Genomic DNA, 276,296 nt, shown 5'->3' with positions numbered 1-276,296 from the left:
ACATGTTTGTTACGGAGACGCTGCTATTTTGGTCTCTGCACGAGTAAATGGGAAGCAATTACCTTGCATTACAGTCAGTGTCGTTTTTCACTCACCCTGCATGAGTGTGGAGTCCTTCCGAGGATCAGGCTCAGTAGCTACGGCTACTTATGTCTGATCCAGGTCAGACTGCCTGCTTATTGTTATTAGTAGTATTATCTCCATCATGAGATGGAGGTGAGGGAGCTGTGGGGAGCCTGAGCTGCGCGCTGTCGCGGAAAGGTGTTGGAAGCGGCGCGGTGTGTAGGCAGCGGGTGTGAAGCCTTTCATCTTCAGACAAACGCTTTTCTAGTACAATTGGAGTTTGGTGGAAATTGGCATCTGTCTCACCCGTACGATGGGGGTGATCTATGCACCGCTTTTTCTCAGGTTGAAAGAGGGTGGGGACGCATTGGAGAAGTCATGGTGCAACAGGCGACAACGGCTTTGGTCTGCGCATACCTCAATTTGCTCGTCTTGTAATGGGCTCCCTGTCAAGAATGGGCAAATCTCGAGCGCATTGAGCCGTTCATAATTCATCCTGAAAGCAATCTGTCTTCCACTCTCAAGTCTGGTATGTAAACACTTCATATTGTGGAAACAGTTCAGCCACTCTGAGTTGTCAGTCCGAGTCCAGTATCGACGCATCATCTTTCAAAGTCACGGAAGCGCGGGATGAATCATTTTTAAAATACAGCCTTGAGAGCACACACGCACGCAAATACACGCACAGAAGTCCTGAGATGGTGTAATTTTAGCTACTTTGTTTGTCCTCTTTGTCCAGGTGAGGGTGTGGAGATCAGATCTCGGGCTTTATCTGTTTGAAATCAGCTTTTTTGGAAAAGGCCGATTTCATGCAAGCTGTCAACAACGCTATTAAACTTTGAAGTAGTGTTAGGGATCTTGCATGGGCTTGTCGCTCGCAGTGTGACCCCTGCAAAACAAATATAGGGCTCATAAGGAAATCTTCAGCCACACTATGTTTTTTTAGAAGAAAAAAAGAGGGGAAAGAGGAGGATATTTTGTGAAATAACACCAGTGGCCTGTGCTAACAGCATGCAGGAAGCATTAAATCATAATTCCATGCGTCCACCTAATGTGAAGAAGGTGTTGCGTTTATGCACTTGATTATAGGGCCCATGGAGAGTACACAATCAGCCAAACTTTTCCAGATGTCCAGTGATAAAATGATCATCATATCCGAACAGCATGAAGGAGATGAACGCTACAGAAAGGTCATTACAGGATTATGGAGAATCATTCAGCGGTGCTTTGGGGCATGATAGATTTTTGGCTGAGTTCCTCTCTTTCACAAGCATGCACGCACACACATACGTGCACACGCTCACACACACATACAGAGGGTCAGTGACTCAGATCTATTTTATGACTAACCTGGATATCCTCTACGGTTGCACTGTAAGGATTGCAGCGTAATTTGTCAGAGACTGTAACACAGAGGGATGTGCAAATAAATGGCGAACATGGATATACACATGATATTATGTCGTTCCAACTCACATTACTTTTTTCAGCTACTGACTACAAATGGAAAATGTTTATGCTGCCTTTTTTAATCCAATGAAAGTGAGAAGGTGATCAAACTACAAAAACAAACACAAAGAACCATGAATTTATCATAACAGTAATAGTAATATCATAATATAATAACAGCAACGACTTTTCTGCTGCATTACAAGTGTTCTGAAACCTAGTTCTAGTATGAAAAAAAAGAGTAAAATCTAAATTAGTTACAAAAATCTTGAATTTCATGCAGTTTGAATATGTGTACTGTATATACAAGTTTACATATGAACAAACATGAAAGAGTTGTGTTAGAGGAGATGATTATCAGTGAATATTACCTTTGTTAAATTAAATTAAATTTGGCATCAGAAGATTTAGAATACAGTCATTATGCACCACTCTTTTAATATCTCAGTAGTGCTTTTTGCTGTTTTTGGTACTTCCACTGGAAGAGTAAGGAAACGAATAGCCTGAATACTCTCAAAACTCGCTAAACTTCTCCTTTTGAAGCATTCATGTATCTCAAATGGTTGAGCACGGTGCTAGGAACACCAGTGTCATAGGTTTGATTCCCAGGGACTGCATGAACATATGAAAGTTGCTTTGACTGCCAAATTTAAAAAGGTAATAAATGTTTAATGTAATTAAGAAAATCCCAAAAATGTGGAACTGAAGACATCAAGGTAGCATAAAGTTGTTCAATTCTCTGAACAGTTATTACTTTATATTAAATATACACAGTTACTTAGTATTTTTTTTAAATACCTAAAGACCTTTCAAACAGATCAAGCAAAGTGTCATCGACTGCCGTCTCTGCCATACTTCAGAAATATCTGCCTGGAGCTGTGGAAGTGGTTATTTTTTCCAGCTACACGGCTTGGCAGAGCAGAACCAATAAAACAGTGCCCTTTATAAAACGGAGTACATTTTCTGAGCTCTATTATAACTCATGTGGGGTAACCTTTGAGAAAAGCTCCCCAATGGCAGTTCGGAGGATGTCTTGACATGTGTGATTGCTATAGGCCAGCATAACGCAACTCAGAGAACTCTGAATAAATCAGAGCACCTCCACCATCAGACTTAAACAGATGCAGAGGAGAAAGAAAGAAAAGAAAAAAGCAATCGTACGGCCTTCTGATGTGGCGAGGAACACAGCCGCTAAAATATTAAAAGGTCTTTAAAACTTCCCAGCTGGTGGTCTTCCTGAATTTGCAGGTGGACAAATGTGGGGAATATAAAGGGCCCGGTGCAAAAATTGCTTCAAATGGATACTTGCTAACTGCTCTCTCTCAGAACCACACACTCATCTGGCTTAGCTACATGCCGCCTGCACCCAAAAGCAGGGCCCTTCTACTAAACATCAGAAAACATATCCCCTCAACACCCCCAAAATCTCCCTCTTTCCCCAACTTTTTAATTAAAGCCAGATACAGCAAACGCCTCACATCGTCCACAGGGGCCTTGTATTAACCTGATTTATGGCTCCCTTTTCAACTATTAAATGTTACATTTATTGTGGTTGCTGATCAGATATGATCAGAGTGGACATTTTTATGAACAGAGAGGCAAAATGCTGTATAAATATTTCAAGTCTGTGAATAAATGTGCTTTAATTATTTTCATGCTCAATTTGAAGAGAAAGGAATGAAAAACACAATTGCAGCACACAGGCCTGATTTTGTTCGCATTTAACCACAGAAAAATGGCGCATTGTTGTTTGTACTTCTATCGGGAGCTTTCCCAGATTATTTCAGAAGTATATTACATCAAACCTTTAGTTTGATTTAAGACTTCGGCTGCTGCATTAAATCTGTTCAGAAACACAGAGCCGGGTTTTGATTGCTCAGAGCGGCACAGATGTGAAAAACTGACTGGACTGTTTATGAGAAGTGTTTAAGAGTTTTTGAAACACTTTACTGATGCCCCCACTGGGACTACCCATAATTCCAAGCCTTGAGGTACAAGATATCTGTGTTATGCCTTCAATTTTATTGCTCTTTATATTATATCACCAATACAAGCCCAATCCTCACTGTTTTCTCTGATCTCTGTAATACAGGGCCATGCACATTAAATGTAAAACCCCTGTGCATATTTTCCTTATAAAGTAATTATTATGAACTAATCTTAAAAGTACACTGAACATTTGAATGTCATACAGACACTGCATATCTGATACAATAAGAAATTTCATTTTTAAAATGTCCAGAAGGAACAATTCAAAACTGAAAGATATTAGATGTCAAAGCAAAACTTAGCATGCTTTATCATTTCCTGTCTTTCAGTATAGAACAAATGAGGTATATGCATGATAGTTGATATCATATCCCATAGGAAACAAAACATACTATTGCGTTGAACGAATAGGTCTTGTTTGTTAAACTAGGATGTAGAAATTGGAACCGGATTCTGTAAATGCATATACAATTCAGACAGAGAGTTTACTCAAAGATTGTGAAGCTTTGCATTTAATCTTATTCTGGTTAAACACTGTGGTTAATATACCAACATACATAAACAGAAAAGGTAAATGAACTGTCAGTAATTAAAAACGGCCTGTAACTTGACCCACAAAGTTACTGTGAGAACCGGAGCAAGTTTTCTAAATCAAAAACACAAGCAGCCGTTCACATCTGAGCTGTTAATCACGCACCGTCAGTCAGTTCTCGTCCACATGACACATATGTATCTTTTCACGACTGATTGTTTGGTGTGATCTCAGCTGGAAATATCCCAGCATGCACTGGTTGACACTCCTTTCAGTAAATCGGCACTGGGCTCGAAGCAGGAGAATTGAAGCTATGCCGTCACACATCCACTTTAAAGACAGTAAGCATGTGGGCTCACAGCTGACTGAACAATAGTAAGTGGTGGATGTGGTTCATTACCGATTAGAGAGCCCTTGGAAATAGACTGCCGGAGAATCTTGTCGCTTAAGAGCTAGCGTTTTCTTGATGATTACCAACATGCTGAGTTTGAGCCCATCACTGCTGACGAGAATATCTGCCGAGGCAAATCCTCTTTGAGATGGCACGCTGTTTTTCCCTGGAAGCCAATTCAGAAGAAATCGCACTTAAGATGCTTTGCATGATCGGCTCTCTTGATTTTCTGGTACTTAAATGTCCAACCTGTGGTAACCTCTACCCAGCAATTCACCCCAACCAATCTAAAGTGCTGGTGCAAGAGCTTGAGCAAGTCTTAATCAGCCTTCTCCCCTTTTTTCATCTTTTCTCTTTTTCTCAACACATCATTAGCAGTCAAGGCAGCAGCCGTAGCGCTTTGAACCTGCAGCTCTCTGATCATTCGGAACCGGTCCATTTCTAACCACATTATTATAGCTTAGCGCTAATTTGGGTCATGTGTAGTTTGCTTGCAAGGCTGCACACCATCAGAGAGTGTCAGAAACGATCAGAGAATGGCGTGGTGACAAGAAGCTACAGCCACTTTTATCAAAGCGCCGCACTTATTTTCAGTAACCGAGCTCAACGTGGAGGTGTGGGAAAGTCTGTGAACTTTTCATGCGATTTTGTTTCTCTGCGGAGTTGCAGAACACAATGCACGCCTTCATTTCCTCCTGCAAGCCACGTGCTATCACAGCAACACAATGCTGAATATCAAACAGCCCCCGCTGCAATGGAGAACAATGCAAATGACGGCTGATCTGATGTACAGGCAAAGGGTTAAGAAATCTTACTGCTTACCTCACTCTAGTAATGGACCTATACTGAAATTTGTAAACTGGGAAACCTGATCCATTCCTTCTAACAATGTCATTCTCTTGCTCCTCAGTGAGTGCCTTTCACAGCGGCTGCCATGGAAACGTGGTTTGAGAGCACGTTAGAGATTGGTACCAGTTTATGCCAAGGCCCTGTGCTACTGGTAGGCATGCAATAAGCAGCACAACCACTCCAGGCTTCAAAAGGCCAGGCTTCTGATTTCAGACGCCGTTCTGGGAGTCCTACTTGCTTCTTTAACTTAATTTCCATATCAGAAGTAGTATATATATAGAGACATAATAGCACAGTGTTAGGAAATTTTGTGTAACAGGGACTTATTTATGAGCTAGGCAAGTGATTCATACTGGGGTTTCATGCTAATTAACGTGTCTCATACTAGGCATAATGCTCATGATCAAGTGTGACTAGCTAAAGGATAGTCTTAGCGGGCATCTAATTGGCATGCCTGCGTGTGTGGCAGAGAAAAAAGCTGCTAAGTGTGGAGCTCTCTCTCTCTTATTTCATTGAATGAATGTCCTCTGAGACACTGGGGATCACGCCTCTGACGTCACACACCATCAGCTATGGTTATACCCCCACGGGACTCCACGCCTCTTCTCGCACATATGCAAGGCAAAACAAAGCATCGACAGTCACGCACATGCACAGTCATTCACAAAATTCTTTTGGGAATTATTTGGCCTGAATGGAAATTATTAGAATGCAGTGTTTACTCACACACAGCATAAAAGCCACACCTTTCTGTGTGCTATTTCATACATAGATGAAAATGAATGTGAAAATGTGCAGCCAAGCATTTACATGCATATCAAAATATGATATGAGATGATTAGCAGAATTATAAAATGATATGTAAATATTTTTTTAAAAATATGTTAAGTTATAAACTTTTACATTATTACCCAATTTTTTTTTACTTCAAATAAATGCAGTTTTGAACTTTTATAAAACAAAGAATCCTGAAAAAAATGGTGTCCACAAAAATAATATTAATCAAAAAATATATTAAAACAGAAAATCGTTATTTTAAATTGCAATAATATTTCACAATATTAGTCTTTTGCTGTATAAATCTTACTAGTCCCAAAATTTTGAACAGTAGTGCAGATATTTTTGACTTGACTAATACAGTTTTTTAATGTTATATTCAATGAATTCTATTTAACGATTTGTAAACATTTGAATGTCTCTGTAGTTTTTCATTCGTGAAATGCATTCTAGCAGTTGTCAGTATGTAAATAATACATTTCACTGTCGACGCAAACATATAAAACTGCATGTGTACCAGAACCACACTTTATATAATATACGGCTATATAAACCAGTTCATACGTCATCCTACATACTGACTGCTTTTAAGTGTAAGACGCCTGTAAGTGAAATCAAAGTCTTCAAAAGGCCTGTTAACTTTCTCCTTTTGAATGACAGTATGAACAGGATCCTCTGTTGAGACATACACATTCTCCCACACAAAACCTCATTAGCTTCAGACTGCCATTAAAAACAAAAGATAAGAATAAACGCAAACCTCCATAACATCTTGTGTCACCTTTGACTTCTGATGTGGCTGTGTTGCTGCTATCCATTATGCATGTTTGTGGAGACGCCCTTACGAGAGCTGTTATGACTGCAGTCTCATGCTGTGGAGAGAGTGAGGCTGGATGACAAACACATAGGCATGATCCTCTCATCATACCCACCACTGCATTCGTGTCTCCACAATAAATAGATAGGGTGCGTCAAGGAGAATTTTCCATAAACAATGACAAATAAATCAATATTCCTGTATAATATTGCACAAACAAACTAACCAAGCGAGACGGTTATTATTCGCATAGACAGAGCAATTATAATACACATTGATTGGTCGTTGCATTCGGATGATTTAAGATGGTTGGTGGTGGAGGTGCTAGAAGGGCAAATGTATAAGCAGAGATAATGCATGTAGTACAACCAGCCATAAACAAGGGTTGCCCTCTCCTCACCTGGTTCTGCTTTGCGTGTAAGTAGATCTAATCTCTCACTTCCTGGAGTAGTGAGTAAAAGATTAGATCCATCTGGTGCCCCAAGCTTAGAGGTCTTCAGACTAGCCTAAACTTTGCACCTATTGGAAGTCACGGTTCTTTATTTGTTCTATTGTGTGTTGGTACAGGGAGTGTATTGTAAATTTAGGCCGGTCCGAAACATTGTGCGAAAACAAGGGACAAGATTGTGCTCGGCCTTTTATAAACGTTGCCTACCCTGGGCCTCGCTCTCCCTGTCAGGAAAGTGCCGGGTGATGGATAACTCTCTCGGCTAAGAGGCAGCCCTGGGATTTACAGGGACACACTATCAAACACAAGGTGTCCAGCAGAGGCTAGGCACAGCGAGGCAGTCGTGTTAAAAAGTCAACATAATGGATAGCACCTAAGGAGTGAGATACTAGAGGATGAGATGGCAACAATTTGGCTATTTATCATCAGCCTACAGGAAAGCTGATCAAACTGGACACCTCCTGTGTCATGCCACCATCTCTGTGGAAGCAAACTGTGTTCAGCATTTCAGTGTTGCCAGAATTCGAACTAAATTAAACTTTAAATGACTAAATGACTCCTAAAGACATGCTTAAAGGGATAGTTCACCTAAAAATGACAAAACTAAAACTACAACATGCTCAGTAGCTCACCTAGTGAAGTGCACACTGCACTAGGGTACAGGTCCTGTGAAACACGAGTTTGACACGTTTGCTTTTGTTAACTCTATTGGTTAAGTTTAGTTTAGGTGGCACTTTATATGATCTACAATATATTTACAATAACCACCAGCCAACAGCCAGATTCATGGTCATCTGTTTCAAAGGATATTTCAAAAAAGTTTTAGCCCCACTTACTTGAACATTTCACTTTGTCTATGAAAGTGCCAAACGTGCAAGAAGAAACATGATAATATTTCCCAGAAATGTTCCCGGGGTTTACATTCACATCTATGACTTTCCCCTGTGGACCACAAAAGAACAAATTTTGAAAAACTGATTTTATCTATACAAGGTACACTGTACCCCGTTGACAGAAACAAGAAATTCATACAGTAAAGGAACAATATAAGGGTGAGTAAATGTTGACAGAATTTTCACTTTTGAATGAACTATACCTTTAAGTGTCTGAGGTCTTCAAATAAGACTCTTGGTATCGTGAGAAACATCTATTGGAATATTACTTCCTGACTTGGTTGGCATTAGATGTTGAACCTGGAAGAAATTATGTCGGTGAGAAGGAGGCCCACTATCAGCACCATCAGATCTAATGCAATAAGGAGGCTAGAGCGTTCACAACCCTGAGTGGGTCTAGTAAACATGCAGCTAGTTAGGAGAAGATTCCATCAGCATATGCCATCTACTATAGTATATCCACAGTTATTGCTCTTGTCACTTTGTATTCGCCACAGCGTGGGAAGATACAGCCCACAGAGTAACAAGGAGCTACGCAGATTGAGAAGAAGCCAAGAGTCATAAAACAGACAATGAAGGGATTCGGAGTGCTTAAAATAGACCTCTGTCTTCATCAGTCCAATGCATGTCTTGAGTTAATTCATAAATGCTGTTCTCATCACCACCAGAGATTATTTTTAGCAGCCTTCTTCTTGTTTGTGGCCTTGGATGACAGTTTTCTTAAAGCTAAGCGGGCAGCAAATGCTGCCTGTCAGATGGTGATGGCAGGAAACAAAATAACTGTGTCATTACGGAGAGGTTTATGACAGACGCCGATAGAAGAGCTGCAGTGATGTGCTGTGTTCAGCTCAGCCAGGTGTAATTACAGCCTCTTCTGCCTGCCTGGCCAAAAACGTTGTCTTTTGGCCGCTCAGAGAGATTTCAAGACTATCCCTCACGCTAGGTGAACAATACATTGGGTTGAGTGATTATGGTTCTGGAAAAGCTCTCAAAGCTGATCCTGAGTGTTTTAAAGGGGAAATTTCTGATCACATGGAGCCTTTATACATGCTAAGCCCTTCAGATTATATATCTTGAATGCAGACAGAATGTGTAAACTTGCTTCATTCATTTCTGGAGAAATAACAGGAGGATAATGCTCGGATTAGCAGGCCTGGTGGAAAGATGGGTTTTAGCGTGGTTTCCTTTCATGAGACGCTGAAATATGCAATGAAGTCTTTCTGTGGGGCAAATGAATTAGTCTACTGTTCGGCACATTAATCTGCTGTGAACGTGTAATGTGTCAGCTAAAGGCGATTAGTTTGTAAATGTAATTTGAACTGTCAGGAATTTAAAAAATATAGTTTGAGGATATTTAGCAATGTGATTAGCCTCACATCGTCCAGTCAGTACACATTCTGTATGATTTCAAGGCTGTATAATAAAGCAACTCAACTTATATGGCGTTAGCTGCTTGTTGTGAATTAAAAATAGAATGTCATAAAGAGAAGGCGAGAAAACTCCACTTATTTGTAAAACCAGATATCTAGAAGGTCTAACATCAAGCTCATTTTCACAGTAACTTTTTGTTTAATTCACAACATATACTTGTGTTATGATATTTTCTGACAAAAACAAAAAAAGCTGTTCCCATGTAGACTTTTTAATATAGGTCGTCTGTCCCTCCCCACAGAGATGTTAGGAATGTCTTGACCCAATGAGACTAATCTCATTCAAGTTCTTGCTGGGAAAAGGTTAATGGGATTCTCTGTTTACTCTGTAGGATAGGCATTTGTTGAGCTCTTACTGAAAGATTCCTTTTTTAAGACATTTCTGGTGGCGTTTTTTTTGCATGCGTTGGAGTTAAAGAGAAACATAGATCAAAAGGTTAAGACAGAAAAGACGTATGCATAAAAGGAAGATGAATTTAGAAGAACCGTATGAATAATCTTCATTTGCTTAAGCGGAAAGAGGATAGCACGGTATGTGTATAGTATGGAATGAAGGATTGGAGAACAGTGGCCTGATGATTGAGAGCAAGCACGTTTACCCATTCATCCCCTTCTACACTGTAGGAAAAGACAGGTCTAATTGATTCTAGCTTCTGTTATTAGGAAGACTGGGAATTTTCCGATGGAAAGACATCCAATCCCTATGATGCACTCAAACAAAACACCCTATGAAAGCCAATTCAAGACTTGAATGGGAGATCAGTGACATCAGATAGTGCTGCGCAGATCAAGGTCTTCCCAAAACCTCCCAGAATGTTTGCTCTCTCCGCAGGACTTTGTTTGATTTTTCTAAAGAGGTGAGAGGTTAGGGACGCACTGATGTGGATCAAGCTGTGGATATGAGACGGGCTTAAAGGATCTACGCACACTTATTGAGAGATGACTGGAAACATCTGAGCACACTCACAATCGAGCAGTGTAGTGCACACAGACACACAGACAAAATATGTGGCCAGGACAAGTGTCTCCCCAGTGTTTTTGAGACAGGCACTTCTCACTTGATGTGAGAATTTCAGAGATTGGTATGTAAACAGTGCGTGTGACTGCTGAGGGACTTTCATTGGCTAAATGGTAGTTGTTGCTGCAATAAATAATTTTTCTGATGTTTCATAAAGGTGAAATGTGTATTTTTTTTTACTTATCCTATCTCAAATTAATATTCAATATAATTTTTTTGTTAAAATCAACTTAAACTGTAAAACAATGATTCAGCAAATGGTGAGATTGGGGGGCGGGGTTGTTTGGAAACTTTGTTTTTTGCCATTCAGTTACACTCTTCACCTTTAACCAAAATTGAATATTTTCAGTCACGTTTCATAATTCACATACCCTCTTTTTGCCCGCAGGTCCAATGGCCTCCACCGAGCATAGCAAAGAGCTGGAGGAGGTGGGCAGCATGAGGACTCCGTTGCGGCAGAATTCCGCTCGAGCTGGCCGGAGCCAAAGACCTTCTGGCTGGAGGAGGAGACGCCCTCGACCCCGCCTCTCCCATAAGGGGCCCATGCCATTTTAGAGCAAGGTCAGTTGCCTGAAAGCAAAAATAAGAGCCCAACTGAATATGAGTAACTAATACGAGGAGTAAAAAGCAATAATCAAATCAATTTTTAATTTATAAATGACCTGGATAGGCCTTGAGGGAAGCAGCACCTGTCTCAATTTCTGAAGTTTTGTTGAGAGCATATTGAGGAAGGCCGGTAATTCTGAGGAAAGGGAGACTGTGATTGATAGAAACCTGCTTGCTCATTCAATTCTTCCATGAATTATAGATTACTACTGGCAGAAAAACTGCATGTCTTTATAAGATTACAGGACTTTAGACTGCTGGGCTTTTTTGGTCCCAATCTCTTCCAGCAGATCTACAAAACCCATACAGAGTGGAACATAATACATTGTCAATGTTGTATTATATCCGTGTCAACATGAATCTGTTATCCTAATAATGCTAATTAAATTCCCTATCCAAAGATAACACTTCTGTATCTCATTTGAACTGCTTCAGCCTGTTTTTCACATAAAAAGCATATTTAATGTAACGTCTAGATAAACAATTCCTCAGGCAAGCACTTTAATCTTTTTGTCTAATAAAAGTGTTTTCTCTTCATACAAACATTGTCTCCATGAAATTTCCAGTGATGTAGCACTAAAGCCTTTATTTTAACATGGACTCTATTAAGGAAACATTCAAGTTGCAACGTCAATAAATACGAGAGAACTGTATCTGAAAGATCCTATCAGCACATTTCCATTTTATTACTTATAGTCTTTGCACTAAAATGCTGACACACAGTTTTGTGGTTTTAAAAATAGGAAGAATGCATTAAAAAAATCTGTGGATGGCAGAGAGATAGGGACTCATTCACAGCTTTTTCTTTTAAATGAACAGAGTACAATGTCCCTACAGGAGTCTCGCCATAAATTAACCTCACATAGGACCAAAATCTATCGAGAAGGACAAGTCAGCTTTTTATGGCATAGTTAATCATGAAAAATGAGGGCAATAAAAAAGTGAGAAAACAAACCCTAAAAAATCTACCACAGTTTTACAATCTTTAGCGAATTACATTTTTCCCTTTTGGCAAACAGGTCCTATTCATATGTTTCATCAGTCCAAGAGAAAACACCATCTTAACATCCACAGAGGTAGACACAAAGAGCAAGGCCTATGCATGCACTCCCATCCCGACCAATGAAACGCACAGATCCCTTGAGTGAGTTGGGCAGTCAATGCTTGTTTTGATCCCCAGCATACTGGCAGCACAATGAGGGGAGCTGCAGGAAGTTGTGTAGCTCCATTAAATGGAACGGCTCAGTGACTCACAATGTAGAGTCCACAAACAGCACTTCAACCCCAAACAAGACGAAGATTTCTCTTTCATTCGGCTACTTCTTCAGCTCCCTTCATGCCATACAACAGTTCAAAGTTCATGTCTTTTAGCGCATTCACCCACATTCCTTTGGGCCCAGTCTGTTAAACCAGTCCATTTGAGGCACCTAATGTGCCAATCAAGTCTGTGGTACCAAACCCCCCAAAAATTCTCTTAATCCACTCACAGTTCATTATTTCCAAAATGTGATACATTTACATTTAGATTCATTTACTTGACAGACATTTTATCGCTAAAGAGAACATGTTGTGATAATTACTGTACGACACAGTACAGTAAATCAGTCCATGGCCCAGATGGGACTCCCACTAAAGTGTTTGACCTGCATCTGGCTAGTGTACAACATCTCACATTTTGTGCAGTGTGAGAAACGTAGCCTCACACTTCATCATCTATGGCTAAAACGGGGCACAGACTGACCGGGGCAATTAACTCTCCTCAAGGGCTGATAACAGACAGAGAACCACCGAACAAGGCCACAGTGGAGGCACTTGAAAGGCTTTCTCTCTTTTTTTCATTACACTGCACCACCTTGCCTCCAGATGAGAAGGATGTCTTCGTTAAAAGCTTGATCGATGGCATCTTTTCATACAAGAGTACAAAGGAAATCATTGTTAGTGACGACTTGGAATTAGACTGACTTGTATGAACAAGTTTTGATAATAACGTTTTAGAAAAAAAAATCTAAGCCATTTTTCCTTAAAGGAGTATACGGTGTTCACAGTTGAAGGAATAGTTCACCCAAAAATGTACATTTTGTCATAATTTACTCACCCTCATGTCGTTCCAAACCTGTAATTTCTTTCTTATGTTGAACATAAAAGAAGATATTTTGAACAATTTTTAAAAACCAAACAGTTCATGGTTCCCAATGACTTTCATAATAGGGAAAGAAATGCTTGGAAGCCAATGGGGCCATCAACTGTTTGATTATCAGCATTACTCAAAATATCTTTAACATAAGAAATTAGAACGACATGAGGGTGTCATGCACTTTTTTTGATTATTATAATATAAAGAATTTAAAAATATTATTTTTTCTGTTAAAACCCTTCACATTATTTAGGCTACAAAGTTGTTCTTGTAATTTTTATTATCATTTAATGATTCTAGGCAATGAACATTAAATTGTATATACAGAAATAGTTCGTAAAACAAATTTCTTTTTTTCACTATGAAATCTTGTTAACACACATACTGTTTATGTCTTTTGGTTATACCAGTACAACACTAAGTATATTAGCGTTTACAGATTGGCCATGTTAACTTCAGTTGTAAATTCTGACTCTAATATTTACATTTATTTTTAAACAAAAGAAGGAAAATGTCATTTTTGTGGTAAATTAACATTATGCCACAAGTGCTGTTGATTGAGCCTGTATATGACTGACCAGTCTAACTAAACAACATGTTGGACAAGGCTTCCTCATTGTGAATACTCTAGGAAGTAAACTGAAAAGAAGGTCAAAAGCTCAGCTGAAGATTATGAGAACTGAAGGTTGTGGTAATAGAACACAAGCAACAAAAGAATGAAAAACCCACTACAAGATCCAGATGCCACAACATATAAGAGGAACAGCACATGTTGAGGGACCTCCTCTTCAAAGACTTCCTAGCACAAAGGCACTGCACTGCAGAAAGCTAAAAATTGGAAATCTGCCTCAATTCAGTACCAAGGGGCACACTGCATGATTAGAAAGCAACTGCCTGACACAAAGTTTCTCTTTTCAAGTACCCGCAACTCGCTGTTGTTGGTATATTCTGACAACTGACATGATGTCATACAGCACAAACAAATAAACATGAGTTACAAACAAAACATGGTTTAGATAAGAATCTCTGGTGCTGCACTGTACTGTACATGACTCAAATGCACCACTATGCAGGTGTAAGAAAAAAAGTACAAAGATGGTTCTTATCGTTCAATGGGCACTGTTATACTGGAAAAATGAAGCTCATTGACATCTAAAGCTATCTGAAATCATTGTGAAGTCATGAAACAAACACTAAAAGATGACCTCACTGGTTTACATAGATTCCTTGCTCAAAGTGAAGTGAACAGAATTCTAGCTAGTTGCACACTGAATGCATGAATCATATCAGTTTATAAAAGCAGAATCCTAATCATCATGAAACCTCATAAGTGACAGACTTGACGCTGCAAATCATTTCGGCAGTTTGGCATTAGAATTTTGATGAACTAAATGTGTTGATAGCTTAAAGGGATAGTTCAGGCAAAAATAAAAATACTGTCATTTATTCACCCCCCTGTTGTTCTAAATCTGTACAACTTTTTTTGTTCTCTGGAACATTAAAACATATTTTAAAAGTATGTCGGTAACCAATGGGCAAAAAATACAAAAGAAGTCAACAGGAACCAAAACTTTTTGGTTACCAATATTCTTCAAAATATATATTTTTATGCTCCTCAAAAATAAGAAATGGATATAGTTTTGGAACACCATTAGGGTGAATAAATCATAATTGAATTTTTGGGTCTTTTCACTAATTTTTCAGCTTGCCTCAATGGATTATACAGCTGCCTTCACCAATTTTGCTAGCAATTTTGTAGTTAGTTTGCAAAAAAAAAAAAAAAAGTAATAAAAAAAAAGCTCACCCTTATAAAATTCCAAGCCTCTAAGCCTTCCAAGCTTCCAAATCTTTCAAAAAACACTGAAAGCAAATGGGGTCCCATGTTGTTGTTGTATTTTATTTAATTTTTTTATCTAATGCAAAATGATTTATGTTCCATGATGTTTTGGAGTAACCTTTGAGATTATTAAACTTTGAATGACTTGCTCTTTTTTAGTTCAGTACCCACTACATGTGCTAATTAGTAAAACTACAGAAAAACACTATTGGTTCCTGCATTGTACCTTATTCATGTGTCTTTTCTTTTGTCCACAGGCACAGCTTAGAGTGCCCTCCCCCTTGGTTCTGATTTCTATGCTCTTCCTTTGCCTTGGGGGGCCTTGCAACAAGGGGCCTTTGCTAGCCCAGCCTGAAGAGTGATGTCCATAGCACCTGCTGGTTCTTCAAGCAACTCTTCTTCTGTCCACAAAAAAACCAGGACAAGCCACTCACCCTCAGCTCTACGAAGAATTGTGGGCCAGGAATGGGGGTGGGGGGTATTGAGCCCGAGCTATCAGATTCTGTCTCTCTCTGTCTGTCTCTCTCCTCCTGTGGTTTTCCTCATTTGCTTTCTAGAGCCCTTTCATGGCCACACTTTGCATGATGTGTGAGCAGTGGGGAGCCTGGTCTAAACAGTTATAGTCCGAAAGCGTCAGTTTCTTCTCTGAGGTGTGCTAGTCCCATTCTCTCCAGTGTGAAGGTGACCACAGCGCTTTGTCCCATTGCTACGTGTTGGCAACTCTTGGCTAATAAATGGTGTTTATAATGGAAGAAAGTGGCAGGGAATCTAACATAAAGGCACAAATGCTCAGGCCCATTATGGCCAGGTCAGGAACATTATTTTTTTTTTTACATCTTACACAATTTACCATCTACCTACAGCAAAAATTGGCCAGTTAGCTTAATAATGGCATCACTGAGTGTATTTACATGGCAAACTGCTCACAAATGCAATTATCAAAAATGTTTTCTTATAAAAATCCTGGCAAAAAATATTTCTTAATGAGATTAATTCTGTTCAGCTCATCAAGTTTTGACGCCAAAATGTATACACATTGTATAAGCATCCAGAATGCTGATTGTAATGTAAATGCAATCAATGTTATCGAGTTCAGTTATAACTACTGATTACATAATTACCTCTAAAAATGTTGAATGACTATATAATTAATTGGCACATCTATTTAAAACAGCTTGATTACATCTCATAGTGCTGTCCAATGGTCATTATACATCATCCTACCGATGGGCCTAAGAGTTGTCAGCCATCTGAAGCTTAAGGATAAAGCCCCAGTGTCTCATTATCGAAAATCACACTCCACTTCCATGAGCAAGAGATCATCGTCCTGAGCCCTCTTCTCCTCCCCCATAACACACGCTGCTTTACAGCAGAGATACATGACTGTTAACTGGCCAGGGTGATCTGCTTCACACGGCGGACCATCTCTCCTTTTAATGAAGTGCCAAATAGCAAATGTACTCCACAGTGCTGCCAGGAGAAGAAAAGTAAACATGTTACCTCTTATCTTGGGGGTAGCATAACATCTAACCACATGTACGCATTTTGCCATTTGTTTGAACATCCAGTGTAAAGTCAACGATAGCATGGTTAGACCAAAAAAAAAAATCCTTACAGATCTGATGATTTTCCCAATGACCGGATTCTTTGACAGAACTCTATGCCTTTATTTGACATCATACTGGAAATGATTTCTCATTCTTTTGTTGTTATTTTTGTTATATTTCAGTTCATTTCTCAGGGTGCTGTGACACAAGCCTGTATGGTCTATATTACATGCATATATTTAAGAAACACACATTATTTGTATTCACACCATATAGCTTCATGCTTATGTATCCTCCACTTTTTAGCGACATGTTATCCAGACGTTTTTACAAGCCATTATTGTTTTCTCCCTATTGGGAGCTGTTGCCTTTTGAGTTTGAGCCTCTTTGGCACAGGTGGCCACAGCCTGGTTATTAAACCCCATTGCTAATCGGTTTTAAAGTGGAATCACTAAAATATCTTTCAAGTCCGATAGAGCTCACAAGACAAATTGGCATAGAATGACCACATCACCTTAGCATTCAAACGATCTATGATGTAATAATCTATAAAAATAAGCAACTCTTAGCTTAGGCACTGTAAGACCTATCAGTAAGACACAAATTATGAGGCCGAGATGAGAGGCTTTTATGAGACCGTTAGCTTCACTAATAATTCCAACGCTTAATTAGACAATGTAGCAAGTTATTGCAAATTAGCATTTGAGTCCCTCCCCCATTTCCTGTTCGGCGTTTCTCTGTGGTTACAAAAAAAAGAGAGTCGTTGCGTATATCCACAAACATCACCACAATCAGCTCTTCATAAGAGAGTGCCTAAAAACTTACATCAGTAAAACACCCCGCCAAGCTCACCTCGATTAAAAATGTATCGAATCTTAGGGCACTGTGAATACTAATAATTCCAGTCATGCCATGATTATTTTATACCCTCTCAGACAGAGATGTGGATTTCATTAACGCTTTCTCAGAACGACAGTGCTCCTGAGAGCTCTGCTTCATGGATCAGTAGGTCAGAACCCAGAGAAGATCCAAGTTTGGGCAGCTGAGCTGCAGTACACTTCATCTGAAGAGTCTGTTAGAGGTGCAGAGTAATGCCTGTATCCATACTGTTGTTAATGAATGTACCTTCACCATCCTCACCAGAGCTGAGCTGAGGGTCGTCGAGCAGTGTTTCAGTTCAGTTCAAGCCTTGAATCTTGAAAAACTAGCCCCCTTCCCACCGATGGAGATGGTTATCGTTTCATCAAGCATCCAAAGACAAATATGACAAAATCCAAAGCTTGCTATAGCAGAGACCCCTATCAATCACTTGGCTTTCCTCCAACACCTCGCTGTATGGACATGCAAGGCTGCACTTTTGCAATTCCATTATGCTGCTGGAAAAGTAAATCCTGACAAAAGTCTTTTGGCATGTAATGGTTTTCCAGTGTCTTGTGACAATTAAATTGACTGATTCTTGTCTAGCTGGTTGTCCAAAGCCTACTTTTCAATAGAGTGTGGAAAGCTGTATTTTATTTTTGTGTGTATGGTCGTATAAAAGTGTAGAAAATAGAGTCTGCTGCACAATATGTCGTGGACACAAAAGAGCTTTCTCACCCTCCTCTGCCGTCAAACCTGGGCCATTGTCCCCGTCAGCACATCAGGTTAATGGAGCTTGCAGTGTCAAGAGAACAAGCATGTCCAGACTCAAAACTGAAACAGCAAACACACACACATTACTCTTACAGAGCACAAATCACTTTCTATAAATGTTTTTTTTCACTTACAAGAAACTCATTCTTACTCGGTCACGTGTTTCTGCCCATCATAAGTCCTATGCACTTGTACACACGTTCCACATAATCATTCAGAGGTCTTTAGTTTAAATACAGACCTTTGCATGGGAGAAAAGGATCCAGAAACTGTTTGTATGTTAAAAACAGAGCTGTGATGATTGATGCGTTCCCCTTGGGTCTTAATCGATGTATAAAAGCAAAGGATACAATACAAAAATCCTCTTTGCCCTGATTTGATTCATTGCAAGACATTCATTGGCGGACATGGTTTCATATTTGACACAGAAAGAGTAAATGCCCATTAGGCCGCTTGTTTTCCATTAGCTCGTCATGGTGCATGTAAAAGGTGGTGACCAGATCGAGTAACTGAAATCCAATCCCAACAGTTCACAAATGTTCACCAGCTAAGAATGATCTGATTATTCTGTAGCTTCAAACAAAAGTTCACACCCATAAAGAGCTCTATCCAAAACATGCATCCATACTCATGGCCTGTTTGTTCAGCACACCCATCCATTTCAATTCTCAAAATCTGTAGTCAGGCCTGGCATTTCAACAGTATTAGTGGGCCACGTAAAAGTAGCGTAATGGCAAGGTATTATTCCTCCTCTTTATTCCTGCTGGAGGTGTGTGCTCATCAAACTCACCTGGCCAAATGTACAGTCCCTGTCTCTGTTTTGATGTTGAACTGGGCAAAAACAAATGAATAAATAAATGAATTAAACAAGTGTATCAGAAATGGTTGAAATACTGTGTACATATTTGAACTTTTGGTTTCTAATTTATAAAAGATAAGCTTTAGCTCTTGGAGTACTTATTTTATTTTATTTCCTTTCATGCGTAGCTTTGTGTTTTTATTTTCTATTTCTGTAAAGTGTGTAAATATATCTTTATGATAATAAGTAATATTAAAAAATCTTATTTTAAGAAACAAGTGTGAGTTTGTCCTTTTTCTTCATAAAATGCTACAAAAATATTTTGTCAATCATAATCATTTTCATCAGGTTGAAAAAAAAGATAAATTTTCTACCCCATTATAATATTAACCCATGACAAGCTAAACTATTATGATTTAGTGATCACTTCAGAAAACTTGATTGGATAGACTTGGAAAGTGAGCCAAAAATACAATTCTGTCTTCATGTATGTGTAGGACACAAAAGAATACAGCTTGAAACATGAATAAATTATAATAAAATAGACCATTGTAGTTTTTAACCACATATATGTTCACTGCATTGACGGAAACATTATTCAATAAAAAGAACAAATGAATGGTTTATCATAATTATGACATAAAGAGTTAAAATTTAAAGAAGTCAACATAATCAGAGTCACAGTATCTTAATTATCTCATAATTTCAACTTTTTATCCCGTAATTACTTTTTATGACATAATTATGATTCATCATTGTTTTTTCCCTCTATGGCCAAAATTAGCTTATATAAGAAATGTATTCCTATCTTTTTCTGTGAAACACACACACACATAAAGACAATTAGTTCATAAAATGAAAGTCAGTGGGGTCTAATGCTGTTTTGAACACCAATGGCTTTCATTGTTTTAGATGAAATGAATAACAGAAATTATCCCAGGAACATAAATCACCATTAAACTACCTATCATTTTGACAACTTTATTTGACATGAAGCTGAGGGAGAGAGAGAGAAAAAAAACAATAAAAATCAATATATATATGCCAGAAAAAAAGATCTATATGTTCTGTCTGCAGGCTCTTTGCTGCTCTGTCCATTGGGAACAGCTCTGGGAAATATCTGCTTAGCTTGGTGAGCTGACATGGCCTGACAGGCAGTAGGGTACCCCACGAGGTGATCGCACCCCGATCCGGAGAGGTTATGTCATCAAACTTGGGTCAGCTGTATAATTGGACCGGGGGTCAGTAAGGTGATATGGAGAGTGACAATGAAGCTCTAGAGTTACAGTGCAGATCTGGCTGGGGAGGCTGTTATGAACCCCAGACTGCTCAGAGATCAGGAAAGAGTCTGCTCACTCTCACTGCAATAAAAGGTGTCACCGATTCCCATTAAAGCTAACTTATGGATTGAGCTGACAACCCTGGACCTATGAAGACTTAAAAATGTTTTAATTAACACAGGGTCTTCTAAATGATGGAGAAAAACAGCTAAGATGTTAAAACTTTAACTTCAAGCCAAGACACAGCAGTAACATCTGGTGCAGCCCTGGCTACAAGCCTCTGGTTTCTTCTGCCACACCATAAAAGCCTTATTATTACCTATCTGTCTGAAAGCACCACCAGCGGTAATATCAGTGGGTGTTTTCTGCTTTCCAACTCAGTCACTTCTAATTAATCAGCCACACTGATACATAGTGGATCTGACAGCACATTGTCAAATCACTGCCATTCCAAACGTCAAAACTGCAGAAAGAACAACATCACGGGCAATTTAGCGCATTACAGCCTCAGAGAGCTGTCACTTCGACTCCTGTGCGGGGTCTGTGGCTACACTGAAGTGGAAGGAAAACACGAGGGACTGCAAACAGAGCCTGGAGCCAGGTAAGGAGCAAGAACAACACAGGACTAATGCACCTCAGCTGTGTTAACAGCAGCCATCCTGGGGAGGGGATGGATCCTTGACGTGGACAAAAAAAAAAACCCTGCACAAATGCTAAGTGTTAGGGCTGAGGGGTTTTGGTGAGGAAGCAGGGATGTGTGTGGGATCATTTGGGTCATTTTGAGGAGGCAGTCGGAGGCTTGAGTTTGGATACTGTTCTAATCAGGGTGCTGAATTCTTGCGATTTGCTCAGAGTATCCTGTGAAGGACCTTCTCTGATTGGTACTGGACCGGTATAAAAGGTGAGTGGGAGCAAAGAGAGGGGGAACACATCCTGGACTCATTTGCCTCACCACTGAGCCAAAAACCATCGCCTGGGATTAAACACACAGGGAGAGGCTTCAGCTTGACCTCATTAGTATTCATAGGTACTTGTGTTAACAGGTGTTTATAGATTTGGATGTACAGGATAAAGTACAATATGGACCTACTGACACCATCTAAACCTAGAAATCTTTATGAATCTTTTGCATTTATTATTTTAAATAAACGCTGTTCTTTTAAACATTCTATTCTTTAAAGAATTCTGAAAAAAACTATCAGGATTCTACAAAAATATTAAGCAGCACAACTGTTTCTTGAGCATCAAATTAGCAAACATTAAAATATTTTTTCTATATCGTTATATCTCTGCAAACAAAATAATGGATTAAATGTTCAAGTAATGTTTAAATAAAGACAATTTCCATTGTTTAAACGAATAGTTCAGGCCTGTAAAAAAAGCAACAGAATCCTTTGAAACTTCTGTCAAGATCTGACAAGCTGTCAATACATTAAAAACACATTTCAGTGTATGCAAACATGCAAGTCCAGGTGGAGAACCACTTCTGACTTCTGACATATCTGAATGTGTTAATAGTTATAGTCCTTAATTAATGGAGTTGATTGATTAACAAGTCAATTAATTACATTTTTGGTCAATTCTACTTATCAACTCACTAATCAACTCCTTTCATGGACCTTCAGTGGTCTCCAGTGTCAAAGCACTGGTACAGAGAGAGGTTTGAGATTGTTTTGGGAGTGGGGAAGATTGGAAGCTCTACCTCTTTATGATTGCATTTCAGGCAGTAAACAAGACTCACCCCACGGGGATCCTGTGACATTGTAAAATGGAGCAAGGGCTTGTGCTCGGCAGTCACTTCAGAAACATTGTTTCTTAAAACTTTTATTGAACTATTTGCAGTTGCCTTGGTCTGCACATAAATCCATGATGGCAACATTTAAACGTCAGCATCTGCTTGCATCCTCTTCTAAATGTTAACTAGCCCTTAATGTGATTTTACACCCAGGCATAAGTTGCACGAGGGCCCAAAGGAAACAGATTAGAAGGGAGTCACCCCAGAGAGAAGGTTATCAGTACTGTGCACCAGAGAGATTGTCAGATAGCTAACAATAAAACATCCTGATCCAGGAAAAACCATTGATGAACCCCATTGAGGGGCACCATGGTGTGAGGACCATGCTTTACAACTTATCGTAAAACAAGTGCAAATTATTATCTGCTAAGGAAAGTAACTATCAGTAGGTGAATGCTACATTTTGAAGGAAATCTTGGGCCCTAAGGGAGGGCTGCGGTTTGTGGCTATAGTACAAACAGGCAGACGTTAACGGCTCAGTCACCGTTTTGACAGACAGACAGGAGCACGAGTCGCTACCCTCAAGGTATTCAACTAATCTTTCAAGTGGGAAATTAATCTTCCTTCTGCACACAGAGAAGAATAAAGACCATTTTGTCTGAACCTAGTGAAGTTTAACATAATGACAGCTTAACTAAAGTTGGGTAGATTGAGTTGTAGGAACTTGACAGTGCATTTGAACTTACTTTTTTCTTTTGCCAAGAGTACAATGAACCAAAAAATCTGACTAAGTGAGAAGTTTCATGTTGAAAGAATAGGGTGGATGGTCTATTTCCATAGCCTTCATATAATGTAACTATCACGCAACGAGACTATGAACTTAGAACAGAGACAATCCCAGGGAGCAACCAAGGGTCAAGTACCTTATTGCTGTTTGGTGCCCTGCTTAAATGGCATACTTTAATTAAACCAGGAACCTCCCAGTTACCAGCCCTGAGAAACCACCACACCATCCAAAAACAGGGCTGTGTGCGAGAGGACTTGGATATATCTTTTCAACTGACCCTTTGAAAAGATCTCATTTGAACCCGTAACATTAAAATAAACTCAACGAAAGAGTCAAATGTATAGAAAGTGGTACTATAATATATTTCCTACAGAGACCTCTCTGTTAAAGGACGAACTAGTAACATTTTGCTGATCACTTACTAGGAATGTGAATGATTAAATCAAAAATGGATTAACTGCTTGTAAGAATTCAATAGATTAAGCTTACAGATTGTCTACTGTCTAATACATTTCAGTTCAAATGCATTCCAGTAATCATCCAAACAGATGGCAAAAACACTGCCTTTAAAATCATCTGACATTGGTGATGCATGTATTTTATGCCCGCTACACAAATGTGCACTCTTGGTATGCTTGAAACAGGCTTAATAACAAATGTTGCTGGAGCATTTCCTTATAAGTAAAGAGTATGTGGACTACAATATGTGATCATATACTAGAGTACATCATGACAACAAGCATTTTATTTAAAGTGTTGATGTTATTCTGCATCTCTATTTCAAATAAGAACAGTAGCTCAGTTTAAACAAGTGCTGTGAGTGAGGTGTCAGAGGTGAGTACACGCTGTGTCTTTAGGCATTTATGTTCATGTTCAGAAGAGCAGAAGGAGAAATAGTCACCTTTTACAACTAACAATAAACGAATACATACACATCTCATGCCTTTTCGGGGGGTGCTTTATAAGCTGACAAACTTTAAATTTAAAGAACTGCGTGCTTTCATTACCCATATAGTTCTGTAGACTATAAAACCCATCAAAATAAGTGTCCTGTCTTAGTAATCTTAGGAGATCTCATAAATATTTAAACTTTCAAAAAATATTCAAATGTATACAAAAACAAATCAGAAGATCAATCATAAAGCCTGTTACAATAAAGGATTAATATGCATTTAATTTATAAAGAGAAGTGTTATTTTACAATTGTTTAATTTATTTCTGTACCTGAAAATTGTTAAACCTACCTAAAAAGCACTGTTTATTTAATATGTATCTTTGTTCTGTTGTATTTATGTAGCCCTGCTGAATGTTAAATGGATCCAATCCATGTTCATTAGAAATTATTTGAAGATGCAGCAATCAAACTGCTAGTATATTTTAATGCAGGTGTTTTTGAACTTGATTTAAAACATGATCAAAATACTATCCGTTTTGATGCCAAAATTTAAAATAAGTGAGGAAGTGAGAAATATCGGTATTGAAATCGGCTAATAAGTGTTTGCTAAAATCGGTATCAGCCCCCCCCCCCCCAAAAAAAAATACTATTAGTGCATCCCTACTAAAAACATAATATTATGAAAATTAGAAAAAAATAGAGAAGAAAAACAGGCGCTGGACACTTGGTCCGTGATTCAGATCATCTGATATATGTATGTTGTCTTACTTGGTACACTGTATATGCATACATAAACTTTGAAGTGCAGAGGTCATCATAAAATTGCAGTGCTGTGGAAATTCCCATCAGATGCTCCTATGGCAAACATTAAGAAGAACAGAAGGATCAGGGAGTGCAGCAAGGTCAAGTTCAAATCTTTACTTACGTAATACATGAAACATCACAACAAACTGAGCTCAATGAGAAACAGACCTGCTTTTGGAGGAGAGGCGCATTAAAGCAGAAACGGCACTGGCTATATCATCCTTTACCTCCCTGAGCTGGAGAAGGTTCTGATGTAACGGCTGGAAAATCTTGGCCAGTGATGCTTCATTCATGCGATAAGGCTCATGTACTGACTGCCTTTGTGAATTCTACACAGCTTATAAACGCATTAGTACACGGAGATGGAGATGTCACAGAGCAAAAGAAAACGTTTTTGGGAGGGGGCCAGAATGCTATAATTTGCCAACTCGGATTTGATGAACCTCATTAAACTATAATAGCTGATTTTCTAAATCGCTGCCAACGCTGCTCTCTTTAACAAGCTTCTAAAGATGTTTGCCTGTATCCATCCCATTAACCGCCCCACTCTTCCTGATGTCTTAATGCAGGTCAGCTCCTCTGGGTTTTAGTAAGAGAGAGAAATGGATAGAAACAGAAAGAGAGGGAGAGCTTTCTGTTCTCTTTTTCTTATCTTTTAGCACAGCCAGCTGACCCTGTCTCGGACGCTGTCGCTCAACAACCAGCCAGGTTTTCTTGGCACAGTCTGTAGAAAAACCACCAGGCAGAGAAACAGCCCCACCAGACTAAATCCCAGCACATCTGGAGCAAACATGTTGTCTTGCGGATCACAGGGACCTGTATCGTGCCATGCACACGTAAAGTAGCGCGAGAAAGTCAAGATGTGCAGTGATGCAGACACATATGCAAATCTATGTACACTGTCCTTCCCTAAACTCTCCTCAAAGGAATAAATCTGCATTTCATCACAGTTCCTTTAGGTATTAAATGCATTAAATATTCTGCATACATATTAAAAAATGTAGCTGAGCTTAGAGAAGATATGTAAAATTTCACCTCCACGTTGAACCAAACAGACGCCTTATCAGCTAATTATTTTTCACTGGATTGTTTATTAAACAATGACCTGAAGACCTTCCTTTCTGCTGTTTTGGAGTGTGTGGTGATGGCAGGCAGGGCCTGGATCTGGTCGAGACAGCCTGTAAACATACAAGGGAAGTATAAAGAATTTAAATATTTCAATTTTATATTTTCAATCTGAAAAATTACAATAATTTCCATTTTCTGGTTTCATCTCAAATCCAAAATAATATTGCGTGAACTAATCTGACCACTACAGGTCACTACTGCTATCTACTATCTATCTATGAATACATATTTATGCTATATAACTCAATTAGCCTTAAAAGGGAAGTCTGAAAACAATATTAGCATGAATCAATTTTTTTGTGATGACTTTGCACTGATAAGGGAAAACACAAACTATTGTTTCTGGATTTCAAAAGGTAAATTCCTTTGAATTCCTTTATGTCAAAAAGAAAAAGGATTCATATTAGAGAATATGAAAATGACAATTTATCATTACTACAATGCTGTTCTAAAGTGTAGAATTGAAGAGAGGACTTTTTGATATTTATTTAAAACATGTTTTGCTCACATGTCTGAATTTAATCAATCAAAAATATAGCAAAATGTATTCAATAATTGCAGCAATTTAAACATTTTAAGGGTTTATTTAATTATATTAATAATTTACTTTATTTCTGTGATGAAAATGCTGAATTTTTTTGCATCATTACCCCATTCAACAGTGTCACGTGATCCTTCAGGAATCATTCTATTATGCTGATTTGATGAGCAAGAAACATTTCTGACTATTATGAATGTTAAAACAATTTTGGCCCTTCATATTTTTCTGGAAACTAGGATTTAAGAGAAATAATTTGTAAAATTTCTGTCACTTTTGAATGGTAGCCTAGTGTAGATCCTCCTTCAGTGAAAACAGTGATGTTCTCCATTTTTAAAGCTAGTTTGAGGCATATAATTAAAATCCAGTTTTCTTTGCCTGGATAAGAGTCTTGGCTAAGCTACAAGTAAACAGCAAGAAAGTTAACTCTCACTAAACAGTTTAATGTGATGTTCAGCCAGGATCTTCAGAAAGCAAGTGAATCTTCAAACCACTTCCACATGTTTGATAGTGTTGCAATTATTTTATGATAATAAACACCTGGCATTTGATCCAGTACTGATAGGCAGTTGAGATTATAGAAGCATGATCACACATGATTACCACTGCGGTTGTTGTCATTACTACAGCTTGGCGAAGTGACCCCATGATGATCCTCTGACTCCTGGCCGGAGCCCCGGACATGAACCAACAGAGCCCATCAGACAGTCAAGACATCTGACAAACAAACAGGTCAATCTTAAGTAGCCAGACAACATCTGCTGCAAAACAATTTGCTGCTGTGCCTGGCTGGAGATTTCGACATTAAATTCGCCCCATTTGACACAGTCCATTTCTTCTAGTCAACATGATAAACCATGAGTGCAACTGCAACACAGCGATAAAATCGATTCTAAACTCGTACAAGTGGGCAACTATCTGCTAAACACACACTAAATATACACACTGTACAGAAAAACATCAACAAATGTAACGCTAGTTGTCTGGAGTGTTTGAAATCAAAACACTTGAGACCTTGTTTTATACCTGTTATATTTGGCCAGGGTTTTAAACCGTGTTAAGAACTCAATGTAGCCACGCTACAAACTTACCCACACGTTTCTGTAGCGTGACTAGTTCTGTTATGTTCATAAATGCGAATTTTTAACAATAACGAGGTACTTTACGTAAATGGTCTGGTTCTCTCCGTTTCTCAAATGTGTGACGTAAGTCCGAATCATTGCAGTGAATCGGTTTATCCAAATCGGCCCAACGTCTCAAATTATACTAAATTAAATGATACGTTGGATACTAGGGAAGTCTCTTTTTCTCTAACGAATCGATTCAGCTAAAGGATCTTATCGAACATGCACTGTAAATTCGAATTCATTAAAGTCCGATTCAGTCAGACACAATTCGATTTGGTTATGTCATTTATGATGTCTGTTGTACTTAATATAATGTACCTGTTTGACCCCATCACCCTAATTAAGACACTTTTAATAAATCTGAATTTTAAATTGCTAAAATTCAGCTCTTTAATTTATATCATTAGACAGTTAATATCCGTTCACACCAAAGGACTACTGTAATTGATATAACTAAGTTTTTCAGTCCTGTGAGAATAAGGAAGTTCACAGTTCACTGAGATATGACATTGATATGATATGACATATGACATTGCTGGAATAGACGTTCAAAACTATTTAGCCCACAACATTCTACAGTAGGTGTTAACAGGCTTTTGTACTTTGTGTATCTAACTACCTTTTTAAATACTTTGCATTGCTTCAAATTATGATTAGCCGGTGTAGCTTGGCCAGTCACAGTTTCAAAGCAGCTTCCTCACCACTAGTTTTGAAAGTTGTCAGCATTGTCGAGACCTTGTAAGACCTTTTTGATAATGAACCTTAGAAACCTCCTAGGTATGAAACCATGGAGCCTGAATACTCTCTTTTTATACTCGAATTATGAACAACCTATGGAGCCTATTTTCTCTTTTAAACAGGAAATTATATCACTGTATAATGTCCTACAAGCACCTAGACAGCCTGATTTGCAGATCTCAACTGTATATATGTCCCGGTCCCTAGTGGACTTCAGATGTAGCACCTTTGCATGCTCCTTCCACATTTACCCTGCAGGAGAAAGTGTGTGATGTTTATATAGTTTCCATGACGAGAGATGTCCTTTAGAAAGAGACTGAGGAGGTGTTTAATGATCTTCACCACCCTCAGGTTTAGACAACCATTATAGCATCAGTCTCGAACATACACAAACGCTTCTCTCTTCTCTGCAGGATAACCGATGATGGTTGGCTGAGGACAAAAGAGTTTTTTTTTTTTTTCTGCTACAATACCACCCAGAAGCCTAATACCATCCTGATGATTACTCCTGGAGCTGTTGACAAAGAGATGATGTTCTCATGCATATGAAATAACTTGCAGTCTATACATATCAGACTGGTTGCATTATTTAGGTTACCTTTCTTTATTTGCTGTCTCTTGAGGGACACACATTCTTAAACTCGGATATCAGATTCATGAGAAAACCAAACAAAGCATGCAAAGAAAACAAGCACTCTTGAGAGACATCCATATGCGTAAACAAATTATATTCATCCTATGTGGAAATTAAACAATGAGCTGCTATTTCCTAGAATTCAACTTTAATCATCATGCCCATCAATCCTTACTCTCATACTCTTATATTCTAGTCATACTGCACTACTTAAATGCATTTAACAAGGTTAATGTCTTTGGCTTACAGTAAAACATATGGCAAGTCTGTGTGCAGTTTAAAAACGGCAATTAACATTGTTTATGTCCCAATTCCATATGCAAGTAATTCCCATAAAGCATGAATCAACTCCACAATTTCTTTAACAATGGCAAAATAATATCTCTTTGCAAATGCTCATATGCAAACAATTAAATGCACTCAAAAGTGCTTCAATTTGTATTAAAAGGGTTCGGTGAGTTACTTTGCAAAGCATGCACCTATGATATGCCATTTCATGAAGGCTCTGAATGCATTTAGCTTTTGCTCCAGCAGCTCCGCAGCACATTTGTCTTCATCTGAGGCAGCTGCTGAGCTGTGTCTGGCGGACAGCTCCTATTCGTTTGGTTTGATGATTAAATAGATTTTGATTTGGCATGCTGCTGTGTAAACTTCCTGTGTGGCTAACCCTCGGGTCTGGCCTTGCCTCTGGGCCCCCCAAGAGTCCCGAGCACCGTTGCTGTTACTATCCGTCCAAATGACCAGAGTTCAAAAATGCCTGTTTAACCCCCTCATTTCTGGGTGTTCCTCCAGTTCGTTCTCCTGTTTTTCGCACCAGCCGGATCCCAGAGACTTTGTGAATATTAAACAGCACCGACTGCGGGAATGGCTCCCAAATGGGCAGCAGATGTTGTTCGAAGGCGAGGTGAGATTGTTTTGTCTCCAAATGGAGTTTGGATATTTCTAGTTGACAACACATCACAGCAAGTAACCACTAAAGATCGGTGACCACAGTTTTCACCAAAACATAATGGTTACAGATGACTTTGACCTCATCAAACCCTTTTATCGAATATTTACAAACCATATGGCTTATTGCATAAACCTCAGAGGTTGAAGGTAAGTATCTTTTCATCTGTTGGTAATCACTATAAGCTCCATATGTTGTTAAAGTTCCTTAGGAACATTATCCTGCAGCTTTACTCTGATAAAAGGGGATATAATGCCTACCATAATCTCTTTAGTACACAAGATGTGTCTTATGTCTGGTAACATTATCTATCTAGAGTAGAGGAGTGCCAACTCATGCCAGCTTCAGCTGCCAAACTGAATACTAACACTCTAGTCAGTTCAAACTACAACTGCCTTCTGGTTACCTGCTCGACCTGTCAGTTCTGAGAGGAACCAGACCAGTATATGGAGTAAGATGAATGAGTAACTAGTGGAAAATCATTTCAGAGTCTGTTTAAGATCCAGCAGGAGTCATACCTTCAGGCTAATGCTGTATCAAACTCAGTGAGACGAAAGAAAGGAAATGGCTTTGAAGGATGAAGAAGCATGCAAACCCATTTTTAGGGATTTATAAAACTCATATCATGCTTTTCACTCCAAACTAATACTAATAATTGCTGTGATAATGATAAAAACAGATGCTACAAGAAAGTTTATTTTAACATAACACAGAATGAGAATGTTTTATGTACACTGTATATGCATTTATATTAATCATAGGACAAGGGATTGATGAGACAGGCTAGAACTGCATATGAAGCTAAAAGGGTGAGAATTTTTTTAGTATGACACAAAGCAGAGCATTATGATGAATCAGAATCCAGAGCTTGAGCATTTAAAGACAAAATGACTGCAGCATGTTCTTATAATACATAGAATATTATCATCAGTTGGTTTGGTCACACTAGTATAATCTTGATGCGAATGGGATTTAACTGACAAAAAGTTGACAAAAAGATGGTTGTGACAATGAAACTACTGCTAATTTACACATGAAAACCTGCCTAAGTCAGGTTCTAAATCTACCCTGTGATGTTGATGCATTAGCTACATGAAAGCAGCACCTTGAGTGGAAAATCATTAACCCTAGACAATCCAATTAAATTTAAATGTCAAAATAACCATGAAAATATACAGTACAGACTATCACACCAAGGTTACTTCATGGATGATGAAATTCTTTGTGAAATGTGAAATATTTCACACCTATACAGAAGAATGAACATGAAAAAATAAAGACAACCTTGAGCTAGAATGATGTTGTTTGGTGTTCTCCATCATCCTATAGAGAGGGTGAAAGAGTGATGCCTTCTTTCTTCGGCTGGCAACATCTTGCCGAGAGCGGCCTCTGTAATTTATTATTTGTTCGGTTCTTATTATGGAAATACTTTCTCAATTGACTCTAACTTTTGTATATTTTCACAGTGGTTATGTTCTTTCTTTACTCTCTCCCCCCTCCCTCTCTTTGTTTATTTGCTATAATAACATGCTTGGTCTCGTTCTAGGCACAGCATACGTGAACCTTAAAAATGAGTTTTCTCTTTCAAAGGGACTTTGTTTATTTGTTCAGTCGGTCAGGTTGGGATAAAATGGCTAAGAGTGTCTATCAAGAGGTGATCGCTGAATTGAATCAAACGTGTTGCTCTCTAGTGAACATTACCTTGAATACCTAATCCAATTTTTCATGACTGAAACAGCATGTTCTGTTTGGCTCATATATCATAGGGTATTGCCAATGACTACTTTATACACGGTTGGATGTCCATTTTTCATGTGAAATTTTCCTGTACCATGTGTGGAAAGTTGACATTATTTGCCTCGTTGGGTAAATCTCACAAAACCTCGTTTCAAACCAAAATCAAAAGAAAGATATTATATTAAACTATATTAAATTTTCATATATAATGCATTCATTTATCTATAATGAAATATGTATATATTATCACTGTAGTATGGTAAAAACAAATCCTATATTATTTATTTATTTATTAACTATTATATTATTATTTGCAATAAAGAGAACAATGGCAAACACTATTGAGAATATTGTGAATTAAAATGTTAAACATCTGGATTCACTAAGTCACAATAAATGAAAGATAAATACTTACACCTCAAGACACTGTATCACTTATGCAAAATATAATTCCTTATTTTTTATAAATTGTTTGTTATCGAACATGGGTGCGATTGACCCCATATTCTCACTCTGAACCTTATTATTAACATCGGTGTATTCACGCTTACACACAGACTGGATGTGTGGGTAGCAATAACAGACTCAGGTGTGTAAACTTTCATAAGCATTAGTATTAGTTAAGATTAAGAACTGGTGTTTAATCTTTATCATCCATAGATGTCTCTCCGTTGATCTCTGCCTCCATTTTCACTTCTCATCAAGGCCATCAGGATTAAAAGGCCAGGGGTGTCACTGACCACTGACCCAAACCTCAGCTTTGATGACTGACCCCTAATGCCAAGTTGTCAAGGTCTGAAAGCTAAAAGGAAGACCGGCCTCTGACCTCTCAATGTCACTGCTGGTCTACAAGGGGTTAATAGCCCCCCAAAGGTCCCATAAGGGCCCACAGGGGGGTAAAAACGAGGGCTGAAACTCCCATACCAATACATCATGTCCAACCCCTACCATCATCAGCAAAATCACTCCGTTCTTGTTTTAATGAGCAGTTGTTTTTGTTCCAGTCAGTTGTTTTCAGCCTGGATACGTTTTTCAAATGGAGAAAATTGAAATTACGCAATTGTGAATGACTCACAAACCATCCCTACGAAATTAACAATGTAGCACAAATTGATTTAAAAACGCATTACCCATGTTTAAGAAGCCATTTAACTGATCAAATTAAATTTGAGGTACATCAGCACACAGTAAACAAATTAGCAAGTAATGAGAACACAATATTCATCACATTAGAGACCGAGACAAACTGGGAAAAAAAATGCAAAACAGAAAGAACGAAAATGAGACTCGAGTAAAATATGCCCTGCCAAATATCCCCACATGACCTTTTGCTCCCCCCTGCTGATGTCAGATCCTCCCCTCTTCCATTGTCAAACCTCAGGAAAGGCCAGAAGCAAACCAAAATGCCCACAGGCCAGTGGACCAGGCCCAGGGTCCCATACTTCATCACAAGCACCCAGAAGGCTTTGGGGTGGCTGAGTTTTTAAAGAGGGGGAGGTTCAGGGTGATCTGGTGCCCTTGGGCAACAAGAATGACTAAGTACCTCAGCAGTGAAAATAAGGGCCCCAAAGACAGAGCGACTTCCTCTCCTGCCGCCCATGTTTCATATCCACCGAATTAAAGGAGTCAGTTTTGCTGCACAGGTCAGTTTAGGCCTTACCAGATGAGCTTCAGTTCAACAGGAATTCACGGGTCCTGGATAATCTTATCTAATCCATTATTAGCTGCATTTTTCATCTTAAATGCACAGATAACAAGCCTCTGATAGGGTTAATAGCACAGGGCGCTTACAAGTGAGGGTCAATATGAAGACTGAAGGGCTCGCTGGGTAAAACTCCACAGCGCTCCGTTTCAAGACTTCAAAGGTGGTGAAACAATATGGCACTTGACTGACAGAAGGCCGATTGTGGTCTCTTTCAAGTCCGTGTCAGCACAAAACACCCCCATAAAAGTGAAATGTACTGAACTTAGAGTTCAGACAGATGAGGAAAAAGACTGATTGATTTCAAAGGCAAATATTTATTTAAATGCTGTAAGCTGTTGCATCGAAAAGAGTCAGTATTTTCAATTTAAAATGAGCTACGGATGACAAGAGACAGGCGAAATGTCCAACAAGTCAATCAATTTTATCCGTCTTGTCTAGCTTTGTCAATAAGTTTGTATCCAGCTTTTACATTTTATTTTCATAATTTTGGGTAGTTAAGCTACATTTTCTTTTCTGTCCATGTATACATAACACAATACGTAACTGAATATCTGAAGCATTAAATACACTAGCAGTGTGTATATAAGGTGAATGAAATCAAGCAACAATTTCATTAAGTCTCATATATGGGAATTACAAAACCAGACCGGTGCAATTCTGGTCAGACTAAAGCATTTTAATAAGACAAATGATTTTTTTATTCCAAGTGAAACTTTTAAAGCGCATGTAAATGCTCTAAAACAATGTTTGGACAGTACAGGAAAGGTTTAGATTTAACAGAGCACAAGGAAATGTGTGTACATTAAAAAAGTTTGGAGCTGGTGAGATTTATTTATTTTAGTTTAAGTCTCTTACACTCACCAAGTCTGCATTTATTTGATAAAAAAAAAAAAAAAAAAAAAAAACAGGTAACCCAATATGCTGATTTGATGCTCAAGAAACATTTCTTATTACTATTGTTGAAACCAGTTGAGCTGCTTAATGTTTTGGGGAAACAATTATGTTTTTTTTAGGATTCTTCAATTAACAGAAAGTTTATTTCTTTGAAATAGAAGTCTTTGGTATCATTCTAAATGTCTTTATCATCACTTTTGTTTAGTGCATCCTTGTTGGATAAAAAATACTGTTTCTTTAAAAAAATTAAACTTACTGACCCCAAACTTTTTAACAGTAGAGTGTGTATGTGTCTCAGTCACAGGGACTATGAAACTTTCAATAGGAGATTCCAGTGCTGAGAATCCCCCATCACTATCAACACACTCCCACTGCTGCACAGATCCAGTGTTTCTTGAAGACCCGGGGTTACCTGCCACTGACCCGTTATCAATGAGCTTCCACGAACTCCCTGAAGTTCATCTGTCAGTGAAGGTTTACATCTGCTCAGAAGGTTAAGTGTGTCTGACAGCTGTTTTCTTTACTTTCTTGATTTGTGAGACTTGCTGTTAAGGGTTGAATTGTATGTGGTTTTAGTGTTTCTTTGTGTCTGCTTCAGTCCAGAGGAGAGCATCACCTCTTCTTGCAGCTTACAGGCAGCTCAGTCTCTCTTCTTCTTCTTCAACCAAACCCCTGCAGAAGGAAAAGAAGAAGAAAAAATTCGGCTTTTATTTGACCCAAAGGTTAGCCTGAGGCATCTGACTCTAAACACCCAACAAAGAGTAATGTTAAATCTAAATTTTATCTGCACTAGTGAAGAGTTAGGGCAACTGTTAAAACCCCAATCTTACTGTCACGGGGTTCAATGTAGAACTAAACTAAGGGTAATCATAAGCAACTGTTGGCTATGTAGATGCTTCGATAAGAGTCTATATCATTTTGAACTAATGATGGTGCTGAATGTGGAATCAGAGATGCACGTGGCCAACCAACATCTGGCAAAAACTACATTTGGGATTTTTCACAAGCCAAATGCCAATGGAGATGGCAGCACGGTGCCATTAGGGGTTTGTGGAGCAGACAGCTCTCTAAAATCTGCAAGAACATACAAGCCAAGCCTTCATCTCTTATTCATCAAGGATGAGAAAGCAGCAGTAATATGAAACTAGTATATTGAGAAAAATGTGTATCTTACTGCAAGGGCCAGAAGGCACAAAGGTGTGATGTATAAGCAGTCTGGCCTACTGACTAAGACAAAACCGTCTTTTTCTGTCCATTTTAATGAGCTATTGTTTGTAAACTTGTCGTTTCCTAAACCTCTAAGGGCAGGAAGCTCTATGTTAGGGGCATTTCAAAGGATTAAGGTTACATGGTGGATGCGTCATGCCACATACATCAGTGGAGATGGAGAGTATTCCCAATCCGGTGATGTCATGAAAAAAAAAACATGTTAAGGAAAGCAGGAAATTACTTCATGTTTCTGCAACTGTAAGGGGATGCACTTCCTGTGACCCATCTTGGCCTCAGGAATGAGGGCACTATTCTTAGGGATGTCTTCATCATGCATTGTGTCATTCATTTACCCTGCAGTGCAATGATATAATACAACACACATCTATTCTTTAAAATGTAAATATATATTAAAGCGAGATGGGATATTTGATATTTTGTTTTTTTTATTCATATATTTATTTAGTCTTTGCTCTATCATTTTCCTATTTTCCATTTTAAAATTGGGGTGGGGGCAAATATCACATATGATATTTTGATTTGTCTGTCTTACAGTCTACTTGGTAAAACCTTAGGTCTGATTACTTGTAACAGTAATAGCTATTTAATTATTACTTTTAATGGTAAAAGCACACTTCTCTGCAACAAGCTGAATTTTTACACAACCTTTCAAAAGTTTAGGGTCAGTATTGTTTATTTACTTATTTTAAACATTAATATTTGTAGAAGTTAGAATAAAACATTATGATGTCCCAAAAAGGTTTCATTATAAAACAAACAAACAAACTTCTCTTTAAACTTTTTCTATTCATCAAAGAATTCTGAAAAAAATATATCATGATTTCCACAAAAACATTGTTTTTAACAATGCTAACAATAATAATAAAAAAGAAAATCTTGATCACCAAATAAGCATATTAGAATGATCATGAGATACTGAAGACTGGAGTAATAACTGCTAACCCTAACTTTGTAATAAATTACTGTACATATTAAAATGTATTAAGATAGAAAACAGCGATTTTAAATTGCTGTATTAATTAACTCTTAGCTTTAACTTCTAGACGATTTCACTTTTTACTATATAATTGATCCAAATAAAAAGCAACTTTAAAGCATGAGACTTTTTACCAAAATATTTAAATATTTCACTGATCCCAAACTATTAAATGTTAATGTACTATGTTAATGTATGAGCATCAATAACAGCAAAGCTTGCCTTTACACAGCACCAGTAATGACTCTTATAACTTGTATCACCTGTAAGCAGCTATCTCTATGTCTAGATTCATCTTCTGATTCAGCAGTTCTTCATAGTCCCCACTCTGATCCTTCATCTGGAACTGAAGATCAGCCTCCTCCTCCTCCAGCTGACAAATGTCATTCTGAACATAGACAGCACTGTGGTGAGATACTGAGAACTGCTGCAGCAGAACATGAAGAGTGAGTGTGTGTGTGTGTACCTCCAGCTCCTCTATCTCCTCCAGGTATTTGGTTTTCCTGCCTTCTATTTCAGCCTCCAACTCGTCTCCACGCTTCTCCAGCTCTGTCACTTCTTTCTGCAGCTCTGCAATCTACAGTCACACAATCATACAGCACAAGGAAAGATTTGGACACACCTGACTGATTGTATGTGTGATCAAAATACTTAAATGCATACGGTTTCATTTATTACAAATGTATAAAATAAATAAAGGATTAGACACGATATTACACCAGAGCCAACAAGGATCCAGCATATAATTTGGAAACTATCAATACTCTTTAAAAACCACACCATAAAGTTGGCCAGATTGTGCAGAGCTATAATCTAGACTAAGGGTGGATAATTTAAATCTAAAATACAAGAAAGTTTTATTTGTTTAACTTTATCATCACTATATAATTTCCATAACTCCCTTTATGTAATTTCATAGTTTTGATGACTTTACAATGTGGGAAATGGTAAATAATTCAACAAAAAAAAAAATGAATGCAAGTGTCCAAACAAAGACTTTCACTGTGCATAAACATAAACTGATGCAGATCCACAATGGATAACAACACAGAGCAGAGCTTAACATGACATTGTTGTAATTAATGACTCTTTTGGTCTTAAACTAGCAATTGTGAGAACATGTCTGAAAACAGTCGAAGTTTCATGTTGCATATTCACCCATCAACAAACACAACGCAGAGACCTGTCAGCCACACCTCTGTGCACGAGCTGGCCTGCTGTGAGTAATTACTGTAATCAGGTAAGTTAAACAGTCAGCTGTCAGAGATGGATGGAGATTGCACGCTCTGCTTCTCTTTCAGGTAGATCATGGGAGGCTCCGAGCTCTGTTATTAACAAGCTGATGATACGTCAACCGATGAAAATGGTTGTTACTCCGGTCTGGGTCTGGAGTGAGAGTAAGGTGGTCTGGCCGGTGGCCCCCCCACTAGATAAAACTAGCCATGTCTACAGCTAAACGAGACCTGATTTCACCACCAACAGTTTGTTTAGGCAAACTGTCTCAGAGAGCAAAAAGATCACTAGTATCCTTCCTTAATGGCAAGAGAGATAGGCCAACAAGTAAATTAGGGTCCAAAAATGTGTCCAAAACCAAGGACATCTGCCTGCTGCCCTGTCAAAAAAATAAATAAATCATAGAGAGCATTTTAAGAAAACTGTGGGTCAGTGGCAAAACTCTAATTTTTGTCTTGATATATTAATTTACATTAAACTACATTAAAAATGTAATTTAAATATATAAAGATTTGAATTTTGCTCTTCTATGAGGAGTATTTATTTTTATTTTACATTTGAATTTATTATGATAATTTTCTGGGGCATGGAATAAAAAAAATATCCTGACATTATAATGAATTAAAAAAAAAAGTATTTTTTAAAAACATGCTGAGGTCAATACATCACTTAAAATATCAGTTTATCTGAGATCAAGGCACGGTTAGCTCAGGTTGTAAAATGTCATGTGGTCCAACCTTCCAAAAACCTGCTATTTTTGATTTAATAATCCATAATATTTGTAAAGGGTTCAAATAAAATATAAAAAAATAGCATTTTTTACTGAAAAATACACTGAAAACATTTTTGAAAATTATGAAGTTTTATACACTCACTTGGATATACGGATACACTTGGTGTATGGATAATGCGTTAATACATTTTAATAAAAAAAAAAATTACATTTGTATTTTATTAATAAATGTTTTTCAAATAGAAATTGGAATTAGACATTAGCATGTGTTTTAAATGAGTAATTCAAAAGATATTTGACTTTTCTTAGTCCTGGACACTCTTATTTCTCACTGACAACATGCATGAATTCAAGCGAGTTTCATAAATACGGAATATTTCTCGACTACAAAACATATTTCCCAGCAGAAATGGGATCATTGGTTACAGAAGTCATTCTTCTTTCCGCCAGCCACTGAACCGCACAGAAGGAATTGGATATCATATAAAAGACATCTACGCTGCTTTCAAAACCTGACCAGTTGAAGGGATTTTAGTAGACAGGATGTTATAGAAACACTGGATTCACACGTGCCTCCAAGGTAGGAAGGCATCCTGCAAAGGTTTCTGACACAAGCTAAGAAACACAACAGATAGGAGAGAAAAGAAGAGAGAAAATACAGAGAGAATGTAGTATGAAAGGAGGAAGCAAGACTGTCCATCACTGATCAGGAAACAGGATCCTTTGTTATGAGAGCGAGCAGTTCACTTGAAGACGGTCGGTTTATTTTAAGAGAGGGGCTACGACCACAACCACAATAATTAGAACCAAACCGCCCTGTTTGTTATCTTAAACGTAAAGGTGTCAGTTGTGGCTGGCCAACGATTTTCTGTAGCAGCAAACATAAATCCTGAATGATTTCCCTTTTGTCACTTTTTCTTCCCTGCCTCTTTTTTTTTTTCAACCTAAAGTTTCTCTTCCTGTCGGGTAGGGAGGCTGACAGGTGAGATTTTATTACGGCTCACTGCGATTTGCTGTCTCCCTAGGCGCTGCAGGAATGTGTGAAGTTTATGAAGTTTATCATTGGGGATGAGAGTGCGTCGGCAGACTGTGAAATGTATTGTTCATAATGGAAGACAGTGAGGAAGATAAACACTGTTAGAGACGATACACTCCTCACAAACTCCTGGTCCTATCTCTCAGAATAAACACTCCGGGCAGCAGGAGTTCTCTTACTTTATTTCTCAGCTGTCAGTCTGACTGAGGACGCTGCACTGTGAAACACCATCCCCCACAAAAACTCCTCAGCTTTCGCCTGCTCTCCTAAACGCTGATTTTCAGCATTAGGGCTGACACAGGAACTCCCGTCTGATGCTGAGCTGTTGAGGTGGTGGGTGTTCAGGTCAATCATTGGAGTTAAGCTGTGGCCATGTACACACCGCACAGGCTTGAGAGTCACAACCACAGTTTAACGTAGGGCCAAATCCCTTAAATTATTGTTCTGTGACCACAGCGATTATAAGAGCTCAAAACAGCAAGACAAATATGGACAAGCACCTCTACCTCTACCCTTTCTCATTTGTACAATGACAGACTCACGAGGGAGTCTGTCTCCTAAAATGTAACATTGAAGAGCCTAGAGACTTTATTTTACAAATTACAGAATAGTTGAAATGGTTCGTCAGCAGCATTTGGTTACCTTTCACTGTAATCCTGTCTGTTTTTGTAATCCTGACTGTGTTTGTGACACATTAATGTCTCTGCTTTGTACAAATATTTCTGCCTGTTTTTATAAAATCTAAAATTATAAAAGTGCAACATGGATTCTACAAATATGTTCCTAAAAAAGTATTCCTGTGGCTCAGTGGTAGAGCATTGCATTAGCAGCACAAAAGGTTGTGGGTTCGATTCCCAGGGAACACACATACTGGTAAAATAAAAATGTGTAGCCTGAATACACTGTAAGTCGCTTTGGATAAAAGTGTCTGCTAAATGCATAAATGTAAATATAAATCCACTTTATTTCTTCAAAAACAGTGATATTTTGGCCAACTTGTCTGATGAATTGTCTGGTGAAATATAACTACTACCAAACAAAGTTTCCTGTACAATCAATTCAACATTATTGGATGTTACTATACTCTACTAACCAATCAATGAGACTGTTAGCATATTTAATTTATAATAACAAAACTACATTTTTCATTACAACATATAGTTCCCAGTTCTCTTAGAATCACAAACAATATAACCGTTTATTGTGAGCTCAGTAACAGTTCTGGGCTGCGTTTCTCAAAAGCATCGTAAGCTTAAGTACATTGTAGACCGATTCACTAAGCGAGTCTGATTCAATCTGCTAACTCACAGGCACGTTTAAGACCATTATGTACTGGATCATAAGAATAATTTGTGTGTAAATCAGATGGTGTTCATTATTTCATGTAGGAAACAGTAGGGTATGCACTCTTAATGAGACGATATCTGCCTAAACTAAAACTAGGTTTTGTAAATTGCCACCAAATGTGACAAAAATGTAAATTTTTGTCCAAAGGTTTTGTTTTTTGCCTAATTTGCAACCATTTTGGTAGCAGTCTGGAGCCCTGAAGTGGTTTTTAATGGTAAACTCACTCACCAAGTTCTTGAGGACATTCACATCAGTCTCTTTGGAGACGTCCTTCACTTCCCCTCCAGTCAACTTAGCCAGCTGCTCCTCCTTCTCCTTTCCTGCAGCGCTCGAGGCTCTGAACTCAAACTGAAAAGCAGGAAAGGTTCACAGCTTTAAGTTTCTTCCATCTCTGAAGAAGAGTTACCACCCATTAAGTTCTGCAGACTGCAGGCGGTGAAGATGAATCACTGATTATTCCCAGAAGAAAGAAGAGCAAATGAAGGCCCATCAGGTGAGCAGGTGCAACCAGTCAAAAATCAGCCTACGATTACTGTTTCCCCAAAATGCCAATCAATATCAATTGTGAGCGAAACAATTGGACCTTGTGCGACGCTAATGAAACAAAGCACTAGTTTTTGGTTCTGAGACCACCTGAGAGCGAGCAATGAATAGAAAAGCAGAGCAAATGAAAATAGAGAGGGGTGGTAAAGGATGCGTTTGTGCATGTGTGAGCTGGTTTTTGTGCATGTACAACTTTTGGCACAAGAGCAGGAGTTGTTCTTGGCCTGCTTATCTTACACCCACACACATACACACACTAGAAGTCTCTAATAGACTATAGAGGCTCTCCAGTGTCTTCTTGTAGAAGTGCTCTCTTCTCCTCTCCAGACTCATTCTGCATAGAAGCCTGGGAAGGGCTCCAGAGCTCTGATTACCACCGTGACCCTGGTCGAGAGCAGGCCACTTTTGGGGCAAATGAGGTTAAAGGGCACTGGTGCTGTAGGATGACCTTTAGAGAGTCCTCACTCCTCAAACGACACAGAGGGGACAATAGTGCTCTGTGCTAGATGTGGACAGAGCTCTCCGTTTAACAAAACTGTCCCCTGAAGTAAAGTGTGAAAGAGGAAGAAAAATGCCACAATGTGGTGTGTTAAGAGGTTAGCTCACCCAGAAGGATGATTCTGTCATCATTTGTGTCATTTAATCCTTCTAGATCATTTTGCAGTGCTTGATATTGTCCATTCACTTTCATAATATGAATAAGAGCAGCATGAGCATTATGCTACATTTCTCCTTTTCTGTGCCACAGAATAAAGCACTTTTTTTGCTGAACCAATCCTTTAAAAGGAATGTTTCAGGGATGATAACTAAACAGACATTATGTGAAAATGTTGATATTACAAATACTAGTCCCACTGCAAAAAATATAAAGACAATATAAATGTTATCTTAACTTTACAGCTTAAATAATATCTATATATTTTTTAACTAAAGACTTTAAGTGCTTAAATAAGCTTTAAATTTAGGCCTTTGAACCCCCTGGAATGCGGTTTACTTTTATTATCTTATATATTATTCTATTAGTATATTACATTAACTGATTTTGATTGATTTTTACCATACATTTCTGTCATATGGACATCCACTTGAGATAATCTATTAATAAATACAATGTAGAAACTTTAATTTTCTGTAAAGCTGCTTTGCAATGATTTGCATCATGAAAAGCGCTATACAAATAAACTTGAATTGAACTGAACATTGTCTTTTATATGTCTCTTTAAAGAAGTCAAGGCAGACATTGACCAAAAATACAGCAAAAAAAAAAAACTGTTAAATATTACATCTTTAAATAAGTGTTTTCTATTTTTAATACATTTAACTGTTAATTCTCAGCAGCCATTACTCCAGTATTCAGTGCCACAAGATCTTTCATAAATCTTCCTTATTATTATTATAATCGCTGAAAACAGTCGTGCTGCTTAATATTTTTGTGGAAACCGTGATCCTTTTATTCAGGATTCTTTGAGAAAATGTTAAAAAGTACAGCATTCATTTATTAACATTCTAACTGTCTTAACTGTCACTTTTAATAAATATAGTGCATCCTTGCTGAATAAATGTATTTTAAAAAACTTACTGACTCAAACCTTTGAACAGCAGTGTATATGATAGAAGCGCTGTCAATTTAGCTTGTACTTACAATGTCAATATTTATTGAGAGGGTTCTATGACTCTATGTGTAATTCACCTTGAGGCTCTGAGCTAGTGTGCCATAGTGCTCCTTGATGTCCATGATGGCTGGAGAGATATCAAAGGAGGGGAACTGCAGGGATACAGTAGGAGAACCTTCATCCGGAGTCCTGGGCTCACACAATTTCCCCAGCCTCTGTGGACAAAACAACATTATGACTTTCTGTTTCTCCTCAGGTAACAATATCTGCTCGTGCGAGAAAGGGCTAGCGGTTCATTAATCTGGGCCTGATGAAGTGTTCACGAAAAGGAGATTGAGTCCAAGTCTCAGCTTGTTCTCCTCAACATGAATAATGAGAGAGTGGCAGATGTATCAAGATAATAATAGCAGTTAATAAAACAAGACAAAACTTCTGTTTTCACTTCATTCACTTGAACTGTGAGTTATGCCGCACGTCCCAGAGGGAGGTCAATGGATATTTCTCTGTTTCCAGCACTTGAGTACCCACAGACTCCCCATATACTATATTCTTTCATTTTGTGTTTTTAGGACCGTGTTTCCTGTCAGTATCCATTCCCCACAAAACCTGTTCCACTTACGATCAGAGGAGACGCTTTTAAATGGCGAAACCCCCAGAAGACCATTCCAAGAATTCAGAGATCTAAAGCAAAATGGCTCTTTCTGATCACAACTAAGAAGTAACAAGAAGAAGTGTTATTGACGCAATATTCTGCGTGGCCTTACCGTTTCGTGCTGCCTGTCCATGGCGGCCAGCTGCTCCTCATAGATGGCCCCTTGCTCTCGAAGGGCCAGGCAGTCAGTGGTAATTGCATCCACCTCCTGAGCATGGCAACGGAAATAAAAGTCAATTCAAACACCAAGCTCTTACCCCTCTTACATCTTCTATCGTGAGCATCATCAGTGCCACCAGGTTTTTCCCCAGCAAAGACTGCAATGCAGGGAAGGAGAGATCAACATACGCAGCCCGACATCCAACATTCAGACAAAGCCGTGCTTTATTCGGCTCATCTGGGTATCTTAAGTGCCTGATTAATTGGCGATGAATTCAATTACTCAGAATGAAAGCATTTGCATGCGAATGCTGCAGTGTGACGGTGGGTCTGGGCGGCAGAGGAAGCGCATTGCACACACACGCTTCCCTGGAGCCTAGAATTGGCACAGTGGCCGCTGTTCCCGTTATCTCAGCGTGAACACAAGCCCAGTACTGGAGAGAGTCTAGACAGCGTTTCGATGCCGATTTGCTTCCTCTATTCTACATTGCCGAAGGGCTAAAATACACTATGGTGGACGCATTCCAGTGAGTTGCTTTAAAATTATGCTTTCTCATGCCATTTTCTTTGCATTTAATCATTATCATCGCTTCTTTAAAATGCCAGTTAACACCAGAATAGTGAATTCAAACTAGCGAAAATACAAAATTGCATGCTTATGTCTCTAAAGTATATTATTTATACAGCTGCAACCCGTCTCATATATTATCCTAGTGACTACCTCTTTGGTTCTTTTCCTGTTTTATTCTTTCCCTCCAACCCTCCTTTCTCCTCTCAGCCCAGCCGGAGAGCTAAGCCCTGCTCTGTTGCATCTAGGAGATATGAGAGGCTGAATGAATGAGTATTAGGCACGGTGAAAGCTTTCCCACATCTGCTCTTTTACTGGAGATGTGCTCTGACATCTTTGGGGTGACAGAGTGGTTTCTACAGAAAGAAGCTCGGGTTTCAGAGTGGCCGCTGGCCGGGAGTCAGCAGGGCCTGTAATCAGGACTCTCCAGAGTGGATCTGGGAGCAGCAGCTGTGCTGTGCCACTCCAGGGACTTTCACACACCTCCACTGGAGTCAGAGCACCCCGCCCCACCCACAGCACAGACTAACACTGCCATCTAGTGGCAGGGAAAGTGTAGAACTTCGCAAAAGTTTATTTAAAAGCTTGTATCCTGGTGTATTAATGCATAGACTTGAATCTGGTAGGAATTTGATCAGTCTTGTTATTGTTAACTTAAATCAAAACGATTTAAAATTATTTTTGGTAACTAAACTAAAATAATTTAAAATATTAAATAAAAAGCTTAAAAAAATAAATACTTAAACTAAAATGCTAAAAATACCAGTAATAGTAATATTACTAGTAGGAGTAGTAAATCAAAATAAAAACAGTACTGGATATGTTGTGTTTGTCAAACTTGTCCATAGTTAATGTGTCCACAGAGTAAAACATACCAGCAATATTTGATATATTTTCTCTAGTGGTTTATTCTGTGTGAATTGGGAAACTGACACATCCACTAAAAACGATCTCAGAGCAGTTGGTCTAAAAATAAACCACAAAAATAACAAGAGAAGTGAAAATAAAAATGTTAGTTCTGAGGAAAGACCATGTATCATTTCTTCAATGGGTTGGCTTGATATTAGAATGCATCAAAACCAGTGAAATTCTACTTTAAATGTGGTGAAAGTGTCCAAAAACATTTAAGGCCTGTATGTACACCACATATCAAATAACATCTGCAGTATTCACGGCATTACCACAGAAACATCTTCTCGCTCTTGCTGGAGGAGTCTCTTGTGCTCAACAACCTGATCGTATTTCATCTGCAGACGCCGCAGCTCACCCTTCAGCTCCTCCGTGTTGCATAAAATCAGCTCCTATGGGAAACGAAAGGCCAGCAGCAATGAAAGAACCAATAAAATAAATCACGTGTTCAAGAATCAATGACATCTGAAAAGAAAAAACGCGACTTATTAATTTAATTACATCAAGTTAGGCATAAACATCCAGCACCACCCACGCTGGAGTTTCTGAGAGGTACCTTCTCTTTCCGTAGCCTCTCTATCACTAAACTGTAGTCCACAGGATCGCTGATGCTGACGGTGCTGGAGGAGATCTGCTCCGACTCCAGCATTTCCTCCAGCTCGAGAATCTCTGCCTCCAGAGATTCATTCTCCTCTTCTAGACACCGAACCTACAATAGTCACAAAAGTAGAGGACATGTATAATTGCAATTGCTTATGCTCAAACTGTTGTATATTATTCTTCCACGCAGTAGAGGACACTGTGACTGCAGCATCTTCATGACCTTAATATGATTTTCCTCAAACCCTCAGGAAATGACTGACCCCATTAAACATCATGGAAATATGATAATTGGGACACACAGGGAACCCATTAGATCCAGCATGAGCACAGCTGGTTGTTAGCCAGCAGAACCTTGGGTGTGTAAGATGTGGAAATGTTCATATGGCTCACCACGTCGATGAGGCCGGCCAGGCGATCATTGAGGCCGGCGATGACGAAGCGTTCATTGACAAATCGTGCCACACCCTCCTTGTTTAGGGCACGAGCTGCAGCAAAATCCAGCTCGGGACATTCACGCACTGAAACTCCACCCCTGTCAAACACACTGAAAGCTTTCCGAAGTCTGCAACGGCTTGTTTATTTTCAATGCAAGCATAAGCTGAAGGAAAAAGAGGAAATACTGAAGCATAAAAGAGCTTAACTGATAACATGTTTATGTAGTTTATTTAGAAACCAGAGAAAGAAGGAAGAGTGAAGTCACTGTTTACATGATTCAGTTTAGTTTAGTTTTTCCTCCCATAGTTATTATAAGATAACTTTTTTCAAAAGCCATTTGAGTCCCTTAGTGTTATGATCTAGTTATTCTGGTACAATCAGTAGGTAAATATCAGATCTAAACAAACATGTTCTTTTAATTGAATCCCTTTGTAAGTTTACAATTCATCTTTCAGCAATACAATTCAGCTTTGCCATCACAGTAATAAATTACCATTTACAATATTAAAACAGAAAACAATAACTTTACATTGTAATATTGAACAATATTGCCCTTTTTTATTATTAAAATGCAGCTTCTTTCAAATTTTTTTTTTTTTGTCAAAAACTGTATTAACCCATAACGTTTACATATGTGATCATGGACCACAAAACCAGTCATAAGTAGAATGTTTATATTTCCAGCAAAAAAAAAAAAAAAATATTATGGGTAAAAATTATCTATTTTTCTTTCATGACAAAAATCATTAGGATATTTAGTAAAGATCATATTCCATGAAGATATTTTGTAAATCTCATACAGTAAATATATCAGACCTAATTTTTGATTAGTGATGTGTATTGCCAAGAACTTCATTTGGACAACTTTAAAGGCAATTTTCTCAATATTTAGATTTTTTGCACCCTCAGAGTCCAGATTTTCAAATAGTTGTATCTCAGCCAAATATTGTTCTGTCCTACCAAACTATACATTAAATGGAAAACCTATTTAGCTTTGAGATTATGTATAATCCTAATTTAAAAACAACAATGACAAATACTACTACTGGTTTGAGAAGCAAACCATAAATTCATTCTTTTAGAAACAAAGCAAAACCGCTAGGAATGAAGATGAAATTGAATCCTGCTCTAACGGTGCGTTTATACTGACAAATTCTCTGAAATGCCAATATAACAATTCTATGTTGATTACTAGATCTTCATAATCCAGGATTCAAAAAAGCATACGTGAAGGCTCTTAGATCTGTAAGCACTGACCTGGCAGTGAAGCGGGCCTGGACTCCACAGCGTCCTGCAGCCTGGCTCCACTGCTCCTCCTCAAACAGTTTACGGTAGGAAGACACTCTCAGCAGGGCCATGACAGCAGCAGGACAGCAAGAAGAGATGACAACCGCACAAACCGGGGGTCTTTATATACGCCGGTGCTGTGAATGTCACAGGCACTTGTGGGATCTCTCACTGAGCACAAGGTGGACTAACTAGAGCAACAGCATCAGAAAATAAACCTTTCACATGGAGCAGAAACAATTTAGAGACTGGAGGCCACTCCTTCAGAAAGCAGTTATACTGGGACAATGACAAAGGTTGCACTAGCATTACTTATTTGAGCAATAATAATAATAATACTACTACAGACTTAGCAAGCACCAGTAAAAAACTAAAACAAACAAAAACAAAAAAACCTTTCAAGAAACCCAATAGCGTCATCATATTGTCTTTATTTCATTGAATAAATTAGATGCCCGGCCCCTCCCCACAAATAAAACAAAGTATGTGCAAGTATCCATCTGCAAAGTACCAGAGACATCATTACAAAAACCGAAAGGATATAGAAAGACAGGTCACAACAATAAACAAACAGGCAGGGTGGTGATCACAGCACACCAGAAATCTGTGTAATGGCCATCTGTATTTCTGTTCCTCTGATTCAGTCTTCTGCAATGAGGTCCTCCCTGGAACATCATCTATTGGCAATGAAAAGAATGATATCAGGCGAGAAATGTTTGAATAAGAAAGATGAGGTCCATTGCGGCCCTTCCCAAAGCAGAAATGAGAAAAAACTAAGCCCAACAGAAAACTCAGACACAGGGGGCTTGTAAACATGTCACAGGATGTGAAGAGATTGAGGCATCGGAGATCATTGGATGACTTCAAACCACAGCCAATATCATTCACAGAACATCACTACTTAAGAGTTTTCAACAATCTCAGGAAAAATGAGCAGGAACTGTTACAGCTTGTCACAGGGTCAGTACCTCAAGCACATCTTTGTAACTTATTTAACCCTAAAAGTGTACAGTAGTACATAAAAGGTACGTATTAGGTACTAATATGTAGCTTTTAGGGGTAGATAAGGCACTAAAGATCCTCTTTAAGTGTACTATCACAAGTTTTATGCCTAAAACTACAATTTGTTCACATTTCTGCATAAAACTACAATTTCTGCACATTTTTTTTTTTCTGACAGTAAGGGAGGGCAGAATGAGTTGGTCAGAAAACTTTTTCCAAGTTGCAAGACTCACGCAAAACATTTCCAGTGAGATTTTGAGGAAATGTTGCTAATGGACAGAGGCAACAATGTCACACACATTGTGGGGAAACAGCTTGTGTGGTTTGTGCTACAATAATATTTTAGCATTGGGGGGGATGAATAATACGAGTACAACAGAGGAGACTTCCTCTTTACGCACTGTAGTACTAAACCAGACTGACTGGCACAAGAAGTTAAAAACCAGCAGAATTCTATGAGATCAAGAGAGATAAACTTATGCCGGTATGTCACGACACGGAAACAGAACGTGTAAATGTAACCTGAAACAACACCAACAGAGGACACGAAGACTCTAAACGTACACAAAATCATCCCAGTCTGGGTTAGTTAGTTAACACTCAACATACATATAAATAGAAGGACCACGACTCAGTCTTCATCACAAGACTCGACAGATAAAAGACCAGACCCACTGAGCACATCAGTTAAAATTTTAACGTCTCTGTAACACAACAGGATCCAGAACAGAGAAAGACCTCAAAAGAATACGCTTCAGACCCAGAGTCCAGATCTAATGAAGGCAACCTCATCCCCTTGTTGCCATTATTCAAGGTGACTTAGAATTATGGGTATGGTTGTGCCATCATAACGGACAGAGGAGGAGACCGGAGAGCGTGTTTCTTACAGATAACAGACTTATATTCATCTGTGGAGGACATCCAAATGCAAAATGCTGAGGACAACTGTGTGGGAGACAGAAAAACATAAATAACATGTGCACACCACATTGGACAATACCAGCTGAGTCATCATGATTCAGATCATAGTCCAGACTTCTCCTCCACTCCAAAAGGTAGTCAATTGTCAAATTCCCCATGTAGGAAACAATTCTCTGTCAAGGTCATTTTTTAAGGAGAAAAGGAATAGAGCATGAGACGGATGGAAAAGTGTGCTCTGACGGAGCATTTAACCCAGGCAGCAGCAGTCAACATAGCTTTCCTTTAGTGTAACAAAGTCATGTTTTTGAGTGCCTGTGAGTCACTTCTAACACATTCAGTCAAATCTGCTCGGGAATATTGGATTTGGCATTACAGCACTCTGATCCAGAGGACAAAACCAGAGAAAGTGTGGTTGCACATAGCCTTATAGATGCTACAGTCAAAAAGATGAGGTTTGTAAGGGTTAAAGTGTAGTTATTCATACTACGGAGATAAACTGACACCTATTCATCTGAAGCAGGAACAGAAGAATAACGAAACGTAACCAATGGGCAGTGTCTGTGCAAAACTGTGTGTCAAACTTTCATCATGGAGGCAAGTCAGTCATCTTAGTGCAGGGTGGCCCAAAATTCTCCCAGAAGACCAGCTACAAACAGAATGTCTTTTTGCTCAATCTGAACACCTCTGAGAAAAGGCATGACAACTCATTCCGCGGTCCTCTTCCTCAGTCTTCATCGCCTCCCATTAGGAACCCCAGTATGAAGTCGCTGGCTTTCTGACGGTCGTGTGACGTCTGTTTGCAAGCGAGGTTGGGAGGCGGCCGAACGAGGAGGCTTGCGAAGAGAGTAGCTGGGGAAGAGATACAAGAAGAGATGCAACGGTAATGTACCTGTATGTCTGCAGTCTGCTGGCACTTAAGAAAGTCAGACTCACCTAGGAGGTTGGCGTTCAGGTTGTTGTCAATCGAGTGTTTAAGTAATTCTCTCAGGAAGGCCATCAGGTAGCGGAAAACATTGCGATGGGCTCGTGGGAGCTGAGATATGAGCTGCCATTTAGAGTAAAACAAAGAATTAATCATTAAACTGTATTTCTTGGTTTAAAATAAATTCAGAATCTAAGAATTTCCACTCAGACTTTTGGAAGCTACTCTATATTGGAAGCTTGTGGTTGGATGGTTAAGACATGTATATATTTTATATATACAATACATACTGCATTTTTTATTATTATTAAAAATACAGAACAAAAATGAAATATGGTGAAATATTCTTACAATTTTAAACACTTTTTATAATATGAAATTTTTTTTTCATAGAAAGTTCAATAGATCAGCATTTATTTGAAAACCTGTCATTACTGGTCACTTTTGGTCATTAAATGCTACCCTGCAGAATAAAAGCATAAAATAAAAACAATTAAATAATAATAATAATATATGACCCTGGAACACACAAGGGAACTTTTTTTTTTATTGAGATTTATAGATCAAGATTGAAAATTTTACTTAATTTTAAAATTAATATTTTACTTAATTTTACTTAATATTCTACTGATTTTTGTTACAAAAGAAAAAAATATAATTTTGACCCATACCATGTATTTCTGGCTGTTGTTACAAATTTACCTTTAGACTGGTTTTGAGGCCCAGGGTCACATATTAATAATTAAGGTATAAACTTCAATGAAAAAAATAATCTCTATATACACTTCTGTTTTATATAAATATATATAAAGAAATGCTAAAGTTTACTCTTTGTTTTTGTTGATTATCAAAAACAGCAACTGAACTTCATAGTTTAGACCCAATTGTTAATTCTGTATAAGTTTCATCAACACAGACAATCTCTTACATATAAGCAAAATGGACAATGAAACACACCCAAAGAATCCGAATCAAAACACACTGAATGCAGAAACATAAGGAGAGCTTGTGAAATGGAACTGAAATAAGAACGTACATAGATTGCCAGACCTACCACAAATAGCAAATTAAACACAGTCTTAAACCTACCAATATACTTACTGCCGTGCATGCATGTTTACCTGTTTGCACAGGCGGCTGTCATGAGAGCATTCTAGACAGCGCTGATAGAGTTCATAACACAGCACAGGCTCAGGAAGAGCCTCCAAGAAGATCAATAGTGCTTCGGCAACTGAGTGATTAGAGCCAGCTAACCAACAGTCAAGGAGAACCACGGTGAACAGTGAGAATGCACATTTTAGCATCAGGGAGAGAAAATATGGCAGTGAAAAAAAGGAAAAAGACAGGAGAGAAAAGAAATTACACAGAATCTCCAGGGATGCTCTAGCACAATCACAGTAGGACAGAGGAAACATTCTCAGTCTCTCAGCAGCACAGGGATGAATTATGTGGGAGAGTCCAGCCAATCAGAGCAGTTTTAAAGGGAGCCACTCGGTCACATTCACTCAAATGACAGACATTAGCATTTCTATGCTACGTAACTCTCAGAGCCAATCTATCTGCTGGGAAAAACTTGTCCTTTCCATTTATAAACATATTTTGTATATCTTTTGGTGGGAAAGGATACGGATGGATTCAGGAATGCTGGTGTCCAAGCAGTCAATAATATTTTGTAGTTCTTCTTGCAGGCCAGGGGTCTGAAAAAGGTCCTCCTGTGTGTTAAAAAAAAGAAAAAACTCGTTAGTAATTTAAGATGTGATGGTTAATCATTGGTGGATTGATGCTTTATTTTATTTACCTGCTGGCAGGCCTTGGTGTAGAGGTGATTAACAAGTAACCAGACCTCTTTGGGAATCTTCAGAGGTTTATCCTCGGTTTCTGCACTGTCCAACAAGAAATTCATCCTGGCTTTCTCCTGTGAAATTGAGAAAATTATCACAATCTATATATTGTAGCACTTTCCACTATTTTGGTGTTCCATCATTCAGGTTTTTTTTTTTTTAAAGCACTAGATCCTATATTTTTGTTGAACTATTCTTTCTCAACTGTATTCAACATTTCAAATCATAAAACACTGACATTTACGGAAGTTTAAATAATCTTTAGTTAAGTGAAACTGCATGCTTTTTCGCCAAAATAACCAAAAAAAAAAAAAAATCTTCAAATTGTCACAGTCAGAATTTACATCATTTAAAGAAGTTTTTGAATATTAGAGAAACCATTAACATATTATTTTTACTTATTCTGTATATACACTACCTATTAAAGGTTTAGAGATTTTTAAATGCTTACATTTTTGAAAGCCTCTTCCGATCACCAAAGCTGCATTTATTTGATGCAATAGTGTGAAATATTATTACAATTTGAAATTTCCTATTTTAATATATTTTAAAAGTAATTTATTCCTTTGATGGCAAAGCTGAATTTTCAGCAGCCATTACTTTAGTCTTCAGGATCAAAAATCTTTCTAATAGGTTGATTTGCAGCTCAAGAAACATTATTTTATAATTATTGTTAAAAACTTCTATATAATGTAATATTTATAATGCAATGTTGTTGTTTTTATTTGAACCCTTTTGTGGAAATTGCTTTAAAAAATATAGATGTCTGTTAAGATGGTTCTTGTACAACTTGGAGAATAACCACTTTGTTTAAACTTTAAAGTATATAACACATTATATAATAATTAATCCATGTGATATTTGAAAAAGGGTGACATATAACATTCCTCGCTCTTATACACACACTGAAACATGTTACATGGAGAACAGCTACAGCCCCAACACCACTGAACAATATAAGGGGACTCATGCAATTAGTAAGAATACAACTCATGCTGAGCCACAGAAGCAAAAACAACTCTAAAGAACAGTCAACTCCAAATTACAAACACGGAGTTGTGAGGCTGGTTTCACCATGCTGTGAGCTGCTTTCTCTCTCTACTAATCTAATAGCGCTGGCTGGTGAGCAGTGAGCAGGGTGGGAAAAGGAGGGGCAGCATTCAAGCTGAGAGATTCAAGTGCCAGTGACTTTCATTAGCCTGAACCAGCAGATTGACTGCAGCAAGCTGACCTGTAGGAATGGGCAAGCACATCGAGACACTGTCACACTGGGACAAACATTTAATAACAGGACAAAGTCACCCTCAATTACACATGTAGGTCATGATAATTGCAGCTATCCTATTGTGTAAAATAATAGTCTTTTCCGTGGATGAAGAGGGACTTTACCTTTTCCATGCAGCTATCCTCTCCCTGAGTCATGCAGACCCAGAATGATTGGTCGGAAAGAAGTAGTCAGAGAAGAAAAGAGTAACAGAAATGAGGAGAGATAAGATAATAGAGAAACATTGCGTAATCAGTGAGAACACAGAGCCAGTATTGCATAATCACAGATTAGCATCTTTTAGCAATCAAAGCTTATCACTGAACAGCAGAGATAGAAACAGAAAATAACTAAAGATGATTGCAACTCTCTGAATTACAGAGAATATAGCGGCAAATGGAACAGTTACGAACAGCACGGGTGGTTTGCATGATGACCTATTGCTACTGAAAAACCTGCATCCCATAAAATGTATTCCTGTACATGACTTCCTCATTCTAGCCTCAAATTAGAATCATGTCTAACCTGAACATCTTCTCTTATCTAAAATCTGGAAGCAAAATTCCTTGCCACTCTTTGTCATGACCTTCCACTGGCAAAGAAAGGAAGAAAACAGCTGTGTTTTTGAAATGTCGGCCATTCTGAGGTTCTAATCCATCTAATAAACTGAAGCTGCGGCCTGTGCCTCACCAGATCGATGAGTTTGGTGATGGGTATCTCACGGATGGGCTTCTTCATACGGCACAGGGTCTCTAAAGATGTGCCGAAACAGCAGGGCAGGTAGTTTCCCGCCACAGTGATGAAGTAGTCTTTCCCTCGGTCCAGATGAAGAACCAGGATGTCCTCGATTCTATCCTCACCAGAGTTTAGCAGCGTCACAGAGTCTTTACTTACATACACCTCCAGGAAGATCTCCATTTTCTCATCTGCAAGAAACAGTAATACACAGACTAAATAAAGGATGCTCAGTCTGCACAGGAATCAAACAATTTAAATGACACATATGTTGTTTTTCCAACTATATTTGGGCAGCTGACATGGCAGTCCAGCCATGAAATTGCATTTAAAAAAGGATGTAAAAGGAAGACATTATCAAAAAACTTTGTACTTGTCAACTATAACATTAAATTTGATTTGATGCCATATGAGATACTCACTAGGTTCTAGTACCCCTTCGCTGGGCTCAGCACGAAGCCAGTGCTTACAGTACTGAGAATCATTGAGTTTGGGAATGAAGGCGAATGTGCAAGGGACCTGTCCATCATTAGTGATGAGAAAACTCTGACGCTGGAGCTGACGAAATTTCACATTCTCAAAGCTGAACTATGGGATAAAGAACAGATATAACATGTTTTTGGCAAAGCTGATTAGTGAGAAATCATTCTAATATGCTTATTTGGCACTCAAAACTTTTCTTAGTATGATAAATGTTAAAAAACAGCTGTCCTGCTTAACATTTATGTGGATGCTATGATATATTTAACTGTGCTCAGCCCATAATCCACTCACTGTCCAGAGAAATGCTAAAATAGTGCAAACATTATCAATCTTCCTCTGATATATAGTGGGATCTCAGAAAGCCTGGAGGCAGGCCAGTGGATCAATGCAGAGAGAGTTTGTCAGAGGATACACTCCTCTGTCTGGTTCTCTGTCATTACTCACCTCCCGTCGTGTAAGGGACAAAGAGGGCAGAAAGTCATTTTCCATCCTGTCCATGTCCCGCACAATCTCTTCAAACACCTTCTTGTAGCGCTGGTCAATCACCATCTTCACCTGCAGGACACATAAAATCAATGCAATGCTCTCAACTTCTTTATTGGAGCATGAAGAAAGAAGTAAACCTCACCCCAATACTGAAGAGAGCGCTGACAGGTTTGTGGTCACTGGTCTTCAGCTCCATGTGACTGCGGTATTGAAGCTGCTTCACGCTGCTCCCCCTCCACAGGATACGGTCGCACCAGGCAGGGACTCGACACTTTCCACTGTGGATGACAAATACCAAATCATGAAGTGTCAACCTAATTCTTTTCATTTTAAGGGTCATCAAACAATGATGTATAAAAGTGGAGGTCCTAATCTCTGAGAACTTTACCTTGAGTCCCATTGGTCTGATTTAGCGTCATATTTGTAAGTTGGGATGAAATTAATCTCCCCTTCCATGAAGTCGGTGAAGGCACGTTTAGTAGTTCTCTGAATGTTCAGCTGGCAAAGTGAAACAGAAGATGCTATTAAGAGTGCTTTTAGAACAAAAATGGAAGTCAGTCTATATTTGGCTACTACTGAAAGAAATGCCATATACACACACACCAGAAAAAGCAAAGAGGAAGCAACAAATGATAGCCTAAAACCAGATAAATACAGTGGAGTGCATACGTAAAGAAACCACTGATGAACTCACTTTGAGCTTTTAATAAAACATATTAATAACTAATATTATTAAAATTCTAAAATATTATAAGAAAGTGGCTTCACTGAAAGGTCTCACCTGATCATACTCCTGAAGCCTCCTTAGCTCTTTTACCTCAATAAGTCTTTTTACCTCCCCAGCTTCAGGCAAACATAGCCTGTAGTTGAGATCTCCAAGCCAAATCACCACACTTAAGAGAGGAAATCATAACAACTGAATCATTTAAATACTGAGCCAATATTAGCTTTAAAGCTTTAAGGAAATCAGCTTCAAAATGGCTTCACTGGATAACACTCACTCATGTTTGACTATACTGAGAGGGGGGTATTCCAGCAGGTGGAAACTCATGCGGGCACATATGTCTTTGTAGTCCTGGTTCCGCCGCTCATAGTCTTCCACATGAGCTGCCAAGTGAGAGTTTACGAAGCAGAAGCTGGTATTATGGAACACAAAACGCACTGCTACTCCGCCTTTATTCCCCTAAAATAATGGAGTAATAAAAGAGGGTTAACGGATACTGATCTACTGATAGAAGGGATATAGCATATTCGTTTTGTGGTCATTTCTGTAATCTACACCACTCTAAGATTACACCATAAGCAAAGACAATAAAAGATACACATTATATGCCAAGCGATAGGCTAAAGGTACTTCCTGTTTTGACAAACCACTACCTATTGTTACAAATTCAAATGTACCATTTTATTCATGAGGCCAGTTCCAACAGACTCTGAAGCCACCTCTCGAATGTGTTGTTTGTGCTCCTTGTTGACATACACCACCAACATCATTCCCACTAGGCGAATGATACGGATCTGACAGCGAAGACAGGATGCAGAGCCTCATTAAAGGTTCACATGAAATCAAAACAAGCACCACATACTTTCTTCAGCTGACCACAGGAAAGACTAGACTGTCCTTTGCATTTTAAATGTTGAACACACCCGTTTGTATCTGGCTTTAGGATGGAGGCTTCTCTCTACTGCATCAACCCATAACTGTTCTTTGGATGAGTCCATATAGAGAAAGGCCTCTGTGCTCAGGTCCAGCTCCTGAAATCTGCCGGAAAACAGAACAAATCAACATGAACATAATCAACGAAAATACGAATGGACAATTAATAAATGTACAACAAGCTTTTAAGGGTGAAATATTTATGCCTGTCCCACTGGAGTCACAAAACTGCAGCTATAATGACTGTTTTCAAACAGGTTTCCCCATGCTCCAAAAGGACTCACCCCAGTGCGTAGACATCTGGAGGGTCCGGGTCACAGCACAGCCAGGGCTCAAGACTGCTGTCAGGAGACTGACCATTCACATTCCACGTGCCAATAAAGAACCTGTAAAACAGCAACTCAATTAAATACCAGGAATCAGTCTAAATAAAATCAATGACACGTTTCCAGGCATGTTACATTTACCTGAAGTTCTTAATATCCACATATTCTTTCTCCTTCTTGCTGAGGCGATACTTGAGCAAGCCTTCCCTTGACCCTATGTGGGTGCCCATCATGGCCTGTCTCATTGTGTAGTTGGACGGGCTGTCAGACCAGGAACTGGAACGGTCTACAGACTGAAATCTGTAACGACAAACAGCATTTCAGTTCAACCCAGCTGAAAACCTATAGGCTTCTGCATTTAAGACCAGTAGCACTCACTCATTTCTGACAGGTGTGGAGTTCTGCGCAGATGGTGGCCTTTCTTTGGTGGATGGGCCTGCTGCGTGATTAGTCGATGGTGTATATGTGCCCTTCCGAGGGGGAAGAGGAGGCAGTGGTGGAGGAGGTGCCCCTCGTTGTGCCACTGTACGGTTTTTCTGGTTCTTCTTCTGTTCAAAGCCAAAATCCGTGGCCATTGAGAGGGCGGAGTCTTTAAACAGAGAGGAACAGACCAGCAGGATTATAAATAACAATGCCTTCACTGGCAACTACTGACTACAGTGTTTCTGACCATGTAATCCAATGTATTTTGTGAGATATTTATATTTCCATACCTGTTTTTAAGGGCTTTACTAAAGTGCTATTGCTGATGTTATTTGAGGTGGATTTGGAGGTTCCTCTTTGAGGTGGGACTGGAACAGGTACAACAGGCTCCATCTTTCTGGGCGGTAAACTCCTCTTCTCAGCTATAGATGGGCCATTGAACAGTGAGGTTTAATGTATTTACACATTAGTGAATGGTTTTCAAAATTTCTTCAGCAGTGGAGAATGTTTATTATTGTCACAGTTTTAGTACAGGCAGCTCTACTACTAATCTTATTTTCAATCTCCTTATAAAACACATGAAAATCTTTGATTAAAAATCTGTAATTCTTTTCTACATTATGTTTTTTTAGTTATCTTACCATCAGTAATTAATAATTTTGAAGTATTACTGACAGTGTCTTGTAAAGGCAGGAATACACTACACTATTTTTGTCCCAATTTGCAGCCTGGACAATGCTTAGGTGACGAAAGTCAAAGTCTGCAAAAGTCGAAAGGACAAAAGTCAGAAAACAAAGACGATCCCAAAAATAAACTAAAGTGTTATGAGTCAAACTTTCCGTCTGACAATAAGGTCAAATTCTTCCAGGAAGCAGTCATTACAACAAACCTATAAATCTGGGTGTTGGTTAACCTGGTAAATAAATTATTATAGTTAATAAATAAGAAATGTGGCTTGATGTTTGTGGCTGCATCCTGTGCAGGGGTATCACCTTGCTGTTTGGCTTTCGTCACATGCTGCAAGAAGGACTGAGTGTGAATGTCATCCTGCAGCTCCAGCAGAAGCTCTGGTGTTTGCTCGCCTTGAAGATGAATCCGTAACGTGGCTGTTGAAGAACATTTTGTCAAATATTTACATCCAAACATTACAGCTATGCATTTTATTCTTTAGAAAAAGCACTTTGCTTAAGTGAATCATTTAATAAATATACAAAGCATTATGCATTAAGAAACCTGCCAAAGTATACAAATCACATAAAAAATAGAGCATATAAACTCCAACCATTTCATATAATTACATGTACATTTCATACAGAAATGTAATTAATTAGATTAAGAGTAGCAATGAGCTGCTTAATCTGAATGCTGCTACAATAAGCTCCTTACGGCCAGATAGATATGACTCAACTGTAAATTATGTAACAATTATTTGAAATACACTTGATTTGTATTCTATGCTGATGTAATTGACCAAAAACGCTATACACAACTGACTAAAACACTTAGTAAAATGGCTATGAATCAAACAAATATAAGAATTTAAAACAAAAGGCTAATTAAAACTTACAGTCAATTGAGAGGTCAATAAGAAGTGCTTCTTCAGCCTCTAAAATAGGAAAATAAAGAAAGTCAGAGAAAGATTTTAAGAGGACTGGACCAGGAAATATAAAACATAACCAAATGATTTTCAAATATTTGATAAGGAGAAGGAGATTTCATCATTCAAAACTCCTCACTGATAGAGACCAAAGGTGAGATTTAACAGGCAGAAAATATTATAGTGAGGGCAAATGCATTTACAGTGTTACAAAGTCCTTCTGTAAAATATATACAGCCATTAGAAGCTTACCTCGAACTAACTGAAATTTTTTATTGATGGGGATGGACAGCTGGGGCACTGGGCTTAATACAATTGCTTCAGGGTTTGCCAGAATATCCAACCTAATAACAAGAGATCCATCCATGAAATGTCATAAGAATGCATAACCTTTCTCAAATCGCTTCACAAAGTCATTTTATTTATGTATGTATGTATGGATGTACATTATATATATATATATATATATATATATATATATATATATATATATATATATATTTTTTTTTTTTTTTTTCAAAGAAACACACTAAAAAAAAAATTATAATAACACCACTTTTGTTAACTTTTTATGTTAACGATGCAGAACAGTGTTTTGTACACAACCCTCTACAGACATATTGGCAACTGAATCGCCATTGGCTAATACATTTTTTAGTTTACTGAAACAAAACTGATATATTAAATATTTGTGGAGGAAATTTTATTTTTGTTTTAAATATTAATATTATTTGACTCACTGTACTAAAGTGTGTTCTTTAGACTGTCTCGACATGCTTCCATTGGCTGCAGTATGTTTGAGTTTTGGATGAGGTGAGAGATGATAGGAAATCTATTTGTGTGTGTGTGCAAGACAGGTTTGAGAATTTTTATTTTATTTTAGTTTCTTAGACATCCTGACTACTTTGTAATGCAAAATGATTTGCATGAAATGCTTTGAAACTCATCTGGAGGACATAGTTGAACACCTTAAATGGACATATATGTTGAATATGCATTATGAATGGATGAGATCAAAGCATCCGCATTTGATGAAGGTATAAATGTGAAGTTGGGGTGTTTCCTTTTTGGTCTAACTTTGCAGTCAACTTGGATGATTGTCACCTTTTTACTCACAAGAAAATAAATATTCAAAATACTTTTGTCTCATACCTTTATTAAAATGGAAAACTGCTACAATTTTACAAACACGTTTGTAAAACTTTTGAACGGTATCGCTCACATTTCCGCTATGGTCCAGCATAATCTTATCTCATCAAAAATGTAGCTTCCGAATGTAGAGGGAAGCTTATGGAAATGCAGCAAGCTAAATGCACATTGGAGGGCTAATTTCAGACCATATTTCACTCTCTGATAATAACAGTGCCAACTCCAGGGCATCAGGTTCCTCTCAAAGTGGTCATACCTCCATTTCGCTTCATGGGAAATTCAATTACAGTGGATTATTGGAAAAACCTTCAGATTTCACTGTCTGAGTGTGCCATGCGAACGCATGGGGCAAGACTAGAACCCCTCTGTGCTGCCAGTGAGCCCCTCTCATTCAGTCTCAGAAGACAATAATTGCTATAATGGATGCTGTTGCCAGGAAACGCAGCACTCATGAACAAGGGAAATTCTGCCTAGACTTACTAAGCAATCTCACATTCAATCAATACAAATAATAGCCCAGTGTAGGGATGATGGATATCATCTGCTCTTGCCAAAAATATTTCCTTATTCTCCGAGGTTAAACTGTGGAACCCGCTCACATTAACACTTCACTAGTCTCAGTGAAGAAGTCAAGCCCACGGACTGTTGGCTGAATGTCTGATGCATATGGCACACAAAAGTGGAAACAACTGTGACAACGACTGCTTATCAGGATCAATAAATGCTGGATTTTCAAAAGTATGTGAAATATTTCAAGTTCGCAGCACAGAACCTTTAAAATATGTCAGAGAGTTTTACACATCAGTCTGTTATTGTGGAGACATTTCCATGCCTCAAAACGTGACGATGAACGAAACTAACTGTGATTGGTGGATTGACATGTCGGTCAAACGGCCTCATGGGTGGACCTTGGACAATGAAAGCTGCCATAGACTAAAGTTTCACTGACAAACACAGCTCAAAATTGTTACTCCCTATCTACCCCAAAGGTCTGTCAGGCTAAATGAAACATAATATACTTTTATGAGCTGGTTACACTTCCTATGGGGACTTCCTGGGGAAGCTGTGGCTTAATGGTTAGAGAGTTTGACTCCTAACCCTAAGGTTGTGGGTTTGAGTCTCGGGCCGGCAATACCTCGTCTGAGGTGCCCTTAAGCAAGGCACCAAACCCCTCACTGCTCCCTGGGTGCCGGAGCATAAATGGCTACCCACTGCTCCGGGGGTGTGTGTGTGCACTTTTTGGTTAAATACAGAACACAAATTCTAAGTATGGGTCACCACACTTGGCTGTATGTCACATCACTTTCACTTTTTTTTCCACTATGATCTAAACAAAGATGTTCTTGCAGTTCAGGTTAAAGGGACAGTTCACCATAAAATGAAAATTCTGTCTATTCATGCATGCACAAGTTTCCTCAATAACCAAATTAGGTTTGTTCTTATACTCAATTATCAATATTTATATGTGAAATTACTTTGTTGCTCTAACGCAGTGGTTCCCAATCCTGGCCCAACATTGCATGTTTCTGACAGGTTTTTTTTATCTGACATGTTTGAGGTCTTGAAGTTTTTACTAATGAGCTGATAAGTTGAATTAGGTGTGCATAACTACCTGCAGAAGAAATCTGCATAAAAGTTTTCAATGCATACTTTTACATCTAGTGCCTAATGCGTCAGTCAATGAACGCTTCCTCATGCAGGACTGAAATATCAAATGTGTACACTGTTCTTATTGTTAGGAGAACCTATTCATTACACAACATAACATTTTTGACCTCTTTTGCCCAGTCAGTTCTTGAGCTTTGAGTAAAGCTGAGTGTGTACAGTTTTAATGCAGTTAAAGAGTTTGTGTGCTCATGTGAGGCTTATTAGGCTCTAGGACACTGAGGTGGAATGCAGGATAATGAGCAGCAGACTGGCATCCACCACACACAACGAAAGCCACACTGCCTCACTGCACAATCTTTCACAGAGTATTCTCACATCTAATTCTTTCACATTCACATTTCTGGGGTTCTCGGAAGCAGAAGTTGTCACAGTTGGGTAAACCAGCAGTGAATAAGAAACTACAACAAATATAATTTTTGCATTCTCAATTTCTCCAACAGAAAAAAACTAAACAAAAATCCATGATAGTGTTTCCAAGACTTTGCAAAAGAGGATAATAATACAAAGAACTAAATTATTGCAGAAAGACGTCTAGCAGATGTGTTAATGTTTTAATAAAACATAACACACAAAATACTGTTAGAAATGTATTCAAGATATTCAAGATCTCTGAGAATAGCTTAACTTTCAGGGCTGCCAATCAAGAATTTCACACAGGAAGAGCAAAGTTGGCACACCACAGTTCAAAATGTAGAAAAATACTTATGTTCTGACCACGTGACATTTCGAGCCTAACATGTCTGATGAAAAGCTTTTAGGCTCGAAATGTCACCTCGACTGTGAATTGTTTCTACTTTTGGGGCTGTGGTGTACCAACTTTGCGCTTCCCGTTTTAAATTTTCTGCTAATCAAGAATAACATACATCAGCCTGAATGAGTGAGATATATCTAGTAAGTATCCTACTATATGTAAAGACCATCAGATGTAAAAATAAATAGCAGGCTGTTAAAAGCCAGCTGCATTCTCAAAATAGAGATGCTCATCAGATAGCTAGCAATTAGATGGACTGTGTTGATGGGTTTGGTTGCTAATAATGACAAAAAGGCCAAAAACGAAAACACAATTGTCAATGTAATAACACAGACAAGGCAGTAGCAATGAATCCACCTGACAGAATGAGCGGTTAAGTCTAACAGAAACTGAACAGCTGCTCTGATGCTCATGTTTCCCAAGCTTTAAAATTAACTTTTGCAACTAATCACATTATACACATTGTTTGGTATAACAGTTAAGACGTGTAAAATGTGAAATAGAAAACTGGGTCAAATAAACAGAGAGGCTACTTACTTGAACTGTCCAGAACACTCTAACAGGGACAGGAGTCTTGGTTCTTTTTGTCCATTTCTGAGCACATGTCCTCTAACGGTCTGAAAAAAATCACTGTCAAGGATTCAATTGGATAGCTGGAGGCAGAGGGAATGGGATAAGGGTGGAAAGTGTGACGCCTCATGGCTCTCCAGTGCTTGCTCCCTCCCTCAAAATATAAAAAAACTTGATGGACTTTATATAAGTTCATTAGGTAAGTCATAAAACAATCCCCATCATACTTCAAGATATATATAAAAATCACTAAAAGCTCTATTTTCATAATAAACTGCATCTATGATGTTATACCTTACAGACACATCATATCAAGTGAAATAACAATGTCACGCAATGATGTGCAAGTTATAGAAATAAGAAATACGAGTATGTTTTGATAAACAAAACGCTTAAGTTACCACGAGACACTTGCGTAACTTCTGTCTGACACAAGAGAGAAAACGACAGCTGAAATGACATTTGTACTCGGTGTAGCCTCTTTTAATACACTAGCAACCCGAAAATCCATGTTATTTTTTACCATTACAGCTAGGCTAACAGCTACATGACTTTAAAAGAGACAGCTACTGCTCCATACAAAATGAAAACGAACAACCGAGCTATCAAATAAAGGATACGGCCAAACACTTGCTATCGCATATCCCGAATGAAGAAGACTCCATCGCGAATGTTGTTAAATGGGTTGAATTAAAGCCGTCAGGCGACTAGCTTACAAGCTAAACATTCAACTCGGCGCGACTGTTTTCTGATGTCAGGCTCCACCTCTCGACGCGCGTGCCGGGCTGCTGGCCTTTCTTCCGGGGAGCTTGAGAAACGATTGATCGCTTGCTCGGGAAAAATTTAGCTTGCAAAACGGGTTTTGAATAAACACGGGTGGGGAAAAACAATCAGTGTGCACCCGCTCTTCCAAACAGAAGTGACGTAAGAGTGCGATTCAGCTCGTGAGACGGAGTCACTAAACTCCAGAGAAAACGACAGCCATTTAATGAGTGTATATCGAATTTGGGGCTAAACAGGGATGACAGTTGTGTTGTCGCGTAAATAGGTCAATGACATCTCGAGTGATGTTCTGCTTTACGTTTGTAAAATATGTAGCAAGACACAACCGGTCAAGTATGGGTTCCGAGATCATCATCACCGCGCTGTCCCGGACGCAACAACATCACTGGGGTGTGTTATGCACTTCTCAGGGATGTCATACATGCTCCACTTTTTCGCATTACTGTGTGAAAACACATAAGCTTTACGACGCACTTTTAAATATTGACTGCATAGTTTCTGTTAAAACACTCCCATTAATCGGATAGCCTAGTTGTTGCTAAATCTGAATAAAGGGATATATTGATCTTTTGCTTGCGTTATGTTTCTGTGTGTTGCAAGTATATTATTATTTCAGTAGCCTACTACCCAGAACATATGTTTTCAGATAATAAAAAAATCAAGCCAAATTCCACCTGGATGGCTGTTTGATAAGCATACAATTATTTTATTTGTAATGTGCACACCAAAGAAAACCTATCATAGACTTCCGTCCCCATTCATTAAAAAAAAACTGTTTGAATTATTAATGACAAAAACATCAGCAGGTGGCCTTGATTTCAATGTCACAATCTACATCACACATTTAAGAAAATGTAATCTTGGACTTCACTCATGTTAAATCATGTAATTATTGCTTCTTTTAATAAGGAAAACAGTCAGATAAGAAGAAAACATCCAGATTAAGCAGATGATGTTTTGATTTTGTGCATGGCATAAGGACTGGAGTTGATATGAGGCCAGATGCCTCCATTGGGCATCTCAGGTTTGTCCTCATCCTTTCTCTCCTCCATCACCAATGTCATTATCATCTCTGGGTTGAACACGTCTGGTGTGCGGTAAGGGCATACGAGGTGGCGAAAAGGTGGGAGGACTTGAGCTCATCTCCTAGCTCAGAGGCAAGGTCTTTCAGATCTCTAATCAGGGTGGATCTGAGACTGAACACAGCAAAAAGAACAGACCAGCACAGATACCAGAGACAAAGTATAAAGCCACTGTCTCTGGAAGACCTTGGAGAAAAAAAAGGCCAAGATGAAGAAAATTAAATTTAATAAACAATATCAACAACATAAATAACAAGAGGATAAATCAAGTAGTAAGATACTTCCACATTTAGTATATGAGAAGGCCAATGCTGACTGCTGATGTTAGCAAGCTATGAAGAAAAATATAGTCATTCATATACTTGTTTATTCTCCAAGGCTTTGGCACTTGTATGTAGTTTACATGCATGCATGTTACTGATATGTATGCTGTAGATAATAAGATTCATGTGTACATTTTAAAATGAAACAAAAAGTTGATCATAAAAAAGAAAGATGAATAATATTAAGTATAAAAATGGCATCTAATCATTTGAACATTCTTGGATCAGACCAAAATATTTCCAAAGAGTTGGTGAAAATGTTTTGTGGTCTGGACACACCAGGACCAGTTTACCACCCTCCTGTGAAGGGGGAAGACGGGATTGGATCCAGCAGTCAGAAAGACCATCAACAACTTATGACTTGCAGTTCTGTTATATAGCTGAGTCATGTGCAGTTGTGGTCAAACACTTACATACTGCTTTAAAGAAATGTTAAGATAACAAGGATAATAAAATGCATTTTTATTTAGTAAAAATAATCTCTTAATGCCTTGTGTTGCCTTTTTGAGCATAAGTGATTGTTTCACTTTTGCAATAATTGATTATGAATCCCTCAGTGAGAAAAGATGGATCTCAAAGTCATAGTCATTGCTGGAAAGGGTGGAGAAGATTCTGGTAAGTTGAAGAACAGTGGGCAGCTTTACTGCTCAGAACAATCAATGGATTCATAAACAATTATCATAAAACAAAACACAGTCATGGTTCATCCAGGCAACAACACAGTATTAAGAATCAAGAGTATGTAATCTTCTTCAAAAATGTAGCTATTATTTTGTTCTGTGGACTATATGTATACACCTATAAAGTAAAATAAATAAATAAATAAAACATGCAATTTTTATGTCCTCTTTTATTTTGTTGAAACTATTAAGATTTTGCAGATTCTGCAAGGTGATTTAAAACTTTTGACCGCAGTGTAATTTTTTTCCTATGCAATAATCAATCATGGAATGAGTCACAGTTATTAGGTTGAAGATATCTTTTTAACACAAGCTAGCTTATTAAAATTTTTATTAGATTAGCAACAAAGAGAATTTCCACTATATAATTATTTTTCTTACCATGTGTATAATCAGAGAGCAAGAACAGATCTATGTTTCCACGTCCAATATCTTCTAGTAGATAACGTGGTACTAAAAGCACAACAAAAAAGTAAATCTTTTTATGACTGCTTCAACATTAATAAATAAGCTAGTAGATTGTAGTTTCTCTTAACCTTCTAAAACTCACCGTAGGTGAAGGAGACTCACATGTGCTTTTTGGTCCCAGGGAAACAGGGGTCTCCAAATTTGTGAGCATTAGTCAGTACAGAGCAGATTGTCCTGCCATGACATTTCCTTGACACCCTCCTCAAGGTTGACGGAGACAAGCACTCTAATAGAAAACAAGCATTTAAGCATAGTCTCATATAATATGATCTCTGTTCTACTTTGTACAATGGGAAAAAAGGATTTGAACATAATTTGCCGCCTCTGCTGTTGTAGCCAAACCTTCCCACTAGATGGGAGAAGTGAGTTATTTCAGTCTCAGACTTATATCTAGTTTTGATTTAGTCTCTTGAGGGCACTCAAGGCTGTCATGCTCCAGGTGACCAAAGTGGCTGAATAGATTGCCAAAACTGTGTCATTCTTACAGGCCAACTTCATTCGCTAAGTCTCACACACCGTTCTCGAACGATGATGCTCTGTGGAGAGGAGAAACTCATTAGGTGTGTGAAAAACAAGATCTATCGAATCTGATTGAAAAGATGCAAGCGTATATTTGATTATTCTGGTCCTATTTATCAGACTATTCCAGGACACTTTCAATTAGATTGTAATTCATTTGGATCAAGCTCAGTTGACAGAGGTGTTAACAAGCCTTTTTAATCCAAAGAGGCATCAATATGATCATCTGGGTGCATGTAAATGTAGAAGTCATGGTTGGTTACAAAATATTGCTGAAGCACAAATATAGGTTTGTCACCAGGCTTGCACTTGTAGGAGACAATGATGTATTTGCTGGTTTCAGGGCAGGGATCTTGACCAAACACAGGACTCACCACAGGAATCTGACACTCCCGCCGATCCTGGCACTCAGATAACACTTTCTAGACATAAAAACAAACACATTCTGACTGAAATTCATAAATTATGATGAGTTCCAAAGATTTTTATTTTGTCTCTGGAATTAAAGTATGAGTAAATCCAGATCAAAGATACCTGAATGGCTGTGGTTGATGTACAGTCTGTGTTTTCCTCTGTTATGTTTGGGGTTGTGTGTGTGCATAGATATGGACTTGGAACACGGCGTCCATAAAATACACTTAGAGAACAGCCACAGATGTTCTGGTGGAGCATCTGATGGACAGCGTCTCTCCATCACACGCATGGGCAGTGTGGTTCTTCAGGATCCTGTGGAGGTAATCTAAGAGGAAAATATATGCAGACATCACTTGCAGACAAAACATCAGTTGAGCGTCACTACTGCTGAGATAAAGGCCTTTCACTCCTCAGTGTACAAACAAGTTATTGTGAATGCATTTAGAAAACAGCACTGTAGACCACAACTAATGTGTACTGATTCTATAAGCCCGTTGTATAGTGCAAATCCAGCAGAATGACAATAGGCAAACCAACTCCCTCACTTATCTAATCTTGCGAGGTGTGGCTGACATTAAAACTTTGTGATGCAGAAATCTCTTCTCGGGTTTCTCCTGCAACTACTGTTTCAATCTTTCAAATAAAGTACTACAATAACTGGTCTGGAACCCTGGAGGACTGAGAACTGGAGAAAACATAAATGAGGGATCCTGTAGAAAATTTCCTTTTCTTGAGGCTTTTTCCTTTTTCTTATCCTCCAATTTTCCATGCAGCTCAGGTTACTAGACTGTTACTTTCTAAACATGCAGGGCTCCATTCCTTCACTGGACCATATCCATGAGCATTCAATGAGAAGGAACTGGATCAGTGGCTATTGTAATGTTTGGCCTGTACCTCTCTCATTCCGGATCTGCATAGCCCACTGTTATGCAGTGCCAGGCACAGACACTCTCACAAATAAACACAATGAGCTATTCTCGGCTGATACTTGAAGCCACTATACAGGACAACTGAATTACAAAGCCAACATTTGTCAGGGACACTTAAATGCTGACTTTTATGGTACAATGATGACACAAACACTGCAGCTGGCTCCATATTTGGTGATTCTAATGTCTTTTGAAGTCCAAAATATAGTGCATTTTGCACACCTTCAGACTATATGTTACATAAATTATTTGTCTTTAGTTCAGAATGGGTTAATGAAGATAACTGCCTTCCTACTGTATATGGACTGTTCTCAAACAATGGAGGAGGATGGGACAGTTTTGTGACCCTAACACGCATCTCTCTTAAGCTGATACACTACAGATTGTTGACAAGGACTGAATAAAAGACAAAATACAGAATGTTCTCTTTCCTTTCAAAGGGCCGCTCCAAGACAACATGCTGAATTTCATCTATAACAGCCACAAAATCAGGGAAAAACACTTACCAAAGAAATCTGGAGCTAATGAGGTTTGCCTTGTGTTGACAGCTAGGACGACGGAGAGGAAACACCAGGACCAACAAGAGCTCCATGAAGACATATGCACATTACAAAGCGCTGTAATTTTTAACTAGAAGAAGTTGTTTGGCTGTTTACTGCCCTCTGACTTCTTGACCAGGAGAAAGGGGTCAACGGTGGAATTGTGCTGACAGGAGAACAAGCACTCATTCAACAGCATTGACACTGACACACATTTGTGTCACACACTAATTAGATGGTTATCATGCTTGTTTTCCATTTATTTATTAAAGACAGAGTTCACATGTCTGTTTTTAATAAGCAACCCTGATTTTTACCCTGATGATAATGATTTTTTTCCCCATTCAAACATACAGCACAGATCTAAATCAGAATTCTAGTATTATTTAAAAGTCAAAATATTAAATTAACCTTAATCTGAAAAGGACATTAGTGTAAGATATTAAGATTTGTGTCATATACATTGACCTCAAATGTTTTAATACTGTATATTTTAAAATGCATTTAATAATAAAATACACATTTATATGATAAATAATTCAAAATATGTTACTAATATTTAGTAATAAATATAATATAATCTAAAGTTTGACTTAATTTTCTTGTTTTAGGCATATATCATAAAACTATATACTTAAAACAAGACAAAAAAAAAAACATTTGCTGCTGGGGTAAGAAAAATCTATATAAGATAAGATATTTTATTTGTGTATGAAATAAATAGATATTTATCAGCAAGGATGCATACGATCAAAAGTGACAAAGTACAAATTATTTCTTTTTAAATAAAATGAGTGATGTTGAAAATTTTTGCTTTGGCAACAGAGGAATAAATTCTATTGTAAAATGTATTAATAAGTTATCTTAAATTGTAAAATGAAAGTGAAAGTGACGTACAGCCAAGTATGGTGACCCATACTCAGAATTCATGCCCTGCATTTAATCCATCCAAAGTGCACACACACACACCGTGAATACACACAGCACTGAACACACACACAATGTGAACACACACCCGGAGCAGGGGGAAGCCATTTATGCTGCAGCGCCTGGGGAGCAGTTGGAGGTTCAGTGCCTTGCTCAAGGGATCCTCAGTCATGGTATTGCCGGCCCGAGACTCAAACCCACAACCCTAGGGTTAGAAGTTAAACACTCTAACCACTAGGCCACGACTTCCCCAATATTTTTACAATATTACTGTATTTTTTATCAAATAGCATCAAAATTAGAGTATAATCAGTAATATCGTCTTATTGAAAAGATGTCTTTCAAAAACAAAATCTTAAGAGGTTTAGATTTAGTGTTTAGCATTTATTTATTTATTTTTGCATTTTTATCATCCATTAAATCAGATTTCTCCCCAAGAAAAAAAACTCAAACCAAGAAATGATATTAGCTGAGCGTGAGTATTTAGTTTCCTTTGCTCTCATGATCAACATTTGGGGTTCTGTTTCGAGAGATAAAGCAAGGATTTTCCCACTGTGTGTTCCCAGCTGCTGGATGTCCTGTAGATAGGCTATCATCTGAGGATAAGTGCTTCCTCTCTCAGCCTACAGAAGAGATGTCAGTGGTTAGTGAGTGTGTCACATTTCCGTATTATAGAAACACTAGAAAAAGCAACTTTGCCACCATAGCAACTAAATACACATAGCTGGAAATAAGTCTTGAGTCAGTCTGCTGTCTTTATAAGTACGTTATCTGAACATGTGCTGCCTATTCAGCAGAAGACACAAAATGTGTAGGACTCTCTATATGCTGTGTCTTAGCTTTCTCAGCAATTTGACAATACAAACACCCTCCCAGAGTTAAAGAAATTCAACCCCCACTTATGAGACTGGTCTGGAGCCTGATAGGAATGTTTGTGAATTAATTGCTGATTTAATAAGGTGCTGCCCTTTGACATGCTTGCTTAGTGATCGCAACAGTAACATCAGATTAGAGGCTTAGTCTTGCATCATAGTCTTGTTTGGTGGTATATTCTTTGCGGTGCTGCAGTATAACAGGAATGAGAAGTTAGCTAGTGTGGACTTAACAGCTCATAGCTCAGATCTGTAACTCATAGTATCCTGTTGGCTCCAGGAGGAGGGAGTACACTGAGTAAACTGGCACGGCTCATTTCCTCTGCTGGCCAAAATGGAACTTACTTAATTTCCAGAATTTGTTAGGAGTTTCCATGTCAGGGTCTTGGTTTTTATATAAACAGTACAGTATTATCACCAGCCTCTTTAAACTTTTAAAGAGTTCACCTCAACATTAAAGAAATGACATAATTTACTCATCTGTGGTGTTTTGAAAACATTTTTTTCTTTCTACAGTGGAACAGAAAAAGGATATATAGCCAAACGTCAGAGTTGACATATCTTCCATATATATTTTTTTCTATAGGGATCATGGGCTGACAAGCTTCATCATTAATATAGTCAGTTAGATGTACACTATGTTGTTTATTTATCTTATTTTAGCTTACTTAACATAGGAGTAAGCTTTTTTATTCTGATTCATTAGTAACTAATTAGTAACCATAGGGAAAAGTCCCTATGGACAGGTGTTGAAAATTAGCACATGTGCTATAACACTTTAAACAATGCATCTGGTTGGTCCAATGTTATTGCTATGTCCATATGAAATAAATAATTAAAATAAAAAAATAACTAGGTAAATAACTAGAATAATACTGATGACAAAGGTTAGCACTACAAACCAATGTGTTTACAATTAAAATAATGCATACAAATAATATGATAAGAAATACAAGTTAGCAATGTAAAGCAGCATAACAAGCTGTTTTGTACAGCTAAAAATAACTGGAAGCGAATAATATCAGAAGCCTCACAAATGTTGTGTCCGCTCTTACAATGACCGTCCCTTTAAAATGGTCCACTTTTGTGAAGTCTTTGTGAAGAAAGAAGAAAGGCCTCCTTGCTTTCTCGAAGTTTTTTTTCATAAAATAGTTAAACTAGTGTGAATTCCCCAAAATGATGTAATATATACAGTACCCCTAATATAACATCTGTGTGCTAAATGAGGAAATGAAACTCTTTCCCATTAGTGATTTTTTCATAGGTTGAAACCATTTTTAAGAATGACATTGTCACTATAATTAAGATGATTTTTCAGTCAGTTGGTATACAAGATGAATTTTATTGTGTAGGTTATTCTGAGAGTGTTTTATATTAATATGCGCAGTTAAGGGCAAGCCATAAGATGACAGAATTGTTTCCTCTGACTCAAACCGCATCTGTGACTCAAGAGGACTGCACAGGGAACGAGGGGAACTACCTATATGTTTAAAAAAACAAACAATCCCTTGAGAGTGATCACATACCCACACCCTCATTTGTCCATCAGCACACAACTGTGTGTATCTTAGCAATAGACTTCTGTTGTTTTATATAAACTATACATACTGAACACTAACTTTACCATGCCAACTACATTTTTATATATAAACATGTGACTTCCCCGAATGTTCCCCAAGGAATGTAGCTAACATTTTGAGTTGACACTTGTCACATCTTCTCCTGTGTCTCAACTGATTTCAAAAGTGAAATCTGGTTGTTTTTGAAAGTTTAACTAGGGGTTACTGGAAGTTAGAAAAATTCCAGAGAAGAAGATAATGAAGACTGAGTCAGAAACAGAATCAAATGAACTGAATCTTTCAAACACAGAGGAGAGATTGTGTGATCGCTCTGTGGTCTGAAATCTGAAAGCCATTATACGCTTTCTTTAAAGTGAAAGTTAAAGTGGCTCAACTGATTTATAATAAACAGCCCCTACATTACAATGCTGAAAGAAACACATTGTGATTGAACATATGGGAGGGATGAATGTTAGTAATAGGTCAGCTACACACATCTTATAGACTAAAAAATAAATAGCCTGCTTGTGTGTGTGTGTGCACTTGGATGGATTAAATGCAGAGCACCAGTTCCGAGTATGGGTTACCATACTTGGCAAATGTCACGATTTTCACTTTCTCACTTTCAAATCTGTGTTAAGTGTTTATAGTCTACACAGGTCCTTGCTTCACTTCAGAGATAACACTGCGAGTGTAAATGCATGTTGGATAAAATGAAAAGTTATTTTAGAGCCCTCTGTCACATTCTGGCAGCAGTGTTATATAACTGGGGTCACGCCCATCCTGGGGTCACGCCCATAGCCTCCCTCCCTCCTGACTTTAAAGTCTGTAGCCGGAGGGAGACAACAAACAGCAAGAGTCTGACTAACTTTCACACATCACAGCTGCTTACCAATCTTTTGGGGCATCTTCAGCTCTCTGGTAATTTGTGGAATACTTTTCAAGGAGGTCCCGACTAACTAAAGTCGTTTTCCTGCTGAAGAAAATGGCACTCAGACAAGACTCAGATAAAGAACCACGAATTGAGCTCTTCATAAAGGTCAGTTGTTAAACTTTAGTTTTAGTTGGCCAGATACTGTGATTCCAAATTAAAATAATTTCCAAATTTAAATTATATTTATTATAGCAATACAAAACAATATTAAATAAACTTCTGTATATATATCTGTAATATATTTAATAAATCATATTTTGAAAATAAAAAATTATGTATTAATAAGAAGTAGAATTTAATAATCAACTATTTAAATGATCCAGTAATCTGAACATTGAGGTGGGGACGTGTCAACAGAGCACGTGTCGACTGTGATTAGGTCCGTTATTATGTAATCCTTATTGTTGGAATAATGATGTTAAACTCACTGAATTATACTAACTTTTTACTGAATGATTGTAGCTAATAAAATAGTTTATGTACTGTACATCTCGCCTCTTATTTTCCACTTATGATATCAGCATAATTTATTTCTGATTGACAAGGGGAAAAAAGTCCTTCACACTCTTATAGACTAAATAAAATAAAAAATAGCTTGTGACATTTTGAGGCAGTTGGCAAAATTGGATTAATGGTGGATTTACACTCTATTAGTGCTTTCTGTTAGGGAAGGTTTTCATTTGGGCAGCATGAATCAGAGGTTGACATGGGCGTCACAGTCAACTCAGTTAACACATGTAATAGTGAAGACTGGATAGTATGGTTGATATATAACTGTTCTCGCTTACGCTACTCTTTATCTGACATACAGTCAGGACTGAGGTCATCTTATCAACAAACACACACACACACACACACACACACACACAGAAAGACTGACGGCTCTTGGCTCATGTAGTCACACCCATAAACATGCTTACATTTCCTATACTGTAGATCCCATTACCATGCTTTACCAGTCTAGACACAATTCATGAACTAAATGAGTAGGATATGGATGAGTGGTGACTTTTAGATCCCAAAGATCATCAAAGCTTTGTAGATGGTCACCCAGTTATTTATAATTCACTTTTTTACGTTCTTACTTGAAAAGATGTGCATCATGGGCGACAGAAGCATTGTGCAGATCTGTTATCTCCACCTTCTAGAAAATTCCTGCTTTTCCTCTGTTTGGATCAAGCTCTTGAATTGTCCGCCCACACCCACACAATACATGGGCTATTTATGTCCTTTGGGTTTTTTTTTTTTTTTGACGGGAGGAACACATTTAGTTAAAAATAAAAGCTATCCATTAATAATAACAGACTGCTTGGGGTCAAAAATATCTTAAAAACATACTGACTGTATTTTCGTACATTTAAGAAAATGGTTTGTAAAAAATAAAGCAGCAGTCTGAAACATTATGTAAACAGCAAATGCAAATATAAACAGCAAATGCAAATGTAAACAGTAAATGCAAATGCTGTTTTCTATGGAAGTCCGTTTCCGCCACTAAATAAAAAATAAAACAAGGTAATTATCTCACAAATCTCAAAATTTTTCTCTGAATTGCAAGTTTATAACTCGCAATTCTGACTTTATAACTTACAATTCTGAGAATTAAAGTCATAATTCAGAGTTTCTTTCTTTTATTTTTCCTAAGAATTGCGAGTTCGTATTTCGCAATTATGATTTTGTTTTTACTCAGAATTGAGAGATATAAATTCCAAGAAAATAAATCAGAATTGAGAGTTTATATCTCTAAATTCTGACTTTATAACTCACAATTTTGACTATAACTCACAATTGCGAGTTAATAACTCACAATTTTGACTTTATAACTCACAGTTGTATTTCATAAAGTCAGAATGGTGAGATATGAACTTGCAATTCTGAGAAAAAAAGAATTGCAAGTTTATATCTCCAAATTCTGACTTTATAACTTGCAATTTTGACTTTAGAACTCACAACTGTATGTTATAAAGTCAGAATTGCAGGATATGAACTCGTAATTCCTAAGCAATTAACTTGTTTTATTTTTTATTCAGTGATGGAAACAGGCTTCTATCGCTTCCTTATGCTACTTTCTAAACAAAAAAAATCTGTATTGTTTTTCAACACGTTTTTTACTGGTATTTTAAATGATGAATTGCACTGTGTTGTGTTTTAGGGTTAAAGGAAATGACTTTAAACTTAATATCCGGTTAAAGTCCCAGCTGGAAACCAGTAGTTGCCAATAACTTTGTTTTTCTTCAGATTTTTTTTTTTTTCTCAAAACAGTTTAACATACCTGGATACATGGAAAGTTGTGGAGAAAGCAAATCACTTGTATAAAGTACTGTTTAAAAGTTTGGGGTTAGCAATTTTTTCTCCGAAGGATATTAATACTTTAATTTAGACAGGATGTATTACATTGATTAAAAGTTACTGTAAAGACATTTATAAATATTTAACATATGAGTCTCTTGGATTCTAAGCATAAAAACAGTACGGTCAATCTTAACAGAACATGAAGGAAATCTACAGTCTGTGTTTCTCTGTCTATGAGTATGTGACTAAGGGTCTAGTCTGTGCTTATGTGATACTGACCATGGATTTATCTTTTTTTTTTCAACTCAAGGCCGGTCATGATGGAGAGAATGTGGGGAACTGTCCCTTCTGTCAGAGACTCTTCATGGTTCTTTGGCTGAAAGGAGTCAGGTTCACGGTAACCACTGTTGACATGAGGAAGTGAGTGTCAAATGAAGCTTTCATATCTCTGAAACATGACGATAAGGCTAATGGAATGGAATTCAGTAGACAAATAGAGAAATCTGAGGAACTGTGGGCCCGCACCGGACTGAGTTTGATAACACTGGTGGTGGGGATGGGAACGGTGTACATTGTACAAACATGATCAAGGCAGTGAGAACTTTCCAATTGCACTGTTCCCAACTAAATCTTTTAAAGCAAATGCAGCTTTCATCCATATACCAGCTGGACACTCCCATATCCATGTGCTTTGAGTTATTAAATTGACTTTCAAATTGTTTTAAAGCAGCATTAATCACTTTAGTTCTCATTCAAAGACAATAAATGACTTCATATTGACCATGTCCGCGCCCCGTGGCTTACACTCCCTCTGCTTTGCTCCACCCTGTGTTGTTTAGGAAGCCAGAAGAGCTAAAAGACTTAGCTCCAGGCACCAACCCTCCTTTCCTCTTGTACAATGGCACACTGAAGACCGACTTCATTAAGATCGAAGAGTTCCTGGAGACCACCCTCGCCCCTCCCCGGTACATGTGCATGTCATGTAAATGCCATATCAAACATATCGTCTTCACTTTAACAAAAAGTTCCATAAACATATTGTTCTAGAGTTATTCTGTCAAATGGCTGCGCTCATTTAAATATTATCTAATTTATTGACATTGCTGTAATAAAACATCCACATCAAAGACTTGCCACCCAGTACTTCAGAATATTTCTTGCTAATAGACTTATTTTATATTGATGGTTCCAAAGATATTAGAAATTCAGCACTGAAAGAAATTACTACTTTTATTCAGCAAACATGCATTTAATTGTTCTATTCATAAAAAAAAAAACAATATGAATGTTTTACAGTATATGATCAAATAGCTGTATTTTAGGCCAAATAAACCGTATTGATGAGCATAAAATTTCCTACAGACTCCAACATTTTTAATAGTGTGCCTATGACTAATTTTTTATTTATTTATATAAAACCCTATAGCATTATGTATATAGACAATCTTAAGACAAATAAAGACTTTTTTTTAACGTCAGCATAATTGTGCACATAATTGTTGATTGTCCATGTTTTGGGTGTATGAAGTATAAATATGTCTCTTTCTGATCCTATCAGCTATCCTCATCTCAGCCCCCGCTACAAAGAGTCTTTTGATGTCGGTGCTGACATTTTTGCCAAGTTCTCCGCTTTCATTAAGAACAGCCCAAACAATGCTTGTAAGTTTCATTTCACAAACAAGTCATACATGAAATGAAAAAAAAAAAAGTTTTTACTTGTTTACACAGCCATATCAACTCAGTGTCCAGAACTACATTTTAAGCCACAGCGTCATGTTGCTGTTTGCTAATTCAAAATGTGTGGATCTGAAAGTGCAGTAACATTAGTTACGAAAGTTTATTATCTACTGTCCGTATTGTAGCAAATAGTGACAGTATGAATCACATTCTCATCCACAAGTCACCAGCTTGATGGTCAGCGCGGAGAAAACCATTGCGAAATCTGCTTGAGACGTTTCTAGGACCTTATTTGAGTTGCTCAGCACTATTGTGTGATATTGCTTTTATGCAATTGCTCATTACATAAAAGGTTAATATTGAGTAACTTACATTTTAGAAACAATATTGCAAGTTCCAAACACAGCCACAGCTATTCCCGACATTACTGAAGTGCCTTGTTCCTGCTGTATCATGCACGATTCAGTGTTTTGAATAAATCGGTTCAGTGAATGATTCAATGACTCGTTCAAAATAAAATAGTCGTATGTCGCTTCAAGATGAATCAGCTGTTTGAAATGAATCGGTTCAATGACTCAATGCTTCAATTACTCAAAGGACAGCAATTTGTCGCCACATACTGGTTATTGAGGGTCAGAAAGAGTCATTGAAAATCCTCACCTGCCAGTATAGAAACTGGGTGATCTGTAAACAGTAATATGAAGATTTTTACTTTGTATCAGTAAAGCTGAATCCAGATGATATTATAAATACGTAGGTACATAATTAGATTAATTTACATTACACTTAGGCCTACATAATGGAACAAAACAAAATGAGTATCTATGACATTGTGAATTCACAATTAGGTTATAGTATAGCCTACTTTAGGCTATCATCACTCTTGAATATTTTTTCTCTAATGTTTGATTCCACAGTCCACGAAAAAGCCTTATTGAGAGAGTTTAAGCGCCTGGATGACTATCTGAATACTCCGCTTCAGGATGAGCTGGATCGAAACGTCATCGTATCCGAAAGAAAGTTCCTTGATGGCAGCCACTTGACACTGGCAGACTGCAATTTGTTACCAAAGCTGCACGTCATCAAGGTGATACGCCTCTGTGGTTTATACATTCACAGGCCTGTGTGATCTAATAAAGCTACTTCCGATTTATAAATGTGTTTATTCTGTTTTTTTTTTTTTTTTGTTTTTTGGTTTTGTAGGTTGCTGCCAAAAAGTACTGTAGTTTCGAGATTCCTCCTCAGTTCATGGGAGTGTGGCGTTACCTGCAGAATGCGTACGAGAGAGAAGAGTTCAGCCAGACCTGTCCAGCTGACATTGAAATCGAGAAAGCCTATCTGAGTGTGGTCATGAGGAACTGAACTTCAGATTAACGAAGCAATATTGTGATCAACTGTTGAAATAGTGTAAATACAAGTGCATAGCCATCTACATAGTTGTAGTTCACAGGTGTGGAAATCTTTTACAGCTGAAGCCAAAAACACACCACACACAGTCTGCTAATGTACTTTCATTGTGCTTGTGATCTCAAAGCCCTTCTGAGTGACTGCTACTGTCAAAGAGGCTTTATTCTGGTCGTTTTAGAGGTTAGGATCCTTTGCAGATGATCTTGAGCGCAACAGTCAACAGAATTGTGCTTTTAACTGCAATATCATATGTAATGTTTCTGTGCATATTTGTGTATGTATTTTACATTCATTAGGGTGTATTCGGTTATATGTAATGTATAGCTGAAAGGGTGTTTTTAAACATCCGTAAGAATAAGCTGAAAACACTGTAGAGGTAGAAGTTTGGAGTCAGTGAGTAATGTGGCAGTAATGGTTGTTTTGTATTAAGGGTTATTGTGATGGATGTATGAGTCACATAGACTCCATTGTTAGACGTTAGGATTGTTTAAGAAAGAGATTAAACTGCTTTCTTTAGGTTTCACTTAAAAATGAAATTAATAATATACACATCACACATTTGTCTTTCTCTTTTAATGTGATCGTGAAGCATATCCAGAGCTTTGATGAAAGATTTGTTTAAAAACATAAATCTTACAACTGATCTGTTTAACCCAGAGTATCTTTTTATTTTACAGTTGCAGTTCTAGGTCAGTTTTCATTCATGATAAAAAATACATTCATTCAAATTACTGTATATAAAACAATATTCACAATGTCAAACAGCGGCTGGGTGGACTTTCTTTATGGGGAAAAACAAAAGCATACATTTTAGATGTTTGTACATAAGGTGTGTTGGTCCTCTGTCCATCTGAGCAGATTAAATCCTAGTTTGTAACACAGTATTTCCAAAAACAGGCTGTAAAAGGAAGGACCAAAAGTTTATTTTGTAATGCAATATAATAAAATAAATAAAAAGCCAATGTGTTGTCTTTGACATTTTTAAAAATCTGCATTACATAATTGTATGTACTTTAAAACATTCACTAAACTGTTTTTCACTACATATGTGAAAACGTCTGCTTATATACTTTAATTGCTCACCTCTCTTATTGTTTTTTGGTAAGTTTTGCTCAGATCGTAGATAGCCTTGAGAACGCAGGTTATCAGCTGATGCGAGTTTCAAGACGACTGCTTTTAAATCTTCCACCTCAAGACAGAACATACGCATTCATTATCATTATTTTTATTATGTGAAAGAAAGAAAGAACAAACTGTGCATTTATAACAAAGAGTATACCATGTTATTTATTTTGCCTTGTTGCAAAGTCTCTTTTGCACCTAGAAGGAAAGTACAAAAAAAAAAAACTTGATTAGGCTACAAAGAGTTTTGACAATTGTATCCATTCTAATAACAGGATAAATGTTATGTACCCAAGAGTCACAGTCTCACCTCTCTGGAGCAGGACAGGGAGCACAGTTTTGATGTCCCTTTGCTCCGTTAAGTCATTATTCTGTCTGTCCTCTACCTCTGCCACCAGTTTTTGAATCAGTTCTGCAAAGATTAAAAAATAAATGTAGAATTTCAGTCATTATATTAGAAAACCACTAAAAAAAAAGTTGGTGGTGAAACAATTTGCACTCAGAAATTGCTAGTCAATTTCACAAATAATAATAATAAAACAAAAAAACAGCATGTAATTCACTGACAAACATTACATTTTAAAATAAAAACACTGAAACACTTTTTTCTTTGAATTTTCACCAAAAACTATTAAATTAAATGTTTATGTTTCAAATTTGTAGTGCAGAAGAATTGAGTTATCATGTTATCACTGATCAAGCTCATGGGTCTTTATCAAACCCTTCCCATTCTGCATTCACCACTTTCACTTTAATATTTACACCGAAAGCAGAAGGGATGTTGAGCAACCAGCCCAATGTCCATTACACATGGTTAGCCTCATGTTCAGCCTTAACAAAATCCATGAGCTTGCCAACCTATCAAGAGCACGCTGCTAATCTTACCTTCCTGTTGAGGCAGTGCCGTGTCTGAATAAAGAGGCAGTGCGTGAGTTCTCCGCGCAGAGCAAACCACGGCCAGAATGTAGAGCAGTGCCAGTGACAACATGTTGAGAGGTTGGCGGGTGACTCCAGTCTCCAGTACTCTCGCCCCAGTCAGGATCTTCAGTTTTATATCTTCAGAGGCCATCTATCCTGAAGGGATCAATATTGCTCGTGTCACCCCATCCCAGTCTTAATGGTTTGATGTGATGCTTCCCTCGTCATAGACACAATTAAAGTTGTGCTGTCAGTTCAGACAGAGCCTATCTCTGCTTGCACAGAGACCCCTAACAAATGTTTACTCTTCACTTTCCATCAGTGACTACTCTGTCTCAGATTCTTTATGTCTGACATCTTATGTTGCATGATGTATTTTATAAATTTGGAATGATCTTTGAGTCAGTCCCAATTGTTTAATGAATCGGTGCATTTTTATCACGTGGAACAAGCTAATTGCATTACATGCATTTGATTTTGATTCATTTTGGACAGTTTTGTTTTCAGTGATGTTCAAAGTTAGATACTGTCACACATGCAAAGCCTAAAAAGCCGTCTTACGCACCAGATGACGTGTGTTCTGGGACAGTGCTATTGGTTTCTCTTTTGCTGTATTTATCAAAGTGAAAGGTATATAATATGACACAAAGGTTGGTGCTAAATGGACAAACAGCGCAGCACGGTGATGGATTATGTGTCTCTGTTTTTTCCCGAAATTGCAGGTGGAGGTATTGGTCGAACATCTCTCATCTTCCACTGTCTTTGATGAAACATTATGTCCAAAGACAGAAAGAAACAACAAGAACATAGTAAAGAACATCATTTGTTTTTGGAGAAAAGCAAGATTTTGTTTCCTCAAACTAAATTAAGTTAACTAAAATTATTCTAAACTAAAGTTTACCTTTATATATTAGTGAATGGTTGGTGTGATCGTTGGTTTTATTAATAAATGTCAAAATAATTGACTCTGTTGTTCACAAGTTAAGGGTTGTATGATTCTTGTTTTTTGTTTTTTATTCTCACCAAGACAGCATTTATTTGATCATGTAAAAACTGTAAATTGTGAAATAGTATTACAATTTAATAGACATGTTTTCTATTTTAATAATAATTAATTTTAAAATGCAATTTATTCCTGTGGGGCAAAGCTGAATTTTTCCTGATATTCCATTCTTTAGTGTCACATGATCCTTCAGAAATAATTCTAATACGCTGATTTGCTGTTCAAGAATAATTCATATTATTATCAATTTGAAAACAGTTGCACAAATCATTTTTTCCTTTTGATAAATAGAAAAAATTCAACTCTTGTTTAATTATTGGGCTTATTTAAGTTTAAGGATCTGGTCAACAACAAATTGCTAGATCATGAATTTAAGATAAAAGTGGTTATAAATGTTAATCCATGGTAAAAACTGTAAATGTAAAAACAACAAAACTTTCTTTCCTGAAAATGTTTCCCAATAGATAAATAAATAAAATCAGAAAAATAACTCAGCATCTCAAATGTGTTCACAAAATGAAACTTTATTTGTGACACTTCCAGAAGTTCAAGGGGAAGAATGCACATGACTTCTTACACTGATGTTTTGGGGTATTGCACAGACCTTGTTTTATTGCACTCAACAACATACAAATATCTTTAAGAATATAGATAGAACAAATGGTGAGATATTGATTATGACTTCTAAAATGAAAACAAACAGGGAAGATGTTGAACTGGATCATAATAAGATGTTTACTCTGGCTATAACTTGTCGTTTACAATTTATTACTCCCATTAACTGAATTAACTTATTGTGAGTGGTAAGTTGAAAATATTCTAGACAAATTAAATAATTTACATTTTGCTCATTAGTACTAAGAGAACTGCAAACCACAAGCAACAAAATTTCTTTAAAAAAAATTAATACACAACAGAACTAAAACATAAGCATATTTAATCAGGATAATATGCCAAAAATAACTTTAAAGATTACTTGACAACAATTAAAACACTGCTGTACCAAATCCTTTGATTCTGAATTTAAATTATGTTAATTATAATTCATTATCTGTCCTGTAGACAGTATGCAATATATGATCGTTGGAAAACAAATACCAGTTATAACTATATTGAGATTCCAAACACTGTGCTTCTAACATGGTAAAGGCCTGTGTATAAAGCGGTTATTTGTGAATAATGGTTACACATTGTTAATTGATTGTTACTTTCTTATGTTCATATTCATAAAGTTGCAGCAGGGCACAAAAATCATTTCGTTACAACATATCAAAATGTGCAGCAGACACCTCTAAAGCGGGACTTTATATAAAACTATGCATGTTTGGTATGGAAACACTTACCAAAGACAGGGAATGTTTTTGGTTAATCGGAAATACTACAAGAAACGCTTTCCAAAAAAAACAGAATACTTTCTTTTTCAAGGAACAGCACATAAATGAACAAACTGCTCTTAAATATACTGAAACAGGAACGTTTGGGAATCCTAAAAAAGCACAACCTTTTACAGACCTAAAGTAAAAAATAAATAAGGCAAAGTAATGCAATAAATTGAGTGAACTCGATTACAAGAGTTAATAGGACTTTTTTTAGTAGTAACACTTTTGCAATACTTTTCTTCGTATCATGCTTGATTGTGACTATAAGATTCCAGAATAGGAATATGCAAAAGACGAGGCTAGAGGAAGTGTCCAGTGTGCTGTAAACATTTAATACCGCTTGTATAAATTCATCACACCTTGAAATTGAATCAGATTTTTGTTCTCTTAAAGAAGCTCTTTATGCTAAGTAGAAATGTTTCAGAGGTACATTATGAAGTACAGTGTCCTTGAGTTTGGCGGCACTGTCTAGCAGATGATTGGCTTTAAGACGTGTGTAGAACTGACTGAAGCAGAGTCACATTTTAAAATGTAATGTAAAATGTTCACTACTCTGGCTTCAAACCATGGCTGAAATAACCGATACTAATAAGGTAGTGACTGGGGGTAAAATATGGTTATCTAGGTCTAGATCTATACTACAGCTCAGCAAAACATGGAAAGCAGGATCTAAAGTTTCTCAAAGCAGATGGAGCAGAGCAGGAAGATGGCATACAGGAACATAAGCCCCAGGCCTAACCTCCGGTCCAGCCTCCAGTGGTTCAGGTGCACGCTCAGTACCTGTGCAAACAATGACAGACCGGAAACAGGCCATGAGACCAAGATTACAAAATATGAACGAGCATATGAGATCAAGATAGAATTCTCAAATTATAAATGATCATCTTACAGTGAGAAAAACGGAAGCAAGGAGAAGAATCACTGAGTACACCAGCCCCTTACTGTTAATGAAGACCTAGAGGAAGACCAGGAGAGAATGTTGCAAGAATCAAATGAATATTTTGGTGTCACTTGAATTTAATACACAGAACCAGTGTCATTACCTTAAGGTAAAAAACAAAACAAAAAAACTAATAAAAAATAAAAATATGTAAAAATTAAACTGAAATTAAAATTTAAACTATAAAAATAGGGCTATTACAAAAAATGTATAAAATTAATGTGAGTATATAAATATTATTAAATATTCCATAAATAACACTAAAATTAGTGTCAATTAGACTTGAGTAGGTTGAAGTTAGACTTAAATATGTTGAAGTTGAAGCACAAAGTTTAACATTTAAATGTAATATTTAAAAAACATGAATGAAACTTAAACAAAATTTAAAATAAAAGCTATCTAATTAAAATCTATTGCAATACTGTTTTTTATTTTGTTTGTTTTTTAAATTAATTAATTAATTTAATTTCCTTAATTTACTGATTGATGCACAATGATTAGAAAAATAACTGGAATGCCTCAGTGACCACTGTGATCAACCCCTAGTTAAAATAAATACAAACTCACCGTTGACCCATAATCAACCACTAAAGTGCGCAAAGCCCAGGGGAAACCAAGACCCAGCAGAATGTCGAAGATGTTACTGCCAATCGAGTTGGACACCGCCATGTCTCCCATACCTGCATCACCAGACACATTCATCCATCTGACCAGTAAACTCAACTTTACAAAAACTCTGATCTTTTAAATCTACATCTCAGCACCTTGACGGGCAACTATGAGACTAGCCATGCAGTCTGGGACACTGGTGCCTGCTGCTAGAAACGTAATTCCCATGACAACATCTGGAATGTCCAGTGTAAAGCTGATAATGGTGACCTGCAACAAAGACGATGTGTGTTAACAGCCCATCATATCATATACTGAGACATTCCCACATGACAATGAAGCATTGATCTCACCATCCACACCATGAGGTAGGAGAACACGGCAATCCAGAGTGTCGAGGCCACAAATGTAACCATGAACCAGCGCTCCCAGCGAGGCAAAACACAGTTTGGGACAGTGTAGTACAGAAGACAGCCTAAGGGCCATGACAACACCCACCTGACCTGTTCCCAGCGCCCCTCTGTGGATAAAAGTACTTCATTAAATCTTTTCCGAACTTCATACTAGGCTCCTTAACACCACCTACTGGACAAAAACAGATTTCACGTATATGTAAAAAGATACAAAAGCTTTCACTAGGACAGTACCCTTTAAAAAAAAATTACTAATAATGTACTATTTATGTACTAATATACCTGAACTGATGTGTACATTTAAGGTAAAATGTATTGCCACAGGGACCGATCTGTACCTTTTTTTGTAAGTATTCATAAAAAATATCACCAACAGGACAAAGACTGGCGTATGATACTTGCATTCAGTATTCATGATCTCTCTCTCTCTCTCTTTGGCTTTTGTTATTCAAATGTTTCAAAGGTTTTCCCTTTGAGCTCTTCAAATTGCAATTTTCACCCCTTAATGTCATCTTCAGTAAGATTTTCAATTGTTCAGCAGTGATGAAGTTGATTTGATTGCAAGCCGCATCAGCCCCAAGAGGTTTGAGAGCTCTCATCACTTTTCTATAATCATAACACTAGAGCATGAATCTAAAATGCATGCCTCCATTATCTAGAAATGGCTCTCAGGCTAATGGATTATGGTCCTTAAGGGGCCAAAAATGAGGGCCATTCTTCTAATCAGGATGTGGAAAAAAAAAACTGTAGACCGATGAACCACAATAAACTCAATATGTTGTCCTGTTATTCTGAATAATGGTTTAATGTTATGTTTTGGAACTATTTAAAAAAAAAATCCACTATGGGATGGAGGATTTATGCCCCTTATGATACAGTTTGTTTTTGAATCATATCTAAATGGATTCTGGATGAATCAAAATTTTCAGCAACTGCACAGAGGGGCGCCAAGATTCCAAACACACGGTTTTGTACATAAGATTATTAGACTGAAAATACAATTTTTTTTTTTTTTTAATTTGAAGTTTTACAATAAATTCAGTGTGCTATTCGGTGTTTCTAAGCAATTCAATGTGAAATTTATTAGGAATTTCTGAGTTATTTATACACTAATATTTTTTCAATGTATAAATGTACATATATATATGGGTGTGTGTGAGTGTGTGTGTGTGTATAATTTTTTTCAGTGTATACATGGATATTACATATGTATATACATATAAAAATATACATTTATTACAAATATAAAATTATTGTATTAAATTTTAACGATTTCTTTATTATTATTTATGATCTAAAATTGTTAAATATTCACTCACCTGGCACAGTAAGAGGTCGGAAGGGTTGTTCCTCATCTGCCTCTTCCTCCTCCTCTTCCTCATCATCTTTAGGCTGTGTGTCTCCTATGTCTGCTACTCGTTCTAAATCCCCTCCTTGGCCCCGCTGCCTAGGTTCCTCCAGGGGTTGCGTTTCACTCTCAAGGGCCCCTCCATTCTCCAGACCCCAAGGAACCCCCTCCATGCCTGGCCCATCTTGGCCAGGAGTGTCCCCTGCTCCGCTGCCACTGCTGTCTCCAGGGCTCCTGTTTCTAATCAGTCTCTGCCTCTGTTGAAGACAGACAGAAGATTTGAAAGATGTGCAGTCACACACCGCAGAGCTGGAGAAGAGGAGACCCAGTGTGAACCCTTTCAAATGAATGAGATTCGGTTAGATGAGAAATGGAGAGGACAGAGTTTCAGAGTCAAGCTTGCTGAACACATCGCAAGACCAAGGTAAAGCACAGTCCATTCGAGTGTCGTAGTGATGACATGCAAGAGCTAGAAGAGTCAAGCCAACAAGCAAGTCACGTGAACAACTGTTAATGGAATAAAGCATCTGCTCACACAAACAACAGAATGGTTACATAAGGTTTAAAGGGGTCTCAACAAAATTAAATCGGGAGTAGTTTCTTAGGATACCTACACCTAGGAAGAAATGCTATTGCTGACATTTGAGGAGTAAACTTTCAGTTATACAGGAAATGACAGCAGATGATCTAAGGATTGGATAAGGCACAAATCCTACCTGTTGCAGAAGTTACAGCTGAAGGGTCATATTAAAGGACCCATAGAAAAGAGAAATTATAAATGAAATCTCTTTAATAATTCTCCAAGACAGCAATGATATTAAATGAGCTCAAACTGACTGTATTGCTTCTCACATTTTTCTCTTGAGAGGAATTTTTTTTATTTCATATTCTATAACAATCATGATTTAAACAAGTTAGGGTTAGGGTTAGGATACACGTTATTTAAATGTAAAATCTGTGCAATATAATAAGACTTAATGAGAATGTGTACTGAAGTACGTTTTACTATCTCAGTCAATAATTTCTCATTTTAAGCAGAAACATCAAGAATTTTATTTTTCTCAAACTGTTTTTTTATTTTAAACAAGAAAACTATTTTTTCTAATGGACTAAGAAAAAAATCGATATATATCCTATTTTTTTTAAGAAATAATTATACTAATTATATCAAATGACTGGCATTATTTTACCATTTTTTTCAACAGTGCATTTATAATGTTACAAAATATTAATATTTAAATTAAATGCTGTTCTTTTGAATTTTACTGAGAGGTAGCAAAACTGTTTTTCAGCATTGATAATAATAGATATGCAAGAAAGACAACACCTGAAATGAAGAATAATAAGAAAGAAGAAATTATTTATGAAAGATCATGTGACACAAGATTAGAGAAAATATGCTGCTGAAAATTCAGCTTTGCCATTACAGGAATAAATTACATTAAAATATATGAAAACTGTTATTTTAAATTGTAATTTTATTTCAAAATATAACTGTTTTTACTGTGAACAAATAAATGCATTTTTGGTTAACATAAGTGACTACTTTCAACAACAACAAAAAAAAATCTTATCAACCTCAAATATTTGAACGGTAGTGTATTCTCTTTCTCTAGCCTTAATATCATATGCATTTTTCTAAAATTAATTTTATTTTTTTAAGGACACTAAAATATTTTTACTGGAAAACAAGACAATAATCCATCATTTTTGAGACAAAGTTGATACACTAATAAAGAATCTATGGGAACTCTAATAGCTTCCTATAATCCATACTGTACATCAAACTAGCCTGATAGTTTACATTCTTGGTTGAGAAACACAGGTGCTGTTGTCCGATCCAGATGTGCACAAAGCGAGCAAGCATCCAGCCAATACCTCAGTGATGAGCATGCGTCCGGCCATGCTGAGGCGAGTGCGGGGGGAGAAGTGGGGCGTGATCATGACACGGAGGCTTGCCTCTGAGAAAGAGAACTGGTGAGGGTGTAGACTCATCATCTCATCCACCATCACCACCGGGGAGTCCTGGCCACCCGCATTCTGACCTGGGAGAGAGAGAGAGAAGTGATACTTTATAATGCACAAGCACTCAGTATGATCCACACAGCTCCACCCACACACACCTTTCTTCAAAAGGATCATGGAGGTGTCACAGTGTGAGCTCGCCTCTCCTACCGACACATCTCTGCGCAGATTGCTCACCAAACACTGCTGACCTGGAATACCAAACCTCTGCTCCACCCAGCCCCATATCTGACTGTTAAACCTTGAAAGAAGCACACACACAAACTCATATTATAGCATGTGAAAATTTCATTAAAGTATGTTCAAAATAAATATATCAAATATACATATTAACATTAATTACATTCATACGACTGTTATTGTGAATAATGAATAAACATGTTAGATGCTTACTTCATGATAAGGATGTAAACTCCATACATTGATATGAGGATTATAGTTTCCCACCTGCAACAGTGATATTATATGATTATGCTATAAGCTCCGATCACTTAAATCTCAATGAGCATTATTACAGCTTCTTTATGGTTTCAGCACACTTACCAAATTACTTTTTCATCATATATGATCTGAAATGCACAAAAACAAACACAAAAATGAATTAAGTGGGACTATAAATGTAACCTTCAGCCACAGTCAAGCTCCTGCTTACCAGAATCAAGGCTAACACTGAGAGGGTGTAGTAGACAGAGTCACGGAAGAGCGGCCACCAGGTCAGAATGATGGTCTGTGAAGCAGGAAGGGTGGAATGTCACGAGAACTGTAACGTTTCATATTTAATGTAAGGCATATGCATATACTACCTGTCCAGAAAATATTCCACAAACTCCGATGATGACCAGGATGTTGAAGACAGCTGATCCCACGATAGTTCCCACCCCCAGGTCTCCCTTGGTGATGAACACGCCTGATATGAAGAGACAATTATTTATTGATGACTTATTTACAGCAACAACTTCTTGAAAAACATTGCCAGAGGCCTGACCAATCAAGGATGTGAAAAGCTCGGGGGCGGAGCTGCCTGCTGCCATGAAAGTGGCCCCTGCAACATCCTCACTGAGGTGCAGATTCTGAAATGACAAACTCCGGCTCAGAATATGCTCTGAAATTTCACAGTAAGACATTCCAGCCAGTATGAACAAAGTACACTCACCCCACAGATCTTTTCCAGAGAGGGGACAAAGTAGACATCGCAGACGATAGCAAGGGCGTAGAACATGTAAACTGCCTGTGATCAAAACAGCACACAGTATTCAGGTCAGCAGAGATCCATTATTTAATCTTTACAAACACCAGCTTTGCAAGGTGTTATCGAAGACTGTACTGAACAAAGTCTTTCATTTATAGTTATATCATTATTTTGAATTTTGCTATGCATCCTTACAAGTAAAAAAATGTTTATCTACTCAAATTACAATAATTCTACAAGTGAAACTAGAAATCAAGTAAAAAAAAACTAGTAAAACCCTTAAAAATGAAAATAAAAAAGGAAATGTACACTATCATTCAAAAGTTTGGGGTCTTTTTTTAAAAATATTTTTTAAAACTCTTTTAAAAGTCTATGATGCCCACCAACGTTGGATTTATTTCATCAAAAACATAATTGTTATATTGTCATAAAAACATAAATTTATAACATAAATTATAACTATTTCCTATTTTAATACATTTGGAAAAAAACTGAATATTGAGCAGACGTTTCTCCAGTCTTGAGCGTCACATGATCCTTTAGAAATCGTATTAATATGCTGGTTTGGTGCTCAAGAAACGCTTCATATTAAAGGTGCTGTATGTAGGATTGACACTGAGCAGTTGAACTAGGTATTACAGTCCAGTATTTATTTAAAACAGAAATCTTCTTTACAGTCACATGCGACGAAATAATTGTATTCTTGCTGAAAAAAAAAGTTGATGTCTTTCAAAAAAAAAAAATTCTTATTCACCCTAAACTTTTGATTGTTATTGCACTTTGAATTATTTAGTCAGTCCCTGCACTATACAGTTCTCTATATATTTCTCACTGTACTGTGGTATACTTACACAAAACACATGCAGTAGAACTGCCCCATGCCTCCTCTGTCCCTTAGTGAAGATGTCCTCTGGAAATTCATGGATAGCTGAGAGGAAAAGTGAACATTTTTGTGTGAGGCAGAGGTTAAAAGACCATCAGAAATACAGAAACTATGCAATCTATAAAGCAAGGCCAACACTTTGCGCACATGATGGGAGGATGAAAACATTACACAAACAAACAAGGCAAAGCAAACGGTATTTCATCTGTGAGAACACTGATCTATCTAGTGTTGTTCTTTCTTACTTCACTGATGTAGTCCTTATCAATGCAATGTGCTCCATTTAACTTAAGGTTGTTAAGAAGCTTTTGTCTATGGTAACTAAGTGGCAATTCAATTGACCAGCCTTTTAGCTAATCTGTAATAGTGCAGAGAGGCCAGGAAGAGTGGGCCTAGTTAAATCAGAGGACTGGTAATACTTTAGCCCACAGCTTCTTTAGATGCAGTCAGCGTAAAGACGGTTCTTGCTCTGACTGCCTTAAAGAGGCCAACTGTCTAATAAACAGCCATGAAATAAAGAGGAGGAGGAAATGACACCCTTTTAAATGCACAGCTTAATAACAATCACAGTCTTTGTGTTTTTAAACTTTTCTTGCATTGAATTTACATATAATTTGCTATTATTTAAATGCTACCTCATAATGTCAAATGCAATGGAAAATGTGTCTTGATTAATCTGAGCAATAGTATTGAGTCTGTTATCTTAATGCATAGCTGGAATCAATAGCTGCTCAGTTACATTTAAGATTAAATTTACCAAGGACTTCCTTGTATTTCATAAATCAAAAGGATTTTTAAATAATTAAAGGGGTGAGATGGTTTGAAGAGCTTTTAGAGCATTACATTTTATTACATTTGTCCTCCAGAATCAATCTGCTCGGCCTACACTACCGCTGACATCTTAGTTAGCTGTTTTTAAACATTTATTTTCCAAAAAGCATTGCAAACAGCCTTCACTAAATATTAATAATATATAAGCATGGATAATAACACACAAAGATGAAGTATTAAATGTCAGTTGCAAGCAAATAACAATTGGCATTTTTTCTCTGCAATAAACCATGAAAAACAATGATCTTAAAAGTGTTTTACATTATTAAAGTGAATCATATCCAGTCTGAAAGATGATTATAATTTAATTAGGATCACAGACTATATTATTATCATGTATAAAAGTCTGAAAGGTGCAACCTACACAAGGGTTGAGGGACATTAGAACTTTCACAAGCTTTAATATATATATATATATATATATATATTAGGGCTGTCAAATGATTACAATTTTTAATCAGATTAATCAGAATTTTCAGTGGATTAATCATGATTAATCACTATTTGCAATTACACCTGAATCCTAACCATTTTTTTTTTCTGAAATGCATACCAAAAGATAAATAACAGGACACAGATACATAATTTTCATGTATTGATTCATCAACATGTGGTTCTTTTTTTCTGAATTTCAAAAGTTTAACATTTACTTAGATCAAATTTACCTGAGCACTATATCAAACCATGCCATTTAACTACAGATAGTGTAAGAGTTTTAGGTGAACCAGTGGTTAAATATAGCCACATATCTATGAAATTATGCATAGAGAAACTCGAAAGAATGAACTCAGAAACACCAACAGGCGCCACCATCACATAAGCAGCACTCTGGGCACTCTTGTTTTTGGGAGGTGTTCATTTGCTCTGCCACAATACTTTAGGATCGATATTTTCACGTTCTGAAGGCTTCAAGTGCCAGTAAAACCAAGTAAAATGCTTTCCCAAACAGCTGTTATTTTCGCTGCATTGCATGTAGGTCGTTCTGCGCATGCGCAGTGTGAAACACAGGACGCTATAACAGGAAGAAGCTCCACCGTATCAACTACCAAAGTCGTCTCTGTTTATCGAGCTTGGCATGAATGTATTTGAGAGCAACTGGGGTAAAACCTTAAGCTTCTTCGGTGTTTTCGTCGCGGCTCTCGCCGATGTTTTTACCATCTTGAGAATTCAGAGATCAACGAGACTTTCTGACCTCAATAATTTGTCAAACTGCGCATGCGTGAAATGCGTTAAAAAATTTGATGTAATTAACAACAAACAACTAATTAACTTCGTTAACGCGCTATTTTTGACAGCCCTAATATATATATATATATATATATATATATATATATATATATATATATATATATAAAACTTGCTTTGGTGAAATCTCTCTTTTCTAAAGATGAGAAAGTGAGTGAGAAGGAGAGTGCATAAGAAAAAAAGGAAATAAATGAAAAAGAGAAACACCTCTTGGGATGACTGATTTGCGTAGTTGATTGAAAGAAAAAAAGGGCATATGACGTATCTCTCTAAAGTGGCACACTTTGAATGCTTAAAACAGACTCTCCTCTGTTCTGAAATTAGGGATGCTGTTGCTTAGTAACACAAGCCTCAAAGGGGGCTTGACTATGAAGAGGGCACCTGTCTGCATCATTTCACAGAATGAGGAGGCAGGGGGAAAGACAGCGAGATATGGAGAGATGTTATACAGACAGATGGGTGAATAATAATAAGAGAGAGAGAGAATTGCTCATGTTTTCACTCACCAGCTCTGGGTATACTGGATGTCTGGTTCTCCTCTACGATCTGCTGGGTTAGTTTACGTCGGGCCCAAGTCAGGTCCGAATCCTCTTTGGAATGGGCTGTAAAAACCAACATTTTATATATAACCACAATTCAATACAGTGCAGCGTCCAAAAGTCTGGTAAAAATGCTCTGTTTTGCATTCTTTTCCAAATTATTGGAATTTTCAGTGTTTTGGACCTGTTGTTTCAAACTTGAACTCTAACTTATTTAAAAACAGGCAAAAGATTGAGGCAATCAGAATGCTTCCTTCCCTCCTCTCAAGTTCCCATGGAAACCCGATCCAAAAGCTGTGATTAATGAGTGGTGTGGGACTGGATTTGAGCCCAGAGAGGGTGTGGCTTACCCAAGAACCAAATGGCAAAGATAGTTCTCATTTGCATATGCAAACTAATCAGTTCCAAATATAACCGTGATAGACTAACTGCCTGTGTATTAGAATACATAGACAGAATGTAAACATGTAGACTTATAAAAAAATAAAAATTCAATGCTTAGTTGACTAAATATTTTTGTGATCATCACACAGTAGAGAGCAGCCATTTGTCAATCACCTATGGTGTACCTACATCTATTTCATCTACAGTATACAGTTTGTTTGGTTTTTGACATATCTGTAGATCCACATCTAAACCTGCATTGTTCTTGACATGGTGATGTTATTGTCTATTATTAAAGTGAACCTTCGTTTCATTCAGCTGCAGATTCCAATGGCATGTTTCAGGAGCTGCTTAACATTCAGACTCAGCCTCCCAGAGAAACTCATTACTCACACAGACAAAACTGGAAAAATTAAAGGCACTGTGAAAAGATCAAATTATAAGCAACACAGAATGATGATGCAGAAGCAGGTCACATTGCACATGTTTGTATCTTTTTTCCTCATCTCTGTCAGCATCAAATTTGCTTTTTGACAGGGTGTCGAAATGTTATCTCTGGAACAACTCATTCGGTAGCTGATATGTCCTGAGGTGTGACATGCTATCCTCAATTATAAATAATTTTACTCAAACTACATATCCAGTTTTGATAAACTCATATTAATTGTGAGATCAAATTTTTGCACTTTCAGTTTTTTTAACCACACTTTTGTCAGACCACAGGTAGGGAAGAAGGTGATTAAAATGTTACAAAAATAGAAGGAAAAGGTAACAAATTGAATCATATATGGACATCTTATGCATCAACTAACAGTCCTTACCCAGCTAAAATTTTTGGTTCCCAGAATGTTATATTTTATGGTTTGTTTTTGGTTAACCAGAACGTTCCCATAACTGTATTGTAACAAAAATCTAGCACTCCCCTAACATTAGTATTATATTCCCAGAACATTATAATAAGTATTTGGTTCCTAAAAATATAATCAAATGTGAACCAAAAACAAACGTTAGGGGAACATTCTGTGTTTGCAAGGCAGTCCTATAAAAATTATCATAATTTATAATTATTCTTTCTTCTATTCTATTCAGAATTTTGGGGTTCATATAATAAACTGACATAATAATAATAATAATAATAATAATAATAATAATAATAATAATAAAAAGAAATATATAACATGGAAAATATTTTTTTTTCAATTTTCAGAATAACAAGAAGATTATGTAAATGATGACAAATTTTCATTTTTTTTTTTACATACAGTTCCTATACTGGTATTTGACCTTATAATCATTTAGGTGTCATAAAAATCAATTTGAATTATCTAAGTACTCCAGGTAAGAGCCTTGACTACAACAAAATGTATCTCTAAAAAGGTAATGTGATTAAATGGACTCAGCTGAACAGATCTTCTCTGATTTTACCCTTCAACCTCTGGAAACAAGTAATAGCCAAGTGAACACTCAAGACACAGCTGTGATGTCCAGGTTAACAATGATCTAGAGCAGGGATAGGCAACTCCGGTCCTGGAGGGCCACTATCCTGCAGAGTTTAGCTTCAGCCCTCATAAAAACTCACCTGCCTGTATCTATCTAGTAATCCGGAAAACACTGATTGCCTTGTTCAGGTGTGTTTAATTAGGGTTGGAGCTAAACTCTGCAGGACAGTGGCCCTCCAGGACTGGTATTGTCTATCCCTGATCTAGAGGTTCTGGGAGGTCAATGTGAAATATGTCAGGCTGAAGCAGCTGTCACTGTCATGTGCCTGCCATGTTCTGCCACCCCTACACTTCACTTAGTCCCTGTTGCTCCTCCACTACTGCATTCGGGGTTTCAGTGCAGGATGCTTTAAAATCAATGACACAAAGAAATTGAGTAATCATGTTATATAATTAATATTATGTTGATTGTAAGTGCGCAAACACTTCCATTACTTTTAAGGGGATAAACATTTTTAGTTCATTTCTGACAATGAGCAATCTGTTTGCAAGCTATTTGAATTTTTGGTGCCCCAGGATCCAGACATTTAAGTGTCAAATATTATAGGGTAAGTGTCAAATATTAAAGGGTAAATCTTTTGGAATTGAGATTTAGAAATAAGCTTTCCATTGATGTATAGTTTGTTAGGATAGGAAAACATTTAGCTGAGATACAACTATTTGAAAATCTGGAATCTGAGGGTGCAAAAATAAAAAATCTAAATATTGAGAAAATCCCCTTTAAGTTGTCCAAATGAAGTTTTTAGCAATGCACATTACTAATCAAAAATTAAGTTTTACCATATTTATAGTAGGAAATGTACAAAATACCTTCATGGAACATGATCTTTACTTAATATCCTAATGAATTCTGGCATAAAAGAAAAATCGATAATTTTGAATGGTGGGATATTGCTACAAATATTGCTGTGCTACTTATGGTTTTGTGGTCAAAGGTCACATATTTTGTCTAAGCATCGCTCAATGTTTTCTAAAGATCTCCCTAATGGGTGAAAGCAACGAGCTGTTGCTATGGTTACCTTGCTGGCGAATGCAATTTCTGACTGAGGGCATCTATTTTGTTCTGCCTGATTACTTATAGTTCATCTTTTTTGCGAAATGAATGTTGCATAAAGGGGTCATATGATGTTGCTAAAAAGAACATTATTTTGTGTATTTGGTGTGATAAAATGTGTTTATGTGGTTTAAGTTTCAAAAAACACATTATTTTTCACATACTGTACATTATTGTTTCTCCTCTATGCACCGCCTTTTTGAAACGTATCGATTTTTACAAAGCTCATCAGTCTGAAAAGCGAGGTGTGATCTGATTGGCCAGCTATCCAGTGTGTTGTGATTGGCCGAATACTTCAAGTGTGATGGAAATTTTATGCTCCTTGCCATACTGTGATGGAGTGTCCCGGTCAAAAGACAATAAAACCTATTACAAATGAGGCATTTGTTGCATCCAGTGGGGACAGAATTATGATTTATAATGACTTATACTGTCGCATAAACATAAAACCATGTCTGCACGTGTGATCGGAGAAACAACAAACAACAAGTGCTACTCTACACTGCTCAAAAAAACTAATGTTTGAATCATCAGTGGCAAATCCTTTACATATGTAAATGTATTTATAGATTGAGATTAAGAACAGCTGGCAGATCAAGAAATAAATAATGCCTTGCACACATCTGAATATTTGATTTGAGCTGTTATTGGACAGTGTTGTAAATACAACACTAAATACATTCTAGTCGTGTGCTCTTTTGAAAGGCCAAACTAAGTATTTTTGCTTCCACAACGAAACATACAGCATCTCCACAACATGGCGGAAGCAACAATTCTACAGCGAGAATCACGTTACACTTTCCTTCTTTGCTTAAACATTTGAGTTGCGTTATGCAACTCTTCCCGCGCAGTGATGTAGAGTGATGTGTGGGTGTTTAAATTAGGCATTTTAGGAGGGTGTGGACCAATCTTAACTTTTATAAAGAAGATCTCTTTGGGATTGAGTCTTTAGTCTTTGCAACTTTAGGGATTTTGTTTACACAAACAGCTTGCATGTAACACTCCAACAAGAAAGGAAAACTTGATATCGCATCAAATTAACCCTTTAAAAGGTTTTAAACCTTATTTAAAAGGTTTAAGAAAAAAAAGAAGAAGAAAAAGAAAAGAAAATGACTATTTACGAGAGACCCCAAACATTTAGTTTTGACTTTGGGGGTGGGTGTGGGAGTGGAGACTTGAATCCTCACTCCTGCAGTTCCCACCCTGTTCTTGACTCCTAGCGGCTCTTATAATTTGGTTTGATCATGCACACTGTTATTGTTGCTTATGTGGCTGATCCACAGTCATACTGGATAAAAGAAACACCTTAATACAACAGAAACTAGTCAATTAATTATGAATGCTCCACATCTCCACGACAATCTAAAACACTCAAAAGGATAATATTCATATAGGAATGTAGCCTATATAATGCACCGCGGTAAGACGGGAAATATGCACCAACATTTAACAATATATATATATATATATATATATATATATATATATATATATATATATAACACATTTACTATTTACATACATGCATATATATATATATATATATATATATATATATATATATATATATATATATATATATATATATATATATATATATATATTAGCAGCGAAAAGATTTGTTAATGAATAAACGCACCTGTTACATGAAGAATTTGTGTGAAGCAGGTGACGGCGATGAGCCCGACTGCACATATGAAGAGCCGATAGAAGAGCCGCTGCCGTCTGGATGCCAACACCGCCTTCATCCCTCCACCACACCTCTCAAAACATGTCCATCCAAGAGAGAAGCCCTCTTCTTTCATTCACACCACCTATTTTGGCCTTTCTTTTCAACATACGGCGGACTAGCTTGCTTAATTTCAGCCATACGTCTATCGCCTCAGCATCCTATCGCTTCAATAAAGACACACTATCAGTTTCCAGTTAACGATATTTATCCCTTCCTTGATATTTAGTAATAGCAAGATACGAAAATGTCTTAAAGTGTCACCGAGCGCGGAATTATTCAAATGTTTTCACATATTGTCTCAGCTTATAAGCATTCTAATCACACCCACCTCATCTCCATCCGTGTCCCTCTTTCTCGCGCTCTCTCCTCCCTCCACCAGGCGCTGGACTCCGTCACTGAGGGTGTTTCCCAGACTCACAACTGCGCCCTCATGCAGGGTTCACAATAATAACAACACCCTTATCCAGCTAGGGCAAATCTGCCCAGCGCAGTGGTTCAAGGCTTTATTAGATTAATTTAATGAGTAGAAGCAGAAGTAGTAACTCTAATGTAGCCTAAATTATGCAATTTATACATTGCATTCAATTAGCACTAAACAAAATTAAATGGAGGCATAATTTATTATATTTTTTAAAATATGAAATTATGTTTTGTAGTCATTGATTAATTTATAAGCATTGCACAATAAAGTCAAATTTTCTTTTTCTGACCCAAATTTTGGTAAAACGGCTGAAAATTCATGAAGACTAATTTAGAGACAAAGACTAGCATAGTTCACCCAAAAAAGGAAAATCCACAATTAAATTTGTTTTACACAAACACACATCTTTTGATTCATAAGATGTTAACTGATGGACTGTAGTCATGTGGATTATTGTGATGTTTTTAACAGCTGTTTGGACTCTCATTCTGATGGCACCCATTCGCTGGAGAGGATCCATTGGTGAGCAAGTGGTGCTAAATTTCTCCAAATCTGTTCTGGTGACAAAAACAGATTCATCTACGGTATTTTAAATGGCCTAAAAGATAATACATTTTAAGCTAATTTTTTTTCATATCTGGGTGATCCTTTAAGACATTTAAAAATCATTATCACTAACAAAAAATAAAACCAAAGGGCATTTATTTTAAAGCAAGATAACATATGCATAGGTACTGATTCAAAAGAACAAATATAAGCATAAGACTTCAGATAAACAATATTAATTTCCATACAATAAATTTTTTTTGTGTTTTATAACCGAGGACAAAAGAACATGACAGCTTGGCATGTAGCACATTCACATTTGTTCGAACAGATTATTTGGCACATTAATGACGGTAAAAAAAAAAAAAAAAAAAAAAAAAAAAAACAAGCAAGTAAAACACAGAAAAAAATACTCCCCCTTGCAAAAAAATGGTTTGCTTCACAAAAGCAAATATTACAAAATAGAACAAGTAAGAAAAAATACATAATCAAATATTTACTTTACATACCCCAAGTTAACACCAAATATAAACTTTAAGACTGCTGATGAGCAAAATCAATTGTAAAGTGAAATCAGAAATCTGCTTGTCTTGCTGGTTCTCCAAGGCAAAAATAGCTGGTAAGAACTCCCAATTGTTTGGTGTGAGCACAGCATTCAGCAGCTGCTTCAGGCTCAACAACATGGCATTCTGCATCAGCCGGGCCAGTGTATTCAAATTGCAATGAAAAATGATCTATCAGTGCAGACCCTACTTCAGGGGCTCTAGTGAACCAGTCACCTTGAAGTTTATGCCGTCTCCAGGCAGTGGGGAAGGTATCAAAGGACAGAGCCAGCAGATGTACCAGTACTTGCCCAAGCATTCCCTGATGTTAGCCACTGCTCCCAGGTTGTAAGGCTTCCGTGTGGAGTACCACTCACGTGTGGTCTGTCCCCTCAGCATCAGAGCCACATGAAAGAACAGGAACGCAGCAACCAATAGGAAGCCGACTACACAAGTGTCGGCAATGAATGCAAAGGCAAATGCTCGTGCTGTCACCTGTCCTGTCATGGAGAAAAACAGATGTTAATGGTTATTTGTTTGAAAATTTTAAAGGGGGTCATATAATACATTTAAGAATAATTGTATTTTATGCCAAATTTTCACTATCATTTTTCCACAACCAATAGGGTCCTTATAGTTAAAAATGTCAGGGTCAGTAAAAACTTATTTCATTAAATATTACGATTTTCTGTTGTAATTCTGTAATTTTTTTATTTTGTTCCTCTGATTGCAAAGCTATATTTTAGTAGCCATAACACCAGTCTTTATTGTCACATGATCCTTCATAAATCACTGTAATATGCTACTTTGCCTGCTTAAAAAAATATTTATGATTATTATTATCGTTGAGAACAGTTGATAAATAAATAAATAACATTTTCACAAATCAAAAGTCTATAAAGTCATTCTCGCCTTAAAAAAAGAAATCCTCATTTATGTTTGCATTTACTCATTAAGCAGATGCGTTTATGTAAGCAACTTGGTAAATAAGCAATATCAATAATAATGTCCAAGATAATTTTACCATATTGCACAATTCGACAACAATACTTTAATACACTACAGACAGTATTTGGGTTTGCAATGCATCACAACACATATAGTATACAAAAAAGCCAACAATGCACCAGTGTTTGAAACTTTCTCACACTATCCTTATTATTGAGCCTTAAAAGATTTTGAAAGTTCAGAATAAGAAAATATACAGTATGATTTCCACAGCACGCTCAACTCTCATTTCAAAAGATGGAGGAACATTTTATTTCTCAAGACATTATGCATTTCTCAGAGCAGACACGGATTAGAAATCCCATACATACCAGAGACGAGCATTATCCAGGGCACGAGCAAAAGCATGATGCTGTGAAATGTCACACCCTCCTTCAGGATGACGATGAAGACCTCAGCATTCATGACTACTGCATAGAGCAGCCCTGCCCACATGAAGAGCAGACAGGTCAGGAAATACCGGTAATTGTGGAAACCGACACACTGGCCAAAAAACACACAGTGGTGATCACGCCGCAGTACACACACGTTGCAGTCATAGCAGTGTGAGCATCGTGGAGGAGTGTGGGTCTCACAGTTGTAACAATACCTATAATAAAAGATGAAAATATCAGATTAGAATGATTTACTGGCTCTTCCTGAATTCATCAATAACAGAGATTTAAGAGCCCAAATAAGTGATAAATAAACACTGTACAATCAAAACAAACCAATTACCTCCACCCTTGACCCAATGCATCCCCTCCAAGAAACACTCCGCGAATACTTGGGTTAGTTTTGACAAACAACGAAGCATTCCAAGTTATATTTCCCAACATGAAGTACTGAGCGAAGAGATGCATGGCCTTCCACATACTGGACCACTCAGTCTTTTTCTGTTCTGGCTCAAGGGGAGCCTCCACCAGCACCAGGTAACTGACCTCAGCAGTGATGGAGAACACCAGCACGGCGTTCATAACGATAGGCAGATATCGACCGGAGGACTCCAACTTACACCACAGTCTACTCATGAACCTGGCCATGTTTTCAGCCTTGACTCATCTGCTGCAGGAGACTCTACCTGCTCAACCTGTTTCCTACCTGTGAAGAAGCCACTCGATTCACGTTTGCTTGAGTCTGAACACACACACAAAACAACAATAAAAAGTTGGCCAGTTGAGAGAAGCTTTAAAAACCTTTCAAAAGTTTCATTACACGACATTTATAGAAAACGCAACAAATACTAAGATCTAAAACTAGCAATGAATGGGACACTTGTAACTCTATGTTCCAGTCACATTGACAGCCGCTATCGAATGGAAACTGTAAAAGGCTAGGACGATTTATTTTTATTAATTCATACCGACCTTTCATTCCATTCCGAAAATCTTTCTGACGATAAAAGTGGAACAAACCCTGCTGGCAGCTGTCTTTAACAATGAGCTGGTGCTACAGGCTAGTAATAACATTTGGCACTGAGAGGTCTGTGTTGCACCTGAAACAGTCCCTCTAACACAAATAACACTGTACAATAGTTCCACACGGAGATAAGGGGGTTGTACACTTTTACTGTCTATGGTTGTACACAGACATAGATATGGTACACAGATACGGTATATACACGGTTGTACAGAAACACCTTGCAAATGAGAGAATGAATGTCTTATACATTCTTACAGATTTCCTGTTCTTAAAATCCCACCGTATCTAGCTGACTACTGTGTAAATACATTTTAAAAATACAAATATTGTATAAAGGCAATCATATCAAAATCACATTTATGAATAAATAAAATACGAGGTGGAAAACACACTCTGTTTACTATTTAAATAAATATGAGCTTTTAGTTCCTCTGACAAAATCGGGCACAACATTGCATCTTGCATTTTAGTGTCTTCTTGTCCTTCTGACAACTGGTGTGCTTGACCATCAAGTCTCAAAACAGTCAGTCGAGATCAGTCTTCAGTTGTTTATAAAAAAAAAAAAAAAAATGATTTTGGAGTTTTAGTTGGAATATTAGTTCGAGGGACATATTTCAAATAATTATTCAAATTTAAGAATAATCCTCTATATTGTGAGGATGGGACATCAGTGGTATCTATGAAGTAGCCTAATCGAAGATTGTAAAATAACGTGAAAAGCCTTGGGGTTAGTAGTGAGACGTAGTCTTTAAAAATAGACTACCACGATTTTCCTTTGACCACCGCTTTCATTTTGACCCCCTTTCGTAAAGAATAATCCCTAATCTCATAATCCTCGCTGCTGTCTGGTTTGAGAGCAGACTGCCAGTCAGAGAGAGTTTAAAATGACTTCCTTTACAAAGGCTGAGGAGGAGCTCCAGGACAATCACCAAACGAAGGCATACGAGAATTTACAACACAAGTGAGTGCTCGTGTGGTGATCAGTCACTCTTTATTTTATTCACTTCGTCCCAGTCCCAAATTAGTCTAAACATATATCGGAATTATACTGCTTCGTTATTATTTTAATTTAGTTTACTGTTTAGTTTAATTTAGTTTGGGATGTCGAGGTGTTACGGTGTACATTGCCATGATATTGTACAATGAATTATGATTTAATTGTGTGACTGATCTCCCGTAGCGTTAAAACCCAGGAGAGGGCGCTATTGTATGTCCACAAGGATTGTAAAAAAAAGAATTACAGTTATAATTCACCCAGAAATGACTATCATGTCATTATTTAGGCTATTAACCCTCGTGTTGTTTGAAACCTATAGGAAAGAAGCAACACCTAATACCTGTAGAAGATGTAGCCGAGGCTGTGTAGATAGAATGATAGTTTTTAATATTTTACAGATAGTTTACAGATTTTGAACAAAATGACAGTAAACTGCTCTTTTAAGACATTATGTAGTCTGTGTATATGTGTTAAACATCACTCATGGTTTTCTCTATCTCTCTAATACAGTCAGCAGAGGAGAAGGCAGCTCCAGAATGATCTTCAATCACAGCAGCGAAATCATCGCCTGTAAGAAACAATGCGTTCATTAAATATCCTAACACCTATATTTGTTCAATTCAGAATTTGAGGATCCTCGCCTGTAAGAAACAATGCGTTCATTAAATATCCTAACACCTATATTTGTTCAATTCAGAATTTGAGGATGAATTAAATTTGTTATATGGTATTGGGCTGACATGTTACGTCAAAAAAAAAAAAAAAACAAAGAAAGAAAGAAAAAAGTTTATAATAAAAAATAAAAATAACTATTTTGGAACGAATAGGATCATTCAAATATTCTATAAGCATAAATAATATCCTTTAGGATAAACTGAATTTTCCAGGTTATAAGAATAGCTGTATTTAGTTTTTTTAGGATCCTTCTTGATTTTAGAGGATTCTGGCATTCATTCGTTTTTTTATTTATTTTATTACTGAATGAGTTGATGATGTGTTTGTTGTGACAGGAGCAGGGCAGCCTGGCTGCAGGGCCGCTGGTTGGAGATCAGTGAGCAGGAGCGCAGGGCTCAGATCAAGAACCAAAAGCTGTTGCAGGACTTTCAGAGAGCACAAGACACGCTCAATGACATGGTGGCCCGCACTGAAGCCATGAACACTATACGGGTCAGCTTACACACGGAACCTCCCTGCCTTCCATACATGCATTGTCAGAAAGAAAAAAAAGTGCTGAAAAATGTACCTTTAGAGGCTTGTCAGTTACTGGAGCAGAACTGTGAAATAAATGACATTATATCTAACATTATAAGTCACCCTGAAATAAAAACAATGGTTTTGGGCAATTAGCAAACAACAACAATACAAGAATCTAATTAGTTTCTGAACGACAAAATCAAAGTTCCACCCTAAATTTATTTTTATTCAAGAAGACGTTTCAATCTGGTATACTTCATAATGAGGAAGAAAAGACTATCAAAATTTCCATTTCATAACATCTTTAGTACTAAGCAGCTTTTAGGGAGAAATAAGGTATTCAATTTTCACTCTAACAATACTGTTACAATGACCATCTGTGAAGCTAAAAGTTAATTTTTTGGCATTATGCTTTTTCTAAGAGCTGCCTTATAATGCATTGATAAGCAGATCCGTCATATGACATGAATTTGTCCTCTAAAACTTAGAGATTCATAATGTTTTGCAATTGAATGTACATGTTGTTGCTTAATTAAACTAACTTTGACATTTTCTCTTTAAAAGGTTCAGTATGAACAGTATCTGCAAGAGAGCTTCCCACGATGGCAGCAAAGGCTCAAAGACATAAGAGTTTCTGAAAAGTCAAAGGTGCTTTTTTCGAGGGAAAGTGATATCTTTTTAAAGGAGTCTTGACAAACATGAACAAAACTGAGTGTCTGATAATGTTACTGAAAAGTGAATGGAAAACAGGACACTTGTTTTGATTGTAATGTCTGGTTTTCGTCCAGCAGGTACAACAGCACTTAAAGAGCTATATTCAGAAGATGGAAGAGGAAGAAGGCATCAAGTCTGAACACAGGTCTGACTTTAGAGCCCACCTTCTATCCTCCAATTTTCCAGACGCATCTCAGCCTTCACACACCATGCTAAACACTCATCAGAAAGTAAAAGGTAATACACTTAGCAAATTTCTCATGCCCCATATCAACTTTTGTTGAGAAAACTGTTAACAAGGCCCTCTTATTTTAGACATCAAGCTAAATTCTGAAAGATGCGACCATGATCCTTACATTCCACCTACTTGGTTAACTGGCTCACAGCTTTCTATTTCCGGACTCCCCCAAAACAATGTCGCAAAGGATTACAAAAACCTTCAGAACACTCAAGCCTTAAATCATGCCTTGCCACCTTACTATTCTTTAACTGGCGATATAGTCCATCAGTTACATTCTCCAGTCCAGCAAAAGCCACCATCAATGGACCATCTGTGGGCTGGGATAAGACAAGGGTCTATGCCTACAGCTCACTTCACTCCTCCTGCTGCTTCCTGGCCACGACTTCCTGTGCTGAACCCCATGACGTGGGGTATGATGGATGCACCAGTCCCCAGTGAAGAAACAATCCAATGCAGTGAGCCAGACAAGGAAAAGGTGACACAAGCTAAACCAAAACACAAGAGGAAAGGGAAAGGGAGTGATCGGTCTTCTGAGCTCGACTGTAGACCAGGTTAGTTGTTTTGTGACTTTACATTGATTTATTTCTCTGTGGGAAAAACCTTACATTTTATTAATCTAATGTAAACAAACCATTATTAAAAAAACTGAGTATGCTTATTCCTGTAGTGCGTCTGTCAATCAACCATGAAGAAAGTAGTGATAGCAGCGCTGTGTCCTCTAAAGTCACAGTTTCTGGGATGCAAAAACGGAGAAAGAAAAAAATTGATGGGACAAATTCATACTCTACAGAAAATAAGGATGAATCTCATGGGTATGCCACATGAACAGGATCGTTTTCACAATTTAATAACTCCATGTAGACAAAAATGATAAATTTTCTCTCCATCTGCAATGCCATCCACATGTTAGAGATAGATCTTCCTAAGTTTTGGAAATGTATATTTTTATAACATCCTTCCACATTTATCTGTTTTAGCTCTTCCACTATGTCACAAGATGCTTCACATAGTAACTCGGGCCCAAAAATCAACCACAAACATCAAAAGCAGTTTAATAAGTGCAACAGCAAAGAATCTGTTATCACAGAGAAGGCTGTTGATGCAGTGATGCAAGATGAAGACGAACAGGAAGAAAGCAAGAGCCAAGAAATTTCTCAGAGTAGTGTCAGCTCTGAAAAGAAAGATGGATCTGAAGGACTTAATGTTAGAGAGGAAGAAGAAGAGTCTAATGAAGAAGATGATGACAGTCATGATATCATTGTGGCCGAGGAGAAAATAAGTCACAGACAAGCTAAGGACGAAGAAGAGGATGAGGAAAGCACAGATGGAGATGAGGAAGCAGGTTTTGATGATGAAGCACAGGGAGGCAATGAAGAAGGGAGTGAGAAAATGACGGGAAAGAGAGATGGGACTGAACGCAGTCATAGAGAAGAGCCAGAAAGGGAAGGCGATGTTCCAGATGACATTCCAGATTGTGGAGATGGAGGAGAAACAACGGAGGAAGAGGAGGGAGACAATAGTTTCCAAAATACAAAGGAGGCTAGAAAGACTCAAGAAACTGTAGAAGATGAAAAAGATATTCACAAAAGGTATATATTGAAATGTATGCAAATAACACCGCTCTTGAATATTCATTTCTTATTCTTAATATGAATTTTCTACTCATTGGATTAAAACTGACTTTCTGCAAAGCCTCGAGGAGTCTGAAGAGGAAGAGGTTTACAATCGAGAAACAGAAGATGATGAAGAAGAAGAAGATGACGAGGTTGTGGTTGAGAAAGCATACCCCTGGTCACGAGACCCTTTTGATGATCATACAAAATGCCCTGAGGATGATGAGGATGATATTGAAAGTCTTCTCAACCCTGTCAACTCCCAAACACAGCAGTGAGTTTAGTTATTTTCTATATTATATTGTATGTTTGCTCATTGGGACTCTAACCTTTATTTATTCCCACAGGGAGGATGATATGAAGGAGACAGACCAATCAAATGGTATGTTTATTTTTGTAAAAAAAAATAATAATAATAAAAAAATTATATATATATTTATGTGTATTTTACAAAATTGTACAATTAATCTCATTAAATCTTGTTGACTTACAACGAAAACCTGCAAACTATAGGATGGAATTTGGTAAATCGTACAATATTTCTCATTTTTAGATTTACCTGAGATCAGACTAAAAACACAGGGCTTGTTAAAATCAGCAAAAAAATGAAAATTATTTTCATTTTCCAAATGCATGTTTCATGTTTTAATTTGGATTTTCTAATGTTTACTCAGAATATGTAATAATTCTGTAATATAATACCATAACATGTTCTCCCTGGTGTTGAGAACCATATCCCAGCCTTACTTTTTTTCTTTTTTTTTTCAGTAATCCACTACATTAAAATGTATGTCACAACACAGAAGAAAACATTTGTTGCCACCATATTTGCTCATTCATTGAAAATGTGGCATACAGTATACTAAATTTGACATTATTTTGTGTATGCAATACTGCTTATGGATGAATTTTATGTCTAAAAACAGGACCAAGATTTTACATTAGACATTAAGTGGTGAATTCATATTTAATGCAATTATTCTTATTGTTATTGTTATTGTTATTGTTATTGTTATTCTTATTCTTATTCTTATTCTTATTCTTATTATTTACCTTTCATGGTTTTATTCATAGTTTTAGAAATTGAGGACTTGTCAGGCTGGCTAGCTACTAAGAAACTTTCAACAAAAAATGGAATGTGCTTTATTTTTCATTTATTATCTTAATTTCCACCATTATATTAGTCAAATTTTATTAAATATTTATTTATTTATTTTTTATCCAGATCAACCCTCTGATTTAGAGGAGGAAAATCTACCACAGAAGAGTCATCCTGCAGCCACAAATGAGATCGTGGAGTCTGATGATGAGTTTGACCACTTCTATGATTAAACCAGAAACTACAACAGAAAGATGGGAGACAGAAAAAGAACAGAACAGAAAGAGAAAACCAACAATGGATGAATACGCTGAACAGAAGCTGCAATAACTCAATGCTTTCAGAAAATGAGCAAGGTGCACACCCTAAACAGCAGCTTCAGACCAGCCAGAGAGCCACAAGGCCGAGCAATGAATAGAGGAATCACATTACAAAGGGATGAAAGAGGAAAGAAAGGGATAAATAGATGCTGGGTGTCCCTCATCTTTTTTTGTTATTTGCTGGTAGCTTATCTGACTGTCCTGAAAGAACCGCACCACTGTCACTCTGCAAACACAGGTGGATCCAGAGACGAAGAGAGAATAATAGAGGAGATGAATAGTGGATGACGTTAAACGAGAGAAGCCAAGTTATAGATTTTATTCTAAGTGCATAGCTGGAATGCTATCACATTTCTAAAACAGAAAAGTGTTTCTTTAATCTAAATCTATGTCCTAAAAGGAATCAAAGTGTTTGCCCTGAGTTCTTTGGAATTAATTTAAATGTAGCAAGAATTTGAACGCTTTCTCATTCAGATAGGGAGCGTGGCCTGAAGCGAGGGGGGTTAGTGAAGTTTCGGGGGAAGTGGGAAGGAGTGCAGGCCTGTCACTGCCTCTGACTGATGGCTATTTGAACAGGCATATTTACCCGGGCCCTTGTGAAAGGAGACGGAGGGACACTAACGGAGACGCGCAGGCACAGACAGGCAATAAAAAGCTGGCCACTGTGTAAACAACATGGCCTAGTCTGTTCGGCCGCTGCCATGCCAACAGGGCAGCTTCCACTCTCCAGCCAATCACATGCCAGCTTTTTGACAAGCGGAACAAAACCCCCATGAGACGTTTTAAGCAGCCATCGAAAAAAATGCTTATAAAATAAAATATTTCCTTCTGCGTTTGGGTTGTTGATACGGTTTGGATGTCCTGCAGAATGACATGCTGTACTGTTTCAAACAGCATTTTGTAATTCTTTTAGAATTGTTGCGCATGCAATTTAGTTCTTTTAAAATTTGTCACAACTCAGGATCATTTAAAATTAACTAAATATACACAAATACATTTACACAGAATTTAATTACATTTATCATTTGACAAACTTTTTCACCAACAATCACCTGGCAGCAGATCCCTTCCTCCTGCCCCTACCCCCTCACAGTCTGGATCCACAGCTGGGCTACTGATGACCTGCAGACAGCATCTTCACACCCTACAAATCCACATTCACACCCTTGTAATGCTAAGAACTGAATACACACATAGCCAGACTTTCAGATATTTAGAAAGTCACGTCACAGTCATCCATCATATCAACATACAGCCGAATCTGTTGATGGGCCGACTTCTAAAGAAGACAATAATCTGTGCAGGAACAGATCATAGCCCAGAAAGCTCATGGAGTCCTGACGTCTCGCCCTCTGTCTGAATCTCGGACACACACTGAGGGGTCTGTGGCTTCTGCTCAGATCGCTGTGGGTGTCCCTGTGTCCCATTGTTGAGAAGACACTGCTTTGGGGAGGTCCACCATTAAGACAGTGTCTTCCTATTGTTCTCATACACTCAAACACAATCCTGCTTACCCAAGAATCAAAGGTTAGGCTAGCATTCAGCCCATGAGACACCACACCAACCACACTAAACAGTCAAAATCGGTGCATCTGTAGTTTGATGGGTTTGTGCAGTTGTATTGCTGGCACATGTTATAAATATGCATTTTATTTTCAATTATTATTTCAATTTTTTGTTTATTTATTTTTATATTATCAAATTATATTATCATACATAATAAAAAATATATTTAGAATTTGTTCTGCCTGTTTGAAAACATCTAAGCGGCATACACATGAATTTTTATTTCAAACTCATTCACTAATACATTTGTATACATAATTCCCCTATATTATTCATTTTATATTATCTAACTATTTCACAATATGTGATATTTGTCTGTTTTTGTTTTTCTGCCTGTTTAGAGATATGTTTGACATAATTTTTTTTCATTAACTAGTAAAATAATATTTATAATATCTAATTATTTTATCATATATAGGATTTTAATTGTTAATTTATTTAGTTTTCTTTTTCTGCCTAATCTAACATCTAATTATGATTTATTTGAATAAATATGTATTATTTCCAACTCATTTACTTAGAAATATGCATAATGTTGCTACATACATATATATGATTTTTTTATATTTTTGATTTTATTATTTTTTTCAAACATATTGTTTGATGTTCTATTTAGACATCTTAGTGCCATAAATATGCAATATACACATAATTTTATTTTATGCACATTGTGAATGTTAAAAGAATAATAATAATTATTATTATTATATTGGTATCTAAAGGTGGCTACAAAAATTATTTTGTATAATGTAAGACACTGCCTCTCTTGGGTTGATTCTTCCCCGAACACTCTCTTGAGGAATTTTAAAAATACAGCAGTAAAAATAATGTGAAAGCCTTAAAGTGTGATTATAATCTTGCACCTCACACTAGACATGCAAATAACAGAACTAACACCTTTTGGAATGTTCAAAATTTTACTTGAGATTTACAGCAAGGAATTCACATTCATATGTTTCTTCAAACACCTTCAATATAATTGAATTCAAATTCACACAGAATCAAAGAATAGCATCAGATAACAGATACTTCTCCAGCTATGAGGTGTCCATCAGCTATTATATACAGCAATTATAAGCATCTAAACAGAAATGAATCCTATTTTAACAGCCCTTAATTCACTATAGGAGGCTGATCAGGAGGAACTCAGAAGAGGAGCAGAACACATGCTAAACCCAGGGTAGTAGACAGAGTCTCCAGCATACGAGGGGAAGTTGGGATGGGAATTAGACTGGCAGTAAACCGGGTAGTTCACAGGAGTCTCGCAGTACTGGAAGTCGATAAGTCGTGGGACAGAAATGTGGTATTGGGATGTTGGTTCACAATGCAAGCTGGTTTCCATTGAGGCTTGTGGAACAGACTGCAGGCTGGGACTGGGCATTGTTGGGAACGGGACATTCAGAGAGGGCAAGTGTGTTGAGATCTCTGGAGGCTGGGTAGGAAATAGAGTGTGTTGGGGAGTAAGGTGCTGAGGAAGATGGGAAGGAGAAGGTGTTTTGGCTGTGGGATAGGACACTGGTAATATCCCTGAATGCTGTGTTGTGGTGTCAACTAGGGGAGGTCCAGGTGATTTACAAAAAGAGGTGACTGACTTGACCTCCACCTTTTTCTTCTTCCCTTCCAATTTCACAGCTTCCCCATCCAAATTTTTTGAGGGTGACATCGCCTTTTGACACTTGAAGCGCTTCTGGCGACGCATGTAGCAGCCGTTCTCGAACATGTCACCGGAGTCGGGGTGCAGGGCCCAGTATGAGCCTTTCCCTGGCGAGTCTGGCGATCTCGGGACACGCACAAAGCAGTCGTTGAAAGACAGGGAATGTCGGATGGAGTTTTGCCATCGCTGTTGATTCTGTCTGTAATACGGAAAGAGCTGGCGGATCCAGTCATAGATCTCGTTCAGTGTCAGTCTCTTGGCTGGCGATTGCTGGATTGCCATGCAGATAAGAGAGATGTAGGAATATGGTGGCTTGGCATGGCTTAAGGTCCGTCTGTAAACTGATTTCAGCACAGGCTCAGATTCTCTGGAGTTGCTCTCAGCGTATCCTTTGGGGTTTGGTGGAGGCAGTATTCCCACTGGGCTTCCGAGTCTCCCGGTGTTTCCCGCAGCTGCCGAATCACACGGTGGGCCATAACTCTGGTAGTGATGCTCTGGGGGGCAATATCCTCTGGGACCCAATGGCAGGTTGTCTGCTCCATAGAACACCTAAAATATGAGAAATTAACGTTAGATTAAAATAAATAAATAAATAAATATATATATATATTATAATTGTTTTATTGTATTGTTGTACAATAAAGTGAAGACCAGAGTCAGAACTACTGTAAACCAAAGTTTCGGTTCAAATACCATATTAAAAATGTGGGGGGATTTTTTTTTTTTAAGCAGTTTAAATATTTAATATATTTAAAAATATTCAGTCAAATGCAGTTGTTGTTGAATGTGTCAGTAATATAATGGGTATTTCTTTGACCAAAAACTATTAAAACAGTGATACACAGTCTTAAGTCACTGGGGTATGTTTGTAGCAATAGCCAACAATAACCACATTATAACAACATTTTATGGGTCAAAATTATAGATTTTTCTTTTATGCCAAAAATCATTATTAAGGAACGATATATCAAAACCTAATTTTTTTATTATTAATATGCATTGCTAAGAACTTTATTTGGACACCTTTAAAATCTATCTTCTAAATACTTTGATTATTTTTGCACCATCCGAATCCAGATTTTCAAAGAGTTGTATCTTGACCAAATATTGTCCTATCCAAAAAAAAAAAAAAAAAAAAAAAAAAAAAAACATTTATGGAAATCGTATTTCACTTTCAGATGATGTAAAAATCTCCGTTTAAAAAATTGACCCTTATGTCTGGTCTTGTGGTCCACAAATGATATGATCTTGTGCTTTATTTTGATTTTATAATTAACAGCAATCACATTGTATACAGTTACTATTAATAATTTTGTATATATACGAAAATCTTGACGATGATGGCATCCATATTTCCTAATCAAACCATGGCGCCTTGGGTAACTTGATGTAGCCTAAATGTATTCTGACCACCCACCCAGCCGATAACCCCATTATCTGGCTAGTCCGGCCATTCTTCTCACCCTTTTGTCTCTTTTTAAGTCACTCACCGTGCGCCTTTTTTCTATCTCATGACATAGGGGTATTTGCGGGCGCGACTGCTGTTTTCACTTGTTCTTTTTTTCCCGATGGACAGCGATCGTGATAATTCGGCGCTTTCAAATCGGAGCCCTGCTTTCGTGTTTCGGATTGCGAGACGCCCCTCTGGTTATGAGCCGAGTGTAAGTCATACACGAGTGTCAAAGCGTGAGACATTCAACACAATCACAGAGTAAATCAATTAACTACCGCGAGACCACACACACACACACACACACACACACAAGCGCAGACACGCTGAAAACACACGCATAACCACAGCAAGTGTACGTGACCGCGCACAGATAAAAAGCGTTTTTAGTCACCTGTTTCTAGACTATAATATTAATAATATAAGTAAAAGTTTTTGTTCTGATCTGTTTGTGTTTGTGAAAATTGCGTTTGACTGAGTTAGATATAAGAAAAAAAGTTAGGCTATAGGTTTGATGAGTTTTAGCTTAATTTTTGTCTAAACTAAACGCATTTTTTTTTTTACATAAACGTGTCATTGATAGGAAAAATGTTTTCTGATAAAAAAGGGTATTTTATTTTGGGCAATATTTAAATATTAATAATTTAAATAACTTATTTAAAGAGTAAGCAAATAATAATAATAATAAAAATAAAACAAATAAATATAAATTATTATAAATGTTTAATATTATAATGTTAAAAATATTATACATTTCTAGTAGCCTAATTTGAATAAAAAAAAAATCTCAATCATACCTCGCCCGAGTAATATGACATCCATTGATCGCTTCTCTCCCGTTTCACTTCCTCAATCATGTCTTCTGTTATTCAACTAAATAATTATTTAGTAAATAATGCAAAATGACAGAATGAATTAATTAGGTAAAACGATATTTAGATCTCAGTGAGGATGCCTATCAGAGAGCATATGGAAACCTAACACAGTGTATAAACTGTTGTAGTCCAGTCAGGAAAGTGTTTTAGTGTGCTGCTCCTCACAGAGCGAGTCTCATCATATACGAGCTGATCTCCCGCCCTCTGACCAGCGTCCTGCCCACCTCCTGCCCTCCGAACACCGCTACACTGCTTTATTCACTTTCCTGAGCAGTTACACGACTTCAATTAAAAGATCACATCATATTTGATTGTCACAAAATGGCCAGTTAGAGGCCTAGGCCAAAACATTGATCAACCTGTAACACGAAGTTTAGATTATCTCTTGATCATTTAAAACTACAACGTTTCATTCTTTCTTTCTTGCATCCTTGAAGAATCTTTCTTCATCCTTGATGCCTTGATAAAGACTAATATGTGGAATTATACGTGGAAACAGAATTATCAGCAGGAAATTAAGACAAAAGTTACAAAATACCTTTATTCTAGGCCTATAGATATTCATAGCCCATGTTATCAACTGAATAAGATTAGTTTTTATGCTTAATACAAATTCTCAAATACATCTATTAATGTGATGTGACATACAATTATAATTTTTATGATTAGAAAATAATAGACTCTTCTTAGAGGTAAAAGCTCCTGAAATTTAAGAGGGCAATAATATTAAAATCTATTTCTGACACTGATACTACTATAAAGAGCCTAGACCTAGAAATATTTTAATGTGCATTTTTTTCTTTTTTTTCAGTCTGTAATGTTAGCATTGTGTCTCATTCAGTGGTCACAGCTCGCCCCCCTCCCTTCCTCTCACTCCACATCCCGGTGCTCTCCATTGTGGGAGACAGCTGTTTGGCGGACTGGGGGTGTTGGGTGTCATCTTTATTGATGGAAAGCAAACATTTACTCTGTGTGCCATTTAAAAGCACCACCCTCATCTGTCTTCCAGTTGAGCTCAGCCAATCAGAGGCCTCAAGAAACACTCCTGCTCTTACAAAACATACTTTATGAGTTGTGTATTCATATTGACAAAGGAGAGACAATAATATTCATACCATGTTTAAAACATAAACGGAGAAGACAGTTTTGGAAGACAAAACAACAAAAAACACCCCGGATTCCTCACATTTCCAGCTGTGCCATCATCCCCATGTGGAGGAAATGTTTATCCAGTGCTAAGTGCCTCATGCATTAGATGAAATGCCTTTAAAAACAAGGCAATTAATTACATCCTATTGAGACCAACCCAAGGTGTGAGAAATGCCAGGAACTTACTGATTAAATCACCAATTGGGCATTAACACTGTCATATCTTAAGACTCTTTCTTAAAGATGAAATAAAGTTTGAGGCTAATACATCAAGTGAGCATTGCAATGTTCTCTACTTTGATGTTAAAAGAAAACTTTTGAATCAAACTGAAAGATGCTTGATTGTGATAATCTAGAGCTCAAATCTAGATTAAAATGCTGGTGCAAGTCAATGATTTATATGAAATTCTGAATAATTTAAGTTAAATGCAAATAAATAAATAAAATAAGCCATTTTCCGTTAGATCTTTTTTATTTCATGGAAATACAACATAATTATAACTCCTGTTCAGAAACATTTGTTGTACATTGTACTATTTTCTCCTTTTTTTGTATTTCAAAACATAATCACTTGTACAACAATATGAACAAAAATCTCATTTCACAAATAGATCCATGATGACAATAAATTACACCTGCCATGCTTTGAGTTTTTAAAACGGCACTTCCTTAAAGTAAAAAAAAAAAAAAAAAAAAAATCCATAATTGTTCACATATTAACCCTTCCAAGAGCAAGAAAAAAAATCTACTTTGATGCATAAATAGATTACAGGAAAATACCCATTTAATTCAACAGTTATTTAAAAACAGATTAAAATCGATCTGGAAAAAAAGGAAATAACAGAATATGATGAACATTCATGAGGTTACATTTACAACAGCCACATAAATTACAAAACTGAAGAGAACGCTTGCCAATCTGTCTAACACTGTTGAACCAAAGGGCCTGTGAGGGTAAATACTGAAACATTTCTGGAAGTTATATTGAATGGTGGATGTCCAATGTTTTCCCCTTTTGTCCGTTATTGGTCAAGGTAATGCAGTATTACTACTGCAGTCTTTAACAATAAGAGGTGATTAAAGAGATGTCATCACAGCACAAATCCAGTTATTAGTACTTCAGAACTGCTTCGCTATGGTTATTGTGTATAAAATAGCCCACATTAACAGTCCAAAAACTGACAAAAAAGATAAGTGAGGTTACTTTTCAGTAGTTGAGGCAAATACTGATACCAGTTAAGTACCAATAAAATTAGAACAAGTACTACACGCAATTCATGACAGCATTAAACTGCACCATTCACAATGATGGATGTTACAAATGCAAAGATCTGTAAACCAGTGCTGTAATACAATAAAGAGAACAGAATGCTGTAAACAATTCTGGCCATAAAAGAATTAAAAAAGGGGGAAATTATTATGGATATTTGTATCCATAGTTGTACTTTTGCTTTTTGGTCTGTAATATTATAGTACAAACAATATTAGGATATATGGAGTTTGTGAGGTACATGCAAATACTATTATAAATTAAATCTGTATGGGCATGATGTTAAAAAAAGACATTAATTGACATGAATCATGTTTTCTCTTAATAATAAAAGTCATTTATATTTACTTTTTTTTTGTACTAGAACTTAAACAACATTTGTTCAAATTTCCTCTGGTGACTTGGAAATATTTTCAGTAGTCGTAAATCTCTCAAAGTGGTTCACTTCAAGTCTCTTTCAAAAGGGATAGTGTGTGTTGATATTCATAAGGGTTAGATAACAGCTGGGGCAGACTGAGAAATCTACTGTGTTTTTTAACCATGTGGCGAGACTGGAGGTTCGTCTCTTGTTTAAATAAAGCCGAGACAATCTTGAAAGCTCTAAGTTCCTGTACACTACGTTTGGGACCAATGTCACACCAGAGGAAGAATAGGATAGCTGGAAGTCAAATAAAGTTTGTTTAACATGTGGTGGCCAGAGACTGATGTATAGGAGGCTGGAAACAGCGAACATGCTCCACTGTAGAACTGTCCGTCTCCACAGCCTTCATGTACTTGTTGAGGATGGCGAAGATCTCGTTGTTGAGAATCTGATACTTTCTGATGCGGTCTGCCATCTTCTTCAGGGGCTGAGAGTTACACCACAGAACATTACATACAGAAGACCATATTTACAAGTACATTTACCTTTCAAAAGTTTGGAGTCTGTATGATTTTAGGATTTTGAAAGATGTCTCTTATGCTCAACAAGGCTGCATTTATTTGAACAAAATAAAAACAGCAATACTGTGAAATATTATTACAATTTAAAATAACTGTTTTTTTATTTAAATATTATATATTCCTATGATGGCAAAACTGACTTTTCAGTGTCACATGATCTTTCAGAAAACATTATTTATGCTGATTTGCTGCTCAAGACACTTGTGCTAATTAATATATTTTTTTAAATCATGATGCATATTTTTTTTTGAGTACTGTTTGATAAATAAAAAGCAGAAACAGACCTGTATTAACATTACAAATGCATTTACTGCCACTTTTGATCAGTTACATTAGTGTTTAAAACATTAGTGTTTATTTCATTGCTGACTGTTAAGAGCCTCCTGCAATGATTCATGTCATTTTTAAATAGTTGAAATCTATGGAATCAGAAACGTACCACATTTTTAATGATCTCATCTTTGCCGTCCTGCCTCTGGACCTTTAGCAAGTGGTAGCAGAAGTCGAAGAGGTCAAAGCGACGTTGTTGTCCCAACAGCACAATAATGGCACATCCAGCCCAGTTCAGACCATCACCGAAGCACTGCCTAAACACAAAAAAAACCCCAAAACATTTCAGTTATATGATGTAAACCTAAATCAAGTGCTTGCTTATTATTAAAAAGAGCCATGTTGAATGTATATGCATACTCTGCAGTGAACTCGTGTGTCCCCACAGGGATGCAGTACACAAACTGCATGGCGCTCCAGAGGCGGTGGAACTCCATGCACTCATCCACATGCATGACGCCATTGGTGGGGGGAGGACCTCGCCACACACTGTCCTGCAGGAAGCTGCGAATGCGCGTCAGGATGACCTCAAACATGGACAGACCACAGCACAGACGCTCCTTCGTCAGCAGGTCTCCTTCTCGTGCTATTGCAATTTGCTAAAAAAGTTGATAAAAAAAAACAAAGTATTTGGTTAAAATGGTTACCAATTCAAAAGTCTGGGGTAAGTCAGACTTATTTTTTCTTACTCTATTCAGCATAAATGCATTTAACTGATCAAATGTGAATGTAAACGCATTTAAAATGATACAAAACATTTCTATTCAGAAACTGAATGCGCTAGTGTTAAAAGGGGTCATATGATGCAATTTAAATGTTTCCTTTCTGTTTGGAGTGTTACAAGCTCTTGGTGCATGAAAAATATCTGTAAAGTTGCAAAGACTAAAGTCTCAAATCCAAAGAGATATTCTTTGTAAAAGTTAAGACTCTGCCACGCCTCACTAAAACAGCTCATTTAAACACACCCCCACACGTCTACGTCACTATGTGGAAATAGAAAGAAAGGCGGCATGGTTTTGTAATCGCAGTAGTGTTGAAGCAGCCATGTCAGGGAGATGCTATGTGTATCTAGGCAAAAGCAAACGCACTTTATTTGGCCTTCAAAAAGTAGATGGATTTAGGAATCTTTAAGATTACTTACAACAGAACAACAACACATTTAATGGACGTCTGTTTCTTGAACCTAGGAGAGGTTCCTGCACTTCTGAATCAGCTACTGTAAGTGTTTTGTTATTTAAGTATTTGCTATTGTCTTTACATTTATTTTGAAAGATGAAGCTTGCGATTATGGAAAGGGGTGCAATATTTCTGACAAGTGCTGGAGGTGTTCAGCCAATCACAATGCTCTGTGTCAGTTGGCCAATCAGAGCAGACTGCGCTTGTCGGATGGAAGGACTTTGTAGAAAAAGACACGTTTGAGAGAGGCGAGGCATAGAGGACTAACAGTAATGTACAGTATTTGAAAAATAATGTTTTTTGAACATTAAAGCATGTCCAAATATCCTATTACACCAAATACACAAAATAATGAACTTTAAAAAAGCATCATATGACCCCTTTAAATACGTTCTGCTACTGACAAATGAGATCTGTGAGTGCCTCACCTGTGGGGTCCCAAGTCTCTCAATGAGGGGCACCAGGTGAAGAGGAGCGTACTTTGCCTCCAGCCTCTTCATCCTCACCTCAAGTCGCTCCCCCTCTGTAAAATTCATCATTAAAAGGAAGACTTCAGCAGGTATACAATTATATATACCTTTGTATAGCAATGCTTTTTGGTTGATTTTGATTGCTTCCATTGTCCTCATTTGTAAGTCGCTTTGGATAAAAGCGTCTGTTAAATGACTAAATGTAAATATATATTTATATTTAAAAACTCTAAATCAGAAAGCACTGAAGAAGAACATGATCTTGTAGTTTGCGAATGTGATTTTTCACCTTTGATGTAGACCCTTGGGAGGATGTTCTGGAAGGGTGCAGCATGAAGTAAATCACAAACTTCTTCCTGTGACTGAGTTCAAACAAACATCAGAGAAACATGACGGGGAATGAATGAACTTCTTTATCACACTGTTAAATGAAATCTGATTCAAGCTTTACAGAGCACAAACATCACACGCATCAGTGTGAAAATGGGTTAGTCATGACTCATAATTTGTATGAAAATGTGAAAATGTAACATTTTGGTGCTAAATATGATGATAAATAAGTAGAATAGTTGTTGACTGAGAAGCTCGGTCTGAAAACAGGTAAATGATTATCCCAAATATAGTACAGATAAAAGGATAAATAGCACTGGTTGACTCTACTCCAAAGTTTGAAACAATTACAGAACATTTCCTTTAAAATCACCTGCATTGAGTATTTATATTACATATAGTAAAAATAATTTTTGCTTAAATAGTGGCATAAACTTTATTTTAATCATTTAACACTATAATTTTATTTTATTTTTTTAATATACTCACTTTCCAACTCACTTTCTATTCAGATGATCTCCGGGTCTCTAGCATAGATCATTGAATCTGATTAGACAGTTAGCATCTTGCTAAAAAATGACCAATGAGTTTCTATATTTTTCCTTTTTAAAACTTGACTCCAATCCCCAGCACAAACTACACAAACTAGCTGGGGACTATTTTCAGGTGCTGCGTAATATCACTGCACCTAAAATCACTTGACTACTACACTGGAATGAGATTATAGTTCCGAGCCATATAAAATCTAAAACTTTTCATTTTGCGCCAGTCTTATAGTACACAATGTAACTACAGAAGAGTCTAGTTTTAAGTAGGACAAATAATGAAACTCTTTGGTTATTTTTGACCGAGATGCTAATGGTCTAATCAGATTGAATGGTCTATGCTAAGCTAAGTTAAAAGTGCTATCGCCAGACCTAGAGATCAGCTGAATGGGTTCGAAAACTTTAAAACTCAACCGTTCAATTCTAGGGGAGTTGGAAAATTAGCCAGTTATTTTTTTTTTTTTTTTTTAAGTGCAGTGTTCCTTTAAAAAAACTTGTGTGTTCTATGATGTTTCTGAACACAAAAATAGGCCCAATCCACCAACTATAGACGACAAAATGTAGTTTTGCACATCCCTAACTATTAATATCCATTTTATTAAATCTCTACATCAATATTTACTAAATAAACCCAGAAAGATAAAAAAAGTGTGATAAATAAATTATTGTGGCAGGTGGTGTAAACCCTAAATGCAATGTGAAAGTAAAAAGGTCTTATGGTAATGACCTTCAAATCAATGAGGTACACAAGTCTGAGCAAAAATCACTTCATTCACAATAATAAAACAAGCACTGAACAACACCCAAACAAGAAGAGAGAGATGACCAGAAGAGCATCCTGACAGAAACGAGGTTAATGAGAGATCAGCGTGCAATGATCATCCGACACATTCACTATGCTTCAGAGAGAGACCCAAACAAAAACACAAGAGAAACAGTCAGAAGAAGAGAAGTGTATGGAAGCAGAAGTGCATCAGCACGGGACGTCACAGGCAGCCAGAGAGGAGTCGTGACTGCCATGAAAGCAAGGAAGACTTCCTTTGGAGGAAATGATACTAAACAAGCCTCTTAATATTAACCCAGTAGGAGTGTGCAGAGTCCAAACGTCACGACAGTGCCAGACGTTCACAGCTCCGTATTACATTTCAGTTTTTATTCTCTCATCTCGGTGACACTAGTGTCCTTGAATCCATGGCAGAACACGGCTCAAAAGTGACTAAAGAAAAAGTATAAAAACCAGGAAGAGTGTGCGTTCAGTCAGTTTGTGGTTCTGTTATATGAATGAGGCCTAATTCCTTACCACCTGTAGTTGTTGCCAGCGTGTAATGAGAAATAAAGTTGCTTTTTAGGGGCAGATGGCAGCAGTGTCCTCCACCCACACAAGCGTTAACATACACAGTAATTCATTAACATTCACATCCAGAAACACACACACTCTGGCATACACATCAGCATACAACACACACTTTCTACTAATTCAAATCTGCGTCTTTATGCAGCTGATTAGCAAAGCCAGGCTGAGTCATGTCAAGGACTGGGCCTTGAATTTTTGGTGCACCAATCGGATGTTTTCATAACAAAAAATATTTGCATAAAGGAAATCATAATTCTTCTGAAGTAAACCAGGCATTTTATGAAAGATCAGACCTGCCAACCTTTTGAGAGTATTTTGAGAACTGCAAAGGTGCAAAGCTTAGTTCATATACTTTCACACCATTTTGGCACTTACCACCACAACAACATGAAGAAAACAATCCAGTAATTTATAGCTGAGAGAGGGATAACCCCTTGAGAAAGCAATATTTTTTTAATACCAGCCAAATGTTTATTTATTGTAAATTTTAGCATAAGACTATAAGGGAAAACAAAACAAAAAAGTATCTCTACTTTAGTTGCCTCATTGAACACAATGGCGGCATTTGATTTTTCTGTTGATTGGAGTCACAAATCTTAGAATTGTTTTTTTGAGGTCAAAATGCACAAAATGTGTAGAAGTTGGCAGGTCTGAAAGATTAAATCTAAAATAGAAATCAGCTTTGAGATTTAAGTTTTAGATCAACTAATTAGGAGTAAAATGATAAACGATCAACTATGCATTTACACTACATCATGCAAAATGGAAGAGTAAGCCAGCGAGGGTCTCACCAGAGCTTGCTCGATGAGCAGACAGAAGAGAATGGCGTTGCCCACCTCCCTCAGACTCTGAAACACATCTGTCTTGAGCTCAGCGTACTCAATGATGTCCTTCAGCTGATGGTGGAAGAACTCCAGGATGCCTGACAAATTTTCCACATTCCGTAACATCGAAAACACTCCAGGCTAGGATCTCTATATGCTACAGTTACAGTCTTCTTAACAAGCTATAAAATATGTTTAACAAAGAGTTATACAAATGTACTTGTACTAAATTAACAAATTAAATTGACAGCTCTAATATAATTACATTTATATTAAAGCATTTAGCAGACACCTTTATCAAAACAAGCTTATAGTGCACAGTTTAATATTCTTATTTTAACATCTTATGTTTGTATCCTATTCTTTGTATTTACTCTATTTACACTCTGATTGAAGCATGTAAGATACACAGCTGCATTGATAGGAATACATAAATACATAAATCCCATAGTAAATCTAGACAGGTGGAGTTAGGGGAGGTAGAGGGATTCTGATGGTACAACTCTGCACTAGAATATAGTATATAAGCTAAAACATTTGGTCTCTGTACTCATTATTAGACTGTGACACGACTGGAGTGTTACTGGTCCTGATCTCACCTGGGGATCCGTACTCGTGACGAGGGAGACGGCAGATCTTGGGCATCACCTCTATGAGGGTCTTTACATACTGCAGGATGGTGCCTTGCAACTGGAAAAGACAGATGGACAGGATAAATGAAAAAAGGAAATGTAAAAAAAAAAAAAGTCCAACTATGTGCACACTAAACAGAGAGACATAATACCAAGCTCTTGACAATCTTGAGCAGCTCCTCCATCACCACAGCGATGCCCTGGTAACCAAGAAGACGGCAGATTGTTTTGAAGTGCGGAGGACCCACAAAGTTCCTGTAGGAACTGTAGATGTGGGAGTAAGCAATGTTCAGAGGCTGAAAAACAGAGCGAGCTGTTTAAAAATAGACACTGATGTTCTCTAGTACACTACATGAAACACATTTAAGTCTTTGGTTTAGTATCACAAGCTAATCATGCTGCTAACAAACCTTGGAGCCATACAAGTAATAAGGCTGGACATTGGCAGGTTTGTCCCTCTGAGGCTCCTGGGTAAAGGGAATGGCTGTCCGCACAAACCTGTTCCGTGAGATTGAACACTTTTGTTAACGTTGTCATCTATATTGAACCACATTAGTACAGATTTGTATGTACAATTTATATTCATCGACCTGTTGGTGGAGCCATTATAACAGTAGTTTGGTAAGAAGTCAAAATTGAGTTCCCAGAAGACATGCAGCGTGATGCGGCCGTATGGAGCAGACACGTTGTGGTTGGCCTCACGAAACATGGCGTCAAAACTGTCCAGGGTCATGTGCTTCGAGAGCAGGCGATGAGTCAACCTGTTGATTTCCATCAGCCATTCAAGCTCCTGAAACACAGGGAACAAACCAATTTCAATATTCCAAAGTTCTTCTAAATCAAGAGACCAGATGTCAAAATGCGAAAGAAAATTGTCTGTACACTTGTAATACCAAAAGAATACTGATTTTGATGACAATAAATACCAAAACAGTCTAAAAGCATGTGTTTCTCACCACTATGGAGGTGAGGTCCTCGCTCTCAAAGCGGCTGATGGCCTGATCCAGGGATTTGTACATGGCTGCTGAGATCCTCTGGGTTATCAATCTGTTCAGGTCAATGGAGCGACCCAGCAGCTAAAAAAGCACAAGCATGTTAGATTTATCATTTAGAGTGTATTCTGAGTGAAACAGAGTTGCCTATTCTTATTTGTAATGGGTATAATGTCTGCACACCTGCACATGTCTCTGTTTGAGCAGTGTTTCGTAGCGGTTTGAAGGCGGGTATGGAATGATCACACCGTAGTTCTTACACTCAGCACGGAAGCGTTTGTCTAGGAGGACACTGTGAGGAAGAGAAAGAAGCATATGATCTATAGCAGAGTCATTTCTTTGATTCGACCTGAAATTAAACTTGAAAAGCGTTTAAGATGAGACAGGGGTATTGTTACCTTCCAGCCATTGCTTTGTAGTAGGCAAATATCTGGTCAGCTAACTTGTACACAAATTGATCAAAACACAGGTTGACCTATAATGAAAAAGAGATTGCTTCAGTTTTTATTAAAATATCTTTGAATGGAAGACAATATCAAACAAGTCTGTGACACTCTACCTCCGCCTCTATCTCATCATAGAGGAATTGCTTCTTGAATTTGGTGAGGGCATAATAACCACTATCATTATAAAGGTCCAACGGATACAACACATATCTGAAAAAAAAAAAAAAAAAAAAAAAAAGATTAATCTGAAAAATGCTATAATCTGACAGACAAAATCAGTCAGTGTTCATATACACTACCGCTAGAGTTGGTAAGATTTTTCTTTTACGCCCATTAAGGTTGCAGGTTTTTCAGGATTCTTTGATAAATAGAAAGTTCAAAGGAAACAGCATTTATCTCAAATCAAAATCTTTTTTAACAATATAAATGCCTTCACTGTCCCCTTCGACAATTTAAACACATCCCGAACACAGAATAAATATAACACCGACTCCAAACTTCTGAATCCTAGTGTAGCTTAATAAATAGAATAAACTGTGTATGTGGCACATACTCCATCATGGAGGGCTCTTTGGTCTCCAGAATGTGGTCGGTGAGGATCCAGGGCATGGACATCTCGATGGGGAACTGGATGCGACGGCCCATGGTGAGCTCCAGAAAGAACTCTCGGAACCACAGTTGGGACAGATCACAACACTGCTGCAGGGCCTCTAACAGCCAATCACGAGAGAATGAGACATTTCTCAGTCTATATTGACATGTAAAGATGATACAGTTGCACTATAGAAAACAGTTGCTTTTGTCTCACCACTGAAGTTCAGGAGATGGGTGAAGAAGAAAGACTGCTTGTGGAAGTCCTCTATGGCCTGAACGATGGGGCCATCCAGACTGCTGCGAAGAGTCTTTTTAGAGCCACTTTTATCAGCGATGAGAGACTCCAGCATGGTGCGCACCATGTAGAGCTACAGGACAGGGAGGAACACCTACTACTCAGAAACAATCTTTATAAACAGCACTAAATATCATCTATGTTACAAACAGAATTGAACTGACTTGTGTGCTCGAGGGGCCAACAGCACGACGGGGAACTTTGATGTCGAATCCTCCTTTGGGGTCCTTCTCTCCCCTCAGACAGGGGTCATTAGGAGGTTCTCTTCCTCCTTCCCAATCACAGATGGTTTTGCGAATTGCCTGAAGTACACTATATAGAAGCAAGGTGAGAAGTAATGCCCAAAAAAGTATGTATTTTTCCTGTGGTGTATATCTTACCTGATGAGAACGTTCTTCTTCTTGCGCACAGCCTGTCTGAGTGGCTCTCTCAGGATCACTTGTGCAAAGTCCTGCAGGGCAGAGTAGATTGTGTGTCTGATGGCCTGGTTGAACACACTCTCCATCCGGCCCATCAGAACCTGAAGACCCTTGATCATAGCTATGACCTCCACCAAGGCGAACTTCTCCTCGCTGGTGTAGTTGTAGCGTGTGGCGCGTTCATACTCCTCAGCTGTGCCCGGACAGTCCTTGTTGCAGAACTTATCAGTCGGGTGGACTAGTTTCCAAGAGTACTAGAGGAAGAGAAGATATGTGGGATCGATGGAGAACTGGAATGCTTCCAGCTGCTTAAATGATCTCAAACATACCACTTCCATGACATGAGTGCTCCACTTGGACAGAAGCTGCAGTCCTCTGAGTGCAAGGTCGAAAAGCTCCTTGTATTCCTCATCAGACTTCTGACTGTCCAGCCCTGATCCAGTCACCACCTCACTGTTACTGTAGCGCGCCAGCTCAGAGATGAAGCGGATGTGGTCGTCTCTGATCTGCACCATCTGCTCGCACAGGTTATACTGCGGACTGATGCTGCTCTGAGTGCAGGTCCACCTGAGAGAGAGTGAGAGGAAAGAAGACACTACTAAAAAGATGATAAAAATACAGTGACAGCAGTAACATCAACAGTAACATGTGGAATAAACAACTGTTTTCTATTTTAATAGATTTTAATTTGTAATTATTCCTATCAAGTAAAAACTGAATTTGCAAGAAATTATCCGCTCGAGAAACACTTCTATTACGTCAACATTTATTGTCAATGTTCAAAAAAGCTGTGCTGGATAATATTCTTGTGGAAACTGTGACATTTTTTTAAGATTCTTTGATGAATAGAATGTTCAAAAGAACAGTATTTATTTGAAACCGAGATCTTTTATGAATACATCATAAATGTCTTTATTGTCACTTTTGATGCAACTCTTGTAACTGAATAAAAAAGTATAAATATATTCCAAAAATAGTTAACCAGTTAGGTAATGCCAACAGGAGAACTAGTATCAGATGAAAAACAATGCACTTGTGGTTACACGGTGTGCTTTTTATCTTAAAAAGTCAGTTACTCACTTGGACTTGTTCTCTTCATAGTGAGCACTTGTTTCTATGTATCGTGACAGCTCGATCTGCATGTCTCCAAACAGAGGCACAACCTGAAGCTGTAAAGGCAACCAAAACAAAGCTCCACTCAGAGGATTGTGACAAAAAAACAGTCCATTTTCAAGAGATCCGGAACGTCTGTCTTCACCTTAAAGAACTTATCGATTTTGCTAAGGTTTATCCTTTTCTTTGCATCCAGCTTGTAGATGTTGCTGACATTTCCATCCATCAAATATAGGCCAAAACCCATGACCTGAAACACAGAGCCATGCCTTCGTTTCTAAAGATCTTTCAACGAGGTCTAAAAGCTTAAGCAGGAATGGATGTGCTCACCTTTAGCAGCATGTGTTTCTCACTGGGGGTCAGGTACATCTTGTTCTCGTAGTAATCCACACAGATGTTGACAATATCAGCCAGCAGCTCCTCATAACCTGGGATCACCTCCAGCTGCTGGTGCAGACACTGGACAAACATCACATAAAACATGACACGCTGCACGCAAATGAACAGTGAACAGAGAAACTTTAGGGGAAGACAAGACTATCGATTAAAAATGTCTTTTTCCTCACACAAGCCTAACATATAGTTACAGAAGCTGTATGGACCATTTTTATGGTTCCTTTTTGGTGTTTTAACATAAATATGACTATATTTGAAGTTAAACATACCTGTGTGATTCTGTTGTGATTGGCTAAAAACATAGAGAGGTTTTGAGACTCCTGGATGGACTGTGGGTCAGCCATCTTTCTCAGAAATTGAGCTGCTCTGTAAAGAAGACACAGAAGAAATATGGATTTTGTTTATTTTTATATTGCATGCATGCATGTATGTCACAGTGCTTTAATGACTCGTTTAAATTTAAGCACGACCATTATACCTCTTGTAAGCAGAGTGGTCATTTTTAACACTGCACTTCATGTTCTTCAGTTCGTCCAGCACAGCAAACATGTTAATGAACTTTCCTAAAGTAAGGAGGTAGGCCTCGGACACAAAGTCTTTCCTGCGCTCAGCATGACATAGTCGCTTTACCTCGCTGCAGAAACGTTCAATGGCCTTGCGCTAGAAGGAGGGATATCAATGTTAAAGCCATGTACTAACTAAATGTCACAACTCTCAATTACAATTTTGAAAGCACAGCAAAACCTATGCTATGCTACTTATTTACTACACTCCTTTATTTGAAAAGTTAAATCTATATTTTAAGGAATTAAACGGAATGTTGCTTTCAAGCATTTGTTATTTGTTATTAGCAAATAAAAATAAAGAGATAAGAAATAAAAAACGAGCAATGAGCATTTCTCCCTCTTTCTTATCAGAGTTGTTGTTTGATGAATAATCATGACATTTGAGGATTAATAAGGATTTAATAGTTCCTCTCTCACCTGGAAGTACATGAATTTCATAAGCTTGGTGACCTCAGGTTCCAGCACCTCCACAGTCTTCTCGTAGATCTCCACTCGGTTTGGCTGCTCGTTGCACTTCACCTGATATGCACATGAGGGCGTCATTAAACTGGCAGGATTCAGATTATGAATTATGAGCCTTTTCTCTGCAGAGAGGAGTGAGTGTAGGGCAATCATGTTGTTGAACTGGGTCCTCCTTTCAATCATATCTTTTAGATAAGCAATCGAAAAAGGGTTCAGATTCTCTTCGGACAGACAGCATATCATAAACAACAAGACTTAGCACATAGACTTTTGAATGCTGGCAGCAACATTCACAAACTTCAATAAATCTATGCATATGTAACTTAATAGCCCATTATAATCGAGTTCCTCTTCTGCACCACGACACACCTGATAGTAAAACAGTATGTGGGCCAGTCGGCCAAATTGTGCATGCATTTGAGAATACACCTCACATCTGAGCACTGATACTGCATTGGATGTCACGTGTGTGTGTGTGTACCTGAGGAATGGCTCTGGAGCAGCTCCTCCAGGTGTATAACATGACGGCATACTCGTGCCCCTCCTCCAGCATTTCATTCTGAGAAGAAAAAAACAGTTTGAAAAAGAGGAAAATGAACAACAACTTGACAGGAACCAGTCATATAATCTCCTGGGAATTCCGTGTAAATGTGCGCTAGATCATTTTACTGACCTCATGCTTACAAACAACAATCCATCAAACAGTTTTTTTTTTTTTTTGCTGGAAGTGACCATTATTTCTTGCAAGGCAGCAATGATGGAACATTAAGTTTACAGACAGAGGGAGAGACGCCAAACCTAGAATCACCAGAGTCCTTGCAGTCTAGATAAGAGTTTTGTCATACATTTTATTTTGGACTGGGTGTAAAAGTCCCTAATTACGCTCCACTTTCCATTAATAAAACATGTAACCTGGATTTCTGCCAATCACAATTCAGTAGCATTCAGCAAGCATTACAACGAAGGCTTTGCAAACTAAATATTAGCAAAACTAATCAGTGGTTTGCCTAAACAACTAGTCAACAACAGCCTAAAGCCTGGTTCACACTACAGGAGTTTTAAGATCAGATTTATTTATTTATTTTTGTGTGCCCTCACCCGATGCATTCATACTAAGGCGGTTTCACTCCAGCGCTTCTCTTTCTCCTTACGGATGTGATGCGTTTTTGCCATATTATACAGACAGTTGTGTTACTACAAAATGTCAAGAAACAGTTTCCTCTATAGCCATTATCCAACGATAGTTTTGCAGTTTTGCGCATTGGCTGTGAAAGTACTGACGTAATCATATAGCCATCATCATCCCGATTTAAATCCTAAATATCAAACATGTTTGATAATAATCGGGGCTGCCCCGATTTGGGTGCGAGCAGATCGGGAGGTGCGAGATTCGACCGGTGAACACCGCACATTACCAGATAATCCGCGCCGAAAATCGGGACAGATCGACATGATGTTTGCTCCGATTCTAGGGAGGGGGAAATCGGGGCTAAATCGGGCTAAAAATCCTGTAGTGTGATTTTTCAGAAAATGTGAAATAAAGTACACTTGGTAATTTAACTTATTGAAATAGTTTTTTATAATTCTTTTCTCTGAAATTGTCCTCTTTGTTGTCTTTCATTGAAAGCACTAGACTTGTCAAACTTACTAATTAAACGTCTACAAAACATCTGAATATAGTCTGTATGTTAAGTTGATTTAAATGTATAAAAGTGAGACAAAACAAAGAACATAAAGAGGGTTTGATTTCAATAGGCCTACACTGCTCACCTTGCAAAAACTGTATTAAAATCCTAAATCCAAGTTTAGTGAGACCACATCATTCCTCCAGCGACTTGTGTATAGAATACAAAGTCTACATCTATGCTCTCGTCTCATTAGAGATTTAGCAGAAGGTTGCTGAAGCAAACAGGACCTCCAGTCCTTGAGGAGTAATGTGCACTCCTGTTTGACAGTCCACACACATCCACGAGCCACTGAGCCGTGAGAGGAAGAGGTGGAGTAGATCCTTCAATACCATTTCTATCCAGCACAAACCCCCACAGAAACTAAACTGTACAAAACAAGCATAAACAAGGGTGTCTTTGTGAAAAGGTGTTTGTCCTGAGCTTTCTGCCTCACGCCTCTGCTAAAACAGAATTGAAACTGATGGGGTTTTGATATGTTACAAAATATCTTGTCCAGTTTACACATGCCTGGCCCTTACAGTAAATAGTCATTACAGTTGCAAATCTGTTGATATGGTTTGAGATGTTTATTTCAGAATTCTCACAAAGCAATCCATGTTTGGGATAATGAAAGCCAAGTTTAAATTGATTTGAACTTGAACCCAGTTCTAGGCTCAGCACTAGGGCTGTTATTTTCAACGCTTTTCATGTGACTCCTGGGAGATATCATCAGGAAACACAGTAGCCCCTTCCACACTGCGATTCTGGAAAGTACACAAGTAATGTGTCCCGGTAATTGTTCCCGGGTCGCTAGATTTTGTCCCTTTCACACACTGCCAGTGATTACCCGGAATATGTGCGTGCGTTCACACACAAACCATAATGGTCCCGTAATGACACGTGACATCAGGATGTGACGTGTAATGTACGAGTCGAAAACGCTAGGCACGTTAACTTTCACTTAAGCTGGCGAACGATCTCAGCTTCGGCGCGTAAAGTGAGGAACTAACTGATCTCTGCTTCATTACAGTTTGCACAAATATTTTTTGTCGTAAACACTGATCTGCCTCCAAAACACCTGGTAAAAAAGTCACATGATAACGTGTATCATCACCACGACACACCCTTTACGGCATTAGTTCTGGCTTTTGTGGATTCTTTTTTTTTAGGATTATATAACGAATGGAATGTTCAGATAACCATTTGAAGTAGTTTATTTGAAATAGCAATAATTTTTAATATTATAAATGTCAATTTTGATTAAATTAATGCATTCACACTGGATAAATGTATTAATTCACAAAGAAAAAAAGCACAAAGTGTTACTTCAAGGTGCTCCACAAAAAACCATGACACTGCATTACAGTTTATTTTTAAAATTTTAATAAACTGTTAATTTATTACAGTTCCTAAAAATATGTTAATGATTTTTTTTTTTGTAAGTAAAGGGAAGGCAACTGCACTGGGAAGGCAACTGCACTGTTCTGGGCTGATTAAAATTTGGCTGTAACAAAGAAAAGCTAACATCAGATAAACTGAATGACATGTTTCTGCTTCTCAGTGCCCTTCTGATAAAGATTTCAGAAAGAGCAGCTTTGTTATAATGCAACATCCTTTCGTTATTGCTGCTCTGGTCACATGACCAGCAATTCTAAAGTGCTGTTTCACAAAGTCGTCCTTCTACTCACCATGCTGGAGTGCACAGTGGCCTGTTCAATGTAGCGGGCAATACCAGTCACAAACGCATTTCTGTCCTCGAAGTTGGTGTCAAAGTTTGCCTAGTAACAGACAGAAGGTCAGTCCAGTTATATCTAAATTTACTGTGAACTCTACATCCAACAACAAATACAAAAAAAATTTGTGTGAATGTACCTGGTACATGATGGAGGACGGTGGGGGTTCGATGCATGGCTGCTGGTCTGGGAGGGGAAGCTCCTCCAGCAGGTCCACATTGGACAGAGCATCCTCCAGGGTCACGTGGGTTGTCATGGCGACACAGGTTCACTCACAAAACAGCCCAATCTGAAACAAGACAGACAATGAGCTTTAACACCACCAGACAAGGATGCTGGACGATCAGGGATAATCAACTTCATATTTAAGTGAAACACAGTCTCTGAAACAATGGAATTTGAAATAAATAAATAAATAAATTCACGACCTTGAAGAAATCTCTTGTTCAAGTCTTTCATGCAGTTTCACTGGAGGAATTCAATTAGTCTCCAAAAACAAACACTGATGTGGCTACCAGCTAATTTTCAAGAATAAATGAAACTTTTACATGTTGTGCATGCTGTGCTAATTTTAGCATCTAACAAAGATTTTGATTTATTTCAAAAGTGATTATTAATTAGTGCTAATCTAATTAATAATTAAAACAATTTAAAGCAGGGTGATATGAACCAAGTCCTGAAATGAGTTATTTTATTTCACAATAAAAATATTCTGTATAATAATCACCATATTTAAGGTTTAACATTTTAGAAACCAATAAAATGTGATTATTCTCTACATCAATTTAAACATCACGTCTTAAAGGAGACATATTACATATTGTAAAAGGGGGGCGTAATAGAAGTCTCAGGTGTCCCCAGAATGTGTCCATTAAGTTTCAGTTCAAAATACCCCACAGATCATTTATTATGTAGTTTTGAAAACGCCTATTCTAAGTGGAGGCAGAAACACAGTTTCTGTGAAGGTAAACAGCTGGGAAAAGAAACTGCATGTTTATATTAGATCTATATTTTATATTAGACCCAATTACAGCACTTAAACACAGAAACAGTCAGATTTTCATGTCACCTTTAAGACATAATCAAAGGCCATGTATACATGTACACGGGTTTTTTATAAACTGAGGTTTTCCTACTTCCGTTTAAAAAAATGAATTAAAAAAATCTCCATTCCCATTAAAACACAAACGCATGCTATGATGCACTGTCAAGAGCATGCCAAGCCAACAGGTGGCGATATAATCTCAACTGTAAAGTAGGCTTGGGTGGTAATACGGTAATATGTTATACAGCGGGATCTAAAAATGGCAACGGTATCAGTTTCAATACGTCATAAAAAAACAAACAAACAATGCACTTATATAGGAGACCATATATGTCCCCGACTGGAAACTTGAATCCAAATGCCTCCAAACTACGTATTTTCCTGAGAGTCATGTGGCGGACAATATTTGATTTTTAATACCACTTTCGAGATTTGCGTTTTACACATAGCCTACTCTACTACGAAGCGGCACTACTTACCAAACATTTCACAAGGTTAGATGTTTGTCAGTGGTGCTCAGGATGTGCAAATCATCATCATATCAGTCTCCCCTTACTTCTCTCTGTTTATGTGGTAAGTGAAATGTTATATACTGTTATGTAAAAGGCAACTGCTAGCAAGCAGCTAACCATGTCCCTTTAGTGGCTCCGTAGAACGCATTATTTGTTTTCCGTGCCTTTCCGAATACGGATTCACTATTCAGGCACATCCCTGGTTAGGAAGTGTGGTTTGGTAAGTCGTATTGTCCATTTTAGACCAGAGGCTGACTTGACTTTTACCTCACCAAAACAATGCTTTGAATTTTATGCTACTTCAGTTGCTCCTGTGCAGAATGCATAGGCCAACCTTGGCCAAAAATGTCAAAGAATATTTATTTAATTCTGGAGGAAGAAAAAATGTTGAGAGAGAAAGGAGATTCAAACTTAGGTTGCCCACGTGTCCAACATATCTGTTATGCCACAGCACCAATACATTAAAAATAGGTCTTAGGATGTTATTCATGCATAATAAATATATGATTAATTTGTCCTGGAACAGAAAATAAGTGGCCTGACAGCCATCTGTCCAAGGAGGAGGCAGATTTTCCATCTTTACCTTCATCAAAGCTTGACAGAGCAGCAGGGAAACATGACTAGATGCGCATGATCATATCGTTAGATCGTATTGACCCCCCCCCCCCACCCCACCACCCTTTATGCGAAGTCAAATCAATCCATGTCACCTTACGGAGTGAGTATATGATGAAAAACAACTCCTAATTGAACAGTCGATTGTTAATATGTCACTTGCCATTTTTCTTGCCAACAGGTCACTAACAAATGCATACTGATACGCTCCACAGCACTTTAACAATACAGATTCATCTATGCTCCTGTAAAATAGGTGGAGTTTCCTTTCAGCATTTATGTCCTGTATCTCACAATATTGTGCAACTATGTAATACAAGTTTTTATTTAGACAACAGCAGGAAACATCAGCATCTCAAACATGTGAAGCTCCGATTCTTCCGAGCTGCTTCTGCAAAGCTTGTTCTGTCCTGAAAGAAAACTTAAGCTGTATGGCCCATTAGGACTCCAAGCGATCCCATTCTCTTTAGCGCCCAAGTATAAATCCTACAAAATCACTATATATTCTATTTGAAATACATTGTACATTTTATTTAGCTTAAGTACTAACAAATTAGCCTGTTAGCTTATACACATTTGCCCTTGCCCTACACATATTCACAACAGTGTTGGATGTCATTATATACTATACTCATAATACTATAATAAATGACTAAAATATTTAGCATCCAAAAGTGGAAGTAATTCAAATATCTTCTGCTTTTTACAACAGAACCTTAAACTACAGTACAGAAGTTTATACAGACAGTTTTTTTTAAAGACTATGCAGCATTCTAGTCATCGTGAACCTCAAGTGACTCATTTGGAAGGCTCTATACATGCAGCAGCATATAAATACTTTGCGTGAGAGACTTGCCTCACAATTGAACACATAGGCTAATCACATAGGCTATAGCCTAAGTGGAGTAAAGTCGATTTTTGAAATATTCAAAATGACTTTATGATTGTCAAAAAAACAACAACAACAACAACAACTCAATACACATTTCATAAATGTTATTGTACCTAACTGTGTCATGTTTAAAACCAGAGCTGGTGTGCATCAGAACAAAAATAAAAAAGCTAATGTACTTTGAGCCTTGGGGGTTTCCTGCACATTTAAATTTTCTGAAAAGATCACGTGAGGTGGTGTGAGACATGTTCAGACTGATAACAACCTCAGAGCTGAATCATTGTCATTCAAATAAAGGAAATAAAGGAATAAAGGAAGAAATCTATCATGACACCACCACGTTCCAAGTGGAAGAAGTGATCTGACAGGGAGAGAGAGGTAGAGACTGTGCCTGTGGGAAAGGATGCTGAGATACTAGAATAAACTTCCTCACATTGGCTGATTCCCATTGTACGGTGGGTTGCACTGTCTACATTCCTATACATTATAATAGCATTACAAAATCGCACCACCACTAACATAAATGCACGAGCCATATGCCTTTCACTCAGATACTACAAACATTAAAATCCATGTTTTTCGATCGTCTATCCCAGTGGTTACTTTAATCTTTCTGACTCCAAGGCACCCCTCAAAAATATTCGAAGGCCTCATGATTTTTCTAGTTGTTTATGATTTACTGTATAGACTATATAGATAAAGGGATAGGCTAGTTCACCTTAAAATGAAAAATCTGTCACTGATTACTCACCCTCATGTTGTTCCAAACCCATAAGTTTCATAAGTGTTCATCTTCAGAAAACAAATCAGAGAGATTTCTGATCCTGCATAGACTGCAACACAACTGAAACGTTCAAGGCCCAGAAAGGTAGGAAGGACATTGTATAGTCCATGGGACATCAGTGGTTCAACCATAATTTTATGAAACTACAAGAATGCATTTTGGGAAGAAATTTCTTTGATTATCAAAAATATCTTAATTTGTTTTCCAAAGATGTTCAATGGTCTTAGGGCGTTTTTATTTTGGGTAAACTATCCCATTAAAGATAAGTATTTTGAAAATCATTTTTTACTCACAATTTCTACCTGATACATAAAATATTGTAGAAATTGGCAAAACTATGAAAAAACATATCAATAAAATGCATGTGGTCTAGCCAGGGCTCTGAACCGGTTCAAGGAGCGAAAACGAAAACCGGAAAAAAACAAAATTTTGGCAAAAAAAAAAAAAAAAAAAAAAAAACAGAAACAAAATCACATTTTATAATTTATTATTTTTTATTATTTATTAAATAAAAGTCCTTAATCATAACATAAGAAAAACCCATCCACGCATTTAAAGGAAAACGCTGGAATCTGTTATTTAATGTGTCATACAGCAGATTTCTTAATCATCCAAGGCGTCTAAATAACGGTTCGGTTGGCAATAACCTAGCAACAGCCCTCAGTCACCGGACACCAGGGGTCGGAAATAATGGAAAAACATCCCAAAATGTGCTTAAGATGGAATGAAACGACACTGACAGCGAAGTAACCTAACTATGAACTAATGTAAACAAATAACGATAAAGCGCTTTATACCACATAGCTCGGAGATGTTTGAGATTACGTGAACGCGCACCCCCCTCACCCCACCCATAAAGCGGAGATGGTATCAGCAGCACCTCCATCATAATGAACCATATTCACCAAATTACTGTAAAACTCCCCCGAACGCGTACATGAAGGCGGCTAGCTTGAAAAAAACATCAAAGCCAAGCCGTTTTCGTTTTGAAAATATGACTGAGCATCATGCTGGGGAATAACGTTACACGCGCAGGTTGCTGCCATCATCTCTCGCGAACCGTCGAGCGAGCACTCTCATCTCTGTAATTCATGAAAATAATCACATTTACCTACCTGTTAATTGCATGTCCGCTCTTAAACTAACAGGCGGTTAGTGCAAAGGGGGAGAAACTGTGAGAAATAGCGTTCGCTCGGTGTAGTAGAATTGATGCTCTGGGTTCTGTCTCTATCCGCTAATCCACCCCACACAAAGAGCAGAAAATGGCTGCAAGTGCATGCTCTTAAAGAGACAGGCACCCATTTAAAAAGGCATCTCCGGTGTGAGTCATCAGTTTGCATCTCTATTTAGAAATGTCTTCGAGTCGTGCATTAATTTTTGTATGATTATGAACAAAGAGGGAAAGACAAGTGCAATTTCCATGATGTTTTCTACGTGAGTGTGCATGGTGATAAATTTACATCGACTGCTGTACTTCTGACCCACTTAGCACTCTATCTCTGGGGTCGATTTATATTATGCCATGAACAATGATGGTTTAAGTTTATAGGACTGTAAAGAGACAAATAATCTAGAAATATGCAAAGATTAATTCACTGCTAACATAGTTTTTAAGAGGCAATGCCTCCTGAAATAGATTTTCAGAGGTACTTTTGGGGGTGTATTTTTCTATAATTTTGCAATAAACACAGAATGTCAAAGGACAAACTGAATCAATTAAATTAAAATCTTCTGATGCCAGGACTAAGGGACTTTAATGAGGGGCTCACTAAGGTCCTCTACTGGGCCCGAGCACAGTTTCTTTATTTCTCTGCATTAGTTTTAAAACATTATTTCTCTCTGGAAACACATTAAATAAATATGCACTTATTTGGTGCCTATGGCCTCAGGCTGCACATACAGCGAACACTGGTGTGCTGGAGTGTTTCTATTCAGTGCCGTTGTCACAGTAACGAGTGAATGCATTTGTGTTACTGTGCTCCAATCAACATTAACAGCAGGCCAGCATCATGTGATTAAACATGTATGATTGTCATAATAAACAGTCTGTAGACTTGGTTATTAAGGTAGCTTTAATATAATCAAATTTCTCAAAAATCAGCTCAAATAGATTAGTATTACTAACTTTTACGTCATTCAACAAATTATGAGTTTAGTTTATATAGACTAAAGGAAAGTATCACTGACAGAATCAGTACATAGATTTAAATGTGATGTTTTGTCGAATACATTACAACAGCAATAAGCAATTTCTTTTTTACTGGTGGTGAAAAAATATGGTTCCTGTGTGCCTCCTAAGGGACAGATTTGTAGTTGCAGTTGCAGTTGCAGAAGTCATGCATGCATAAAAACAGGAAAAATACAATTCAGTGACAGAATGTGAAAGAAATGATGAAAATAAGAATTCTGTAAAATAAATAAATATACAAATAAATACACTATGTGATTTGTACAATATACAGTATTTTTCATTTAAAGGTATAGTTCGCCCAAAAATGAAATTATGTCATAACTTACATATTTTCATGCCATTCAAACCTATTAAACATTAAAGAAGAATGTTAAGCAGCTTTTTTTTTTTTTTCTATAACAGCAGGTCATAATCTGTCAAGTTTTCCAAGCTGCTATGTAAGGCACATCTTCAGTTTTAATGATTTGTTTGTTTGTTTATTTATTTTTTTGCTTCAGTCTGAACACCCAAAACACAGCTCACAAGTCAAAACCTAACACAATTTAAAGTGCCTTTTTTCCTATTTGGTCGAATGTAAGCTTCCATATATGGAAAACTGCTATGCAAAGATTCTTCAAAATTGATCTTTTGTGCTCCACAAAAAACAGGTTTGAAATGACATGACGGTTTTTAAATGATGACAAAATGTCCTTTTATGAATGAACTATCTCTATAAGCCAGTACAGGGAAGGGTGTGATCAGGATCAAGGTTCTTGTTCAAGGCAGGACAGTTCATGCAGGAGCAGAGCGAACGAGGGTCGATCCTCAGGTTTCTGTTAAACAAACATTGTTGTGTTTATGTTGCTGTGGCAATAATGACACTAACAAGACTCATATTCAAATAACTAAATAAACAGATCAGGATACAGAAACATTACCTGCTTTGAATTACATGAGTAACAAAAGACAGACAGTAGGAAGGTTTAGTAATAAAACACATTAATTGTGTGTAAAAAAATACCCTACATAATCCACATTTCAATCTGTGCAAAAAACAACAACCTTAAAGGAAAAAATATGAACATGACTAGTTTCTCAGAAGGCCTTATTCATGAGAACAGGATTTCTCAGTAAAACCACTCTTTATACGGAATGACGTTATATTTTGTTAATATTCATATCAGCTTGCGGTTCAGGGATGATTTAAATGCTGGAAAGTTTATGATGCATTTAATGCTAGACTCACCTCTTTCCAGCTCCACTGCATTAACTCATACACACTCTGGGGACAGAGGCGGGGTCTCAGGAGCCGCAGGCCTGCATTTAGGGTCTCCACTACCTCTGCATTACTGCGGGTATCATAGGGCACACGGCCCTCACTGTACACCTCCCACATGAACACACCTGCAAATGAGACGTCAGTATGTGTTTAGATCAAACATGGGGATTCTGATTAACATCATCTCAGTGGATTGATGTGGAGTGGACTCACCAAATGACCACACGTCTGATTTGCTGCTATACTTCCCGAATTTGATCACCTCTGGAGAGGACCATCTCACTGGAAATTTGGACCCAAAAGAACTGGTGTATTGATCATCTAGGACAAACCTGCAGATACAGGTGGGAATTTTCCATTACGCCGAGGTCTTAAAAAGCAGTGATGTGGGAATCTGCAATACTGAGGCGCTGCTACTCACCTTGTCATTCCAAAATCTGATATCTTCACCACATTATCTTCAGAAACCAAACAATTTCTTGCAGCCTGTGTAAACAGGAAGATTTTAGAACCAAAAAAAGCAAGAAATGAACACAATAAAGACCCTGTGTACACTTACCAAATCTCTGTGGATGAAGTTGGAGCTCTCCAGGTAGGCCATCCCCTCACTCACATCCAAACACATCCCCAGCAGGACCTCCTGGGAGAACCTGCCTTTTCTGGCACGCAGGAAGTCTGTCAGGCAGCCGTTCTCCATGAATTCAAATACCAGATAGATTGGTGAGCGAAGAGTGACCACACCATACAAATGGACCAGCTTATCGTGGGACAGTTTCCTGTGGAGACAGACTATGAGCGATGCAATAAATTCATCCCTTACAGAAAAAAGAACACATGAACTTTACATGTGCATTCGCATGTTATAATCACATGTGAAATATGTGAAACTCACAGGAAACACAAATGGTTTTGGAATGTTTTCATGGTTTAAATGTGTGGAATCCATGTGATGACATGTGAACGTGATTACATATTGTCCACATGTGATCACATGGGTTTCACATGAGTTTCATGTTTGTGACACATATTTCACATGTGATTGCACATGTGAAGTTCATTTGCTTTTTCTGTAAGGGATGGTACACTTTTGATCCTTATATTCATGTCCTTTGAAACATACAGCATGAGTTACTCACATCATCACTTGTGCTTCCTCCTTAAACTCCTCCTCTGACATGAAACCCTCTCGGACAGTCTTAACTGCCACATGCAGGTCATTCCAGCTTCCCTTCCAGACCAAGCCAAACTGTCCACTGCCCAATTCCTCGCTTAATGTCAACTCATCAGGGTGAATCTCCCATTTATCTGTAAAAGAGACAGATTTTGTTACACCTTCCAAAGAAGTGGTTACATTTCATATATATGTGAAAGGTAAGAAATCACTATATATATACACATGTATATATATATATATATACAGTGCCATGAAAAGATTTTTGCCCCCAACCTGTTTTTAATTTGATTTTTGCATATTTTTCACACTTTTAAGACTCAGATCATCAAACTAGTTTTAATGTTACACAAAGATATTGCAAGTAAAAACAAAATGCAGTTTTTAAATGACGATTTCATTAATTAAGGGAAAAAAGCTGTCCAAGCCTACCTGGCCCTATGTGAAAAATGAATTGCCCCCTCCCGTTAAATCTTGAAAGAACTGTGTTTAACCACATTACTTTAGAAAGCTGAGTTAAATTTCACTAACCACACACAGGCCCTTTTACTGCCAGACCTGTTGATTCAAGAAATCACACCGTCTGACAAAGTGAAGGATGCTTAAAGAGCAATAGATAATGCTGCGATCTAAAGAAATTCAAGAACAGATGAGGAAGAAGATAGTTGACCTATATCAGTCTGGAAAGGGTTATAAAGTCATTTCTAAGGCTTTTTGGACTCCAGCGTACCACGGTCAGAGCCATTATCCACAAATGGAGAAAACTTGGAACAGTGATGAACCTTCCCAGGAGTGGCCGGCCTATCAAAATTACTCCAATAGTACAACGAGGACTTATCAAGGAGGTCATAAAAGATCCCAGAACAGCAACTAAAGAACTGCAGGCCTCACTTGCCTCAATTAAGGTCAGTGTTCATGATTCAACATTAAGAAAAAGCCTGGGTACAAGCGGCATCCATGGGAGAGTGGAAGACTTGCCATAATTGATGGAAGTATGAATTCTGATCGGAAATCAGAAATCCTGAAGGAGAATGTCCAGCCATCAGTTTGTGACCTCAAGCGCACTTGGGTTGTGCAGCAGGGCAATGATACCAAACACACCAGCAGGTCCACCTCTGGCTCAAAAAAACTAAATGAAGGTTTTGAAATGGCCAAGTCAAAGTCCAGACTGAGATGCTGTGGCATGACCTTAAACAGTCCATTCATGCTCGTAAACCCTCTACTGCGGCTGAATTAAAACCATTCTGTAAAGAAGAGTCGGACAAAATTTCTCTGCAGTGATGTGAAAGACTCACTGTCAGTTTTCAAAAACGCTTGACTGCAGTTGTTGCTGCCAAGGGTGGCACAACCAGTTATTAGATTTAGGGGAAAATTACTTTTTCACGTAGGGCCAGGCAAGTTTGGACAGCTTTTTTTCCCTTAATAGATGAAATCATTTAAAAACGGCATTTTTGTATTTACTTGGGTTATCTTTGTGTAATATTAAAAGAAGTTTGATCTGAATTTTTAAGTGACAAATATGCAAAAAAATAAACCGGTAATGTATATATGATACACACTTAATTTTTTTATTTTTATCAAATTTACATTTTCCAGCTTTTTTTTATTATTATTATTTTTTTATGGTTTTTCACTTGTTGACCAAAGCTTTGATCCAATCTTTACTGTCATATGATCCTTTCGCAATAATTCTAATATGCTGATTTGGTGTTCAAAACTTTTTTTTAACAATACAAAAAACAGAGATGCTGCCTAATATTTTTGTAGTAACCGTGAATTTTTTTTCTCTCAGAATTCTTTGGTTTAACCACTCAAAAGAACAATATTTATTTGAAATAGAAATAACGCGTGTGTTTGTGTGTGTGTATACAGTATAATATACACTTCAATACAACTCTTATTTTACTTGACGGCTTGTTTTACCTGATGACAACTCCTTGATCCTTGGGTTTGTGACATTTCTAGACACACAATGCCTCAATCTGGTTATTAAACCTGCCACAAAAACAAGCCCATCACAAAGTGAAGACTCTTATGCAGTTTTCTTTAGTTCTATGATATAATCAACTGAAACATTAAAATCTAAAGCTTTAAGATTTCAAAAGACAGTGCCTCTAATGAGATATTATGTAATGAATGCTATTCCAAATATTGGCATGCAATATACTGTCAGAGCAACTCTTTACATGGAAGTTTTACCTGCTGGATTGTGTTGATGATAGCGGATGAGCTCTGGAATGGTCGGAAACACGTATTTCTCAGCTAAGTAATACATGACCTTTTCACCTTCTCTTTGTACTTTGATCTGGTAGTGCTTAACTAGGGGATACTTCTCTCCATCAGTCCTGCAGATGAATGACATTCATTAAAAACTTCAGAACACCAGTGGAAGATCAAATAATGACTGAATAACATGATCAGATGTTTCTTTGTAAGTGATTGTAAGCAACATTCATTTCATAGCAAAGTAAGCGTTTACCCTGAGATTCTGGAAAATATTGACACGGTGTATACACCTGGGTGTTTAGAGTCCCGAACCATGAAACCCCCGTCCTTGTTCTGTAAAGAAAACCTTTAATGTTAACCACAAATTAAACCGTAAATGTCAACCCTTACAAAATATAAATACCATAAATGAGAAAGTATACACAGAATTATGATTTTTGTTTCATTCTGACAAATAAAGTGGTATGGATGTATTTTGTAGAGAGACAGTTAAAGCTAGTTAATGATAATGGTTATGACAGATATTGAACTCATGTCTGATTTAAAACATAACATGTAAGGTTGTCTTGACAGGAAACACAGCAGCCACATTCTGGTTTAAGGGCTGTAGATTTTGTTTGAACTCTGCATGCTTTTGCCTGCACCGTCTGCAGACGTTGCTGTTGCAGGTTTGCAAAGAAACCCAAGTTTCTGCAATGCCCAAAAACTGTGAAAATGTACTGAAGTGGCATGACATTAGTGTTTAACAAAGTTAAAGTTTGCGGTTATCTGATTTATGATATGGAAACATTTATTGACATCATGAATGTCATTAGTTTTTTTGCCTTACCTCTCTCATTAGTAAGTTCTCCGCCTCGGTCCGAGTTATGTCTTTATTGTACCATCTATAAAACCACAAAGCATTGGAAAAACCAAAACCATTACTGTATTAATCAAGCTTTATGAACTCAAGACATTTTTTTCCCCTCTTTCATATCAAATGTTTTATTCTGTAACATACGGATGAGAACTTACTCAAATGTATCAATGTTGTCTGATATTTTTTCTGCCACATATATACATGGCACCGTGCCAACATTTCTGTAATGGGGAAAAAAGCACAAAAAACGTTACTTGTAAGTTTTAAAAGCCTCTGTTATTTCCTACCACTGAGTTTTAATTAAAAACCATTGTTTTCCCACAATTCTGTGCTTTTTCCCTGTTTTAAATCATTATCATGCTAAACAAAACTTTAGCAACTCCATAGAAGAGGAGCTAAATATCAGTACTGCCCTTATTGCTTATTCTTATATAAAAAAAAAATTATTTTTTAATTAACATAATCTTGGCTTGATAATAATCATATAGAGGATTATGTCCCTTTCTTTCTTTATAGATGTTTTTAGCATATCGACAACATCTTGAGGCATTTATAATAATAATAATAATAATAATAAAATAAATAAAACAAAATAAACTCTCCACCTAAGACCTTTGCCATTGTTTAATGCTAAATATCTAAGAAGCACCATGCTTTTGATCCCGTTTTAGCAATAAATACTTTATATATCATTGTAATATTTCCAAAGAGTTAAAGTGTAAATTAAGATGCTCAAATCAGTTAACTTCCAGATATAATGTACATAATAAATTTGTATCATGTTGTTATATAATACAGCAGGAATGATGCTACAGGTAAATGATGAAATTATAAATCCCATTTGAAATGTTTAAAACTTTTGAGCATTTTTAAATGACTTTTTTGTAAATTGAACTGTTACTCAGTGCTGAAATGGTTCATATCTATTAATCGAATGGGTTTTTGTGTCTGATATTCATGACGGCGAGAGGAAAGGTGTGGCATTCTCGTTCGGCAGAGTGAAAAACTTTTATTAATTAACATGTTAATGTAGTGTGTCAAACTTAACATTATTTTAGAAGGCATTATAATACATTTAACTTAAGAAAGTGCAAGAATTAAGATAATTACCCGTTTTTGTCCTTCACAGTCCACCAGTTTGGCTCCGAACTGTCAATGACAAAATACTCTTCATCTTTATGCAAAGGCAGGTCTGTATCTTCTACAGGGCTGAAATTCCTCAAAGCCACAACAATCCTCTCCTCTGGATCTGAACATCGGCGCTAGAGGATACATGCAGACAGCTCAATTTACAACATCTCATCACTGTCCTAAATGTCCTAAACTACAAAAACAACAGAAACATTTGAATAATCTTAAACATTTGAAGCTATTTCAAAATTGAAAAACCTAAAACATTAAGTATAAAATATATAAAAGCATAGGAATCAGAAACTGTAAACAGAAACTGAATGACGAACCATGGGATCTGGAGTTGGGGGAAGTGGTTTGGCTGTGGGATGAAATGAAACGCTTATAAATTTATGAAACTGATAGAAATGGACTGAGATTCATCATACTCCACTGCATTAATATTTTGTGGAGTGACTATGATGTTTTATGATTTGAAATGTGAAATCTGTTCAACTCGAAAGATTTTGCACCTCCATTGGGATAGTATTCACTGCATCCCGTCGCCAGCTTCTCGGTCTGATGACAACATCTCCATTTCCCTTCGCCCCAGAAGTCAGGATGGTACTTCAGAAATAAGTTGTTGTTTTGCGTTGCTTCATAAGTTGAAGAAATAACATAAAATACAAAAGATAAAGTACACATCTAAACAAAAGTATTGAAAGCAGACCAAGATCATATTCCACTCTACACTTTCTTTTCTGTTTTCACGATGCGTATCACTTTCTGTAACAGCTGCTTACCTTCTTTCAGAGCTCTGACCCATTTTAACCTACAATCATTGTCTGGAGCAAACACATAAAGATAGTAGCTGTCATGGGCGACCTGTCAACAGACATAAATACACAAACTTTTAAGCAATGTAAACAGAAATCAAACATGCCGAATGTTCATTTGAGATTTTTCTCAATGTTTTTCTATATGCATTATTTTGAAAATATTTACAGGCACTTTCTCCTGTATGAGCAAGATCTTGAAGCAAAACTCCACTGGTTTCTCACCTGGAAAGGGTACTTGTAATCACAGGGAATGGGAACATCACTGCGAACGATCTCCACACAATTGATATGAGACAGTTCGATGCAGCCTTTCTGAGTTTGCTTTTTCTAAGGCGATATACAAAGGAATATCATTATTCTACTGCTCATTCATCACAGACATTTCTTAACTTACTAAAAAGGTGGATAAAGTAATTTTGCATTCAATAAAAAACAGTAGCTTTCGAAATACTACAAAGTTATTAGTAACAGATACAGTGAAGTCTCCAGAAGGTGTGACTACTTACCCCAGGACGATGTTCGAAGTATGTCAACTCCTGTGTGTTTAGCACAAAAATCCTCTCTTTGTAATTGCACGGCGAAGTTCTTCTTTTCTGTTGTGATTTCTTGTACAGTGTTTCCTTTAGGATGACCCTTGGGTACATGGTGAAATCTGGATATTTAACTACCTCATAGAAGGTTGACACATGGTGAATGATGTGTGGCAATCACTAGTTATACACTTGTAGAGCTTACACTGATGTATAAAGCATAGGTTTCCGGAGTTGACACTTAAGGTAAGCCACTTCCTGAGGTAGACTGCACAAGTTAAACTCCCAAGCAATCACATGCACGCACACACATACACACACACACACACACGTGCACGCACAAACACACACACACACACACACACACACACACACACACACAAACACTTGCTCTTTCTCCTTCTTCGTTAACACATTTTTAGAAGGTTTATTAAGTGGTTTTTCATTATAATATTACAGTGTAGCTGATATCAATTGTTACTTTCCATGTGTGAGCCTCTGTAACTGTCACATTTAGTTTGGTTTCTGTTCCTGGTTGAAGTTGCGTTTTGTTTCCCTGTGTCCCTTTTGTTAAATAAAGAAGCTGCAAATAGAACCATATGTCTCTCTCTTTAACTGGGACACTGTGACAGTTATAACATTGTAAACAAAGCCAAACTTTAAAAGGAGGATTCACTTGAACATTTATGCTTCTATTTTATCATGGAGGCAGTGGGAAGAGAAGAAACATTCACATGTTATTCTAGAAAAATTGGTGTTAATATTTTTGAGAACAGATATAATCGACAAAAATGTGAAACTTGACTTAGAGGTTGAAAAATTCTCTAACCAAAAACAATAATAAGAAATCCACATCACTGTGAAACAAACTGTCATTTAAAAAGTAAATTAATTACTGTTCACATCTGCTATTGGCGACAACAAAGCACGAAATGAAATGAGAGTTATTGTGTAGGTTAAAAGAGTATACAATTATGTGAAGAGAGGATTCAAATGTCCAACATATTTACTGGTAACATTTGTAATTAATTAAAAAATACATTTCCCCTTTTTTTTTACTGACAAACAATACATTATTTGTTATTTTATTTTGCTTTCTTGACCTTTTGTAGGAGGTGCATGAGCCTAACCAATGTTTATGAGTATATAAACTGTACACTATGACCAATGTATATATATATATCTATATCAACCTAATCAGGTTTTCCTTTAATAAATTCTCAATATAATATACTATTTTTATTCAAATATATAAAACAATTATACAACACAAAATTAATAAACAAGAAAGAACAACAAATAAGCATAAAAAATTAAGTAGAAAATGCCATGGAGAATGCAAACACACACACACAGACACACACACACACAAACAAGCACACGCACGCACGCACGCACACACACACACACACACACACACACACAAACACACACACACACACAAATACAATAACTTAAAATATAATATAGCACATTTAAGATAAATCAATTATCACTTTAACAGTTACTCGCCCATTTTAGAGCTTTGACCTTTGTAACCTACAGTCCTTGTCTGAACCAAATAGCCAATAAAAGGCAACCTGTAACAGCAAATAAAACAAATAAACAAATAAAACAAATAAACAAACAAGGCATTTAAGTAATAGAAACAAAAATCAAACAAGCAAAATGTAAATTTTCTCATTAAAACCACTATGATTTTTTAAAGTAAATTTAATTTACCTATTATTTTATATTTTGTTTACACAAAGCACAAAGACTAATCTATTTATCAATGTCAAGCCACGATGTTATTTAATACGTTTTACTTAAGACCCGCCCTGATCCGTCTTTGACCAATGAAATACCTCGTTGCTAAGGGACTGTGCACCAATGCAATCAATTCATCTTTAGACATGAAGAAATCGCAAAGCGAGACATGCAAGAGGACTTGATCGCTTTGCTTATGTTTTCTGAAAATCTGTTTACGTAGCTGACAGTACTTTTTTTTAAGTGAGCCAGTAGTTTCGGTGAGTATTTTTGTGTTAAATACTACAGCGACGAGTCCCGCAAAATCAGTCGCTTTGCTAATCTATGAATCATTATTCGGTGAACCGTAACATTTAGCTTGTAAACTGTTAACCTAGCTGTTTCTAAACCAGTTTTGTTGAAAAACTAAAGTAAGTTTCTCTTTTACTGCATTGCCAAAGCCGTCCAATGTGTTTGTTTCACTGTAGTATATTGCTGGACAAGAATGTGTAAATTGAATCTTTTTTTTTTTCAAAGCGAATTTTGTTTATAACAAATGATTGTTTGTAAAATGTATCCCCAAGAAATGCTATTTTTTATTAACAAATGCTAGCATTATTAAATAATGTTACTGGTTAACTTAACCAATACTTACGATTATTTTCTTGCTTTTCCTGATTAGATTTCCAAAATGGGGGAGCCACAGCAGGTCAGTGCTCTTCCTCCTCCTCCGATGCAGTACATCAAGGAGTACACGGATGAAAATGTGCGAAAGGGGCTGGCCCCCAAACCCCCTCCTCCTATTCGAGACACTTACATGATGTTTGGTAATCAGTTCCAATGTGATGATCTCATTATTCGACCACTGGAGAGCCAAGGCATCGAGCGCCTTCACCCTATGCAGTTTGACCACAAAAGAGAGCTGAAGAAACTAAATATGTCCATCCTGGTCAACTTTCTGGACCTTCTGGACATCCTCATCAAAAGCCCAGGCAGCATTAAGCGAGAGGAGAAGCTGGAGGACTTGAAGCTCCTTTTTGTCCACATACATCACCTCATCAACGAGTACCGTCCCCACCAGGCCAGAGAGACGCTGCGGGTCATGATGGAGGTTCAGAAGAGACAGAGGCTGGAGACGGCTGAGCGTTTCCAGAAGCATCTGGAGCGGGTGGTTGAGATGATCCAGGGGTGTCTTGCCTCGCTGCCTGATGATTTGCCACAACCCAGCAGCTCTAGCATGGGAGAGGCTGGTGGCGCGGCGTCAGCTGGAGACTCCAGACTGAAAACTGAGCCTATGGATGTAGAAGAGACCAGTGTTAGCTGCATGGTTGCACAAACTGACAAAAATGTGCCCAGTAAGAAGGACAAAGTGTGGGATAAGGATGCTGCAATGTGCAGTATTATTGATGAGATGACCTGAGCTGTCTAAGGAATTTATTCAGAAAATATTAGCTCTTCAACTTTGTTACAAAATTTGGAACTGCCTTGGACTACAGACATTTTTACTATTTAACAAGGTTGCCAGATTAAACAGTCAATTAAGTAGACATGTAAAGTGATAAAGGTCTAATGGTCTTTTCATATCTCACTGTATTTTTGTGTTATATAAATAAAACAGGGACGTTGTAAACTATAATAAAAGCATGTTTGAATGCTTAATACCTCCCCATTTGTGTGTGTATATAATTACAATTATTATTGTCACAATATTATAACTAACCTCTGCTCAAGTGTTTTATGTAAGAATCAGCTTTAACCTTAGTGATTTAAATCAAACTACTGGTACAGAACCTGTTCCACTGCCTTACAAAAGAAAATATGTTGTGTTATGTGATTTAGCCAATCAGCGTCACATGTTTAGCTTAGTTGGAGAAAATGCTAACTTATAAAACCTTTACTGCACTTACGCAACCTTGTGTAAGTGCACTTTAGTCTAATGAGTGACAAAACATTTGAACCATATGAAACTTGTATCCTTTGCAAGTAATCACAAAGCCTCTGTATTTGCAGTGCCCTTGACTATAAAATGCAAGTTTTCAGTTCAAGTTTATTTGTATAGCGCTTTTTACAATACAAATCGTTACCAAGCAAATTTACAGAAAATTACGTTTCTACAACATTTATTACCTTATGACTGTCAGTTTGTGCAGTATGACAGGATTCTTAGAAAAATTAATACAAGACGTAGTTAGCTAGACGATGAACATTATTAATATTATTAATAATAAATAGATTAATTTAAACTATAATGTAAATGAGCACTTGTCACAACAAGTTTAAGATTTATGTCATTTAGTATGAAAGGATTTCCTAAAATGAAGTTAGTTTACTATAGTATAACTATTTATGTAAACAAATTAGGATTCATGTTTAATTATATTAACGTAATGGCTGCTGTAGTAGTGGCCCCATATGCTTTAATCTTAAAGACAAACGTATTCCTACGTGCGGCAAAAGCTGAAATACATAAGATAAACGCAAGAAACCAATTCATTATCAAATCATAATTATTGAAAACCCATATATGTCCATGACAGTTTTTTTTTGTAGGCGTCTTTCGTTGAATTAGTGCGCGAGATTCCCTGTTATGAAACGCAAGGTTTGCTGTTTCACAACAGGAGCAGGGAGCCAATCGGAAGCACCAAAACGCGTCACGTGTTTTTTATTTATGTAATGCAATGGTTTCAGACGCGAACCCAGTACAATCTGCGTGCTGCACTAGAGAAAAATGTTGGTGTCGTGAGCGAAAAATCAGAAACACAGAGATCCATCGGTTGTTTTTTTATTTTGTCCTTGCACCGCGTTGATGGAGTTTGGAGGAGTCGCGCTGATGGGACTGAAGCGGAGTGAAGCAAAACACCATGCACAACAAGGGAAAACGTTACTCTCACAGCAAAGACTGAGATATGATTGCCAATGGATAATCATACATATTAAATTTATTGCCAAGTAGAAAAGCCAGTTGGATAGGGAATCATAAAGTATGCTCTTGGCACAATTTCGGCCTTTTGAAGCATATGCAGTGATCATGAAATGAGATAGGGCACAGAGCTTTAAAACTAAGTTACCCGTGTCGTTTAACTTTTTAATCATGTCCCATTTCTTGCTAAAGGATCGAGCTGTGTAACTTGACAAAAGGCATAATCTATTCAACTCTGGAGCTGTCAGCGGATAAGAGTCGAGCATGGATCTGCTGGAGTGTCCGATCTGTCTGTTCCTCATGTGCGAGCCAGTGACCATGAGCTGTGGTCACTCTTTCTGCAGGAGATGCATGGGAGCCTTCCTGCCCTCGCGATGCCCCACATGCAAAGACCGATTGAAACAGAGAGATGCGAAAAACATCAAAAACAATGTGTTACTCTTCAGCGTCATCGAGAAATGCTGCCCTGAAGAGACTAAGATGAAATGTCACATTCAAGAGAAACTGAAAACGAGCGAATTTACAGAAGCTCTGCGTATTGCTGATGAAGGGATCGAGATGGGTAAGAATGCACTTCAAACGCTGTTTACCGGGGAACTGACTGACCTTATGCAACGTCGCTTGTTTTTATACCATGGGGAACGTTTAGTGTTTAGTTTCGGTTATGCAAACTTATTTATAGCATATATGCACATTCACAGTTTTGTCTATGGACATTTTTTCCTTTTTCTGTATAGATATATTTGTATTACTATTGTTATTTATAATTAATTGTCTATTCACATATTTTATGTATGTTTGCACTTTGTTTGTATTTTCTGTACCGGAAGCTCCTAACACCAAGACGAATTCCTTGTTGTGAACCTGTTTTTATTCAGTCTATGGTGTAAACACACTTGGCAATAAAGCTATTTCCGATTCTGAAACTTAAATGAAGATGCCCGGACTACGGTCGTACCTCAAAACTAAGGTTGACTGCTGAGGATAAAATCGGTTCTTTTTTTTCAAGGCAACGGAGTGATTTTTATTAAGTTTAGTTTCCTGTACGGTGCTCTACAGAGCGTTCATACAGTGCTACTAGTGTTGTTGAACGAATCACTCGATGAGCCGATTCTTTTTTTGTGACTCAAAACATACAGCACAACCAGCGTAGTCAAAATACAGAACTACTGAATCTTATGAGCCGAGTCTTTTTTTGTGTGTGAATCAAAACATACAGCACGAATCAGAATATCAAAAGTAAAATTCTTCTGAAAAAGTCAGTTCATTTGAGTAAACCAAAACATAAACATTTTGACTCACTGAACCGCAAGTTACAAGCTGTCAGGCTCCAAATAAACCGAAACATTGTTACTGTAGCATGTACTTAAGACTTGCGGGAGTTATAGTGTTAATGATTGGTTATTAATTTTTTTTAGTGTATAGTCAGGGTCAGTTATTGCACTGTATTTATAATAACTCTAAAAAGTAAACATGTATTTGTGCATAATAGCATTTTTTGGTTCATATGTGAGCTAGGTGACATGGAAGGTGCCTAGTTAGTACAGTCTAGTGCTCCCTAGAATTTAAGACAGCTTATATGTAAATTCAAAGCAAACTGTAACCTTGTTCTTGCTGTACAGGATATTTATAACCCATAATAATAATTGGTACTCACTTGCCTTTTATAGGACATTTATGACAGCACACTTCATTCAGCTAAAGTAGGTCAATGCGTTTGTGAACCTCACACTCACTAATGGAAAAAGTAATGCATTCAGTGTAATGGAAAAACTCCAGAAGTACGATGATTTGAATTACATTTCAACAAGTAACTGAAATATAGTATATGAACCACGTCAGTTCATGTCATCACTGTGGAAAATGCAACAGAGAAATGATGTAATGAATACACTGAATGCATGTTTTGAAGCCTGTAAACACAGGTAGGCAGAAATAATGACTGCAATATTTAGCAGGAGTTTGAAATCTGTTGTTTCTAGAAATATGTGCCCTAGATTGCAGCATTTTAACACAGCGTGGGATGGTTGAAGACTGTTAGATATTGTCTTTGTGATCCACCTACTCACACAGAAGTGAGCGGCGAGCTGTGGTTGTTAAAAGCAAGTGATTTCATAATCTCAGGTCTTCTAAAGGGTTAATGAGCAGCCAGGAAAGTGGGTTAAAACATGTTGTGAGTGGCTGATGCCATTAACAGACAGAAGCCAAGGGTAAATAAGGCTATGAAAACACCTCTAGGGCACACATTGGTGAAATAACAAGTCCCCCTAGGTATATGATTCACACAAAGAAGACGTATTGTAAGAAGCACAGATACAGTTGTGGAGAATCGGGTGTTTGAGCTAGTGCAGTTTAATAATAATGTAAGGTTCTTCTCTTGTAGATATAGCATAACTCTTAACAGCAACAGTACCGTTTGCCCTTTAGTGAACTATGTATCATTTTACAGCCACTGAATGACTGCAATTATCTGTCTGGTAACATAAACCCTTCGAGGTAAAAGTAAGATGTCTGTATACCCTTTGAATCCAATTAGAGGCAGTTTCCCATACTCCTATTCCCTGTTAGTTAACCAAGGATCATAACATAATTTGGTTTTGTATGGGTAACAACCCGGTTATTACAGTGACGTAATACATTTCCCCCCTCTTTTTACAATAATTCTAAGAAATGATTTACACTCATTGTCAGATCTGTTTGTAGTTGTGTTTGATTAATCTTTGATTAATGCACACTCATCCACCTCTTCCTTTGCCTATTTTGTAGCAGGTGAACTATATCCGTTGCACCTAATTTTTAAACATCAGGCATTTTCTGTTCCTTCTTTTTGGATTATGCCATGGTCATGTAATGTCATCCAAGATCATTAGTGCCCCCCCCCTAATTTTTAGCTGTGTTGGTACCAGAAGTGTTTTTTTTTCTGTTCATTTTTCCTATTTTAAAAAGTCTTTCTTAAAGTGTTATATGCCGCACTCTTAAAAATGGGTTTTTCATAAAAGAACCATTCCCTTTGCTCTCAAAATACTAGACCATTTTAAAATTAGTTGAAATAATGTGAACAGATGGCAACCTCGGAGCTCACATCATGTTTGTCTTTAAAGCTTAATTTATCATTAACAATCAATTCTCACATGGAGAAAATTAATGGATATTTTTATTTTATTCTTTTACATTGGGAAACCCGACTGTTGCATGCTATTTAAGTTAACTATGCACTAATACACAGTGTTTTGATGGTGGTGGGAGGAATGCTTATGCAGAGTACTAATGTTCATTTAGGTTGCCCTTTTTGTTAATGCACATTTAAAATGCTCAAAACAGATAGAGGTCTATGTCTGAAATTAATTGAAATTAGATTGTCACACTGTTCATCTTTTCTTGTATCTACAGCCCCTGAAGATGTGAGTCTGAAAGTGTGGCGAGCTGAGGCCTGCATGGGCCTCCGTCGCTTTTCTGATGCCCTCCGTGACCTGGATGACCTGTGCTGTGTGCGACCAAACTGGACTGAGGTGAGGGCCGTCTTTGCTGACAGTGCTGATTATTTGCATATAGGGACAAGCCACTTGTTTAGGAACAGTGTTGATAAAATCAATATCTATTTCATATTTGCATCTAGAGTTCGTGCTTTTATTTCCTGTCATTTATTCTGTATACTCACTCTAAAATCTCTAAAATGTCTGTGTGTTATCATGGCAATGACTGACAGTTTCGCAGCTATGCAATATCTGTTGGTATGGCCAGAGCACATTGTGGGATTTGACATTATCCTCACAGCAGTGCACTGGCATACACCACCATTCAGTGTTATGTTTCAGAATATTTAGTTAAATGCAAACAAACCCTGTTGGCATCGACCTTCCATTTAACAAAGAATCCTGAAAAAAGGACCACAAAAATAATAAGCAGAACAACTATTTTCGTTGTTTATAATAATATGAAATGTTTTTTTGACCATCAAATCAGCAAAATAGAATGATTTCTGAAGAATCATGTGACACTGAAGACTGGAGTAATGATGCTGAAAATTTGACATTGACAAATGACATTTTAAAATATATTCAAATAGAAAACAGTTATTCCTTAATTGTAATATTGTTTTTACTGCATTGTAATCCAATAAACTCAGCCTTGATGAGCATAAGAGACTTATATTTGACTTCTTACTGACCCCAGATTTTTGAATGTACGTATATATTGGCACAATAAAGAACTGCTGAAAAGTTTATGTAAAACAGTAGATTTATATTTAAACCTGAGAATTTTGCTATTGTGTTCATTAAATATTTAATAAATTAAATAGTGTGTTACCTGTGATAATAATTTGTATTTGAATTCTGTTTTGTAGGGCTTCTTTCGTAAAGGGAATGTTCTTCTTGAAATGGGCAGACAGACTCAAGCCCTCATCCAGTTTTACCATTGCCTGAAGCAGCATCCTGATTTTGCCCCTGCAAAGAATCAGATTAAGAAGGTGAATTTTTCAGAAATTGGGTTTGATGAACAGAACATATACTGCAAAACTCTTTTCTGGAGATAGAATCATACCTTATAGAATGATTTTGAGTGATACAGTGTCAAGAGAGCATGCTCTGCTTGAAAACATACATGAATGTTTCATTGATACACTCACTAATCCGTATGCAGATCCTGGAAGCAGAGGGAATGGCTGTACCAGAAGAAGTTCCACAGATCCTGCATGTTGTGTCTGAGTACTTACAAGAGCCCTGTGCTATCACCAGCTCTGTAAGTCCGTCATGTCCAGATGGTCAGCGCTACTCCCACAACAACGCTGAAGGTCAAACTGATCCCGCGCAGGTGAAGTGTTTATGCACAGCACTAATGATGTTGACACTTTTGAAATGTAACATTGGTAAAGTGAGCAACAAATATCAAATGGAAAGATCAGGTATTATTGTTATTGTAATGTTTTTCCAAATATGAATTTATTCTATTTTTTTTTCATGAAAATATCAATTGATACAAATATGGTAATCAAGTGGTATGCTTATCATCAATTCAGAAAAGTTTTAGCTCACGCTCAGGCTCTTTCCTGTGCTGTCCTAGAATGCAACTAAAGTGAAGCACGGCACCAGCGGCGAGTGCTGTCTGAGCCTGTGTCAGGCCGTGTCCTTCCTCCCCACGCCTGAGGATGAGGATGAACTGATGATGAAGAGAGAAGAGAAACAGAACAGAGGTGAAGTTATCTTAATCATTACTACAAAACAAATGTCATGTAATTCACATTTGAACATACAACATTTAGGAATTGTTAAAACATTGTTTTAGTATTAAATATAATTCAGTAGTAATTGCACAATTTAAAAAAAAAATTGTTACGTTGATAAAATTGTAATATTTACTTTTTTTGTAGCACCAAGGAACTTATTAAACACATTATGTGGGTCCATATCTTAAGGTTTATGCTTTGAATAATGGTCCATAATTACTAAAAAAAAAAAAATGTGTGGGAGCTCAGCTAATATGTTTCAATAGTACTTGCGTGTCTACTATTTATGACCTGACATAAAGCGAATGAGAAATTAAAACTAAAATTTTTTGGAGTATTGTGAAGGTTGAAAGGCACTCTGTGGTGCTATTGACTATTATTGACTTTATTGCATTCACAGTATATCATATTAGCTAACCTATATGAACATCATAACACAGCCTTAAGCACTTTATTGTTTAAGTATAAAGTAAGCTAATAATATATGTAGTTAGTACATAAATAATTTTAAACATAATATTCATTTAGATTTTCGAGATTACTTAGGGTTTTGTAAGTTCTTCGTTTATTAGTAACAGGTAAATATAATATCTTATACATTTACATTATCAGTCAAATTATTATTAATAGGCTTCAGCATCTTCACAACCCTATAATGGATAAGCGGTTTGGAGAATGGATGGATGAATAATTATAATAAATATAAATATTATTACTTTACATATGACTTCATAATCAAGGTGCAAACAATTCTCTCATCATTTTACATTCTCATTAGCATGATTAGACAGCGAATCAAGACGACATCTATTCAAGCTTGATGTTGTTTCTTTGGTTCTGTAGGTATGTGCAGTGTGGGCAGAGAATCCTGCCTCAGCGTTCTGACAGTGACTGATTTTGAGTGCCCTCTCTGCATCAGGTCAGTGGAGATTTATAGTGTGTCCTGCTTCACTGGCATTATTTCCAGCTACCAGATACTTTCATTTCCTTTAGCTTTGCTATAGTATTTAAATGTTCGATTACAACTGTCAATTTCTTATTTGAAGACAATACTTTTGTAATACTTTAAACCAGTGTAATTCAACATATATAGGGTAAATAACACTATTTCACTCTTGTTTTGGGGTTCTACAAATGTATTGCAAAATATTACGGTTATTACCAGCTGAATTGTCCACCGTTGTAGAGTATATCTGCAAAATGATCCTATTCTTAACGAATAGGGCAACACCAGACAGTTAAAATGTCTAACAGTCTCTCAGATTACTAAGTTGTGCATAAACATAATTATTTGTTAATTGCCCGCTTCTTATAATTGTGATGGATGGATTAAAGGTTATTCTATGAGCCAGTGACAACACCCTGTGGACACACCTTCTGCAAAAACTGCATTGAGAGAAGTCTGGACCATAATCTACGCTGTCCACTTTGTAAACAACCCCTGCAGGAGGTACTACTAAAACACAGGCTTTTACAATGATTACACGTTTATTTAGAAGCATGTAGAAACATGCCTCATAGAAAATAAAGACCTATTATTCTGATCCTTCTAATGAAAGTCAATCACCGCCCCCCCCCCCCAAAAAAAAAATCTGAGCAAATCATGTTACAGAGAAGCTTCAGTCTCACCGCATTACTTCCTATTCCAGTATTTGAAGAACAGGAAGTACAACAACACAGTGCTGCTGCAGGAGATCATGTCCCGCCTCTTCCCCCAGCAGTTGGCAGAAAGGAAGCAGGTGCATGAGGCGGAGATGGCAGAGCTCTCAAAGTGAGTGCCCCTCTAAGTGATAACAAATAACAGTAGTCCTGTCAACTCCAGTATCTGCAATGATGCTTTTCACAATGAAATGGGACAAAATGACATGGTTAAAATGTCTAGCAGTCTAGAAGCTGGGAAAGGTTATGCAAAAGCAGAATTATTTATTAATTGCCCTTTTCTTATCTCTAGTCTGACTAAGGACATCCCGATCTTTGTGTGCACGGTGGCGTACCCTGGCATCCCATGTCCGCTGCACATCTTTGAGCCTCGTTACCGTCTGATGATGCGGCGATGTATGGAGACAGGCACCAAAAAGTTTGGCATGTGCAGCTACGAGCATGGCAAAGGGTATACAAATAAAAGATCATGCAGTTAGCATCTATCATAACTTTGTCACTATTACAGATTTGAAGAAACTTTAAATTGTTGTTAATTCTATAAATATATATGTATATATATATATATATATATATATATATATATATATATATATATATATATATATATATATATATATATATATATATATAATTTTGCTTTCAACAATTTGGGGTTAGCAGTGTTATATATGTGTATATGGAATAAATATGGAATGCCTTTCAAGTGATTTAATACCAAAATTCCCTGTCACAGCTTTGCAGATTATGGCTGCATGTTGGATATTTTGGATCTGGATTTGCTTCCTGATGGTCGCTCTTATGTGGAAACAGTGGGAGGAAGTCGCTTCCGAGTGCTCAGGAGAGGACAGAGAGATGGCTACCACACAGCTGATATTGAGTACCTGGAAGATCATAAGGTCAGAGGTTACAGACTGTCCTAACTCAGATCTAAGGCCAAGAAAAATGACACTGTAAAAAGTCTTTGTTGCAATACAGTGGTATTAATACACATGAAGTCAGATTGTATGGCAGATATACAAAATCTAAACCGTATAACCAGATTATACAACAATTATCTGCCTGTAATGTACTGTAAATGAGGCTCATGGGGCTTTATTACTGTAACAGCTGAAATTTCAAGAATAATATTTCATCTGTTTAGTAATCATGCTGGTTTCAGTTAGTTTAGTCGGATCGTAGCTTAAGATTAACCTTAAGATAAGTTGTTTCTGTAAAACAGCCCTTGATGTAATGGAAATTGCACTTCTCACATTAAAGGTTATAGTTCCTGTCATAATAGAGATCTGGCATTTGTTTATCTGAGATGTTTCCTGATGCCACATTTCCATTCTATAATTTACCCTAGTGTCTACGTACTTCCTCTAAAAACTCAGTATAGTATTCTCCCACAGTAAACTGTGGTATTAGCAAGCTTTTCCGTTAACTATCAATCACAACTAATTAGGTTGCACTTTATTTTACAGTACGTGAACTTACATGTACTTATACTGTACTTACAGTGTATTTATCTAAGAAAGTTCTGGTAATACAGGGTAACTACATTGGGTAGGATTAGGGGTAGATTTAGGGTAAGTACCTAGTTATTACATAGTTATTGCAATTACTATAATAAGTACATAGTATGTACAGGAGGAACTGGACACTAAAATAAAGTGCTACCACTAATTATATCATAATATAGTGTATTGCATATTATTAACTAAAGTAAATATTTCAGCATTTTACATGTCAACATAACATTTTAGTAAAGAAGCTTTAAACACTGTTTGCATAAAGCTGGATCATATTAAGATTTCATTTTTACTCCTGCAATTAAAACATCAATGAAATGCTTTTATCTTCCAGTCATTTTCCCTATGGTTATGTGTCTTAACCACCTAAGTAAGGTGTCATGATTAAACATTTAATGAAAAGCATCTATTAAAGATTCATGAGAGAGAGAGAGAGAGAGAGAGAGAGAGAGAGAGAGAGAGTTATTACTACTATCACAAGCCTGAGCCTGTGATGGATTGCTTATAATCACAATAAATACCAAACCTTTTGTTAGTACTGCAAATTTAATATCACATAAATAGTTAATGTCAATTAGAGTTAATTGCAAGAGTATTCAGCAAACATTAGGAAGAGGAGCTTGTGATTAACTGCCTGTTGGTCAACAAATTCAAGCTCTTTTCAAACCCATCTACAGTACATAATGAAGACACAAGCGTTATTTTATCCTGAAGCTGAAGTAAAACTTCTGCTTGTTTGTCCACCTGACATTTGCATGCATTTGTGTTTAGGTTGAAGGTGCCGAGCTTGAATTAGTGCAGCGTCTTCATGACAGTGTGTATCAGCAAGCGAGAGAGTGGTACCAGCGTCTGAACAGCCGCATTCAGGAGCAGATCAGCCAGCAGTACGGCATCATGCCCGAGAAAGAGGACAATATACAGGTCAGAGCACACAGAATATTGCTTTATTAGGAAAACTACAGATTGTGCATTTTAATAATAACTCCCTAACGAGAATGAATGTGTTTTTGTGCATTGCAGGCATCTGCTAATGGGCCGGCCTGGTGCTGGTGGCTGCTGTCGGTGCTGCAGTTAGATCCAGCATATCAGACCACCGTTCTGTCTGTGACCTCCCTGAAGGACAGACTGGGTCATCTACGTATCGTACTAGAATACTTCTCTCAGAGCTAGGATGGAGACCCATTATGTGCCCATATATCTGATCACATCACATGCATGCACCACAAAAAACATGAATTTTCTTCTGATTTAAACAGAGCCATTTGTTTGATTTCTGATCAGAAACTGGACACAAGATCTCTTGTGGTTGGATAACACATTGGAAAACTATGATATGGGTTGGTTTAAAAATGAATTAGTCATTGAACTGATTCCTACTTCAGTCGAGCACCAAAGAATCAAGGACTCGTTCTACACAGAACAGCTGTTTATTGGCACACGCTGTTCGCTTCATTAAACACCATCAGAGCGGATGCCAAATGTTGCCGCTAGTTTTGTTGACATACATTTGAGATGTTTCCAGTAGTACTGGGCCCTGTCCAGGACTTGTTCTTAAATGTGTAGCTCGCATTTGTCGCCGAGAGAGCCAAGAGACTGATGACTGAATAGGAGCTCATTGATTATGCATGAATGAAACACTTATGACTACAGCCTCAAAATCTCGCAATTCCAGCCGTAGGTTTTAGTAGAATCAGAAATAATATTATCCTCAGTAACAGATGAGGAGTTACATTAATATTGCAAGACTAATGGCACAGAATAATATATGTTTTCGATATATGAAAGCTGCTAGCTGTGGTAGTTTCATTCGTAATATTAAATGTGTTGCAGGCTTGCTGGCATGACCGTAGAGAGGAAGGGATTCCCATTCAAAAGTTTGGGGTAAATAAGATTTCGCGGAAGAAATGTATATTTTTAAATGGATGCAAATATAAAAAATATATATATTTTAATAATGTTTTACTGTTTTTTTTTTTCATTTAATAAATGCAGCCTTTAAGAAACATAAACATAAAAAAAAGAAAAAATCTTACATACCCCAAATGTTTGAATGGTAGTGTAAAATACTCTTAATCACACAGCAGTTGTGGGAGGTGTTGTGAAGGTTTTAGCTATCTGGTTGATCATTATAATCCCCCATACCTATTTGTGTCAGTCATATTGGATTATTTCTGTGTGCTTGTGCCTTGTGATGGGCCTTAATCTGGTTTCGGATACTTGGTTTAAGACTGCGGGTTTATGTTCCTTATTTTTCCTTTCTTTTGTTCAGTGCCACATTCTGAGGAATGTTAAAACTGCAAATGTTACATGTGGTGTAACACTTATATGGGCTCGAAACTGACTTTGTTCATACTCTGGTGATTGTGCAATGGTTTTATTTTTATCATGTATCTCATACATGTCTTGGGTTAACATGCACCCACCTGCACTGGTACTTTATTTTTAGGTTTTTCATATTTGATATGTTGTGCACTGCTCTGAAGATTTCTATCATTTTGCCATATTGAAAACCAGTTACTAACAGGTGGGCGCTTTGCTTTCAACCGTGTTTTGAATGCAGTATGCCTAAACGTACTGATTTTAGATTTGTCTTATTTGAAGAAGTGTACATTTGGGAACTTTTGCAGGACAGATTGGACACAAACAAGATTCATCCAAAAACTGAGATTCACAGAGGCCTCAGTTTTGTTCCACTTCACACTTCATCACAGCTTTAAATGATCACACCTCCATGGTCAACGTCATGCTGAGCCACGCATTATTCATGATCGCATGACCTCAATGGAGTGATTCGGAGAGACAAATATTTATGAAAGGGATTCAAATCAGAGTTGTTTTTTATTTGAATTTACTTTAGTAATTTAAGTAAGACTTCACTGATTGATGCATCTGATGTTTTGTTTCATATCTAAGGTGCACTCTTGACTTCTAAGACCTTTCATCCTCAAGATACGGGGCTTGAAATATCACTTTTAAATGCTGTTGCTTTATCTGTCTGAAGTTTGTCAGCATTGTGGCTGTGAGCCTGACAATGTCAAATTATCACTCTTCTGGTTTAAGTGTATGTGAAGGTGGCAGATCCTGTGGTATTGGTTTGGGATAGTAAAAGAGTGACTCTATTGTTCACTAATAGTCTCGTAAAAAAGAAGGATGCTATAGACCTCAAATAAAATGTCTTGTGTAAGTAAAAAGATTTGATTAAATTGAAAATACAAATATAGATGAGCCAAATCAGAATCAATAATTAAGATTATATCCTCAGTTTTTTCATTTATTTGGTCACTATTCCTTTTTAATGTCATATATTGATGTGGTTGGAATTAAAACAGTCTTCGGCAGACTATTCAAAATCTGTTTTCCCTGGTGTAATCTAGGGACCTATATCAGTGATTTTTCTTTTGAGAGATATATCTTTAACTCTTAATGAGTTATGAGATACACATTATACAATAATGTAATATTAAAATAAATAATTCAAAATATCACTGCTTTTCTGTCATTGGAAATGGCAAAAGTCAATCTTACAACAGCAAAAAAAAAAAAAAAAAAAAAAATCGACAGTTTGTATTACCAAGCAACCACTAGATGGCGTCATAAAATCACAAATTGATAGGCATGCCTGATGTTTTAGCGTTTATCAGCATCTTCCATTTCTTGAAAAAGTTTCCATCTCTTGTTTTATCCCCCCTCCAAGCAGACTTGTCTAAAATAGTTAATGGGATAGTTCACTCAAAAAATAAAAAATTCTGTTAAGATATATAAAAATATCCTATGCCTGTGTGTTTTTTTTTAAATATTGGGGTCTAATGTTATTTTGGACCCCAGTGACTTTCATTGAATATACAAAACACTGTAAAACTTTAGTTAATGCATTAGTTAACGCAATTAACTAACAATGGGCAATGGCCAAAGCTCAATTAATAGGTTCATTAAATTATGCTAACAGATACAACTTTTGACTTCAAAAATGTAAATGTTGAAATGAACATGGATTAGAAGTGCTTTAGATGTATTTTTCATTGTTAGTTCATGTTAACTAATCTTAAAAAATGAAACCTTGTTGTTCAAGGTTATTATAATAACAAGGTTGTTATTGTTATTCTTCATAATATCTATCAGGCTACAGGCATAATATCTATCAGGTTTTGAATAACATGAGTATAAGTGAATAATACAGAATTGTTCAATTTTGGGTCAACTCTTTTGGGTGAATCTCTTTAAAAAGAACCAACAATCATGACAATGAAATAAAAACAAAATTTAAGTGAATAAATAAATAAAAGCATCAGGCTGTGATGAACTAATCTGGGTAGCCCATGGAAATATTTAAACAAAAGTATGGCATTAAAATAATGTAGAAATGTGCGTTTAATGTAAAAGTCAACTAGTGACATTGACCCCATGAATGTAGTGGTGTTGGAAACGTAATTAACACAAATTACATCTATAAATTTAATCTATTAATCTATATGCTTGAATTGTGTGTTTAGGAGTTTAAAGTTTAGGATAATTTTGGAATTAGTTTGAGATTAAATCGAAAAGTGCAATCACATTTTACCGTTTCTAGACGAATTTCAAAATAGATCAGCATATTTTTTTTCGAAGAAACAAGTATATGTGGACTTAGCACGTTTCCTAATGTTTCTGCTTTAGTACAGTAAAGAATTACATAGCCTGCCCTATACCTTTAATCCACTAATTTTTACGGAAAGTCGCTGATTTCGCAACAGGTTACTACAAAGAGACTACTTTGATTAGGAGCTCTGTATCTAAAACCATCCGTGTGATGTAGCTCAATGTTAACAATTAAGCCCATTACAAAGAGGCAGGAGAGAAGTAACGTTACGGTAAACTGATCAATTACCCAGTTGCATCTCACCTGCCTATGGCTTTCCGAGTAACGTTAGGGTTGACAACACTGATCTATATAGATCAGTGGTTGACAACCATTTTTTTGTAGCACACCAATTGTCTCTGAGCATAAATAAATCATTACAAAGAACCTGCATGTGCGTTCGCGGGAAACTGCATACATCCGCGTGCTGAGGAAATCCACGTGGTGTCTTGAGTAGACAGTTGAAGTGGTGTCAAAACGATGGCAGTTAATTTGGGATGAAATCAATGTAATTTTCACACTGCCAGTCAGAGATGGAGGGTGTTGAGGAGATGATGCGGGCCAGTCACAGCCTATCAAACAAATGCCCCGTGTTGCCATGGAAACCGTCGCCTGATAGGTAAAGCAGAATAAAACTTTTAAGTAGGCTAGCTAGTTAATTGAAAATAAACTTTTAAAGTGCACCCGCAAACTCTTTTGTTTGTTAACAGCCTGCGAGCCGCGATGTCAAATGCAAATACCTCAGCGAGATCAATGGCGAATGTATGAGACGTTTGTCTCCCTCTCTCGGTTTTCTTTGTAGGGATTATGGAGCGTCTAAGAGCTGGGACTGATAAAGAAGCCTTGTTTCACACCAACCTAATCCCCCTGTGTCAATACACAGATAACGCTTCAAATGACGTCTGCAAAAGAGTAAAGGTAAACATATCAGAGCCTCGGTACTTAAAGTCTCGGGGTGCGCTTGGTAATAAGACAAACGCAGGCAGCGCGTCTCCCTCCGCAGAGGCGGAGATTAGCGGGAGAGACAGCTGGCTTTGTCCCCTCGCTGAGTAATATAAAACCTCGCCGTGAAGAGCTAATGCATTTGATGAAAACAAAACAAAAAGTTACTGAGGAATCACGGTTTTAATATTAAACCACTAATCGTCATGTGCTCACGTAATAACATTGGATGTATGAATACTTGACCCTGATTGGTCGTTAACTGGCTATATGTTTTTGTTTAATGACGACTAAATTGTAGGATAGATTTCTACGTAACATTTTTACACTTAGCTCATTAGTGAGATGTAATATTCTGATTCATGAAAAGTTTATTTACTTCAGTGCAGAAAATATAAAAACAAAACAAATTTATCAGATAAAATAGTAATATAATAATCAATAATTATACGTTTAATACCCTAATTATTTTTTATTAGAAAATAATTATTTATTTACATATTTTTGATGTTATAATCTAATTAATATACAATGCTATTTAATATACTATAAAATTATGCAAACACAGCTTTTGTTGTTTGTTTTAGTAAAATATTTATACAATTAAAAATAACTATTTTCTATTTTAATATAGGTTATCTCAAGTATTTATTTATTTTAATATACACTTTTTTTCATTTTTAAATGAAAAATGAATAAATGAATAAGTGCAAGTCTAAAAGTAAAAAAAAAAAAGATTTAGGCTGAGCGCTGGAGTTAGTGGGTCAAATAAACATGGAACGTGTTTATCGTAGGAAATGTACAAAACTTCTTGGAACATGATCTTTACTTAATATCCTAATGATTTTTGGAATAAAAGAAAAATCGATAATTTTGACCAACACAATGTATTGTGGCTATTGCTACAAATACACACATGCTACTTATAACTAGTTTTGTGGTCCAGGCTCACATACAGGACTGTAAAGTATAAAAAACTAAAATGTTCACTATATGCATGAAACGTTCACCCAAAATCATATCCTGTATTGGTAAAAATATGGCATTTATACTTCAAAACTGACTAAAAATCTTCCCACAAATGACCAGATGTTATCATGACAATGTGACTGCTAAGATTTGACAAGAAAATCTAAAATTTGTAAAAACCGTTGATTTAAATGATGTGATTAGGCAGAAAGACATTGAGAATAAAGTAAAAAATGAGAGAAAGGACAAAAGATAACACCTGTTAAATGGGAAATTACAATACTAATTAAATGCATGCAATGTGGAGTTTTTTTTTAGAACTGTGCTGCACAATATGAGTAAAAAGACGAGTGATTTAAATGTGCTGTGTGGCCTCTACTGTTCTATTCCAGTGAGCACAAAATCACAAGGTCAAAAAAATGATTTTGGAGAGTCCAACCAGCCTCTTCATGGGAGCCAAAGGTAATATACTAAGTGCAAGTGAAATGAGCCATTTAAATAAAAAACTTGCATCTGTAACATGAAAAATGGCAGGTTTGTTCACAGATCAAGTTTAGATGCACAGCTCTGGGTTTAATGGGTGATCATGCCAAATAGCTATGGATGTAAAGCCCACATCATTTTATACAATGCATGACCCTGATCCTCATAAATAAAGCTGTAACACATTAATGGTGTACCTGGGTATACTGCATTGCCTGCAAGGGTAGCACAATACATAAAGCCTTTGAGAGGAAGTTCTAAGAATACAAGAGAAGCATATTCCTTCCCTGTCTTTAAATAGGGGCAAACAGAAGACATATTCATTTTGACAGGTATTCGAGTGAACATGGCTGATAAGAATGGCGTTCGTGTTCAGCTTTCATTCTCCAAAAACCTGCAAAGATCAGCAGTCTCTTTGGCTTTCTCCAGCCTGTGCACAGAGATCCAAGCTTCAGAAAAGAGACCTGAAATTAGCAGGCAACAGAAGAAATAGTGACTGTCATAAAAAGTATTAAAAAAACAGCTGAGTTACCTCTCGACATGGAACACTCCAGTTACTCACATAACCTTGGTTAATTGATATAAAGGGAAGGAGTGTTGTGTAAATGGCCGTGCTGTAGCTGCACGTTAATCGATGGCTGTTGCATCATTCATATAAACCTGATGAGAAGGCATTCCCTGAAATGCATACCTTGGTGATATAGGGTAAATTCTCACGGTTGGAATTTGGAAAGACCTCTCAGCCTGTCAGATTCGAGAACCAGACAGAACTGTTGCATAAATAATGATGTTATGTATAATTTTTGTGCAGATCTTTTTCTTGTCTGTTGAAGTATAGCATACAGTCGGTATGTTTAGCCTCTTCAAAAAATGCCAATTCGGTTTGTGAACCCCTTTTTTTTTGCTTTTTTAGTCATGGCTTCTATGGTCCAGTTTTTTTAAAATATCTTTGTTCTACAATATGGACAGTCATATTATGCACTCAAATAGTATCAAACTGTAACAGCAGACCCAGACTGGTGGAGCCACCTGGCAGTGGATCAGCACAGAGGCTGATGAACGCTCATTTGGCTGTGAGCCGGAGTGGCCTTTTTGCTCTGACTGATGAAAACATGATCGTCTTTTCTCATCAGCGCCCCAATGAGCTCCCAATATTGTCATGGAGACAGACCTTCAGCAGCCAGTGGCTTTCAGCGGGATATGCAGAGATCGTTCTCTAATCAGATTACTCTCATCAGTCAAACCCGTTTGCTTTGTTTGCAGCAAAATTGGAAAAGCTAGCTGAAATTAACCAAATAAAATGCACAACAAAAAAGAGGACAGAATCTAAAATATAAGAGATGTGAATAGACAAATAAATCCTTTTGGATATCACATGAAAACACACAGAATTGACATTATTGGTAAACACTGTCACAGTCTAATTACACAGACTCAAAATATGACATGTACAACTATATCATAGTCTCACTGCTGCCATGACACAGTCACGGAGCACATAATCTTGTGCTGTGAGGAGAAAGCCGGTATCATCTCCCAGGTCCTCTGCATTATACACCAAGGAGGTTTATCTCCTCCTTAAGATGATGAGAAGAGGATTCTGGGAGCACTACTGGGACATGGCAGCCAACCATATGAGGCTTCTCTGTGTGAACCGATCCATAAATAATGCATATCCTAAGACATCTGAGAAAATGTGCCTCTCAACCAGTGCAAACGAATCGAGTCGCTTTATAACCGAGCTAAACATATGTTTTTTCAATGTTCACATGCATGGTTAAATGCAAACGTAGGAGTATGTTGCATAACAGTCTGTTTACTTGAGTATGCATGCTTTTGGATGCATTTTTAGCCTGTTTTTCTCAACTGCAAACCCACAGGATGCTCTGTCTACCAGATACTTTACAGCCCATGCTGTGAAAGATTGAGAATAAACCCCATTGGCTGCTTGCATGTGCTGAAATGTTGATCCACCGCTGTGGACGGCTGTCTCTCGAGTCACAGATCTGTGCAGGCGGCCTCTAGCCCCGCAGCACTAACAGATTGCGGACGTAATTTAGTAACAAAAGGACTTATAGATTTGTGAATCACACAGAGTGACAGCCGCTTGCTCTGAGTTTGGCTGGTGCTCTATTTTAATGCATATTATTTACATAAATTTTCCCCTCTTTAGCAACTTTTGGCTTTGTGCCACTCAGTGCATTAATCACTGATGTTGAAAGTTAGGGAATAGCCCAAGCTTTATGTTTCTCTTCAGCAGAACTATAAAACTGCAAAAGCACTGTCCCCTGATGGTAGTCAATATCCATGACATATTATTTGAGTGCATGTGGTGGAAAAACAGCTCCAAGCTAGTGAAGGCATTTCTAGTGGAGTGCTCAAAAATCCAGCCAAAGTGGGTTAAGAGGGGTTTCATCAAACCAAATAGGTGCGAAAACATTAGCTGTGACAGGGGCTGCTGTTGTAAAAACAGATGGGATTGACATTGATGGTTATTTATACCATCTCTGGCTCTTAGACCAGAGTCTGTTTTGGAAATCATTTGATTGGCTCATTTACCTGTTGCTGCAGTGCGGTAGCTGAGACTTTGGTCACACAGAGCTGCTATTGCACTGATAGAGAAAGATTCGATTTTTTGAGAATAAGCATGAAAAAGGGGTGCTTCTAGCCTTTTATCAGTATCCCCAATCCAAAAAGGTATTTTGATATTCATTTTCTATACTGATTTGGATGTAAATGGATATAAATTGTCTTTACCTATACAGTAAAGAGTCATTCACAAGCTGCACACGCAGTAAAGACCAGCTTTGTCATTTACAAACCAAAGAAGATATTTGCTTGTTTTGTTTTCTACAAGAGGTAAATATCCACCTCAGTCAGCACTCTTTTTGTTTTCGGTCATATGATTTATCCCAATACTATTTCATTGTGAGAAATCACTGCAGGTGGTTCAGTGTGTGATGAACTGTCTGAATGAATCAAACTCACAAACCGTTTCAGACCTGCAAACCCGTTTGAACATTAAGCTCAAAAGAGTGATTCATTCAACAATCTGGCATCATCAGTTCTGATTCTAAACAGCTAATATAAAACACATGAAAAAAAAAAATTCTCAGGTCGATGTCATTCCCATTAATACATAAGGATTCATCTGTAATATTTCACTGCAGATCGTGGCCTGTCTTGTGGGATAAAGTATTCAAGTTGGACATGTGGCCTGATGGGGAGTGTGTTCTCCAACATCGTGTGGTAGTGTTTATACAGATGCCTCGAGTTTGAAGCTTGTGCCATTTCCTGATCCCATTTATAATTTTCTGTCTCTTTCCTGACTGCCCCTGCCTAAAAATAGGAAGAAAGCATAGCATACTGGCTGCCTGCCTTGGTAATTGCTGTTTAACAAACAAACATATTTCTGTTTCATCAAATTGATAAATGTCTTTGGTAAAAATAAACACCATATGGAGGTTAATTGGAAGTCATTTTGAAGATTTTAGATCTTTACATTTTAAAGAACAAAGAAAGAGAGAATGTGCTCATTGGGGAATGAGGGAAATGCGTCCATTCTAATTTAAAACTGTTGACAACTGCAAAATCACTAATGATATTAATCATTAAACAGGAACCACCACTTTACTAATTAAACCTTGCTAACAAAATTGCAATTATCACAGATGTGACTTGTGTTTATATTTTTGCATTCACTTTCATTAACAGAATTTGTCGGTTTGATGAAACAAGAAAACATAGTATGATAGGAGACACGTTGTTTTAAACATGATGCAAAACGGTTTTCTCTCTCTTTCTCAATCTTAGGCTTTTTATGCCTTCAGTCAAAAGGAAAGTGAAAAGAGGAGGATATGGCAGACCAAATCCAAACTTGCATCCTTAAGAGAACAGGATTGGCAGTGCACTAACCAGTGTGCTACAGCACTGACAAGAGTTTCCTCTTTTAGCAAGACTGACATTTTCTGTTGGTGAAAGTGTTTTTTTTAAGGATTAGTTCACTCAAAAAAGCTTTGATGCCAGCGGAGCTCAGCCAGAGTTTTATAAGAGTTTCAGCTAGAATTTATTTGACATGCCATCTACAAATACAAATACTTGCTTATAGGTTTTCATACATATAAGTGACTTTTTCTTTTATACTTTTTAAAAACTAAAAACAATACATATACTAATGCTAATAATAATACTTAAGATAATAGATCAATATACATTTATTTACATAAACAACTATATAAACGATTTAACATTTATATCATAAAAAGGAAACAAGCTCTCCAAAAGCAAGCTTCAGAAATGCCCATTTTCTCCCCATTTCACAAGGGAACTTACAGGTTTATTAGAGCTGGTGGCCTGTGATTGCCTTTTAATGAGAGAATGACTGGGCGCGAGAGATAAGGAAAGTTCAGACTAAGAGGTCCTTGGTGGGATTAGAATAATCATCAAAAATGCCATGTCTTTAAAAAATCCACAATAGGACATGGCAGCTCTACTCACTTCCCCTCTCCACAGCCAACCTATTTGCATTCCAGTGCGATGGTCCAGTGGATGCTTGTGAATAAAGAATTTGTTCTCTTGTTAAAGAAGCACCAGGCCATAGATTGAAGCTGGAAAAGAAAATTCTGCATGCAAAGGAAAGAAACTTAAATGTCACAATTCACTTTTGTGATGAGCTGATTAAGTGTGCCTTTTGTATAATGCAGTCTCGGAAATATAAAAGACTGCCACATTACATGACCATTACATTTACAAATATGTCCTATTTATTGGCCAATATGCCACATGCCCATTCAGAGGAAAACTGCTTTTTACATTCGAAAGAAAGAAATTTCATTCTGAAATGGTCATCATGCTCAGCTGAACAACAGTAATACAACATTACAATCTGACAGGAACTCTGTTCAGTTTCAATGACAAAATGCAAGTGGCTGTCTGTTTCCAATTGATTTATTTTTCATATTACCGTTTACTGATGGCGATCACACCTTCAAAGGACAGGTGCACTTCTGCCTGTTCAGAAAAGTAGGTCTGAACATGTCGACCGAGATATTGATCCCATGAGCATGAGCAGTGGGTCCGTGTAGCTCAAGAGAAGCCAGTGGCTGTGACCTCTCTGAACACATGCTCGCTTCTCTATGCTTGACATGCCTTCAAGTGTTTTTCAGGGATCAAAAAGTGGAAAAGCTTGTTCTGCTTTCTTAGATGTACTATTCAAAACCTCATAGGACATTGGGTTGTTGCTCCTTTGGGAAAAGCTTCTCCCTGAGAGATTTCTAATGGAGTCGGTTTTAGGACTCATGCCGTGAGTCATACAGTCATTGCACGGCAGCCTATGTTTAAACTCGATGACAAAATCTTAAACCTGGCCCTTCTCTTGTTGGTTGTGATGTTTAGGAAAGTAGTTGTTGAATTAAATGCATCATGTTAGATGATTATTCAGCCATAATCTGCCCACTGTTCACAGAAATTCATCTCGGATAATTCGGAGGGGTTTTGGAGCACATCCTGGTGACAAGCTCAACCTTCAGCGAGAAAGGATTATGTTTCTCTGCCATAAAGCATCCTGACATTTGGAATGATATTAAACTTCAATGGACTCAGATCAAGGTTCACCGATCATTCTTGCAGGCGCTGAATCCATTATTCAAGGTTAGAGATGCTGTTTACTGAAATGAAAATAGGCTGCATCTATAATACATTCACATTACACTCAAAGCAGAAGTGCTGCTTTCTGTTTGTTAGAAGTAATGCACGTTTTGAAAATACAAAGACACTACCAGGAAATCGCATATGAGACCTGCACTGCATTTACATCATCGCTCTAATAATGCTAATAATAGAACATTACACAGATGTTCACCACAGGTATTCACCAGTGATCTAAACATACATTACAACTTTGGATGGGGACTTTATTCTGTTCAGGGTAGTTGAATAGATGTGGGTGTTGCAAGCTTGCATTCAATTGCAGAAAGGCATGGTTTAAGCTGTTGCTAATAAATGCAATGTTCCTCACATATGCCATCATATGGTTTTAGAAGACTGGGAATACAGCACAATTTGTATGTAGCAGTTTTATGTTTGAAACAGCATGAGGGTGAGTAAACTACAGATTCATTTTTGGGTAAACTATCCCTTTAAATTGTTACCTTAGCAGAAGTGCCTCAAAAAAACTCTAGACATTACAATCATTAAAAACAAAAACTGCCTTCAAGTGGAAGGCAGTTCCAGCTGTTTCTTTGCTTGTGATGTCCCTAGTCGGGCTTGTAACAGACTGGAGGTCAGCTGGGACTGTCCTGCTTGGCTGTTCCTGCTCCCCTTTCAACGGTGACAAGCAAGGCTCCAGTGTGACTCTGTAATCCGTTCATCCGTCATCCCGTCTCACTCCATGTGCACCGCCATACATCTCTCCGCTCTCTGCGTTGCTCATTTAACTTCACCATCCATCTTATCCCAGTGACTTTCTACATCTACACACAACACGAACACTGGCCAAGTGAGCCTGTCCGATTCACCCACGGCAGATTGAGGAGTGCATCTCAATTTTAACTTTGATTCACAGCATAGTGTTTAGTGATTTCCCTTTCAGAGAGGAGATTTGGATGAGATCAAAGGCTGAGCATTAACGTGGCTGGGATGAAACGGTGAAGGGTGCCTTTGTAGGACAGAAGTGAAATCATGAGCGCATTAGCGTAGTTCGTACGCATCACCCGTGGCAGTGCAGGGGATCTATCTCTGTCACTGCGCTGATGAGCCCGTGTGATTAACAGGCCTCTGTTCTCCTCACCGACCGTGGAACAGTGGGAGCCACTGATGAGCCAAATGCAATGCTCTTTTCCGCCTCCCTCGCTTTCATTTTACTCACTTGTGTACTTCTGTGTTCTCTTGGTACATCACTCCTTCGCTTCCACCGATTGTCTGCCCCTTTACAACAAAAGATACATATTACAACTCTTACAGAAAAATAAAACCCTGCAAATGATTGCAACTGAATTTTCTGCAACACTTTATTTTAAGGTGTCCTTGTTACACGTTACATGTACTTATTATAATAATTAATTATGCATAATTACATGCAAGTAACCCTAGGCCAAACCCCAATCCTAACCATAACCTGTAGTTATTAATATTTTTCAATACTTATATGTATAATTACACTTTAACAAGGACACCTTAAAATAAAGTGTAATAAAATTTTCTGAAAATTAAGAATACATTTTTAAATTATTTTAGCATTTCAGATTTTATTTTGAAAGAAAATTTACCCCAAAAATGACAATTCTGTGATTATTTAGCTACTTATATTTTTGTAGGTTCAAAGTTTTTCTTCTGCAAAAGACGTGAGAATTACCTAAATGGATGCAAACTAATAAACTAAACTGAAATTATGGGACACAGATAATTTTTTTAAATTAAGACAAACTTATTAAAAAAAAAAAAATCATAATTATAAGAAATTATTGACATATTTATTCATTATTATGTCCCAAGTTTGGGGTGACATAAGCTTTAAATTGGAATGAATGCAAAACCACAAAAAAAGCCTTCTTTAGATCATGATTATGTTAAGGTTTTCTGTGAATGACAAATGTAAAAATGTTCACATAATGATGATATATGGAAGTTGATTTCCAAATATCAAGAACATGCTTAAAAAAGTAAATCGTATAAGACATAAAATGTAATAAATAACATGGAAAAGTCAAGATTATGATATTTTAAGTCACCAAATATTTTTGGCATAGTTAAGACATTTTTATGTCATTGCGTTTACTTTTTATGTTAGAATTATTACTTTTGATATCACAATAGCAACATTTGATCTCATTATGACTTAGTTTGTCATAGTTTAGATTTTTATCTCATAATAGTCTTAGGTCCAGATTTACTAAACAGGGCAAATTACACGAGAGTGCAATTTAAAAACAGCGCTGATGGGAGTGGAAATTTCTGCGGGTGATTTACTAATAGTGCGCAAATTAAAGAACACAGACGCAAGATCTCATTTACATAGACCAACGCAATATACCAAACGCAGCGCAAATTAGAGTAGTTGCATATGCTAACAAGATGCGGGTGATCTACTTATGACACAGGCGCAAAATAGTTTCATTTTGGGTGTTAAATAATGGTGCAAACACCAGTAATTTGATGAGCACAAACGTTTTTAAATCACGTTGTGTGATTCATTTTAATACTCTTCTCCCATATGTTTTTTTTTTTTTTTCTGAAAGGAAACCCCTACAAATGTATATTCAGTAAGGTCAGGTGCAAAAGTGTCCTCGTCTTTTCAGTGCTAATTCTTTGTTGCACGTTAGTAAATCCTGATAGTACTATCTTCATGCCAAAAGACGATTTGCGCTGGTGCAAGCGGTTTGTAAATCTGGCCCTTAGAATCGTAAAATTTCCAATTATAATGATTTTAAATGATTTACCAAAGCATGATTTTTTTCCCCCTTATGTGGCAGAAATTGGCTTCCATATACAATAGATATATATGAGAAACAAATTAAATAATTTTGTTATACACAGAAAATCTTAACATCTGCCCTAACTCTTGTAGTAATGTCCTTTTGTGAATAAAATTACACTTGTTAATCATTAAAAGTCATATTTGTAATGAATTGTATCCTGTTCACATAAGTGTTCTTCGGTCCATTCATGGAATCAAACAAACAAACAAACAAAAACAAACAGATCCAGATTTCAAATTCAACTCACTGACTCAGCAATCCAGTCACAGTGGTTACCAGCTCACTGTGAGGAACATTGTTAGTGAATTACATTTCAGTGTATTTCCTCACACAAAGTCACATTAGGCTATTAATTTCAGAAGACTGAAATTGGAAAAGAGCATAGAGTATGATCTAAAGGAAGATGACTTTCCATCATGTTTCATGTATGTCTGCTTCTTCAAAGTACATTCTTCCATCCACTGTGTACCTTGTACTATGTTGCCCCGAGCTATTCTGCCTCTCGATAATGATATAGTAGTGTCAGATCAGACTCGGCTCAAATATTCTGCCCCCTTAACGATTCATGATTTATTTCAATCTCAAAGCCGAGAAGCTTAGGCAGAGGACCGCATGTCACTTAAGATATCCTTAGCTTGTACATTTCACATCACCTCACTGTGGGAAATATTTCTACGAATGTTTGTGTCTGTATTTTATTGAGAATCTGGACGTGATGCCGGACGGTATGAGACCCTCTGCTGAGATGAAAGCAGCTGTGACTGAGTGGGCTACGACACGATTGTGCAGCCAAATGTAAGAGAGATAGATTGATGGGAAATAATACAATTCACAAGGAGGAGTGTATAAGAGAAGAGCAATGAAAGAGCGTGGGATTGAGGCACAGTGGCAGGTGTCATGGATCCTCTCATGCCGTCTCACGCACCCACACTGTGTCTTCATTATGTATGCTGTTCAGGCCCACACAATCACACACATTACAATGCCATAGTCACAGTGTGAGCAATCAAACAGCTCAGGCTATGAGGAAGCACACTGCTCTTTTAGACTGCCTTAGAAATGAGCTTTTCTTTTAAACCAAATGCTGAGGATGTCATATGAGTTACTGCAGTATGCAGGGGCTCGGATAAAGAATATTTTTACAACAGTGAGTTCTGGTCCTCAAATCAGATCTATGTATTGGTAATGTTTATTTGAATAGATTTTTCATCATTAGGTGGTGACTGACAAGTGACTGTCTTTTTAGTGGTCATTGAGTCATTAGTTGATCTGGGCCCGGTTCCCCGATAACACTCACTCTTAGCGCACTAAGAAGACCTTGAAAGATATATCTTACCAAAGTTGTTTATGTTTCTAATTGTGTTCCCCGAAGTGTCCCTTAGGAAGCTTCTTAACACGCTGCCTCTTACGTCCGACGTTACAAGAGCGCTGTCCCAAGTAAAGGTGCTGAATTAGTTGTCATCGATTGCTCAGGAATCAATTTTCCACTTCACGCGAAGGTGCAATACAGTGTTAAGAAAGACAACACGTTCTGTGCAAATGAAAAATTCCTCAAAGTATTACAGTAACATTTATTTTAACATAGTTTAAGTTATCAGTAGAATATAGACTATAAATTAAATTATCAAATGGTCAGAAATATGTTCACACGATATGTTGTGATGGTTAGACGAACTGGGTATCCCTCGCTAATCATCCACCCTCCTTAAGCCGCTTCTTGACATGGGTTTGACGACTTATAAAAATTATATAATACACTTTTATATTAATGGTAAGGTACTTTACAATCAGAATTGATTGGCAAGCAGCTGCAGTTTCTTCTGTTTAATGCGGTATTGATTGCAATTGGTTTATGTATTCAATAAAAAGCAACCTATCTACAATGAACAGAGAGAGAGAGAGTTAGATACAAAATATGCTGGGGAAGCAACGTAAAAAAGGGCACCAAGCCTCTTGTCAGAGGAACTTGGAAGTTTTGCTGGACCTTGCCTCCAGGTCAGAGATCACACCCCTATGGTCCACTGTAACCTGCACGTTTATGGCTGCGTATCCCTTTCGGGATGAGAAGCCTACGCCTGATCAATAACTGATGGTTTGATGATAGGGATGAATGTGCCATCCACCAGGATGTAATCCCCGGCATGGCGCAGAAGGGCGTTGGTGACAGTGTGGACGCACCTCCACACCGAGGTCTTGATTAGGCCCTAGCCCTCTCCCACGACCTTGATGAATCTCTCTGTTAAAAAAAAAAAAAACCAAAACAACAACAACAAAAAAAAACCTTCAGGGCTTAAAGCAAAATTCCGCCTAGGTTAATTGCCAACATATTAGTTCTGATACCACATAAAGTCAACTTCATAAATAGGCCTGTATCTATTGCGAACATAATTTATTATGAGTCTTAAAATGTCCATAACATAAAATCATTGTTGAGCCACAACATAATTGTCAACATACCATAGTTGATTTGTACTGCGCTGCGCTGATTTCTAAAGACTGCTGTACAGTAGCATCTTGAGCTCAAACAACGCTAAGAGAGAGCTTACGAATGATCCAGACCAACCTTACGAAAGTGTGACTTACAGAAGATATACTTAGCGTACGAACGTGTCGGGAATCGTGCCATAAGGTTAAGAGAGAGGTTAAGGAATAGGGTAAGAACTACTTAGCGATAAGAATGTTTTGGGGAACCGGGCCCTGATCTATAATAGAGATAATATCAGATCTGTAATCTTTGTATAAGGATCAGTGATCAGATTAGTATGAATCACTCAACTTTCTGTAACAAAAATTTATTTGTGATGCAATGTGTTATATTTCCGAATTAAATGTGCAAATGTGACTTGAATATTAACTTAATTGAACTGTTTTCAATATCGTTTCATATTGTGAAATCATGAATTCATGGATTCGTTTCATATCTTTTCTTAACTTTTTTGGCGATGTGATGCAAACAACAGCAAAACACCTGCCAGTAACATGAACACTTAATACCCTATAAAAATTCTGTGGTCCAGAGCAAAACCTTCACTTAAGAAAATAATGATGTTCTGGAAGATCATGGTAGTTAAGGAGGTTAACTTGTGTCACCCATCTCTGGGGAAATAAGACAAACCCAGATTTCATTGCTTGACTACAGCTTCTCATGAACAAATGATCCATTTTCTCCGGTGTCACGGCGGATAACAGATTGGGATAACAGGACTATGCTGAAAATGCCGCATCTGACACTTTACACAGTATGCAAGCTTTCAGACTAAACTGCCCTACTTGGAAACAGAACAGAACTGATTATAAACCTGATATGCAAAAAGAAAAATTCAGTCACAACAGAGGGTTGCCTATCTTGTGTGGAATTACACTACATCTTACAAATCATCTTGACAGAATGTCACAAAGGAGTCTCTGGAGCACAAATCTGAAAGAAAGAAAACAACAACTTTCTGTTATTACACACTGCATCTCCATGTGAGGTCGAGGATGTTTACTCAAGGAACTGAAAGAGACATTTAAAGTTTCAGCACAGAGATATGAATAATATTGGTTACAGATGTGCAGTTTTACTTCATGCTAGATTTATCATCTGCTTGTAATTCAAATGGTTTAGATTTCCATGCATGCCGTGATGAGACTTGAAATGCAATGTATGGCATCAGACCAAATGGGGGAAAAAAAACAGGGAATAAACACCTGTTTCTTGGTTCTACATTTTGTTAACGTTTTGTTAACATCTCCGTAATTAGAGCCATTGGGCGTCCCAATTAACTCCTCCCGTTGTTTCTGCAGGGGAGCTCAAATTGACAAAGATTAAAGAATTAATAATTCCAAAAAGAAATGGGTTTGAGGCAACATGTGCCGACTGGTTAAACGCCAGTGATTATGTGTGGGATGCACCTGTAGGTAATTAAAACACTCTACAGTGAGTCAAGCTCCAGAGATCTACAGCTGGAAATACATTAAACACCAATCTGTCAGAGATGGCCACTTATCAAGTAATGAATAGAAAGTAATGAATGAATAATCACTGTACTGTTAGCCATTATTATTCATATGAAAATAGTATTGATAGCAATAAAAATTGTTCTTCAATTTAATAAAAAAAAAAAAAAAAAAAAAAAAAGAATGACTAAAATATGAAAAATTTCCCATGGTTGAAAAGCAGTGACCCAGCTCTTGGTGACTGTGGTTAGAAAAGTTTTATTTATTATTGATTGAATGTATTTTCCAGTAAATTTGATTCAACCACATCTCTCTTTTATGATAAAAAATGATCAAATAAAACAATAAAATAAAACAAACAGAAAATATACCAAATAAAATGTTCAAGATTGAGGAATCAAGAAATAGGCGAGTATCATTTCTGGATTGAAATACCCCAAAAAAATCAACATTTAAAGCAGAAAACACAAAGACTCCATTTCTCTCTTAACTAATCAAAATCAACATCCTTATCAGTGAGAATATCCGAGTAACGTTACGTCAGCAATGTGTAAAACACTAGTTCAATCAACTCTTCAAAATCTCACAGCGGTATAAATGTTAAATGTCTCACTTGAACTTTACAAATCTTTTACTGCTTATAAAATACTGCTCTCACATGAGGCCATAAAGGACTGCAGTGTTCTGTGCCTAATAAAACACATCAAGAAAATGGAAAGAAAAACGCAGAAAAATAGAAGCGAGTTTCGATGGCCACACAGTTTGTCATGTTTTGCAGTACAATGGCAGTGTGCAGGGGAAGGCTGAATAGGTAGAGCTGTTTATGTTGAGCTGGAAGCCATGTTCTGAAAGCCTGCAGTGAAGAAGCCAAGAGCTCAGAAAGGTCAGCTTGGCTCCAGTAGCCGATCAATGATATCTCCACAAACACCATCTCTTCAGGAGACTTGTCGCACAGTGTGTATACCGCACAGAACAGCCTATGTTTCACCAGTATTTGGATCCAGTAGATGTCCTCACTTTTTTCTTTGTTAGTTCTCTTAAAAGAAAACAATTTATGGTTTACTCAATCATTAAAAATCTGTTATTTTTTCACCCTAACGTTGTTCCAAACCTGTACGACCTGCAGCAATGTTTTTGTCAGTGGGGTCCAAACAATGCATATAATTGACATATAAAATATGGAAAATATATTGTTTTGTGCACACATAAAATGTGATATGGGTGCCATTTGGAACAATGTGTGTGGGTGAGTAAATGACAGAATTTTCATTTTTGGGTGAACTATCTCTTTAAGGCGTGTTCCATGTAGGCCCACATAGACAGTTTGACAATTTCTACATGGATTGTAGCGGGAAATCTGCTGAATAGATTTTAAATGCAGTAAGCCGAGAGTGCCACACTCTTTCAGAATGATCAAATTAGCCAAATGTGGCAAGGGATGTGTAGAAACTGAATGATGGGCGTTTAGATTTGGTGGAAATCTCTGGATATTCCTTTTTCAAAGTATCCTTTGTGTTAAAAGAACACCATTTGAATGAACTTTTCTTAAAGTATTCTCAATGGTTTCACGTCAATGAGAACTGATAGTTTGCGTTGGGGACACACTAGCTCATTAAAGCACATTTGCCCATAACTGAGGTCAAATTTGACTCTGTCCTATGAGAGCTCCAAATGAAGTGGCAATCAAAACAGGTGGCCGCTCGCTCCCAGGTCTCTGATGAGGTATGGCGCCTAAAACAAGGCGTAGCAGCTATGCAAGGTCCATGAGGTGGGAAATCACAGAGCAGGATAATCAGTTCAGTTCAGTTCCGCTATGCTCTACCGATCGACAACAAATCAAATTTCTCCCTCACTCGGTTTCAGATTCACATTGGAGTATTTACACTATGGACAGGTCGTTAAATGAGCTGATATGTTTGTTCAATACACAGAGTGGCCGAGAGAAATAAGCAATGTTGTTTACGGGGCATTGGATCCATATACTGTAAATGCGTAAGATCTTGCTCGTTAGCTTACTCTAAACTCTTTTCTAGTAAGTATAAGGAAAATGAACTAGCTTTTTTCATTTCATCGAACATATTTGTGCAAAAAAAAAAAAAAAACATCTCTGTGAGCTAATCTTTGTAAAGAAAGTCAAGTTAAAGACAACATTGCGAACACTGATATGAACTAAAATATTGCACACTCAGACAGAAGTAAACAGGTTTATAATATTGGCACAGCGCGAGTGTCGCATCGGACACAAGACTTCTCTTTTTTGTTTTCTGAATTCATGACATAAACGAACACTATTTTTCCCAAAGAGTCCCACAGGCTTGTTATTGCAGCACTTTTTTTTATGTTTTTTTTTTTCTTTAGAAAAGAGTTTTATTGGTGGCTATTCACTGAGAAGAGTCTTCGAGTGCATTTTGGCAGTACGGTGCGTCTGTTGCGGGCGGGCAGACAGACATAGGGGCAGACGGCAGGTGAACGGGAGGTCCGTGCGTTACATGTGACGCGTGACGCTCCGTCAAGATGGTCACATGCCAGAGGCTCCCAGGCCCATGCTGGCCGCGTGGCTCATGCACGGCAGCGTCTGCACAGCTTTGGGGAAGTCATGTGTGACAATCCGCCCATTCTCCCCGCCGCTACCATTCCCGCTCATCCTGGTCAGCGTGGAGCAGCGCATGGCGTCATTGATGGATTGCTGGGATGGAGACACAAAAGCGTTAGACAGTAATACAAAAATACGTGCAGGACTGTTGCTCAATTTTAGTAGGAGACAGTAAAAGATGATTTAAGCATCTGCCTAATGGAGTATGCACATAAAATGTTTTGCCATGTGATGATTGGATAATTAGTTAGACAACATTTGTGAAGAGAACTAATCTGCAGGCCTATGCCAACAGATTTCTATCTTTTGGGTTTCCTGATCTTATTTGATCAGCATGGTGGCTCGGGGGGCACAACACAATGCCTTTAGCAAAACAAACAGATGAAACACTAATGAAACTTTTCTGATAGTGATGCATTTTGGAAAACAATCCAATATTAGCCATATTGCTATTAAATAACAACATTAGCTTTACCAACCTACCAATTCCACATGCCTTCCTACCTACATTTGTACAAAACTCCAAAAACGTACCTATACATACAATTCAGCATAAAACAAGAATATTCTATTTTGGCCTTTCTACTTAAAATTTTCAGTTTCTTTGTAAATATTTCCAAAATGTAATAGCAATTACGTCACGTTGTTTCAATGTATATCCTGTACCATTTTTATTCAGTGTAGAAACAAGCTAAAATGGCATTCCTTCAACAAATGCATTGTTTACATTTAATTTTGTTAAAATCGGTTAGGTTTAGGGTAGCATGTAGCATGTCGTTTGACGGACCGTATTTGCATTAAATATGTGTTGTGGGCTCATGCTGTTGTGTTGTCAAGTTTTAATTGCTTGGCTAATGCGGTTGCATTGTGCCCCCCAGGACCACTGTATTTAGGCCCTCTAAACCAAAGCTGACACTGTAAAGCATCTCTGACGTGGGTAGACAATAAACAGTCTTGATAGGCATGTAACACGAGCTTAATTTGCTACAGAGTAGTGGAAGTGAGAAATGTCATCGTTTTATTGCTGCAGTTGTGAAGAGCAATCCGCTATTGTAGTCGCAGCTAGTGGGCCTGAAACCAAGGCTAATGATGTGTCCCTTTAAATCACATTTTTTTCCAATCTAGGAATGATTTCATTGCCCTACACTTCAGCGCGTTGGGGGATGAAGTTATACGCCTGATGCAGACTAATTAGTTTGCCCATAATGACTCAGATTCTTGCTTGCCTGATATGAAAAATGGACAGCTGTGAAATGTGACTCCTGTCAATTGAATTAACAAAGCAAATCTATATTAATCTTTGCTATTATAATATTACACAAGTGTGTAATACCCAGCTAAACTTGTTACAAATCCTACTTTGGGTAAATGCCTGTCATAAAGATACTTGTTACAAAAATCACACTGAAGTATCTATGCGTGCAACGGATTATATTGCAATGGGGTTTCTTTGATTTGTCACTCTGGCCTGTAAGGGAAGCTTGTTTTTGCCATAGGATAAAAAATAGATGTAAGATGTAAATTCAGAATTCTGAGAAAAAAGACAGAATTTTCTGTTAAAAAGTCACAATTACCTTTCTTAAATTATTATTATTATTATTTATTCCACTGTGGAAACAGGCTTCCGTGGGCCTGGAGATTGCTTGTTTATGATAGATACTTTTAATCAACTATGCATTAGCAAAAGTACGTTAGGTAATCTGACATGGGTCTTATTGTATAAAGGAGCACACGAGCTGACTGATGCATAATCATGAGTCTAGACGGACTATTTCTGGAGTCATGGTGGAAAACAGAGACCTGCAGTGTCTCCGGGGAACACTTGCTCTGTTTCATGAATGAACAGAGACACGATGTGTATAAACAAAGCTCTAGTCTATGGACAGAGCGGCTAGCGGACAACGGGAAATAAAGGGAGAGAAAGAAATAATGAGAGATTAAATTAGGAGTATTGAATAGGGCTGTCAAGATGTAGTCTGCATGTTTGCATACACTAACAATCAATAAAAAAAAAAAAAAAAGTGTAATATATTAATTTAATTACCAATGAATATTAAAACAAATATTGTCTATTAAATTTTATTATATATTACATTTTGGGACATTTTAGCATTATTAGCATTATTAAATAATCATATTAAAATATTTACATTATTTTATAATTAATGCTGTATTAATTTACATTTTTGACAGCCCTACTATTAAAATAGAAGTGTAAGAGACAGAAAAAGAAGAGGTGTGGAGAAACGGATGATATTGAAAGTGGGCAGCAGAAGCTTTGAATCTGGCGATTGTTAGATGGGGGGCAGGTCAGGCTGCTACGTGGGCAGGATGTGGCCTAGTTCTCCGCAGTACTCAAGGTTCCTACCCCAGAGTGCTTTATATCTTAACAGTGTCGGCACCGTACAGGCCGTAACTCTGCAGCTCAGTGTAGCTGCTGTCTAAGGCGGTGCAGTGAAAGGCCTGAGCGGCCCGCGCGGACACCTTCATTCTGTGGGACTCTGTTCTGGACTTGTAGCAGAACTCCACCAGGGCCACCAGCATGGCCAGACCCAGACCGCCGATCAAAATGTAGAAAACCCCAGCCACATTGCTGAGGCTAAGAGCACTGGTCTTGTCCTACAGGAGAAGGAAAAAAGTCTTAGATGAGAATTACTGGATAAAACGAACAAATTCACAGGGACAAAGACAATAGAAGCATGCCTATACATTACATATACACATTTAAGCATTCATCCAAACGTCTAAACATAAAAAAGCTAAAATGCTAAAAAGATAACTATCTTGAATAAAGTGCAAAAAACACCGTGGCACCAAATGTAGTGCTATAATCATTTACTTAAAATGTTCCTGCTCCTCTGAGTATAAAATATCATGAATATTGATGAATATAAATGTTTATTTTCTGTTTTGCTAACACATTCTTTTTTTTTTTTTTTGACTCCTGAACTTGCATTTTTGCTTATATGTTATTTATAAAGAAATATTAATTATGAAAGATCTAATAATGTTAACTTATGCAACTAATATAACTGTCATAATAAATACTAGTATTAAATACTTATTATATCATTCAACATTAATACCAAATGCTATTATAATATAAACTTGTACATACAATTATATAAATGTTAATATAATAACATAAAAATCACTGGTAATTACTTTAGGTAAATTATTGCACAAATTGTCATTTGAAATTTATACCGTAAAATGTAATTTAAAATTAGGAACATGAAATTTTAATTTGTTACATTTAATTTACAATTACGAACATGCACTCATGCACTAACACAGCCAGTCTGTGTTCATCTTCAACAAATTTTTCACTCATTCAACCTGCTGATTAGAATCTTCACTAATTTACTGTACAATCTACAAAACGATCACATACAATATCATAGCTGCAAATGACGATATTAGTGGTTGGCGCCCATGCAGCCCAGGTCATTAATATTAGGTTAATTAATCAAAGGTGATATAATAATAGTTTTGGTGTTGAACTGGTTCTCTAAGAAAGGCATGTAAGACTGTGTGTGCCATGCGGGTGGGTTTGGTGCGTGGGGGTGTGTATCGGCCGGGGCCTATGACAGCACAGACAGCTGTCCACTGGGTTTGCATCCAAATACATGCACACTCCAAGGGCACACAGGAGGGAGAACACAGAGGCTGAGGACCACAAGGGAGGCTTGACTCTTACAGATGATCAGAGCAACATGACCAGTCTCTCTCCAGAGCTCCATTCAGACCACCAGGCTATTTTAAACAAAGTGAGTGTATTATACAGTGAGTCATCTTGTCTATAATAATGGCCTTTCTCTTCACAGCTCCTACAGCTAGACATACTATTATTTACACTTGAAATAATAATATAAAATGTTTCAGATTTGAGGTGTGTGTGTGTGTGTATATATATATATATATATATATATATATATATATATATATATATATATATATATATATATATATATATATATATGTATGCAAATGGTAAATGGAAATAAACCAAACAAAACAAAAAACAACAACAACCATATTTAACCATGCTGCCAAAATGTCTAAATCTATTATAAACATACACCTAAAGTCTGTAATTTATGACGGTACAAAATAATGGTTGGAAATGTTCTGAACAGTATACTAATATATTACCTCTTCAACTGATACATTTTTACAGCAATGATGCATTCAATTTATCATAAAAGTGACTTTTATAATGGTACAAAAGATTTCTTTTTTGAACAGACTTTTTTTTAAAACTTTCTATTCTTCAAAGAATCTTGTTTTTTTATAGTCATAATATATGTACAGACCACAAATGTATCAGAGTCTATCTATGTGTCTGTCTGATATTATTATTATGTTTATTATATTTTATATATTTAAATTTTGATTTATTGTTGGAAAATGTTGTTAAAGCTTTTTAAAATAAATAATATACAAAAATAAAATAAATACGAAGCAGCATATCTTTTTTCAAAATTGATATTTTGTTTCTTTAGCACCAAATCAGCATAACATGTTTTCACACAAAATGTAATAAAATTTGAATAAAGCAAAAATGCAGTCTCTACTACCAATATGTGTCCTCTTGCTTCCCAAATTAAAGAATACAACCCTGGAGAGAGAGTAAGAGCCGCCCATGTCCAGATTCCTAACTGAACGTTCTGGAAGGGTACTGAGAGGGCTAAACTGAAGGGAACAGAGCAGGACCAAATATGTGAACTGACCTTTCTTCCGGAGTCCTTGCTTCCACACTCCCCCTTATCGTACCACCATTTGTTTTTCAGTTTGTCTAAGACGGCTTGCTCACTGAGTTTCAACACCGCTAGGTTAACTGGGATTCTTCAACCAGGAAAATAACATAAATAACATTATCTATGTTATTTTATGTTATTCAGTACACATTAAACACATACCCATCAATATCAACTCAACTGTTCTGTTTCTTTTTCTTTTTTTAATTGACTGAACACATATCAGAAACATGTTAGTTCATTGTAAAAGTGATATGGGTTAATACTCCATCTAGCGATGCTTCCTTGCTCCCTGCTGCAAGATGTGTATTATTATATCACTTTGGGTAACCAGCAGACCGCAAACACTCTGCTTGGAATAACGTGAACGTGGTCAGCTATTATTGACCCGTTGCTATGATATGCCATAATTTGTTAAAAAAGTACTTTGTATTTATTAATCAGCCAAGATGTGCTAGTAGTAAGCTCAGTTTAGGCCTGATTGCTTAGGTCTAGAGTGTTTGGTCGGCGTGAGTTGCTGGTTACCCCCCATGGTAGTGGTGGTTTTACCCGCTGGGTTTGTCACATTGGGGCTGACCTTGGAATCACCTCCTCCGCTGCCACACTCTCCCTTGTCGTACCACCATTTGTTTTTCAATTTGTCCAACAGGCCTTGTTCATTCAGTTTTAACACTGCCAGGTTTACTGGGTTTCTTGAAACGATAACGAAATAATATTTTGGTCAGTGTCAGCCCAGATAAACCATTTCAGAGACAGCGTGATGGGAGAACAGACTCAGGTTTGAACACAACAGCCACTGCTCTATGTAGGTTGGAATGTTAAATACATAGCATTCGCAGTGGTTTTGCTCTGAGTCTGTATATAAAGTATGTTAACATGTGTGTTAATGGAAAACAATGCTTTTGTTAGTGCCAATGCCTTTGTGAAAGACAGGTTTTATAAAGCCAGGAACAAGACTTCTTTAGATAAGAGGAGAGAAAAAAGATGTCCTTAGTGTTTAGTGTCCACTTTTGGCTCTTTGCTTTTGGGGAATGTAACAATGTGAATTGAAAACAACAGCCTGGAGACATTAGATTCATTCTTAAAGAGATAAAAACTCACACTTTCGTGATTCGTCAAATACAGAAGGATATGTTGGGCAGAATGTTCACGGACATAATGGAAGCAAATGGTGACCAAGGACTGTCGAAATACAAACAGTAGTCCATACTATATTCCAAGCCTTCAGAAGTTGTGCTTTGTCATAAAATCTCATTTGTGCAAATGGTTTGAACTACAGCTCTCAAAACTAGAAGGAAGCAGCTGTGTTTAAAATTGTGACAACAAGTTTATCAGGATCAACTAAATGCTGGATTTTCATAAGTATGTCAAGTTCACATCACCATCGTTGGAGTAAACTAGCACAACATTCTTGCATGAATAATTAATTAGATGCACGTCTCATGGATTCAGTTTTTTTTTTGTCATTTTTGGAGCTTGGTCACCATTTACATAGTTTTGAAAGGAGCAGCATGAACATTATACTAAGGTTGTCTAAGCTTTAAAGAAGCAATACCATTACTTGACCAACATGACAGCAGATGATTTAAACATTTTTTTATTCCCTGTTCCCTACGTGACTGATATGTGTATATGTGTCTATCTCTTCATCTCTTTTCATCCTCAGGTCTTGAACACCCCATACAGTTCACAAACGTACATCTCCTCACGACCCATGTAACCGACTGGCCAATCTGCGCCGCGAGCAAATGTCGTGTGCAGCTCTGTATGTGTAGGAAAGTGATTGTCTGGCTTGATAAAACCCAGGAATTCTTTCTAATCCCAGAAGTACCAGACAGAAAGAAGTCAGAGAGTGTCTCAGGAATGAGGAACAAACAGCTACATTCAGTTTGATGAGCATTTGCTTCAGGAGGTGGCAGTGCTTTGGGTGAGATGATTTTATAGACTAAACTCAGAGAATGGGCACAGATGGATAGAGATAAAAGGCCACACACATCAGTCTTTAGGGCTGTCGCATCTTGACTGCAAAACAAACCAATTTAAGGTATCAGTTGGAGATAAGACAGGGAAAATGTGGAACAGCTGTCGAAATGCACCAAAACAACTGATTATTTCTTCAGTCAGTTAATTAACCCATAAAACACAAATGGCCCTATTTTAACGATCTAAACCAGCGGTTCTCAATCCCAGTCCTTACACACCCAGCTCTGCACATTTTGTATGTTTCTCTTATCACTTCAGACATTTGGTCTTTTCGAACGTTAAGTGCCCTGCGAGGTGTACATCACAGGAACGTATATGTTCCATTCAAAGTGCATTGAAGTGTGCGAGATTTTAAATTGTATTTATTTACAGAGGTATATGATATCACACTTCACTGTGTGTGAAGACATTGCGCAGCACAAATCCATGACTGAATGTTCCGAAGTGAAGTAAACTTCAACAGATTTCCCCAGCTCAGGGAGTAGGGAGCAATGAACACTGTGTAGGGACCATGTCAGTCGCAACACAGTTCATGCACGGAGCTCACTTCTAATGGGCTGATTATCTGAATCAGGTGTGTTAACAAAGAGAGACATAAAAAATGTGCAGAGCAGAGGGTTGCGAGGACTGGAATTGAGAACAGCTGAAGTGCATGGTGCAGGTGCATTCAGGGCATTTCCGAATCCGCTAGTATAATGACGGGAAAAATGGTAGGCACTCCCAGTGCGTAGTTTAAAAGGGTTGTCCCTATTCTAATTCTGATACATGCAAAGACTATCCATTATTACATGTATGACATTTTAATATTTATGTAGCCTACACAAAAATATTGTTTTACACTGTAATCCTTAATTTGTTAATATTAGGCATGTGTATGTGCTGCTGTGCGTCCCTGTGTGTAATAAGCAAAGTGAACGTGCGTTGTGGACCCACCCAGAGGTGCATTTTCTATTAACATGCTCTTTAAATAAAAAAAAAAATATTGTGCCATTGACCTTTAGAGTTTAGATCAGGTCTATGGTGCAGTCTATTTTCAGTTTCTCAAAATAGCAACACGCCAACAGTGCACCTGAACACACATCTTTTTTAGACCAGCACAATCATGAGCGCACAAATGGGCGCAAATGCATTTGCTATTTAAACAACGCTGCGCAGGATGGGAAAATGAGAACTGCGTCAGGCTGAAAGTAGCAAAAACACTTGTGCCGCATTGCACCAGGTGTATAATAGGGCCCAAAGTGAAGTAAAAAGTAAAGCAAGTTCAAAAGATTAATTAATTTCATCTTAGTTAAGAATTTGTGTATTAAAGCATTATGAGGCTAGCAGACCGTAACACATCAGATAGTGAGGAGTAAAAAGATCTCTATTAAAGGCTCTGATCAGTGTTATTAAAGCTACATTAACATTGTAATGGCTCATGCACAGATCTCACATCCATTTTTTTTGTCCTGTTACCCGAGATTTTACATTGACCAAGAAGATGCTTTAAAATGTAATTTAAATGTTGCATTTAAAAATTATTTTTCATTTTATTTTTTTAATTGTTTTATCATCAATTTAACTACATTTTAAAAAGTTGAACATTTTTTGTCAGAATTTTTTTTTTAGATATCTTCATCTCAAAATCTTAAAATCTCAATGAAATAATGTAGAAATCAATGTATTTTTCAAAAAAGTGTTTTTACACCTAACAATATTTAATCTGTGCCAGATATCTGTAAATAATAGTTAATTGACAGTGTAAAAATTTTTTGTGAAAAAAGTGGGAGCATTATGGTACATTTTGACAACTGCAGCACATGGTTAGTCCAGCAAATCATTACTCAGTCTAGATGTACACATAAGAATCTCAGTGTCTACCAATTTTGACAGAGAGATCAAATTCTCCCCTTTGCTTCCACGTGATGAAGTCACACAGCAGATGCCCATATAGCATATACCGGTACATGTAAACACGTGTCAGTATGGGAGTCGCTCTCTCTCAAAATTAGATATACACTGCACAGCTGGTAACTCACCAGCGAGAGAAACACATTCATGAATTCATTTCCAAGCCTCTTTCACTCTTGCTGTCACAGTAATAGCTAGCTAGTATTGAATTTAATTTGAGTCCTGCCCTAGGTGGCAAGATGGAAGTCATTCATTTACATCTTGTATCCGATGTCTCTCTCCCACTCCATCCACACTCTCCCCCTGTTCGCTTCGCTATAAGGTGACCCAAAAAATGACTGTACAATTGCTATGAGGTCGTTTCCCCAAGGAGCTTATCTTATTAGAGAGAGATGGAGTTATTGAGGTTATTTCAACAACTCCAAATTGCCCTTGTGAGGCTTTTTGCACTGCAATGAATGTAAGATCATGTGGGCCATGGCGTATTAGTCAGATGTGTATGTTCAAGCACAATAAATGTGACGTTAATGATGGTGGCAAACAACTAAAATAACAACCGTTCACCTTATATTGCAGAGAATATAAAAGAAACGTGTTAATGTCGACATTCATCTTCAGAAGTGGCTTGCATAAGAATAACAACTGATTGCCCAATTTCTCTCATGCGCAAGTCAGTCTGTGAGAAGAAAGCTTTTGCAATTCATAATGAAGGAGGAGAGAAAGTGAAATTAGCATTCAGTGAACCTAAAGCTTCAAAGAGCTTGTCGCCGTCTCAATTGGCTCTGTTGAGCGGAACTACAGTTTAATGAAAAGACGCCGAACACACGTGTTTCCTAAAGAGCTTCTGAAGAGGGCGCATCATTTTCCTGTTTCTTATGCTAGCACTTCTGGTGGAGTGTGCTGAAAACCCCTTCAAGCAACATGAGGTACAGGAGGGATTTTGAACAGCTCCACACACAAGTATGTTCTGTTATAGCAGAGGCTGCTTAGTACAGTACTTCCACCCTTGCCCTTGGTTCAAAGGATGGCTTATTTAATGATTTCACGTATAGCCAATAAAAAATCCTTCAAAAACGAGAAAGAAGGCAAGTTCACTGAACAGCCACATCACTTTGCCAAAAGCCTGCATCTTATCAATAAACCACCTGTAATCCAGGTGTTAAATTTGGCGCTACCCAACGAGTCATTCTCAGCACAAATGCATTGTTTTTCCATGAGAATTAAGCTTATTATAGAATGTGTCTTGTTTGCAACACTCAGCAACATTTGCCTGCAATCGTGTCAGCATAAATTCATCAAATGATGGAGAAGAGCACATATAGACTATGCAGTGTACTCAAGCACACTTGGCATTTTAAAGAGCTGATTTAGATGGCAGGACTGCAGTGATAGAGTAATGCTGTACAGATTCAGTAAAGTATGCCAGATTGCATTAGTCTGCTGTGTCCTTCATAACCTAGTACAAAGAACTGGCTTACAAGTTTACCAAAATGCAGTATGAAAATGGATATTACCCCATAACACCTTTAGTACTGTATCCAGCCTCTACCACAACTGAATGACCTTTAGAAGTTAGTTTGGCAATGGTTAAATCCATACAGTTAGCATAGAGTGGACAGCTGGCTTTACCTGAGAGGGGATCCTTTGGGGGTGGCGATGCCGTAGCCTTTGGAGTCCAAGTTTCCTCCGACCTTCATAGTGTCACAGGGTTTGCGCTGCTCGATGTACTCGTTCATGGTGGACTCCAGCAGGTAGGCATACTTCCCTTTGGATTTCCTCACCCGTATAACTCCTTCATCTGTGGTTTTCACAAACACTGAGGGGTCGGCAGACTTCATATAAGACCACATCTTCTCAAAGACTGCAATCTTTGACCTCTAAATGAGGAAAGAGAGTGAAATATTATACATTTACAAATATGCTTTTTTTTAATGTTAACACTTCATGTCTTCTTTTACCCTGAAGAACTCTTTGGTGGAGCCGGCATCTAGAGTCCCGTAAGCAATCTCAGTCTGTTTGGCCAGATCCTCTGCACTCTCGATGGGTGACACCATCCTCTCTACTGTGAGAAAAGCAGCTAGGTTGGCTGTGTATGAGGAGATGATGATCAGAGTAAAGAACCACCACACACCACCCACGATACGGCCAGAGAGAGACCTGTGGAAACACAATGAAATACATATATTGTTGCTTCAATAAGTAAACTTGTGTACACATATAACATATGCATATTATTAAGCCAAGTAGTATTGATTTTAAAGAAAATTCTATAGAACAAAACACACTCTTGGTTTTCAAATATGTGAGCCTGGACCACAAAACCAGTCATAATTAGCACAGGTATATTTGTAGCAATAGCCAACAATACATTGTATGGCTCAAAAGTATCAATTTTGCTTTTATGCCAATAATCATTAGGATATTAAGTAAAACATACGTTCCATTAATATATTTAGTAAATATCCTATCATAAATATATAAAAACCTAATTTTTAATTAGTAATATGCGTTGCTAAAACTTAATTTGGACAACTTTAAAGGTGACTTTCTCAATATTGAGATTTTTTTGCACCCTCAGCGTCCATATTTTTTAAAAGTTAAAGTAGTACTGTCCTATCCTAACAATCAATACATCAAAAGAAAACATATTTATTTATTTAGAATTATACAGATTTCAGATACAACAATAGCTCCACGGTGCAAATGAAATGTTGAAATGTATATCCATTATTCTGTAGAATACATATAATACTATAATGTCTAAATTCACTTATAAAGCATTTAACAAAAATATTTTATTTTTATTTTTTAATTTGCACTACAGTTCAAAAGTTTGGGTTTGGGACAATATTTGAAAATCTGAATTTATTTGATCAAAACTACAGTAAAATAGCAATATTTTGAAATACTATTACAATTTAAAATGTATTCCTGTGCTGAATTTTTATCAGCCATTACTCCAGTCTTCACAGTCACTTTCCTTCAGAAATCAGCCATTTCAGTCATTTATCAGTTATCAGCCATAATCGGAATATAATTATAAGTTTATTAGCAAGGATTTTATTCAAGAAGAGCTGAATATTTTGTATCTGTTTAGCTTAAACAATTCAGAGAAACTAATGGAAATCACAAGCTCAATTGGAGATCCATTATTAGTTTATCAGGTGTATTCATTCAAAAAATCTAATCTCATTCCGAGGAGCACTGAACATTTTCTACATTCTAACTGTATTACAAACTCTGGTAGCTTCTTCATGCACACGTTGATGCTTACAGTGGTCAGAGGTCTAGTCTGTTTGATACACTGCTCTGTCTCCACTCAGCTATAAACTCTTAGTGAAATGTGCTGAAACGAGATAAGGCAATGCGACTTACCAGCAGTGCATTAATCTCACTTTTAGAAAGTTGCCAGTATGTGCAATGAATATGTATATTAATTGCCAGGGATTCATGGTGATGAGAGCACTCAGCCGCCACTGTAATTGTACTTCAACCGATAATAATGAAAAAAAGTGAAAAAACAAAAACAAAAAAAAACAGATTTGCCCAAATCTCCAAGGATCCCCAAGGAATCCCTCTCTTGCTCAAGTGAGTCTAAGCAGCGTACAACAAGAAACGGTGTGTGTAAAAGGTTTCAGGGAAAGTAGTTGTTCGATGTGTGTGGTGGAACAGGAAAAGCTTCTCAGATAAAAACACGTAAACAAAAACAAACGCACGGTTTAATCATTTAAGCTGGGAGGGAGGCGGAACCCGGCGAGATGAAAGGCTGACGAGATGGCAACAAACAGAAATATGAAAAGGCAAGAACCTGTCAACCCTGCGAATGTGCAGTGAATGTCAAAAGAGCGAATAAATGTGTATTTAATAGAAAGAGCATAACGAATATATTTGATTTAATCCTTCAAGGGCTGGACTGAGATACCGCTGGTCACAAATTCAAATTTCACAAGGGTTAAAAAAAAGAACAATTTCACCCCTGGTCAAATCCTGAATCCAGAACGCCATGCAACAAGGATATTTTTTTAAACCAGACCTTTGAGGTTGGGCTCTGATCACATGACCTGAATGAAGCTCAGGCAGGCATATGAGATCAGTTTAACATCTCTGAGGGAGTTCTAGAAGGTCTACCTGCAGGCCTAGAAGGCTTAAACAAAACCAGGGCCGCTCTCCCCTGAGTTCCTGGCAGCCTAGCGGCATAATCTTCTCTCTCTGCTGGAGTAAAGACCAGGGTTAACTGTGTACATGGTGAATCCACCTTGATAGGGGGTGACCTGGATAGTCACCAGGCCTATTGAGATTGATTCATAAAGCTGAGACTATTTTTCATTTTCATTGTGTTTACAAATATAGCTGTGTACAGAAAGATATGTAATCACCTAGTGTAAGATGGGAAATTTATTTTCTGAATGGTTTAGTATACAGCAGTATTATAATGTAATGATGCTGGTAAATCAATATTCAGTGTGACCAGGCTATACCGTAAAAATGATTCACGACAGGACCTGTTGAAGTGTGTTGAGTTAGTGCTAAAATGGTCTAATGAAGATGCTGATGTGTTGTGTCTGCTATTTATTCAGTCTCATAATTCATATCAGCTAATTACCCTTAAATACACGATACATATTCTGACAAATACAGCATGCCATATTTACCACAGCCAAATAACAAGATAATCAGATGCGAACGCATACTTAAGTACATTTATCTGAGAAAATGAAATGGATGATTCAATACTAAATAATGTACATTTCAGTAGTCTCCATATTGTGATTTAATAAGTGCTTGGTAATTGAAACACTGAAGAATGTTGCACACAGTAAACGTGGCATCTTACACTTACATTACGCTGACAAACAATGAAATAAAATAAATGAATTAATGTCTAAAAGAAAATTGATTAACTATTTTACTGGATATGAACTTAAACTTAAAAAATGTAAACAGTAGAAATTTAGCTTTTGCAAATAAAAGAAAATAAGTTAAAGCTGAGGCACTAAATTTACTAAAACTGAAAAAAATTAAAGCTAAATTGAAATATTTAATAAGATAGAAACCAAAAATGACGAACGCATACAATTACTAAACCTTAAAACAAAATTAAAATTAAACTGAAAATATAAAAAAGGTAATTTAGAACCATGATAAATGCTATAAATTATACTAAAATAACACTGGTTACAATAAACTTTTGCATGTTACATATTAGTTAAAAGATATGATGATCAACATATTAGAAATAAAATTCATATATTTTTTTACATAATATTCTCTTGATTAACATAAGCACATTTATACAGAGACAGGGACTCACAGTTTTTGAGCAATAATCATATATTTAAAAAGCGTTGCTCGGCCACAAAGCAAAAAAATAAATAAAGGCTTTACGCTTAATCAGCTGTATCAGCAGAATGAATGAAAACACAATTAATGCATGGTAATCCTCATATAGCCTATTCCCACTTAAAGTATTTGCATTTTAGGCAAATCAATTTATCACTTAATTAATATTCAGGAGCCAAGCTAATAATGTTGATTTCTCCCTCCCAGGTTTCAGATCATTCCCAAACCCATGCAAAACATCAGTGGCCTATGAAAACCCCCCAAGTCAAACTCTGAAAATATACCACAGGCACAATGTGCACAAGGGGCTGAGGCTCCAGAAATTCAAAGCTGGTGGAGGGAACTGGAGCTCACAGCTCTGATGTTGTTTGACAGCTTTTGCCAGGCACCTTTTGAGCAGTGTGAAACTGACACACTGATCTCATTCCTTGTCACATGTCAAATTCTCTCCATGTTTAAATCAACACCGCTACCTCTTCTTCCTCACGAGGTCAGTTTTTACGCTCTGCTTGTATGGAATGAGACGATTATGCAAATGGCGTTGACAGCAAACGACTGCAATTAAATGAGAGAAAAACTGTGAGAGATTTCCCTAATGTCTGTATAATATGCTCATTTCTCAAGCAGGTGTATGTGACTCTGTATGAAACTGCTGTGGTTTATTTGCGCACTTTTAATTTCATAAATCTCACAGATCTTTTTAAAACAAGCTTGACTCAGAGTCTCGTATTTAGACGGATGTGTACGGTAAGCGTCTTAAGAAATCCATTTCTGAGATGAAGCTACCTTCTCATGTTATATAAATTATAGCCATAATCTTCTGCACTGCCCTGTTCAAGATAACTCAATACTGAAGGTGGCACAGATATCGACTTCCTCTGCAACACAACACACACACACACACACACACACATCCAGAACCAGCATTAGACACGTATTCATCTATAAAACACAAATCACCCACTGATAAATCAGAGCAACCAATCTGTAAAGAAAGCCATGTGTCCTTGTGACTTTACACTCACTAATAGAGCACATAAAACAGGTTTAAATGCATAGCATACATTTCATTGACTTGTCTACATTATCAAAATCTATCCCTCATACATTTTCACCTTTTACATTTTCTGTACTTTGTATGTTTATTAAGCAAAGTTCCTCCACTGGCTGTTTCCCTGTAGGTAACATCAGGTTTGTTATTGTTCTCAGGACATTTGGTCCCTATAATGTAGGCTAAAGCTGCCTCACACACACACACACACACACACACACACACGGATGGTGGTAGTCACTCAGCATTGCTCTCAAACTGTGAGCTGTGCCACTCCAGAGGAAACACCCATGTCTTTCAGCGTTGCCATGGCAGCACTCTCTTCTCTCCAAACACGCAGCTGAGATGGGTTTTGTCACCGAGCAGCTTTCAGTCGACACTGAACTGACTGAACCACGTCTACGGCCAGCATGCGTCTGTGCAGCACGCAGAAGCCCACTGTTTGTCTGCTCTTTTCATCTGTCTCTGTCATTGAATTAAATATCTGTAATTGTAAACTTTGAACTGTCTCTACCAAAGTCCCACACAGAAATGCTCTTTTACTGCCGAGGATGTAAAGGAGATGACAGTACTGTATATCCTACATGTCGGTAACACTTTAAAATAAGCTCTCATTTGTTAAAATTAATCAGTGCATTAGTTAACATAAACTATAAGCAGTATATATATATATATGAAAATGTACACACTGGAAAAACTGCTGCATTTAACGACTTTTTACTTGAGGACCTTGATATAAATGTAGTGGAGAAAAAAGTATGATATGGAATATCATGGGGGTAAGTGATTAATGAGAAAATTTTCATTTTGCGGTAGAGTATACCTTTAATATTCATTTCCACATTTACTAACTTTTTTATTTTTAAATCAAATGTTGTTAATCCATTTAATGATTTAAAGTAATGCATTAACCTTCGTTAATCTTAGCTAATACAAGTAATTAGAATTAATAAGAAGTTGTTAACCACTAGTTCATATTAACTAATATTGAAAAATTTAAGCCTGTAAATAAAAAGGTATGCTCATTTTTTAAGTATATACAAAACGACATGTAGACTTTAAAAATCAATCTCCATTGACAAACAAAAATAACTGTCAAAATGGATATAATGTGGGGGAAAAGATTTCACAGAATTATTTCAGGAGTACAATATCTTACAATTCAATATCAAATTCTGAGGTATCTTGATCTAAATTGATGGTAAAGACATTTGTTTGTAAAAAAACAAAACAAAATGTAGAAAAATCAAAGTCTGTAAATAAATATATAAAATGTATGCTCTTAAAGTATTTCTTCAAAGAGTACTTAATCAAAAAACAGCAATCACCAAATTTAATGTGTGTAATTATAAATAGGTATTACAATGTAATGTCTGGTACAAATATTTAAAAGGATAGTTTACCCCCAAATTGTTTTGTTATAATTTACTCATGTTGTATAATCCTGTTGGACTTTCTTTTCACTGCACAACACAATGTAGAAAAACAAATTGGGTGCACTATCCCTTTAAAAAATTATATAATGCATTCTTTTGTATGTTATTTGATAAATAAGAGTGCAGGATCAACCATTGTGTTAGGTTAATGCTTTATGGAAAATATAAGTTCATAAGGGAAAGTAGAATCTTTAATAAAGCTATGCATTTTGGGCATGTCTTCATATAATTTCTGTTATTTCATTATCTGAAACAAGATAATAGCACAGGTTGTTTCATTGGAAATAAATGAGCTGATGTGAGGAAGATCATGAGCGCTTAGGTAAATATGCAGAACACTGGACACTGACTCAGGCAGTTACTCTAAATAACTAATAAGCGATGCAACTCCTCAGAGGAAACACAGAGAGAACTGCAAAACAAAGTCTAAGTGGAGTCCTCCAGAGACTGCTTCACTGAAGATAATTAAAAAGAAAACTGTTGCTGCTCATGTTCTTATGTTCATTCTCTCTCTTCAGGAGGCCTGTTGCACAACGCATTAAAAAACAGACCTCATCAAACTTTTATCTTCCCCCCAAAAGCATGTCTGACAGTATCTTTTCATTCTGTCTTTATAGATCTTTGAATACAACACATTTAAAGAAGGAAAGAAATGTATATTGACAGAATAATTTTAAGAATTTAAATGAAACATCACGCAAACAAAGCACCATAGTAGCATGAATATTACAACGACATGCTGGATTTAAACTGCAATTGCCAAACAAATATAATTGTTGTCACAATGGATTTTAATGTGCATAATTCATTACCTCTGATTTTTTTTAATGAGTAGAGTATCTTACAATTCATTACTAAATTTTTTAGATGTGCTAGAAGTTTATTATCAATGCAGGAAATGTCCTCACTGTGCCATATGACTGAATCTATACTCTAGCTGAACTTTTCAAATGAAGGGTGAGTTATAGTAATGTGAAGTCATGGTAATGTTTATACTGTACAGTATCAAATGGCATAATGTAATGTAAAATGCTGTATTTGATGCCATCTGTCTCCCTTCTGATACATCTCTGATCAATCTCTGATCAGTTCTTCTCCCTTATGTTTTGCTATATGTTCACAAATAGCAAAACACATGGTTTTACAAATGAAGATGTTCTCAAAGGGAGGTTTTAGGTGATTTTGTCAAGTTTTGCTTACTTTTGGGTATTCATTTGTCCCCAAAATATGGTTACAGTAAGTAGGTACACACACACACACACACATCTGTTTTTGTGAAAAGGCGTAATGGTTTTTATACTGTACAAACTGTATATTCTATGGCCCTACACCAACCCTACACCTAACCCTAACCCTCATGGGAAAGTTTGTGCATTTTTACTTTATAAAAAAAAACTCATTCTGTATGATTTATAAGCGTTTTGAAAAATGGGGACATGGATTATGTCCTCATAAGTCACCCTCTCCTTGTAATACCTGTTTCATAACCATGTCATTATACAGAGTTGTGTCCTGATATGTCACAAAAACAAGAGCACACACACACACACACACACACACACACACACACAATAATGGTTACCATCTTAGATAAATCACTAGTGTAAAAATAATTAATTGGATTTGGTTATGCCTAATTTGTAACCACGTTCAATAGAAACTATATCTATTGAATCTCTAGCTATAAGTGCACCAAAAGATGAGTTAGATTAAATAATAGACCAATGTATTAAACCGAATGAGAAGTCATGCAAGTGAAAAGTTTGATATTAAAAGCTTTATGAAAGGCAGTTACTGTGAATGAAACATTTATATAGATGAAACACTTATTTTGTGTAGTGAAAAGTTTATATTGTGATTGCGTGTATTGTACTAACACAATTAAAAATATGCTGAAATGTTTGAAAAAGTGCACTTTTGATGATCTGTTGTGACATTAGTAATAAGAGTTTTGAAAATTTACCTATTGCTTGGGAACGCCAAAGCAATTAAAAAAACCTGTAAAATACAATATTATATATATTGTAGCATTTACAAAATGTTGTTGTGTTTTAGAAAACAATGTGCTTAATGTTAACATAGCACTTTATTCATTTTTGTGTTGCGAAACTGTTATAGGATGTTCGAATTGGATGTGGAAAGAGGCTCCGCCCCCGTGTGTGTGTGTAAGGGGAAAGAGAGAGAATGATAGGGCAGAAGAGATTTTTTTCTTTTTCTTTTTTGTCGTACACAATATTATTACCTTTTCTGTATTTTTTTTTTTTTTTATTAAAAATAAATGTAACCTTGGTGAGCATTAAAGATTCCTTTCAACACCCACAAAAAAAAAAAAAAAATTGCAATTTTTTTGAAGCACAAGCTGAAGCAACAATAAACATCTAGGCTTCACATGATTTGTAGAACTTCCCAGCCACTTCATTTTTGTTATTCTCAGTATGACTAAGGGTCACTTAGTCATACACAAAGGTAGATGTGTCAAGTGAGCAAAGAAATGTACAAAAACCCTCTGAAAATGATGAGTAGAACAATATTTTTACCCTGTACAAACGTAATCACTGTAGCAGGTGTGCTGTGGGCCACTAGAGTGCGGGTGTGTGTGTTGGTGTAATGACACAAAATGACGTTTGATCTGCCATTGTGGGCAGGGTGCTGGGAGGTATGGAATAGATCCTTGTCCTGTGAGAGCCATCAACAGTGTAACAGGATCCATCAACCACTCAACAGCTAGATCTGTTCTTGTTCTTAGTACAGATCACCTGAACCGACCTGCTGTGCGCTTCACGAACATAGATGAACAAAAAGAGCCAAGTGACGGAAGTACAGCAGAGCTCAGAGGAGAAAACCAAGCATGACACAATGCTCTGGGACTGAAAGCATGTCATTTCTTTCTGGGAGTTGCGGGGGATTCCTGCCAGAATCAATGAATCATGAAGTCACTACATTTGTACATTTGTGAATCTTATCACTTAACTTTCATAACAAGTGTTGACAATCATACTGTAGTTCCTGTGCCACATTGTTACAGGATGTTTCTATTTAAAATAAATGCTCTCAAATACATGTTCTTTTGAACATATTCATAAAGGAATCCTAAAAATTTCTTGAAAATATTAAGCTGCACAGCTGTTTTCAAAATGTATAATAAAGTAAATGTAATATAAATAAGCACCAACGCAATACAGAATATCAGAATGATTTCTGAAGGTTCATTTGACTGCAAAAAGTTCAGCTTTGCATCACAGGAATAAATTACATTTTATTGTATATTTAATAATATACATATTTTTATTTTAAACTGTAATAATGTTTTACAATATTAGTAAAAAAATATTTTTACTACTTATTTACTACTTATTTTTGTGGTCAAGGGTCACATATTACATAAATATTATATATCTATGTATATACCCTCATATTATTGTGTGTGTGTGTGTTTATGTGTATATATATATATATATATATATATATATATATATATATATATATATATATATATATATATACTCACCTAAAGCCAAGGATTATTAGGAACACCATACTAATACTGCGTTTGACCCCCTTTCGCCTTCGGAACTGCCTTAAATCTACGTGGCACTGATTCAACAAGGTGCTGAAAGCATTCTTTAGAAATGTTGGCCCATATTGATAGGATAGCATCTTGCAGTTGATGGAGATTTGTGGGATGCACACCCAGGGCCACTACATCCCAAAGATGCTCTATTGGGTTGAGATCTGGTGACTGTGGGGCTATTTTAGTACAGTGAACTCATTGTCATGTTCAAGAAACCAATTTGAAATTATTCAAGCTTTGTGACATGGTGCATTATCCTGCGGAAGTAGCCATGGGTACATGGTGGTCATAAAGGGATGGACATGGTCAGAAACAATGCTCAGGTAGGCCGTGGCATTTAAACAATGCCCAATTGGCAATAAGGGGCCTAAAATGTGCCAAGAAAACATCCCCCACACCATTACATCACCACCAGCAGCCTGCACAGTGGTAACAAGGCATGATGGATCCATGTTCTCATTCTGTTTACGCCAAATTCTGACTCTACCATCTGAATGTCTCAACAGAAATCATCAGAGACTCATCAGACCAGGCAACATTTTTCCAGTCTTCAACTGTCTAATTTTGGTGAGCTTGTGCAAATTGTAGCCTCTTTTTCCTATTTGTAGTGGAGATGAGTGATACCCGGTGGGGTCTTCTGCTGTTGTAGCCCATCCGCCTCAAGGTTGTGCATGTTGTGGCTTCACAAATGCTTTGCTGCATACCTCGGTTGTAACGAGTGGTTATTTCAGTCAAAGTTGCTCTTCTATCAGCTTGAATCAGTCGGCCCATTCTCCTCTGACCTCTAGCATCAACAAGGCATTTTCGCCAACACAGGACTGCCGCATACTGGATGTTTTTCCCTTTTCACACCATTCTTTGTAAACCCTAGAAATGGCTGTGCGTGAAAATCCCAGTAACTGAGCAGATTGTGAAATACTCAGACCGGCCCGTCTGTCACCAGCAACCATGCCATGCTCAAAATTGCTTAAATCACCTTTCTTTCCCATTCTGACATTCAGTTTGGAGTTCAGGAGATTGTCTTAACCAGGACCACACCCCTAAATGCATTGAAGCAGCTGCCATGTGATTGGTTGATTAGATAATTGCATTTATGAGAAATTTAACAGGTATTCCTAATAATCCTTTGGTTGAGCGTATATATATATATATATATATATATATATATATATATATATATATATATATATATATATATATATATATATATATTTTGTTATGCACAAAATTCAATATTGAATTCAAAAGTAGTTTATTGCCCACTTTTATTTTAAAAGTACTGCTATATGGACAAAAGTGCAATAAAATTTGGTTTGCAAACACTCTAAACAAAATAAGCAGTTTTTTTTACAGCAGTATTCCTTTTACATAGTAACAGTTAAAATATTTTTGGTAAATCTCAACTTAAATATTAATGTAATCAAATGAAATATAAAACCAAAGCTATCTGCTACTGTGGGCGGCTGTTTCCAACTTACAATTTTTATAGAAAATATTTAATAGTTTATATTGAAAAACAAGTTATGTTCAGAGTCGAGAGCCTCTATCGTAACAATTTAATAGGCTCCTTCCATGTAGAGACCAACAATCCTGCGGGACTATCTCGGGACCCAACGCAGCAGAGTGCGGCGCGGGACAACACTAGATGGGCGAATGCGTAGAGACTCGTGTGTGTGTGCGGGATACAGGATAATTAAATGATTTTTTATTACAACTAATTTAAGATAGAAATGATTAACATGCACAAGTATAGGCAGTTTCTATTCATAACATGTGTTTGCCGCATTGAGCAATGTAGACAATCACAGGCATATCTGTTGAATTCAGGAACACGATGGCCAATCAAAGGTGTTTAAGTTAGAATCCACTCACTGCTCAAAAGTTCTTGTTCAGTGCTGGAATTTGCATGCTCAATTCCTCTCATTATAACACATGAAGTGTAGACATTATGGAAGATTCATTGTGCATATACTAAAGTTATAACATAGCTTTATGAGATTGTGATGAACTGAGACGCATCTTTTTAGTGAAAATAATCAGTGCTTGCATTCTGCCATGCCAAACCATGCACGTAGCAGCCCATGCTTACTTTTCTGTTGAGTGCGAGAAGAGAAGAGAAGAGAAGAGAAGAGAAGAGAAGAGAAGAGAAGAGAAGGGAAGGACAATGTAACAGTAATATATGAGATTGTGGGCACCTGTGTCTGAAGAGATAAACATTATCTTGAGTGGCTTGCATAAATTATGCCTGATGGGTAGGTTTGAGTGACAGGTCTGACATTTGAACAGGGATTTTTTTCTTCCAAAGAATAAATAGCACATGAAGGGGCAAACCATAGTCTGATGCTCGTGCGGCCAGACCACTAACCATTCAACCTATCAGCGTTCATTAGACAGAAGGACTAAGTGTGTAAATTCAAATGCAGATGATCACAGAGAGAAGAAGCTCTGATAACCCGTGATTAAAGAAGCATAATGGAAGCTGTTAATGCTGCTGCTGCAGTCGCTCCATCATCCACTCTCTCCTCTCATTACTAATTAAATGTCATCACACAAACAGAATCGTGAATATCCAGTCACGCATGGCTACTCATAAAGCAGCGTCTGAAGTGACGTGTTCAAGATGGCGAAACATGTTCACCCGCAATGCAGACACCATCCACATCCTGTCCTTACTTGTTTATAGAACTTCAGTGACACGGAGAGAGAAGGTATAATCACTACAACATTGTCGATTGCACTCGGCAGAGTCTGAGTCACGGCAAGAAATGACAGGGAGAAATGACACGGTCTAATTAAGATCCTCTGAAGCCTCTCTGCGCCCCATCACAGGAGACATCCACAGGAAAGCAGCGTGCTGCTCTCCCTCACACCGCTGACATTTCAACACCACTGCTGAGACAGAACAATCAATTCATACAGGAGCTCACAGAGACATACCCTGGCTGTAGGTTCTGAAATGCTGGATGACAGAGTAATAAGATTTAGTAAGATTTTAATAAGATTTTCAGACAGATAAGATTTATCACTGTGAATCAGTACAGGTTAAGGTCATTTTCCATACCAACAAAGCAAAGTACTTTACATGATTGTATTTAACTGATGAGAAAGAGCTAGCCTTGTGGTGGCAATTGAGATTGATATAAATGTATATATAAACCTGGACCACAAAAACATCTGTCATAACAGTTAATTTTATGAAACTGAGATGTATACATCATATTAAAGCTGAATGAATATGCTTCTCATTGATGTATGGTGTGTTAGGAAATGACAATATTTGGCCGAGATATGACTATTTATGCATCTGGAAGGGTCCAAAGAATCAAAATATTGAGTAAATTGTCTTTAAAGCTCTCCAGATGAATTTCTTATCAATGTATATTACTAATCAAAAATTATAATTACAATGTATTTTTGGCTATTTCTAAAAACATAGCCGTGCTACTTCCCGTGTTATTTCCCATGCTAAATGCTATCTAAATGCATTTAATACATCCTTGCTAAATAAAAGTATTATTTCTCTCTCTCTCTATCTCTCTCTCTCTCTCTATATATATATATATCTCATATATAGCATTTATATTTTAAATATATAGCAAAGATGCATTAAATTGATCAGGAGTGACAGTAAACACTTTTACACTGTTAAAAAATGATAAAAAGGAATTATATTAAAATATATTAAAAAAGAAAACAGCTATTTTAAATTGTAATAATATTTCAGTTTCACAATGTTAATTGATGAAGCCTTAGAATAATATAATTATTTCAAAAACATGAATATAATGATCATAACAGAACAACTACAGAGGAAGGAGGCTTGCAATACTATTGTGGTTCTGCAAAAGTATAATTTGTTCATATCACACTGGTAACCAAAGTGACAGCATGATGCTGTGGACATCCTACCATTAAGCCAGCACAAACTAGCTTCTGTAGGACAGTCAATTTAACAGCATTAGGATTTAACAATTTATAAAGATTAATCAACACACTGCTTTTGCTCTCATTCCTGTAGTCAAATCAGGTGTCAACTAAAGGCAGGAATGACATAATAATAATATTAACAGCAAAAAATTAGTACATATGGTAAGCAAAGTGCATGATGATATACAACTGCAGACACTGCTGAACATAAACCTATGCTAAAAGGTGTGAAAGATGTTACCTGTGAAACTGAACTCATGATTTACTCATCACAGCTCAGATTCTTAATGACTCCCTGCCAACATACCCATTTGTAATTATGCTTATAGTAGTAATTGTCCCCTCCAAAAAAGGAAGGGTGCAATTATTGCTTTGTTGATGGAATGACATTCACAGGCAAACCTGGAAAAAACATCATATGAGCTCTGTTCCAAATCACAATGACCTTCCTAAAAAGTGACTTGCTTTATGTCAGACTCCTCACATAAAGCGCACAGCAGACTCAAGCGATTCAAACAGAATTTAGCATTTGCCTGTTCCTAAACTAACAGTGATATGCATAATCTTGAAAATTCATTTTCAACTGCACTGAACAGTTTCTATACTGTAGGTAATTTTCAATAATGAATGAAATGCTTTCATTTATAATAACTGCTTCTCCCAAGTCTCCCCATTGGCTGAGCTTGTTGCAATGCATTCTAGGATTCAATATTCAATACAATAGATTAATTTAGTCTGAAAGTAGAAGAAATTAGAAAGCTTAATTGAGTTGCCTACCATTTAGAACAGCTTATGATTCTCAGAGGAGAATGATGACAGAGAAAGTTACATATACCTTGAATAAAATTGAAGTCACTCAATAAGTAATAAAACAGACATATATCAACCACGACCACACATTTATAACTTTATTTTTAAAAGAGGCTAACATATCAGATAGACATTTAATTATATTGCATAACCTGGAATCTAGTATATCCATCTGTAATATTAGCTTTAGGCATCAACTAGACTTAAATGTGTTGCCTACAGGTGTGAAAGCTGTCTGGTGCCTGAACACAGCCGCTGACATTTCTCTCTGAGACCTACTGCACTGTCTCTCCCTGTGCCATTAAAACCCACAGCCATTGACCTCATGTTGCCAGCTTCACCCCCTATTAATTAGGATTTTAATTGGAGACCTTTGAGAGTCCAGCAACTGCGTAGAGAGAGACACTTCATCTCTGAGTAAAAGGCTCAGATGTAGCATTCACAGCACTTTAATCTGCCTTTCAAAGAGCTGCTGCCTTCCTCTCATTAGCCAGTACTGTGGCATTAGGTTTGTGTCCAGTCCAAGTGGATGTGCAGCTCTATCTGATCTTCAGAAATACTGCCATGTACCACAAATTACTGAACTACAAACACCACTCAGTAATCTGCAAAGAGCCACACAACAGCACCGCTGAGAAATAACTACACCCCAAACATTTAAGAAACATTTGAACATATTCAGCATGAGAATCTACAGGATTGCTGTGAACTGTTGCATCATTCAAAACTGAAATCGATCAGTAATAAAATGAAACTAACCATGCAATGGTTTAGCAGAGTAAGCTAGAAAAATAAACTGCTCATAAACAAATTAAAGTAACATACTTCCCATGTCTTGTTCTGCTGGTGTCAAATGCTGTGTGCCCAACCAAACTTTATTGTATTTTGCTGCAAATTCATCCGTCACTTGGTAAAAGTCAAATTAAATGAATGCCAACATGGACAGATTGCATGTTATGCCCATCAAACTGGCCATGAAGAACCCTTGGCAAAGTAAAAATAAACAAATAAATAAATACAACCCAAATAACACTGAATAGAAATTAATTTGCAATGAGCACAAACTGATTTGCATGGAAGTCCATTTCCATCAGTGAATAAAAAATAAAAATGTTAAATGCAACTTTTTATGAGAATTGAGATGTAAATGTTTCATTTAAACCATAAGTGAACTGAGATGTAAATTCGCAAGTGGAAATTATAAAGTCAGAATTGTGAGATACAAATTTGCATTTGCGAGAAAAATTCAGAATTGTGAGTTTTTATCTTGCAATTCTGACTTTTAACTCTCAAGTGTGATTTCATATGCAATTTTGTGAAAAAAAGTCAGAATTGCAAGTTCATATCCCACAATTCATACAGTTTTTCTCTGAAATGTGAGTTTATATCTCACAATTGTGACTTTATAACTCCCAATTGTGAATTTAAATCTCACAGTTCAGAGATAAAAAAGTCAGAATTGTGAGATAAAATAAAAGCCATTACCTTTTACATTTTTTATTCAGTGGTGGAAACGACCTTCCATAGTTTTGCGCATGAACCCATCAAAGTTTAGAATCTAAATAAATGTTTTCAATTTTGCAGACAATTTTTGTTCATGATTGTTGAGTCACCACTTTATGTCCAACATGAAACCCTGAAGCAAAACCAGTTGCAAAAACCCTGAACAAAAACAAACTGGCATCTCACCTGGGGGAAATATCACAGCCCTGCTGCATGAAAGCTCCCAGTGAGAACCAGAGACTGTTGAAGATGCCAAACTCGTTGGTCTGCTCCTGACTCTGCTGGTTCTGGTTCTGCTGGCCCTGACCTGGTTGAGCGGACGAGGAGGAGGGTTGGTTAGGGTTCTGCTCTGCTCCATCCTCGCAGTCATCTGCGTGCCACTCGTAGGGACTGAAGCGGCTGACTAGGAAAAGGACCACGCTCACACCGATGTAGGCGAACACAATACACATCCAGATCTCATAGGCCAAAGGGTCCAGGAAGGAGAACACACCAGGCTTGGACTTAGTGGGCTTTTTGATCATGATGGAGATGCCGAGGCTCATGAAGGGCTTGGAGAAATCAATGACTTCCTCCCTGACCAGGGTGATGGTCAGTGGGGCCACGGCTACGTCAGCTTTCTACAGAAGAACGTATGATGTTATTGCAATAAACACTAAATATATAGTGTTAAAATATAATTAAACTACACATGGATCCAGGAAAGAAAGAAGTCAATCTAGGACACAGACCAGCAACAGTCATTTTTCTTGTGTTTATCGAAAACGTGTAACTATAAATACAGAGCGGATTTGTTCTAACCTCTCAACCTCTATTTAACACCTTTCAAGAAAAAGTTTTCTTCACTCTCTGTTATTATTTCTGTAACTGTGGAGAAAATATGAAGCCTTTCGGTTCACTTACTGAAACCTCCTCTCCTCTCTGAAAATGATTCAGATTTGAAAACTAGTCAATTTTCTGAATCAGTGGCATAACTGATAAACACCTATTGGGTTCTTTGTGTTCTCTTGCATTCATCCTTAACGCTTTGTTATTGAAGTCCGGATATATGCAGAGAGAAAATAACATGTTGCACTTACACCGTAGACAAGCTCTCCCACCATCCCATTCCACATCATGGTCTCAGGATCTCTGGCTCCATATTTCCCATCAGCCACTATCTTGAGTATGTAGTGGTATCCACGTGTTGGCTCATCTCAGCTGCCGTTCCAAACAGTAACCTTCATTACTTATCATTCCTTAAACTGCTTGGTTCTTCTCAGCAATGACATTACGGTGATTCCTAGTCTTGGGACACAGGAGGTAAGACAGATATGCACAGTGGAAAAAAAAATATTTAATTACAGGATATGTTTTATATAAATTTGTGTGTAATAAATTATATATAATATATATATAGCTATTATATATATATATTATATATAATATTATATATATGTATATATTTTGTAATATAATCATATATATTATATATATATATATATACAATATTATATATATATATATAGTATACATATATATAATATGTGTGTATATATTATATATTATATATAATATATATATATATATATATATATATAAAACATAGTAAAATACATACTATACATACAGTATACAATATATATAATAGACAAATTATACATATGATGTCTGTTTAATATAAATCATTTAAGACAGACATGATAAATAAGATCAAAATCAACTAAAGGCACTTTTTAGCAGATGCGATTCAATAGGCAATGAAGACAGCTATAATGATAACAATGGGAACACTTTAGATTTTGTCTAATCCATTAGAAACATTATAAGCATTATGGAAACCATATTTTAAGACACTGAGAGCCGGGGGAAAGAAAGAGTTGACAAAGCCGATAAGAAATGGTGCTTTGTTACTTAAAACATGGTGAACTTGACAGGTTTATTTTCATATGTCTTGTTCTCGAGCATGAGGGACAGACCTGGCAATCAGCTGTGTAGAAAGTGTAGGGTGATTCTATTTGTAGAAAGTCTGTAATATGAGTTAGCAGTTCAATTGTGATATTTCACAATGATTGGACATCCTGAGGAGATTGCAACACAAATGGCACCTGAGGCCCAGCTGAAAGCTCATTCTGTAACAGACTTTTCTAAGGAGCTCACAATGTACGAATAACACGAGAGCATAAAGAAAAATAGAGTGGGCTGACGTTAAGAAAAGAAAAGAAGCCTTTGCTGTGCAGCATAGGTTTGAAACTAAAAGCAAATAGAGCCACATAGATGTACTTTTTCCCCTTTCCAGAAACAAACCTCAAACAATGAAACTCTTGATTACAGTGTCATGTCTGCAAATGCTTTCAGTACCACAGAACTTTGAACCCAGCTGTGCTGCAATGCATCTCAGAAACAGACAGTGGAAGTGAATTTCCTGCTAATGCAGACCTCCAAAATGGCTTATATGCTGTCTTTCAGAGAAACAGATAATTCTTTAGAGCACGCAAGGTGATGCAACTATTCCCAGCTTCTCTGATAAACAGTCTCTGTTGGACAAACAGCATAGCTCAGACTATTTCCTGCAATCCATCCCACTCCCTTGTGAGCGCTTAGCCCCTAACCCACACCAATGATCCATCACCAATTCCCTCCACGTCCTTCCATCAGGAGGCCGGTCCACTCACTCTGCCCTTTCTCTGGCAGGGAAAGAGATGGGCAGTCCACATATGAAAGGTTAATAAATGCCCTCTGAAGCCTAACTTGAGAGAGAATAGCTAAAACGCAGGCTAAGCCCAAAGATCTCTGCCGAACGAGGATAAAGAAAAGGAAAATTAATCTTTTGTCCACTGCTGGCAATTCAATCCAAGGTTCCCCTTTAAGTATAAGATGAAAACACTGTGGCTGGAGGAGCAATAATGTCTCATTTACAGACAGCGCACAGAAGAGCCTTCATGCTTTTATCTGCACACCACAGCATTACCGTCTTCATACTGAGGGATAAAAACATGAAGGTGATGCATCAGCCATTTTAAGAAAGGAAAAATGGTTAAGAAGACTTGTGAGATGGTGGACTGAGTCTGGATTCCTGTACTGTCATTCGACCAGTGTTGGGGATGAATGATTATTTGCCAAGCAACTTGGCAACTACAGACAAGTTTCACCAAAACTATGAACATTAAATTCTACAGGACATGTTAGGAGGGCACCGTCTCAGTTCTCTTGAGCTGTTTGCTTAATGAAATACGACATACAAACAGTGATGTCATTTATTTCATAAAAATATAAAGGTGTAGGAATAGCTGGAACACATGACTTGCAATAACTTTGAATATACACTTTGACTCAGAATTTTGGAGACTTTAAGGTCTTATGCTTACCAACGCTGCATGCTTTTGATAAAAAAAATAAAAATACAGTAAAAACAGTATAATTGTGAAATATTATTATAATTTAAAATAATGGTTTTCTATTTAAATATCTTTAAAATTAGATTTATTTCTATGATGGCAAAACTGAATTTTAGCAGCCATTACTGAAGTCTCCAGTGTCACATGATCCTTCAAAAATCAAATAATATGTTAATTTTATTGCACAAGAAAAATGTATTATTATTATCAATGCTGAAAACAGTTGTGCTGCATAATATATTTGTGCAAACATTTTCTGTGATACAGGAGTCTTTGAAACAGAAATCATTTTTAACATTATGCATGTCTTTACTGCTTCCTTTGATTAATATAATGTGTCCTTGTTGAACAAATTAATAGTTTAATAAATCTTACTTAATAATGTTTTAAATCCCATAGAAGTTTAAAATTAGCAAAAAAGGTAAAGATTTAAAGAAGACATACCAGAATAGTGGTAACAATATATGTGCGATTCTGAAGTCCGTAAGTGTCATTACTGCCTGGCATGTAGGCCGCCGTGCTCACAAATTTCTCATCCTCATTCCAGTAACCCACCTGAGAAAAAATCAAATCAGGGACAGGAACTTGAGCATTATCGGGAAACCTTTCTGAGATATCCCAAAGGAGAAACTACATGAAATACAGTACTCATTTAGTCATCCCAGAAGTAGTAGACTGGATTGCTGAAACAGTGACCATACTGGATCTTATAAAGGGAATGTTTTGTTTAAACCATAAGTGAAGCAAGAAGTGTGAAACAGCCTGCCATATCAAAAGGCTTCCTATAAATGCTTCCTTTTCCTGATATTTAAGTACTTACTTTTTTCGGTCCTGTTGGCCTTAGCTCCATCACACTAACAGTGTAGTTTGTCCTTCGTCCTTTTTCGTTAAACTGAATGTGTCCTGTTAGGCCTTCAATACGAACCTGGGTACAAATTACATAGAAGATGTTTGTATTTAGACAAAAAAAACTTTCTTTCTCTCTCTCTCTCTCAAGTAGTCCTCCTCTGAGGGGTGTACATCTCTCACAGTGTCTCTTCTGTGTGTACAGTACTGAATGTCTCCCAGGCCACATGAAGGAGTTAATTGACCGAGTTGAACATCAATCTCCACGGCCTATCAGCAGATGGACCAAATTGCCTCAGTCCAGCACACATCAGACTGGCATCAGACACAGCCACAGGCAACTGTGAGACAGAGTCTATTTCTGCAAGAAGAATGCTACTACTTTGCTTAGGTTTTTTCAGACTTATTAATACCCTTTAAAGGGTTACTCCACCCAAAAATGATAAATTTTGTCATTAATCATTTACCTCAATGTCGTTCCAAACCCGTAAAAGCTTCGTCTTTGAAACAGAATTTAAGATATTTCGTATAAAAACAGGAAGGCTTGAGACTGTCCCATAGACTGCCAATTAAATGACTGTGTCAAGGTCAAGCAAAGTATGAAAAGCATCGTCAAAATAGTCCATCTGCCATCAGTGATTTAACCGTAACGTTATGAAGCCATGAGAATACTTTTTTGTACACAAAGAAAACAAAAATAATGACTTTATTCAACAATTCCTCTCCTCTGTGTCTCTCCAAATCAGCATAGCCCCATTTTGGCAAATCTGAGCTGAACGCAGATGGCGTACGCTGCGCCGTTTGCTTTCGAAACCAAAGCGTAAATAGACGTAAAAAACATATCCTTGTGGCGCGGCTGACACAGAAGAGTGTGTACAACTCAGATTTGCCAAAATGGCACTACTCTGATTTGAAGAGACACAGAGGAGAGTAATTATTGAATAAAGTCATTATTTTTGTTTTCTTTGTGTACAAAAAGTATTCTCGTCGCTTCTTAACATTACGGTTGAATCACTGATGGCAGATGGACTATTCTGACGATGCTTTTCATACTTTTCTGGACCTTGACACAGTTATTTATTTGGCAGTCTATGGGACAGTCTCAAGCCTCCCGAACTAAGCTTTTAAGGGTTTGGAACGACATGGAGGTAAATTATTAATGGCAAAATTTTCATTTTGGGATGGAGTATCCATTTAAGTGAAAAGGAGAAACACGTGATACGACTGGAAGAAAATACCAATTTGTGTACGGTTTCTCAAACAGAGTGCATTTCTACAGATTTTCCATTTGGTAACAAATTCTGCTCCACCTCGCCTGCCAAATTCTACCCTCGGCACCTAAATCTTCATATACCGCCCAAGGCAAAGAGACAAAAATCTGCCTAAAGGTAACACAACAAAGCCAGGTGCTCTTTCCCTCATGCATCTCTTTGTAAATATAACTTGTCATGTGCTGTTATGAGCAGCATAAATGTTTATCACCAATTGGGTTTGTTTATTATCTGTAGTGTCACATTTGATTGTGATGGTCTCTTTGGTGAATCAATGTGAACTTTATGAGATAAAGATGTAATTTGCTTATTGGGCTTTCATTTTGTACACTCAGAATAGATTAGAGGCGGTGTCAGTCTCACAGATAGGAAAGTTTGTGAACACTGTGTTCGTTCAGAAATGTGCAGAGCCTACAGCGTGTGATACCTGCTGAAGTGCTCTCTGAATATCGATGCCTTGGCCCCAAGGTGCTGGTGGGTTGGCCAGACATTCTCCAGCATTTCCACGGCGAGATATATCTATCCTCTGCCTACGGAGGTTCTGGAAGGCTGTAGACATAACTTTGACTCCATCGTATGTGAGAGCGCCGGTGTACTGCACAAAGAATGCACAGAGACATATGAGAAGTGTATTTCTATATTTAAATATTATATAAATGATAATTATATATAACAGTTTATATTATAATTTTGTGCTAAAATATGTTTAATTGACTATTGGACTAATTTCATTTTGAAGAATCAAAAGCCTTTTGTATTTTGTCATCAGATTTTGATGTAATGCAGTTGTGCTCTCTCTCTGGAACTGTGCCAGTGATTCAATTATACATGTTGTTTCTTTGATTTTATTGTTTTTCCGTCAGAGCAGAATCAGTTCTTCACACTGTGGATGATTTAAATGTAGTCACCTTCAGTCCTCGCTTGGGAACTTTGGCGTCTTTGTTGTCAAAGTCCATCCACTGCTGCACTATCCTACTGATGTTAGGGTCTGGGTAGTTCACCAGCTGGAAGCCTGTTACATTGGCCTCACCCTTCTTAAACTCTGTCAGGTCAACGTCCAGAAACCCCTAAAGGATCACAAGGAACATGCATGTCATACTGTGATTCAAGAAAAAAAAAAAAAGTTCTCCATGGTCAAGAAATCCAATTTCAGCCAAATGTCAATCATTAAAGACAAGCCATTGACTAAATTGAAAATGGAGACCAATTTGAGATTAAAATACAATGACAAATCGCCTGCAATTGTTAAAAAACAAATCCAATGTAAGACCTCCACAGGAAATGGAGGTAGAATTCGCAGCCGAGGGAGTCATTTTCGCATTAATGCTCAGGTGCAGCGAGAGAGCAGGAGGCCGGGCCTGTGGAGTGCCGTCAAATGTAATGCAGGGTTTAAAACTATAATGGAAAGAACGGTTGGGTCAATCACTTAATGAAAAAGGCTAATCCCTCTCATCCACTGAGGCTGGTTATCCAAGAAAGCTCAGTTGTTATCCGATGTGGTGCCGGAAAATGCAGGAGCTGTGAATAGGAATTTGGAGTAAAAAAACTGTGACACATATTGAGAGTTTGCTGGAGGTCTGCCTTTGATCCCTCAGGCGCTATTTAGTAACTTAAGGCCTTTTTCCACAATCCAATCAGCTGAGGTAAGCTGCCCCAGAGCAGTGCATTCACTCGCTCCGTACCTGAGATCATACCGAATTGATTCTAACCTACTTTATTACTGGGAACATTTCTTCAACCTTTTATTTATTTGTATCAGCTTAACACAAAAGATTTATTTGTGTCCAGCTAAGCATCAAAATATGTTGGTGTGTGTGTGTTTGAGTCAGTTTTGAGTGTAATAGCCCTTGTCAGGCTCTAAGTGTGGTGCTCTTTGATCTTTTATCCCTTAACACGCTTTGTCCCCCAGGAGCAGTAACGTGTCTTTGTGTTCCCTGGGAACATCTGCTCCGTAGGGCAACGAACAAGATTCACTACGCTGCTAACATGACCTCACACTTGTCTTACTCCAGATACCCTCTCACACACATACTCAGACTCAGGGGAGTTTTTGTCCTTTTGCTGCTTGTCAGAAGCGTATGATTGTACAGTTTGTTTTTTTATGTCAGAATGTAGGATATAAATCTTGAGACATTTGTCACATTTGACAGTGTCGACTGGGCAGTCAATCATATCATGTTCTGACATCCTCACTGACAGGCAAAAATTAAATGGCACCACAAATAAGTCTCATATGCCAAAGTTGACCTATATTGATTGCCCACTAATTTAAATAGATAGGGGGCAGGGCTGTCAGCCTAAATATTGTAGTGCCAAGCACCTCAAAATATAATAATATCCTTAAAAAATTAAAAATAAAATATAAAGCACCTATGAACTTCTATTTAAACATCTGAAGTCAGTAAGCTTTTTACTATAAAAAAATAAATAAAAAAATAAATAAAATTCCGCAAGTTGCATTAAAGTAATCAAAGTGATAGTAAAGAGTTTCACAATGTTAGAAAAAAAATTAAATACGTTTTGATCTTTTGAACTTTTTATTAATCCAGTTGCGGCCGCATGGGGGTCCCCGATCCCAGTATGGAATCCCCTGACCAATATAATAGTCTCTCTATTGTAATGTACCATTCCACAGGGAAAACTAAAAGTCTCCTGTAACGTCAAATCAATTCCGTGAGGGAAACGCTATCACACGGCTAGCCTCAGGGCTAAAGCGTCATGCAACCTGGTTTCACAGCCTCATCACTCTCTGTGGTGGGAGTGAAGAAGGCAATCAGAGATACGCAGACTGTCTGCATCACTGCACATATTATACAGGGCTGTTACTGAGCGCACAACTGGGACGCATGTCATCACAAGCTCTCAAGTCTGAAACATGGCACATTCTTCCCTCAGACAAGATGACTGCCTTGACTTTGGAGGCAATCAAGAGCTCATTCACCAAACAAAAGAGTTTTTGTACTAAATTAAAAGAGAAAACAAAGTCAAGCAGTTAGCAGAAAGAAGCTTTCACTGATTGCAAAAAAAAACAAAATGCTCATGGAGACATTTCAGAAACAGTCAGAAACTCTGATATCAGAAGCATAAATTATAATGTTTTTTTGACATGTTATACTGTACATTCCAATATTTTGATATCTGAAATAAAGCTGAAATAAAATATAAGATTAAAATCAATTTAATTTAGTAGCCAAACATGACATTTTATTTTTAGCTAAAGTACTAAAATTACTCACAAAATTGTATAAAAACTAAAGCTACATAAAATAGTATAAAAACTATAAGTGCCATTCTAAAGGTCAGGATTATTAAGATTTTTTATGTCTTTTAGAGAAGTTTGCTGCATTAATTTGATCAAAATACAGAAAAATATGTAATTTTGTGAAATATTATGGCAATCTAAAATAAGAGTTTTCTATTTTAATATACAATATACAAAAGTTTGTGGTCAGTAATTTTTTTTAAAGAAATTAATACTTTTGTTCAACAAGTGTTAGTAAAAAAAAGTGATAGTAAAGACTTATTTTGTTAGAAATTATTTCTATTTTGAACAAATGCTGTTCTTTTTAACTTTTCAGACATCAAAGAAAAAAGCGTAACAGGTTCCAATAATAATAATAATAATAATAATAATAATAATAATAATAATAATAATAATAATAATAATAATAATAAATGAATAAATGAATAAAAAAGCTGCACAATAGATTCAACACTGATAATAAATCAGCATATTAGAATGATTTCTGAAGAATCATCTGACACTGAAGACTGGAGAAATGGCTGATGAAAATCAATGCTCTGTCACAAAAATAAATAATATTTTTAAGTATATTAAAATAGGAAACAGATATTAGAAATTGCAATAATATTGCCCAATATTACTGTTTTCTGTGACCTGTATGCCAGGTTAAACACATCATGGGACACTAGGAGTCCAGAAACAATCGAGAGATGGAGGAGAAATGGGGCCAGGAGTCAATTCAGATGTCTCTGATTACAACAGCGAGCTGCTTTCTGAAGCACAGCCACAGCTCTCTCATGATTGGCCGTGTCCTTCTAGTTTTTTTTTTTCTTTTTGTTCGGCAATATGTCTTTTGGCATTCCCTCTCATGTCGACTATCTGCTCTCATAGCAACAGTGACATCCTGTTTCTTGGAACAGGGCAGCACTGATGATGTCCGTCAGTTGTATGTGGCTGATGGAATAGATCGCAGGTTTTTGACGGATTTTGTCAGTATTTGCCAGTCTTGCTCTCTCGGCTCAGGCTGATTATTCTCAGTTTCAGGCGTAGGCGGTCCTCCCACTCTAGAACTACAGTGAGGGCTTTTGCCCATCTGATCCTACACAAACTCACTGTGAACCTTGCAAGATTTTGGACACCCGTATTCTGATAACAAGTTCTCAAATCACAACAGTCAAGCACAAGACTTGGGAAGCTAGTACAGTCAGAATGTTAGATTTGAGGGATGTGTCTTCTTAACATACAGTAAGAGAACATCATAACCATGCATCAATCAGAGTAAAAGATCAATCTTTGGTATTTTAATAATACATTTCCAGACTGTTGAAATGAAGATTGTGTTTTATTTTTAAATGATTAGTTCCCCATCCTAGTCTCTCCTCTGTGATGTACCTGTAGCAGGTGTCCATATCTATTGACTGAGTGGATGGAGCTGTATCTTTTTCCGCTCTGTGTCCCAGTAAATGTGGTGCAGTGAGTTGGTGATGTTACTATAGAAACTAGCCTTCACCCAAAAGGCTTGGACACAGAGGGGAAGCTTACATGGGCATCCTCTCAGATACAAACGTCCAAGCGCGCACACACACACACACACTCATTCACACTTTCACATCCACACATACAAACGCAGTGTAAATAGGACACTGGGAGTAATTTGCTCACTTCTTAAAATGTGGCCATTATGGAAATAGCAGGCAGTTGCAAATCTTTCCTTATTGCTTTGCAACCTTTATCATTTATCATTTACAATTTCATCTAACAAACCGGCCAGACCAGTTTTATTTAAAATTCTCCACAGTTTGCCATCCAGGAGCACACCACAGCATATTAATGCTGCGATTATCATCATTTCAGTTTAAATCAATTTAACCCTCTATTCTCATATGCTGAGCGCACCTACAGACAAGGACGGCAAAAATCACTTGTAGTTTTTCATATTCACGTAGCAGTTCTCCAGGCAACGTTTATATAACATCTCATCTGTTAGTCATAGCGAGCAGCTTCTTGTGTTTGGTCAGTAGTGAAAATATGCGAATCACCTGTAATATCAAGAGTAGCAGTGACATTTGAAAGCTTCATGCTGAGCATTAGTCATGAGATCTCTGGTGCTGAAACGAGTGGTGTGTTTTTAGCTTACCAGGTTTGCTAGTATGTAGTGGTAGCTCTTCACGTTCTTTCCCAACTCGATGATCTGAAATAGACCAACAAATGAAGGTGAAAAACTAAAGCAGTTAGTATAAATTGTGGTGTGCATTGTAAAGCCTTATCTATGCAAATAAACCATATATATCACACTGTAATTTTTGTTGTATTATTCCACATAATTCCAAATAAGTTTTTGTCTTACACAGAAGTCATAATGTGTGTCAATGTGCATGATTACTTTTCCTTTTCTTACTGGTGAAAGTAAGGATACGTAAATAACTAAATATGTAATAACTAAAAACACACTAAACAATTTTTCCTACTTCAGACTGTTCATTTCAATGAAATGGTGTCAATGCATGAATGAAAGTCATCTTTAGATAAAAGCATCTGCCAAGTGCATAAATGTAACCTTTAAATAATCATAACAACAATGGCACATTTTCTATAAGCGTACACCCACCAATCGCCATAAAATGACTACATTCCTGGGCTTTCATCTTTACATAGAGTTTAGGGTGTTTCAGAATGAAGATGTTACAAAGAGGAGAGGAATGAAGATTTATGATGCAGGTTTTCTTTTGTGTGGCTATAGAGATAACAAAGCCTCTGCAGGCGTGGAGAGTACAACAGTGGTGAAAAACAATGAGTCATACACTGATGGGGGAGGAACACATTAGCAGTGCTCTCAGTCTGTTTGGTACACTACACTGGCCGAGGGTCACAGCTTGAACTTGTGTGGATGTATGTGAGTGCTTTGTGTGCAGTGTCAATGGCTACCATAGACTTTGACACCAGCAAACTGTTACGCTGTTCAATGGCTTCTATTAAAGAAAATCCTCTGCATGTACTAGAGATGTGCAGGAGTAACCGGGTTCATAGTGATCATGAAGGCATACTTCTGTAACCAAAATGTATGCATGTGAGTATCTATTTGTTCTCTCACACACTTCTGAAGTTGTGAAAGCTTACAGTGATAGCCTGTGGCCATAACAGACAGTAACATTAGTTATTAATGGTGACCCCAGTAAGATTTCATCCGGCAGGCCAGCCCAGGGCTGTGAACACCACTGACAAGGACGCTTTCTGGTTTTCTTGTGTATTTCAATGCTGGGATCAACATAAAGAGGCATAGTTCACCCAAAAATGAAAACTTGCTGTCAGTCTGTTCCAAAACTGTATAACCTTTCTTCTATTAAAAATAAAACATTTTAAGAATGTTTTTTAGATTGTTTTTTATACAATGGAAAACACCAACCTTACCAACCATTTTCAAAATATTTTATTTTTTGTTTCACAGAATAAATAAACAACATGTGGATGTGTAGATGATGACAGACTTTTTCCTTTAATGCAGAACACAGGAATGAAATCAATTTATTTTGGCACTTTTAGTCCATTTCTGTAAAATCTTTGAGCCAATATGAAAGTATGTTCCAAAAAGCTGACAAAAAAACTTGTAAAAGCAGCACATTCTGGAAAAAGGACCAAAAATAATGATGACTTCATCTCTTGCTAAAGGTATAAACACATTTTTCCAATAAAAAGCACTTAACAAATGAAACTGTCAGCTCTTTGTGATACCACATGCCACCGATTAGAAGAAGCCAGAAGCAAACCGTAGACTTCCTGGGCTGTGACAAACTAATGGCTACTGGTGTTATTTTAAGTTTTTCATATTTCTATTTAATTTTATTTTAGGTTTAATGTGATATATATTTTAACAGTTAATAGTTTTACTCAACAAAAATAATGTTGACTCTCTGAAAAAAGACACTAATACTTCTGCTTAATAAAAATACCCTGCATTTGTACTTTTGGTATACTAAACTGGTATACTTACAATCTGCTAAACTGGAGCAACTGGTTTTGAACTTAATACACTTTAATTGCATGGAAGTAGTGCCGAAGTCCAACTAAAGATATACTTAAGTATATTTAAATGTGTTAAAATGGAACTATTGCAAGGTTACTTTAGGCACATTTTGAATATCCTGCATCTAAAGACTAATATTATTATAAAATCATACAGTCCTCATCAATTGGGACAATAAAACACATTTTAGGCTTAATATTAAGAAGTGTGCATTGTGCACAAGAAGTTCTCCAAATAAAGTTTATATATCATTGTTATATCAGGAGGTCTCCAGTGATATGTCGGTAAATATGCTAACAGATTGGAACTACATTTAGTATGAAATAAATGTTTTTTAAATATGTTACTTTTTTACTAGGGAAGTCATGCTGTTACTTTCTATTTCAAAAGAAAGTACATTTCTGTTTATCAAACTACTTTATGGAGTCTTTTAAATGTACCTACTAAAACGTTCCACACAACATCTTGCATGGTTAGAGAGTGATGAAAAACATGCACATTGAGTTTTTCCTCAATTAAACCCTCTGGCCCCTGGTGTTAGTGAAAGAATGTGAATCAAAGTGGGAGGAAATGACACCAATGTTGTTTCATGGTATGATTGGTGGATGCATGATGATGGATGATTGCTTTCAGAGAGGAAAATTTGTCTAGGCGTGCTGTGCAAATTGCGACCAAATGATGCAACAGCCTTAACTGTGGGCACCGTGCTATCAATAACACAACACGGCCTGTCGAGGGTCTTCTTTTTGAGTCATGAAATAGAGGAACGGAGAGAAAGGGAAGAAAAGGCACGCTCTCATTAATTACAGTAACAGGACACTTCCTCCTACTCCAGGCAGCAGAGAGAGGTGACAGAGAAAGTGACGCGTCACTATGGCTCCGTTGCCAACCCCAAATGTCAGCCCAGTGTTATTTATCTGCTCCGTCCTTATCGCTTTTTGAGGGAGAGAGAGAAAGAGAGCATCTTGGGGCTTGCTGCATAGGCCACTCCATCTGATTTGAGTGGCCACAGGCTTCACAGAGTATTCCAAATCTGAATTACATTTTAAGTTGAGTCATCTACGCCTTCAGATGATTACTGACATATACTCATTATGACATGGTTATTAGCAACATTAAAGCTGAATGTTTGTGTAGCTATGACTAGCTTTTAGTCTTGATTGAAAGACATATTTAAGTGGTCTTAGTACATTTAGAGAAAAGAACAAGGAATCACAATTTGGATCCAAAAATTGATTCCTCATTAATTTGGAGCACCGGACAGCATGTATGACTATAATAAGAATGGTGAGAGCCAATTACCTTCTTCAGGATGGAGGTGAGTCTCTCCAGCTCACAGTCGATGATGATCTGGCCCTCCTTCCTTTTGTCCAGGTCCTGGAACACTTTGAGGAAGGACGCTTCTGTCATTGTCTCAACATTTACGGAGGTCACCAGCCAGTTATGCTCTGCTGCTGTGTCCAGAACCTTCTGCAGAACTGACAGTCCTAGAATACAAATGAACAAAATTAGGCAAGCAGAATTCCAAAAAGCTGAGGTAATCAGTTGCATCAAAATGTTACATTTTTTAAGATTAATAGAACTTGAGATCTTTATTTTGAACTAGACAAACAAAGTAACTGCATTTAATTTGAAATATTGAGTAAGCTAACTTATATGTATATGGAGGAAGAACTAGTTAATATGACACGTTCTGTAAAATGCAATGTGTGAATAATGAAATTCTGGTAAGTTAATTAATTAGAAGGACATTCTGAAGCATCTCAGGAGCTTGGAGGACTATAGTATCGACACTCTGTTATCTCCAGGCACCTCTGACCATCTGAATGCCACTTTATTGGCTGTGAATTCAGTAAAACCTTCCAGGACGGTACAGACACTGGAGAATGAGAGCGACACTATTCACAGACAGGAAATGAGGTTCGATTAGTGAAGCCATTGATCTTGGCATTGGATTCAAAGATGGTGGATGCATGTGTGCAACACTGAGGGACCAATCAGCTTTCTCCCTAGACACCAACAAAAATCTCTCCGATTCAAAAATAATACGCTATTGCAACAAGACACAATCTGTCTCAAAACCTAAAGTGCTGCCTCACTGTCTGCAACATCCAGCACCCTGAAAAGTGTTCCTACTGCTGCTAAACTAATGGCATGACACTCTGAAACAGCAGCTTTTAAAATTTTTAATTACAAGGACCCCTAAACACTATGCTCATCTGGAGAGCCAACCCCCCCCCCCCCCTTCTAAAATATAAACATGACTATATTTTCAGGTACAAAATAAAATAAAATACTACCAACTTTTTGGAGCAGACGTAACACCAGCTTCAACTTTCACATAAGAACCGATTAGTTGTCAAGGATCATATGATCCATGACATGACGACAAGGGTAGATGATTGCTCTTATTATGTTTCCGCTGAGAGCAGTTTGCTTCTTGTGTTCTCAGCACTTCAGCACCATGGCCAGCTCCTCCAAACTCATCAAAACCTCTCCAAGCACTCAACTGCTTGCTTTCAGAGCCATCTATGCTTTTTGCTGCATGAGTATTTCACAGAACAAGCCCAAGTTTATCCTGTAAAAAAAAAAAAAAGGAAACAAAAATCCTGCTAGTCTACACCCTCCTGTAAATTCTGTCAGGCTCTACAAAGAGACATAAATACAGCAACTCTCCTGTGAGCATTTATATGGGAAATTGTTTATGAAATGTTTAATGGACTTACTCAGGTTTGTTTTATGTTTTGAACAGCACCCAAAGTAAAAAAAGCGTGCACTCAAATTTTACAGTCTTTGTTTAATGCAACACCACACAGCTGTTGCATGAGCTGTAATTAAAAGGAGAGCAATGACAAGGATGCACACTTTATAATTTATGGAACCAATGGATCCCACAGCAGAAATAACAGGAATAAATATTGCATTTATGGGGTGGGATGGACCACAAAATAAATCACAGGAAGCGGCAACTGTGCAAGAACTGTGTATGTTTTTGTGCACTACAGGGACTAAACACTTACTTAACCACTGTATAATAAAACAAAGATAATTTTTTGAGAACTGAACATCATTTAAATGTGTCAAATGTAAGACAAATAAAATAAAACATAAATCTGTTATCTTTAACCTTGATGTCAGGAAAAAAATTGCCTTAAAATAAAAATTCAATCATTCATCTTCACATTATTCCAAAACCATTAATTGAGAAACACTCAAGCTTCAAAAAGGATGCAAAGATATTGTAAAAAAGTGTTCATGAGAGAGACAGTGTCATTCAGTTTGTGTAATTTTTTAAAATTTTGAGTCAGATCTTTTTAATTGATCCAGTTCACAAAACTGGATCACTGACAAATCTGTTTCAGTTCTTGGATTCATGGTCTCAGTGATTCTGTATAAGCAAAAACAACCACCACAGGGGAAGATAATCAGTGATAACGATTTCAATTTCAGTCTCTCACTCACACAAAACTGTTTGGGTTAACATTTCCTGGTCAAATCGGTGTATTTTTCTATCTGATAATGTAACAATAAACCTTTAAAATGGCTTAAAAACATATGGCTCCATATAGTGTCACCCATAGTGTCCAGTGTTACAATGACCATCTTTTTGCAGTGCCTCACCTGTCAGTTTAATGAGTAGATGACATGAAGTGGTTAGCCTAATTAACCCCAGGTTAGCTAGACTGACAACAGGTCACAAAGCTTTGGATCGTGGCAAGTTTCAGAGGGCTTTTTTGTAGAATGCAATGCATACAGTCCCAGACACAGACATTTCTTTTAATGTTTTTGCTGCTGCTCAAAAAAAGTAATTTCTGGGAATTCCTTCAGTTTATTGCAGTTGCTGTGAAAACTAAAAACAGAACAGCTTGACCCTTAGCCAATTTTTATTCTTAGCAGTTTTCACAAAGTTTTGGTGAATAAATTCAGTCGCTCTTTTTACTTTATTAACACTCTTTATTAATCCCCCAGAGCTGTGTGGAGCACTTTTTAAGATGGATGGATGCACTTTATTTTGCTTCAAAATCTCAACCACCATTCACTGCCATTATAAAGCTTGGAAGAGCCAAGACATTTTTTAATGTAACTCTGATTGTGTTCATCTAAAAGAAGAAAGTCATATAGGATGGCTTTAGGGTGAGTAAATCATGGGATAATGTTTCATTTTTGGGTGAATCATCCCTTTACATGATGCATTTGTTACCTTTTTGGAGCTGCAAAGGGGACATTTGAGGGTCAAGCACAGACGTGACGGTAAGTAAACGGTCACAAAAAGTTCTTGAAGCAGTCTAACTATACAGCAAATTATATTTACAATGTAGTTTGAAAAACAAGTCAAAACTAGTTGGATTCCAAAGGACAGAAAGCACGTATTCACAGCAGAAGCAAGGAATATTGATTTCCTTCTCTGCTTCTGTCCGTCTCTGTTTTGTGCACTTGCCCTTTGACCCCTCTGCATCTGAGCCAGAGTTGCTTCCTGCTTGACTCAGTGTGAGTACAGCTGGACCACTTTAAGACTGCAGGGTGATTTGACATTAAGGAGCTCTCACTCCCAGCAGGCTCAACAAATGGCTCACGATGCACACAGAGAACAGGGCCAGCGGGGGAAGACATCTCTCCTTAGCCTCATTCTCACTCATCTGGGGTGGTGTGACGCCGGTGGAGTACTACGCCAACATGGAAAACAGCACACAGTGGAGGAACTGATTTTATACACATAGTAAGCTAACGCCGTGGCTGGGTTCACATACGGGCTACAAACACTCTCACACGTATGTCCTTAAAAGGCTTAAAATAACCCCATAGACAGTGCAGCACTGTATCTAGGCAACAAGAGGCTGGTGATATGGCTTCCTGCGGTTTGGTTCCTCTCAGTCACAGAGTTAATGATCCTACAATCTTAACCCAGAGCCCTCAGCACTTCCACAAGATGAAACCATCACCAAGACACCCATGGCGTGCATATAGGCAGGCATCAAACCTATTGTGTGCGTAGAGCTGGAGCATTGAAGGGTACTACATTTCTTAAAAAAGACCTGTAATATGTAGATCGCATCATGCTCCTACAGTATCATGGTCGGCTGAGCTGAACGTCTGTGACAGATGGTGACACGTTATGGTGACACTGGAGCCGATTGGCTACGGGGGGGTGGGGGGTGGGGGTACACCTGGTGCTGACAGGTGTGTCGGATTCTACCTGCTTGGGAAGCAGTGCCGGATGCCCGTGACTTTTCAGATCTGGGAATTTCAGCTATTTATTTTGAGGCAAGAAGTGTCAGGCATGAAAAATTCTTGTATCACTGTGCTGTGGGATGGTACATGGCAACAGGGTCCAAAATTAACACTCGGTGAATGCCAAGCACAAGTAAAAATTGGGTTAGTCACCACTTGGCTGGTAACTGTCTTAGGAACTGCAACATCTTTTAAATCAAATGAGTTAGACAGTCTAATTTCAATCAAAGTAGAAAAATAGTTTAACTTTCCCTGATGTAAAAGATGTGCATGATTTAAATAAATGACAACCGTCTATCAAAGAACTTTTACCAAATTGGAAGCTTTTCCATCAGGATTTATTTCACAAAAAATTAGGTCAACAAAACAAAAATATGAGGAACAAAATTATTATGGCTGGCTTGTCAGTGTTCATTTCTTATGAATTCTGTCATTATTTGCACACTTTTATGACCTTCCAAACCTGTATAAATTTATTTTTTATACTAAATTAATTATTTTCATGAATGCTGGGGGAAAACAACATTGGACCCAATTGCCTTTCATTGTATAAAAAAAAAGAAAAAGAAAATACAGGTTTGGAATGATACGGTAAGTGAATTAAATGATTGTTTATTTATTTAGTTTTCGCATTTTTAGGAAAACTATTCCTTTTAGGAAAAACAACTGAACCTTTCCCAAACTGACATTTTTTATAATAATAATAAAACAAAACCTAGATTCATGGCTTGAATGAAATATTTATTGGTTGGTTAATGTTCTTAATTCATCAGCCCTGGCCTGTGTGGCAGGCAAGTACATTTTGGACCCTTCTTAAAATAACAATAAAACCATGTGTGGGGGTGATTTGGAATTATAATTTTTTTTTCCCTGGCCTTCAGCTAGATACATTTTACTCTGGCACAACGGTTTCATTCTGGCAGATCTCCATGGAGAAAGATGCACAAATGAGCTCCAAGTGCATGCATCCACTTAGATCAGAACACTATTGTTCATCTCAGCAACACCAAAGCAGGCTGCTCTCTCATGAGTCATATCTATATCTGTCGTTACACACCAACATGTTCACAAACCAGGAACAAAAGCTGACTCAATGTGCACACCAGCAATGTGGTGGTAAATACTGGCTCTCAGAAAACCAACCAGCCACATTCAAAAGAGAATTCGAATGGGTGAATTCAGTGCATTCAGTGCAATTCAAAATTTTTCCAGCACAAAAACCTGTATCTTATTCACTAAGCCCCCCAAATCCATTTCAACCAAGTGCTACATGTATCACTACAGCACTACACTATGAGTATTTAAATTTTCATGTGCTTCAAAGACACCTCAGTTCTATTCAAATTAAGATTGATATAAAATACCCCTTTTAGAGCGCTTTTAAAGAAAGATTTAGAGAGACGTTTTATTCACGTGAAGGGTTTTGAAACTTTTTGATGCCAAGAACCCTAAAAATGATGACTACTAATCAACTTAAACTGTGTGAAAAAAGGTCAAGTTGAATTAAATGTATTATAACATTATTTATTAATATTATTCATTTATTAATATTAGTTATGCTAGTGTAATAATGATAATAATATATTCATATTTATTGCTATTGAAATAATGACAATAATAATAATTTAAATATATTTGTTTAATAATAAAACTGCATTTCAATAATAATAATAATAATAATAATAATAATAATAATGATAATAATAATAATAATAATAATAATAATAATAATAATAATAATAATAATAATAATAATGAATATTACTATAATTTTAAATATTTTTTCTCTAAATGTGCAGCTCCAGTTTGGAAAATCCAAAATATAATCAAATAAAAATATGCAAATAAACATCGCTATTAGTGGGCGCAATTCATTCTTAATAACCCCCTCTCCACCCCCCGGAATCCAAATAATAAGATCTTAAAAGCAGGTCTCACCAGAGTCCGAGCTGTACATGTAGACAAACTTGGACCACTTGTAGTGCTCGATTACGCCCACCAGGGCATCCTGCAGTTCGGGTCTCAGCTGGATGACAAACTGGTTGGAGTTTTCCATGGGGAAGCTGGGCGTCACAAAGCAGACGTGTAGTGCACCGCAGAACGACATCAACATGTTGACAGTCTTCCTGTCGTACACGCCGATGATGGCGTACACTCCTTTGGAGAACTGCGAACAGACTGGAGAAGACAACAGAACACGATTTACAACACAGACATCATTTTCGTCGCATTGTTAGCATCGCGCTGGCTTTATTATTCACTTCCGAGAAGCAATTAGTAAATGTTTCTATATGCATCACTGGACTGGAAATGGTGTGGATGAAGTTTCTGAAGGGCCAGATAATCAATGCGCACAACGGGTCTCGCTGAAATTTACCAAACAGCAGGGCGCTTTTCTATCTCTGCTGCTTTGAATGTTGAATATCTTTTCCTCTCTCTGTTGGTGGCAAAATGGCCTCAATCTGTTTTGAACCAGGTTTCCCTGTGTATTTTAATGCTGTATCATACTCTGCTGTTGCTATCTTTGCCCTGGCCGAGGTTATTTTTCACTGCGGCTCCGGGCCTCACGTTTCAGTCTCTGCAACTAAACAGATTGAAGTTGCAGTCTGTTCGCTGCCCAAGGCCCAAATCCCAGCAGGGGCCGCCTGAGGGGCACAGGGGGAGCAGGAGCAATAGGCATGGCCATCACCCAAACTGCCTGCCCCACAATGCAACAGCCCATAAGCAGTGCAGTGTGCCAGCATCTCCAGCATGTGTGTTTTTGTGTGTGTGCGTGTCTGTGACCACTGGCCTTCATCACATGCACTATGACTCATTTCAACATCCGACTGAAACATAAACACTTCATCTGTCAGATATATAGATACAGTCTCAATCTTAAGTCACATACCATGAAATAAACAAGCAAATTAGATCTTATAAAGAGAAGGTGATATTTAACACAGGCACTGTATATAAAAGTCACACACTTGGTGCCAAGCAATAATGAGTGTGACACGTCTATAACAGACGCTGCCATGAGCTCTGAGGTAATATTGGGGGTGTTCTTATCACATGGCTCTGCTTCCTCTGTGACTGATGACTTGCACATTAATTCTGTCTGGGCTGAGCTTTGTGGACCCGGAGAGACAGAGAGAGAGAGTGAAAGTGAAAAGGGAAAGGAAGGTGAGGGACTGCATCCCTCTGTGTTAGCTATTACCGAAGGCATATGGCACATTGAATTGACATCCTCACCATACCATATGTGCTTGTCTTGAATGATTTCACATACTTTTTTTTGTCAATTCATACATTGTTAATAACCTGCACTCATTCATCTACAACATATTGTTGAACTGGGTTCCTGGCAACAGGCATCAGCAGAACATATTCATTACCTTTATTTGATATCGTTTGGCACATGGCTTCATTGGAAATGACTTAACATTAATTGCAGCGATATACTGGCTGACTGAACAGAGTTTTAGTGCCTCACTCATGGGGTTTTAAACTCGCAATGCTATCTGAGATAGTCACACTGATGTACTTGAGAGAGATGCGAGTGTGAGTCACACTCCTTTACTGATTCTTTCACTCTTTTTCTACACACCATTTCCTGTGTTTTTTTCATTTTATTTGGGGGTCATACAATTTTGTAATGTTTTGTAAAGTCTCTTATGCTCACCAAGGCTGCATTTATTTGAAAACAGTAATATGACATATTACTACAGTTTACAATAACTGTTTTCTATTTAAATTTATTTTCAAGTGCAGTTTATTCCTGTGATGGAAAAGCTGAATTTTCAGCATCATTACTGCAGTCTTCAGTGTCACATGATCCTTCAAAAATCATTCTAATATGTTGATTTGGTTTCTTTTTATTATCATTGTTGAAAAAAGTTACACTGCTTAATATTTCTGTGGAAAAAATACATCGCGATTATAAATGATTTATAAGCTGCATTTAAAGGGGGGGTGAAATGCTCGCTTTCACTCAATCTCCTGTTAATCTTGAGTACCTATAGAGTAGTACTGCATCCTTCATATCTCCAAAAAGTCTTTAGTTTTATTATATTTATAAGAGAAAAATAGTCTGGGCCGATTTTTTTCGGAAAAACATGAGCGTCTGTAGGCGTGACGTGTGGGCGGAGCTAAAGAATCACGAGCGCGAGTAGGCTTTTGCGTTACGAGCGTTTGGAAGTTGTGACATTACCTTGAGGAAAAAAACCCATCATCCAAATCAAACCATGGCTAACAGTCAGATTCAGCCGTTTATTTATGTTCCAGAATCAGATCCCGAGGCTTAAACTGAACGAGAGCAGCAGCAGCAATAACTACAGCAGGACGTCTCTATGTGGTATGTATTTAAACTGTGTATATTTGCTTAGCGGTTTTGGAAAATGACTAAGTTCCCCTTTATGTCGTCTTTTTTTTTTTAAAGGTGTACAAGGTTTACTTGATGTGCTTACGCGCCGATAGCTAAGTTAACAACACAGAGATATTTGAAGCAGTTTTACTCACCGCCTGTGGTTCCAACACACGATCGTGACCCTTTTTCGTTGGGATTGCATTATCCTTAAGAAATAAACGATACGCAAATCCGGCGTCAAACTGGGCCTTGTTTGTAAAACAAGCATCTTCGAAATGCAGGGAACAAACAAAAATACTTGCACAACTCCTTCGATGCTCTTTAAAAATAAACTCCGTCCACTGGTCCCTTAATGTTTTTTTTTTTTTTTTGGTAATCTGTGCAGGGTTGTCTTGCCCTCGCAACCAAAAACACACTTCTTTTGGGACATTTCGCGACGCTCTCGCTCTGATCAGTGAATGTCTGTGTTCTCAGTGCTGTGCTATACGGGAGCGCTTGCTCTTCCGGCAGAAGTGCCGTTTGGACCCATATAAGGAAATTCCGCTCCATTTAACGTCACACAGACCCATAATCGAAAAAAACTTTCCAAAACTTGTGACAAACCTTCAAACGTACAACTTAATTTTTGAAACTTTGTCCATGTTTAGCATGGGAATCCAACTCTTGAATAGTATAAAAAACTCAGTATGCATGAAATAGCATTTCACCCCCCCCTTTAAATAAAAAATAATATATATTTTTAAATAATGTAACAGTCTGTCACTTTTGATCAATTGAATCATATTATTAATAAAATTTATTTTATAAAAAGAGAAAAAATGACTGCTAACTTTTGAACGGCAATGTGAATTATTAGAAAATAAACTCTCTTAAAGGGTTCATCGGATGCCCATTTTCCAAGTTGATATAATTGTTTAGGGTCTTAATCAATCAATCAATCAATCAATCAATCACCTTTATTTATATAGTGCTTTAAACAAAATACATTGCGTCAAAGCACTGAACAACATTCATTTGGAAAACAGTGTCTCAATAATGCAAAATGACAGTTAAAGGCAGTTCATCATTGAATTCAGTGATTTCATCTCTGTTCAGTTAAATAGTGTCTGTGCATTTATTTGCAATCAAGTCAATGATAATCACTTTAGATGAAGTGACCCCAACTAAGCAAGCCAGAGGCGACAGCGGCAAGGAACCGAAACTCCATCGGTGACAGAATGGAGAAAAAACCTTGGGAGAAACCAGGCTCAGTTGGGGGGCCAGTTCTCCTCTGACCAGACGAAACCAGTAGTTCAATTCCAGGCTGCAGCAAAGTCAGATTGTGCAGAAGAATCATCTGTTTCCTGTGGTCTTGTCCACCAGGACTTAATGAAAGGTCTGTAACATAGTTTGGTAAACATTTCTCTATGTCAGTGTAAAAATCACCCTTTTAAGCCTATTAAAAACAGGCTCTTTTCAGAGCAAGCCATTTTGTAACATTTTCCTTTAAATGTTAATGAGCTCTGCTGACCCCGCCCCTCTGTTCCTGAACTGCTCTCTGAAGGACTGTTTACTTTAGCTGCATTCATTGTGAAACTTGCTAATCAGCAGATAATTAAGAAAGAAGATTCGCAAATATTAGTTAAAAAACTTTATACTCCCTTTGTAGATGAATCTGGATCAAAAATGATTTGCGTGAACATAAACGCATTTAGGTAGATCGGGGGTGTATTTCCTTCGGAGACATTAGGAGACATTCTTGTCTACATCTGCTCCAGCGGTGAAACAATGGCAGACTGATGATGACAGCTCACTCACGGCGGGTCTAAGGTAAGAAACCAGTCTGTGTTGAAACGTTATATCAATCAAGCTATTGTGGGAGGGGCCTGTCCATCTGACGTCACAAAGACAGGCATCTGAGATTGTCTCCATTTGAGAAGGGGGTAAAGATTTAAGTAGAAGAAAACACTGGGTGGATTTTTATGGTTTGTGTACACACACTGCCAACACACATTTCAGTTCAAACCACTTGTTAAAGTGCATGTAGCATAGCTCACTAGTTTAGGTAATTTATTAGTTTGTTTATTTAATCTCAAGCTCTTCACTAACTTTAGATAAAACTTTATTATTGGAAAAAATATTAAGGACAGCTGTGATTTGTCATTTCAAAAGTAGTAAAATAAATGTCCTACTAAAGGATTCCAAGTAAGAATAACAACATAACAAACACATTGAGTTTTTAATCAGAAACACAATTACAAAAATTTCAATGGAATCCATTTGCCAAACGGCCGCCGCCACTTCCTACGTGTGTGATAATGTGGAAGCAGATTGGAAGTGTGCCGCTCTCTCTCACTCACATCTGCTTCCCTGTTCTGAAAAGTTCGTCCTGACAGAAAGCACATGGCCGTGTCATCCGACCCTCTAATGACAGGAACACATTGGCCGCCTGCAGTGGTTTGTGTTAGCCTGAGTAGAGGCGTAAAACACTATGTGAACACCTCTGGCAAACCTGTGCTCTCTCTGGCCATGCTAAAAATCCTGGCAGCATCTGGCCATCCTGGCACTATCTCACAAACAGATCTCCACAGGTCTGTTTGGCCCTACCAGACCCTCGGCGGGGATGACTGATGACTGTATTGAACGTTCAGCTTTTCTGTGGTCATGAAAAAACAACAAATGAGAAAATGCAATGTATATATGGGATGTGTCACGCAGGGATTTCTGAGAATATCCTTTCACTGTTTTACATAGAAAATCATGTGGAAATTCATAGCTTTAACTTGCATAAACTAAAAACCTATGTTTGACACGACCTGTCCTCCAACCAATACGCTCGTATAGGTCGTTTGTCCAAATCCCTGAAATACGACCCACTAGAGCTGTGCCCCTATCCACACCAGGATGTTTTCATATTAATGTTTTGTGTTCTTTTATTTGTGCTGCAATTCGGGTTCGGGTGCAATTCAGTTGGTAGAGTATTGCATTATACGATTATAAGTAATCATGCGATCATTGGTTTGATCCCAAAGAACGCTCATGCTCATTAAATATATATGCTCTATAAATTATAATTTTCCATGATTTCTGTGAGAGGTAGGTTTAGGGGTGGGGTCAGGTGTGGTCATTTGAGCAAATAAGCCACCTTTTACAGTATGTACAAATTACTGTGAGACTGCTGTGAAATGTCACGCATTTTTAAATAAATGCGCATTTTGATTGGTAATGATGGTATATGTCTTTTCATGACGACAGACGCAACACGATACTGTCATTTTTTACACTCGCTATAGGGCACTTAACTTTAAACCTTAAATATAGGTCACAATAAGGTGCTTTCACAAACTACCTGTATGGTCATTTTTTGTTGGAGGACAGGCTCGTTTGACAATGCACTTTCAATTAAAAAATTATAATTTCTAAATAAAGAAAATTTATCATAATTTAAGTACATTTAATTTCAAACACCACTGACAACAAGGTGTTTACACACACAACTATACTGAAACTGCAGAAGGTTTTTTTTTTTTTTTGCACAATGGAACTAGTCTTCAGCTGTCTGTCCAAGACAATGTCACTTCTGTCTTTTGAAGCATGCACACAGCAGAGACCAAGTGTAGACATGCTAAACATAACAGTGAATGAATCCGAGCGACAGTCACTTTGTTCAGATCTGTAAGTCTGACTTTACAGAAAATGGACTGGAATGATTTAAACTGCACAAAAGTGTTTACATGACATTTCCAAAATAAATAAAAAAATACTGCTTTAGTCTAACTGAAACTACATTTAAAATGAATATGAACAGTATTGTAAACAAAAGAGCAGCATGAACATCCTGCTAATGTTCTTCTTTTGTGTTCCACAGAAGAAATGAGAGATTTCTACTTATAAAATCAATTGACAAACATGAAGAAACAGTATATTTGTTGTAGCTGTGCTGCTGAACTGGCTTTCCAGCATTTCTGTTTTTGCTCATGCTAAATTACATCAGTTCCACCTAATATGTGTGGGGCCAGTCTATTTAAGTGACAGTGTGTTTGAGAGGTTCTTACCATGCAGCACCATGGAGTAAACTGCTTCAAACTGCAGTCTGAGAGCAGTCGCAGGTAGACTCCCTCAGGAGAACTGTGGAGACTAAATAGCCATTTCCTTCTCAATCTGTTTCTCTCACTCACTGTTTCTCTATTCTCCTCCCCTCCAATCATGAGCAGAAAACCTGTGGATTATTTGTGGAGCCTGTGTGCCCTTTCATATGTTGTTATTTGGTCTATGTTGATGCCCGATAACATGTCGGTGTATGGATTATTTGAATAACTGTGCAGTGGGCTGAATTTTAAAGGACACCAAGCTCCACCTCTTCCATCCACATCCAATGCTTTAATGAGGTGCTCTGCTCGCTCTTTTGGCCTCCAGTCCTCTGTATAAACACATCATATCCTTCGGCACACTCTAACATACACACACAAGCTACATGCCTCACAGTCTAAATATAAAACACACACACACACACACACATACACTCAAAATAATTCAGCAATCTCACTCTCACTACACACAAGCATCTGCAAATATCACCAGAGTAATTACACACAGAAAAGCATAAGACCTTTTTCACCCTTTCTCTCTCTCTCTCTCTCTCTCACACACACACACACACACACACACGCACATAAGAACGCACATAAACCTGTCCATACTCATTGACGGGAGTTACACGTCATTAGTCTACACAGTGAAGCGTATGGCTGTGGGCGCTCAAGGGAACATATAGTAATAATCACTCCTGTATCCTGCTGTACAGTATATATGCCCTAAGTGGACAGTTCCAGGTCAGCTATACATAATGTGTTATTTCCAAGGAATTCGACCTTTACAAATACAGTATGTGCATGCTATGACAACATAAGACAGGGCTTCTCAGTCGCTGTGATTTTGTTAAGTAAGACATGTTCCTGGAGCAACACGTTTTGTTGATCCTGGATCAACATTACTGTCCAAAAATACAGACTTAACCCAATACCCACCCCTAAGCCTAACCTTACTCATAATTTATTCCTAAAATCAGAGGGAAATGATAGCTGATTAACAAGGGTGTAGAAGCACCTAATCCTGATTGTAAACCTAAAACTGACATTCTCAATCTCAATTTTGATCAGTTGATTAGAATGTTGTTCCAGGGTCAACAAGAATGTTGATCCAGAAACATGTTGTAATTGGTGAAATCACATTCACCGGGCTTGTCATCATTTGCATGTGCTCATTGTTTGCTCATGTCCAGTGATGCTTCCATTCAGACACAATGGCTGATGGCTTACAAATGTCAGAATGCTTTTGTTTGAAAAGGAATCGACATCCTCAAGACTGTCTATATTTTTTTTATATATTGTATTTATTCAAATATAATAATGATAACAATAATAACACTTATTAATAAATAAATAATATATGAATCTATATGAGAAATCATTTTGTTGTGTAAAGGCAGTCATGTTCTAAACCGGTCAGCTGACAAGGCCTCTGAGGGCTGAAACAACTGTTATCACTGCAACAGGAGAACAAACCAATTTAGAGAAAGCCAGCGGCGACCTCAGAAAGACAGTTTTTTTTTTTTTTTTACCCAAATATAACAAATAGCCCAAGTACTGCATCTCATTTTGTCTATCATGTCTGATGCAATAAAAGAGAATCAAATATTGACAGTTTCAGTGCTTTAGTGTGATGTTTGTGTCGTTTCATAAAAACAACTCAATTGTCCTGGCTGATGGTTGACATCAAGAGTTACTGTGCTGTGGCCCTAAAGCATTATTTAAAAGCCACACAAACACATTTGATCGATTTCTAACAACCATCTCCTTACAGGTCTATGAAGTCTGTCTGTCCAGTACATATCGTCTCTGTTTACATTAAGTTGTGTTCAAAACAGTATGACAATAACCACACTGTGATGCCTTTAATGATAGTGGTATTTAGAGTTACAGGTCCTTCATACTAAGGGCCACAAATAGCTCTCAGTGCAGCAAAAGTGATGCAGTGTTGGGTGGGTGGAAGCCCTTAGGTGCAGAGACCACTGCTCTTGTCAAATGAGAGTTCACTTCTTCAGAATGAGTCACCTGCACAACCTGAGCATGAGAGTGTGAATCACATAAATATGGAAGAGAAGAAAATCCACCTCAGTGGCAAATGTGACGGGCCGGCACACATACTGGGTGGCACAACTGTGTGGCCAAACCAGCATGTATCCAACCAATCAGTGCTCAAATTATTCATGTGATGCAAAGCTGAGTTTTCAGCAGCCAATACTCCAGTCTTCAGGCACACATGATCCCAAATATGCCAATTTGATCCTCAAGTTTATTATTAAACGTTTATTATCATTATCAATGGTGAAAACTGTTGTATGGATTTTTTGTGGAAACATATGCTTTTTTTCAGGATTCTTGGTTGAAAATGTTTTTCAAAAGAGCAAAATTTATTTAAAGTTGAAATCTATGGTAACATTATAAATGCATTTATCATCAATTTTAATCAGTTTAATTTATATATATATCATAAGTCTCATTTAAAATGGTGGACTGTGGCAAAGTGGAAAAATGTTCTGTGGTCAGACAAATCAAAATTTGAAGTTATTTTTGGAAAACTGGGACGCCATGTCATCCGGACTAAAGAGAACAAGGACAACCCAAGTTGTCATCAGCGCTCCGTTCAGAAGCCTGCATCTCTGATGGTATGGGGTTGCATGAGTGCGAGTGGCATGGAAAACTTACAAATCTGGAAAGGCACCATCAATGCTGAAAGGTATATCCAAGTTCTAGAACAACATATGCTCCCATCCAGACGTCATCTCTTTCAGGGAAGACCTTGCATTTTCCAACATGACAATGCCAGACCACATACTGGCTGTGTAGAAAGATCCAGGTACTTAAATGTCCAGCTTGCAGTCCAGATCCCTCCCCCATAGAAAACATTTGGTACATCATAAAGAGGAAGATGTGACAAAGAAGACCTAAGACAGTTGACCCACTAAAAGCCTGTATTAGACAAGAATGGGACAACATTCCTATTCCTAAACTTGAGCAACTTGTCTCCTCAGTCCCCAGACGTTTGCAGACTGTTATAAAAAGAAGAGGGGATGCCACACAATGGTAAACATGGCCTTGTCCCAACTTTTTTGAGATGTGTTGATGCCATGAAATTTAAAATCAACTTATTTTTTCCTTAAAATGTTTATTTTTTTTTATAATTTTCTCAGTTTAAACATTTAATATATCATCTATGTTGTATTCTGAATAAAATCTTAAAATTTGAAACTTCCACATCATTGCATTCTGTTTTTATTCACAATTTGTACAGTGTCCAAACGTTTTTTGGAATCAGGTTTGTATATGACTTGACACTACAAATAAAAGGGATATCTAAAAACAAAACAAACAAAAAAGTAAACCAAAAGCTTATGCATAATTGTCTGGTTGATATGCATTTTATTTTAGAAACTACTAAGGATGTTGATCTCAGATTGTGATGTGAAGCAACTAATAAAAAAAAAAACACTTACTTACTTACTTAACTATATTTTTCAGTAACATGACAGTAGCTCGTCTTCTTTCAAAACTGCAGCTATTCCAGCAAAAAGTTACTTTTCCAAGTAGTGGTATTGATTGATAAAATGTTATTCCAATGTTTTGCGGCATATTCGGCAGCTCTCTACATTTAGACAGCATATTTGATATATCTACAAGCTCTCTCTCTCTCTTTCTCTCTCTGTCACACACACACACACACACACACACACACACAAACACACACACACACACACACACACACACACACACGACCCTTAACAGTGTTGGGCAAGTTACTTTTAAAAAGTAATTAGTTACAGTTACTAGTTACTTCTTCCAAAAAGTAACTAAATTAGTTACTCAGTTACAAATTTTAAAAGTAACTAGTTACTTAAGAAAGTAACTATTGCGTTACTTTCAAGTAAAATTAAATTTTAAATGCTCAAATGTGACCCCACCTCTACCCATCTTTAACGGAACTTAAAATACATGTCCATGTTCAATTATTTATGATAAATCTAAATATTATAATGAAATGGACACTTAATACAATACATTATTAACAGAAACATGAAACATTGTAAACACATAAAAAAAAAAAACGTTGCTGTGGGACAAAGTGAGACTAGCCTCCAATCAAATGCCATGTATGTAAATATTATGTTTATATAGTGGATCAATGCAAATAACACAATAGATGTTTTGGAACTTTTGATAATTCCTTTTATTGTTCCTTTAATTTCTTGAAGGAAAAAGAAATGTCTATACTTCCATTTAGAGAAGGCTACTTTTGAATTATTTGGGCTCGTCGCCATACCTGTCTCTCGTTGAATGACTGGCTTGTGTTGCTCCTTGTGTGTCCTGTCCTGTCCGACTATGCGTTATGATGGGTCGTTCGCAATTCATGAGCGTTAGTGATGATGGATCGCCTCGTTCGCGAATGAGCTTTTGATGAGTCGTTCGCGATTCGCGAATGAGCCGACTCTAAGAGCCGGCTCTTTTAGGTGAACGTCGGGAGCTGGCTTTCATATCTGAAGATCCGACTCTATTTTTACTATTTTAGCCTATAGAAAATAAATAATTATGTAATAAAAATTGAAATATTATAGTCAAAGTCATTTAAAGAGCCGTTTGTGAGCAAAAAGAGCCGGCTCTTTCCAGTGAGCTGAGTCAAAAGAGCCGAATACCCATCATGCGTGCTTTCGAACACCCGGCCAACTCTACCTCTGATTGGCTTACAATGAAATTTTACTCTACCTCAGCCAATCGTCAGCATTTATGCGCTTGTCTCGTGCTCTGCCCATTAACCAAGGTAGAACAGTAAAAAAGTGTCTCTCGCTCAGAGATCTAGATGGCAGGCATGTACTGGCCATCGGGACTACCGGGAGATTCCCGGTGGGCCGCGGTCTGGTTGGGCCGGTGCGTTATGTATTTTGTTTTTAAATCATTAATAATCGCAAATATATTCTTAATTATATTGTTGTATGGTACATTTCCGGTCTTATGTGTCTCTCCCATGAAGCTGCATGATGCTTTTTTTATTTATTTACGTTAGTCACAATAATTTATTTAAAACATAAAAAGCAGTATAAAGAACAGATAAAACAACGCGTGCGCATGAGGGTGATGCGGCTGCGAGACGTGACGTGTTCAGTGCTTATTGGCCAATCAGAATCAAATTCTAGCCTTGAAAAGCGGCCGCTTTACAACTGCAACGAAACTCAATATGTTAAATCAGTGGTTCCCAACCTTTTTCAACTCGCGGCCCACACAACCAAACACATATGTTTGCGCGGCCCACTTCAAAAAAATTAACTGACCCCGCTATTGTTGGGTTAATAACTTAGTACTCCGAAGCTAGATTTTAAACTGTATTTATTGAATAAACTAGGGCTGTGAGTGTGCGATATGGGAAAAAAACACAAAAAACTATCGCGATTTTTTTTTATCAATTTTGCAATTGTGACACACATCCATATGCTTTTACAGTCATAAATGCATTCAGGATTAATTTGAAACATATTTCCAAGAGAAAACCAATCAGAGCTTTATCAAAAAGTCATCTCTAGAACAGACATAAGTCAAAATTATCACTATAGTGAAGATGTAAAAAAAATGTATAGACTTGTGGCAAAAAAAAAAACAAAAAAAATCCCATATACAGGGACTTTTTTTTCTTTTTTGCCATGCATTGTTCATAGAGCTCATTAATTGTAGCGGTGCCTCAGGTGTTTGCAGTGTGCATACAGTATGTGTATGCGGTCAGCAGTGAGAGCGCATAAATATAACGCGAAAGCACATTAAAATAATGCACGAGTGCGAATCTCTCTGTTCGCAGCAGATTTCCTTTGCTCTGTCACAAAACCGGTCGTGCTTGCTCAGATACACGCTGCTTTGCGAGGAGAGAGTGTGCACACTTAAAACGTGTCTCCTCTCACTTAAACTGCATCCTGTTCACTAACAAATTCACTCTATGCTCATGTGTTAGACATGAATTATCGCACGTTTTTATTTCTAGCCTTTTACCGCATTGAGAACGCTCTGATCCGTCAACATTGGCTCAGAAAAGAGGCGCATCACAGACAGTGTGTGAACCTGGAGTTAGGCATATGCCCAGTCTCTGTTCTCGCGCTAGGCGCAATGCATTCTGATGGGATCGGATACGGGAGGTCAGGGCCGCGGAAAATTGTGGTATAAAGCGATTTAGAAATCGCGCACGCTCAAATCGTGATTTTAGGACGTTTTCTTTTAATCGCACAGCCCTAGAATGGACTGGAAATGAACAGAAAATAATTGGCGGCCCACCTGCAATAGTGGGCCGCGGACCACAGGTTGAAAACCACTGTGTTAAATGATAAAATATCTAAGCGTAAAGGAGGGGCCGAACGTTGAGAGAGAAAAAAACGACAAGAACTTGAGGCAGATGCCACCAAAGGTGTCAAGATATATAAATTATTTGCTGGAAGGCAAAAGACGTGAAGACGTCAGCAGGGCGGGACTTGACTGCTGAGGTGAGACAGAAATGTAATGATACACGGAGGCTACTGCATTGTTTTGTTTCAAAAAGTTAGGATATTCCATCTGTAATATGCAGCCACTCACTGATCTATATAAATTACATTTAAAATTCTCAGCTCTCAGGTTCTGTCCATTTTATTACAAAATTCAGACAGTACCGTTTTGGCGTTAGAAAATGTGACGTGACAGATCGCTTTAGCGCCTCAGTTCAAGTAAATCGATCATCTGTTACTTTCTGTTTAAAGATACAGTACAACTTACAGAAATGAAATGTATATATGCCTCATAAATAATATCGATCAGTTATCAGTCATCAGTCAAAACAGGAGAACAGTTATGTCACAGAGCGTTACATTTACCTCAAGAAAGCCGTTTAAAGACCATAGCAAGGTTAGTTGAGATTGAAAAATAGCCATAAGAAAGGAGTATTTTGCTAAATATGTGCACTATAGTGCATATTTATTATCTTCACCTGTCATTAAATAATTGTCATTATAATGAAAACTGCATTACATTTAATTATTTTTAACCTTTAATAATACCAGCTCATGCTCTGTCTCTATATATTTACAGAATTTATGTGAGATATATTTTTTCAATTTGTAATCAATTGAGAAAAAAATCTCTTAAAGTGCCAGGGAGAAACCTTATACCTACTGTCGGTCTGTGTCATTAATGTGAACAGAAGACAAAGAGAAATAACTCACTGCTCTTGAATAACAGCTTTAACAAGTGTGTATGTATATGTATATATATATGTATATGTGTGTGTGTATGTGTGTGTTACGTGAAGTATTTTATATTTGGATATGCAGTATCTGTACCTGAAAATGGTGCTATTTATGATTTTTTTTTCTTATTTTATTGCTGACTTTTCACTTGTCTTCATTTATGTTTGAACTTAATAGTTAGTGTTTATTGTGGTATTGGAATTGTGAAATGAGATTGCAGCTTATTTACAAAGAAAACAATAGCAATTTTATTTTTATGTTTTTATTTTTAGCAGGGCAAGTACAGTTTTGAACCCTAGCATTGAGCTCTGCGTTTGAATATATAAGCCAGTGTACTTCAAGGATTTTTAAAGGCCTTTGATTATGTTAAGAACAATTTAAAATAAATCACTACACAACGATCTTTGTCTTAATTACTCTTTTATTTTATTGTAGATCAGTGGTCTTTATAAATCACATTTACTGTAGATCAGTGGTCTTTATACTAGCCTACTATAAGCAGCCAACAGGTCAGAGGTAATATGTGTAAATTAATATAAATACAAAAATTTTTATGTTGCTGCACTATTAGATTAATAAAAAGCACATAAATTAAGACCTTTAGATATTTAAAATAAAGCCTGATAAAATCATTTGCATTTTCTTTGTTTATTATTTTAATATTTTTTTCTTGGTTTTGATAGTAATACATTCTAATCGGTAATTTAACACGCAGATTAATGTATGTATAGACATGTAGTGTGTGTGTGTGTGTGTGTGTGTGTGTGTGTGTGTGCGCGCGCATGTTTACATGCATAGTGGGCCGGTCTGGATGAAGTCCAGGGCTGATTTTTTGTCCCAGTCCAGCCCTGCTAGATGGTCTGATAAGAAAAAAAAACTGCTTCATCAGTTATAGTAACGCGCCGCATTTTTTGGCAGTAACGGTAACGGCGTTATTAAGATGAGAAGAGTAATCAATTAGATTACTCGTTACTGGAAAAAGTAATGCCGTTAGTAACGGCGTTATTTATAACGCTGTTATTCCCATCACTGACCCTTAATGCATGTGAGCACAATAATAAGTTCCCAGCTGAGAACTCTTCCTCTCGTACTTACGGATGGATATTAAACTCAAGGATCAGAGCACTAAGTAGGCCAGAAGAGTGTTAGGGCAGGCTGACCAGAAAACTTGACACTCAGTCTTGGTGTGCAGGGGATGAACAAAAAGGTCACACTTTCAAAGAGTGTTAATAGTGCTGTGAGCCTGTGGCCGCTGGGCTCAGTATGTGTCCTCGACATCACGGACAGGACAAAAGCACAACCCTCAGACGGGCAACAGTTTCACGTATGAGCTCTTGTGCTTAAGCAGAGTTGCAAAGAATAAAAGATGCAGATGCCGTCTTCAGAGAGGGGTGGTATCTTTCTTTGTCTTTCACCAGTGTACAGGAACCCTGGCTAATTATGCTGATCACTGAGAAAACCAGACCATTTACAAGACATCTTAAAACAGACAGCAGCCTGACCCACAAACACATATCTTAGTAAGTATTGGAACCAAGAACATTGGTTCTGATTCCATTTTGATTCTTTTTGTACTTCTGAGGAAGCAATAGAAATAGAAAGGTGTGCGGTCAGTTTATTATTTCTTGGCAGCCAAGACTTTCTCTCTTTCATCATGTTCAATTCAGACAGTTAGCTCACAATTCAGCTAAAATGAATTCGGTAGCGGTAGCATAAGACCAATAGCAGTGCTAGTCAATCAAAGTGTTTTAAGTGCAGTTTTGCATCCAGATCACTGGAAGAATGCAAATGTTCATGGTTTTATGGGTGGTAAGATTTATATATTTATATATACCTGAGTCAGATTTTCCCTATCATAAAACATTTTCCTAACATGGATAATACAGCCTATGATTAGATCTACACAAGCACTAAAAACTATAGAGATCACAATTAAAAAAAACATTCTTAAATTCTCTATGGTGATGTCAGCCAAGACAGACACATGTGTCCTCATTAAGACAGGAAGCTCAGGCTATATGGGCCATACTCCTAATGAAGCATAATTGGACTGCTTCCACTATTTAAAATGGCAATATATGATGGTATGGGGGACAGTGGAGTCTCTTGCACTAGATAACAATGTCAAGGCAAGACTGTCTCATCCTGAATTCATGCTTCAGTCTGTTATACTGATTCTTGTATTTGTCATTTTCAGCTCAAAAATCAAAAGCTTCCCTTAGTGTTTTACCACCTTTAAATTCTTTGTTCTATATAAAAAATAAAATAAAAAAACAGGACGATAACAGTTGTCATGTTTCTGAGGAAGAGAAGACAGATGGGAGAAGACGAGATGCTCTCTTTGTCTCTCATTAATGTAAAGGACTGTGCGAGACAAGGGAGTCTCTGTTCGACACTCAGACTGAACATGACAGCTCTTGTCTTTGCCTCATTGAGAAGTACATCCCTCGCTGGATCCTTTCTCACAGTTCTCACAAAAACCAACAGTTACAGTAAACCAGAGATACAAAGCCAGCATATATAAATCCACCACACACTGGCCTTAATTACCTCCCGATTATTGTTGTGAATTCCCAAAATACATTAAACGGCATTGCATTTTCCCAAACTGCTGATTTCCAGAGCTGCCATGGGACGTCATGGGGTGGTGTTTGCATTAGTGTTTGCTTCAGGGCAAAATTCACAATTAACAGTTCGAGATGAAGATCCGGACTGGCACTGGTTCCATCTAATTCACAATTTCTGATAAATGTTTAAATACAAGAGATCAGAAGTTCGAGGTTGGTAAGATTTTCTTAGTAAGAAGTTTCTTAAAGAGTTCCCTTATGCTCACCAAGCATGTTCAGTATGTACAGTGTGTATGTGGCTGTATGTATTTTATTAAAAATGCAGTGAACAATATTATTAACATTTGTAAAGTATTATGACAGTTTAAAATCACGGTTTACTAAATCTATTTTATTTCTGTGATGTAAAGATGCATTTTCAACAGTGTTAACACCAGTCTTCAGTGTCACATGAACCTTCTATGAGCATTCTAATATGCCAATTTGTTGCTCAAAAAAACTTTTCTTATTATTACCAAAATTATTATCAAAATTCGTTGATGAATAGAAACTTTTATTTGAAATATAAATCTTTTTAACATTTAAAAAGTCTTCACTTGTCATTTTAATGCATGATTGATGAATAAAATCATTAATATCATTCAAAAATATGCCAAAAAATGTAATCATCACATTTTCCTCCATATGTGACTGTTAAGATACATAATGCATACGCAACATAGAAGCTGACAAGGTGTGTTTACACAATTTCAGTGCCATGTGACTGAAGAAATGTCAGCTGCTAGAGATTCTGTTGTAGTGCACTGATTATAATTGGAGTGATTTAGTGATTAACTGTAGGTTGTTTACAGTTGCCAAGCAATACTACTGATGTTTGGTCACAGGTGTGCAGCGTGGCTCATCCAATCAGAACTTATGTTTATTTAGTGATTTTTCTTGATTGTTCAGACCTTTTCTGCAAAGGAAATTTAGGAACTGAACCTCTTGGCGCTTTAACTGAATGTCTGGCTTCAGGCAATCCCTTCCAGATCATTCATTCATTCAGAATTTTGAGGTCTTGTTGCTCCGGGAGATGTGGTGACTGAGGGCGATCCCTTCCCCCCTTCCGGTTTCCTGTTACACAATAACACCATGGAGCAAACTCCCCCAACAGACACAATCCTAGAAATCAACTACCGTGCTGTCTGTATGCATTTCTACGTGCAGAAAGACTTGCTGCAGAGGGTTATTATTTTCTTCTCAGTGCGAAACACGGAAAGACATTTCAGGCTTATGACAGAAACCGCTGCTGCTTTCTGAGATACTCTGATACATGTTTACAGCCGTCTCCCAAGAGCAATCACATCAGATGCGAAGGTATAAACTAGATATTGTGAAACAAATGATAAAGGGAAACACACACACATACTACTCTTCAACAGTAGCAGAGCAGGGAAAAAAACCCAGATGTTTCATTTAGAGTATTATATTATGAGGCTTCACTCTATATTTATTTTTTTTATTTTTTTTGAAGCATGCTAATATTCTTCTGGCCTGAAGTCTTTCTTTCTTGGAGGTCTATGAATGCACACTCTCCTATAGATCTTTAAGTGGGCCCTTGAGTCTTTGCATGAAGGAACAGGTGAACATCTTGTATTGATTGTAGAGTCTTTGCATGGGGTTTGGCTATTGATCAGCTCTAATTCTGTTCACGGATCAAAAAAAGGAATCTACCATCAGCTGAGAGGACTTCAAATGTCAGCGAGACGGCTGGGGGTCATTGAATAAACTGCATTACACCTTTATAGAGATGCATTCTTCTGAAATTGAAAGCTAAAACGTGTCTATACCTGGAAGGTGAGAGAGTGAAAAAAAAAAAAAAACGGTTTATGATTCATCTTTTTTAAATTATTTGTTTACTATCAGGCATCTGCATAATATTAATCTCTACATAGAGGATATCTACATTTACTTAAAGTAATAAGAGTTACTTAAAGTAATAAGAGTGCAGCAGACATTAAATCAAACATGGCTTTGGGAAATCAGTAGTTATTGTTTTCAACTGATGCTATGTTTCATACAGTGCATTAATGAACAATAGTAGCACACACAACTTAAAACCACAAAAGCTAGACTGAGCCCTCAGGTTCTGTTGAGATTGATTGTGATTCTATATACAGAAACCTCAAATATTTAGCATTAACAATTAAATGTAAAATTTTAATAAGATCCTCTTACAAAATAAAATCCCACTTAAGTCCACTGTTTTACCACAAAGTACATGTGCACTTTTCATAAATGCATGACGGGGATGGTTTGCTCTAAGGATTGAGCCCACACAGAGAGGGAGCAGCTGAGGGTAAGTTTCCTCAGGCGTCTCCGGACACACATTCAGTTCCTGGCACAAGAGGCCATTCAGCATTACACAGAGTCGGGGCCTTCACAGCACTCCTCTCACAGCTCGCTGCGCAAGGGCTGCCCATTCACTACGCAACAGATCAGGACGGGAGCACAGAGTGATACAAAAGACCTTCGATTATCCTGGACAAACTGCTGGCGCATTTAAATATGACCGAGCTTTATAATGGGTCAGTGAATCACACATGCCTTATCTAGAAGACAGTGAAGAAAAAAGTGCAAGAACATCATTGACTAATGAGCATGATGCATTTTCCACCTGAGAGAACACCATGAAATTCATAGAGGGACTGATTTGTCTCTTCACGCTATTAAAAATCCCACAGCACACCTCCAGCTCTGACAGAATCAGTGAATGGAGTTTAATTACACTGTTGGGAAACCTCCGCATTAATATTTGGAACTCCATTATAATATCTTTTCATATTTTTTCTCAAGACCAGAGAGCAGGCTTAAAGTGCTGATGGATGACTGGTCTGACTTGACACACACTGAAAGTATGAAGGGAGGATGAGGTGGGAGGGTCTATGCATAGCTCAAAATTCACATCAAGAAAAGAAATATTGGTAGCTCGGGGGAGACGAATGCATAGATTTAAAGTGCATTTCTTTGATGTGCTCTCAGTAGTATTACTGAACAACGAATATTTAAAACATGCTACAGAACTGAAAGACATCTTCACACTGATTTTCATATTCAAGTGTCTAGTTTGCGTCATATTTAAATATATATATATATATATATATATATATATATATATATATATATATATATATATATATATATATATATATATATATATATTTCCACATTCTTTGATGCTTTTGTGAGAAAAAAAAAAGTTAGACAGAGCAGTGTGTCCCAACCTTTTTTTCTCCCATGATTAAGGCTCAAGAATCCCCTCACCACTAAACAAGAAATGTGTTCTTCTTAAATTATATTATAATGGACCATTATTTGAAGTGGACGCTATTACATTAATTGATTAATAAAATAATCAATAGCAAAGTATTGTAAACAATTCTGGATGGATTTCTAGATGCAAATATGAAAAAAACTTAGCAGTGATTTTATATGAATACAAGTCACAATTCTGTTTTATATCTTTAGTAAAGCAAAAATCTAAATTTTCCATACCTCTTGCTGGAAATCAGTGACACAGAGACTAAAAAAATAGACTTCACGCTCTCTGTCTGTAACCTCACTATATTGTTCCTGTTAGACATCTACATGAGCCTAAAGAGCTAAAGTCATTGATTAATCAATTCATTGGCTATTAGCGCTTGTTTTTGATCCTATGTTCTGTTCAACGGAAGCTGCCACGCGTTGCGCGCTTTGAGACCAGAAACAAAAAAAATATTTGACAGTCTATTAAATAATAAAATGTCCTGTGACCCAAAATACCTGACCCCCGAAATGTTACACAAAACCGTTATTAATTCAAATGATCAGCATTATGAACACAATAGAATGGCTTCGTGATGTATCAGCAATAAAGCATGCGCGTATGACGCATAATTGAGATTAATTGCACGCACGGTGGAACGAAATTAAGAAAAAATGTCTTGCAAAAATGTGTTTGATAATTAGGTTACTGATCAACGATGTATTCCAGGCGTAAAGCGCATTCACACGCATTTATGCGTCTGAACCCAGCACTTTCTGCGCTTGTGAACCACATATCACTAATGCAATCAAAAAGCGCCACATTTGATGTCAATTATATTACAAATACAAATAAGATCGATTTTATCGTCCGAGGTATGCGCAACAGCCAGACAAAAACTTTCCCATCCAGAATTCCTCACTTTATTATTTAGCCATCAGAGCAACAGATAGACGCGTACAGCAGCTGCAGTGCGAAAGACATTCACCACACACATTTATCTCTACACTGTAAAAACAGATTGTACTCACAAGCATATGTCATGGAGAAGCTATTTCCCATTTTGACCATATCCACTTGAGGTACCAGTTTAGGGATATCCTGGTGATGCGAGAGCGCAAACCGAAACACTTCATATTCGTGTGATTCGGTTGGGAATAACCCTCCTGTGGTGGAAGAAAAATCCCACAATACATTAAAACCACCTAGGCAGGTTTCTGGTAACACAAGTGAAATTATTATATCCATAATTACGCCTCTTTTCCTCTTTTCTTATTTTTATTTTTAATATTATTCATAACGCATCACTCTACACTCCATTTCTTCACTTTTGTCATTCACTCACCTATGTTGATATTACTTGGAAAACTGGAACCGAGGCACAATCCCAGAAAACTGGTGCAGAGCAGTGTGAGGCTTCGCTGCATATTTCCTTTTGCATTAGCGAAGAAAAAGAAAGCCAAATCCCAAGCATGGGTATGCGCGTGGTGTCGAATATCTCTTCTGGATGCTCTCACACTATCCGTACATCGGCGCGTGAGCAGCGTGGATTACAGGTGCACCTCTTTGCGCGTGGTGTCCTCGCTCGCGCTGCGTCCGTGTATGTTGCGCTCCCAGCCGTTCCTTCAGCACAAGCAGCACTTCCTCTGAGAGCCGCGGGCGCGCAAGAGAGTGAGTGAGTGAGTGAGGGACTCTGATAACCGTATTCCACTCCAGCGCAACACCGTCTGTGGACTTTCTCCTTACGTCCACAATTACTCTGTATGACTGAATTACACCGCGGTCTTTCTCGCGCTCAAAGTATGCGGGGTAACCTGTCACTTCAAGGTGCTCTGTTGTCAAAGACAACAATCGCAGAGGTCAGATGTGTCCATTGGTTTCCTCTCGTGTAATGACGAATAATAATAATAATAATAATAATAATAATAATAATAATAATATATATATATATATATATATATATATATATATATATATATATATATATATATATATATATATATATATATATATTTAAACATCGGAGTGATTGAAATAATAAACTGTTATTATTTTCAGCAGTTTCAAGAACCTTATGTTCTTTAGCAAAAATAACAGTTTTTGTGGGGACAGATGTAAATAAAAAAATATGATGCTCGTCACATTTTTTATTATACTAAGCTAGAATATTTCATCTTGTCATCTTGTGCCCACCAAGTCTGCTGAGGCCTCCTGGTTGACAACCACTGATTTAGAGCATGGCAGCTAAACTTTACTGGCCGACATTGACAGAGAGACCATCTGCTGTGCCTAAAGCCGAAGACAGTTACTGCCCAGGTCCCTCATAAGGAAATGAAGGTTTCAGACACTCTTCCAATACACCATGACATCCCAATACACATGGATGTACATTTTATACACTAAACATAACTAATATTATAAGTTTAAATAATTATTCAAGCATGTCATCATACTTGAAATCCTTCTCATCTGTATGACTCAAGTTTTAGCTTTTTTTGATCATAGTGCAGGGGATTTCAAGGTAACAGCCTGTTCAGTGTAGGGAAAGGGTGAACACTCCATCCAGACCTTGTAAATCAGGCAGCTAATTACATGCAAAAATATTTAGACTACAAAAACATTCTTTAACAATACAACAGAATCAATACAACAAATACATAACTTCATATAGTCGAAGTTAACAGCGTAATACACGTCTGAGAACAGGATGAAAATAAGAGCAAAAGAACTATTTGAAACTTTATGGTTCATCCTCCTTGACTGGCACAATATTTAAAGTCAAGCACTGAAACCATCCTTTATTATGTGGCTCTACCACTAAGAGCTGCACAGCCAGCTTCACAGCCACTTTGAGCTGGAGAGAGCAATGACAAGATTAGAGCTCTCGGGCTGATTCAGAACAACAGTGGGTTATTTATAATCCACTGCACTTTCAGTACGATAGAGATTACCTGCTGGCAAACACTGCAGGAAACAACATGCCAGTCACTGTCACAGCATCACTACAACAATTCTCAAACATGAGCCATTCAAGATGCTCATATTCTCATGGCTCCATGTATTATACATCACACTTCTAGGTAACGTTATCACATGCCTGAGAAAACATTTTGTCATTTGTTATATTTTGTTAAACAAACCTGCCAGGTCTCGGCTCAACCAAGTTTCTGCATCAGGTGGGCCTGAATTCTATCCACATTACTTTGTCAAATCTTTTGTGGCGTTCCCTACTTGTTTATGAAAAAGGTTGTAAATCCTGCCTTTGACATAATTAGGATTAAGGATAAGCTCATTTATCAGACCCAAGCAATTTCTTCCTTCTGGATGATGGAAAAATTGCTTTTCTTTTTAATACGCTCTCACGCAAACAGAGGGCCCAATTAGCATATTTTCACTGACAATAGAATTTAAGCGATTAAATGGGTGTGGGGTGAGAAACAGGAGTGCTTTTCTCCTGTCTTCAATTTAACACACGCGGTGCGCCAATGATAAAACATGATGGATTCTGTATCTGGCTGCTATGACACCTTTGAGGCTCGAGGAAATCTGGTGAGACTGCAGAAAATGAAAGAACGTCTGAGAACTTACCATCATCTGCAAAGTGTGAAAGAGAAGGTATCATTTATTAGGAACCGAGTTCAAGAGGAAGGCACACATACAAAATGAGTCGAGATGAAGCATATGGGCTGCAATCAGCCACACCAGCTTCTAACCATGAAGCTCAATTACTCATTGGAAAGTGAGAAGGTGAGGAGGCCTTTCTCATTAAGCCTGTATCATATTCAACCCGAAAGACCTCTATTAAACATCAAGGCAAAAGGAGCAAGTAGTTAGAGGCTTGGGAAATGAGTTGCACACATTATGTAAGATGTTTTGATTGTTGTACACACAGCTTGTTCTCTCAGTAAAGAATGCCCTGCGCACTGTTCTCTGTGGCCTACCTAATTAACATTATCTTTTTGCAGTATGGTGTCTGCTGTCAAAGAACTCTGTTAATGCCAGCATGTGTTTCTTCCATGTACATTGGCCGCGATACTGATTCTTAGTGTCATCTTTAATTTACATATTTTCCTCCATTTTCACAGGAAGACACAAAGATTTGCATACGCTCAGACTAAGCATTATGTCCATACCACTAATCACATAACACCTTCTAGCAGGCCACATAAATGGACAAGTTCACACTTACATATAATCAGATTGAGCAAGTAGTATGCATATTTCGTGTGTTGTCCGAGGGGAGGGCTCTGAGCTCCCAGAAGAATTACGTAGGTAATTCCTCATTATCCCAAGCTGGGAAAGGAATAGTTCAGAATGAGGATTTGGAGGAAAGATGCCATAAAACTCACGGGACAAAGGTGAGTTGGCTGTATATATACTTACTATCATGCTAATTAAGTTGATCCGAACGTGCCCCACCTGTGCCTAATTGGTTGATTATTTTAATGAGATTCTCGAGAAATTTAGGCTACATCCACACAAAGTCAAAGCTTTCCCTATCCAATCTTTTTTTTTTTCCTCTTCTCAAGAAATATCTGCGTCTGCAAAACCACAAAACGATGTAGTATACCTGCCAGACCAGTATGTGGTGCTGTAATTCTGGCTCACAGAGTTACGCTAAAAATGGAGAAGAAAACTTGGACTATGTGCATAAACATTGCGCGGTATACAAATGCACATAGAACAATACATTTATTAATCTGTTAATATTAGTTAATAAAAAGACTATCGTTCAGTGTTTGTTCATGTTTTTGTCTCTGTTATGTCACGTAGCGGTGTCAGACTAGGGGGGAGATGTGGTCTGATGACTTCATTGCTTCAGAAAATATATCAGAGGCATTTTCAGATTTATCCACTCTGGGACCCGAGTTTCACTCTCCCAAAATGCCAGATCCATGTGGACAAAACGCCTATACAATACAAAATATAAGCATATACAGCAAAATGCATCTCCATATGGTCTGGGTCTAAGTAAAATGTAATTTATTCACAACACACTTATATTTGATGTAGTTTAAAATTGCATACAGCATAGTATACCAGAATTTTTCACCTAACAATGTATTAAATTTAAATTCAGTTTCTATATTTGAAATGCAGTATCAAACAGGATATGGTATTGCAATTCAAATCTGAAGTAGAATTTGACAAACATACACATTCACTTGACAAAGCTTTGTTTTTTAAAAAAGGTTTTCAAAATCTTGAAGTTTGAAGGTTTACAGGCCAGATATATAGACAAATTAAATTAGATATGAAACCAATATATTTATATATTTTCACATCATGAATGTGGGCTGAATTGCAGGACTTAAAGTTTGGCTTTTTCAGACACACGTTTGACCTTAAAAACTTATTTGGCTCTGCAAATTGCTCTCGAATGAAAATATAATTGATAATCACTACCAAGACAGCCACTGTCAACAACACAAATTGAACAATAATGTGTCACCAAAATGATGCACTCGAAACCCTTGACCATTACCAAAGACTGTATATACCAAGTTGGATCACATGTAGTCTTGATGGGAGAAACTGTAATGCACAATATGGCAGAACCAGTCCCACCTTTTTGTTTTTACTAGTGCTGTCAAACAATTAATCACGATTAATGGAATCCAAAATAAAAGTTTTTGTTTTCATAATATCTGTGTGTGTACTGTGTATATTAATTATGTTTATATAAATACACACACATGCATGTGTATATTGGAAGAAAAAGATGTTATGTTTATATATTAAATATATTTATATATAATACAAATTATATGAATAGAAATACATACATGTAAATATTTTCAAACTATATACTGTACATGTATTTATATATATATCATAAATATACACAGTACACACACATATATTATTTAAACAAAAATGTTTATTTTGGATGCAATTAATTGCAGCTTAATCATTTGACAGCACTAGCTTTTACTCTTGGCTAATAAGCAGCCTTTTTTGACTTGTTAGGCCAGCGTATCAGTGCTTGAGATCAATCTGTATCTGAGAAGCATGCTTAACTTTAACTCTGTCTTAATTGTGGTTATTGTTGTGCTACTTAATTAGTCTTTGTGATCGATTGTAGTGTAAGCCATATGTCTGTAGATTCTACAGAACACGTAAAGAGACAAGCAAATATTTATTATTTAGAGCAAATTTGCATTAATTGTTATGGTGACAGTGTTATGACTGAATTAATTATCATAATTGTTTGACTGAAGAGAATTGCCTTATCAGACTTTGATTATTTTTGCCTAATTGTTTCTGGATCCCTTATTTTCCCCTTTTTGAATATTCTAAACCACAACTGGTCTATAGGGACAAATTACGCCGGAAAGAACTGCAATTGACATCAACTGATGGAAAGGTAGAAAACAAGCAAGTCAAAGAAATGTGTGCTTGGCATTTTTTAAGGGCCTAAGTCTCTCATCTGTCTCTCTCACTCATTCCATGTTCCCTGTTTAATTGTCTTTCCATCCCGCTGCCTGCCGCTGGATGTAGGGCTTTCAGAACGTTACCACAGTAATACTGATTGATGGAGTCGATACCTCGCCAGGTTCCAGAACATCGAACACCCCCGCACACAGACATGACAAATTTCGGGGAACAAATTATAATCGCTGGACTCATGATGAATTCCCTCTGGGAAAATAGAAATATCGTGAATACTTATGAACTTTGCCTGCCACATGGCCATTCATTTGGTACGCTCATGTAGGGAAGGGGAAGAAAATAAAGACAAGGTGAAGAGGCGGAAACTCTCACTGATGAGGATGGATGAAAGACAGGGTATTCGATGGGTGGATATATACTGATGAGAGGCTATTACTTCTGAACTATGTCTATTCTTTGATCCACATTTTAAAAGCTGCTCTAATACATCTACAGTTATGTAACAGAGCCATCTCTACTAAAAGGAGCAGGAAACAAGGAAATTAATGTGATCTGCTACAGAGATGTGTGGGTTAAAGAAACACAGCAAGACACATCAGGGTTGCTTCAGTCCAAATGTGACTAGTAGACAAGCATTAAAAATCAATCAAAACAAATTAATGGCTGACAGCAATAGCTGCGTTTTGTTAAATGGAATTGGACCTGGTTGCAAAGCAGTCACAATGTTAATAATGAGTGCCAATCACCATGACTGGCAGTCATTTGCTCTCTCCATCACACACAAAGACCTCAGAGAACAGAGGGGTGAAGATATAACTGATGGGGCCAAGATATCAACAGACAATGGCATCACTGTGGCATCACAAAATGCGGCTGTTTAGGAAACATAAAGAACCAATCATGAGGGGGTTTTAGTGTAAAGGTTTCTGTTGAGTCACCATAACATCAGGTATAATATAGAAAAAAAATTCAAGAAAAAGTAAACATTCTAAAACTTCAAGTCTTGTTTGGGGGAAAAATGTTTTACTTTAGAAAGTTCTCATTTTAATAAATAGTAATTATGATGTGATATGTGTAACACTGATTTTTGTCAGAATAAAAAGGACTGGTCAGTTAAAATACTTCAAGACATATTTTTAAAGCTTTCATGCTACATAATGAAAAGCAAAATATACACATTAGGTATGTGATTGATGATTTTAATTGTTGTCATGCTACTTTAAAGAATTATGGCAAAAATATTTTATACCACACTTCAGCAACTTCAGTACACAAATCTCTACAAACGAAGCACAAACTAAACTGTACCATCACTTATTAAGATAAATTACAATTGGTTGAAATCAAATGGTCCTCCACAAATCATGTTTTTGCACTGAAAAATGCAACACATGGCAGGGAAAGTTAAAGTAAAAATTCCGTAATGATGATTTGTTTCTGACAAACACATAGCTTTTTGCTTCACAATACATTAATTGATGGACTAGACTCATGTGGATTACATGTTGATTATTGTGATGCTTTCATGAGCTGTTTGGAGTTTCATTCTGTCGGCACCCATTCATTACAGAGGATTTATTGGTGAACAAGTAATGAAGTAATACAATTTATCCAAATCTGTTCCCATAAAGAAACAAACTTGTCTACAGTACATCTTGGATGCCTGTCAGTGAGTAAATTTTCAGCAATATTTTATTTTTGAGTAAACTGTTCCTTTAAGGTTGTACTCATATTTGCTCAACTTGTGAACACAATGATTCCAATATGACTTGAACTAACTGATTTCTCCTGCCATCAAAAAAGTCTTAACTGGCAAGATGTTTATGTTTTGAATGCTTCACTAAAAGCTTGGATACACTAATTGACTTCTGAACAGTCTGAACAGTTTATGAAACACTAGGCACTTGCTGACTTTGTAAATGGTTACAGTGGAAAAGTTCAAGCAGAAGCATGTGCCTGTTTTAGAATCCGCTCAAAATATCACACATGTTTGATATAATCAGACTGGATGAAATCATAGTTTAATGCTAAAAACCAAATACTATGATCTCAAATTGAAGAAAATTTTTCAAAGCCTCAACTCGTCTAAACCGCAGAAGGTTCAAAAACAGGCAGGAGATGGACAAGGTCAAAACCGAAGAGGCAAATCCATGTCACATTATATACAAAACAGCAGCCACTCCTGATTCCGGCCATCATACCATCACTTTTTTAAAACCCTGACTGTGATATGAGTCTCCGTGGCAACAGGCGAGAATGCTGGGAGGCCATATGAGGTAAACAAAGCGTTGATGGATTTGCGTATCATGCCTCGTGTACTGTTTATGCTGTGCTAGCACCTTCTCAGCCACCTGAGCTGACGGCTCGTACTGTGGAGGTGTTGGGCCTCATATATTTATCCAGGGAAATCACTGGCTGAGAAATCAATTAGTGCTTGTCTGTGTGAGTATTGCACGCCTGCCACGGCCAAGCAGGACGCTTCCTGTTCATTAAATCAGTTCGTCTAATGATCTCAATCGCTCGGCTGTCTGATGCAATCGCCTGCATGCCATACAAAAAGTCAATGACAGGATGAATGAATGAAGGGATCGGGTGAAATAGAAAAAGACCAACAGGACAGATTTTATACATTCACATACAGGTTTTTCTGAGCCAATCACCTAATCCATAAAACAATAAGACTAGTTATTCTGAAACTGCAGGAAAATAATGCCATAATGAGATAAAAATGAGATAAAAACACTGCAGCCAGGGAAAAAATTTAATGGATTTAGAAGTATTCCACAAAAAAATGGATATTGACAAAACCTGAAATATAAAGCTTTTTATCCAATCAGAAACGGAACAGAAGAAAGTCTGAAATCACTTAAAGCGCCTTTAATATATGGTTTCTGTGTAGGTGTTTTCTGGAAGCCTACATTATGTAGGTGTTTTTGGAATTACACATGGAATTCACTGAAGCATTTGTTTTTTTTTTCCCTCTGAGACAATCAAAATATGTAACATGGCCCATATCGCAGCCAAGATGAGACTTTACTCCACATAGGGCTTTCCCTGAACAGAAGCAGCCCCTATTAAAACAACAATGTTTACGCATATCTTATAATAAAGACACCGTGCCAAAGCAAAGATACATGTATCATCATCAGCATAGTTTCAATCCACGTTCATCTTGTCCTCAAACGGCAGTATGGCCTACATTCATTATGAGGTTGGGATATTTAAAAAAATAATAAAGCCACCAGAGGGTCCTGAAATAGTTTGCAGTGCACATTACAGCACGTATTCACTTGGAATTCATTAAAATAATTAAACATGAACAAGGGCTCATGCGTATGAGACACTCTGTTTTGTTTGTAATTAGAGTGTGCTGTATGTTTCTAGATGGCCTAGATGACCTTTAGGTGTGATGCATGCAGTTCCTGCACCTAAAGGTATGTACAACAGGGTTCAACTCTTATTGCACTGTATTAACAAAGGTTAAAGCTAACAGATCTTGTAAAGGTCCCATGCCAATTACTGGTGTCATTACCCATTGACATGATGTGATTCATACTAGCATCCTACAAATGACCTGGGAAAGATCTAATTACAAAGGGCATAGAAAATGATTGATAGGACAGAATCATTACAAAATTATTAATAGGACACAATAATGTAATGTATCATTATGAATATATATATGAACAAAGTGAGCTCTTTGCATTTTCATTCATTTCATTTAGATGCTAAAAAAATGGGGTGCATGTGAGGAGGCTAAAAATAATTTTGGGTGCCTCCACTGCACTATAACTGGCTCATTACTGTGTCAGAAAGATAGTGACAGCCTCTCATATTCATTTTTTAACCACAATTCGCCTGGAGGGGTCAAACTGGTGGAGACTTATTTTAAGTATTTAAAAATAATTGAACCACAGTCAGGATTAAAAAAAAATAAAATACAAATAAATAAATAAACAAAATAAACAAACAAATAGTTATGCGTTATAAATGTATTTATAGTAAAATCCATTTAGTTATTTTTATGCCATATCAGCAGCAAGGGTTACAATGAGGTTTGAACAAACATTTTAGAGCACACGTATCATCAGTAAATAAATAAATACACTTACAGCACTGCACAGAAAACTTTACAAGATCTGTAAAAAAATGGTCAATTTAAAAAAAATATGTCCCAGTGAGACATTTTTGAAAACATCCAAACGGGATCTTATGAAATGTCTTTATGTGAGATAGTGACTGCTGTGAGTATTTCAAAGTGAGCGTCTGAAAATTTCTTGAGTGTGTCGTAGACTAATAATGGCTTCAAAACAAGAGTTTGGTGTCTGAGTATAGCCAAAGGTCAATATTAAAGGCCCAATTCCCGACTCCTCAAAGGGCTACATCATGGTGCAGACCGTTACAGGAAAGACATTTCCTAGAGCTCGAAACATCTTTGAGTTTTATTGACCCACATAGTTTGTGTCAGCAAACCTATTACCCGACTCTGCAACAGTCTTCCATGTGGTGTAAAATGTGGTGCTGTCAAGTGGCGGTGTTGATGGAAAGAGACCTGCAAAGCTTTGTCAACACGGCAGACAAATTCATGGATGGATGAGAGGAAGCGGGCCACCCCAGAGGAGTGTCAGAAGAGAGAGTCGTCAGCGTCACTCCACAGAAAGAGCAAGACAAGCATACCTGGCACACACTCAGATCCCTGCTGAATAAATACAGAAAGGAACAAAGAATTACCTCATTGCACACATATAATTGATCCAGGAGTATTTCACCACCCCTGACAAACAATCTATCCCAATCACAGTGTGCACATGTGACAGGGGAAAACGCCTGTGATATCTGTGCACATTGCCAGTTCATTTTCAGTGGGAAAGAGCTGGAAGATGCCAGAAGGGAGGCTGAACTGCTTTCAAAGCTTGTACATTTTTGCTTCTGAAGTTTGCCCAAATGTGTGGTATACAAAATGCTTCATGCAGAAATGCACTCTGTCCCACAATGCAATTTGCTGGACATAAAGGTATAGTTCACTCCAAAAATGAACATACATGCACGGTTGACCCACTGATATAACATGGACTATTTTAATGATGTCTTTACTATCTTTCTGGGCTTTGAACATTTTAGTTGCATTTCTAACTATGCAGGGTCAGAAAGCTCTCAGATTTCTCAGAATATCCTAATTTGTGTTCTGAAGATGAATAAATGTCTTATAGGTTTGGAGCGACATAAGGGTGAGTAATCAATGATAGAATTTTCATTTTTGGGGGAACTACTGTATGTCTTTAACTTTTTTTTAACTTTTAATTCCCAGTGTAATGAATAACCTGTGATTTTTTTCTGCTATATATATATATATTAGGATGCTAATTACCAAATTAAATTTTAAGTCATTAGGCAAAACAACATTGCAAGTGATGAGCAAAAACTTTAGTTTGCTGCTGTTTTTTTCTGCAGTTTGAAAGGGACATTTGTGTGAGCTGTGCTTAAGTATTATAGGTATGTTTTACTTATTTTCAGATTAGTCTTACATTGCATTAACATGAACTATAGGCAATTATTACACAGAAGCATTGTAAGATAACTACTTAACTGTTTTTTAATGCTAAAGCCATCTTTCTATATCGCCATATTTCTATCTCATCTTGTGCATGGAAATCACCGGTATACATTAGAGGAAGCACCACAGCAATCAAAGCTTGACTCTTATTATAAATTCCCCTTAAGGTTTGCTCTGAAAGCTCAATTTTTCAGCACAGCAGCAGAACCTGTGGGTTATTGATCTTGGTGTAGTTTGACCAATCTCTCAGATCATGAAATGGAGCCTGGGTCATACTGAACCTGAAAAATATGGACTGTGTCTCTGTATGTATATATGGCGCTTAAATAGTGATGCAAAACCAACCTACATTTTCTGTTAGCCTTAGTGTTGTTCAATGGGCACAGAACAAAAGCAAAGCACGTCTCCCCACAGATTAGCCTTATCACCTTCTCTCATAACATCACACTGCTTTCTACTCTCCCTTCTCCTTCTGAGTTCAGACCGGATTGTGCAGCCCAGACCTGGATGAGAACAGAGATGCACCTATGGTAACAGAGATGAGGGAAGAGTACCATTCAAAAGCCTTTTCCATCTCAACTCTCACCAGAGAATAAGGGAAGCTGTTGGACTGAGGAAACAAACAACTCTCGGTTCATACCACAAATATGGTCTCCCATTAGATAGTAGCAGGCCTGTCTCAACATTCATTCCTTCCATAAATGCCTGTGCTTTTCAGGTCACTTCTGGAGCACCAAGGCCTTGGGGTTGCTTCAGTCCTTTGTTGCCAGCCCAATTAGTGAGGCTCCCAATGGCTCTTGCTCCCAAGTGACCGGAGGTGAAAAACCCCTCTCATCTCTGATGGCCTTGTAATGGCTGAGCTCAAACTCAATGTCTGGTGGTCAGGGAGTAGCCGGTGGGGCGGAGAGTTCTGATAGTGCTTTCATTAACAGGGGAAATGCAAATAAATGTGAGAAAGCCTTTGAAGATGCATTTTTGCTCAGTATCCATGAACAACCAAGAAAAAGTATTAGGGACTTTTTTTTTCTGGCCAGTGTAATAAGACATTTAAGTCAGACAGGGAAAAATTCAACTACACAATTCTCTGTGCAGCAGTTTCAACAGGTGCATATAAAGAGTGAAACTGTTAAGTAGAACTAATTCACACAAATTATTTAAAATAAGAAAAAAACAAGTGTTAAAATTAGACATATTCAATATGTAAACTGTCATTGTATTCTTATTTAATTAATTCCCTCAACGAAATCACAAATGACTGGAAGAGTCACACAAATGAACTGGTGTAAAAGTGTAAATCCTGAAACTAACCAGTTATTGAAACTTTCTAGAATTCTGGAATTATATTATTATTATAATTATTATTATAAAAACATTTTGCAATAATTGTACATAAAATTAGAAAATTAGCAGCTTGGTCAGTTAAGCTTGGTACATTCATGGCATTCATAATCAAGCTTGTTGACCAAAGAACACCTCCCCACCCTCCGAGTGTTAACTGAAATGTCCTTTTTGGGACTCTCTTTTTCAGCAGTAAATTATTCAGTTAATAATACATAAATGCCTTATAGCAGGTAATTAAATGGATTTTATACTGACTGTTAAAAAGGATAATTGCCTACATTTAATGTTCTATGAATAATCAGAGCAATGTTTCCTGAGTGTACTTGATGATTTATCAAGGATGGACACATGTGATGTAAATCACCTGAAAGACTGAGCAACGATTCTTTAAAATCACAAAATTATCAAATACATCTATTGACAAATTGTGAGTAGCAACACCAACAAATAAGATTTAACACACACACACACACACATGTATATATGTATATATATATATAAAACAACCCCCAAAAAACTTAATCATGCTCAGCTTTTCTATATGCAATTATATTAAATGTAATTTTCTCTCATTTGTCAACATTGGCCATTGGCCCCTTTCTCATTAATACCACTCATATTTGAGCTATGGTTATTTATAACAATTCACAAATTGTGAAGGGCCTCAACATTTCTAGATCATGGATGGCTTACAAATTGCTGCAACATATATTGATTTTTTGACCAGGTGTGAGCAAAAAACATTGAAAAACAAAGTGATCTGTTAGAGTTCTGCCTTATGCGCATTAGTTTGCGCTTTGTGTAAGATCGAGTAGGAGAGAAAGACACAGCCAAAGGCAAAAGACAAGCAGAGGAAGATATTGATTGTTACATCTTCTTTTAACCCCGAGCATCCATGCTGCACAATATGCACAGATACAGCACATTCCTATTGAACATTTTTGTTTAGTTGCCTCTTGGTCTCCATTGCTGGCACAATCAGAGCCTGAAGTCACATTGTGCTGTTCACAAAAGACTCTGTTTAGAGATAGACAGTTTGGCACACAGCATTTTGAGAACATTTGTGAGGAGAGGCGTACATAGAAAGGACGGATTCTCATTTATGGCTCACTGTAGACTTGTTTTAACAAACCCCTCATACTTACACAATCGCTTATTGAGTATGGTTCTGGAGCTAATGGAGATCTCCAGTGACCTCTAAGTGAGCACCTGAAGGTCTAAAAGCTGTAGAACATAAGCTACACAGCCAAAAGTATGTCATGCCAAGACAGAAAATACTTACAGTAAAAATCACACAGAAAAGCTTTAGAATATGAACCAAAAGTACTGTACAAAACATATAGGCTAAAGGCTTTACAAGGAAAAACACTAAAGGTAAATAGGGTAAAACTTTTAAGTGATATATATATATCAGACCCAGTTAAAGCATTATATTACATGTTTTCTGAAATGTTATGTTTAAATATGCAATGAGATATTGTATATAAATATATACAAATATGCAATATATTTCAAACATTTCCAGAAGATAAGTATTATATCACTGCACAAAGCCATATTCTAAATTCTTGTTTCATTTTATTGACATATAATTTTGAATTTCAGGACACTGTCAAAAGCTATAAAATATATAGGAACAAATCTGTTATTTATCTGTCAAATCTAGAAATAAAACTAAAATTTGATGCAATAAGTGCTAGTATGGAATTGGAGATTTCTGGTTCGATGCATTCGATGCTTTTTTGTTTCGTTTTTTAAGAGAACAACCTTTAAAGTTAGATATTGTAATTCAAATCCACAGATCAAGTAGAAGAGCTGTAATATAATAAACACCTGATGTTTGGAAGTCAAATTATGGATGCAAAACAGCCCAATATTTCTAAATTAACCAGTGCATAAAACGTTAAAAAGTGTCTTTTATTAAATCCTCACATAATTAAAAAGACAAAATGAAAGTATAATAAGAAATAAAAAAATTATAATCATATTGATGATGATGACAATTAAGAATAAAACTAATTAAACTACAGACTATCGACGGAAAAGGAATACTTTTATAGAAATATAGATTTGTAAACCCATGTGCACACATGGTGTAGGGTTGGGTTGTATTCAGGCATTCATGTATACTGATTGGTTATGATAAAAGACCAGACTAGGAACTGCTTTCAAACTAATTTGTTCACATGTGTGATTCATTTGCACTGCAAAATAGTGGAAGGTGTGAAACATGCCTGTACAGGATCAGACCCATGAGATCCTACCTATAGCATATCTGCATGGCCCTAATAAGGCCTGGAGACATTATGCAAATACCTGCTAATGTGTCACGCATCAGAGATGAGCACCACTCTCTGCCACCCTCCCCCTGATGCCACAGATACCATGATGGGAAAACTGCAGAGCAAAATCAAATGTATGATGCACGTGAACATTTTGAAGCTTCACGCAGAGAGCAAGAGAGCAAGACAATCTGAAGCAATGACTGATGGAATTTCAAGGGCCATTCTGAAACAATGGCTCTATGTACTCATTTTTTTGCACATCACATTTAATTGCTTTTATTGCTGTTTCTATGGAAACGGCAGAACACTTTGAAGCCATTACATATTTCCCTTGCAGCACTTGTACTGATGTCATGCCACTGAGGTTAATAAACTATAAATGCTGCATGTGTGTAAACATACAGACCTTCGAGTTCGAAGCCTCAGGGAAGCCTGGAAGCAATACAGATAGGACATAAATGACTAATGAGCTTGATAACAAGTGGATTACACATTCACAGAAGTATATGAAACCCAAGACACTCATATGAACATGATCCCACAATGAGTTTTGCCGCTTACAGAGAAGTACAGGGATGGAAACAGTGAACAATATTGATTTCAATAACTGTTATTTCATTCTTTTTAAAGATTTCATTTTCGGAAATTATCAGATATTTTCTATAAAAAGTAGACTACTGTATTAAAAACCTTTTTTGATCAGATTTTCTTTTTCTTTTTGCTCATCAAGACAAAATTTTACAAAAAACAATAAAATACATTAAAAACACCATTATTGTTAAATATTTAATATTGTTATTTGTTTATTTATTTTTCTATTCTACAATGTAATTCATCCCTGTGATGGAATGGATTTTCAGCATCATTACTCCAGTCTTCACATGATCTTTTCTGGGTTTTTTTTTTCCGGAATTCTATAAAGAGCAGAAAGTTCAAAAGAACAGAATTTCTTCTATTTATTTTCACACAAAGTAAAAGGCTTTACTGTTGCTTTTGATGCAATGCATCCTTGATGAATAAAGCTTAAAAAAAAGTTGTTCACATATTTTGCTGTTTTCTATTGCAGACTTCTTTTAGAAATTTTGGTTTAAATGCCAAGGGTTGCAGCAAGGTAATCTAGTTTTTACCACGTTATGTGGTTTTGTATTCCGATTGATGATGTATGGCTGATTGTTTGTTTACTTTTTCTGTATATTTAAAAGAGAATAACATAACAATAAAAATGTCCATCTGCTTGCCTGTCTACCTGTCTGTCTGTGTCTGTCTGTCTGTCTACCTGTCTGTTTGTCTGTCTACCTGTCTGTCTATCTGTCTGTCTACCTGTTTACCTGTCTGTCTATCTGTCTGTATGTCTGTCTACCTGTTTACCTGTCTGTCTATCTGTCTGTATGTCTGTCTGTCTGTCTGTATGTATGTATGTCTACCTGTCTGTCTGTCTTTTCGTCAGTCTACCTGTCTGTATGTCTACCTGTCTGTCTATCTGTCTGAATTTCTGTCTACTTGTCTGTCTATCTGTCTGTCTGCATGTCTGTCTGTCTGCCTGTCTGTGTGTGTGTGTTTGTCTGTCTACCTGTCTGTCTGTCTGTCTACCTGTCTATTGATCTGTCTATCTGTCTGTGCCTAACTGTGTCTGTCTGTCTACCTGTCTGTCTATCTGTCTGTCTTTCTGTCTACATGTCTGTCTGTATGTCTGTCCATCTGTCTATTTGTCTGTCTGTCTGTCTGTCTGTCTACCTCTCTATACATATGTCTGTCTGTCTGTGTGTGTGTGTCTGTCTGTGTCTAACTGTGTATGTCTGTCTACCTGTTTACCTGTCTGTCTATCTGTCTGTCTGTATGTATGTATGTCTACCTGTCTGTCTGTCTTTTCGTCAGTCTACCTGTCTGTATGTCTACCTGTCTGTCTATCTGTCTGAATTTCTGTCTACTTGTCTGTCTATCTGTCTGTCTGCATGTCTGTCTGTCTGCCTGTCTGTGTGTGTTTGTCTGTCTACCTGTCTGTCTGTCTGTCTGTCTACCTGTCTATTGATCTGTCTATCTGTCTGTGCCTAACTGTGTCTGTCTGTCTATCTGTCTGTCTTTCTGTCTACATGTCTGTCTGTATGTCTGTCCATCTGTCTATTTGTCTGTCTGTCTGTCTGTCTGTCTACCTCTCTATACATATGTCTGTCTGTCTGTGTGTGTGTGTCTGTCTGTGTCTAACTGTGTATGTCTGTCTATCTGTCTACCTGTCTACCTGTCTGTCTGTCTCTCTGTCTATCTGTCTGTCTGTCTGTCTGAGTGTCAATCAAATCAAAATAAATAAATAAATGAAATAACTGCCCGTGAGTACTTCTATACTGTGCACACTATTCAAAGAATGTTAACATGCTTTATTTCCAGGGTCTCTGAGCCGTTAAACATTATTAATGCAACAGATGTCCTACAGAAGCTCTGAAGTGAGTTATCGAATCAGTAGCTCACACAGACCCCCTGACAGAACATTAGCGTTAAATAGCCAGATATCTGGAGATGCTAAATCACCACTTCCTATTTAATTCTCTAATTCCGTCAATATTTTGTGTAATCCACAACAGCGAAAATGGAGTTGAAGCAGATGGGTTGATTCTCAGGCGTCTCAGAGCTGCTTGCTGGCACACTAGGAGAACACTCCACTCTTATTGCTTTCCCTCTTTCTCACCAAAAGCGTTTTATTGTTATTGCCTAGAATCTTGGCATCCTCTGATTCACCTCTCAGTCATTTCAAAGGCTGGGAGAAAAGAATAAAAGTGAAAGATAGCTATTCAGGAGGACATATTGGTGCGGATGTTGAGAGAAGAATGAGAAGAAATGGTAGCACCCACAGAGGATGATGGCACAGTCAATCTCAGATTCCCATGATAATGACAGAAGCAAGGTAATTGTTCCTTCAATTACCCCCTAAAGCCCAGAGTAATTCCATTTCCAGATTTTTCTTAGCTTGGTTGGTTTAATAGAAGCATTACATAGCATCTGAAAGAACAATGCAGTGGTAATGAGATCCAGAACCGTATGCATTGAAACAACCATAATCAGGCTGTATTAATTAATCAGTGGCTTGATTGAAGTGACAGAAAGATGATGGGAGACACACCACCTGTGTTAAAGTGAGATCTGAACAGCAGAAGGTAACAACAGTTTTGTATTTTCTCCAGTGAATATAGAATAGATTAACCTGCAGTCTGAGGCATTGGCAATCTGCAGACAGCCTCTAAAGATTCCCACTGATGCATTATGCATGGCACGCTGAATCATTTGCGATATGACAGTGAGTAATGCGCTGGAGATTGTCTGATGGAACACGAACGTAGGCCATATGCTTTTTAATATCAGGTGATTTTTCTAATGGCCTTGTGCTGTGATGATCAGTCTAAAGCCTGACTTTAGACAAATATCAGTAAAATGTGATAAACTGCCATAACTGTCTGTGCAGAGCACACATCACATTGAAGACAGAAGGATTCTGAAGAGAAATTATGCAAAAGGATCTCATTTCCTGACATAAAGGAAAGAATGCCGGAACCACATGCTTTCCTACATGGAGGCATTTTACATTTTTAACCACAAAGTCTGTAGGAAACACAGATAAACAACACCATGCATGCAGTTTCTTGTACTTTTTGGAGTGTTGAGTTAATGCATTCTTTTGTGTTTGAATAAGAAATGAAAAAGGTGCATTCACCCCCATGAATAATTAATATGTTTACATTGTTTGACAGCTTGCCAGTTTTATTCACACTGTTGCTGTCATTGATCTCCATAGAAAACGTGAGATGAAGCACATGATAGAATATTTAAAATATAAATAAAGGGGACAATAAAAACTTATTTTGTTATTATAGACTCAAAATGAAAATTTCACCTGAAAATGTGAATGTCTGTCCTGTATGACCATTTATATAAAAAAATGTTTTATACCAACATTTTTCATACAAAATTTCTATTCCACAGATGAAAGAAAGTCTTACAGGTTTGGAGTGACATGAGGGTGAGTAAATAATGACAGAATTTTTATTTTTTTGGATGAACTCTACCTTCAATCAGGTAAAAGTCAAAGAAACTTGACATTTTTAAGTACACGTAAGATAATTTTGGAATATAATAGTGTTTACAATAAATACTTTATCTGTTCACATTTTTTATTTACATTTCTGTACCCAAAAACATTATGCCCTTCATACAAGATCACAACAATTACCAAATAACAGTGATTCAACAATTCGATTAATTCACAATGGACAAAATCAAGTTTCTCGTTCGAGAGATCATTTCACTTCGGATATATATCACAGATGAGGGAAGACAACCTCATTTTCCGTTTTAAACTTGACTTCAATTCATTTATACCAGCTCAGATTTTTACTGTGCGCTACTGACTGTAATCAAAGCAGGTTGTAAAGAAGATTCCAGGCATCTCACATGAGGGATGATCAATACACAGTTTGCATCACAAAGATAATTTCCAGCGCTCACAACGCACAGCACCTGAGCTTTATGTTGCCAAGAGCCATCAACACATTCATTCACATATCCGCACATGCTGGAGTGTAAAGCAGGTCAGCGGTCCTTACCTGACACCTTTGCTGCAGTGATGCAGAGAGAAAGATGTGGTGTGGCTGCCACTGTAACAGTTTTTTCCATTTCAAGCACAGCTGAGCAGAAACTCCATTTAAAACACCATGACGCATAGGCTTCTATAACTTATCACTTATCACCATGCTTCAAAATGCATTCTGCTATCCTGAGCCCCGTATCAGCCTCTTCTGCTTTTGAAAAGTGTTATATATTTAAAATAGCTACCAGTGCTTACTGAAGTTATAAATACTGTAATTCTGGGTCGGAAAATTATGCAGCGGGACTTTTATTTTCTCAGGGAGGACTGTAGACAGGTTTTTCATTCGACTCCTGATGCGGACTGTGTTAGATTTCCAGAGGAAACAATTATCTGCGAGTGAGGCAAGGCCTTTAAAAAGATTTATTTTAAGGCTTTTCCCAGTTTATTGGTTACTGTAGAGAGCCACAGGAAGGGAAGGGGAAATTGGATCATGCCATCACATCACAGGCTGGGTTTGAACCCAAGTCACTTGTATGAGTGCCATGGCTCAGTATGTCTGCACCACCAAGCCTTTTATGTGTAGATGCAGATGGTGAGACACTTTCTCCTCCTTGGTAAGTTCTGTCTATATCAGCACTCGGTCACTCTGCGAATTGCAGACTCTGATAAGACCCTGTTTAAATTTCCCATTGAGCGGTTGCAGCTCAGCAGCCAGCAGCTCAATGGCTTATCAAGGTCATGAGAGCGTGGGGCAACACTTACAAGCTTTCATCAGTGTTTTATTACATACACGGCAGCTGAAAACAGCAGGTATGTTGACTCACTTACAAATGCACTCGCTGCTGCAAAGCTCCTTGGTTTGTTTCAAAAGCAATCAGTGAATCACTGCTGCAATTGATTCACATGCCCCTGGATGCCATTTCATTTTTATAAAAACATACAGTGGGGTGCAAAAGTCACAGTGAACACCGGTGAAAATGCTTTTATTTTTCATTTGTATAATTTCATACATTTAAGATATTTTCAGCAAAATTTGAATAACAAAGGGAGTCAGAAATGTCCATGAATTTCACAATGTTGTAATTTTCACTGCAAAACTTTGTGTAAAATCTGTAGATAATGTTATCCAGATTTGTTAGATTCTTTTTCTGTTTAAATTAGTATTATTTCTTTTGTTAAATCTACTGTAAATATAAAAAAAACCCATATATTTACACTATAAAAATATCTAAAATAAATTAGATTAAATACTATATGAAGTCAACATGATAGACTGATACTTTTGAGTCCTCTCAGATACCACTAATAGTACTTTGTTTTGTCAATTTGATTTGAATCATTCACTAAATCCAAAATGCAACATTGAGCCAATTAATACAAATTTATTTTTCAACAAATTATCAGTTAGCAGCCATCTTTGCCTCTGAAGAAGTCTTGCAATCCAATAGGTTTATATTTATGCAGATCTCAACACTATGCTCTGAACATACCCAGTACACACACACAAAACAAACAGCCGATGGCGATGATAAAAACAACAACAAAGTCAGCAATCAGCACAACAATACTCCTAACAGCAACTGCATAATGCATTTGTGCTGCAGTGCATGCTGGGAGCACTGTAGATTCAAAGTAATTTGCATTTCTTTGTACCTGTGACGCATTCTTACAGTGTGCCTCAAAGTGAGTGTTACAGATGGGAACAGATTCAGATTATTTTCATGTAGAAAAACCCTGAAAGTATTCACAAATGTATTCGATGCAAAAAATATCAGTCATTTTATAACATTTTGTTCTGCTGGATCTGGTCCGTTACCCATGAGGGGTTTAATTTGTGCTCTGTCCAAGCATGGCTAGAGTTTGCCCAGAACAAAACAGAACCACACCGCCAACACCAAAAAAAATAACTGCTTCAAATTCTTATTAAGACATTTATATGTGACAAAAGTGGTCCTGACTACACTATTATAAATTATAATGTGAAATGTAAAAACTAGCATTATTAAACAACACAGTTTGTCATGTCACACACAAGCACTGTGCTGTTAATATTGGGCAATCCCCACAAATGTATTTCAGAGTGACTATAGGGCTCTAGAGACTGCAGACTGTAAGTCATGCGATGATAAAAACTGTTGTCCTGAGTGGCTAGTTTACAGTAAGCTGCTGTATTGCCAACCATCGACAGCTGTCAGGACAGCACTGTGTAAATCAAATGGGCCGCTGATGACGAGGCTTTAAAAGCTCCAATAAATCAGGCCAGTGTGTGACGGCGCGTCTGGCCCTGTGCTGCCATGAGGGGGATAGGTAATGGATGTGTCTCCCTGGAAGGCCTTAACCTCAACGTCTCCACGGCCTGGAGCTTTTCCACACTTGATGAATAATCACAGATGCACACAAGCTAGATAATAATAATAATAAATAGAACCGTCTCGATACTCAATTTGTCTTCACCAGTGTCTCAGGTTGTAAAAAGAAAATCAATACGAAATACAGAACCAAAAGAGAACCAAAAGCTACTAAAGTGTGCGGTTCTTGAATTTTTTTGATGAAGATGACTAATAGTTTTTCTCTCTGGCTCTGTAGCTCACTGCTTCTATGGCTTACAGTTGTAGTAATTACTATGTTGGCAGGGCTTGCGCCGCAGCTTTCACTGTGTTATGATTAACCAAATGTTTAGACTGTTGACCCAGCACAGTAATGCAGTAATGAGCAGAGGCCAGTGATGATTTGGGATGTTTCTTTTAATTAGGCTCTAAATTGCTTTTTACAATGCTGTACTGATTATGCTGCTGTCCCCGAGCAGCTAAACACTGGTGATAAAGATGAGCTCTCTTCCAGCAGATATGTTCTGATAATATAAAATGCTGCCAATCATGGATTAATGGAAAACACGGCACAGCATGCGGTTTTAAACATGCTAGAACTTATATGTGATGCTAAAGTTGTGCAACACTGAACTCTGAACACTGAACACTGAACCACAGCCCACAAAAAGTTCAATTCAAATGACAGGACAAAGAAGTTTTCAAACTGCAATAGAAAAACAATCTAATCTTTTCAACCTTCGAAGCATACCCCTAACTTTTAAACAGACTTTCTAATTAAAAATTAAGAGGTACTACGAATACTAACTAAATGCAAATTTCTAACATCTAGCGCCATTTGCATCCTTGTTGCTACACTAGTTCAAATAAAATTCAAATGCAGGAAATTAATTTGAACGTGAAAATCGGTTTTAATTCTATTCTTAATGATGCACCACTCTGTATGTGTTCGGGGCGCAGATTATGGATTATGGAATCTGGCTTCTTTATGGTTCGTTAGAGACAAAATGGCATTGAAAACCACGCAAGTCAGCATTAACTTTCGCTTTCAGAGATATCTTAAACTCACGGAGGCCAAATAATTATCAATTAGCCTAGCGTTACAATCCTCCAGCACTCTGTGGAGTGTAAACAAGGCTCAGACACAAAGGTGTGCGGTGTTTAAAGGCCTGTGCTCTGTAGTTTGATGGATTCTGGAGGGTACACAGGTTCAGTGGAATGGGCCTTATCGCAGCCTTCCAGCTGGACCAGAAAGAAATGACTCAATTTAATATCCATCTCAGCTGCGTGATAATAGGCTCTCCCCAGTCACCGTCCCCCACTCATTAACCCCTTGCAGTCTTTGTCTTTGGAGTGAGTCTTAGTTCTTTACATTCCTAGCAGGTATCAGTCTCCTCCCATCACACCTATTTCATTCATTTGCTGGCAGCTGAAGAGAACACTGTCTCTGCTGTGAGAGAGAAAGAAGCGGGGAATGCGTTTGGCACACTTCGGTTTTGTTGTTCTCCTACTGTGGAACAAATAAGCTAATGTGCTCATGGTGTCTTTGTTCGTACCTTGTTCATTGTTTAACCATACAGTAAGGTTTCTTTAGACCGCTCTCTGAAATGCTCAATTCTAATTGGTCATTCATGACATCCTGAAGTCAGTTATTCCCTGATAATGACCGTCATCAATAGCGCTACTGTATAATGATCGATTTGAGACCAGAGGTTCTTTCATGTCTCTCTCAACACACCACAAACACACTGTCTTATTTCATTCAAAGGCAGCTGCTGCCATCTTCTCAGTTATCGATGTATTAACTGTAAATTTAAACTGAAGGACTTAAGTATTAATAGCAGGCCTATGGCAGCATTGTTGAAGCATTCGTCCTGTTGCTATAACAACTGAGCACTATAATGGATTAAAAGATAAGATAATAAAGGTAAGATTTTAAAATAGTTTATTCTCAAATCAACATTTTATGTCCCTTTCATTATTTATGTTGTGAAATGCCATGCATTAAGTGCCTGCACATTATCCCTTGTTTAAACTTTTTTTTTTTTTTTTTTGCCTAGGCTCAAAATATTCTTACTCAAATCAATATTTTTTGTCTAAGCATTTACTTATAGCTGTGTAATAAGAGGCATAATGTACATCCAGATAGTTATCACAAAATGAATCACTTTAGTGTAATACCGTGTCCTAACTACACGTAAAATGATCCGTCACGACACGACACATGATAAAAAGTATGGTAACACTTTAGAATAGATAACACCTATTAGTTGCTTATTAGCATGCATATTACTAGAATATTAGCCATGCATTAGTGCTAATTAAGAACATATTAATGCCTTATTCTACTTTACCTTATTCTACATCCCTAACCCTAACCCAATACCAAAACTTAACAACGAACTTACTCACTATTAATAAGCAGCAAGTTAAGAATTTATTGAGAGGAATGTCGTAGATAATAGTTAACAAGTGTTACCTATTCTAAAGTGTTACCAAAAGGATTCTAACCAGCCACGATGGCAACACGCAAAGTTTCTATTTTCGAAATGGTTTCTATTTCTATGATGCCACGGCTGCAATAATAACATAAAAACTATGACATACCAATAATCTTAGGTAGCTACTAATTGTGTGCTTTATTCAGTGTAAAAAGTGTCTAATGTGAGTTTGAATATCATATTGCATGACAGTTATAGCCCTACTGAAATCAACAACAGATAGTTTACCTTAGCTCTTGAAAATAAATTAAAACAAACATGTACATTAAAACTGTAAACTAAGTGCGAACCAAAAAATGTTTTCTATGACAAAGATGGTCTCAGTCACTCAGTATGTAGTTTTAATAATGTTAAAAAAGGTTTATTTATGAATTTGAATATAAACGTGTCCATTTTGTTGTGCAGTGTGCCAGTATCCCTTATGTGATCATCGATTGTTAACTTTTATCATGTTTCTGCTCATACTTAAATTCCTTTTTTGACTTATTTGCATATTTATGAGGTCAGAAACTTCAGTTATACAAATCAGACCAATCAGTCCTCTCTGCTGTTTCATCAGACATGAAAGATGCAGAACCAAAAAACAATTTTCACAACAGCAAGTAAACAGTTAACAATGATAACAGCAACATCAAAGTTTCTTTTTTTTCTAAAATGATAAAAACTAAACAGCATGTGAAAGTTTCTGGGGCTATTCACAGTGAATGAATATTAAATGAGTTAAGCACTGTGCTGCTAAAAATTTCACTGCAACAACTAACATTCTATCACTGTATCGTTTCACACTGCATAGTGAAAGTGCAAAACTTTGCTTTTACCACAGTTAAAAGTGATATCAGCCTGGGCTTTATTAAGATGTTAAATACAGTGTAAAGGGTTAGGGGCTTAATGCAAAATATGTTTTATATATGTAGTACACACAGTTTTTAAAAGCATTTCACATCTGCTTTCATTTTATTTAGAGCAGGTCAAAGCTGTGGTTTGTTTACAAAGCAGGCATATGAAATATAGGCTACTTGAAATTAATCTTAGTACTCATCAGACAGGATCTAATCTCAGTGCAATCTAAAATCAGAACGCTTCTAATGTAGTGAATAATTTGGGGGAAAGATCAATGAGACCATCAATGACTTTCTCCTCTAAGTATTTGTCTACAGAGACCCTGAGACAGCACCTCCATTAATCATAAGCCATCTCCAATCGCTCTTTTTGTATACACAGTTTCTATTTTAACAAGTGATTAAAAATGATTAAAGTCTGCTTATATAATCGGCATACATTTTAGATGATATAACAGGTTATGAATGAATAAAAAAAAAAAATCAACCACTTATATATGATATAGGAGACAATTTCAATAATGATTGAGTCCTTTATTTTCAAATTAGATTGATTAATTATTAATATAACACCTACATTTAGACTGAAAATGGGTGGTTTGAAACCTTTCAAAATATTTGCAAATTGACAATTTCATGTTTAATTTTGTATCATAATTGCACAAAATTCCAAAAGAATCTTAATTAAAACCCACATTTTTTTTTTATTGTATTTTCTTAAACTAACCTGAAGCTCAGATTACTTCAGTTTAAAGCGTGTGTAGAAGGGTTTCCTGGGTACAAGCAAAATTACTCAAACCTTTGAACATGAACATGTTCAGCTCTGCAATTAATACGGTCTGCAGAAATCTACCCTAACATTACCATTACTATTACAATATATAAAAGCCTTCCATATTTTGACTTGGCTTACAGGTGTGGGAAGCCAGAGCCAGTGCAATGCCTAATGTAATTTCATGCTCTGCAGCAAACTCCATCAGCTGCATACTGTACATGAATTCACCTTTGAGAGACAGACACCGAGCAGACAGACTGTAAAGCATTTCCACATCATATTACAGCATGCTTTAGGAATAATATACTTGAACTTTAACACACCTTCTATGTTTTACCATTTATACTTGGGTTCAATTAAAATCAATAGTCACATGAAATATTCAGTGTTGATTAGTATTGGTTATACATAATATTATAAATGTTATTTAACAAAATGTACCCTATTGCATACCATTTATGCTCTGTTTCTATTAAAAGCAATAGTCATGCGAAATATACTACAAGAATTACTAATCACTGATTAAACAATAATATAATATAATATAATATAATATAATATAATATAATATAATATAATATAATATAATATAATATAATATAATATAATATAATATAATATAATATAATATAATATAATATAATATAATGGATTAAGTTATCAGTGTTGAAAGTAGCTTTTTATCCTATGGCCATTTATGCTCAGCACTGCACTCAAGCATTACATTTAAAATGGATATTTGTATATATTTTCTATTGAACTCAGTAGCAGCAGTGGTCAGATTAGATGCACAACCTACTCAGAACCAGCTAAAAAGACAAAATGCACCACACAAACTGAATTCAACACAGATTTTTGTTAGCATTGATATGAGATTTGCATATTTCTTTTGTGAAACGGATGCTAATCGAGCAAGCAAAAATAAATAAATTAATTAATAAGAAAAATGCCCTGTGCTAATGGCTGCCATAATTCATTCTTTGTTGACAACCTCCAGCAACTATCAACTCTACTGTGGTGAGAATATATTCTCTCTATATCCTTACAGAGTCTGGCTTTAAAAATGATGAAGGCACATTCACTTTTTCTACTTGCAATGTGGCTGTAAAATCGGACGGTTTATTTTAATGAGCTTTCCGAAGAGTAGGTTCAGTGGGTTCTGTAGTTTGAAGGAACAGGTTTTATCGTGAAATACCACAACAATAATACATTAAAACTCAGGTTAACACACTCCACTCTAGACACAATGTTCTGAGAGTGAACAGCACTCCAAATTTTTTAAGATAGTGAAGGAAATTACCTAAAAATAAAAATTGAATATACCATTGGAAGAACTGCACACATGCTATTGATGTTCTGCAGGAGGGCGTCAAAGCTATAGAGATTCATTGAAGACATGTATAGTGGGTAAAATCAAGACACATTTTTGGACACAGGCCAATTTCATGACACATGTTATTCTTTAGCCATCTGCTAGTCACTCCTCATTATTCCTTGACAACCTGGCGTGCATGCAGCAAACATTTTTCTCAAAGATGGTTGACTTTTTATATCTGCGTGGAGGAGTGGGGTGTGATGGGGTGCAGATTGTTACATAATTCAACGACGAATAGGCGCATATAGAACTATGTGTTTAGCATGAGTTTCTCTCGTGACTGAGTTTCACAGATAGAAGAGCATGCATACTATAGTACAGGCTTCTGTGTGAGTCAAGTCTTTATATAGCAGAGCACGCATACAAGTACAGGCTTCTGTGTGAGTCAAGTCTTTATATAGCAGAGCACACAGGGCTAGTTTGCAAAGCATAGAGCTAACTATCAAAACTCTTCACTCAAATGAATATGTTCAAGGACCGTGTCTACGGGTCTTGGTAGTACATAAACTACTTTGAAACTACTTTGAGTGAAGGGAAAACTTATTGCTTAAGCATAGCAAGACAATGCTTTACTTCCAACTGTGTGGAAACAGTTTTCTACTCCAGCATGATTGCGCCCCAGTGTTGAGATCAGAGTCCATAAATACATGGTTGGATGAGTTTAGTGTGGAAGAACTTGACTGGCCCACACAGAGCCCTGGCCTTAACCCTTTCAAACACCTTTGGGATGAACCGAGACATATATTGTGGGCCAGACACAAATGATCTACTTGGTCAATTGGCAAAAATTCACACAGAAACACTCCAAAATCTTGTAGAAATCCTTCCCAGAAGAGTGGACCCAACAGCATATCTATTAACATCTATCTATTTGAATGAGAGGTCATTATGAAACCCAAAACAACTGCAATGTAAAAATTATATAAAATGACAACATGGCACTTGTCAGAACTTTTGTTAAGAACTGGTGCTATTTCACAGTAATTTTGGTTCGAAAATAGAAGCAGCTTGATTCCATTAACAAAATGCTCCACCTAACTTGTGCCAGACGGAGTCTTATTTACTTTACCGTAGGGAAGTGTAGCGTCTAAAATTCTCTGATAGCCAAGCTCTTAAAAGCACTGCATTCTTATCAACCCTCTCAGTGCTGGGCTGCCTGAAATGAAATCCACATCTGTTTGTTCACTATAGTTCTCCATCTAAATTGAGGCTCACTGTAGATGCAGACTTAAGATCCACTTTGCTGCATATGTCTGGCATGATTTATGGGCGTCACTTTTCCGAATCACTCTGAGAGTTGCCCTTGCCATGCCTGACACCCTCTCTCTGCCTTCTTTACTTCACAATCTGATTTGCTACTTTACAGCTATGAAAAAATCATTAGATGGATCTGACAGCAAACTGCTAGTGCACTATGCAAACACACATTACATGCCCGAGTGTGTTGATATTTTGCACAGTGTGTGTTGCCAGGTTCAGCATTTTATATTAGAGTCAGTGAGAGTGTGATTGTACATTTCAGCTGATCCAGTATGTGGTTGAGATACTGTGGATTGGATCTCTAAAAAAATTAATTCAGAAAAGAAAAACCAATATGGCAGCCAAGATGATATTAATTTACCCAGTATTTTATTGGCATTTAATTTTTTTTTTGGTAGACTAATAGCTGACTCCTCTTCATTCACATTCAGGAGAACATTTATTTATTTATTTTTTAACAGTCCTTAGCAAGTTATAAGTTAACTTACGGATAATGGTCATCCTGTCAGATACCTTTCCTATTGGGCTACTCTAAATATCACAGAAGTTTTGTCCTTACGGAGGCCTTCATTCATTTACAGCACCTGGCACTCTTTGAATAGTTAGGTGCCATTTTGACAGTTCTTCAGGCAAAATGGAAATAAATAACACTACAGTATGAAACTAATGCACCCCTAGAAGACAGCCATTTTTCACACTACTCATGGGAGAGGAGATAAAAAAATGCAATCATTTGTCCATCATGTTGAGTTATGAAGTGCAAACAACACCTCCACCCCTTGCTTTCCCTTGAATTTCCAAAATCAATATTTTATCACCCAAAATGTTTTGAAGTAGTGGCATCAGATGAGAGGCAGAGCTCTGGGACGAACTGATGAGAGAGAATCAGTAATCAAACATGATTCAAATGACATTTAACAGCTCAGAAGAGCTGCATTTTTCTCTTACTAAGGGGGGGCCACACACTAGAGGATTTTAAGCCTGATTTGCAAAATATATATCTGTGGTTCTCTCCCATTCCACTGTGAACCTTCTCGGTTCTTTACTTTTTCTCTTTTTCTTTTTTTTTACATTGCAAAATTTACATTTTAC

At 37.2% G+C, this 276,296-nt stretch overlaps 12 protein-coding genes, 3 long non-coding RNA genes and 1 pseudogene across 24 annotated transcripts; 5 read left to right on the top strand and 11 right to left on the bottom strand.

Annotated features, from left to right (window-relative positions):
- Window positions 1-25,740: 25,740 nt before the first annotated feature.
- LOC113114499 (uncharacterized) lies at window positions 25,741-27,591 on the bottom strand. The gene is made up of 3 exons (XR_003293749.1): window positions 27,470-27,591; window positions 26,982-27,095; window positions 25,741-25,890 (listed from the first exon to the last, which is right to left on the bottom strand). It is a non-coding gene; the product is annotated as an uncharacterized LOC113114499 (long non-coding RNA).
- Window positions 27,592-33,562: 5,971 nt separating this feature from the next.
- Window positions 33,563-47,823, bottom strand: vimr2 (vimentin-related 2). Of its 2 annotated transcripts, none has more exons than XM_026280473.1 (10): window positions 47,457-47,823; window positions 46,155-46,308; window positions 45,718-45,870; window positions 45,434-45,553; window positions 43,638-43,733; window positions 42,951-43,088; window positions 40,946-41,065; window positions 36,835-36,945; window positions 36,632-36,756; window positions 33,563-34,834 (listed from the first exon to the last, which is right to left on the bottom strand). In XM_026280473.1, exons 1-10 carry the CDS (start codon window positions 47,555-47,557, stop codon window positions 34,792-34,794), a joined length of 1,161 nt encoding a protein of 386 aa, XP_026136258.1. In that variant the 5' UTR covers window positions 47,558-47,823; the 3' UTR covers window positions 33,563-34,791. The 2 variants fall into 2 exon arrangements, with proteins under 2 accessions (XP_026136258.1, XP_026136259.1); XM_026280474.1 differs by having other exon boundaries at window positions 46,155-46,296; window positions 47,457-47,820.
- Window positions 47,824-47,897: 74 nt separating this feature from the next.
- LOC113113917 (inositol polyphosphate 5-phosphatase OCRL-1-like) lies at window positions 47,898-64,395 on the bottom strand. 2 transcript variants are annotated; one of them, XM_026280471.1, is made up of 24 exons: window positions 63,902-64,395; window positions 63,249-63,328; window positions 59,396-59,487; window positions 59,114-59,152; window positions 58,539-58,652; window positions 57,837-57,968; window positions 57,502-57,712; window positions 57,265-57,423; window positions 57,082-57,183; window positions 56,788-56,902; window positions 56,542-56,658; window positions 56,142-56,323; window positions 55,922-56,033; window positions 55,529-55,638; window positions 55,283-55,418; window positions 55,099-55,209; window positions 54,594-54,759; window positions 54,127-54,362; window positions 53,562-53,585; window positions 52,130-52,246; window positions 51,959-52,043; window positions 51,453-51,580; window positions 50,343-50,454; window positions 47,898-50,258 (listed from the first exon to the last, which is right to left on the bottom strand). In XM_026280471.1, exons 1-24 carry the CDS (start codon window positions 63,944-63,946, stop codon window positions 50,134-50,136), a joined length of 2,850 nt encoding a protein of 949 aa, XP_026136256.1. In that variant the 5' UTR covers window positions 63,947-64,395; the 3' UTR covers window positions 47,898-50,133. The 2 variants fall into 2 exon arrangements, with proteins under 2 accessions (XP_026136256.1, XP_026136257.1); XM_026280472.1 differs by lacking the exon at window positions 53,562-53,585.
- A 277-nt stretch (window positions 64,396-64,672) lies between these two features.
- On the bottom strand, window positions 64,673-69,085 carry LOC113113919 (uncharacterized). Of its 2 annotated transcripts, none has more exons than XR_003293650.1 (6): window positions 68,986-69,085; window positions 67,671-67,875; window positions 67,511-67,554; window positions 66,700-67,153; window positions 66,531-66,602; window positions 64,673-65,332 (listed from the first exon to the last, which is right to left on the bottom strand). It is a non-coding gene; the product is annotated as an uncharacterized LOC113113919 (long non-coding RNA). The 2 variants fall into 2 exon arrangements; XR_003293649.1 differs by having other exon boundaries at window positions 64,675-65,332; window positions 67,511-67,558.
- Window positions 69,086-73,211: 4,126 nt separating this feature from the next.
- Window positions 73,212-79,643, top strand: LOC113113916 (chloride intracellular channel protein 2-like). The gene is made up of 6 exons (XM_026280469.1): window positions 73,212-73,415; window positions 75,910-76,019; window positions 76,439-76,564; window positions 77,158-77,258; window positions 78,194-78,363; window positions 78,480-79,643. Exons 1-6 carry the CDS (start codon window positions 73,362-73,364, stop codon window positions 78,636-78,638), a joined length of 720 nt encoding a protein of 239 aa, XP_026136254.1. The 5' UTR covers window positions 73,212-73,361; the 3' UTR covers window positions 78,639-79,643.
- A 2,587-nt stretch (window positions 79,644-82,230) lies between these two features.
- On the bottom strand, window positions 82,231-98,225 carry LOC113113915 (sodium/potassium/calcium exchanger 3-like). Of its 3 annotated transcripts, none has more exons than XM_026280466.1 (18): window positions 98,125-98,225; window positions 97,704-97,960; window positions 93,095-93,190; window positions 90,481-90,557; window positions 89,594-89,668; window positions 89,426-89,510; window positions 89,244-89,347; window positions 89,093-89,167; window positions 88,984-89,009; window positions 88,834-88,887; window positions 88,539-88,681; window positions 88,294-88,460; window positions 86,387-86,672; window positions 85,008-85,174; window positions 84,810-84,924; window positions 84,613-84,725; window positions 83,995-84,060; window positions 82,231-83,885 (listed from the first exon to the last, which is right to left on the bottom strand). In XM_026280466.1, exons 2-18 carry the CDS (start codon window positions 97,867-97,869, stop codon window positions 83,775-83,777), a joined length of 1,926 nt encoding a protein of 641 aa, XP_026136251.1. In that variant the 5' UTR covers window positions 97,870-97,960; window positions 98,125-98,225; the 3' UTR covers window positions 82,231-83,774. The 3 variants fall into 3 exon arrangements, with proteins under 3 accessions (XP_026136251.1, XP_026136253.1, XP_026136252.1); XM_026280468.1 differs by having other exon boundaries at window positions 88,375-88,460; XM_026280467.1 differs by having other exon boundaries at window positions 97,704-97,954; window positions 98,125-98,188.
- Window positions 98,226-98,902: 677 nt separating this feature from the next.
- LOC113113914 (probable palmitoyltransferase ZDHHC24) lies at window positions 98,903-101,806 on the bottom strand. 2 transcript variants are annotated; one of them, XM_026280464.1, is made up of 4 exons: window positions 101,660-101,806; window positions 101,031-101,429; window positions 100,625-100,902; window positions 98,903-99,805 (listed from the first exon to the last, which is right to left on the bottom strand). In XM_026280464.1, exons 2-4 carry the CDS (start codon window positions 101,333-101,335, stop codon window positions 99,513-99,515), a joined length of 876 nt encoding a protein of 291 aa, XP_026136249.1. In that variant the 5' UTR covers window positions 101,336-101,429; window positions 101,660-101,806; the 3' UTR covers window positions 98,903-99,512. The 2 variants fall into 2 exon arrangements, with proteins under 2 accessions (XP_026136249.1, XP_026136250.1); XM_026280465.1 differs by having other exon boundaries at window positions 101,031-101,393; window positions 101,660-101,801.
- Window positions 101,807-102,594: 788 nt separating this feature from the next.
- Window positions 102,595-105,685, top strand: LOC113113314 (uncharacterized). Its single transcript, XM_026279434.1, has 7 exons — window positions 102,595-102,675; window positions 103,222-103,281; window positions 103,722-103,878; window positions 104,470-104,553; window positions 104,697-104,856; window positions 104,935-105,411; window positions 105,528-105,685. The coding sequence occupies exons 1-7, from the start codon at window positions 102,599-102,601 to the stop codon at window positions 105,683-105,685; spliced, it is 1,173 nt and encodes a 390-aa protein (XP_026135219.1). The 5' UTR covers window positions 102,595-102,598.
- Window positions 105,686-105,842: 157 nt separating this feature from the next.
- On the top strand, window positions 105,843-109,472 carry LOC113114498 (glutamic acid-rich protein-like). Its single transcript, XM_026281411.1, has 4 exons — window positions 105,843-106,449; window positions 106,553-106,747; window positions 106,821-106,855; window positions 107,699-109,472. The coding sequence occupies exons 1-4, from the start codon at window positions 105,848-105,850 to the stop codon at window positions 107,803-107,805; spliced, it is 939 nt and encodes a 312-aa protein (XP_026137196.1). The 5' UTR covers window positions 105,843-105,847; the 3' UTR covers window positions 107,806-109,472.
- An 894-nt stretch (window positions 109,473-110,366) lies between these two features.
- On the bottom strand, window positions 110,367-113,617 carry LOC113113913 (hepatocyte nuclear factor 3-gamma-like). The gene is made up of 2 exons (XM_026280462.1): window positions 113,360-113,617; window positions 110,367-111,661 (listed from the first exon to the last, which is right to left on the bottom strand). The coding sequence occupies exons 1-2, from the start codon at window positions 113,417-113,419 to the stop codon at window positions 110,594-110,596; spliced, it is 1,128 nt and encodes a 375-aa protein (XP_026136247.1). The 5' UTR covers window positions 113,420-113,617; the 3' UTR covers window positions 110,367-110,593.
- Window positions 113,618-115,039: 1,422 nt separating this feature from the next.
- On the bottom strand, window positions 115,040-136,265 carry cyfip2 (cytoplasmic FMR1 interacting protein 2). Of its 3 annotated transcripts, none has more exons than XM_026280454.1 (29): window positions 136,106-136,265; window positions 131,282-131,431; window positions 131,098-131,187; window positions 128,224-128,301; window positions 127,698-127,799; window positions 127,193-127,374; window positions 126,984-127,080; window positions 126,649-126,777; window positions 126,464-126,568; window positions 126,286-126,374; window positions 125,535-125,772; window positions 125,167-125,459; window positions 124,951-125,098; window positions 124,706-124,859; window positions 124,451-124,607; window positions 124,011-124,107; window positions 123,850-123,926; window positions 123,635-123,743; window positions 123,416-123,535; window positions 123,050-123,249; window positions 122,870-122,957; window positions 122,612-122,755; window positions 122,427-122,517; window positions 121,792-121,925; window positions 119,064-119,136; window positions 118,733-118,827; window positions 117,489-117,727; window positions 117,238-117,385; window positions 115,040-116,704 (listed from the first exon to the last, which is right to left on the bottom strand). In XM_026280454.1, the coding sequence occupies exons 2-29, from the start codon at window positions 131,396-131,398 to the stop codon at window positions 116,537-116,539; spliced, it is 3,762 nt and encodes a 1,253-aa protein (XP_026136239.1). In that variant the 5' UTR covers window positions 131,399-131,431; window positions 136,106-136,265; the 3' UTR covers window positions 115,040-116,536. The 3 variants fall into 3 exon arrangements, with proteins under 3 accessions (XP_026136239.1, XP_026136241.1, XP_026136242.1); XM_026280456.1 differs by having other exon boundaries at window positions 121,795-121,925; window positions 136,106-136,264; XM_026280457.1 differs by lacking the exons at window positions 115,040-116,704; window positions 117,238-117,385; window positions 117,489-117,727; window positions 118,733-118,827; window positions 119,064-119,136 and adding an exon at window positions 119,573-120,952 and having other exon boundaries at window positions 121,795-121,925.
- Window positions 136,266-137,048: 783 nt separating this feature from the next.
- On the bottom strand, window positions 137,049-145,484 carry LOC113113909 (tyrosine-protein kinase ITK/TSK-like). Of its 2 annotated transcripts, XM_026280458.1 has the most exons (18): window positions 145,380-145,484; window positions 145,151-145,277; window positions 144,867-144,971; window positions 144,609-144,690; window positions 144,339-144,461; window positions 144,156-144,187; window positions 143,806-143,957; window positions 142,851-142,916; window positions 142,666-142,720; window positions 142,090-142,169; window positions 141,810-141,955; window positions 141,534-141,605; window positions 139,576-139,744; window positions 138,999-139,215; window positions 138,861-138,925; window positions 138,653-138,771; window positions 138,407-138,564; window positions 137,049-137,993 (listed from the first exon to the last, which is right to left on the bottom strand). In XM_026280458.1, exons 1-18 carry the CDS (start codon window positions 145,394-145,396, stop codon window positions 137,925-137,927), a joined length of 1,854 nt encoding a protein of 617 aa, XP_026136243.1. In that variant the 5' UTR covers window positions 145,397-145,484; the 3' UTR covers window positions 137,049-137,924. The 2 variants fall into 2 exon arrangements, with proteins under 2 accessions (XP_026136243.1, XP_026136244.1); XM_026280459.1 differs by lacking the exon at window positions 145,380-145,484 and having other exon boundaries at window positions 145,151-145,373.
- Window positions 145,485-147,022: 1,538 nt separating this feature from the next.
- Window positions 147,023-148,567, top strand: med7 (mediator complex subunit 7). Its single transcript, XM_026280461.1, has 2 exons — window positions 147,023-147,183; window positions 147,585-148,567. Exon 2 carries the CDS (start codon window positions 147,594-147,596, stop codon window positions 148,320-148,322), a length of 729 nt encoding a protein of 242 aa, XP_026136246.1. The 5' UTR covers window positions 147,023-147,183; window positions 147,585-147,593; the 3' UTR covers window positions 148,323-148,567.
- Window positions 148,568-149,528: 961 nt separating this feature from the next.
- LOC113113910 (LON peptidase N-terminal domain and RING finger protein 1-like) lies at window positions 149,529-161,787 on the top strand. Its single transcript, XM_026280460.1, has 12 exons — window positions 149,529-150,384; window positions 153,213-153,331; window positions 154,168-154,290; window positions 154,464-154,634; window positions 154,884-155,013; window positions 155,890-155,965; window positions 156,382-156,496; window positions 156,696-156,817; window positions 156,998-157,156; window positions 157,442-157,604; window positions 158,991-159,140; window positions 159,240-161,787. The coding sequence occupies exons 1-12, from the start codon at window positions 150,087-150,089 to the stop codon at window positions 159,387-159,389; spliced, it is 1,776 nt and encodes a 591-aa protein (XP_026136245.1). The 5' UTR covers window positions 149,529-150,086; the 3' UTR covers window positions 159,390-161,787.
- On the bottom strand, window positions 154,579-156,772 carry LOC113113912 (uncharacterized). Its single transcript, XR_003293648.1, has 3 exons — window positions 156,676-156,772; window positions 154,856-154,979; window positions 154,579-154,670 (listed from the first exon to the last, which is right to left on the bottom strand). It is a non-coding gene; the product is annotated as an uncharacterized LOC113113912 (long non-coding RNA).
- Window positions 161,788-178,115: 16,328 nt separating the features above from the next.
- Window positions 178,116-247,408, bottom strand: LOC113113907 (glutamate receptor 1-like; annotated as a pseudogene).
- Between the last annotated feature and the right edge of the window lie 28,888 nt (window positions 247,409-276,296).

Source organism: Carassius auratus, chromosome 14 (genome assembly GCF_003368295.1).
Source record: "Carassius auratus strain Wakin chromosome 14, ASM336829v1, whole genome shotgun sequence".
Lineage (NCBI taxonomy): Eukaryota > Metazoa > Chordata > Actinopteri > Cypriniformes > Cyprinidae > Carassius > Carassius auratus.
This window is presented reverse-complemented; position numbering and strand designations above follow the sequence as displayed.

Bases quoted from the DNA above. Each gene is read 5' to 3' on its own strand.
- med7 (XM_026280461.1), top strand. From the start codon at position 147,594: ATGGGGGAGCCACAGCAGGTCAGTGCTCTTCCTCCTCCTCCGATGCAG.
- vimr2 (XM_026280473.1), bottom strand. From the start codon at position 47,557: ATGGCCCTGCTGAGAGTGTCTTCCTACCGTAAACTGTTTGAGGAGGAG. The intron at 43,734-45,433 runs GTAATGCCGTGA...TGCCATGCTCAG, and splicing joins AGCGAGAAGATGTTTCTGTG to GAGGTGGATGCAATTACCAC. The intron at 34,835-36,631 runs GTGATACAAGTT...TTCCTTCTGCAG, and splicing joins ATAGAGATAGCTGCTTACAG to GGGTTTGGTTGAAGAAGAAG.
- LOC113113910 (XM_026280460.1), top strand. From the start codon at position 150,087: ATGGATCTGCTGGAGTGTCCGATCTGTCTGTTCCTCATGTGCGAGCCA. The intron at 155,966-156,381 runs GTCAGTGGAGAT...GATGGATTAAAG, and splicing joins GAGTGCCCTCTCTGCATCAG to GTTATTCTATGAGCCAGTGA. The intron at 157,605-158,990 runs GTCAGAGGTTAC...ATTTGTGTTTAG, and splicing joins AGTACCTGGAAGATCATAAG to GTTGAAGGTGCCGAGCTTGA.
- LOC113113917 (XM_026280471.1), bottom strand. From the start codon at position 63,946: ATGGAGTCTTCTTCATTCGGGATATGCGATAGCAAGTGTTTGGCC. The intron at 57,713-57,836 runs GTATGGAAATAT...CTCTGTTTAAAG, and splicing joins AGTAAAGCCCTTAAAAACAG to ACTCCGCCCTCTCAATGGCC. The intron at 53,586-54,126 runs GTGAGGCACAGG...TGCATGACTCAG, and splicing joins TCACCAAACTCATCGATCTG to GGAGAGGATAGCTGCATGGA.
- LOC113113913 (XM_026280462.1), bottom strand. From the start codon at position 113,419: ATGATTGAGGAAGTGAAACGGGAGAGAAGCGATCAATGGATGTCATAT. The intron at 111,662-113,359 runs GTATGATTGAGA...CTCATATTTTAG, and splicing joins TGTCATATTACTCGGGCGAG to GTGTTCTATGGAGCAGACAA.
- LOC113113915 (XM_026280466.1), bottom strand. From the start codon at position 97,869: ATGAAAGAAGAGGGCTTCTCTCTTGGATGGACATGTTTTGAGAGGTGT. The intron at 86,673-88,293 runs GTATTGGCTGGA...TGTCTTCAACAG, and splicing joins GACGCATGCTCATCACTGAG to AGGCAGAGACTGATTAGAAA. The intron at 85,175-86,386 runs GTGAGTGAATAT...TTTTATCCACAG, and splicing joins CCGACCTCTTACTGTGCCAG to AGGGGCGCTGGGAACAGGTC.
- LOC113113314 (XM_026279434.1), top strand. From the start codon at position 102,599: ATGACTTCCTTTACAAAGGCTGAGGAGGAGCTCCAGGACAATCACCAA. The intron at 102,676-103,221 runs GTGAGTGCTCGT...TCTCTAATACAG, and splicing joins TACGAGAATTTACAACACAA to TCAGCAGAGGAGAAGGCAGC. The intron at 104,554-104,696 runs GTGCTTTTTTCG...TTCGTCCAGCAG, and splicing joins GAGTTTCTGAAAAGTCAAAG to GTACAACAGCACTTAAAGAG.
- LOC113114498 (XM_026281411.1), top strand. From the start codon at position 105,848: ATGTCACAAGATGCTTCACATAGTAACTCGGGCCCAAAAATCAACCAC. The intron at 106,748-106,820 runs GTGAGTTTAGTT...TTATTCCCACAG, and splicing joins GTCAACTCCCAAACACAGCA to GGAGGATGATATGAAGGAGA. The intron at 106,856-107,698 runs GTATGTTTATTT...TTTTTTATCCAG, and splicing joins GGAGACAGACCAATCAAATG to ATCAACCCTCTGATTTAGAG.
- LOC113113914 (XM_026280464.1), bottom strand. From the start codon at position 101,335: ATGGCCAGGTTCATGAGTAGACTGTGGTGTAAGTTGGAGTCCTCCGGT. The intron at 100,903-101,030 runs GTAATTGGTTTG...CTTTTATTATAG, and splicing joins GCATTGGGTCAAGGGTGGAG to GTATTGTTACAACTGTGAGA. The intron at 99,806-100,624 runs GTATGTATGGGA...TCTCCATGACAG, and splicing joins CTGGATAATGCTCGTCTCTG to GACAGGTGACAGCACGAGCA.
- cyfip2 (XM_026280454.1), bottom strand. From the start codon at position 131,398: ATGACAACCCACGTGACCCTGGAGGATGCTCTGTCCAATGTGGACCTG. The intron at 127,375-127,697 runs GTGAGAGAGGAA...CCCTCCTTCTAG, and splicing joins TGAAATTCATGTACTTCCAG to CGCAAGGCCATTGAACGTTT. The intron at 123,250-123,415 runs GTGAGAAACACA...CCTGTGTTTCAG, and splicing joins AGGACCTCACCTCCATAGTG to GAGCTTGAATGGCTGATGGA.
- LOC113113909 (XM_026280458.1), bottom strand. The intron at 144,188-144,338 runs GTGCAAAATCTT...TTCATCCCACAG, and splicing joins TGAATACTATCCCAATGGAG to CCAAACCACTTCCCCCAACT. The intron at 142,917-143,805 runs GTAATTATCTTA...TCCCCATTACAG, and splicing joins ACTGTGAAGGACAAAAACGG to AAATGTTGGCACGGTGCCAT.
- LOC113113916 (XM_026280469.1), top strand. From the start codon at position 73,362: ATGGCACTCAGACAAGACTCAGATAAAGAACCACGAATTGAGCTCTTC. The intron at 76,020-76,438 runs GTGAGTGTCAAA...TGTGTTGTTTAG, and splicing joins ACCACTGTTGACATGAGGAA to GAAGCCAGAAGAGCTAAAAG. The intron at 78,364-78,479 runs GTGATACGCCTC...TTGGTTTTGTAG, and splicing joins CAAAGCTGCACGTCATCAAG to GTTGCTGCCAAAAAGTACTG.